This window comes from Camelina sativa, chromosome 4 (assembly GCF_030686135.1).
Source record: "Camelina sativa cultivar CO46 ecotype springtype chromosome 4, ASM3068613v1".
NCBI lineage: Eukaryota > Viridiplantae > Streptophyta > Magnoliopsida > Brassicales > Brassicaceae > Camelina > Camelina sativa.
In genome coordinates, this window is record NC_141883.1 from 1,950,727 (window position 1) to 2,228,309 (window position 277,583).

The 277,583-nt window shown below is 35.8% G+C and overlaps 38 protein-coding genes, 5 long non-coding RNA genes, 2 other non-coding genes and 7 pseudogenes across 88 annotated transcripts; 26 read left to right on the plus strand and 26 right to left on the minus strand.

The window, feature by feature from the left end:
- Window positions 1-1,356: 1,356 nt before the first annotated feature.
- LOC104779569 (putative F-box protein PP2-B2) lies at window positions 1,357-2,844 on the minus strand. Its single transcript, XM_087509046.1, has 3 exons — window positions 2,448-2,844; window positions 2,066-2,187; window positions 1,357-1,975 (listed from the first exon to the last, which is right to left on the minus strand). The coding sequence occupies exons 1-3, from the start codon at window positions 2,757-2,759 to the stop codon at window positions 1,552-1,554; spliced, it is 858 nt and encodes a 285-aa protein (XP_087365172.1). The 5' UTR covers window positions 2,760-2,844; the 3' UTR covers window positions 1,357-1,551.
- Window positions 2,845-17,520: 14,676 nt separating this feature from the next.
- LOC104783464 (F-box protein At2g02240-like) lies at window positions 17,521-18,815 on the minus strand. The gene is made up of 3 exons (XM_019244030.2): window positions 18,390-18,815; window positions 18,189-18,304; window positions 17,521-18,105 (listed from the first exon to the last, which is right to left on the minus strand). The coding sequence occupies exons 1-3, from the start codon at window positions 18,687-18,689 to the stop codon at window positions 17,730-17,732; spliced, it is 792 nt and encodes a 263-aa protein (XP_019099575.1). The 5' UTR covers window positions 18,690-18,815; the 3' UTR covers window positions 17,521-17,729.
- Window positions 18,816-19,639: 824 nt separating this feature from the next.
- On the plus strand, window positions 19,640-21,448 carry LOC147945215 (uncharacterized). Its single transcript, XR_015596118.1, has 2 exons — window positions 19,640-20,058; window positions 20,216-21,448. It is a non-coding gene; the product is annotated as an uncharacterized LOC147945215 (long non-coding RNA).
- A 1,554-nt stretch (window positions 21,449-23,002) lies between these two features.
- On the minus strand, window positions 23,003-24,412 carry LOC104779570 (putative F-box protein PP2-B2). 2 transcript variants are annotated; one of them, XM_010503935.3, is made up of 3 exons: window positions 24,013-24,412; window positions 23,669-23,790; window positions 23,003-23,578 (listed from the first exon to the last, which is right to left on the minus strand). In XM_010503935.3, exons 1-3 carry the CDS (start codon window positions 24,310-24,312, stop codon window positions 23,158-23,160), a joined length of 843 nt encoding a protein of 280 aa, XP_010502237.1. In that variant the 5' UTR covers window positions 24,313-24,412; the 3' UTR covers window positions 23,003-23,157. The 2 variants fall into 2 exon arrangements, with proteins under 2 accessions (XP_010502237.1, XP_087365847.1); XM_087509721.1 differs by having other exon boundaries at window positions 23,669-23,777; window positions 24,013-24,399.
- Window positions 24,413-25,041: 629 nt separating this feature from the next.
- LOC104783465 (putative F-box protein PP2-B6) lies at window positions 25,042-39,152 on the minus strand (annotated as a pseudogene). Its single transcript, XR_015596400.1, has 5 exons — window positions 38,944-39,152; window positions 28,158-28,173; window positions 26,461-26,587; window positions 25,846-25,964; window positions 25,042-25,532 (listed from the first exon to the last, which is right to left on the minus strand). The product of XR_015596400.1 is annotated as a putative F-box protein PP2-B6 (transcript).
- On the minus strand, window positions 28,044-28,150 carry LOC147945216 (small nucleolar RNA R71). The gene has a single exon (XR_015597789.1). It is a non-coding gene; the product is annotated as a small nucleolar RNA R71 (small nucleolar RNA).
- A 708-nt stretch (window positions 39,153-39,860) lies between the features above and the next one.
- Window positions 39,861-41,223, minus strand: LOC104779571 (F-box protein PP2-B10). Of its 2 annotated transcripts, XM_010503938.3 has the most exons (3): window positions 40,830-41,223; window positions 40,502-40,623; window positions 39,861-40,424 (listed from the first exon to the last, which is right to left on the minus strand). In XM_010503938.3, exons 1-3 carry the CDS (start codon window positions 41,109-41,111, stop codon window positions 39,980-39,982), a joined length of 849 nt encoding a protein of 282 aa, XP_010502240.1. In that variant the 5' UTR covers window positions 41,112-41,223; the 3' UTR covers window positions 39,861-39,979. The 2 variants fall into 2 exon arrangements, with proteins under 2 accessions (XP_010502240.1, XP_087365853.1); XM_087509727.1 differs by lacking the exon at window positions 40,502-40,623 and having other exon boundaries at window positions 40,830-41,147.
- Window positions 41,224-43,683: 2,460 nt separating this feature from the next.
- Window positions 43,684-47,129, plus strand: LOC104779573 (DNA repair protein XRCC4). Of its 3 annotated transcripts, none has more exons than XR_015596401.1 (7): window positions 43,684-44,257; window positions 44,483-44,856; window positions 45,020-45,859; window positions 45,995-46,123; window positions 46,220-46,342; window positions 46,496-46,771; window positions 46,845-46,937. XR_015596401.1 is itself a non-coding variant. In XM_010503940.3 (7 exons), the coding sequence occupies exons 4-6, from the start codon at window positions 46,100-46,102 to the stop codon at window positions 46,706-46,708; spliced, it is 360 nt and encodes a 119-aa protein (XP_010502242.1). In that variant the 5' UTR covers window positions 43,684-44,257; window positions 44,483-44,856; window positions 45,020-45,859; window positions 45,995-46,099; the 3' UTR covers window positions 46,709-46,734; window positions 46,845-46,937. The 3 variants fall into 3 exon arrangements, 2 of the variants coding, with proteins under 2 accessions (XP_010502242.1, XP_087365848.1); XM_010503940.3 differs by having other exon boundaries at window positions 46,496-46,734; XM_087509722.1 differs by having other exon boundaries at window positions 43,709-44,257; window positions 45,020-45,184; window positions 45,490-45,859; window positions 46,496-47,129.
- Window positions 46,995-48,538, plus strand: LOC104779572 (rRNA biogenesis protein RRP36-like). Its single transcript, XM_010503939.3, has 7 exons — window positions 46,995-47,132; window positions 47,238-47,312; window positions 47,402-47,522; window positions 47,642-47,688; window positions 47,779-47,843; window positions 47,965-48,064; window positions 48,201-48,538. The coding sequence occupies exons 3-7, from the start codon at window positions 47,408-47,410 to the stop codon at window positions 48,249-48,251; spliced, it is 378 nt and encodes a 125-aa protein (XP_010502241.1). The 5' UTR covers window positions 46,995-47,132; window positions 47,238-47,312; window positions 47,402-47,407; the 3' UTR covers window positions 48,252-48,538.
- Window positions 48,539-52,831: 4,293 nt separating this feature from the next.
- LOC147945217 (uncharacterized) lies at window positions 52,832-53,455 on the plus strand. The gene has a single exon (XM_087509152.1). The coding sequence runs from the start codon at window positions 52,832-52,834 to the stop codon at window positions 53,453-53,455; it is 624 nt and encodes a 207-aa protein (XP_087365278.1).
- A 7,496-nt stretch (window positions 53,456-60,951) lies between these two features.
- Window positions 60,952-62,539, minus strand: LOC104779574 (F-box protein PP2-B5). The gene is made up of 3 exons (XM_010503942.2): window positions 62,195-62,539; window positions 61,774-61,892; window positions 60,952-61,588 (listed from the first exon to the last, which is right to left on the minus strand). Exons 1-3 carry the CDS (start codon window positions 62,537-62,539, stop codon window positions 61,162-61,164), a joined length of 891 nt encoding a protein of 296 aa, XP_010502244.1. The 3' UTR covers window positions 60,952-61,161.
- Window positions 62,540-62,864: 325 nt separating this feature from the next.
- Window positions 62,865-64,432, minus strand: LOC104779575 (putative F-box protein PP2-B6). The gene is made up of 3 exons (XM_010503943.3): window positions 63,983-64,432; window positions 63,599-63,717; window positions 62,865-63,379 (listed from the first exon to the last, which is right to left on the minus strand). The coding sequence occupies exons 1-3, from the start codon at window positions 64,355-64,357 to the stop codon at window positions 62,983-62,985; spliced, it is 891 nt and encodes a 296-aa protein (XP_010502245.1). The 5' UTR covers window positions 64,358-64,432; the 3' UTR covers window positions 62,865-62,982.
- Window positions 64,433-66,919: 2,487 nt separating this feature from the next.
- Window positions 66,920-79,049, minus strand: LOC109132422 (putative F-box protein PP2-B8 pseudogene; annotated as a pseudogene).
- LOC147945218 (small nucleolar RNA R71) lies at window positions 71,726-71,832 on the minus strand. Its single transcript, XR_015597944.1, has one exon. It is a non-coding gene; the product is annotated as a small nucleolar RNA R71 (small nucleolar RNA).
- A 203-nt stretch (window positions 79,050-79,252) lies between the features above and the next one.
- LOC104779576 (uncharacterized) lies at window positions 79,253-80,541 on the plus strand. Its single transcript, XR_766500.3, has 4 exons — window positions 79,253-79,372; window positions 79,674-79,797; window positions 79,988-80,051; window positions 80,131-80,541. It is a non-coding gene; the product is annotated as an uncharacterized LOC104779576 (long non-coding RNA).
- A 2,679-nt stretch (window positions 80,542-83,220) lies between these two features.
- On the minus strand, window positions 83,221-84,650 carry LOC104779578 (putative F-box protein PP2-B8). The gene is made up of 3 exons (XM_010503944.2): window positions 84,245-84,650; window positions 83,991-84,109; window positions 83,221-83,906 (listed from the first exon to the last, which is right to left on the minus strand). Exons 1-3 carry the CDS (start codon window positions 84,605-84,607, stop codon window positions 83,462-83,464), a joined length of 927 nt encoding a protein of 308 aa, XP_010502246.2. The 5' UTR covers window positions 84,608-84,650; the 3' UTR covers window positions 83,221-83,461.
- A 1,612-nt stretch (window positions 84,651-86,262) lies between these two features.
- LOC104779579 (protein tesmin/TSO1-like CXC 2) lies at window positions 86,263-88,190 on the minus strand. Of its 5 annotated transcripts, none has more exons than XM_010503945.2 (6): window positions 87,720-88,190; window positions 87,513-87,633; window positions 87,369-87,435; window positions 87,137-87,287; window positions 86,513-87,057; window positions 86,263-86,410 (listed from the first exon to the last, which is right to left on the minus strand). In XM_010503945.2, the coding sequence occupies exons 4-5, from the start codon at window positions 87,268-87,270 to the stop codon at window positions 86,682-86,684; spliced, it is 510 nt and encodes a 169-aa protein (XP_010502247.1). In that variant the 5' UTR covers window positions 87,271-87,287; window positions 87,369-87,435; window positions 87,513-87,633; window positions 87,720-88,190; the 3' UTR covers window positions 86,263-86,410; window positions 86,513-86,681. The 5 variants fall into 5 exon arrangements, with proteins under 5 accessions (XP_010502247.1, XP_087365851.1, XP_087365849.1 ...); XM_087509725.1 differs by having other exon boundaries at window positions 87,513-87,655; window positions 87,720-88,065; XM_087509723.1 differs by having other exon boundaries at window positions 87,369-87,633; window positions 87,720-88,121.
- Window positions 88,191-96,066: 7,876 nt separating this feature from the next.
- On the minus strand, window positions 96,067-97,451 carry LOC104779581 (F-box protein SKIP3). The gene is given in 4 exon segments (XM_010503947.3): window positions 96,067-96,668; window positions 96,764-96,882; window positions 96,974-97,123; window positions 97,125-97,451. Coding segments are annotated over 4 exon segments (888 nt in total). The 5' UTR covers window positions 97,308-97,451; the 3' UTR covers window positions 96,067-96,232.
- Window positions 97,452-97,524: 73 nt separating this feature from the next.
- On the minus strand, window positions 97,525-99,077 carry LOC104779580 (F-box protein PP2-B10-like; annotated as a pseudogene). Its single transcript, XR_015596402.1, has 3 exons — window positions 98,627-99,077; window positions 98,314-98,432; window positions 97,525-98,216 (listed from the first exon to the last, which is right to left on the minus strand). The product of XR_015596402.1 is annotated as an F-box protein PP2-B10-like (transcript).
- A 59-nt stretch (window positions 99,078-99,136) lies between these two features.
- Window positions 99,137-99,433, plus strand: LOC147945219 (lectin-like protein At1g53060). Its single transcript, XM_087509154.1, has one exon. It carries the CDS (start codon window positions 99,137-99,139, stop codon window positions 99,431-99,433), a length of 297 nt encoding a protein of 98 aa, XP_087365280.1.
- A 534-nt stretch (window positions 99,434-99,967) lies between these two features.
- On the plus strand, window positions 99,968-103,086 carry LOC147945220 (uncharacterized). Its single transcript, XR_015596403.1, has 6 exons — window positions 99,968-100,066; window positions 100,160-100,235; window positions 100,327-100,429; window positions 100,527-100,568; window positions 100,929-102,633; window positions 102,736-103,086. It is a non-coding gene; the product is annotated as an uncharacterized LOC147945220 (long non-coding RNA).
- Window positions 103,087-105,593: 2,507 nt separating this feature from the next.
- LOC109132423 (lectin-like protein At1g53070 pseudogene) lies at window positions 105,594-113,394 on the plus strand (annotated as a pseudogene).
- Window positions 113,395-116,114: 2,720 nt separating this feature from the next.
- Window positions 116,115-118,298, plus strand: LOC104779582 (uncharacterized). Its single transcript, XM_010503948.3, has 5 exons — window positions 116,115-116,431; window positions 116,861-117,138; window positions 117,237-117,473; window positions 117,565-117,782; window positions 117,870-118,298. The coding sequence occupies exons 2-5, from the start codon at window positions 116,881-116,883 to the stop codon at window positions 118,129-118,131; spliced, it is 975 nt and encodes a 324-aa protein (XP_010502250.1). The 5' UTR covers window positions 116,115-116,431; window positions 116,861-116,880; the 3' UTR covers window positions 118,132-118,298.
- Window positions 118,299-120,531: 2,233 nt separating this feature from the next.
- Window positions 120,532-120,689, minus strand: LOC147945221 (U2 spliceosomal RNA; annotated as a pseudogene).
- Window positions 120,690-120,747: 58 nt separating this feature from the next.
- On the plus strand, window positions 120,748-128,350 carry LOC104779585 (glutathione S-transferase Z1). 4 transcript variants are annotated; one of them, XM_087509743.1, is made up of 10 exons: window positions 120,748-121,037; window positions 121,139-121,226; window positions 126,481-126,537; window positions 126,723-126,808; window positions 126,916-126,987; window positions 127,131-127,184; window positions 127,278-127,353; window positions 127,630-127,691; window positions 127,805-127,864; window positions 128,073-128,350. In XM_087509743.1, exons 1-10 carry the CDS (start codon window positions 121,035-121,037, stop codon window positions 128,175-128,177), a joined length of 663 nt encoding a protein of 220 aa, XP_087365869.1. In that variant the 5' UTR covers window positions 120,748-121,034; the 3' UTR covers window positions 128,178-128,350. The 4 variants fall into 4 exon arrangements, with proteins under 4 accessions (XP_087365869.1, XP_087365868.1, XP_087365870.1 ...); XM_087509742.1 differs by having other exon boundaries at window positions 120,929-121,037; window positions 126,702-126,808; XM_087509744.1 differs by lacking the exons at window positions 120,748-121,037; window positions 121,139-121,226 and adding an exon at window positions 126,243-126,380 and having other exon boundaries at window positions 126,702-126,808.
- LOC104704906 (uncharacterized) lies at window positions 124,556-126,064 on the minus strand. The gene is made up of 2 exons (XM_087511323.1): window positions 124,797-126,064; window positions 124,556-124,584 (listed from the first exon to the last, which is right to left on the minus strand). The coding sequence occupies exons 1-2, from the start codon at window positions 126,031-126,033 to the stop codon at window positions 124,556-124,558; spliced, it is 1,266 nt and encodes a 421-aa protein (XP_087367449.1). The 5' UTR covers window positions 126,034-126,064.
- On the minus strand, window positions 128,242-129,458 carry LOC104779584 (cinnamoyl-CoA reductase 1). Its single transcript, XM_010503951.2, has 2 exons — window positions 128,963-129,458; window positions 128,242-128,858 (listed from the first exon to the last, which is right to left on the minus strand). The coding sequence occupies exons 1-2, from the start codon at window positions 129,425-129,427 to the stop codon at window positions 128,367-128,369; spliced, it is 957 nt and encodes a 318-aa protein (XP_010502253.2). The 5' UTR covers window positions 129,428-129,458; the 3' UTR covers window positions 128,242-128,366.
- Window positions 129,372-132,587, plus strand: LOC104779583 (uncharacterized). 19 transcript variants are annotated; one of them, XR_015596404.1, is made up of 11 exons: window positions 129,562-129,823; window positions 130,100-130,174; window positions 130,268-130,392; window positions 130,513-130,676; window positions 130,761-130,830; window positions 130,923-130,977; window positions 131,091-131,174; window positions 131,256-131,294; window positions 131,372-131,418; window positions 131,510-131,739; window positions 132,161-132,587. XR_015596404.1 is itself a non-coding variant. In XM_010503950.3 (10 exons), the coding sequence occupies exons 1-10, from the start codon at window positions 129,668-129,670 to the stop codon at window positions 131,616-131,618; spliced, it is 921 nt and encodes a 306-aa protein (XP_010502252.1). In that variant the 5' UTR covers window positions 129,372-129,667; the 3' UTR covers window positions 131,619-131,941. The 19 variants fall into 19 exon arrangements, 15 of the variants coding, with proteins under 15 accessions (XP_010502252.1, XP_087365858.1, XP_087365857.1 ...); XR_015596405.1 differs by having other exon boundaries at window positions 129,586-129,823; window positions 130,103-130,174; XR_015596406.1 differs by having other exon boundaries at window positions 129,602-129,823; window positions 130,103-130,174; window positions 130,502-130,676.
- Window positions 132,588-134,724: 2,137 nt separating this feature from the next.
- LOC147945222 (uncharacterized) lies at window positions 134,725-135,852 on the plus strand. The gene has a single exon (XM_087509155.1). The coding sequence runs from the start codon at window positions 134,725-134,727 to the stop codon at window positions 135,850-135,852; it is 1,128 nt and encodes a 375-aa protein (XP_087365281.1).
- A 46-nt stretch (window positions 135,853-135,898) lies between these two features.
- On the plus strand, window positions 135,899-137,963 carry LOC147945223 (uncharacterized). The gene is made up of 3 exons (XM_087509157.1): window positions 135,899-135,957; window positions 136,139-136,226; window positions 137,019-137,963. The coding sequence occupies exons 1-3, from the start codon at window positions 135,899-135,901 to the stop codon at window positions 137,961-137,963; spliced, it is 1,092 nt and encodes a 363-aa protein (XP_087365283.1).
- Window positions 137,964-149,441: 11,478 nt separating this feature from the next.
- Window positions 149,442-151,796, plus strand: LOC104779586 (uncharacterized). 9 transcript variants are annotated; one of them, XM_019244451.2, is made up of 6 exons: window positions 149,446-149,806; window positions 149,891-150,135; window positions 150,470-150,548; window positions 150,657-150,781; window positions 150,902-151,082; window positions 151,255-151,424. In XM_019244451.2, the coding sequence occupies exons 2-6, from the start codon at window positions 150,008-150,010 to the stop codon at window positions 151,324-151,326; spliced, it is 585 nt and encodes a 194-aa protein (XP_019099996.2). In that variant the 5' UTR covers window positions 149,446-149,806; window positions 149,891-150,007; the 3' UTR covers window positions 151,327-151,424. The 9 variants fall into 9 exon arrangements, 6 of the variants coding, with proteins under 6 accessions (XP_019099994.1, XP_019099996.2, XP_087365876.1 ...); XR_015596409.1 differs by having other exon boundaries at window positions 149,465-149,806; window positions 150,467-150,548; window positions 150,891-151,082; window positions 151,255-151,796; XM_087509747.1 differs by having other exon boundaries at window positions 149,626-149,806; window positions 150,467-150,548; window positions 151,255-151,425.
- Window positions 151,797-156,581: 4,785 nt separating this feature from the next.
- On the plus strand, window positions 156,582-157,948 carry LOC147945224 (uncharacterized). The gene is made up of 5 exons (XR_015596232.1): window positions 156,582-156,771; window positions 156,857-156,949; window positions 157,168-157,334; window positions 157,409-157,514; window positions 157,659-157,948. It is a non-coding gene; the product is annotated as an uncharacterized LOC147945224 (long non-coding RNA).
- Window positions 157,949-163,004: 5,056 nt separating this feature from the next.
- On the minus strand, window positions 163,005-163,364 carry LOC147945225 (uncharacterized). Its single transcript, XM_087509158.1, has one exon. It carries the CDS (start codon window positions 163,362-163,364, stop codon window positions 163,005-163,007), a length of 360 nt encoding a protein of 119 aa, XP_087365284.1.
- An 18,956-nt stretch (window positions 163,365-182,320) lies between these two features.
- On the plus strand, window positions 182,321-185,493 carry LOC104779587 (NAC domain-containing protein 35). 2 transcript variants are annotated; one of them, XM_087509752.1, is made up of 4 exons: window positions 182,321-182,927; window positions 183,336-183,604; window positions 184,644-185,067; window positions 185,164-185,493. In XM_087509752.1, exons 1-4 carry the CDS (start codon window positions 182,636-182,638, stop codon window positions 185,319-185,321), a joined length of 1,143 nt encoding a protein of 380 aa, XP_087365878.1. In that variant the 5' UTR covers window positions 182,321-182,635; the 3' UTR covers window positions 185,322-185,493. The 2 variants fall into 2 exon arrangements, with proteins under 2 accessions (XP_087365878.1, XP_087365877.1); XM_087509751.1 differs by having other exon boundaries at window positions 182,363-182,927; window positions 184,644-185,493.
- A 1,110-nt stretch (window positions 185,494-186,603) lies between these two features.
- On the minus strand, window positions 186,604-187,751 carry LOC104783466 (uncharacterized). The gene has a single exon (XM_087509047.1). It carries the CDS (start codon window positions 187,699-187,701, stop codon window positions 186,604-186,606), a length of 1,098 nt encoding a protein of 365 aa, XP_087365173.1. The 5' UTR covers window positions 187,702-187,751.
- On the minus strand, window positions 187,749-188,717 carry LOC147945226 (uncharacterized). Its single transcript, XM_087509159.1, has 3 exons — window positions 188,681-188,717; window positions 188,462-188,614; window positions 187,749-188,353 (listed from the first exon to the last, which is right to left on the minus strand). The coding sequence occupies exons 1-3, from the start codon at window positions 188,715-188,717 to the stop codon at window positions 187,749-187,751; spliced, it is 795 nt and encodes a 264-aa protein (XP_087365285.1).
- Window positions 188,718-191,800: 3,083 nt separating this feature from the next.
- On the plus strand, window positions 191,801-194,439 carry LOC104779588 (PHD finger protein ALFIN-LIKE 6). Its single transcript, XM_010503959.2, has 5 exons — window positions 191,801-192,253; window positions 192,387-192,419; window positions 192,744-192,972; window positions 193,634-193,760; window positions 193,841-194,439. Exons 1-5 carry the CDS (start codon window positions 192,157-192,159, stop codon window positions 194,117-194,119), a joined length of 765 nt encoding a protein of 254 aa, XP_010502261.1. The 5' UTR covers window positions 191,801-192,156; the 3' UTR covers window positions 194,120-194,439.
- A 4,753-nt stretch (window positions 194,440-199,192) lies between these two features.
- Window positions 199,193-204,276, plus strand: LOC104779589 (protein STICHEL). Its single transcript, XM_010503960.3, has 7 exons — window positions 199,193-199,539; window positions 199,676-201,832; window positions 201,926-202,145; window positions 202,371-202,925; window positions 203,003-203,633; window positions 203,743-203,827; window positions 203,914-204,276. Exons 2-7 carry the CDS (start codon window positions 199,748-199,750, stop codon window positions 204,028-204,030), a joined length of 3,693 nt encoding a protein of 1,230 aa, XP_010502262.2. The 5' UTR covers window positions 199,193-199,539; window positions 199,676-199,747; the 3' UTR covers window positions 204,031-204,276.
- Window positions 204,277-205,155: 879 nt separating this feature from the next.
- Window positions 205,156-208,169, minus strand: LOC104779591 (2-C-methyl-D-erythritol 4-phosphate cytidylyltransferase, chloroplastic). Its single transcript, XM_010503963.3, has 12 exons — window positions 207,878-208,169; window positions 207,725-207,796; window positions 207,568-207,623; window positions 207,246-207,325; window positions 207,074-207,156; window positions 206,877-206,954; window positions 206,713-206,781; window positions 206,546-206,614; window positions 206,424-206,470; window positions 206,251-206,341; window positions 206,108-206,168; window positions 205,156-205,679 (listed from the first exon to the last, which is right to left on the minus strand). The coding sequence occupies exons 1-11, from the start codon at window positions 208,118-208,120 to the stop codon at window positions 206,109-206,111; spliced, it is 948 nt and encodes a 315-aa protein (XP_010502265.1). The 5' UTR covers window positions 208,121-208,169; the 3' UTR covers window positions 205,156-205,679; window position 206,108.
- LOC104779590 (uncharacterized) lies at window positions 205,334-205,672 on the minus strand. The gene has a single exon (XM_010503961.3). The coding sequence runs from the start codon at window positions 205,670-205,672 to the stop codon at window positions 205,334-205,336; it is 339 nt and encodes a 112-aa protein (XP_010502263.2).
- A 115-nt stretch (window positions 208,170-208,284) lies between the features above and the next one.
- Window positions 208,285-209,587, plus strand: LOC104779592 (NADH dehydrogenase [ubiquinone] 1 beta subcomplex subunit 3-A). Its single transcript, XM_019244454.2, has 2 exons — window positions 208,285-208,580; window positions 209,311-209,587. The coding sequence occupies exon 1, from the start codon at window positions 208,340-208,342 to the stop codon at window positions 208,556-208,558; it is 219 nt and encodes a 72-aa protein (XP_019099999.1). The 5' UTR covers window positions 208,285-208,339; the 3' UTR covers window positions 208,559-208,580; window positions 209,311-209,587.
- A 1,613-nt stretch (window positions 209,588-211,200) lies between these two features.
- LOC104783467 (zinc finger BED domain-containing protein RICESLEEPER 2-like) lies at window positions 211,201-212,378 on the minus strand (annotated as a pseudogene).
- Window positions 212,379-215,792: 3,414 nt separating this feature from the next.
- LOC104779593 (uncharacterized) lies at window positions 215,793-219,807 on the plus strand. Of its 2 annotated transcripts, XR_766503.2 has the most exons (8): window positions 215,793-215,935; window positions 216,045-216,184; window positions 216,312-216,373; window positions 216,477-216,551; window positions 216,761-216,806; window positions 217,193-218,222; window positions 218,313-218,361; window positions 219,619-219,807. It is a non-coding gene; the product is annotated as an uncharacterized LOC104779593 (long non-coding RNA). The 2 variants fall into 2 exon arrangements; XR_015596411.1 differs by lacking the exons at window positions 215,793-215,935; window positions 216,045-216,184; window positions 216,312-216,373; window positions 216,477-216,551; window positions 216,761-216,806 and adding an exon at window positions 218,440-218,539 and having other exon boundaries at window positions 217,144-218,222.
- A 1,961-nt stretch (window positions 219,808-221,768) lies between these two features.
- Window positions 221,769-223,399, plus strand: LOC147945227 (uncharacterized). The gene is made up of 2 exons (XM_087509160.1): window positions 221,769-222,497; window positions 222,737-223,399. The coding sequence occupies exons 1-2, from the start codon at window positions 221,769-221,771 to the stop codon at window positions 223,397-223,399; spliced, it is 1,392 nt and encodes a 463-aa protein (XP_087365286.1).
- Window positions 223,400-223,426: 27 nt separating this feature from the next.
- Window positions 223,427-225,232, plus strand: LOC147945228 (uncharacterized). The gene is made up of 3 exons (XM_087509161.1): window positions 223,427-223,813; window positions 223,886-224,186; window positions 224,409-225,232. The coding sequence occupies exons 1-3, from the start codon at window positions 223,427-223,429 to the stop codon at window positions 225,230-225,232; spliced, it is 1,512 nt and encodes a 503-aa protein (XP_087365287.1).
- A 4,152-nt stretch (window positions 225,233-229,384) lies between these two features.
- Window positions 229,385-230,017, minus strand: LOC147945229 (uncharacterized). The gene has a single exon (XM_087509162.1). It carries the CDS (start codon window positions 230,015-230,017, stop codon window positions 229,385-229,387), a length of 633 nt encoding a protein of 210 aa, XP_087365288.1.
- A 15,836-nt stretch (window positions 230,018-245,853) lies between these two features.
- Window positions 245,854-246,525, minus strand: LOC147945230 (uncharacterized). The gene is made up of 2 exons (XM_087509163.1): window positions 246,323-246,525; window positions 245,854-246,145 (listed from the first exon to the last, which is right to left on the minus strand). Exons 1-2 carry the CDS (start codon window positions 246,523-246,525, stop codon window positions 245,854-245,856), a joined length of 495 nt encoding a protein of 164 aa, XP_087365289.1.
- A 3,803-nt stretch (window positions 246,526-250,328) lies between these two features.
- On the plus strand, window positions 250,329-251,981 carry LOC147945231 (uncharacterized; annotated as a pseudogene).
- Window positions 251,982-258,054: 6,073 nt separating this feature from the next.
- LOC104779595 (zinc-finger homeodomain protein 3-like) lies at window positions 258,055-259,932 on the plus strand. The gene is made up of 2 exons (XM_010503964.3): window positions 258,055-258,320; window positions 258,772-259,932. Exon 2 carries the CDS (start codon window positions 258,785-258,787, stop codon window positions 259,724-259,726), a length of 942 nt encoding a protein of 313 aa, XP_010502266.1. The 5' UTR covers window positions 258,055-258,320; window positions 258,772-258,784; the 3' UTR covers window positions 259,727-259,932.
- Window positions 259,933-261,827: 1,895 nt separating this feature from the next.
- On the plus strand, window positions 261,828-269,625 carry LOC104779596 (cullin-associated NEDD8-dissociated protein 1). The gene is made up of 28 exons (XM_087509753.1): window positions 261,828-262,054; window positions 262,460-262,528; window positions 262,625-262,794; window positions 262,967-263,174; window positions 263,471-263,636; window positions 263,885-264,014; window positions 264,167-264,281; window positions 264,477-264,634; window positions 264,722-264,845; window positions 265,020-265,070; window positions 265,149-265,231; window positions 265,325-265,409; window positions 265,483-265,584; window positions 265,675-265,773; window positions 265,922-266,032; window positions 266,154-266,237; window positions 266,431-266,571; window positions 266,650-266,742; window positions 266,884-267,005; window positions 267,097-267,259; window positions 267,350-267,589; window positions 267,715-267,963; window positions 268,080-268,256; window positions 268,360-268,506; window positions 268,607-268,723; window positions 268,806-268,974; window positions 269,064-269,141; window positions 269,234-269,625. Exons 2-28 carry the CDS (start codon window positions 262,493-262,495, stop codon window positions 269,467-269,469), a joined length of 3,654 nt encoding a protein of 1,217 aa, XP_087365879.1. The 5' UTR covers window positions 261,828-262,054; window positions 262,460-262,492; the 3' UTR covers window positions 269,470-269,625.
- Window positions 269,626-270,689: 1,064 nt separating this feature from the next.
- On the minus strand, window positions 270,690-273,448 carry LOC104779597 (uncharacterized). 3 transcript variants are annotated; one of them, XM_010503967.3, is made up of 8 exons: window positions 273,188-273,448; window positions 272,676-272,744; window positions 271,944-272,069; window positions 271,744-271,826; window positions 271,561-271,636; window positions 271,312-271,488; window positions 271,101-271,229; window positions 270,690-271,019 (listed from the first exon to the last, which is right to left on the minus strand). In XM_010503967.3, exons 1-8 carry the CDS (start codon window positions 273,263-273,265, stop codon window positions 270,855-270,857), a joined length of 903 nt encoding a protein of 300 aa, XP_010502269.1. In that variant the 5' UTR covers window positions 273,266-273,448; the 3' UTR covers window positions 270,690-270,854. The 3 variants fall into 3 exon arrangements, with proteins under 3 accessions (XP_010502269.1, XP_087365880.1, XP_087365881.1); XM_087509754.1 differs by lacking the exons at window positions 272,676-272,744; window positions 273,188-273,448 and adding an exon at window positions 272,190-272,236; XM_087509755.1 differs by lacking the exons at window positions 272,676-272,744; window positions 273,188-273,448 and having other exon boundaries at window positions 271,561-271,648; window positions 271,944-272,000.
- Window positions 273,449-274,339: 891 nt separating this feature from the next.
- On the plus strand, window positions 274,340-275,765 carry LOC104779598 (uncharacterized). The gene is made up of 2 exons (XM_010503968.2): window positions 274,340-274,899; window positions 275,344-275,765. The coding sequence occupies exons 1-2, from the start codon at window positions 274,340-274,342 to the stop codon at window positions 275,759-275,761; spliced, it is 978 nt and encodes a 325-aa protein (XP_010502270.1). The 3' UTR covers window positions 275,762-275,765.
- The last annotated feature ends 1,818 nt before the right edge of the window (window positions 275,766-277,583 follow it).

The window sequence follows — 277,583 nt, forward strand, 5'->3', positions numbered from 1 at the left end:
AGAGAGAAGTATATATATGGTTAAATTAAATTATCCGGTTAGGTTAAAATCAAAGAATCAGTACGTAGCTATCGGTTTGGTTAAATTATCGGTGAAATTAAAATAATATAATATTAATAGTTGATGGCATAACAAAGTCAACCACCAATAATCTGTAGAGAAATCTACTTAAGCAAACCCTAAATCAAATAATTTTTGCCTAATCAACCTTTTCTTGTTAAATTTATTTTACACGTTAGTTATATCTTTTTACTTACTTTACAACTATATCAAAGATTTCACAAAGGTTTAAATAATTTTATTCATTACATGCAAATGTTTTATTGACATGTTTTCAATAAACATTTTTAAAATACAAAAATTATAATATAAGCAACAAATTATTAATCACAAACCATTATAAATAACATAATAACAAAATAAATTATTATACATTTTCATCAAAAAAAAAAGTTCAGTCCGCGGTTTTCCGCGGGAGAGTACCTAATAACCAATTATATTCAGTGACAAAAACAGAAATTGAAGCTGTTTGTGACAGCTTAAAAAACGTTGGGCATTAACATTATAACTTAGAAGATATCTAAGTTGAAATAAAAATTAGACATGGCTAATGATAAACCAATTTTCTGTTTTATTTTCTCACGTTTAGACATTACCATAATTTATATGGTCATGGTCAGAGATTTATTGTTCCTCGATTTGATTTAGTTAATATTTTTCACCATTCAACATTAGTATCAAATAAATTCAGAAAACGAATCTGCCGGAAAAATGTAAACTTTATTGACTGGATCATATGATTATTTTGCCATTCAAGTAAATATTAAAGAGAAAAAGAAGCATTCATTATATAGAAAATACGTATCTAATGAATGACATAATGTCCACCAAAACTATTTAATTTTTTTTTGAAAAACAGTAAATGAATAAATGATAGTTATAATATTGAACACATAACTTATGTTAATTCGTTTTCTCTATCAGAAATGGTTTGTAAAGTGTCGAAACGAGGCATATATTTTATATCCGTGACCGTAAGTGATGATCTTTGCTGGTTAAAGACTTATTGTCATACTCCGATCATAGCCTTTTAATATATCGTCTTCAAAGATTCTGAAAAAAAATTCAAAAAAAAGTTTGCCTTTATCTAATCACTCAAAGCAAGTAATTAAGTACCTTTTGTTTCGTGTTTATCTTACTTGTGAAGTCTTTGAACCAGAGAAAATTATATAATCAAACTTTTAGTCAGGAAAAGTCAACAATATATAAATTGATGAATCTTTGTTAAGATCTGTGTCATGTCTACAAAATTTATACTTTTTTTATTCGATTTCTGTTGTTCTCGGCTAAGTAAAGTGTACAAAAGCATTGTAGATGATATAAGAAAATAAAGTACAATTTCTTTTGTTGAGTTTGTACATGTGAGAAAGATAACAACAGAATACACAAACGAGCATTTAATACTTTGTGCTACAATACAGCAAAGCTTTTCACTAGCTTTAGAAGCATACAAACATAAACCGGAATCAATCATGGAAACCGGGTATTACTTTACCGGATTTTGGTAGGGCGGAACTCTATCCCCTGAATGATCAAACCGCGCTTCCAATAAGGAGTCTTAGTCTCAAGAACACTTGTTGCAATGTCATCAATACCTGATGCATTGAAGAATTCACCAAGCTCAGCTTCCATCCATCCATCATTTCTCATTTTTGGTTTCGTTACATCTCTCGTTTCTCTGTCTCTCCTTCGATCCGGAGGCGGCCCAACAAAGTATATGAATCTTTGAGAAGATTCTTGTCCCACTAATCCAACTGTAGCTTCTGCTGGCACATCCCCCAGATTAGGGCATCTATCCTTTGTCTTAAACACAATGTAAGCCGAGTAACGAGTTCCAGGAGATAGGTATTTAGTACTCATGCCCCCTCGGACTTCAAACCAACACACATTGAGAAGCTCTGGTACTTCTTCAAACCTGCATGCGTGTGCAACATTTTACCCATCATCATCATCATACTTGTGTGATTACAATAGATTTGAGTGATAAAAAAAAGGAGTAACCTACCTAGCTTCAGGAAGTGAGATCCATCGCCAATACTGAGGAGTATTAACCCATGTGATCCACATATCTTTCTTCGGAGATAACATGATACACTTTTTCCCATACCCTCTCTCTAACCAGGAGCTCTTTTATTTTTCCAAAATAAAATAAATAATTAAAAAATCAAAACAATTAGAAATATTCAATAGATACATGGATTATAACTTCTGAAATCAAGTTTTCAAATCAAATCCATTTCACCATAATTAAGGATTATTGTAAATGTAATCCTTAATTATGGTGAAATGGATTTGATTTGAAAAACTTGATTTCAGAATAACTCGTAATTATCAAATCCATTTCACCATAATTATCAAACATAACTCGTAATAATATATATATGTACCTTTTTGCCATCGTCGATTAGAATAGGATTGTCGCATAAAGCGAAATAGAGCTCCTTCTTTGATGAAAAAACTCGCGATGGAGGAACTAGAGATGGATAATCCGATGGGAGAAACTTGTCCCATACGCTATCGGATTGGACAGCTGATTCAAAGGTTTTAGAAACCGTAGCGGCGACGCAAGCGTCCCTTGGACTAGTAAAAGATATTATGTTGGAGATGCAATCCTCTGGCAAGTCATCGAACGGTGAAGGCCCGGAGACAATTGCTACTCCCCCTCCATTTCTTAAGTCAACGCTTTGTTTGTGGCCCATTTGTTGTTGCTTCTATCTGTATAATCTTTCTTCGTCTGTAAGCTCAGAATTTAAAGACATCGTCTAAAGTCCCCTCTCTGCCGCTAAAATATTCATTAAAAAAAAGACTCGTTTTAAGTCGTCAACTCATATTTACGAAAGATTACCCTTCTTTGCATCAGTGTGCACGTTTTAATTATTGTCTCCTTCCGCCACGCTCCATGTGTTTAACGTCGGTTTTGATTTTTAGTACTATATTCTAACTAAGAAAACAAAACCATATAATAAAATCATTGCAACATTGTTAAGGAATTGTCTTAAGTCGCCTCTATTGTTAAAGGAATATCTGACTCTTTCTAAGTTAACTCCGTTTTTATCAAGGAATAGATTAATAGAAAATGACTCAAACTAGCCTCCTTGTAAGTTCCCCTTTCACGTTGCATGTTTTTTTTTTCTAACTGTTGCATGGTTGGTTTATTTTTGTAAGAAAGCCAAATTTACTATTTGCTTTGGTTTGCAAATTTCTAAGTGAAATCATGATTCACCTAGAGATAGTTTATTACGCTAACAAAATTAATCTCTTTTACCTAAGAGAAAGTTGAGAAACAATAAAAAGTTTAGTTGAGAAACAATAAAAAGTTTTAACTTGCTTTATACGTATGTGATCCAAAAACAGAACCGGGTAATTTTCAAACCGTTCTTCCACACAGTAAACCGGTATTACGTTTTGGTAGGCCGGAATCCAATTCCTTGAATGATCAATCCACGCTTCCGATAAGGTGAAGTAATATCTACAACACTTAGCTCAATTTCATCACATCCCAGTGATGATCCTCCTTCATTGAAGAATTCTCCAATTTCTGCTTCTATCCATCCATCGTCTCTTTCCTTTGATCTCATTAGCTCTCCCTCTTTGCCCACTTTTTAATTTTATCCGTAGACTCATCGAAGCATATGAATCTTAATATTAGGAGGTTTTTGTCCCACCAATCCAATTCCAACGTGTATGGGCAAATCGCGGAAGCCATGACATCCAGTGTTTGCGATGTACACTACATAAGCTGAGTTATGAGTTCGTGGAGAGAGGATTCGAGTATTCATCCAACCATGGATCTCGAAAGTGATAACAGAACAACACCAAAACAAGAGTTTTTGGTTCCTACTCAAAACGACAGTACTTTGGGAAAGGAAGTAATGGGCCAAACCAAGTTATCGAAGCCCAACAAGACAAATCAAGTTGTCGAAGCCAAGTCCAAGTCCAGCAAGCTTGAATCACCTTCTCCAACGGTTCTCTCACAAGAAGACAAACGACGAGGCAAACAACCTGTCGAAGACCGTACAGAGACAATTAAGCTGTCAAACCGTTTTACCACTCTTGATCCGTCCTGCTCAAAAAGATCATGACATCTGACAGAACACTCTATACTAGTCCAGAACATATCTAGGGTTTATGGTGTCAAGTATAAATAAGGTTGTAAATCATCTCTTGTAACTGTCGTTTTGAATAGGAACCAAAAACTCTTGTTTTGGTGTTGTTGTGTTATCAGAAAGCACATACATCAAGAAAGCTCCGGTACTTTTTCAAACCTACATACTGTATATAACACATTAGGTGCAACATTTTTTCCTATCATCTTGATTACGACATATCACTACATAAATCATGTGTGTGTAATATATTTTCTTATTTTTATTCTCCTGGATTTAGAATTCAAATCCTAATATGAATTATAATATTGCGAGGATTACCTAGATTCAGGAATTGAGATCCATTGCCAATATTGAAGACTATTTCCCCATGTGATCGCGAGTTGCTTAATAACATGATACATTTCTTCCCACTCGCTTTCTCTAACCAGAACTCTTTGATTTTTTCAAAATAAAGAAGCTCGTTTAATCAAAATATTCGTCGACGGCTCAAATTTAAAACTCAAATATCTAGGTATACTATACCTATAGCCCATCTTCTATTAGAACATGGACTTCGCATAAAGCTAAATAGAGCTCCTTCTTTGACAAGAAAACTTGGGATCCACGAATTATTATAGATTTAGCAAAAAATTTAAGAACAAAGAACTGTTTAAGAATAACTACTCTCTTGTTAGCTTAAAGAAAATATCTCAAAACTTTAAGCTCTCACACAATCTCTCAATCTTAATCTCTCAAAAACTTATATGTTCTGCAACACAATTACATCCAGTTATAACACCAGAAAAACCTCTTAGTCCTAATCCTATTTGGAAATATTTGTTTAGATAACTCCTAAACAACTCCAAGTCTTTATCCCTCAAGAAACTTAATTCCAAATAGGTTTAGGATAACCTCAAGCTCTGTTCAAGCTTAATCCAACATACTCCAATGCTGTCAAGTCCTTAACTCCCATAAGCTCTCTCATTTCTTTAAACTTGGTTCTCCCTAATGATTTAGTGAGGATATCCGCCTTTTGATTAGTACCTGCAACATGCTCCACTTCTACCTGTCCGTTTTCAACGCATTCCCTTATGAAGTGATATGGCCGGTGAATATGTTTACTAAGCCCGTGGAAAACCGGATTCTTTGTCAATGCAATCGCTGATTCGTTGTCAATTCAAATAATGACCTTTTCAAACGAACTCCCAGTAATCTCTGCCAACAAATCTTGCAGCCAAATTGCTTGTTTTGCAGCTTCAGTCCCTGCCATAAACTCAGCTTCACACGATGACAAAGCCACAACATCTTGCTTTCTTGAACACCATGTGATCAGACTATTACCGAAGTAGAAAACATGTCCATAAGTGCTTCTTCCATCAACCGGATCACCACTATGACTAGAGTCACTGTAACTGATCAGCTTAGGCACCCTCGATCTTTCATAAGAGAAACCCAAACCAACTGTTCCCCTTAATTATCTTAAACACTGCTTTAACGCTGCACCATGTGATTCTCGCGAACTTTGCATACACCTGCTTAATATTCTAACACAATACAAAAGATCAGGCCTAGTATGAAGTAGATATCTCAGACAACCAACCCTTTTCCGATAAACTGTTGCATCGATCTCCCTTTCATTCTCTGCTTTCGAAAGTGTCAACTCTGTTTCCATAGGTGTGTGAACAAAGTTGCAGTTTATTAAACCAGCTTCCTCCAGAATCTTCAATGCATAACTTGATTGATTAAGCGTTATTCCTCTTTGATGTTGTTCTACCTTGATTCCGAGATAATATGACAGCATGGCGAGATCACTCATTTCAAACATAGACGACATCTCCTCCTTAAACCTCACAATGATCTCCAAACTTGTTATTGTGACAAACAAGTCATCAACGTACACTCCCACAACCAAGAGATTATGATCCGAGCTTTTTCTATAAACAGAGGGTTCCTTTGAGCATTTAACAAAACCAAATTCCATAAGTATTTGATTTAGTTTGTTGTTCCACGCTCTAGGAGTCTGCCTTAGTCCGTATAGTGCCTTGTTGAGTTTATACACCTTTCTCTCTTCACCTTTCTTGATAAACCCTTCTGGTTGACTGACATGTACAATCTACTTGAGTTCGCCATGGAGGAAAGCTGTCTTGACATCAAGATGATGTATCTCCCAGCCATAAGATGCATCAAGATTAACAAGAAGTCTGATTGTTTCGATCCTTGCAACTGGTGCAAACACTTCTTCGAAATCAACACCATATTTTTGGACATAACCCTTAGCTACTAGTCGAACCTTATACTTGTTGATGCTCCCATCCGAGTTTCTCTTGATTTTGAACACCCACTTCAGACCAATTGGTTTCGTTCCTATATGTAAGTCTACAAGATCCCAAGTTCTGCATTTTTCGATTGAATCAATCTCTTCCTCACAAGCTCGTCTCCACTCTATAGACTCCCTTGCTTCTTCATAAGACCTCGGTTCATTGTTCAAACAAAGTAATGCCAATTCCCCTTCTTCTACCGCAAGTTGAAAGCAAACATAGACTTCTAGGTACTTTGGTTTGGTACGGTGTCTCTTTTCTGCAACTTCAGGTATCATTGCAAGTGAATCTTCCATGTGTCTGGTCTCGCTGTCCGAGGTTTCACCAGTTTGCTCATCCTCTCCGGTTTCCTCGCTATCAGAGTTACTTTTAACAAAAGATTGCTCAGGTGACTCACGTTTTGTACTCTCTCCTTGATCATGACTACTTATCCCATCAATTGTGAACTCGAAGTTCTCATCTTTTCCATCGCTAAGGTTGTTCCTACTCCAGTTCCAGCCTTTGTTTTCGTCAAAAACAACATCACGGCTAACAATAATCTTCCTCGTTTCTGCATCAAGCAACCAATAAGCCTTGGAACCCGGTTCAGTTCCCAGATGGACAAGACTCGAGTTCTATCGTCTAATTTCTTCAAATGTGCTTTCTCTGTCTTGGCATATGTAATACATCCGAAGACTCTAACATATCCAACTGATGGTTTTCTTCCTCGGTAGCATTCATATGGAGTTTGATCCTTAAGTGATCTTGTCACAACTCTGTTTAGCAAGTAAGTGGAGTGTCTTACAGCTTCTCCCCACAAGTAATTTGGCATCTTCATGTGCTTTAGAATGGTTTTCGCCATTTCCATGAGTGTCCTGTTGCGTCGTTCCACCACTCCATTCTGCTGCGGAGTATAAGGAGCTGTCAAGTGTTGAGTGATTCCATAATCTTCGCAAAAATATTAAACTCAAGAGATACAAACTCTCCTCCTCTATTAGTTCTAAATGTTTGTATCTTTTCTTCTGTTTCCTTTTCAACCATAGCTTTGAATCTCTTAAACTTCTGTAATGCCTTGCTTTTCTCTTTTAGTAGAACAATCCACATGTATCGAGAATAATCATCAATAAGAAAAAAGATATATCTATTTCCAGCACTTGTAGATGGTGTTATGGGACCACAAAGATCTCCGTGTATTAGTTCCAGCTTCTTTGTTGCTCGAAAGGTAGTCACACTTGGAAACGTCTGCGTAGGTTGTTTTCCAAGCAAGCATGAACCACAAATCTCTTTTGCAAGAGATTTCTTGAGACCACCAATCACCTGTTCATTAGTGAACATACTCGACAAGGTGACATAGTTAATATATACCATTCTAGCATGCCAATTACTTAATTCACTTGCAACCGTGAGATTCAAACAAGCATTGTTCGTTAATCCCATGCTCACCTTATACAACTGATTCTTGGTTCTCTCTGTTTTTACTAGCAAGTTTCCTTCTTGATCACACATTGTAAGATGTTCTCCTTTCAATCGTACTTCACAACCAGCCTCTGTAGCCTGTCCTAGGCTTATGATATTGGTTCTTAGATCAGGGATAAAGTACACCTCCGACATTACTCTTGGCTTCCCATATGAATCAATAAATGCAATTGTCCCTTTTCCTTAGATATCAATGTTCGAGTCATCTCCGCATCATGAGGTGATCTGCTTCTTTTGTGTCCTTATGTTCATTCTCCTTATGTTCTGCTAGACCAAGTTTAAGAAACCTATATGGGAATTGTGAAGCAAAGTGACCTACTTTGTCACACCGGAAGCAGGCACGTCCAACTATTACGGCCACGTCCTCATCCTCTAAAATTTCTTCTACCACGTCCTCTTCCTCTATAGTCTCCGCTGTAATCTCGATTTTGTGGTTCTAAGTTAGTATACATCAGCTTGCTTTGGTCTTCTTCGACATCTTCTTCCTTTGAGATGTGTTCCTCGTAAGCTTTTAGCCTACCAACAATGTCCTCGAAACTTACAGTATTAAGATCTAATACTTGTTCAAGGGAAGCAACCATATGTATAAACTTCTTCCTTGGGAGACTTTTCAAAAACTTTTTAACAAGTTTTGATTCTTCTATGGTTCTCCGAGACAGGCAGTTTTGATTCTTGTATCCCAGACTTTCTTTGCTATACTCAAACCTCCAACCTGTAGAATCAGTGCCTCTGGTATAGATTGCAAGATCAAAGCTATGGCCAGATTGTTCTTATCACCATCGCTTACTCAGCTTCAATCACCTCCCAGACCTTTTTGACCTTAAGCACATAGCTCATCTTTATCGCTCAAACCGTGTAGTTAGTTGAGCTGAGCATAGGACATGAGATTGAAGACGATGCTCCTCCTTCTTTTGGTTTATCTCCTGTGACCGCAAGTTGTTTGTCCTTAGTATCCATACTTCCGTCTCCTGTCATCTTTTCTCTTTCTCACAGATTCTTGATCTTCTTTACTTGCTCTAATACCAAATATAGATTTAGCAAAAGATTTAAGAACAAAGACTGTTTAAGAATAACTCTCTTATTAGCTTAAAGAAAATATCTCAAAACTTTAAGCTCTCACACAATCTCTCAATCTTAATCTCTCAAAAACTTATATGTTCTGCAACACAATTGCATCCATATTTATAACACCAAAGAAACCTCTTAGTCCTAATCCTATTTTGAAATATGTGTTTAGATAACTCCTAAACAAATCCAAGTCCTTATCCCTCAAGAAACTTAATTCCAAATAGGTTTAGGATAACCTCAAGCTCTGTTCAAGCTTAATCCAACAATTATGTAGAATTTTGATATCAAACCAACTTGTTTTATTAACATTCACGATTTAGGTATTTATACACAGCCTCTATGAATAGGATAAGCTCAAAGATGCTAAACTAACGGACTACATGTCCTTATCATAATAGAAAGATAAATTATTAACATTATACGAGCTTATCCGCAACACTCCCCCTCACGTTGGAGTGTGAAGATCCTGAAAACAAAACTTGGACATAAGGTAATGGAACTGATCGCGACCAAGAGCCTTTGTAAAGATTTTCGCTAGCTGTTCAGTGGTACGAACATGTTGAGTAGTAATGATGCCATCACGAACTGCATCACGAACAACATGACAATCATTCTCTATATGTTTAGTATGCTCATGAAAGACCGGATTAGAGGCGATATGGATGGCTGCCTTGCTGTCACAGAACAAACGTGTAGGCGCAGCACGGTTGATACCAAAACCCTTTAGCAACTTATGCAGCCATTTAATCTCCTTAAGTGCAAAGGACATAGCCCGATATTCAGCCTCGGTAGAAGAATGTGAAACTGTATCCTGCTTCTTTGCTTTCCAAGAAATGGGCGAGCCACCAAGTAACACAACATAAGCACTTAAAGAACGATGAGTGTTTGGGCAGGAACTCCAATTCGAATCACAAGAGATATTGAGGGACAAATCCGTGCCCGCCTTAAGCATAATACCCTAACCAGGAGAACCCTTAAGAAACAGATTTAATTCTCTTGTGCCCTCATCTCAAAAATCATTTTCTCATATCTCCCTCCTATATTAACTTATTTATTTTCGATTTTTCTTTAAAGAAAAAATTGGTGAAAGACCATAAAACTTTGGGAAATTCTTATAATTATCAACCCAACCAAGTTTAATTTGGGTTATCCACCCGTTATCCACCAAAACCAGATCTACACTTTCTTCTTTCTTCTCGATTCAAAACTAGACATTTCTTCTTTCTTCTCCAAACAACTAAAAACAAATTGAACGATTTCTTCTTTCTTCTCTGGTCAAACATCTCATCTCCATTCTCAAAATCTTTATCAAATCTGATCTATTTCTTCATTTTCTGCTATTTTTCAAAGGTAAATCTATAAATCTCATCGAAAATTAGGGTTTATCAATTTAGGGTTTAAATTCAAAATTAAAGTCAAAATCTCTATAATATTTGTGTTTCTTTTGTTAATCCCACCTATAGCAATGCCTCCTAAAACGAAAAACGGTATAAATTCGAAGAAAATGAGATTCATGGATCCTCCAACAGAAGAAGCTCCTCCTTCGCCAGCCTCATCCGCTCCTCCTCCACCAGCCTCAACCGCTTCTCTTACTCCAACGACAATCACATCCCCTGAGCTAGTAGCAAAGGATGAATCAACTCCTCTTCATTCACCATCCAAAATCTCTCCTCCTCATCCAGTTGCAACTTCTCCTCCTCAACCAACATCAAACGAAGAACAATTGAATCCTCCATGGCTACCACAGGTAAATAAAATGAAATTTTGGTTGATGAATTTTGTATAGGAGCGGAATAGAGACCTTTGTGTTTTGGTACAAATAATTTTGCTTGTATAATTGTGGGTACAACTACGGGTACAACTATTCATTACAGTTGTATTTGTAGATTTGCAGGATAATGATGAGGATACTCAACCAATACATTCAGAGTTTTACTTAGACCAAAGCAATTATACAAAGTGTTGTAAGTTATCGTCAAAGTCCGAGGAGAACAAAACCATAGCTGAGTTAGATAAAATCCTTGGGGAAGATGAAAAGGATTGGTTTCATTCACACCCACAATTTCAGCATATTGGCACATGCATAGGGAGGAGAATCACAAGTATACGGGTATGTGGTTTCTTTTGCTTCGAACGGTTTCTATGGACAAAGATAGGATATGTTGGTTTGTGGTGAATGGAGTTCCCATCAGGTATTCGCTTAAAGAACATGGCCTCATGTGTGTTTTAAATTGTCGTATTTATCCACCAAATTATGAGAATTTGCGGAGTGTCAAGTTTGTAGAAGAAGACGCGCCAAATAAAATAGTGGTAAGAATCAAGGATGTGAAAGAAAAGCTACGCTCCATGAAAGCATGTGGAGACAGATTAAAGATGGAGATCCTCTTATTCTTAAGCACCATCAAAAAAGCATGGGTACATTGATCCTTTTTAACTTAGAATTGTGGATGATGTTGACGCATGTGAAACATTTCCATGGGGGAGGTACACATTTGACAACACGATTACAAACATCTTCCGTACGATGAAGCATTTTAAGGGTCATGTGAACTCATCATGGTGTTTTCCAGGATTTTTTAACTCCTTTGGAGGTAAAATTCATTTTTGAAGCATTTCTAATTCGTTTGAGTTATTGCTTTGATAATTTGTGTTTCTTATGATTAAATGTTTCTTATCTTGTGTAGATATTGGCGTGTGAGTGTATTCCTAATTTGAATAGTATGTTTCGAGTTGATGTAGTAGGCGCACTCACAAACTGTCCAAGGATGTGCAAGCAAAAATGGAGAGATAGTCACATGAAAGGCTATCCAATTGAAGATGTAAATAGCGCCCTTGGAAGTACAACAGTTAGATATAGTCATATGTTTTTTGTCTTGTGTAGATATTGGCATTTAAGGTTTGTTTTAATTTTGAAAATCTCAATATTCACATGTAATTCATAGCATTTTGGAACCTGAACTGTCGGAGGTTCCTCTTATGGCCAACATTACGGAAGATGATGAGATACAATCGAGTGATCCACTTGCTATGAGTTGGGAGCAGCATCATGTGTAGAAAAAAAAAAGATATGCTGGAAAGGACTACATGATTTAGATGTGGCTTCTTGAGGACGAGATATGACAGAAAAGCAGCAAGAAGATGAGATTATCCAACCACGGTCTTCCAAAGTTGTGAATAATCTTAAATCTCTTGAAAGTAAACTGATGAGGGCGATGAATGCTGGGTTTAAACTGCTCAATAAGAAGATTGATTAGCGGTATAATCTGTTAGACAGAAGGGTGAAAGATATTGAACTTTCTGTGAACGATGCATTGAATAGAGGTAAAGGGTTGAATCTTGAGGCTAGTGATGATTTGAACGGATCTGGTTCTGTGTTTGAGAAGGATGCATCAGCAGAAACTAGAGAAGAGGCTGGTGAAGAAGATGAAGAAGAAACAAGAGAAGAGGTTGATGAAGCATCATCATAAACTGGAGAAGAGACTGGTGAAGCTTCAGCAGGTGCAATATCAGAAAATGATGAGGTGGGTAGTGAAGAAGATGAAGCAGAAACATGAGAAGAGGCTGGTGAAGAAGATGAAGCAGAAACTAGAGAAGAGGATGGTGAAGAAGAAGAAGCAGAAACTAGAGAAGAGGCTGATGAGATGGTTGGTGAAGAAGAAGAAGCAGAAACTAGAGAAGAGGCTGGTGTAGAAGAAGAAGCAGAAACTAGAGAAGAGGCTGATGAGATGGTTGGTGAAGCATCAACAAAAACTAGAGAAGAGGCTGATGAGATGTTTGGTGAAGCTTCAGCAGATGCAATACTATACTAGGAAATGAGGAGGTGGCTGCTGATATAAGCAATGGCTGGATGTTGCTGAAGGTGAAGACTTGTGTTAAGAAGATGAAGAGAACAGACCAACCTTCAAAATACTTGAAGAGTCCGTATACAAAGGGAAAGAGGGGAAAGAAGGGAAAGACGTGAATCATAGTTGTGAGTGCAACTCGTAATAAATTACTTTTGGTACTTTTTTGTTATGGATTTGGTGGGATTGTATTTGGATGTTTTTGGTTTGGATTGTATTGGATGTTTTTGGTAATGAAATTTTTAGGTACAACTGAGACCGTTTTAAAATGAATTATTGAAATTTATTTATTAAAAGTGAATTTTAAACGGATTAAATAGAAATTGTGTAAAAAATGGATGAAAAAGAAATTTTTGTTATAAAAATGGATTAAATTGAAAATGTGGATGAACATGAATCTCATTTAACTCATTTACCACATGTTTTAAAAAATAATTAAATTTTGCCAAATTTTTTCATGTAATTGTACTTCAAACTTATAGTTGTAAAAGCATAAACATAGTTGTACAAGCATAAACATAGTTGTACTTTACTACTTTTACCTTATTACCAGTAGTACTTTACAATAAATTAAATTTTTATAGTTGTACTTTTCATATTAGTTAATTATATTACATTTTATACAATTTCATAAGATAATATGTCTAAAATAACTGATTTTCAGGTTTTGACATAATTACTTGGATGAAAATAGCAAAGTGACCATGAAAGCATTATGAATATTTGCTCTATGTATGACCATCAAAGTGACCATAAAATTTACATGGTCAAAGTGTCCACAATAGTTGTTCCCTTTGTATTAACTAACATAGAAATAGATGGATTTAATTGAATTTTAAAATTTAGTAATTATAAAGTTCAAAGTTATATTTAGTCGTACCTTATTTGTTAAGTTTTCAATTAAATGTAGGTGTACCCTAGTTGTAAATGTTACAGTCAGTTGTACTGTAACTGCAGAAACTAGTTTTGCAACAAAAAAACAGAACAATCGAGTCTTACAACAAAAAACTGTTACGAACATCAAAATGATATAGAAATTAATCACGGAATACATCATACAAGCTTCCAGTCGTAATTTTTCTCTTCTTTCTTCCATGTTCTCCTAGGGAAGGAATCCTCTCGTCCGTGGTCTTCCTCTTTTCTTTTTATTTTTATCAATCGGAGGAGGAAAAGCAACCTTCTCTCGTACCTGATCAGGTTGAACCCACTGAGACATATGTGGAACTAGATATATCGTTCGACAATACGCCAATGACCACTGATCCATCCAATAATATTTGGAGCATAAATCTTGTAGCTGAATCTCATTTTCTATATTCTTAGCTGCTTCCATCGCAGCAACTATTGCATGCTCACACAAATAATGATCAATATCAAATTGCTTGCAAGAGCAAGTTTTATTTTTCAGGTCCACCAAATAGCCAACGCCATCAACTCCGATCACATTGTACTCCAAAAAGTAGCTATTTAGTTCATTCACCGGTAACAACTTCGCATCTGCACATCTCGAGTGCAACACTTTCTCAACATAAGGCACCATCATTTGCGTAATTGGTGCATTTGCTGCTTCCTTTCTATGTTTGTTAAACCACTCTGCCAATTTATCAACAATAGAATCAATCATTGGTAAGAGTGATAACTGTCTCGCTTCTTTGAAAACACCATTAATCGATTCAACAAAATTGCTGGTGTTATGTTGTATCTTTCTCCTGAAAAATAACATCTTGCCCAAATACACAAAGTTGATCATAATCTGGCTTGCTGTGGACATCGTATGGAGAACAACCAGAATGAATAGAAGACGGAGTACGATTTATCAAAATTGCAGCCGTTAAAACTGCTTCACCCCAAAACTTAATTGGTAGGCTTGCCTGAAATAACAGAGCTCGAGCAACATTAAGGATATGGCGATGCTTGCGTTCGACACGTCCATTCTGTTATGGTTTCTCAACACAAGATGTTTGATGAATGATATCATTTTCATGGAAATAGGAAGCAAGACACATAAACTTTGTGCCATTGTCGCTAGGCACCGTCTTAACAGTTTTTCCAAACTGTTGTTCAATGTACTTTAAATTAGTGAGGACTCCTCAAACCTCTGATTTTTCGAGTAAAAGATAAGTCCACACTGCTCTCGAAAAATCATCAACAATTGTTAAAAAGTAAACAGCACCACAAGAGGATGGAACACGGTATGGTCCCTAAACATCACAATGAATCATTGAAAAACAATCTTGAGTTTTATTAAAACTATCGAGAAACACTTCTCTCTGTTTAGCTCGAAAACACACGTCACAAGACGAAGAACTAATAGTAGAGGAAACAGGGGTAAAATGAGGTAAAGCCGAAAGAACTAGAAAATCTCGGATGACCTAAACGCCTATGCCATAAAGCTTGATCAGGGATCCCTTTAGCCATATGAATCTTCGCAGTAGCTACATCCGTCAGGTAATACACACCATCACGCTCTCCACCACTTCCAATCAAAGTCTTCGAGAAACGGTCTTGTAGAAAACAAATTGTGTTAGTAAACGTAGCAAGACACTTTGTTGTTTCAAAATTTTAGAAACAGAGATCAAAGTGCAGTTTAATGACGGCACAAAGAGAACATTAGTCAACTTGACATTGTTCGAAAGTGGGAAAACGCCCACAATAACAGCAAACGATGTACTGCCACCAGCAAATCCCACCGGGCTATGTTGGATAGGCACGACATTGGATAAAAAGGATAGCGTCCCAGTCATATGGTGAGACGCCCCTGTATCCAAGATTACATCGCCAAGGTTAAGCTTACCGGACAATTTATCGAAACCCGCAGGACTTGAATTGCCAATGTTGGATTTGTCTTGGAGAAGCTGAGTTAAGGCGCGCAAGTGATCTTGTGTAAATTCTGGGAAAACAGGAGTTGGAGCTTGTTGCGTGAGCAGCAGCAACCTGACCGCGTCCACAACCACCACCGGTAGAACTAGAACCACGACCAGCTCTTCCTCGACCACCTGTACCACGACCACTGTTACCCTTCTCATTCTGTTCTGTCCACCAATCCGGAAAGTCAACAAGTTGCCAACATTCGTGCTTCTCATGACCGGTACACCCACAATGAGAACACGACAAACGACCCTTGCCTAAGAGAGAGTCTGGTCTGTTTCCACCAGAAACATTGGTATGGGCAAGAAAACCCACTGCCTCGTCCTTTTGTTCCCGAACACGAACAGAAGACAACCTCTGTTCTTCACGTATCACTCTGCTATAAATTTCACCAAGGGAAGGGAGAGGATCCATAGCGACAAGAGTAGTACAAAGACCACCATATCTGGATTCATCAAGTCCCAACACAAACTGATGAATCTTTTCTTCTTCCCTTTCTTTTGATGGCGCAGAGGTTGCTCCACAGGTGCACAAGCCACATGAACACACAGTGATCGGCTTGTAAAGTTGATATTCCTCCCACAACGAACACAACCTGCCATAATAATCGATGACAGACTGTCCTTCTTGACGACATGAGGCGAGTTGGGCTCTAATCTGATGGACACGCACCTTGTTTCCCACTGAGAAACGTTGCTTCAAGTCGGTCCACAGCTGATGAGAATTGGCGATGAAAGTGACAGTAGATCTCACCTTTGGCTCAATAGAGGTTTGTATCCACCTAACAATCATCGAGTTTACCGTCAACCAATTCTCAAAGTTGGGATCATCACGAGCTGGTTGTAGAATTGCTCCATTGATGAAACCAATTTTACGTTTGGCTTGAAGAGCATTAAGCATCTCTGTTGCCCACTCATTGTAGTTATCGCCGGTTAACAAAACAGATGAGATCATAGCCCCTGGGTTTTCGGAGATAGACAAAGTATAAGGAGACACCACCGGTGTTTCTGGTTGCTGTACCACAGTTCCAGATTTTAGTGCGGAAGCACTGCTTTCTTCTTCGTTGACCATTGTAACTTGTCACGCAAGACACAATCTATTAATCAAGAACAAGAGAAAGAAATGAAAAAAATAAAAATTTATGTGTTGTTTTAAGCAGATCTTAGCTCTGATACCATGTAGAATTTTGATATTAAACCAACTTATTCTATTATCATTCACGACTTGGATATTTATACACAACCTCCTTGAATAGGATAAGCTCAAAGATGCTAAACTAATGACTACATGTCCTTATCATAATAGAAAGATAAGTTATTAACATTATACGAGCTTATCCGCAAAGATGCATATTCCTTTGGAAGAAAGATTATATTAGAGACAGTCTTCCGGTTACTCATCAAAAGATGACAAACGAGAGACGACGATTTCTCCCACGCCTTTGCTTCTAGAATCAATAACGAGTTTTTGCCCCATTGACAAACTTGAAACATTTTTCCCCAATGGGTGCATCGATCTGATATTTTATCAATCGAGACTTAGTACATTATATGACTAGTCCGAAAGTCTCATCTGCCGTTATTTATATATAAAAAGCCTGGTCCTAAAGTGACAAAGTCGTCCTTAATTATATATTTACTAATGTCGTTATTGGCACTAATGAGCACGCACGTCTCTCCTCACAGCTCCATATATATCTCTTGGTTTAATTATGGTTAATTTTACAGATTTAGGAGTATATAAAACACTATTCAGGGCTTATGCCACATTGTCTTAAATCTGATCTCCGGCCGGTTGAAACTTACAAAGTCTACAAAAGAATTTTTTTTTTTGTCCATGATCAAAGCAAAGGACACTCTTTCTCTTTATTGAATTTGTTCAAAAGAGAATGATAAAACATCATAATCAAAAATGCAAACACTACATTAATCAATGAATCAAACAAACATTTTTTTTTACTTTCTTAAGATACATGATTGATACAAAAGCTTGTAACTGGAACCATCCAAGCCCTCTTCCATGGTACTACTTTACGGGCTTTTCGTAGGGCGGATATCAATTCCTTGAATGATCAAACCACGTTTCCAATAGGCATAATCAATCTCAATAATACTCAACACAATTTCCTCACAATCAAATTCAGTGAAGAATTCCCCAAGCTCTGTCTCCATCCACCCATCTTCCCTCTCCTCCAGTTTGGTTAGATTCTTTCTTTCCCACCTTTTGGTTACACGAGTTCCTTGTCCAATAAATCCAACTCCAATGTGCTTCAAACCGTGAAATCTATCTCTTGTCTTGTACACAATATAAGCCGAGTAACAAGTTTTGGGAGATAGGGTTTGAGTACTCATCACACCGCTTATCTTGAATGGAACTTCAACAAGAAGCTCTGGTACTTGATCAAACCTTCAAAACACATTGCGCAAAAAATTATCAGAGTGAGTCCATATCAATCAAATATAGCGAAAAACGTAAATTAAAGGAAGTACCTAGATTCAGGAATTGAGATCCATTGCCAAAAATAATGACTATCAAATGTGATCTCCAATTGCTTCGCTGATAACATGACACATGTCTTCCCACTCTCTTTATCTAAACATACACTCTTTAATTTTCGAAAATAAGTTTCGATAACAATATATATAGTTCAACAGCAACATTAATTTTAATACTCAAATAATGAGAGATACCTTGCCACCATCTTGGATATAAACAAGATTGTTGCATAGAACGAAGTATAGCTCCTTCTTTGATGAGAAGATTCTTGATTTAGGAATCAGAGATTGATGCCCCGGAAGAAGAAACTTCTCCCACACGCTATCGGAGTCAACCGCCGGTCCGAAGAGTTTTGAGAGGGAAACGGCGACGCAAGCGTCCCGTGGACTTGTTAAAGAGTATATGTGGGAGATGCATTCCTCCGGCAATGCCTCAAAAGGCGACGACTTGTACAAAATCTCTCCTCTGCCTTCAACGACGTGATCTTTCTCCATCGCTTGCGTGAGAATTATTTTTCTGACTTGTAAGAACTCGTCTTAACATAATAAAATATGACGATCCCAACTTATATTAAATTTTTCAGGGATTTGTTTCTGCTAGTGAGATGGTTCATTGGAAGAGTGGTTTAATATTGGTTTCTTATAGGTAAATAAGAAACAAAAATTTAATATAAGTTGTAAGAACGAGATGTTTCAAGAGGACGCATCTATATTAACATTTTTGAAGTACATTTTGTGTTATATTGCTTATTTAAAAAGTTTTTTACAACATTAACCCCTAAAAAAATTCCAAAAATAACATTGCAAAGAAACTCAATTACTAAAACTTCTTGAATCGACCAAAATTTATTATGTTTATTGCCATAAAATCTTGACAACATCTATACATTTTGATTTTTCCAAAAACAACTCTACCTATTAAAGTTTTATCCCATAAAATCTCTCAAATTTAAATGATACAACCAATTTTCCATAACAAAAGTTTACAATCTCTATAATTATTTTAACATTAATAAAGTTCCTAAAAACGAGAACCCAAATTTCGAATGATTAGAAAACCAATATTCCCAAATATTTAACTTTAGCAAGAAGAAATATATTTAATTCAGTATATATCTTCTTTATAAATTGAATATTGTTCTGCAATAATATCTTACTATATTAATTGAGAAGTACAAATATGAAACTAACCTTAAAATGTATAAAAATTACATTCAATTGCCATTAGAAAACTTTAATTAAGATTAACTAATTAATTAATTAAATATAATTAATTAAAAACGAAAATTATGGATACATAAAATAAAATAAATTATAGAAAATTAAAAAAAAATCTATTAGAATCAAAATTAATTCATACTTTTAAAAAGAAAATTAACAGCTAAAATTTTAAAAATCTAATAGAATAAAATCTATATAACTATTAATTTTATCAAAAAACTTTTCCAGCACAGATTGAAATTTTTATCAAAAATCAAATCGAATAAAATTGTAACTATATTCTAACTATAATTACAATATCCTCATCAAATCTTCGACCTATCAATATGTTAACTACACATGAAGATTTAATAGGAGAAGTAATAGGAAAAGGAAACATGATATACTACACCCACATTCATAATTAGTGGCGTATTATATTACTAGCATATATTATAACTATTTCCAAAATTGTAATATTTTCAAGATATTGTATACTTGATCATCAAGATTATCTCTACACATTCACACAAAAAAAATCCTACGATCTTTTTATAGTTTAAACACTATAAATACTTTCGGTTTACAGCAGCTAATATCACCACACCCATCTCACTTTTTCATAGCATACGCAAAAAAAAATAACTAGTCCAATTACGTAAAGGTGATTATCTGTTACTTCTTATGTTTTCTTTATTTCATATGTTATCATAGATTTCTTTGTTTTCATCCTGTCATCGGTTACAATTAGTCTATTGCTTATTATGTGATCCAACTATCATTATGATTATATTCACTGAATATTATTGTTCTTTGTTTAGGAGATGTCATTGGCCAAGTCGGTAACATTGGGGAGATTGAGATCCCGAAAGCAAACAACAAACCAACTAATAAACTTAATTTTAAATTGAAAGATGAAAAATGAGTTTTAAGTGAATAGTTATGTATAAATATAAGCATGTAATCATTTTCTTTATATGAGATTGTAACATCCGCGAACTCAAATCCCGATTTAGGGATTGCATCGACCTATGTGCATCGGTCGATGCAAGGTTAGTTTTCTGCGGACGAGTTTAAGTTAAACGTTGCGTTTTGGGTTAGGAAAACCCTTAACTCGAGTTTTTGTCTCATTAGTCGTGTTTAGCCGCTTTTGAGAGAAAATAAATGAGAGAAAAAGTTTTCTAAGTGTTCTTGAGTGTTCTTGGTGATTTATGGTGATTGGAGGCGTTTCCTGTAGATATTTGTAGCTGAGATCGTTGTAGGAGCTTCCTAAGAGCTTGTGTTCTTGCTTGTTTAAGGTTTAGAAACTTCTTGGCAAAGGTAAGTGCATGACCATGGCTTATCTAAGCTGGAGATCTCTCTGATTTGCTTGTTATGTGTTGTTAGGCTTGCTAGATTGTTATTTGGGACGTTATGAAGCTTTCTTGTGGCTTGGGATCAAGTTTTGTGGTTGTAGAAACGAAAATCCGGCGAGAAGCTTCGAGGGAAAACGATGCTCGGCATGTGCATCGGTCGATGCAAGTGCGAGGACAGCGCGCAAAACCTTAGGATTTTCGTGTTATGTTGAGCATGCGTCGGTCGATGCAATGGGAGTATAGGTCGACGCATATCATGCATCGGTCGACGCAACCCCAACTGGTGTCGGTCGATGCATGCTTGGTGTCAGTCGATGCAGGGTCCTGGTTTGTTATTGTTGATTGTTGATTGTTGGTTGATGGTTAGGATGTCTCTATTGCTTGTGTGTATAGTCCAATAGATGAGAGGATTGCCTTACTGAGTGTTTATAAAATACTCATGCATTGCAATTTGTCTTTGTGGTGCAGGTAAAGGCAAAGTGTGATCGTGGAATCAAGGCAATGAAGAGGAGGATGTTCTAGGGATTCGATTGGTTGTTGTCTGACATTGCTAGGTTGCTAGAGTTGGATCATTAGAAACATTGCTAGGTTGCTAGTTCTATGATTCTTGTTGGTTGATTTTTGGTTATTGTTTATGATATAATTATTGAATTATTCTTGGATATTAATTTGATATTGATATTGGTTATTTCCGCTGTTGATTGTGATTGTGATTAGGTAGCTAGTGGGTATGAGACCACTAGTTGTAATTTATTTATTATTTTTTATTATTTTTTATATATTATTTATTTATTTTAAAAAGAAAAAAACTGGTGGGATCGAGATTTATCAAATTTGTTTTGTTTTTTTTTGTCATAGTGACGAGAGACTTGGGTGTAACTTGTAGGGTTCACTTGGTTATTCAATAAAGTATTTTCAGAATACTTACAACCTACTTTATTAATTCAACTGATTGAATGTCAATTCACTTATTAATCTGCCTATAACTAACTAACCTGGTAATTCGTGTTTGGGGTTTAGGTCATACTTCCATCTCTTTCATATTGTTAGTTGCTATCAGTGTCAACCTGTATAATACAAAACCCCGTATCAACTTAGTTTTTTGTTAGGTGAATGTAAACTTTATGCGTTACTCTGCCATAAAGTTGCTAAGGTGAAATAGCTTTTCAAGAAGTCGTTTCTTATAATACAACTAACCTTATAATGGGTCGATATCTAATCTCTTTGCACAAAAAAAATAAAATCAATTAGATTCCTAAAATGTCTATACCAATTGGTTTATAATTTCCTAAACCAATTTATATATTTAGAAACTTAATACACTTAATAACATATGCCAAAAATATGTATACAATATTTTTTCTTTTAAAAACTCTAATATTCAATAATAACTATAATTTGATATGAACAATTAAAATCTTTAATAGTTACTAAGATGGTGATAAAAATGTAAAAATAATTATTTCACGGATTAAATCTAATAAATTGTAGTATTTATAATATAATTTATCCCGCTGTATAATGTATAATAACTTTATTGATATAATTTTTTCACGGATTAAATCTAAAAAATATTAAACTTACGGGTTAAATTTAAAAATACTAAAATTTTTAAAATATATTAATGTAAAAATAGTTTTTCACGGGTTAAATCTAAAAAACACTAAAAAAAAATTTTATAGCCATAAAAAAAATCAATATGGTCATAATGTAATATTACTATAAATAAAACTAAATAGTTGTTCCGTCATGTCAGTAGTATATAGCTGGTCAAATTTTAAAATTAACAATTAAAATACAATTATACAATTTTAAACACTAAATAAAAGAAATAAAACAAATATAATTTTTAAAAATTTAATTTTTTTGTTATAAAAATATTGTCTCGCGATATACAGTAGATTAAAATCTAGTATTTTATTATTATAGTAACATAATAAAATATGACGATTCCAACTTATATTATTTTTTTCATGGATTTGTTTCTGCTAGTGAGATGGTTCATAGGAAGAGTGGTTTAATATTGGTTTCTTATAGGTAAATAAGAAACAAAAATTTAATATTTAATATGAGTTGTAAGAACGAGATGTTTCAAGAGGGCGCATATTTTATTATTATAGTAGCATAATAAAATATGACGATCCCAACTTATATTAAATTTTTGTTTCTTATTTTACCTATAAGAAACCAATATTTAACTATTCAAAGTCAATAATCCAAGTATGTGTAGAAAAGAAAGCAAAACACAAGTTATTTACTGAAATTTGTTCACGTGAGAATGATGAGCGTTAGAAACAGTACAATCCAAAAACCTTAAAAGATCGAGTTACTGTTAAAACATGTACAACAAAAAAAATTCACTTAAAGCAAATAAACATAAACCGGAATCATCAAAACCAGATAGTACTTTACGGGCTTTTGGCAGGGCGGAATTCGAATCCTTGAATGATCAAACCACGTTTCCAATGTGGAGACTTATTCTCAAGAACAGTTGCCGAAATTTCATCACAACTTGCTTCGTTGAAGAATTCACCAAGCTCAGCTTCCATCCATCCATCCTCCCTCTTGTCTGGTTTCATTACATCTTTCCTTTCTCTTTCTTTCCTTCGATCCGAAGGCCCAACAAAGTATATGAATCTTTGAGAAGATTCTTGTCCCACCAATCCAACTTCAACTTCTACCGGCACATCCCCCAATCCAGGACATCCATTCTTTGTCTTGAAAACAATGTAAACCGAGTAACGTGTCCTAGGAGATAAGTAACGAGTACTTATCCTGCCACGGACCTCAAACCAACATACATTGAGGAGCTCTGGTACTTCTTCAAACCTGCGAGCGAGAGCAACATTTTTTGACATCTTCATGATCATCATCAGATTGAACGATTACAATCGAAATTAATGGGAAAAATGGAGTTACCTAGCTTCAGGAATCGAAATCCATTGCCAAAAATACTGAGGACTACTAACCCATGTGATCCACATCTCCTTTGGCGATAACATAATACACTTTTTCCCACTCGTTTTCTCTAACCAAATGCTCTTTGATTTTCAGAAAAAGGAAAAATAATAATAATAATAATAATTTCAGAAATAAGAACCAGAAATATTAAATGGATGCATGAACTAAAACGTCACAATCTTAATGATATGGAGCACCGACAATTTTATTTTTATTTAATTTTAAAATAATTTAGTTCACAGTTTAATTTTATTTTTGAGTAATTTGTAATAGTAAAAATTAATTTCTTAAATAAACTTAACCTTTTTGCCATCTTCGATTAGAAGAGGATCGTCGCAGAGAGTGAAGTAGAGTTCCTTCTTTGACAAGGAAGCTTGCGATTGAGGAACCAGAGATGAATATTCCGGGGGAAGAAACTTCTCCCATACACTATCGGAATGAACCGCCGATTCAAAAGTTTTCGAAACCGAAGCGGCGACACACGCGTCATGTGGACTAGTAAAAGTGATTATGTGTGAGATGCAATCCTCCGCCAACTCATTGAAAGATGTTGGCCCGTGAACGTTCTCTCCTCCCTCTTCGTCGCTAGATTCACTGCCCATCGGTGCGTTTGTCAAATCGTATATGCTTTTGGAGACTTTAGGCTCGTGAGTTTTTTTTTTCTTTTTTCTTTAGCGAGTATACTTAATAAGCTTGTGAATTACGAGTTTATGATAAGAAACAGAAACATGCTGTCCTGCAAAGCGTCCACGTGCCGTTGTGCGTCCATATTTACGTTGCATTGTTTTTAGACAATCGAGTAGTTCACGCTATATTATATATTTTTATATTTCTACATTTACAATGAATATGATACATTGATACATATAACATATATATAATAAACTTGGTTGCAATCCAAACCATATTGTAAGCTATCAAAACCATAATTAAAACATATAAAACCCACACCCTTTTTGAAAAAAAAAAAAAAGAAGAACATATAAGGTCCACAAAAAGCGTTGTATAAAGGATCCACTTTGACATTCATGCATATACTTTCCTTATTCGGACGTATCTAAGAAAGTTACGTGAGACATTTTAACTCATTCAGAAGCCTGTCACAGTGTTCCCTCATCACCCACAAGATTATGCAGATCCTCTCCTCACACAATAACTGATCCATAAAATAGATGTCTAACTTGTTGATTTTTAACATAAACGTCTTACTCTCCTAATTAATTATCTCCAATACAATTTCACTTTATTCAACTTCACAAACATTACAATCCACACTTTAAATCATGTAAATATAGTCTCTCATTTGTTTGGTCTCTTTCAAAGGTATTAACCCAAAAACATAACAGGCAATATCATCAAATCATTCTTCCACTTCAGGACACCGATATCAATTCAACGATTATTCTTTGGCCGGAATTCAATTCCTTGAATTATCACACCACACTTCCAATTGGGGGAAGTAATGTCTACAATACTCACTTCAATTTCATCAAAACCCGATAATCCTCCTTCATTGAAGAAATCTCCAATCTCTGCCTCCATCCACCCATCTTTCCTCCTTTCTGATTTCATTAGCTCCCTCCTTGGCCACTCTTTGATTATATTCGTAGACTCATCAAAACATATGAAATTTTTTGGTTTTTCTTGTCCTTTAAAACCAACTCCAACTTGTATGGGCAAATCCCGTAAGCCATGACGTCGATACCTTAGCTTGTACACAACGTAAGCTGAGTAATTTGTTCCCGGAGAAAGGATTTTAGTATTCATCCCACCACCCATCTCGAAAGCACATACATTAAGAAGCTCCGATATTTCTTGAAACCTGTATATAGGTTTGTTTCCAATCATATATGTATTAGATGGATAGTCCATTTTATGTTTTATCAATTCAGAAACATAACTACAAATTTATAAATAGTAATTTCATTGTTGTTACATTCAATCGAGATATTTACTTGTGAGATTGTAAGAGCTTAAAATGACAACAACCAAAACAAAAGGCACTATGTAATAACACCACTGTGCTTTCGCATTCCCAAACTATATTAGTATCATTAATGGAGTAAATGCAATGTTACTAACTGAAGTAATTAAAATGAATCATTACAATCAAATTTAAGGAAACAAGGAGTTACCTAGATTCACGAATTGAAATCCATTGCCAATACTCAGGACTTTTGCCCCAAGTGATCCACAGTTCCCTCGCAGCTAGCATCACACATTTCTTCCCACTCGCTTTTTCTAACCAAAAGCTCTTTAATTTTTGGAATTATACATGAATTAGAACTGAATTCCACATTACAAAAAAAGAAAATAAAAAATGAAATCTAAAATATTATATTTTTGATTTACTATGGACTTCCAACTCAAAAGTAATTGATAATAAATGGATTGGTCTAATTTTTATATATTCTTTGATAATTTCTCCAACTACCATGTAGGACTTTCTTTCATTAAATTAAATAATTTTTTCTATTTTATAGTAATTATGTATATTTTTTTTTTAGGTTTATTTCACAAGAGTAAACATTTTAATATGTCTACTATACTACTATTTACCCATGGATTCTTTAAAACAAATATGTGGATTTTAATTCAAATCACATGAATCAAATTCTTGTTGCCATTATTTTCTATTAAAAGTTGACAATTTCTCTATTCATAAGTAGCAATTCGAAGGCGAGAGACACTATATACATGATATTATCATCCTCAAATCATATAAAGTAGCTACGGATGTATAAATATACCTTTTTGCCATCTTCAATAAGAAAATGATCGCAAAGACCGAAATAGAGCTCTTTCTTCGATGAGAAAACTCGCGATGGAGGAGGAACCAAAGATTCATAATCCGCCGGAAGAAACTTCTCCCATACACTCTCGGATCAGAGTAGTGCTAGAGTTTTTAGGATGAGATACACTAGGTGGAGGATCTTAGAATGTAAAGTGTTTAAGCTTTGATTTGTATGATTCCCTTTTGGACTAGTGTTAGAATTATTAGTTTTTCTCTGATCGATTGGAACTAAGTCTTAGACATTTCCGCACTCAAAAGGTGTTCGATGAAATGTCTGACCAACTAGTGCCAGAGACTTATATTCCTAACCTAAGAGATTAGTTGCCTAGGATGTTTGTTGACGTGAATGAACTTGTTTGTCATGCCATGCTTGATCATGTTTCTCTAGCGAGAGCTAGGTTTTGAAGTGGTTGAGTCTGAGTAGCTTCTGTCAAGAGATTAGATTAGCTAAGTCGTGATGTTCATTGTCTATGGATAGTTTGCTTGTGGCGCGTTAAACACTCTGTAGACTAGGAGACTCCACCGACATCAATTACTCCCATCCTTAGGACTTCTTTCTTTCTGATATTTATTACCTTCCTGAGACTATTTCGATTCGTGTTGTTTAGTTCATGCGTAGACTCGTTTCTGTTTTCATTCATTTTCGCTTCTTGTCATACATTCTCGTTTCTAGTTCTAGAACATTTCCGTTTTGCATTCTGATCATTCTAGGGTTGTTAGATAAAAACACTCTCTTTGAATTGGCTTGACTTGTGATACCTTGATTGCATCTTGAGTGATAGTAAAGTTTCCCAACTGGATTGACACCTTAAGTATTACAACTGCATAAGGTTAATTGAACATGCTAGGACATACAAAAATCCTAGTATCAATTTGGCGTCGTTTCCATTTGGGATTCGTTTTGCTACATTTAAGATTTCAAGTTTTGCAAGATTAAGTTCTGTTACACTTATCACTCTGAGTACTGACTTGTTTTGGTTGTCTGTTTGTTTGTTTTGCATCTCAGGAACCTGTTGATTGCGACCTTGCATGCACACCAGATCAAGAGGGCATCATAATCTCCTTCCTGCTATCGACGACATCAATCGATTACAAAGACCACGACAAGTTCGTCAACTCACTGATGATCCCGCACCAATCACTATGGAACAACCGAATGGACCAAATCCGGGACCGCGAAACATTGGTGCTGGGGATGCACCGAACACTCATACTCAGCGTGTGGAATCGTCCCTCCCGCCGTGCAGAACAACAATTTCGAAATCAAGAGTGATCTCATCTCCATGATCCAAGGAAACAAGTTTCACGGGTTGCCTATGGAGGATCCACTCGACCACTTGGACGAGTTCCACCGTCTGTGCAGTCTCACCAAGATCAGCGGCGTGAGTGAGGATGGTTACAAGTTGCGCCTCTTCCCATTCTCCCTGGGAGACAAAGCTCATCAATGGGAGAAAAACCTTCCCAAGGGATCAATCACCACCTAGGATGGTTGCAAGAAAGCATTTTTGGCCAAGTTCTTCTCCTAACTCCAGAACAGCACGTCTCAGGAATGAGATTTCTAGCTTTACTCAGAAAAGCTCTGAATCATTCTGTGAAGCCTGGGAGCGTTTCAAGGGTTACCACAACCAGTGTCCACACCATGGTTTCAGCAACGAGTCACTGCTAAGCACTCTATACCGTGGTGTACTTCCAAAAATTCGCATGCTACTTGACACTGCTTCTAACGGTAATTTCCTTAGCAAAGACGTTGATGAAGGATGGGAACTGGTTGAGAATCTCGCCCAGTCTGATGGCAACTACAATGAAGACTATGACCGCACAGTTCGCGGCGAAGCTGGGTTTGAGGAGAAGTACAAGAGGGACCTTAAGAATGTCAATGACAAGCTTGACCGCCTCTTGCTAAGTCAGCAGCAGCATGTCCATTTCGTAGCTGAGGATGACCCTTTCCAAGTTCAAGATGGGGAGGGTGAGCAGTCTGAGGAGATCAACTATGTCCAGAATCAGGGTGGTTACAACAAGGGCTACAACCCCTATAAGACGAACCCCAATTTGTCTTACCGGAGCACCAATGTTGCAAATCCACAGGATCAGGTGTACCCTCCTCAGCAGCACTAACAAGGTCAGCAAAAATCTTTTGTGCCTTACAATCAGGGATTCATACCCAAACAACAAATCCAGCAAGGTTACCAAGCTCCCTCAGGACCACCTCCAGGATTCCACCCTCAACCAGTTCAACCTGATCAAGAAATGAAGCAAATGATGCAACAACTTCTTCAGGGTTAAGGTAGCGGATCTATGGATATTGCTAAGAAGTTTGCTGACCTTAGACATAGGATGAAATGTTCATACAATGATCTGAATGTCAAATTTGAAGCTCTGAATTCGAAGATAAGATATATGGAAGGCCAATCCGCTTCTAGTTCTGCACCAAAGCCTGGCCAATTCCCAGGGAAGGCTGTTCAAAACCCCAAGAAGTTTGCAAACGCAATTACGCTGAGAAGTGAGAAAACATTGCCTCCCAGGCAAGGAGTTCTAATCGTCACTGAGGACAGTGAGGGATTAGATGGAGAGGATTTTGTTCAAGATGAAGCTCAGATCAAGGAACCTATTGTTTTTGATGACAAACCTGCGAGGTTCATACCTCCACCATACAAGCCTCCTCTACCATTCACAGTGAGGTTCAAGAAGCAGCTTACTGAGAAGTACAAAGCATTGTTCGAAAAACAAGTCAAGGAGATTGAGTTGAAGATGCCATTGATGGATGCATTCGCACTTGTTTCTCACTACCAGAAATTCTTCAAGGACTTAGTGATGGAGAGATCAAAAGAAGTTCAAGGCATGGTGGTACTAAGTCTTGAGTGCAATGCAATCATCCAGAAGAAGATTGTACCCAAGAAGCTCAAAGATCCTGGATATTTCATTCTACCTTGCTCCCTTGGACCTATGTCTTATGACAGGTGCCTATGTGATCTTGGCGCTTCAGTTAATCTGATGCCACTCTCTATTGCTACGAGGTTGGATTTTACAAGGTTCAAGGGTTGCGACATCTCTCTCATCCTTGCAGACAGATCAGTGAGACTTCCAAATAGTATTTTAGAAGACTTACCCGTCAGGATAAGAGACGTGGAAGTGCCAACCGACTTTTTGGTCCTGGAGATGGATGAAGAACCAAAAGATCCGCTGATCTTAGGAAGACCGTTCCTAGCGAATGTTGGAGCCATCATTGATGTCAGAAATGGCAAGATTGATCTTAATCTGGGCGACGACTTCATCATGAAGTTTGACATCAAGGATACTTTGAAGAAGCCGACAATAGGAGGACAAATCATCTACATTGAAGAGATGGATAAGTTGGCTGATGAGTTGTTGGAGGAACTAGCTGAAGAGGACCATCTCAAAACTGCTCTAACCAAGGATGGAGAAGAAGGATTCCTGCATGAGGAGACCACTTGTTACAAAAATCTGCTAGTCTCCCACAGAGAAGCAGCTGGACCAGAGGAGTTCGAGCAGCTATCTGACGCAGAGGAGGCACGTGCAGTTGAGACAGAGACTTCAGGACATGAGATCTCCCACTCGACCGACGTCAAGACCCAACTCGAGACACCGACGTCCCGCTCGATCGAGTCGCACCCCTCCCACTCGACCGTGATCATTCCAGACTCCCATGTTGACGACTGGTCGGAACTGAAAGCTCCAAAGGTAGAACTCAAAACTCTCCCCTCCGGACTCAGGTACGTTTTTCTGGGAACCAATTCTACTTATCCTGTCATAGTGAATGCTAGGTTGAGTGATGATGAATTGAGGTTGCTAGTAACTGAGCTCAAGAAGTATAGAAAGACTATAGGGTATTCATTAGATGATATCAAGGGTATTTCGCGTAGCCTTTGCATGAGGAATTGAGGTTGACAAGGCAAAGATTGAGGTCATGGTTTAGCTTCAACCGCCTAAGACAGTGAAGGACATCAAAAGTTTTCTAGGACATGCTGGGTTTTACAGGAGATTCATCAAAGACTTCTCAAAAATTGCAAGAACATTGACAAGGTTGCTGTGCAAGGAGGTTGAGTTCGAATTTGATGCAGCATGTTTGAAAGCTTTTAGCAAGATCAAAGAGGCCTTGGTTTCGGCACCCATAGTTCAAGCTCCAAATTGGAATCATCCGTTTGAGATTATGTGTGACGCTTCAGACTTCGCAGTTAGAGCAATTCTGGGACAGCGTATTGACAAGAAGCTTCATGTCATCGACTACGCGATCCGCACCTTGGACGAGACTCAAGGAAGATATGCTACCACAGAGAAGGAACTCCTAGCAGTTGTGTTTGCATTCGAAAAATTCAGGAGTTACCTTGTGGGTTCGAAGGTCATAGTGCATACCGACCATGCTGCTCTGAGACACATCTATTCGAAGAAGGATACCAAGTCGAGACTGTTGAGATGGATTCTGCTACTTCAGGAGTTCGACATGGAGATTGTTGACAAGAAAGGCATAGAAAATGGAGTTGCAGACCACCTGTCAAGAATGAGGATTGAAGATGTTGTTCCCATAGATGATTCAATGCCTGAGGAACAACTACTGGTCGCCCAGGTTTGTGAGCAGATGCATGACACAGAGCTTGACAACCTCAGAATCAGATGCATGGCGATCACTTCTGAGACTGCACCATGGTATGCAGATGTCGTGAATTACAAAGTCTGTGGAGAAGTTCCTGATGACATGGATCCTTACAGGAAGAAGAAGCTTTTCAGAGAGGTCAACCACTACTTCTGGGATGAACCCTATCTGTACAAGAGGGGTTCTGACGGTCTGTTCAGAAGATGCATAGCAGAAGGGGAAGTGCAGGGAGTGCTTGAACACTGTCATGGCTCCACCTATGGAGGTCACTTCGCCACATTCAAGACAGCCCAAAAGGTTCTTCAAGCAGGTCTCTGGTGGCCAACCTTGTTCAAAGATGCTCACAGCTTCATCACCAAGTGTGACGCTTGTCAGAGGATGGGCAACATCACAAGGAGGAACGAGATGCCCCAGAATTCGATCTTGGAAGTGGAGATATTTGATGTTTGGGGTATAGACTTCATGGGACCTTTCAACCCTCCATCAAATGGTAATGTCTATATTTTGGTGGCAGTTGATTATGTATCTAAGTGGGTTGAAGCCATTGTCAGTCCTACCAATGATCACAAGGTTGTTCTGAAGCTGTTCAAAAGTATAATTTTTCCAAGGTATGGGATACCCAGAGCGGTGATCAGTGATGGTGGAACTCACTTCATCAACAAGGTGTTTGAGAGTATGCTGAGAAAGTATGGGGTCAAGCACAAGGTGTCTACTGCGTATCACCCTCAGACCAGCGGACATGTTGAATTCTCGAATAAGCAGATCAAGGGTATCCTAGCAAGGATTGTTGGAGTTTCAAAGAAAGATTGGTCTTTCAAGTTGGATGAGACTCTCTGGGCGTACAGAACAGCATTCAAGACGCCAATAGGCAGAACACCTTTTCAGCTGGTATATGGTAAAGCATGTCATCTCCCTGTAGAGGTTGAGTACAAGGCGCTTTGGGCTATCAAGTTGCTGAACTTAGATATTGATACAGCTCAAGCTAAGAGGACTCTTGATCTACATGAGTTGGACGAAATCAGACTTGATGCCTATGACAGCTCAAAGATCTATAAAGAAAGAACCAAGAATTTTCATGATAAGAAAATTGTTGTCAAGGAGCTCAAGGCTGGAGATCAGGTTTTGCTTTTCAACTCCAAACTTAAGTTATTTCCTGGAAAGCTTAAGTCTAGGTGGTCTGGACCTTTTGACGTCAAGGAAGTTCTGCCATACGGAGCCATAACTCTTCTGAACAAGGATGGCAGCGAGTTCACTGTAAATGGTCAGAGAGTCAAGAAATATTTAGCTGATAAAGTCCGTCCAGAGGGGTCTTCTGTGCTCCTCTATGAACTCTCAAAAGCCTAAAAAACTGAAAAGTCAAGCTAGGGACTTTAAACAAGCTCACTTGGGAGGAAGTCCCAAAGCTATCACTGTAAATATTTTTTAGGATCCTTGTGTTTTTAATTTTTATTTTTTGTTTTCTTGTTTTCAGAAATCTACAGAAAGGAGTATAAGCAACACAGATAGGAAATACATTGAAAAGAAAGGTAGAAAGAAAAGTGAAGTGAGGTTGCAAAAAAAAAAAAAAAAAAAAAAAAAAATTAAAATGCAACCACTCCTCTCCACTCGATTTTTCACCCACAAAATTACTTCCCTTTTCATTTCCCCCACCCACGTGAACTCTCTCACACATCACCTCAATCTCTCCCTTTCTTGTTCCCTCTTAGAAGACACATCACCTTTGTGTCCTCTCTTCCTACATCACCCCATTACCACTCTCTCTTTCTCCCCCTTACACAACACCTTCATACTCTCTTTATTTATTAATTACTCCCTTCATTCTCACTCCCATCAACCAAAACAAATCGATTACTCCCTCATCTTTCTTCCTCCAACTTGTTCGAGTTCACAAAGCTTACCAGAGGAGTCCTGCAATTCATTCATCAGCGATTCAACCGAAGTCCTTTGCTCAGTCCGAGACCTGTTGCCACTCGACCCGCCGGAATAACCCCCTCGAGTAGACTTGGTCCGACTCGATCGAGCCATTTTCCACCACCACTGTCGAAGCTGCTCACTTCTCTCTTGCTCGACTCAACCGAGCTGTGACTCGCCGGATCTCTTGTACTTTGGTCATTGTCGTGAAGTTCTTGTTTCGGCAAGTTGTTCACCGTCTCTCTCGATCCACCCTCACAGACCCCCATCAAGCCAAACCCGGCTCGATTGACCATCGCGGAGCTGCCAACCGAGACATCCTTCATAGATTCGTTGTGTTTAGCTGCTCTCAAGACCAACGACGCTGCAACTTGTGCGACTCAGTCTCAAGCTGTTTCTCCTAAAGTAACTTGACCAGAACACTCTCAAAGTTTCACTCGACTCGATCCGTGCTTTGCTCGACTCGAACGAGGAAAAACTTTCGAACTCGACCTGCACAACTCGATCGACCATCCTGGGTAAGCTCCCTAACACAAAAACTGCGACTCGATCGACGACGACTTAGAGCTGCTCCCGGAACCAACATTCTCTTCGACTCGATCTGAAGTCCTAGAGCACCCGCTGAAGCAGCCTCTTTATTTTACTTGATCGAGAAACGAGGTTCCGACTCGACCCACCTGACTCGACCAACGCTCGATTTGACAAACATTGTTACTTCAAACACCTTAGCTCTCTCATTGATTTTTGTGATTTGTATTATTGCCTCGTCATTAACCTACTAATCTTTGATTTTGAGTTTGAATTGTCTCAGTTTTACAATGTCTGACAATTTTTGGGATGAGATGTATGAGAAGTATGGTTGTGCGGTACCAGGACGTGTTGTTACTTCTAATCCACCTACGCAAGGCGCTGACTCAAGCAGAGCAGTAAAACGATCTAGTAAAGACAAAGCTCGTGGCAAGAAGCCTGTGCAACAGAGAGATGAGGGTAGCGATTATGAGATGGAGCAGGCTCGTGAGAGTGCATCATCAAGGAAATATGTCAAGAAGAAGTCTAAATCGAAGCTATCTGCCCAGGAGTACTATGATTTGTTTCAGCAACATGAATTTATGGGAACACGATATCCTCACAGTCAAACCATAAAGGACCTCGGTATAGCAGAAGATGTTGAATATCTTTTCGGCGAATGCAGCCTGAGCAGACTTATGAACACGCCAAAAAACGCTTACAGAGAGGAAACCATACAGCTTCTAAGCTCCTTGCAAGTTCACCATTTTGCAGATGCACCTGAGATGGAGTCGGATGGCAGTTTAGGCTATTTCACGTTTATGATACATGGTCGGACTTACAGCCTTACTGTGAGGCAGATTGAGGAAGTGTTTGGATTCACTAGTGGGACTGGCACTGCCGCAGAAATCGACAGGGAAGAGGCGTCGTCATTATGGGCTTCGATTAGCACTGAGCAGCACTTCAACGCCTCAAGGTCGGAAGGGACGCTAATAAGAAGCCCAGTGTTGAGATACTTCCACAGGGCTATTTCGAACGTCTTCTATGTGAAGGAAATCACTGGCCTTGTCACCAAGGCAGAGCTTGACATGTTGGATTTGGCACTCAAGGACCCGCTAAAGAAGACTACAGGGGGTGTTATGCTTAGAGGTGACGCATGAGACACATCGTTCGCTTTTTTCCTGTTGAACCATCTGCAGACTTACAAGACGTGGGTGGTGAGACTGAACAAAACTCATTCACCCGGAGTTATGTGTATGGGAGGGGTTGTGACATGGATATTAGAAGCAGAAGGCGTCCCTCTCCCTTCAAACTCGTTTCCTCCGCGCTGGATGGATATGTACCACCTGAAACAGATTCACACTTTAGACTGGGAAAACAAGCATGGAAAGTTTGTCTACAAATTCGTTCACCCAGAGGTGGAAGAAGCAAGGATCCTTCTTCCTTGTGCGAGTCTAACAACGATCCTGAATGGTGAGAACATTGAGTTTATCCCTGATAGAAGCGTTTTGTATGTTGAGGAAGAAGATCAGCGATGGAGATCTCTGCAGAAGAAGACAACCCGATGGAGGAGGATTCAGAAGACTATCGCCCTGAGAGGTATCACTTTGACGAGTACACAGTACCGAGACTAGGAAAGGGTGTTAGGTAGGCTCATGAACGTCTCAACAAGCTTCAGAAATGGGGCAAGGCGAGGGACAAGATACTCAGTAGTTTCAAGAAAACTTTTATGAACTTCATGAGTAAATTCAGTTGTTCAACATTCACTGTCGCCATCCCAATGCCTTCCCAAGATGGCATGCCAGTACAGGGACGCTCGTCTACACGTCTTGAGCCAACTCGCCGAGCACAACCATCTCCAGCACGCCGGTCTGCTTACACACCACGAACGCAGCAACCCTCTCCAGCTCGACCACGAAATTCCCCTCATGAGCCCCGGGAGAGAGCGAGAAAGTCGTTGAAGAAAGCCAAGAAGGGACCTTCATCAAGTCGTCCAGCTGAACATCAACAAGGCGGTCCTTCTGAGCACTTACCTGAACCAGTGGTTGAACAGCAGAACGAGTCTCAGATCGAATACCAGACCAGGCCAGCGACTGAGCAGCAGAATGAGCCTCAAGGTGACCACCCACATATGGAGGATGTTGTGCTATTATCGGATCATGGTGAGTCTCGCGTCGACGACATGCAGTGCGATGGACAACAGAACGTTCATCTGAACACGCAAGTGATTGATGAGCAAGTCGACCAACCAGCTGAGGCCACTTCTGCGGACCCTGAACAAGGCGAAGGACAAAGTCAATACCACGATCCTCCTTGGGCTAGCACCAACTCCTTCTTCTACTACTGAGGTACTCCTACGGTTCCTTTGTATATACCATTTCATTCACGCATTGTTTGTGTTGTGATTCTTAAATCCTTCTGCAAATTTTTCTTACACAGGAGAATGTATAATTTAAGTTTGGGGGAGGGTTTGAGATGATGTATCTGATGACGTTTTCTATGATTCTTATTTCAAATTTTTGCATCATATCATGTTTGAGTATGCATTCATCTATTTGCATTGAAAAACCATAAAAATTTGAAAAATTTTCGAAAATTTTCACAAAAAAAAAAGTGTTCATGTAATTTGCATTTGCATATTAGGATTGAGTCTAGTGTTATTCATATAAAGCTGTTGCATTAAGCATAGGGGTTGATGATGATTATAACCTTGTTAACATGCTGAATTCAATAAGATAGGATCAAGGCCCTTGTTATTAGTTCTTTGATGCATGTTGATTGAACTTGAAATGTAAGACTGAACCAGACTTTGAATTCTCGAAATTGCATTCTAGTCTTGATTGAAGCATGTTTTGAATTGACATCATTCCCTATCTATATGAACATAATCCTGACTTGCAATTATCTTGTTATGCATTGAAGTTGAACTCATGGATATTTGGATTATCTTTCTCCCATCTTTGGAACAGTTTCCCGCATCCTTAACCAACCGTTCTTTCAAACCAATTGTATTCTTAAGTGTGAGGCCTTTTCCGAGTTGAGCTTGTTAGAAAGTGTTAGATTTTAGCCGACAAGAGTAGGATCCTGTGTAGTTCTAGTTCGCATTTTCCAAACTAGTAGGACTAGGTGAGAACTCGAATTTGGGTTTTGGGATTGGATTTGTGCTGAAAAGAGAAAAAGTAAAAGAGAAAGAAGAAGGGTAAAGAGTCTCTAGGAGGAGAATGTGTTTTCAAGTTTTACAAGTCTAGTAACGGATGTGGGTTGTGCAATGTAAAAGTGTTATTGGTTCTGTGCATAGAAAGAAAAATTCAAACAAACAAAACGCTAAAGAAGTCTAGCGTTCTAAGAAGAAAAGAAAGAGAACCATAGTTATAAAAAAGTTTCCTATCCGCTAGATTGATATGAAATAACCTCCTCCTAAGGCTAAGTAAAAAGAATGAGAGAATGAGTTTAAAAAGAGAGACCGATGAAGGGTAGAGATAGGACCAACTTCTGGGTTAGAAAGTTAGAGCTAAGTTTCCTTGGGACCTTTGGGTAAACGGGACACTGCTCTTGTATGTATCATCAGTTGGTTTCAACCTTTAGCCTTCTCTTCAGCTCAACTCATTTTTGCGAGAGAACCCTGTTCTATATTGTTAAAACCACTTGCAGAGGAGACCATTTTTGTCTCTACCCTTTCACCCCAGCTAAATGAGTTTGATGACATTGCTTAGCTTGATTCATGGTTCTTTGTTAATGAATGTTAAAGGGAATGATAGAAATGATAGCATGTGTAGATTAAGGTTCGGAATCTTTTCATGTTGTGATGAGCTTGTCTAAAGTTTTTAAATAGAGTTCCTTCACCATGCATCATATAACTAAAAACAAGGACCTTGATTCTAAATACTCTATTCAGCATGTTTTAGGTTCTGAGACCCCATCTTCAAACCTCTCTTCCTTACTTTGTTCTTGATCGTTTGCTTGAGGGCAAGCAAAGAATAAGCTTGGGGGAGTTGATATGTGTATATTTTACACTCTTTCATCATGCATTTCCCATTCATTATGTTCTCTAAACTCATTGTTTTGCATTGTTTTTGGTCTCGTTTGCATAATATGCATATCTAGGTAGTCTTTGCATTGTTCTTGCATGCATCTTGCATATTGGAGTTGCTTCAGGTGTTTTAGGAGATGTCCAAACCATCAAAAGCAAACAAGGAGCAGGAAAGCAGTCCGACTCCGACTCGATCGATCGATCAAGCTTCCTGGACTCCGACTCGATCGACACTCCCACGATGCGACTCGATCGACGCTCTTAAACCGACATCCTGGTTTTGTTCTGAAGACGCGTCCGAGAAGGGTTCCCGAACCGACGTTCTATATTGTCGTTTTACGTTTTAGGGATTTCCATGTTTTACTATAAATACGTTTTGTTAAGTTTTTACTCAGACAACTTAGCTTTTATCTCGTTTTCTTTTCTAAGGTTTGACCAAGCCACCAAAAAACGTTCTGAGACTTGTAATCCGACATCTCAAAGTTTATTCAATTTTTGCACTTGATTTCTTCTACAAAGTTGTTCTTCTCATTTATATCTATATTACTATGCATGATTCAATGTTTTGTGGATTTGTATCTTTGGTGATGATTTCCGGATCTGAGTAGTGTTAGAGTTCTTGGGGATGGGATAGACTAGGTGGAGGATCTTAGGATGTAGGGTGTTTAAGCTTTGATTTGTATGATTCCCTTCTGGACTAGTGTTAGAATTATTAGTTTCTCTCTGATCAATTGGAACTAAGTCTTAGACATTTCCGCACCCAAAAAGTGTTCGATGAAATGTCTGACCAACTAGTGCCAGAGACTTACATTCCTAGCCTAAGAGATTAGTTGTCTAGGATGTTTGTTGACGTGAATGAACTTGTTTGTCATGCCATGCTTGATCATGTTTCTCTAGCGAGAGCTAGGTTTGGAAGTGGTTGAATCTGAGTAGCTTCTGTCAAGAGATTGGATTAGCTAAGTCGTGATGTTCATTGTCTAGGGATAGTTTGCTTGTGACGCGTTAAACACTCTGTAGACTAGGAGACTCCACCGACATCAATTACTCCTATCCTTAGGACTTCTTTCTTTCTGATTTTTATTACCTTCCTGAGACTATTTCGATTTGTGTTGTTTAGTTCATGCTTAGACTCGTTTATGTTTTCATTCATATCTCTTCTTGTCATACATTCTCGTTTCTAGTTCTAGAACTCATTTCCGTTTTGCATTCTGATCATTCTAGGATTGTTAGATAAAAACACTCTCTTTGAATTGGCTTGACTTGTGATACCTTGATTGTATCTTAATTGATAGTAAAGTTTCCCAACTGGATTGACACCTTAAATATTACAACTGCATAAAGTTAATTGAACCTGCTAGGACATACAAAACTCCTAGTATCACGGAATTCAAAGGTTTTTGAAACCGAAGATGCACGCGTCCCTTGGACTTGTAAAAGAGATTATGTTGGAGATGCAATCTTCTGGAAAGACATCGAAAAGTGATGATGACCCCAGAACGATCACTCCTCCACCGTGCTTTTGCCCTATCGACGAAGAACCGGGAACATCTCCACCTTTGCCTCTTGAGTCAACGCCGTGTTTTTGTCCCATTTTTGCTTCTATCTTTTATAATGTTTCTTCGTCTAGAAGCTAAAGAATATAAAGAATCGTCAAAAGTCATCTCCTGCTGCTAATATTCATAAAGAAAGACTCGTTTGAAGTCGTCGTCCACAGTTATTTATGGAACTGCCCTTCCTCACCTACCTCCACAGAACGTATATATAATGGAGATTGGAGAAGTTCTAGTATATCGAGTGCAACATATTTTTTCTTTGGTGTGATCGAGTGCAACATATTTTTGTAATCAGCTAGTACGTAAACAATACCATTATACCTTTTCTATTAAAATTAAAATTTGGTATTATATTGTCTTTAAAAATTGTGTGGCTTGTAACGCCACTTATTATTCCTTAGAACTCTGTTTTTCCTCATCGAATTTGTTCACGTGAGAGAGAATATTAGAACCAAAAACCCAAATTCAAAAAAAACATCGCACTCCCTTCTATGTTGCAAGATGTTTCTCCAAAGACCAATATACGACAAAGATTTTAACTTACATAAACGTTAGACTCGTACCAAAACGCCAAAATTACCAAGTGTTCTCTCCACTGAAGGAAAGTGGTTTACACATATACCAACATGGCAACATCCTCTTTTTTTTTTTTTGAATTGAATGTAAAATTTTACTCAACCAAAAAACCTTTTTACAATGAACAAAGTAACATCCTCACAGTAAGAACAAAGTAAGAGCTTAGCTTATTTAGCAAACTTGTTATTTATTGTAACAAACACAACTTAATACAAATATACCAATTTGTTCACTCCATCGCATAATCAACTCATGACACAATAATACAAATAGATGAACCATCGATCAATTACTGGATTCTTGCAGGACGGATTTCAATACCTTGGATGATCAAGCCATACTTCCCATCGAGACGCGTAGTCTCTAAAACACCCATCTCAATCTCATCACTATTAATTAAACCACCTTCATTGAAGAATTCTCCAAGCTCAATCTCCATCCACCCGTCATCTCTCTCCTCAGGTTTCACTAGGTGCCTCATCCCTCTCTCTCCCCTTGTAAACCCTACATCGACATCATCATCATAATCAAAGCATATATCTCTTCTAGAAGGTTCCTGTCCCACTATCCCAACAACAGCTTTTATGGCCTTATCCGTAAACCCATAAAATTCATCCCCTTTCTTGAACACAATGTAAGCAGAGTAACGAGTTTTTGGAGACAGGACACGAGTGTTCGCTCTCCCACGAAAATCGAACCAACATACAAAAACAAGCTCCGCTACTTTTTCAAACCTACATTAATACATACATAACATCATTTGATTGAGGCAAAATAAAACCATATGTAAAGTAATAATGAAAAAAAGTACCTAGATTCAGGAAATGGAATCCATTGCCAATAGCGAGGATCATCTCCCCATGCTATTGAGAAATCATTCAGCGGAGATAACATGATACACCTCTTCCCACTCGATTTCTCTAACCATATGCTCTTTTATTTCCGAAACAAAAATAAAAACCCACCAAATAACTAAGAATTATTCAATAGCAGCATTGCATTATTCTTAAAACGTAATTGCTAAGTTAGGGTTTTGTTTTGTAGCCATACTTCCCTAGCAGAACGAGTTTAAAAAAAACTTCGAAGTCATGATTACTCTCAAATCCTATAAACAAAGTGACTGATATAAACATAATTACCTTTTTGCCATCGTCGATGAGAAGAGGATCGTTACAGAGAGAGAAGTAGAGTTTCTTTTTCGATGAGAAAACTCGCGATGAAGAAACCAGAGATTCGTACTCCGCCGGAATAAACTTCTCCCATATGATATCTGACTTGGCCGCCGATTCGAAGGTTTTCGAGACCGTAGCAGCGACGCAGGCATCGCGTGGATTTGTGAAAGAGATTATGGTTGAAATGCAGTCCTCCGGCAAGGAATCGAACGGAGACGACGACTTGGAAACGATCTCTCCTCCGATCATCGCGGTGTCTTCGTTCGTAAGATTTAACAGAGACGTGCACAACACTCTGACTCTTGACTCTTCTTAAGCGAATAGTCGTTCTACGAATTTACGAAAGTACCCCCTTTCAGCTGATAATGCGCGCGTCTCATTCACGCATCTTTGTTTTGTCGGTGTCTAAGATGGGCCGCGAGAAGCCCAAAGTTCTAAGGTTTTTGGGATCAACTAGTGAAAAAGTGAGCTGGACATCTTTAATCTCAACAAGTTGAAAGATTCAGCAAATGTAGGATCAGTAGTTACTAATTAAAGAAACCAAATCTTTAATACAAAGTTGAAATTTATGGGACAAGCGTTCTTATGGGAAATAACACGAAGTAACATGGTTTGATAAATTGAAATTTATGGGACAATCGTTTTTGAGATTCACTGGATTTTAATCCGTGGTATACCGCGTGTATATAATTTTTATTATTATTTATATTTTATGTTGTATTTGTTTGTTAACTATTGGATGTTTTGTAAATAGATGAATAACTAAATTTTCCGGCTGTTTGTACGACTAAATGTTTATTTTAATTTTTTAATCCGTGATAGAATTCATGACCATTTGTTTGTTATATTTAGTTTGTTTTGTTTTGTGTTTGAGATTCTATTTTGATTTTTAATTATTATAACAAAAAATAAGGGATCTAGATACATAATAAGTCATTTATACGCTATGATTAAGTCACATTATTCCTAATAATTTAATTATTTTACACAATCTTTGTTAAATTAACTTGATTTTATATGTTAAATATTGTAATATTAATAGTTTTGAAAATAACAAAATGGAGATTTAACCCGTGTTAGTACAAATTTAATAATATTTTATTAATTCCAACATGTTCTCTTTATAACTCATCTACTATATAACCATATTAACCTGTTTTTGTTGTAGTGATTATATGGTAATTTAAACTTTTTAAATTTTACATATTTGTAATATTTTAAAATTTTATTAAGTTTATATATATTAATTATAATATTTAAATAAATGTGAACTGAAGTTCTTCTTACGTTAAGAATCAAAGCTCAAAGGTATTAGAAAACAAAATGGGAATCAAATTGTTGTTTTCTTTGTTTGCAAATGATTCAGAGACATAATATCTTCAAAACACAATAAAAAGTGTGGTTAAATATATCATAGTTTCTGTTTTCATATTGATTTTGCTGTAAAAATTTTTAGTTGGAATATGATTTAAAATATTTAGGAAATAAAATCTGAAGTAATGTTATTTTTGGAAAACTTTTAGGGATTAACTTTGTAAATAAGTTTTTAAATAAGTACAAATAAAAGGGTAAAACCCAAAATATACTTCAAAAATGTATATATAGATACATACTAGATTTTAACTTGAGATACACCGCATGCATATAATTTTATTATTATGTATATTTTATGTTATATTTCTTTGTTAAATATTGGATATTTTGTAAATATAAAAAAACTAAATTTTTCGGCTAGTTGTACGGCTAAATGTTTATATTAATTTTTTAACCCGTAATATATACTTCATGACCATTTGTTAGTTATACTTAGTTTGTTTTATTTTGTTTTTTAAAATTCTATTTTGATTTTCAATTATTATAACAAAAAAATTAGGGATCTAAATACATAATAAGTCATTTATACGCTATGATTAAGTCACATTTTTCCTAATGATTTAATTATTTTGTTTTTTTTGGTTGTTGACAAAAATAATAATTTATTTTACACTCTCTTAGTTAAATTAACTTGATTTTATATGTCAAATATTCTAATATTAATTATGTTGAAAATAATAAAATGAGGATTTAACCCGCGTTAGCAAAAATTTAATAATATTTTATTAATTCCAACATGTTATATTTATAACTCATCTACTATATAACCATATTATATACTATTTTAAACTATTTTAATTTTACATATTCGTAGTATTTTAAAATTTTATTAATTATTATATATATATTAATTATAATATTTAAATAAATATGAATCGAAGTTATTCTTATGTTAAGAATCAAAGCTCACAGAGTCACAGGTATAAAAAAACAAAATGAGAATAAAATTATTGTTTTCTTTGTTTGCAAATGATTCAAAAATAGAATATCTTTAAAACACAATAGAAATTGTGGTTAAATATATCATAGTTTCTGTTTCCATATTGATTTTGCTGTAATTTTTTTACTTGGAATGAAATGTAAAATATTTAGGAAACAAAATCTGAACTTATGCTATTTTTGAAAATTTTTTAGGGATTAATTTTGTAAATAATTTTTTTAATAAGTACAAATAAAAGGATATGACCCAAAATATACTTCAAAAATGTATATATTAATAAAGATATAATATGTATAAAAATCACTAATATTTGGAACTTGGAAGTAACATGGTTTGATAAATTGAAAATGAGAATGATAATGATGGTGTAAATATTTAGAACTTGCAGTTATAATTAATATAATAAAAGATGAAGGTGTTTCTCTGCTTTGTTGACACATCAGCTCTTGATTGAAGCAAGAACTAACACATCAATTAAAATTGATGGCCAATCAAATCAAGAGAATTAATACAGGTCAGCCAAGAAATTGTCAAGTTGGATCATAAAAAAATGGATTCGAGATCGGTGAACACGTCGTCGGGAGGAGATGTTTTTCCGTTGGAGATTTGGTGGAATTAGGGGTTTATTCGATTCGATTGATCTGATTACTACTCTATGGCTGCACGATGAAGGATGTTACTTTACATATCGCCTACCATGATAAACATTACGATTTCGAGCAGCAAGAGTTTATTAATTCGATCAAAGTCGCAGCTCGTCTCATCTCTTACAGAATTCTCTTCCATACTATCTTAATCCTCGCCTTCTTGTTGCCTTTTGTCTCCATCCTAACCGCTGGTGTCAACAAGTGCTTCTCCTTTGGAACCCCTCTTTTTTTTTTTTTTTTTGTCCTTTCGAAGCATCTTTGGTTTCATCAAATCGAAGCAGAAATAGATAACCAAAGAGACGATATAACCAACACACCAAAGCAAAAGCATAAAAGAGAGAGAGAGATAAGAGACAACGTTTTCCAAATAATCTCTTATCTAATTAAAGGGATTACCATCCTTCGCAACCTCCTTCACAAGTGCTTCTCATTTGGTAACCCCTCTTCTTCTTTTTTGTCATTTGGAAGAATCTTGTTAAGTTGTTTGGATCCAATTGGTTATGTCAAGAGAGTGTTTTGCATTTTGTAAATTTCTTGTTTGGTATCAGTTGAGCTTCAATTGTATCATAGTATGAAGATTCAAACTATCAAGTTTTATGAAATTTTGTTTGACTATCAAGTTGAGCTTCAATTGTATCATTGTTGTTTTTGTTTTACAGATATGAATGACAATGAAATGTTGCAGATCTTTCGCTATACATACGGAAACCGGTCATGTTATTGAATGAGTATGTTTAAGCCAACACTCACTCTCTCTTCAAATCACTGTATCCTTTTGCAGGAATAGCAACAGGTTATAGAAGCCAAAATAAGGATAAGGCAGAAAGAAATGCAGGATGACGAAGAGAAAATGCAGAAACGTCTGAAATCATGTTCCTCTAGCACAAGCGCAATACTGGCGAGATGGAATATGGTTCAGCTTCAGGTCGGTTTATTTGCCCTGCCAGAACATATCAGGAACAAATGGTGTCACAAAGGCAGTTTTGACAGACTTTGTTTTTAAATTAGAGAAAGAAGAGATGTTGGTATTAAGGTAGCAATCATTACTATACTCCGCTTCACTATTATATATGTAATTTATTTTTCGTTGCCTTTTTTGTGTAACTTTCTGCGTGCAATTGTACCTCAGTATCTGTTGAGTTTAGTGATAACCTTTCTCTCTGTAACATATCCATTGCCGGTATATGCCTTTTCAGATGCAATCAAGTGTTGACGTGGGGTAAAGTGACCCTTTTGGTGGAATAAATAATACGATCTTCAAGGTTACCCTCTCATGGTAGTGAGAACTCAATTTTTGCTTGATATTTTTATTTCAGGGAAAGGTGAAATACTAACATGCTCGCAAATCTAAACTCAGAATTGTTCTATGGGGTGTTAGGAGGTTTGAGTCAATTTGGAATTATAGTGAGAGCGAGAATTGATTTGGACAATAAACCAAAGAAAAACACAAAAATAATATTTTACCCATTAAATTTCTACAATACTAACCAAAATTGAACAAAAATAAAATGCAGGTGAAGATTACCAAGAAAATGAAAAAAATTAAGTCAAGAAAAATAACATCTCAGCTATTCCGAAAAACTATTTTCCCATTTAAAATCTCATTTCTTGACCATAATCAATACAATAAAATTTTCTTGTTTTTCACCAGCTACTAACACCTCAGATTTTGTAACGGAGCAGAAGTTTGACACATGAATAAAAATAGCTAACCAATCAAATTATAATATTAATACAGATCATCTTATTATTTTGCCAACAGGGACACATTGATTCATTTCTACGGATAGAGAAACGGAAAATTTAAGAATGTCCGCCGAGTTCTTTTCCTTTTCACTACGTCTCTAAAGTTTTTCGAATTTGATCTTTTTTGGTTTTTAATCGGAATTGAAGCGACGGAGGAGGTGGTTGCGGAGCGAGCGGCGCAATGGGATCAACCTGTATCGGAGTACTTAGAGCTCACGGAGCAGTACTTAGGGTTTCAACAGCCTGATTCTGTCTATGGTTTCTCTGATGCTCTTGAGGGATGTAAACGGGTCAGTTCATGAAAAATGTTACTTTTTTTTTTATTAGAACCAATTTATTATTGGATCTTTTTGGTTTGGTGAAGAAATGGTTTTTTAATCTTTGAGTAAGTCTGAGATTTTTGTGATGTGTGTTTTGGTTAAAAGCTCTCTTGGACGTTTGAGAAGGAAGGGACTAAACTTGAGTGGAGGTGGAAGTGTAAACCATCACATGATAACAAGAAGATCACTGTTGGGGTCTTGGATTTTCTTATGGAGGCTAATATAAGACTAAGTGTATGACTCTTAACACTATAGGTTCTGATACTTTTGAAGATTTTTTGTGATGTTTGAGAATGATGGTGATTAGTTCTTTATGATTATACTCCACAGGAAGAAGTTGTGAACAAGACGAGATCTTTTGAGAAGATGAAGAGTGAAGCTGAGAGATGTCTAGCTCAAGGTGAAAAGCTCTGCAAAGAAAAAACAGAGTTTGAAGATGCAAGCTATGCAAAGGCTTGTACATTATCTAATATCTATCACCTCCTTGTTTAGATTCGAATCGTTGGATTTTGTAATCTCTTAATTGCTTTATTTTTAGGGATGAGTAGTCTTTGTGAAAAAAATATTGTAATGTTTAGTATTTGATATTATACCTTGTCGATGCAGTTCCTTTCTGTGTTAAATGCAAAGAAAGCAAAACTGAGAGCGCTAAGGGACAAAGAAGATTCAGGGAAGGCAGTTGAGGAGGAAGAGTCGACAGACAAAACCGAAAGCTTTGACGACAGTGTAAGAAGTGACAATGAGCAGAGCGAGGAAGTAGCCTCAAAGAAGGCAACAAGCAGCAAAGCTCATGGCCGGAAGAGAGCTGCACGGAGCTAAGAGATTCCCCTGCATTGAGATTTTAGGTCAGAGTTTCCATTCCAAGTTTTGTCGAGCTCATAGGTAGGAAAAGAGAAACATCTTTTCGTTGAAAATTTGCTAGAATCTGTATTGATTGTGAAAGTAAATGCAATAGGCTTGGAGATGAAATACTACAGTCCCGTCTTGTGAAAGTAAATGCAATAGGCTTGTAAAACCATTTTCTTTACCAAAACCTTTACTTCCCCTATATGGTTCTTGTGCCGCCGTGGGCCGTGGCCGAAGAGATGCTCTTTTGGAGTTTAAAGCCTTTTGGATGATATCTCTTTTAAGTTAATAACAAGTTGATTTTTGAGGAAATACATAAGTTGCGAGCTGATGGGTCTAAGCCAGTTCCAAGGAAACCAAATCAAATGAAGAAAAGGGGTCGTGCTAACAAAAACAGGTACACTCAACTGATGGGTTGAGGTATTTTGTTCTAGCAATTTTCTGCGAGGTTCCGGTTCGTCACAAAGGCTTTTTGTTTGATATTTTGGGGTTCTTAATACAGGAATTGAAAAAGCAGCTAAAGAAAACAAAGAATCCAGAAGAGGCCAACAAATTGAAGAACGAGTTAACTTATGTTGTGAGTGATCCTTTCTTTGCCTCCTCCCCTGATATTAAAAAAAGCTCTCTGATCATACTTTGTTTCCTCACCTGTTATATATACCTCAGGAGAAAATGTTGAAATATGAACCATCAACAAAGAACAAGGGAGCAGCGATACTAACAGAACACAAAAAGAGAGAACGAGAAGCCGCAAAAGAAGGGAAAAAGCCTTACTATCTCAAAAAATGTATGCCCGGAGTCTTTTTACTCAAAAAGTCCCACATTTGTGGGTTGAGCATAACAGTTTTGAGTTTTTTTTTAATTTGCCAACAGTTTTACTGAATTGTTTTCTTTCTACTTACGCAGCGAAAATCCGAAAGCAAACACTCGTCGAAAAGTACAACAGTCTCAAGGTATGTAAATCAGTTTTTACTTCACAAAGTTTAAGTGTTTGTATAAAAACGAATCACTGAATCAGTTCTTTTGTTTTGGGCATAATCCAGGAATCTGGGAAGCTTTCATCGTATCTTGACAAACGGAGGAAGAAGAATGCAACTAAGTATCATAGGTACATTCCCTACCGTCGTTCAGAGGAATAGAGAGAGGCAGTTTTGCTTTCAGACCGATCGCTTACATCAATCCATGACAATTTTGTGGTCGTCTTTGTGATGATTTTATTCCTGTTTTAGGTGTGGTCCTTGCAAAGTGATTGCTCCCAAATACAAAGAGCTATCTGAGAAGTACCAGGATATGGTGTTTCTTAAGCTTGACTGCAACCAAGACAACAAGGTTTGTTCTTCCTTTTGCTATTAATGTGTCTTAATTCTTATGTTAACACATAAATATTGAGAGCAAAAACTTGTGCTTTTTTATTGTAAACGGTGACTGGTTAAGGGTCAAGACTAATGTGCTTCTTCTCTGGCAGGTCTGGTTCGATCATCCAACAATGGATGTAGAGCCTTCACGACAATACTAATGTTTGGTCTGAAATCAGTTTTGTATTGTACACAAAAATCAGCAACTGCAGGTAAGGCATTATCAACAAAAAATGATCAAACACGAAACTGCCGTTCGTGTCATGCATTAGTTTGATTCCATGAATATACAATTTTCTCGTTCGCGAATATAGAAAACGAGTACGACAGTTTGTATATTCATAAGCTATTATCAACAAAAAAAATGATCAAACACGAAACTGTTGGATCAACCAAGACTGGTTCTATGTCCTAACCATTAATTCTAACTAAGATAGTGCCTACTCAATTTATCTTGTCTCACGTGATACTTTACGTTAGAAAATCTCAATTGTGTGCTCGAGATCTAATCTTTTGTATAGAGTTATGTCTTTTTATTGACTTCTGCTTTTTGCTTATTTGTTTAGCAAAAGTAAACACAAGTTTATTTAAAATGCAATCTAACCTATGCAATCTAATTTTATTTATTTCAAAATAAACACCATATAAAATTAACCTGAAAAAACCACAAAAAAAAAAAAAACACGAAGCCAAATATGACAGGGGCTAAATATGAAGACTTGCTTCGAGAATTTTAGGATAAAATAAAAGAACTTGTAGCTACATAACGTGGTCTTAAAATTGAAAATTTGGAATAAGATAAATAAAACATAAAATATAATTTAAATTAAACATAGTGCATGTAGTCTATGAAACGGTAGTTCAATGTAGTACATAGTGTATGTAGTTCATCAAAAATGTCGTCTACAAAGAAATATTCAACAATCTTCAATACACACGCACATGTAATACCAAACAAAAAAACAAAACAATAATACTTAACCTTTCATTATCACAAATACTAACAAAAAAACAAAAAAGATATATATGCAGGTGAAGATAACGAAGAAATAGAAGAAGAGTAACTCCGACCATCTCACCACCTATTTTTCCATTAATAAAGCAGACAATCTCAAATTTTCAAAACAACTATTGTAAAAATCTACTACAAGGATTATTCATTTTGTTCCACAAAACAAAAGTAACTGTTTGCAAAAAAAAAAAACAAAAAAGCACTTTCAAACCAAGTACATAATATACGTTAATTTACATTAAAAAAACTCCATCAATAAAAAAAAAACAAATACAGCCAATCAAAACCACACAATAAATCATCCACATAACAATTCACAAATAAAATGCTAAAGATATAATGAATTTCTATTCCAACACAAACATACAAAAAACAGAATACAACACATGATAAAAAAAAAACAAACAAACCACACACAATAATTAAAATTACACAAAAATCATCCCCGCGGCGTAGCGCGGGTACTATCCTAGTGCTATATAAAAAACCCTTCTTTTAAACACCAGTATGTATTCTACAATACATACACAATCCGATTTAGCTGTTTTACCAAATAATAAATAGCATAATCAAGAGAAACCACCAAAGTTCATTTCATTTAAATCAACCAAACATCTAGCAATAATAATGGTCCACCAATGCATCCTAGTATAAGAAAAAAAAACAAAATTCATTTAAGTCTAAGATTTCACAAAAATAAATTTTTACAAAACCACCAAAAATTAATGACAAAAAATTAAAAACAAAAATATTACAAATTAACATTGTTAAAATAAATATTAACAATGATTTTTAATTTGTTGTTCAAAAAAAACAATGATTTTTAATTACAAACGCTATAACAAAAATTAATCACAAAATAATTGAAAACAATAAAATAACAAACAATCCTGCGGCGTAGCGCGAGTACTATCATAGTGTTTGATAATGGTTATATAGTAAAAATAAAATAAAGAGAAATTCTCATTAATAACACTAATAATTGTCTTGTTTCCAAATTTAACACAATATCTCTATAATTCCCAAAATTAAACTCTAAATTTAAATTACTAAACCCTATTCCCTACCTAAATATAAAATTAAGAACCCAAATCTATAAAAAAAATTCTAAACATTAATTTAAAATATTTAGTTGTGTCAAGTAGTGCTATTTTTGGAAATTTGTGGAATGTTTTCTACTTTTATCTATAAAACATAAAAGTTTATTTTTGAAGTCAGTGGTCTCATACTCTCATTGCTCAGTTGTTAAAATAGTATATTTCTCAAAAACAAATTGGTTAAAATAGTTAACTTGGGTTTTGAAGTCATTGATCTCATACTCTCATTGCCATTTGTATATCTTGATTTTAATAATAATTCCTAAAGGCATCTCCATCAATGGATGTAAACATTGTATGCTAAAAACATATTTTACTATTAATCTTGAAAAAAAGTTAGTTTAAGAAATTCTTAATAAACTTCAAAATTTCATGGGTCCATTGATGGTTATTAAATTTGGGGTTCTTAAAAAGAAATACTCAAATTCAATCTTGGTTTATCAAAGAAATCCTGTAACACCCGCGAACCGAAATCCCGGTTTAGGGATCGCATCGGTCGATGCAGGTTGTGCATCGGTCGATGCAGGGTTGAGTTTCTGCGTTTTGACTTAAGTTAAACGCTGCATTTTGGGCAAAAGGGAAAGGAAAACCCTTAAGTCGTTCCTTTTGTCTCATTAGACGACTTTGGCCGTTTTTGAGAGAAAAGGAGGGAGAAAAAGTGTTCTTGAGTGTCCTTGAGTGTTCTTGGTGATTCCTGGTGTTTGGAGGCGTTTCCTGTAGAGATCTGTAGCTGGGATCGTTGTAGAAGCTTCCTAGGAGCGTGTTCTTGATTGTTTAAGGTTCAGAAACTTCTTGGCAAAGGTAAGTGCATGACCATGGCTTATCTAAGCTGGAGATTACTCTGATCTGTTTATTTTTGTGTTGTTAGGCTTTCTTGTGGCTTGGGATCGATTCTTGTGGTTGCAGGAACGAAGATCCGGCGAGAAGCTTCGGGGAAAACAATGCTCGGCATGAGCATCGGTCGATGCACTATGTGTGTCGGTCGATGCTAGTGCGAGGACGGCGCGGATTGACCTAGGAGCATCGGTTTATGCCAGGTGGAGGCGTCGGTCGATGCGATTAGGGTTTCCGCGTGATGTCGAGCATGTGTCGATCGATGCAAGTGGAAGCATCAGTCGATGCAAGTAAACCTGTTGTCGATCGATGCATACCTTGTGTCGGTCGATGATGGTCCCTGATGGTGTCGGTCGATGCAATCCTTGTGTCGGTCGATGCAGAGCCTGGTTTGTTTGTTTATTGTTGTTTGATGGTTAGAGTATCTCTATTGCTTGTGTGTATAGCCCAGTAGATGGGAGGATTGCCTTACTGTGTGTTTATAAAATACTCATGCATTGCAATTTGTGTTTGTGGTGCAGGTAAAGGCAAAGTGTGATCGTGGAATCAAGGCAATGAAGAGGAGGATGATCTAGTGGTTCACTTGGTTGTCTGGCTTCTGTTAGATGGCTAGAGTTGAGTCCTCGAAATGTTGTTTAGGATTGCTGGTTCTCTGGTTTATGTTGTTTGGATCATTAGGTTATGATTTGGAATTAATGTTGGTTATTATTTATTGAATTATTTATTGGATATTGGTATCTGTTATTTCCGCTGTTGGTTGTGTTTGTGGTTAGGTGGCTAGTGGGTATGGGACCACTAGCTGTAGTTATTTATTATTATTATTTATTATTTATTAAAAAAAGCAGGTCAGGTCGTTTCAAATCCAAAAACAAAAAGTTTATAATAGTGTCAAAATTTATGTGATTCAATCTCAAAATCACCTAACAATGTGTAGAGATACATAGCAAATGACCAAAACCATTGCAATGAACCAAACCATGCATCAGATGTGAAGAAAGCTTCAAGATTTTTGCCGTCAATGGGTTGCTCCACTCATCGCGCTTTGGGATTATCATATGATATCTCCTCTTTGATATATAGTGATGACCCCAACCATACGTCACGCTTTGGGATTATCATATGATATAGTGATACATCCTCTTACATACATACATCAAAAGAGATCAGAATCAAAAAGAAAAAAACAAACTTTTGGGGAAAAAACCCCTTGATTTGTTTTACCAACGCATCTGCATGGAACCGTAGAGAGGGTTTGGAAACACAACAAAAGTGGAAATTTTTCAGTCAAATCCGCCTATTGGCTTGCAATGGAGACAAATGCCAAGTCTTTAATACATGAAGCATCGGCTCAACCGTCCACAAATCCCCTCAAGCAACAGGTTTGGAAACTTACTGCTGATCCAAAAATAAAAGTGTTTCTGTGAAAATTGCTAAGTGGAGCGTTACCGGTGGTTGATTTGTTATTTTATAGTGGAATGAAAGTAGACACTAGATGCAAATCTTGTGGTCTTGAGGGAGAATCTATAGAGCACGCCCTGTTTACTTGCTCGCTATCAAGACAAATTTAGGCTCTATCAGACTACCCTATGTCAGCAAATGGTTTTCAAGATGGATCAGTTTTCTCTATTCTCCACCACTTCCTCATAAACAAAGACAACTTAAACTGGCCTCGTGAACTAAGGAGAAGCTTCCCATGGATTATATGGAGAATTTGGAAGAACAAGAATCTATTTTTCTTTGAAGGGAAAAGGTTCTCATCGTTAGAAACAATCCAAAAGATCAGACAAGATTCTGAGGAATGGTTCCTTGCTCAAACAATTCAGGAAGAAGTGCAGGGGGAACTACAACCGGAACTCTTCATTCAAATTCAGCTTCAGAGGGTGCTGTCTTAGAAAGGAAGTGGATCCCTCTGATTCATGGTTGGTTAAAATGTAATGTGGGAGTCTCTTGGTCGAAGAGGAATTCGTTACTTGGGGGATCATGGGTACTAAGAGATGATCAAGGTAAGGTTCTGCTTCATAGCAGAAGAGCTTTCTCAGCTATTTTCTCAATGGAAGAGGCAAACCTTACTTGTCTGTTGTGGGCTATCGAAAGCATAAAGAGCCATAATATGAACAAAATCATTTTTGCAATCGAAGACCCTGTCTTAGTTGGAACAGTCCTTAGACCAAATGCTTGGCCCTCTTACAGATATCAAGCGATGGAATTGTGGAGAGTGTTGGGAAGATTTCAAGACTGGAGATTCATTTTGGAAGGATCACTAGCAAACAGAGGAGCTAGTCTCATTGCGAAAAGTGTCACTGCAGAGTGTCGGCTTCAATCTTATGTTGCAGATGGACACCCTAGCTGGTTGAATAGCTTATTCGCGGATGAGAGAGTTCTAATGCTAGTAGCTTTTTTGATAAGAGTCTTTTTGGTATAGGCCTGATTTCATATACGCTAATGGTAAGAGTAGATATATATAATCTTGTATATGGCTATCGAAAACGAGAATGGGATTCTCGCGAATGTAATTTTGGTCTTTCGACTTAGTAGTATAAATATCAACATATGACCAAAAAAAAAATAATAATAAATTTTTTTTTGATATTTATAATGGACCGATGACATTTACTTACTCTGCCATAAAAAAGAAATAGGTTTCATAGGTATATGCAATGAGTATATTTACGCTAGGACCATGCTAATTTTACATAAAAAAATAATGTATTTTAAAGTTAAAAAAACTTTCAAATTTTTTTGATATGTAATTAAAGTCCATTTTCTAAAAATTAAACTATAATTTTTTTTGGCTACTTTCATAAGCTGACCCAGTATATATCCCTTATCTTCTGGGATTATTTTCTCACGATGACACATGCATGTTCTGAAAGCCACTAGTAGTTCTTAAGAATCTTTGTAGCTAAATAAAAATTATAGCTGTACAAGTACAACCAAGACAAGCATCGCATATATGAAACTATATAAAAGGGACCTCACTAAAAAAGCTTAGACAACGAATTAACTAATATTTGTTTATTATTAATATTTCAAATCGATTCTTTGGGTTCATTTGGGGATTTTTGAGTTTTGAATACACTGACGTCACTTTAATTAAACAGTTTTTTCTTTTTCAAACGTTCATTAATGAGAATAATTTTGAACTTTTTATTAGTTGGTACATAAAATTTACTTCCTTCTTTGACTTCCCCCACCCCCAAATAAATGGAGAAATTAGATTTTGGCATCATATGTTTGTCTTGGGACTCTTTTTAAGGATTTTGTCCACACACACAAAAAAAAACTCTTTATGGACCAATTTAAGCCCAATCAGAGTATCAGACTAAAGATTTATAGATACTTCAGCTTTTAAGATTTCTTGTTCTGCTTCAGCTTGTAAGACGGTGTCTCCAGCAATTTCTCCGCCTTATCTACATCATCACCACAGGTATTCGTGCATTCGGCTAGCTCATCTCCAATTTCTCAGTCTTTGCAACCTCCTCCACCCTTCAGAATGAAGCTTTGGAAGGTCTTCATTCAAGGAGACTACGCTTGGACAGCTCTGATGATTATGATCTTACAAATGTAGATATCTGAGTTCAGTGTCATTGTTTCAAAAGGTGTTTGTGGAGAGAGGATTTCAAGTTATCATCTCTCTTCTCTGCTTGGAATGAGTGACTTTAAAATAAATAAATGATTGATTTTGGCTAATGTTCATGATATAAATAAGAAGATTTCAAAACTGTCAATAAATTAAAAATTTACAAAATCTAAAATAAAATTAATTTTCTTGATAAGGTTAATGATGATATTTTTACATCACTTTAATGATAATTCGTTTTAGTACAACTCTATCAATATGTTATAATCATTTTACACACACACATATATATATATAATATATATATACATATAAAAAATAAAGTATAATATATGAAAAAATAAGCAAAACATATGCAAAAGCTATTACTTTTTTCACCCCAAAATCTATACTAAATAAAAGTAGGAGCTATAAGGTTATAATGCTGTCCACATAGGATTTAAAACATCCAATAAAGATTAACCACTTCATTATTTAATTTTTTTATAATTCACAAAACTTTCGGTATTATTAACATCCAATAGGAATTAGCCACTTCAATATTTAACATTTTTATAATATTTTTTAAAAAAGGAAAAAGTTTAATCTATGGAAAAAAATAAATATAATAAAATATTTGTAAATTTAAGTTTTTCTCTACAAAATAAATAATTGGTATAAAACTAATCAAAATATAAAAAATTTAATTTATTAAAAATGTTAAATTGATAAACGAAAATAATTAAATTAGGATTATTTAAAATATTTAAAATAAAGGTAAACGAAAAAGTAAAATCTATGGAAAGAAAATAAATATATAATAAAATATTTGTAAATTTAAGTTTGAAAATGTTTAATCTATGGAAATAAAATAGATATAATAAAATATTTGTAAATTTAAGTTTTTGTTTCAAAATAAATAAATGATATAAAACTAATCAAAATATAAAAATTACAATTTTTAAAAAAATATTAAATTGATAAACGAAGATACTTAAAATATATATATATATATATATATATAAATGTTAAATTTCTAGAAATTGTTATGGCGATTTGCCCTATATCTTTTTGACCCAAGAAACCAAACCCTATATTGTGTCCGTTTTAACGTCGTCTGTTACTGTAAGTTGTAACAGTGTTTTGGTCCACTGTCACTTTTACTGAATTTATGTGTACAAAAACTTGTTTGAGGTTGTCCATCCATATCTACGGAACTATCCTTCTTTGCACGTGTTTTGTGTAACACTAACCATCAGTGACCATATAACATCAAGTCAGGTAGGATTATAGCCTTATACGGCTAAGATCTCGGAGTAGTTAAGTACAGAACCGGCTCAAGGGGGCGGGAGAGGGGCAAAAGCCAAGGGTCCACTCCAAAAGTCAGAAAAAACTCTTGAACAAATGGTCCACTCCCAAATTCAGAAAAAAAACTCTTGAACTTACATTATCTATCTTAGTTCTAATTCGTTTGTATATATTGTTAAAGGGATATGTAAATGTTATTGTTGTTAAAGTGACTTAAAATCTCTGAAGACGTCTACAAAAGATGTAAAGACTGTGTAAGACGCACAAGGCTTTTACTGGGCTTTTACTGGGTTTTTGTAGAGACCGACTCAAGGCAGGGTTAGGGTTTTGGGGGTGTAGACGGCGCAACCGGCTGTACGGTGTAATAGATTCTAGAAGATTCACAAGATCTTTTATTTCCTATTGTATCGGGTTTTTTGGGGCCTATATAAGGAGACTAGGGGTTTGTAAGGTTGTTCATCAGATTAATAATATAAACCCTAGACAAAGGGTATTCGCCTCAAGAACACTCTGTTTCTCTTTTCAAATTCTTTCTTATTCTGTTTCTGTTCATCCGAATTCACAACAACTGGTATCAGAGCGCCAGGTTCAATGACGAGTTCCGTGAAGTTTGAGGTTCCATGTTTCAATGGAATAGGAAACTTCTGTCTCTGGCAGACCCAGGTGAAGGACATGCTGAATCAGCAAGGGATGAAGAAAGCTTTGTTAGACACAAAGCCAGAAGCGATCTCACAGGATGACTGGGATGAGATGAGGGATAAGGCGGGTTCAATGATACGAACATGTCTTGGAGATGAAGTCGTGCATCAGGTTCTAGAGCTCAGATCTTCAAAAGAGATCTGGGATAAGCTAGAAAAGATGTACATGTCGAAGTCCCCATCTAGCAAGTTGTACCTGAAACAGAGGCTGTATTGGTTTAAGATGGCTGAAGGACCAAATCTGGTCCAGCATATTAACCAATTCAACCAGATCACTGGAGATCTAGGGCGTGTGGGTGTTATAGTTGAGGACGAGGATAAGGCCATGCTGCTGTTGTGTTCTTTGAATCATGTATATGAGACGTTGGTGACTGCACTATTGGCTGACAAAGAAACGATAAGTCTGCAGTCAGCGACAGACTCCCTGCTTGGACATCATAACCGACGCCAACAGCATGGTGGTGGTAGCAGTGACAACCCTCAAGGTGATGGACTATATGTGAGTATAATTCAAGGTAGCGGAGTACAGAAGAACAAGGGAAAGCAAAGAGATGGCAAGATGAAGAAGATAATCTGTTATAAGTGTCAGAAACCAGGACACTATAAGAGAGATTGTCCTCTAAACAAGGAGCAGAACAAGACGGGAGGTTCATCTAGTTCTGTGAACGTGGTTCAGGCAGAAGACGCAGTGAAGGTCGAGTTCGATTTGCTTGCAGTGACTAAAAACAATCACACAGATTCTTGGATACTGGATACAGGCTGTTCATTCCACATGACTTCAAACAAGCATTGGTTTGACACGTATCAGGCTGGAAATTTTGGTACTATTCGAATGGCTGACAATAGAAGCTGCAGCGTTGTTGGTATTGGACAAATCAAATTTCGGATGCATGATGGCACTTTCAGGATTTTGACTGAAGTGAGGCATCTTCCAACGGAGAAGAAGAATCTGATATCTCTTGGTACACTTCACAGGGACGGATTCAGGTTCAAAACTGATGATGATAACTGTGTGAATGTGCGCAAAGGAGATATGGTGTTGATGAAGGGTCAGCTCACAACATGGAGTGTGTATCGTTTACTTGGAAATGTGGCTGTAGGTGGAGCTGCAGCCGTGGTAACTGAAACAGATAACACAGCTCTATGGCATATGCGGTTGGGGCATATTGGAGAGCATGGTTTGTCTGAACTTCACAAGAGGGGTCTTCTGAATGGTTTGAAGAATTGTAAGATGGGGTTTTGTAGGTTTTGCGTGATGGGGAAGCAGTCCAAGGCATCTTTCAAGACAGGTCTACACACCACAAAGAGTCTTTTAGACTATGTGCATTCTGATGTGTGGGGCCTACACAAGAACATTCATTAGGAGGAAGGAGATACTATGTCATCTTTATAGATGATTTTTCTAAGAAGGTTTGGGTTTACTTCATGAAGCAGAAATCTGAAGTTTTTGAGAAATTTAAGATTTGGAAGGCTGAAGTGGAAAACCAAACAGGGAGGAAGATGAAGTATCTGAGGTCTGATAATAGTACAAAGTATACTAATGGAGAGTTTCAGAAGCTGTGTGAGGAGCAGGGTATTCAAAGGCAATTTACAGTGCGGAAAACACCACAACAGAACGGTATAAGTGAAAGGATGAATCGTTCTATTGCAGAGAAAGCAAGGTGTTTGCGGTTGAATGCAAGACTCCCGAAGATCTTCTGGGCTGAAGCAGTATACATGGCAGTCTACCTCATCAATAGATTGCCAAGGGTTTCTTTAGAAGGAAAGGTTGCTGAAGAGGTATGGACTGGGGTAGACATTGATCTATCAAACTTGAGAATCTTTGGATGTCCAGCTTATGTGTTTGTTCCCAACGATGAAAGATCAAAGCTGGCTTCGAAGTCCAAGAAGTGCATTTTTCTGGGTTTTGAGAAAGGCGTGAAAGGTTTCAATTTATGGGATCCTGAGGCTAAGAAAAGAGTGATCAGTCGAGATGTGGTGTTTGATGAGCAGTACATGCTGCTGCAGGCGAGTTCAGAACGAGTTCATGTAAGCATTGAGGCTGATACTGGTTCAAAGATAGCGGAGGATGAAGAGGAGTCTAGTGATGCTAGACCAGCAACGGAAGCAGATGAGCAAACCCCTGAGGTGGAGCAGTCTCCAAAGGTGGGGAAGAAGGGTAATCAGATACGTACAGAGGGGAGTTTGGCTGCAACCAAGGAAAAGCGTGTAGTGAAGGCACCTGTGAGATATGGGTATGAAGATATGGCTAGCTATACTCTGATGATTAGTACAGATGATCCATCTCGTGAAGCTATTAAAAGTCCTGAAAAGGAAGAATGGATTGCTGCTATGACAGAGGAGACAGTTAGTATGAACAAGAATCAGACATGGGAGCTTACAACACTTCCAAAGGGGAAGAAATCAATTGGTTGCAAGTGGGTCTTCAAGAGGAAAATAGGAGTCTCTGAGAAGGAAATTGTGACTTTCAAGGCGAGACTAGTAGCGAAAGGGTACTCACAGAGGGCAGGGGTTGATTATGACGAGATTTTCTCCCCTGTAGTTCGACACACGTCCATCCGTGTTGTGTTGGGACTGGTAGCTTGCTGGGATTTGCATCTTGAGCAAATGGATGTGAAGACAGCATTTCTCCATGGGAATTTGGAGGAAGAGATCTATATGGAGCAACCTGAAGGGTTTGTCAAGTCTGGAGAGGAGGCGCTTGTATGCAGACTGAAAAGATCTTTATACGGGCTGAAGCAGGCTCATAGACAGTGGTACAAACGTTTTGATACTTACATGTTGCAGATAGAGTACCAGAGATGTGAGTATGACTGTTGTGTTTATGTGAAGAATGTTGGTAACAATTCTCCCATATTTCTGTTGTTGTATGTTGATGATATGCTCATTGCTGGAAGCAATATGGATGATATTGTTGAGTTGAAAGGGCTATTGGGAGAAGAGTTTGAGATGAAGGATCTTGGTGCTGCAAAGAAGATTCTTGGGATGGAGACTCACATGGATAGGAGTTCTCAGAGATTGTGGTTATCTCAAAGAAGCTACATTGAGAAGATACTTGAAAGGTTTGACATGAAGAATGCAAAACTTGTGTCTACTCTTCTAGCGAATCACTTCAAGCTCTCAGCACGTCAGTGCCCTATTTCTGATGATGAGATCAGAAACATGGCACAAGTTCCTTATGCAAGTGCAGTTGATTTTCTGATGTATGCGATGGTTTTCACAAGACCAGATTTGGCTCAAACTGTTAGTCAAATCAGTAAGTACATGTCTAAACCTGAGAGGGAGCACTGGAATGCAGTGAAATGGATTCTCAGGTATTTGAAGGGTACTACAGATCGTGGTCTCATGTTTGGAGGACATGAGTGCAAGGCAGAAGTTGTGGGTTTCGTTGATTCAGATTATGCAGGTGATCTTGATAACAGAAGGTCTACAACCGGGTATGTATTTACTCTTGCTGGAGCACCTATAAGTTGGAAGTCTGTGTTGCAGTCTGTAGTTGCAATGTCAACCACTGAAGCCGAGTACATGGCAATAGGAGAGGCAACTAAGGAGGCATTATGGGTTAGAGGACTTGTAATGGAATTGGGTGTTGAGCAAGGTGGAGTTCAGCTACACCGTGATAGCTAGAGTGCTTTATATCTGGCAAAGAATCAATTGTATCATGGTAGGACAAAGCACATTGAGGTAAGATATCACAAGATCAGAGAGTTATCAGTTTCTGGTGTGATTTTACTGCAGAAGGTGTACACGTCTGAGAATGCGGCTGATATGTTGACCAAGCCTGTCACCATGGAGAAGTTCAAGCACTACTTGGATTTTCTCCAGGTCTTTCATTGCTAGATGAAGACAAAAGGTTCCCCCAAAAGATAATAAGGAGTTGAAGTTGAAGTCAATGAGATTTTGTCTTCAAGATAGAGTTTGTTGTTAAAGTGACTTGAAATCTCTGAAGATGTCTACAAAAGATGTAAAAGACTGTGTAAGACGTACAGAGCTTTTACTGAGCTTTTGTAGAGACCGACTCAAGGCAACTTAGGGTTAGGATTTTGGGGGTGTAGGCGGCGCAGCCGCCTGTACAGTGTAATAGATTCTAGAAGATTCACAAGATGTTTTATTTCCTATTGTATCGGGTTTTTTGGGGCCTATATAAGGCGACTAGGGGTTTGTAAGGTTGTTCATCAGATTAATAATATAAACCCTAGACAAAGGGTATTCGCCTCAAGAACACTCTGTTTCTCTTTTCAAAGTCTTTCTTATTTTGTTTCTGTTCATCCGAATTCACAACATTTACTTTTAAGATTATGTTTTCTTTTTTTTCTGGTTATGGAATTTTAGAAGGTGAAGGATACACATCAAGATTACTAAAACGAGCCTTTTAGATGATGCTTGATCCATAAGCAATTCTAGTTACTATACAAAAGAAGTTAATGCTTCACAATTTCTAGGACCCAAATCACAATCCTTGCAATCCACATACTTTGAATCATGTCACAGAATCTTTTTGTTTTCTTTTTCCCCCAAAAGTAGTACAACAAAAACATAACCTGAATGAAATCATAAACCGATTTACTGACTAGTATCCTTTGGCCGGAATTCAATGCCTTCAATAATCACACCTCTCTTCGTACTAAGGCGGCGAGTAACATCTAGAACACTCACCTCAATTAGATCATCGAAACCCATAAATCCTTCTTCATTGAAGAAATCCCCAATCTTTACCTCCATCCACCCATCTTTCCTCTTTTTTGAATACTCTATATTCCTTCCTGGCCACTTTTTTACCGTATCCAAATATATGGATGTCTTAGGCATTACATATCCATGAAATCCAACTCCAACTTGTATGGGACAATTTTGAAAGCCATAACAATGAGATGTTTTTGTGTATACAATGTAAGTTGAATAATGAGTTCCTGGGGATATGTTTCGAGTATTCAAGGCACCACGTATGTTGAAAGTATCTATATCAAGAAGTTCTGGTACTTTTTCAAACCTGCATAACACAACGCGTACGTGCAACATTTTTCCCAATACAGTTAGCTTCTTAATTAATCTTTTGCATAAGAGATATGAACTTTATAGTGATGTAATCAAATCTTATATTTATGTAATGTAAAGCCAGTATATTCTTCCATGTTGCAAAAGGAGTTAAAATAAGTCATTAAGAAAAGGAGTTACCTAGATTCAGGAATTGAAATCCATTTCCAATATCGAGGATTTGTTGCCCCTCGGATCAATAGTTTCCTTGCAGATAACATTACGCACTTCTTCCCACTCGCTTTATCTAACCTGAAGCTCTATATATTTTGGGGAGAGAACAAAAAAAACTAAAAAAAGTAAGAACTACTGAATCATGCATGAATTAGAACTTAATCCCACATTGCAAAAAGAAAAATAAAAAAAATATAAAAAAGAAGATGAGCCAATCCACTAGTTTTGGGAGAATATGAAGGAGGATTTAATCATAACATGAGTTTATTCAAATCCCTGTTGCTATATATAATTCTCTAACAAAGTCCATTCATAAATTGAATTAGAAGGTGACACATGATTAGTCTCAAAAGTGTAAAAACTGAGGGATGTATAAATAATATTATACCATTCTGCCATTGTGGTTTGGAAAAGGATCGCAAAGAGCGAAATAGAGCTCCTTCTTGGATGAGAAAACTCGCGATTTCGGAATCTGAGATACATAATCCGGCGAAGGTAAAAACTTCTCCCATACACTATCGGAATCGAACTGCAATCTGAAGCTTTTCGAAACCAAAGCAGCGAGGAACGCGTCCCGTGGAGTAGTTGTGAAAGAGCTTATGATAGATAAGCAATCGTCTGGCAAGTCATCGAAAGAGGGCGAAGAACCATTGATAAATTCGGTGATAATCTCCCAACAACCACAAAATTTTCCACCTTTGCCTCTTGCGTCAACGCCGTGTTTTTGGCCCATCGATAGCTTTCTTGATCTGCAAGCTGAGACTTTCAAGAAATAGTCTCTGCCGCTAAAATATTCAAAAAACAAAGACTCGTTTCAAGTCGTCCATATGTATATTATACGAAACTACCCTTCCTTGCATCAACGTACGTGCACGTTCTTTTTGTCTGTATGCTGTTGGTTTTGGTAGGTTTTTGGAAATATTCGTACAAACAAACAATATAATAAAATCAAGTCATGTAAAGATGATTAGGAATATATTACTATATTAGGATCTCACGTTGGTTAATTAATTATCTTAGTAAAGTTTGATTAAAAATATTTGACTGCGCTAATTTACTTTCTGATTCACAAAGTATATTTTTTTTTCTCAAAAAGATTACAATATAAACAGAACCTGAAAATAACCAAACCGTTCTTCCATTACAAATTACAATAAACCGAAAATACTTTACTGACTATCCCTTTGGTCGGAATTCAATTCCTTCAATGATCAGACCACCCTTCGGATTGGGGCGTATTGCAACGTCTACAATACTCACCTCAATTTCATCATAACCCATTGATCCTCCTTCATTGAAGAAATCCCCAATCTCTGCCTCCATCCACCCATCACCCCTCTTCTTTGGCAATTTTTTGAATTTATCGTCAAAGCATATGAATCGTTTAGGCATTTCTTGTCCTTTAAATCCAACACCAACTTGTATAGGCAAGTCTCGTAAGCCATGACGTACGTCCTTTAACTTGTACACGATGTAAGCTGTGTAATGAGTTCCTAAAGATAGAATCTGCGTACTCATACTACCACCCATCTCGAAAGAGCAAACATTGAGAAGCTCTGGTACCTTTTCAAAACTGCATACCACATCTGATCAACATTCCGCTAGATGTAATATCCCATTTACGATTTGGTTGTACTAATAAAAAAAGTTTTATAATATACAATATACATCGATTTAATTAATTCTATATTTATACGATAGAAGAACATCTATTTCTTATATACTAAATGACTAGTCACCATAACTATAGTAAATTGAGTCATTACAATCGAATTTAAGTAAAAAAGGATACCTAGATTCAGCAAGTTTAATCCATTGCCAATGGTCAAGATTATTACCCTCTGTGATCCACAGTTCCTTTGCAGCTAACATTACACACTTTTTACCACTCGCTGTCTCTAACCAAAAGCTCTTTGATTTAAAAAAAAAAACAAAAAAAGACAAACAAATCTCAAATTAAACGATCAGAAATATTTAAATAGATGCATGAATTTGATCTTAATAACTATACCAAATTACTCCAGGGTATTTGAATAGATGATAGTTTCCACATAAATTTCTAACAGATATCTCCATACACCAATTTCAGTTTGAAGGCGAGAGCTAGACAGATACATCGTTCTCACATGTTAAAAAAAAAAAAATGTAAAACTGATTGATGGGCATATATACATACCTTTTTGCCATCTTCAATTAGAACAGGATCGTAGCAAAGAGTGAAATAAAGTTCTTTCTTCGATGAGAAAGCTCTCCACGGAGGAACCAAAGATTCATACTCCGACAGAAGAAACTTCTCCCATATGCAATCTGACTTGACCACACATGCAAAAGATTTTGAAACTGAAGCGGAGATGCACACGTCCCGTGGACTTGTAAGAGAGATTATCTTAAAGATGCACTCCTCTGGCAAGTCATCGAATGGCGAAGGCCCCAGAACGATTTCTCCTCCGCCTCCACCGCTAGATTCGACGTGGTGTTTTTGCTTCATCGATGAAGAACTGGGAACTTTTCTGCCTTTGCCTCTAGAGTCAACGCCGTGTTTTTGGCCCATTGTAATTAGGTATATCGTCTTTCTTCGCCTCGAAGCTAAGAATTTAAAGAATCGTCTAAGTCGTCTCCTGATGCTAAATATATCTATAAAAAAGTCGTGCACACGTATTTAAACTGCCCTTGTTTGCCCATATTGAGTTAACTCCGTGATTCCTTCCTCACACAAGTCACGCTCCTTGTGTTTTAGTGTATTTAAAAATTTAAAAGTCGGTTTTGGTTTTTTAATTTGGAAATATTTTACGGCCATAGTTGTTTCAGTATCTTAACTATCAAATAAATTCAGCTAATTTGTAATGGGATCTCAACTCTTATTCTCTTAAGTTATTATATTACTTCCACAAAGTTTAAATCATGTAATATGTCTTGTTCTTTTTTTCTCTGAAGAGAGTACAACACAAATTTATAACCAAAGCTCCTTTATTAAACCATTCATTCTTCCACAGTAAACTTACACTATCAATTTACCGGCTATCCGTTGGGCCGAATTCAATTCCTTTAATAACGCTTTGGTTCCCTAATCAAAATGAGTCATTAGGATTTAGGAAATAGGAGTTGCCTAGATTATGGGAATTGAAATCTACCTCCAAACTCCACTACAGAATTTTGAGAGAGGAAAAAAAAAACTCAAAACAATAAGAAATACTGAAAAATGCATGAATTAGAATTGAATTCCACGATGCAAACAAACAAACAAACAAGATGAAATTTAAACTAATACTCCCTCCGAGTTTTTTTAATTGTCGTTCTAGAGCTTTGCACACAGATTAAGAAAATAGACTAGATTAAGACCCGTGCTAGAGCACGGGTTGAAATTTATTTTATTTATATTGTAATTTTTTTATAAAATATAATTTGTGTGATTATTTTTAAAATATTTTTTGGATAAAATATTATGCACTAAAATCATATGTTAAATATGATAACTTGAAAAAGACACTTATTTTGTATGTTTTTTATTGTTAATGATTCTAGATAATTACCCATGCTATAACATTGGTTAAATTTTATTTTATACAAAATTTTGTATATTTTCTATTTTAAAATAAAAATTTAATATGTTGTATTAGTTTATATACGTGAAGTTATTTCAACAATGTATATTCTATATGATGACTTTAATGTCATTATAAGACATAATTTTGTGAATTTAGTTTTTAAAAAGCAAGTTATTATATTATGAGTAATTTAATATATTGTTATACTTTTTGTTTTAATATACTTGTTTTTTTTTATTCTTTCATATTATATTGACATATTATTGACAATGCTATAACAAACCAATTTAGAGTGTTTATAGTTTCTAACTTTAATATCAAGTTTCAATATTTTAAAAATATTTCAAAATAAATTATTTAAAGTTTATTATATTATATAAAATTATAAAATTCAACAAAAAATATGAAATTGAATTTAAATATTCAATTTTTGACCCATTACTCAGTAAAAATAGTAATTCAATATATATTATTTTTAAAGAATAATATTAATAAAATTTAAATATTTTATAGATTGAAACATTTATTTTTTAAAAACAATTCAACGTATGGTATATCCGAAAATAAATCTATTTTTTAATTATAATAAATAATATAATAATTTATTTGTTTCACAAAATAGACTCATATATAAAAATGAGAGGTAAATTTTAATAATAATTAACAAATTAATATGTTAAGTTAGATATCAAAGGATTTTATTTGATTAATAATTTAATAAAAAAAATTAATATGGTAAGTTAGATGATATCAAATGATTCTTTAGAATATTCTCTTTAAGGTTTTTGGAAACAATAAATCCAGACTATACAAATAATATAAAACTTAATCTATAACATATTTGTAACTAAGTTATTAAAATTATATAGTATACAAAACAATGTTGTGTACTTCCGTTTTATTATATAGGGGATTAATGTTTTATTATATCCTTTCTTTAATACATTTTCTAATTTTTTTCTTGGTCAAAACATTAAAATAGTTGAGATAAAATTGGTATTTTTACCAAATATATGCATTGGAAACCTAAAACGACAAGTATTGGAAAACAAAATTTTTACTATAGAACAACAAATACAAAAAACCAGAGGAATATTTAACTAGTTGAATAATATATACTGAATTCTATACACTATGTTTGTTTTTATCGAGTTTTTCAAGTGGGAAACATGTCTATATTAACCAGTTAAATATTCATTTTTGCAGTCTTTTCTACTTGGATCCCCATATTCCCGGCATTGTAGGGTTTTAGATACCGGTTACATCTTGTCGTCAACTCAAATGATGTTTCATTAGAACCAAAAATTTCAAATTCACGGTTACATGATTACCGTCCAAAATTTGAGCCTACTACAATATGTTTTCCCAAGATATACAAAAGTTTTAAACTTACGTCGACTTTAGACTCATACCAAAACAAAACCGGAATCATCTAACCGTCCTCTCCATTGTAGGAAGCCGGTTTACATCTTCACTCTGTGGCATAGTCAATTAAATAACTTCTTCACTCTGTGGCATAGTCAATTAACACTACCAATAGATCGATGAGCGGCTGAATGTAAACGTCTAACTAGTGTTTTGGCATTCATTACCGGATTTTCACAGGACGGATTTCAATTCCTTGAACGATCAAACCACGTCTCCAATGGAGCCGCTTAGTCTTTAAAACACTCATCTCAATTTCATCACTACTCATTAATCCTCCTTCATTAAAGAATTCCCCAAGCTCTAACTCCATCCACCCATCTTTTCTGCTCTTTGGTTTCACTAAGTTCTTTCTTTCCATCTCCCTTCTCAGAAAAAATCCCTTTCATAGCCTCATCAAAGCATAGATATCTTCTAGAAGATTCTTGTAAATACTGTCCCACCACTCCAACTACAACTTCTATTGCCACATCCGCAAAACCATAACATATATCTGCTTTCATGAACACAATATAGACAGAGTAACGAGTTTTGGGAGATAGGACACGAGTATTTATTTTACCCCGAATCTCGAACCAACGTTCTTCGAGAAGCTCCCCTACTTTTTCAAACCTGTCATACACAAATAAACATTTTCAGCATTATAATCATCTAAACGAGCCATTATTAATACAAAAGATAATGAAAAAGGATACCTAGCTCGAGGATTTGGAATCTGTTTCCAACTATGAAGGATATTTCCCCACATGACTCAGAGGTTCATCGTTGATAACATGATACACCTTTTCCCATTCGCTCGCTCTACCCAAAAGCTCTATTAAGAATTATGAATATTCTTTATTAGCGTGAGTTATTTAACTTCAAAAGTTATACCAAATTACACCAATTGCAACATGTTAGTTAGATAGTTAAGATCCTATGAGATCTTGGATATATGTTAATAGGAATATCTCTAGAATATCTCTTAGTATAGATATGATCCTATCTTCACACTTTGTACTCTATATATACCTTTCTATGTTGAATGATAATCTTCACGGAGTTTCACTTATAACATGGTATCAGAAGCCTTTAGTCTACAACTAGTTTTGCTCTATCCATCTCCGCTTCCTCTGTTTTTCGTTCTTCTCTCTTTTTCTTCTTCTTTGCCTTACTTCCGTCTTCTCTCTGCTTTTTCTCTCCTTCTCCTCTGCATTTATTTTCGATTCATACTGTTTGCATAACGTCATGGCCGACGCAACTCCAAAGTCTAATATACCTTTTGACATCTCACAGATCAAGGCGTACATTCTGATTACCCTTGACATGACCAAAATGAATTATGATCGTGTGGAGAGAACTTTTTGAGACTCATTGTCTCAGTTTCGGAGTTCTCGGCCACCTCGACGGCATATCCACTGCAACTTCGGCGACACAACAACAGTGGAACGAACATGATGGCCTGGTCAAAAATGTGGATATACGGCACAATTTTGGAGTTCATCCTCGACACCGTTCTCAAAACCAAATCTACCGCCCGTGAACTTTGGCTTACTATCGAAGACCTCTTTCGTAACAACAAAGAGGCGCGCGCAATGGAGTACGACACCGAACTCCGCACTCTCACCATCAGTGACTCTACCGTCGCTGAATACTGCAAACGACTGAAGACGCTTGCCGATCTCTTAGCCAACGTTGACTCTCCGGTTACTGATCGCCAACTCGTCATGTATATGCTAAACGGACTTAATGACAAGTTCGACTCCATCATCAACGTCATCAAGCACAAGTCCCCGTACCCGACATTCACCATCGCCCGATCCATAATGCAACTTGAAGAGACACGTCTGTCCAAAAACGTGAAACCCACTCCAAGCCCGCCGTCTGACACATCCTCACCAAACATTTTATACACCACGACGGATCAACAGTCCTCACGCGGCAATTAGACCGGACATCAAGGTCACAGATACAGAGGTCGCGGTCGTGGCAGTCGTTAGAAAAGAGGACGTGGCCGCTACAATAACTCCTGGTCAAATCCACACCAACCATGGGGTTACATGGTCGTCGAGACTTTTGTTTCTGTTCCCGCACGTAGTACGACTTGGCATCACCGCCTTGGTCACCCTGGCAATGCCGTTCTTCACGTGTTCTCTCTTCCAATAAAATCTCTTACAATAAGACTGACTTGACAACTTTGTGTCAAGCGTGTCATCTTGGTAAACACGTTCGTTTCCCGTTTTATTCATCAAACAGTTCTGTTTCTCAACCATTTGATCTTATTCATTCTGATATTTGGACATCTCCCGTTTTGAGTGTTACCAGAATCAAATATTATCTCTTATTCATTTATCATTACACACATTTCATATGGGTTTATCCATTGCAGTGAAAGAGTGATATGTTCGGTAAGTACCTCCACTTCTCCGCTTTTGTTCGAACACAATTCCACCGCACCATAAAATCCATTTAATGCGACAATGGTGGTGAATACAATAATCGGGGGTTCTTGGCACATTTATCCTCTGTCGGTACAACTATTCTCTTCTCCTGTCCACACACGTCTCAACAAAACGGCCGGGCGGAACGGACGCTACGCACAATCAACAACCTCGTTTGTACCCTCCTCCACCAAGCATCCCTACCACTATCGTATTGAGTTGAGGCTCTCTTCAGAGCCGTCTACACAATCAATCTCCTTCCCTCCTCGGCGATCAACAATGAGGGGCCGTACACGAAGCTGTTCAACATTCCACCACGGTACGACTACCTTCGCACATTTGGGTGCTTGTGCTATCCGAATACCCTTGCCACTTTTGCACACAAGCTGGCGCCACGGTCCACTCCATGTATCTTCCTAGGGTACCCAATGAATCACAAAGGCTATCGTTGCATGAATATTGATGGTCACCGTAGTGATATATCATGGTTTTTAGGTGTTTTTAGCCATGATATAAGTCTTATTTATAGAGTCTTTTTGGTATTTTTAGAGTCTTTTGAGTCTTTATAGGATTTAGCATGGATGAGAGTATAATGGAGCTAAATAGGAGGATTTGGAGCACATTCAAGCATTGAGGCTAAGCTGTGAAGTTGGGAGACAAGTTCAGAGACTTGCATCGGTCGATGCAAGTGATGGTGTCGATCGATGCATCATCCAGCAGACAAATCGGAAGTTTTCCCACAAGTTTTGAAGATTTACAAAGCTGTCCTAAAGTTTTCCATATTTGCATCATTAGTCCCTGGACGTGTTTTAGGAATATATATAGGATTTTTATGGTCACTGTTTAGACCTAAGGTTTATTTTTTTCCTGCAACTTTTGAGAGCAAAACCCTGAGAGATTTTAGAGATTTTTTGGAGAGAAGATTCAGAACTCCTTTTCTTCTTCTTTTAATCTCTTAATGCTATCTATTTTATTCATGATTTGTGTTCTTACAATTATGTCTGAGTAGATCTGCTTGTTAGGTTTAGGGTTTCTCATTAGAGATTTCATGGATTTTTAGATTGATTAATTGTTTGGATTCATTATCTTTCTTGTTCTTCACCATATGTTGTTCTTAATGCTAGATCTTTGATTAGTCATCTGGATTTAAATCTTAGGATTATTGATTGTTATGAGAATATAATTGATTTTCCTGACAAAAACCTTTGGTGAGCAAAATTACTTCTTGCAAAGAGATTTGATTTAGTAATTTTGTGAACTTATCTAAACTTGATTTTATTGCTGGTTTTTAACTTGAATTTTGCAAAGAGATTTGGATTTTTGGGTTTTAAAACTTGAATAATATTTGCAGTGAGAACTGATTTATTTTACAATTGTGTTTAGAGTTCAAAAACGGTGCTTAATTATTGAATCCTGCTTACTTAATTAATTGATATGATTTTCCATGATTTCCTGAGAATTTCCCTAGGCCTAGCGTTTTTAATTCCTGAATTTACAACACTTTTGAATTCTGTTTTTGCATTGCTTTAAAATTAATATTTTGGTTTAGCATAATTAAAAGATTAATAAATCTATTGTGTGATCTAGAGTCTTTGTGGATACGATCTCTAAATACTACAGTGATCTCTTAATTTGAGAGAGTAGCTCAGAGTTAAATTTGAGCATATCAAATTTTGGTGTCGTTGTCAGGGACTCTTTTGATTTACCATTAGATTAAAGTCTTTGATTTTGTCTAAATTTTTCTTTTCTTATTTTACTCACACGCTTTTGTTTCTTTTCTCTTGTGTGTTTCAAGTACATGCCTAAGCCTAGCACCAGGAAAAATCATACTGGTCTGATTGTTAAGCTTACAAACCAAGAGTTAGGACAACTAGAGCGTGATAACACAGAAGCAGCCAAGAGGGCAATGTGTACAACGAGCAAGGCCAGAAACTTGATGCTAAAGGACAAGTTATTCAGGAAGAACTCGTCGTGGTTGAGGAGGATGCACGTGGCGTCAAGCGACACAATGATGGCATCGATCGATGCAACCAAGAAGGCATCGACCGACGCAACGTTGGCGTCGATCGACGCAATGCCAGAGCTGGTGCGAATGGTGCGGATTTGGATGGTAACGACCAGCAGAACCCTCAGGGTAGAAGGGATAACAATGGAGAGCTTGTTAAGACTCTTGTGGACTTCAACAGACCAGACTTATTCTATGAGAACCGCTCCGCAATTGTCCCTCCTCCATTCCCAAGGAATGATTTTGAGCTGAAGTCTGTCTACTTCGCTCTTGTTGGACAAAGACCATTCTAGAACTTGCCGCATGAGAAGCCTCTAGACAACATTGAGCATTTTGAGGATATAGTCACAAGCATCAAAGCTAATGGAGTTACAGAGGACTATCTCTGTTGCAAGATTTTCCCCTACTCTCTTGCTAGGGAAGCTTCTCATTGGCTAAGACAACTCAAACCGGGATCTCTGACAACCTGGCAAAACATCAAGGTGGCATTCTTGAACTACTTCTATGATGATGCGATGTCTGATGAGCTAAGGATTAAGCTCTCCACCTTTAGACAAGGACCAGCTGAATCTTACAAAGCTGCTTGGGTAAGGTTCAAAGCATACCAGAGAGATTGTCCGCATCATGGGTTCTCAGAGGTGCAGCTGATTAGTATTTTCTTCAGCGGGATTGATTTAAGGTATCAGATAGCTTTGGATGATGCTAGTGATGGGAACTTCAAGACAAGGTACCCAGATGAGGCTGAAAAGTTGATAGAGAGGCTAGCATCAAGCAACAGTACCAAGAATGCAGACCTAGAGCGGAAAAGGGCACATGAAGGCCATGACTCAAATCAGCTAGCTTCAGTTAATGCTAAGCTAGATTCAGTTCACAATCTTCTTGTGGGAAAGAAGTCTGTCCATTTTACTGAAAATGTTGAGATTTTTGAACCACAGCCAGAGACTACAGAAGAAGATGTCACCTATGTGTATGGAGCTGGGTATTAGGGTCAGAAGTTTGGAAATCAGCAGAGCAACAGACCTTACAGTGGGAACTCTTCAGGCTATACTCCTAAGCCGGATTACCAGAAGCAACAGCAGAACAACAACTTTACAAGGACCTATGGTACTTCCTCTTATCAGTCTCCACCTCCACAGACTTCTGAGAGTAGAATGGAGGCTATGTTTGAGCAGATTCTTCAAGTTCAAGAGCAGTTGACAGTGACATTCAATGGGAAGATTGACAATGTCTATACTGAGCTGAACGGGAAGATCGATGCATTAAACATTCATATCAAGGAGCTAGAGAATCAAGTTATTCAGATTGTTGGGTCTGTTAAACGGCAAGAAGGTTTTCTCCCTGGAAGAACTGAGTCGAACCCCAAACATGTTTGTAATGAAATTTCGGTGAAGGAAGAAGACAACTATCTGGTAGCTGATGTTGCATCGACCGATACAAAGCAGCATCGATCGATGCAACCACCATCCAGCGTCGATCAATGCACCACAAGCGACGATCGACACCCCCCACAACCAACTTCGGTTTCTCTTCCAGTTCAACCATCCGATTCACAACAAGCCTACAAGCCTAAGGTTCCTTTTCCTAAGCCTAGGAGGTCCAAGCAGGAGATTGAAGAAGCTAGATGCAAAGCTATGATGGATAAGGTGATGATAGAGATGCCTTTGATTGATGCTGTCAAGTTTTCTCCTGGTATTAAGAGATATGTGAAGCGAATGGTCACCAATGGTTTGAGTCCTGAGGAAGGAGCTTTGCTAACCAAGGATGTCAGCTCAATTCTGTTGAATCAGCCTCCAAAGAGGAAGAAGGAGAGGAAGCAAGAAGTGGTTGTATCTAAGGAAGTAAGTGCAGTGATTCAAAGTAGGATTGCAGAGAAGTTACCAGATCGTGGAAGCTTTGTACTTAATTGTTCTATCTCTGCAGCACGATTTGCTCACTCTCTTTGCGATCTCGGTTCTAGTATAAACTTGATGCCACATTCTGTTGTTGTGAGACTTGGAATGACAGATTTCAAGCCAACTAAGATCTCTTTTATCTTAGTTGATCGGTCCAGAAGGATTCCTGAAGGTGTCTTAGAGGATATTCCTATCAAGATTGGAGATTGCATAATTCCCACAGACTTTGTGGTGCTGAAATATGACCAAGAGCCTAATGATCCTCTCATCTTAGGACGCTCTCTCTTGGCTTTAGCTGGTGCCATCCTTGATGTTAAGAAGGGACACATAGCCTTGAATGTAGATGATTTGGTTATGAACTTTGATATGGACAAGCTGAGAAGGGTTCCCACTATTGATGGTCAGACATTTTCTGTGGAGGTTGTTTCTAATGACAATCCGATCATAGAGCTTCATGGAGACATTACTGCTAGGTATGTCAAAGAGATGAAGACTGTTGAGAAAGTGAGTAAGCAAGCCGTTAAGCTTGAAGATTGGAGTGGAGATCATCTAATCAGTACTAGAGACCAAGATGAGGTTCTGATCCATGACAAGTCGCTGGTAGATGACGTTTTTGTACTGGAAACACGGATAGCTGAGGAAAGTTGCAGAATCGTCGAAGAGACATGAGTTGCAGACACAGCATCGATCGATGTAGCTGTAGCATCGATCGACACACCTCCACGAGAACATCTAGACTTGTCCAAAACCGAAGATTCTCGAGTTGATTCTTTAGCTGCAAGTTCTAGACCGATTGTAAAGCTGAAATCTCACCATTCCACATTCCAGAAGCCACAGGTAAGGCCAAGGTATGCATATCCTTCACCCAAACCTTCTCCTATCATCAATAAGACTTTCAAAGGTACAAATTTTTTTTTGTAGTTAACCAAGCCACGAGATTATCGTAGAGCGCTTGTTTCTTCTGTTGATGATTTTGCAGGACATAAAAGAAAGCCACCCATACCTCATTCCCGTCCTGGTCCTGTTCCTCACATCCTTGGCAGATCTCATGCACCTAATGCCTACACACCACCTTGGATGAAGAGGACATTCTCCCGGAAGCATTCATTTCCTTGTTCCGATCCAGCGGATGCTTGAGATCCAACACAGTCAAGCTAATGACTGAAAACAAGCGCTTAGTGGGAGACAACCCACTCATAGGTTTTTTTTTTCCACTTTGAGTCATTTTTATTCTTGCTTTGAGTCATTTTTATTCTTGCTTTAAGTCAGTTTGAATTTGTATTGAATTATGAACTTTTATCTATCATGTTGCGTTTAATCTTGTGTTTGAGTGATTCTTAGCAGTGCTAACACCCAAGGAATGAGAAAAACACAAATTAATCGCAGCTAACTCAGGAGTCATGTTCGAATTCTCTACATCTGCAGAGTGCATCGACCGACACACCATCAGCATCGGTCGACACAGAACATCCGGTTTGGTAACACGATTTTGTTCACAATTTCAATACTTATTCGTTTTTGTTTATTTTTATTTCGTCAGTCTCTTACTTGATAACACTGTGGACAATGTTGTTTAAGTCTGGGGGAGGCAGTTACTAACTACGTTTTTGTTTTTGAAAAAAAAAATTGTTTTATTGAATCAAAATTTTTGTTGGGAACTATGATTTTTTTTTTAGTATACTGCATTGGTTGATTAATGCTGCAGATTGAATCCAGAATCCGACTAATGAAAAATCCAATGACTGACCAGTAAACCAATGACATCCGAATTTCCAACAGAGTCCATAAAAGCTTGAGGTATATTTCTGTGCTTTTCTTTTTACCTCATCAAGGAGATTGATGTTCATAGAGCTTGACTCCTTGTTCATACCTGACAAGTAAGATTTCAGAAAAGATAAAATGGTACTCCTCTCCCTTGTTTAAAGTTTGAAATATTTTTCCTGAGAGCTTTGTTTAAAAAAAAAAAAAAAAGTGAATAAAAGATGAAATGATTTTGATCAGTTTAGAGGAGTAGGTAAATCACCTGTGACCTCATTATTCTACTCTTGAGTCAAATGATCACACAAAGCTTGGAAGCGAGGGGTAAGTAAATTACTGATGACCCCATTATTCGCCTACAACTTTGAGAAAAAAAGAGAATAGTAAAAAAAACAACAAAGCAAAGCTCAAAGGAAGATTAAAAAGAATAAGTCTAGGGGAGAGAAAGAGTACTACATGTTGTACAAGATATTATCTTGCTTGTTATGGTATAGTACGGGAATGAGTCTAGAAGGTTCTTGACACTGATCAAATTGATGAGACCCACCGATGAAGGCTTAATGGAGGAAGTAGTGGAATTTGTTTGAATTTAGAATGCTATGAAAGTCAACGGAGAAGTACATGGTGGTTCGATTTGGATTTTATCTGCTAAGCATATGGATTATGGTTTGGATGATCATGGCATTACATTAAAAAGAAAATGAGTTCCTGCGTTTTCAAACCTCTTTCACAGGTCTAAGTTTATGTTTTGCTTGAGAGAAAGCAAAGGCTAAGTCTGGGGGAGTTGATATATCATGGTTTTTTGATGTTTTTAGCCATGATATAAGTCTTATTTATAGAGTCTTTTTGGTATTTTTAGAGTCTTTTGAGTCTTTATAGGATTTAGCATGGATGAGAGTATAATGGAGCTAAATAGGAGGATTTGGAGCACATTCAAGCATTGAGGCTAAGCTGTGAAGTTGGGAGACAAGTTCAGAGACTTGCATCGGTCGATGCAAGTGATGGTGTCGATCGATGCATCATCCAGCAGACAAATCGGAAGTTTTTCCACAAGTTTTGAAGATTTACAAAGCTATCCTAAAGTTTTCCATATTTGCATCATTAGTCCCTGGACGTGTTTTAGGAATATATATATATAGGATTTTTATGGTCATTGTTTAGACCTAAGCTTTATTTTTTTCCTGCAACTTTTTAGAGCAAAACCCTGAGAGATTTTAGAGAGTTTTTGGAGAGAAGAATCAAGACTCCTTCGAGAGAAGATTCAGAACTCCTTTTCTTCTTCTTTTAATTTCTTAATGCTATCTATTTTATTCATGATTTGTGTTCTTACAATTATGTCTGAGTAGATCTGCTTGTTAGGTTTAGGGTTTCTCATTAGGGATTTCATGGATTTTTAGATTGATTAATTGTTTGGATTCATTATCTTTCTTGTTCTTCACCATAGGTTGTTCTTAATGCTAGATCTTTGATTAGTCATCTAGATTTAAATCTTATGATTATTGATTGATATGAGAATATAATTGATTTTCCTGACAAAAACCTTTGGTGAGCAAAATTACTTCTTGCAAAGAGATTTGATTCAGTAATTTTGTGAACTTATCTAAACTTGATTTTATTGCTGGTTTTTAACTTGAATTTTGCAAAGAGATTTGAATATTCGGGTTTTAAAACTTAGATAATATTTGCAGTGAGAACTGATTTATTTTACAATTGTGTTTAGAGTTCAAAAATGGTGTTTAATTATTGAATCCTGCTTACTTAATTAATTGATCTGATTTTCCATGATTTCCTGAGAATTCCATAGGCCTAGCGTTTTTAATTCCTGAATTTACAACGATTTTGAATTCTGTTTTTGCATTGCTTTAAAATTAATATTTTGGTTTAGCATAGTTAAAAGATTAATAAATCTATTGTGTGATCTAGAGTCTTTGTGGATACGATCGCTAAATACTACAGTGATCTCTTAATTTGAGAGAGTAGCTCATGGTTAAATTTGAGCATATAACGTAGCAAAAATGGTATCGTTAAACCACGAATTCCATTATGTCTCCATACAGACGTAATTTCGCCTTTACCAACATCACATATTCAGGCCTCAAAGGATCCCGTTTGGGATGAATCTATGACACAAGAGTATAATGCTCAGATTAAACGGCATACGTGGGATCTTGTACCCTGGCCAGTTGCTACTAATATTGTGCGTTCTATTTGGCTTTTCAGGCATAAATTTGATGCTCAGGGCAAGCTCACCCGCTACAAGTCCCGGTTAGTTGCTAATGGGAAGTCACAACAACTCGGTATTGATTGTGACGAAACGTTTAGCCCAGTGGTCAAACCGGCGACCATACGCGCTGTTCTTCATGTTGCGGTGGCTCGCGATTGACCGCTTCATCAGTTGGACGTGAAAAACGCTTTCCTCCATGGTGATCTCAAGGAAACGGTCTACATGCACCAGCCTCCGGGGTTTTTGACAAGTCTAAAACCGACCATGTTTGTCTTCTCTGCCGCTCACTGTATGGACTCAAGTGGGTGCCTCGCACCTGGAACACTCGATTTGCTATGTACGCCCGTCGCATTGGCTTTAAGCAGAGCATATTGGATCCCTCTCTATTCATCTACTGCCATGGTCTTGATCAAGCATATCTTCTCCTCTACGTAGATGACATCATTGTTACCGCCTCTTCCGACCAGCTCCTTCGCCGCATCATTGCTTCTCTCAGTACGAAATTCAAAATGTCGGATCTCGGGTTCCTTCACTACTTCCTCGGCATCTCGGTCAAACGCAATGCCTCCGGTTTATTTTTAAGCCAACACAACTATGCCGTAGACATCCTTCATCGGACCGGCATGACCAACTGCAACATCAATTAGACACCGGTTGATACAAAGGCTAAGCTTGCCGCTTCGACTGGAGCTCCGGTCAAGGATCCATCCCTCTATCGAAGTCTGGCGGGCGCTCTTCAATACCTCACGTTCACTCGACCTGAAATCGTCTATGCGGTTCAGCAGGTTTGTTTGTTCATGCATGCTCCTCTGGAATCACATCTCACTGCCTTGAAGCGGATCCTTCGTTATGTTAAAGGCACTATTTCCCATGGCCTCCAACTTCACCGGTCCTCCGTCACTGACATGGTTGCCTACACCGACGCTGATTGGGCCGGCTGTCCTGACACGCAACGATCCACCTCTGGCTACAGTGTCTTTCTTGGTGATAGCATCGTTGCTTGGTCTGCCAAACCACAAGCCACGACGTCTCGATCTAATGCTGAAGCCGAGTATAGGGGTGTTGCGAACGTTGTTGCTGAGGCAACTTGGTTGCGGGGTCTTCTTGCTGAAATGCACATTCAAATCCCAAAGGCAACTCTTGTGTATTGTGACAATCCCAATAGACATCCACTTCGTTCGTGATAAGGTGGCCATCAGCGAGATTAAAGTTTTACATGCCCCATCCGCTCACCAGGTAGCGGACATCTTCACCAAAGGTTTACCCTCGCCACTGTTCTTGGATTTCCGGGACAGTCTGAACGTCCGCTCCTCCGGTACACCGACGATCAGACTGCAAAGGCGTGTTAGTTAGATAGTTAAGATCCTATGAGATCTTGGATATATGTTAATAGGAATATCACTAGAATATCTCTTAGTATAGATACGATCCTATCTCCACACTTTGTACTCTATATATACCTTTCTATTTCTATGTTGAATGATAATCTTCACGGAGTTTCACTTATAACACAACATACATTTTCATGTATAATTACAAAAATGCCATTTGAAGACAAGAGACAGATCATTATTCTCTAATACTATAAACAAAAGTGATGTATATATACCTTTTTGTCATCATCGATTAGAACAGATTCAACACATAATGCAAAATAGAGCTCCTTGAGTAATCATGTGGTCTAGGAACCAGAGATGCATACTCCGGCGGAATAAACTTCTCCCATACAATATTTGATTTAAAGGTTTTTGAAACCGAAGCGAAGATGCATGCGTCTTGAGGACTTGTTAAAGAGATAATGACTGAGATACATTCTTCCGGTAAGTCAACCAAAGATAACGGCTCAACAACACAGTGATTGTCGTTGGAAGCTGAAAGTCTGAGAGTCTTCTTAAATCGTTCTACATATTTATGAAAATGACCTTTAGTGGTGAACAATGAGCGCGTCTCATTCTGGTACCTTGTTTTGGACATTTTAAGGTCATTCCCAATTGAGAGTTTTAAGAGGGGTTTTAGTTGAAAAGAAGCAAAAAAAATAAATCAGAGAAATAAAAAAAAAAAAACATAAGAGAGCCTCTTATTTAGTAGACTCGTTTATGGAATAAGAGATCATACGTGTCAATTTTTGGTTGGCGAAAGAGAATAATAGAAGAAGGAATTTTTTTTTTTTTTTTTTTACGGGTCGAATATTTCTTTCTTTCTTTCATCTCTCTGTCTCTCTCGATGGAAGTCCAAAATTGACGAAGGATTGAGATGGATTTGATTTTGGAGTCGATTGAAGCAATTGGAATCGGAAGGTAAGATTATCAGTTTAATAGTATGAATTCGCGATTAGTTATACGGATTAGGGTTCTTTGATGGTTGTTTGATGGGTCTGATTGTGTTCTTGTTCGATATATCTTCTACTATGTCTTCTCTCATTGGGTAGATTGATAAGTATGTTTTTAATTTGGGCATGATTAATTAGAAGTTTGTTTCTACAAAAAGTATGAATGAGAAGTGTGTTTTTTTCATTTGGGCATGTTAATGAAATAAAGCTACGATTTATGGAAATGGGTTTTCGTGTTTACTCTCTCTCTCTCTCTCTCTTTTGTACAGATCGTTGATCGAGCAGACAACTCTTCGCTTATCTCTCTTGTTAAGAGTTTTGACTCTGTTCTTGAAGTCTATGAAGGTTTCTGCAATTTGAAACATATTACTGTCTGATGATTTTGAGCCACAGGTAAGATTCTTTTAGTATTACATCAATGTTTGTGTTCGCAAACATTGAAAGTTCTGAGCTTTCTCTGCTACTGCTAAACTGATATCTATGTACACGTCCATGCGAAGATGGTATTGAACCGCAACGTGCTTGAAACAATGTGAAAACCCATTGACATAGTCAGATTGTTTCTTTATATGTGACAATGCAGGTTCTTTATAATATATTTTCTGGTATGATCTACGGTTTGGAAAGCATATAGCATGACATTACAGGTAACTCTTGTTTCCATAACAATCACTCCCCATCTCGTCACTTGTAGGGCTCGTCCCTAAAACTTGTTTGTTGTTTCAGTCTCTCTTGGGTTTCGCTCAGTACCATGACTGACTTGAGATTTTAGAGGATAAAACTCTCAGTGACAACAGGAGAAGAAAGCTTTAGAGGTTCCATCTCTTGGTAATATTGTTTCTTTCTGAAGCTTTTCACATTAAATTTTCTGCCTGAGTTTTAACTGCAGAAGCACCCGTAACCTTAAGTAAATATGGAGGCGTGAGAGAAGTGGGATAAACCCAAAGTTCAAGAGAGCCTTACGGAATTGACGTTGTTCACCTCACATTCTCTCATAGTTTAAACAAAAAATTATGATTGTTATATATTTGGGAAGAATGTAACAACCAAAATAAGGATATTGACTCTGTTTGCTACTATATGAACTCAAATTTCATCTGTTAGCTAGTATATCAACCACAATAATTTCATCTGTTAGTTAGTATATCAACCACAATAATAAGGATATATCTCACTCTAAAAAAAACAAAACTTGTCAACAGTTTTCACATGCACTCATTTTATAAACATATACTTTACTATGCAATAATCTCATATTCTACTTTTAAATTTTTAATTTAAAAAAAATTCAAATTAAGAGACTCAAAATAAGAATTCACTGATAAGCTCAAATTAATTTTTGGAGCTATTCTCTCAAACAAGAGATCACTGTAGTACTTAGGGGTCGAATTCCTCAGAGACTCAAAATCAAACACAATGAATAATAGACTTTTGTTATTACGCTAAACAAGATGATTTAAATTAAAAAGGCAATGCAAAATATTAAATTAAACTGTTGTGAAATCCGTCTCTCCCAAAAGCTTTCAATAATTTCTCTCTCAAATACTGCTAGAAAATAACTTGCTAGAATAAAACTTAAGGGTTTACAAAACCCAAAAACACTATAAATATGTCCTAAAACACGTTCATGGACTTGTGTTGCAATTGTAAAAGATTTTGGGCAACTTTGTAAAATTTCCAAATTTCTGATTTTTCATCGGCTAAAGAGGGTGTTGATCGATGCTCTTGTTTTGATCCGAGTCCAAATTGATTCTTCGAGATTTATGCTCCAAAATGATCCAAATTGCTCCACTTTGCTCATTCTGTGCCAAAATCCTAGAAAACCTGTAAAGACTCAAAAACATCCTAGAAAACAAATCAAAAGATTCTAAAACACTCCTTATATCATGGTTAAAAACCACAAAAACCATTGAAGCAAAGTGTAATTATGCTTCCCACAGTTCTTATTCAACTAAAAGTACATCTTATATTAATTCAAAATTATAAGAGCCCCAAAAATATAACCCCATTGAGGTTGCCCTAAGTCTCTCAGGATTCGTTGGTTGTGGATTATGGCTAAGAAAAATTCTGATTACCAGTCCTAGTTAATATAAAGAGACAATTCACGTAAGCATTATAGATCAATCAACCGTGTTACGGTTGACAATAATAGTCCCTTTTTACAATATACTCTTGACTATCGACTCGTTAAGCTAACTTTTAGAAAGATAAATTTTTAAAAAGGGAAACCAAATTAGATTCTCTTTTTTTTTTTTTTAACTTACCCCAAAAAAAAAGAAAAACAATATAAAACACGGTTTTGGGTATTTTGGAACCATATCATTAGATCATGACATAACAAAACGATAGTAGTTAATTTTTAGAGAGTACTTATGAATCTAATTAAGTTGTTAATGAGAAGTCGTCTTTAAGAGAAGCAATCATCAGCATGCAAGTCATGATAGGAGGCCAAGAACCAGTGATAATTTGGTGAGAATCTCACAGCAACCAAGAACTTCTCTGCATTTGCCTCTTGAGTCAACAGCCGTGTTCTTCTTCTGCAAGCTGAGACGTTAAAAATTCGTCGTTGGTGCTAAATATTCGAAAATAAAAGACTCGATTTTTAAGTCGTCCTCACTAATTTACGAGACTAACCTGATATGCAACAATGTGGGCAATATAATATAACAAACAAACAAACCATATTATTAAAAAAAATCAAGTCAGATATATAAGCATATGAGGCCATCATGATATCAATTCCTATTGATACCGACATGCCAGTCTAGTAAACATGATTTAAATTAATAGTCTATAGTCTATACTATAATTTATGGTATTAAAATAAAGTGTTGAACCGTGAATAATCAGAATCAGATTTGTTTTCCAAGATACAACAAATTTTTAATTCGCATCAGATTTGTTTTTGCTAAATAAATCAAAATTTCTGAAGAAATCTTATTTTTTGGTAATAGATAGAATGATAGATAGATAATTAGGAGAGGAGATTATTATACTAACTTGTCGTCCTTGAGGATTAATCGGATCCTTCGTTTGGTTTTAAAAAATTAGTCCTTGAGGAGATTATGGATATTCGTTTGGTTTAAAAAAAAAATTCTTCTGTAATAACAAACCCAATTAATAGTGAGTCAATTCACGGTAAGGATGATTATCCATAATAATAATATTAATAACAATAACAAGAGTCTCACTCGTTAATGCTTTATGATCTCATTCGTGTTTTAAAAAACAAAAACAAAAAAGATCGACATATATGAATGCTTTTTGGCCATAGACTCGTAGTCATCTAGTAAGTCATGTAGACTATGTAGTCTTTGTTAAGTATTTGTTTATGTATCGTCATTAAGCTTAGATACTAGTAAGCTATATTATCGGAAGAAGATAACCAAAACAAGAATAGATACGTCTCTCACTGTCACTGATATATCTGAAACGGTTAGATACCGTGTTAATGGGATTTCGAAAGGTGTTTTAAAGCTTAAAATTAGGCTTTCCCTAGCTACTAGTTGTGTGAGACGATTAGTCTTACTTATTTTAAGAAAGTGTGTCGTTTAACCTTTCTTGGATTGTATCCATGCATCCTGTTTTTTTTAGCACGTACGAATGGAAACTTACTTTAAAAAGTTTTCCCCATTAATAGTTCTTTTCAAATAATTTGAAATCTGCCTTTTGAGTCAAACCCGTGTTTTTGCCTCTAAATATTCAAAAAGAAACTACTCGTTTTTTTAGTGGACCACGCATATTTACGAAACTACTTTTGGATCAATGTGCACATTTTGCAACCTCTCTGTTTAATGTTTGTTTGGTCTCTTGAAATCTTCTAACTAACAACCCATATATATAATGTGATCAACAAAGTTTTCAACTTACTTACAAGGCCATATATCCTCCACTATAACTATAAGAACAAAGTTGGAACTAATTAGCTTATAACACACATAACTGAATACACTTTTATCATAGTTACCTTTTTCACTCCATCGCATTATCAATTAACAATAATATACCAATAGATGAGAGGTTGATAGGGTAAAAAGCCACCATTCTTGGCATTTCACTACCAGACCTTCGCAGGACGGATTTCAACTCCTCGAATGATTAAGCCACGTTTCCAATGACGTAGCTTGTTCTCTAAAGCAACCACCTCAATTTCATCGTACTTCGATAATCCTCCTTCATTGAAGAATTCCCCAAGCTTTATCTCCATCCACCCATCATTTCTCCTCTCTGGTTTCACTAGGTTCTTTCCCCTGTCTCTCCTTCGAAACTGCTCATCCCTAGCCTCATCAAAACATACATACCTTCTACAAGATTCTTCTAAATCCTTACCCACCACTCCAACTACAACTTCCACGGCTACATTCTCAAAGCCATAACATATATTCACTTTCATGAACACAATATAAACCGAGTAACGGGTTCTTGGAGATAGGACACGAGTATTTATTCTTCCACGAATCTCAAACAAACATACTTCAAGTAGCTCTGCTACTGTTTCAAACCTGTATATATTAACGTAAAGATATCATCATCCGACCAAGTCACTGAAACCGAATTAATGTAAAGATAACTAATAAAAATGGTACCTAGCTTGGGGATCTGATACCCATCGCCAACTCTGAGGAGAATCACCCCACGTGATTGAGAGGTTCATCGCAGATAACATGATACATCTCTTTGCATTCTCTCTTTCTACCCATAAGATCTTTAAGTTTTGGAAGACAAAAAAATTCCCAAATGATCAAAAAAGTTCAAAGCAGAAATTTTCATAGTTAAATTTTAAATCACATCGTTGTTTTTATAATACAAAGTTTTAATATTATTAATAGATATTATATACCTTTTTGCCATCGTCGATTAGAACAGATTCGTGGCAAAGAGCAAAGTAGAGCTCTTTCTTGGATAAGAAATCTGGAGATTGAGGAATCAAAGATTTATACTCCGACGGAAGAAAATTCTCCCATATGATATCGGATTGGACCGCGGATGCAAAGGTCTTCGAAACCGAAGCAAAGACGTACGCATCTCGTGGACTTGTGAAAGATATTATGATAGAGATACATTCTTCCGGTAAGTCATCCAAAGACAACGGCTCAGTAACGCCACGACTTTTGTCGGAAGCTGAGAATCTAAGAGTCTTCTTAAGTTGTTGTACGAGTTTACGAAAATGTTGATGCACATGGACGCACCTTGTTTTGGTCATTATAGTCTCTCAGGATATGTTACGCTTTTTTTTTGTGGGTTGCGAAAATTCTACTAAACAAACACAAATTATAAATAGTCAAGTAAAGTAAGCGTTAACCGTGTTTCGGTGAAAAGAATTTGCTCTTATTTTTAATAATATAGTTTTGACTCTGTTTACGCTAATTAGAAAAATAAAATGTTGCAAAAAGAGAAGAAAACTCTTCTTTTAATTAAAACTAGAGATGAGAATCCGCGTGTTGCGGGGAGTTGTATGCTAATCAGTTTCTATTTTATTTTTATGTACGACTCAGAGGTATATCATTAATTAAAAATTTACATATATACTATTCTATAAAATTATTATAATTAACATTTTATTTTTCGAATCTAGTGTTTTTGCACTCTTAGCACATGTGCTTAGTTGGCACTGATTGTGAAACCCGACTTGAGATTATAAACTGGGGGTTAAAAAATATAGTTGAAATTAAATGTTCCCATGAAAATGGTATTTACGTTAATTTTCTATTTTTTTACTGTACAATTATATATGATAGTATTTTGTCTGATTTACCATTTGGTTTAAATGTGCCATGTGTTAGGCAATTATAAAACTTTTTTTTTCCATTTGATGAGCCTATTTGTTTTTTTAGTATTTGATTTTTTTGCTTATTATGTTTTTTTATTTTTTTGGGTTTTGTTCTGTAATTATTTACTTCTTTTTCCTTTTTTTTTCTCTGTGACACGGCATTGGCTTTGCTCTGTTTCTCTATTTCTTTCTTCTTTCTTCATCCATTCATCCTCTGTTTCCAGCTTCAGTTTTCTCTTTTGTTGTACCAACTTGGATTGCAATTTATGATGTAGTGTGGATGTAGACTAAGTGAGTTTCCTATTTCCTGGCTGGGATTTTTTTTTTTTTTTTTTTTATTAAGTTTGTTTTTAAAAATTTTAATTGTTATATTGTTTGATGGTAATAGTTTCTCCCCCAATTTGATTTATAGGATGAAGAAGGGAAGTAAAGATTTGGGTTGTTTGTCAAATATTTTTGTTTTTAATGCCAAAATATACATACATAACGTAATACACTTTACGTTATTTGTGTGGTTGGATTACAAATCTTACTATACCATTACAATTTTTTTTCCTTTATATCTTCTAAACACAGTCAATTTAATCCTAACAAAGTAACAAACTAACAATGTCGGTTAAAGACCATTATTTTTAATTAGTGAAATTGACTAAAAAGTCAATCACGTGAGAGAGAGAACTAAACTTTACCCTCTTCTTTATTTGGAAGCAACACCACATTCTTCTCGTCCGATACTCGCCGGCTCCGATTTGGTCCTTGTAAACACCGGCCGGCGCTGTAGAAACGTTAGTTCTACTTCATCTCTATCAATATTCTCTGACTCGTTAACACCATTGATCTTCTCCATTGGTACCTCTGATTCAGTTTTCTCTGATCTCTGTGTTTCAGCTTCTCGTTGTTTGTTTTTTTCCCAGAATCTAAAAGCCAGCAACGAAGATCTATACGGTCAATATCTGCTTCTCGTTATTTGTTTGTCGCAGCAATGGGCAATTTGTAAGTATTTGAAGAATTTGATTGTTGTTTTGAAAATTGATTAAACTTGATGGGGATTATCATGAGTGTTTGTTTTGTTGTGTGAAGATCAGTTATTGGAAAATTGATTGTTGAATAAGATTTAACGGTTTAATGAGAAAATTGTTAAAACTGAATTTTTTTTGTTTACAAAATAGTTAGCTTTCTTGGTCCCTTCTTTGATCTCTCTCCCTTTATTCTCTCCTAGATCTTCTTGTTAACCTCCTTTGGTTTGGAAAAACAGAAAACATGGTTAGTTGAATATTTGATTCTTTGTTTTAAATTAACATATGGTTGATTTGAATAACAAACGGTTTGATCTTTTACCCTCATATGTGGATTTTGGTAATCATGTTGCGAAAATGTGTCTCTTGGTTTCGTTTGCACAATGTCTTGGCGAGGGACTGCATAATGTTGCTTGCCATGCGGTTACTATCATCTTTCACCTTGAAAGAGATTCAAAGAATATTCAGGGGTACACCAACCAAAATGCTTTTCAGTGTTGGGGAGTGAGAGAAGGAAACGATGGAATTGACTGCAATATCAGTTTCCGCCGGCCACTTCTTCTCCTTGGAATTGAACTTGAGGTAGATGATTCCATATGAGGAGGAGAGACCCTCTTGCCGTTGGGAGAAACACTCTTGATGTTAGGTATAGGGGAGTGGATGAGAATCTCAGGCATTTCTTCCGCTCTATCCTCTGCGACTGTCTCGAATGAGTTCTCTATCCGGGATTGAGTCAAATCAATATCTGGTTTTCTTATATATTGACTGTTAAATATCCCTGAAAAAGATCCACCTCCAAGAAGAGACTGTGGAGGAAGCATTCTGTTCTTAGATGATGAGAAAGGTAGTAATTGAACCAATTCTTGTCTGCAAAAAAAATAACAAATACAACTATTCAGGTGATATAAACTCACATCAAAACTCCTTTTTAAATTTGAGACTTTACCTGTAATTTGGTGTTGGTGTCGTAGGTAGAGCAGAACTCGCCTCCTTTCTCATTAAAACCTCAGTGTTCTGTTGGCTTTCGGCTGTTCTGCTTCTCTCAGATGTTTCATTTTCCTCCTCTTGTTCAGCTTCCATGTCAACAATCGAAGACCCTGAGATATACACTAAGTAGAATCAGAACCCGGAAGAGAGCTTAAAGGTTATTAGTAAAACTCGGAAGCAGAGAAGCTAACCATCTTTGCGGCCAAATTTGTTCTTACATCCTTCACATCTACAGTTTATGGAACTGCCCACACCACCCTTTAAAGAAACATCAAACCAAAGGAAGTTAACAACATAGATCCATTGGAAGCACATATATGGCGGAAAATAAAAACCTCAAGTAGAAAACAGATGAATAAATTGCCGAAGAAAGCTAGACGGAGGTTGACGATCGGAGAAGGAGAAATCGGGAGAAATCGGAAAGGGGGAAAAGACAATTAGTTTTCAACTTCAGAACTGCAATCAGGAGGAATCACAACTAAAAACATCATTATGAAGCCAAAAGTCAAAGCCAAAGCGAGATAGAAAGGAAAACAACTTACCAAGCCATGGGACCTTGACGAAGAAAAATCCAGAGAAGCAGAATCGTTAATCCCTGCAGAGATGATCGGGAAGATGACGACAACGTTTTGTCTAGCTTTTTATTTAATGGGCTGATATCAATTGATTTAATGATATCAATTGATCGGGCTGATATCAATTGATGGGCGGAGGCGGTGGAGAAGAGAGGAGCGAGAATCTGTCGCCGGTGAAAGTTCGCTCCGTTGCTTATTACGGTGACGGGAGAGAGTTAACGGGTCGAAGATTGGGTTCCGTTCAATCATTTCGGTTGAGGATTATTGCAGTCCATCGAAGGAGCTCGTCGTGGAGAAGAAAGAGAAGAAATCTGATTGTTTACGAAGAAGACGACGAAGGGAAAAAGTTCAAAGAGGCTTTCATCAATTGGACTTAGAAAAGTTATATTTGGGTTTACAAAAAGCCCAACGAAATTGAAAATTTATGCTGACGTGGACACTTTAAAATGAGAGAGCACTTTGCTATTATATATACTAAGAATCAAACCCGCGCGTTGCCGCGCTCGAAGCGAAAATCTATAATGTATGATGATAAAATGAAATGACTTCTATTTCTTCATAAAATATTTGTTTTAATTTTAATCAATGAGTATTTTGAAGTATAGTATTTGTAAACAACAAATTTAATGCAATTAATTCTGTAAAACTATATTTAGTTTGTAACTTAAGATTGATTATTTTTGTAGTTTTAATAGATTAAAAAATTGAAATTAAATTATTACTTATATGTTGTAAATGTTACATCTTCTGTAGTTTAAGTTGTTTAATTAAATAATTACAATTGAGTCTATAAGTAAATAAACTAATAAGTAAATATAATTAATTTAGGAGCTATCACTATTGTATTCTATTTCCTCTAAACGTTTCTTCTTTGCTCTCATGTAACGCATCGCTTCTACAGCCAATTGATAATCCATGACACAGTTTTTCAATTCTTTTTCCTTAGCCGAAGGAAATTGGACTTTTTTCATCATTTTACGCCATTCCTCATGAACATTCTGCATATTTTTTAGTTATAGTATAATTTGATTGTGAAGTCAATAACAAGAATAAAAAGTTTCGAATGATATACTTACTTGACGTTCCTTTTGACGAATAATTTTGCCGATTGATTGTAAATGTTTACGTCTTCGATTGATTGTAAATGTTTACGTCTTCGCCATTTTTTTTTAGTTTTGTCCCACATGAACTGTCTAGGTTTTGGTGTGTATGCATATTGACTGACCTCGTCCATTTTCAGATTTAATGCTTTCATTTGCTTTGCTAGAATGATATTTTCGTCAATTTGGTTCAATGGTGGGTGTCCGAGATCTTCCATTCTACTTCAATAATTCACTATCTTCATCATAAACGTAGAAACAGAATTAGTAAATCAACAAAAACATTTAATTCCTCTATCATTCTACTCATTCTAATTTATTTTTGAAATTATGATAGTATTTGATGAGTGGGAAGGAAAAAAGAAAGAGAGATGTTTAAATGCAATGATTTTATTAAAGAGATTAAGAATTAACGTACCTGAGACAGAGACGCTTAACTTCGCTTTGTTAATAAAGGATTATATTATTTAAGTGTGCGATAGAAATGAAGAGATTTAAGTAAGTTGCTGAATAATGGTTAAGGGTTGTTGCTTATAAATGGAAAGGTTTTAAAGAAGTATTGGAAAGGTTTAAAGAAACATTGCAAAGGTTGGCTACGAAGAGGTGGAAGCAAAGGTTGGCTACGAAGAGGTGGGGGAAGTAAGGTTGGCTAACGTTGAGAAAATAAAAAGGTGTTTATTTGTATACTATACACGTTAATTTACCTTTGTCGCTTTATTAACCCTGGGAGTTCGGTTAATTCGGTCGGTTCGGTACGGCTAAATCGGTTTTCGGGTTCGGTACAGTTCCGCTCTCGGTTAATTTCTGTTTTGAGTTTAAAATCTGAAATAACGCAATTTTGATTGTTTTCCGGCGACCGATGGAAAATAATCGACCGTGAAGAAGAGAAGAATCAGCGGATAATCACCATTGTTGCAGTCATGAGCCATTATGTCCAATCACAGAAAATAAAAAAATAAATCGAGTAGAAGAAGAAATAGAAGAGAGGCTGTAGAAAGGAATACAGAAGAGAAGATAACAAACTGTAGAAATAGAAGAAATAAGGAGCAACGGCGGTTAAAGAAAAAAGTATGAGAGACCTTGGTTAGGGATATTAGGGTTTGTATTTAATTGGTTTAAATAAGCTTAGGCCCATTCGAAATTAATTAAACGTGGGCTTACATCCTAATTTGGAATCAAGTGATGGAACAAAAGAAACTTAGCCCACATAAATTAAAATTTCATAATTGTTTTAACCCACATCGGCAACTTTTACTATTTTTGTCTTCTTTGTTCAGCCTTACTTTATAACTTTATATTGGTTCGTAGAGTAACGTGCTAAGTATTGATATATTTGTTTCTTTGTTTGTTTTAATTTATAGTTTGTTATTTATGGATGAAACGATTAATTTTTATGTAGAACGTGAGTTAACGAATAATTAAATTCAGTCGTAGTCGTATGGATGTAAATTTCATTTAATTTAAGCTAACTTGTGAAATAACATTTAACTTTTAAAAAAATAATTTATTAACTTATACATATACTACACATAATCTTCATGAATTATCATTTTTCTTTTTCTTTGTGGTCTCATAGATTTTGTAGTTAAGTCTTCAAGATCATTAAGATTTTCTTCTTTGTTTCTCTTTTCTTCATTAGAAGCGAATACTTTGCTCTTTGGTATTATTTTTCTCTTCCTATTCCCAGTTATTATTACTGTAAGTTCATTGTCTTTGGACTCCTCCTCTTTTATTCTTTTTACAGCTTCCGTTATTCCAGTGGGTGTGATCTTCCTTTTTTTTGTTACTCTTTGTTTTTTGTGTGTATCCCCGATAAGATAATTATCATTAGCAGCACTGTCTAGGTCTACATTCTTTCTTTTGGTGATGTTTACTGTTTGTTCAGCATTTGTGGGAGCGTCAAATACGTTTTCATCCTGAGTTGTTAAACAGATTGTATCTCCTTGAATACTTGTCACAGTTAGACCCGCCGATGTAGATTTAAAGTTAAAAGATGTGACTTTTATATTGAACTTAAATTTATTCCCCACAAGTTTTTCTGTAAGGAAATTGATAATATCTTCGTCTGTTGGAGTATAGAACATCTTTTCCTGATTCATCGATTACATTTAAATATCAGTAAGAATATTAATATTGTATGACTATTGTTATAAATAATAATTTTTTGCTTTGTTGTTAAATTTATTATATGTATTTCTTACATAATATTTAACCAATTCAGTTGCAGATATGTTCAAAAGTTTGGTGACATCTTTATTAAATGTAGTCAATGATGCTACGTCTGAATCGTCCTCAACTAAAATTTCAAGCCGATACCTGTTCATGTATATAATAATAAAACTTCAAATAAGTTATTTGATTGCAGCTAAATTATGAAATTATTAATTAAAAAAATTCAAAGATATGGAATATACCTTAGAATACCAACGACATCTTCCTTTACACAATTATTGCAGATTAGTTTTCCTTCAATTTTTTGAAGTTTTTTTGAGCATAAATTACATGATACATAACTCCATCCATTCCTTGAACAGATTTCAATTATTTTGCCTTCACATGTAAATTCCTTCTCCTGGTAATAATATTTGTACAATTTATTATTTTATTTTTAACTAAATAAAGTTAAAACCGCCGTTCGTAAATATATATTAATTATTTAATTAATGTTTAAGTCAAACAATTTGTACCTCAACTAAATCGCCGGAAATATAATTAATTATTTCAGAAATTTTGACCATTGATTTTTCCAATGTTGTTGGAGAGTTGTCGTTTGATATAGTTGTTATGATACTTGGCAATAAACTGTTAGAAATATTTGTAAGTATAGGAGTAAACATTTTTCTTTTTTTTTAAAAAAAAACCATTATTTTCAATTACCGTAATTTGAAATCGTCTATAACACCTTCTTGGTCATTAATGTAAATCTTTGTTGCAGAAGTAGAGTTTAAGTAGAGATAACCTATAAATGATAATTATTTATTATTTATAAGGAATAATAAAGAGAGTGACCCATTATATATTAATGATAAGAAACAAAATGAACGTGGGGTATTAGTTACCTGCATATTTTTTTGGATTGACACTTGTAATTATCACGATTTCTCCTTTTGCATCTTTATCTACTAACAAGTCTTTATATGTATTGACTATGTTATCCCACAATGTAACTCGAACTTTACTTCCTCTGTTACATATTAATTTTATTACATTAATTAATAATGTACTGGAAACTAATGTGAAACGTGGCTTCTATTCCTAACGACAACTATTATTCAATTATAAAAAGTTAGGGGATGTATATAACCAACCCTTCCAGTTGAATATCTAAAGTTATCCTCTCATTTCCATTACTTGAATGTGCGTTCATTATTTTTTATCGGTTATAACTCCAATAATATCTGTACAAAAATGGACAAAATATATTATTTAATATTATAAACATTTTGAATAGGTCTATAAAATTCAAGTATGATAATGCTCAATATATTAAAAAGACCGAAATGACGTTCTTATTCAGTGATCATTTTTATTTTCTCACGACCATAGATATTTAGCAGATTTGTATGCCATCACGACATGTGTTATTACCCGACATGCCATACTGCTATTTTTAATATTTTCCATACTGTTAAATTTTTAAGAACTTTGTGATAGAAAATTTAATATGCACTGAAACACTGAAGTAAATTATTAAGAAATTCATACCTTCAAACCGACTATTTTTATCGGATATATCCATAAGTTCATCATAATTACGAAGACTGAATTTTTCCGAAGAAATAGAGAAAATATCATTTTCTATCTGGGATATATTTGAATGGTCGTTCAACCGTATAGTAAAAACATGGTCGGAAATTTTATAATAATCACCGGCTCGCCATACTTCAAAATCATTTAGAAAATATATGGTTCCTTCGGTAAAATTATGTATGTAACGATCGATATATCGTTTATAAATTGAACCCATAATAGTTGTATCCTATAAACAAAACTTAGTTTAGTCATACGTAACAATCATATATTAAATATTTTAAAAGTAACTTGTATGAATGTATTAAGTTACCTTCTCATCCAGAAGAAGAAAATTCAAACTAATAATTTCATTTCCATTTTTTGGATTTCTTACTTCCCATATTCGTATTACCCTTCCTAGAATGCGTTGCTGTCCACGTTTCATTTGCAGGTTTGATAAATATTTATACGGTGGATTACTGTTATGACCCATGTTCTTCTAAATTCTTGTAGCTATGTTGAAGTTGTTGTAATAAAGGAATAGTGAAGTTTGTTCTCTTAATTTTAGAATGTTAATATATATATATATATATATATATTAATATATATCATTTTCCCGCTTTCATAACGATCTCTACCTTTTCTAAATGTTTTGGCTAGAATATTATTTTCATCAAGCATGTTTATTAGAGCTAACAAAATTTCCTCATCTACTATTTCTTTGCCATCTGGAAATATAGATAACCTATTTTTCAACTCATTAGCGGTGTCAAATATATACATTTGTAAAAATTTAGGTTGTTGCCCATCCAATGGTAGAAGTGATCCAATACTATGATAATTTTCACCATGCACTTTAAAACAAAAAGGACCTGCTGAATTTAAAATTGAATAATCAATTTCAGCACCCATAGAGCATATAGAGAGCATAGAATTATATACTCTAATGTGTCTTCGGAAAGATGGATCAGACAAAAGCTTTTTTAACGGAAACGGAGGTTCTTGAATGGTAGGCAATTTGACACGCCCTTGTTTACAACATATTGTAAATAGAGGTCTTTTTGTTTGTCGATCCTTTGCAGTACTTTCCTTAGGCCATACTAATGCATCACAATCCCCACACCTTATTAATTGATTCTGTTTCGATTTTTTTTGATGATACAGGTTTTTTACCTACATTCAAATAACCAATTTGTTTATTAATTACCGCACAAAACCGTAAAACTAAAAACGCAATAAACAAACTACTCAGATTTGCTGAATCAAGAGAAAAAAAATTAAGAGAGAGAGACGAAGCGGAGAGCTCTTATGGAGAACTTTAGCTTAGTAGTGGTGAGAAGTTTATTTCTGTATATCAACCATATATTAGGAATTGATTTTCCACTTATGTCTATGAATCGGTACCAAACGACAGCAAAAATTAAGTCGATGTGGTGAAACAGGTGATAATAATATCTCACCTTTTGATGTTCTCTTCTTTGGGTTAAACACTAATTTTCTAAAATTTCTTGCATTTCTTTTTTTGGAGGATTCCAGATCACTCTACAAGTGACTGTTATACATTATGTTTTTTAAAAGTTGTATATACAGATTAGAAAGTCATCAAAGACTTAACAAATTACCTTTAGTAGATCTTTTCTTTCTAACTTGACTTGTCATTTGGTCGTGCTTACGCTTTATAGAATTTGATTTTGTGTTGTCACAAGTATTTCTGGCTTTTTCTTCGGCACTTTCTATTTCCATGCTCATTTGTAATATTCCTATATATTATCAAAATGTTTGATACCCAGAAAGTATAAGAAATTATAATTCAACTAAATTTTTTAAAAACTTTATTTAAAAAAAAATGGAATCTAACCTGGATTATTTATATCTAATGGACATCCTACAAAAAAAAATAAAAAAAAAATTAAACATTTATACCATGAAAAAATAAATAGGTTAAATAAGAATATATATAAAATTTTGTTTGTTATACCATGTTTGTTAAAAAAAATTTGGCTTATCTGTAGCTCTAACATCATTGCATATCATCATGCCTCTCGTATCTTGGTTTTGGTTTTTCCAGAAAGTCAAAAAAAAAAATCTGCACATTGAGAATCAAAAACATTAGCTATGCAAAAAATATGACACACGTACTTAATAACATTAGCCATGCAAAAACATGAAAACCGGAGAAGCTAAAAATTTTGAAGAGACTAAAAGTTAACAAAACTAAGATTAATGTATGAAGTTAATAGCCATAATCCTACAAGTCACCACTGTTGATCACGACTTTACGGTGGCGCTAATGGTATTTTCAACATACCATAATCACCGGTTACCGTTTAGCACCACCACAGATCAAAGAACATAAATGATGCAATAACCGTAAGCATCTATATCAATAGTGACCCAGATTCTAATCGTGCACAACCTAATTCATGCCCACATCAACAACGATTTCATAATAATATATTCTAATTAGAATAATAAACTAACCCAGAAACCTCTAATCATGTTTCTAAGAGAATCCTCATGCACACACAATATTATTCAAAGTGAATTAAACGATTTAGAAGAATGTTGCAGTTACTTATACGTACGGTTACGATGGTTTATACACACCAAAAAAATTCAGAATTGATTTACGAACCGTTAAGCATTAGATTTTCATGTGGTGCGTTAGATGGTGAACTAAACAAATCTAGATTGCTCTGAACAAAAAAGAAGAAAGCCAAGTAAACATATATTTTGTCCCACCGTATCTAACAGTATTAATAATCTAACCGGAAAAACAATTAACAAGTTCGGAAAATATGGCACACGTATTTAATAACATTAGCCATGCAAAAACATGAAAACAGGAGAGGCTAAAAATTTTGAAGAGACTAAAAGTTAACAAAACTAAGGTTAATGTATGAACTTAATAATGTCGACTAACAGTAATAATAATCTAAATGAGAAACACTACAGGTCATTCACAGCAAAAATATTAATTAAATTACCTTGAATTAGAGTTTGATGCTTGAAAGTTAAAAAACACTTCAATAAAAAAATTCTTCGGTACTCAGAAAACAATTTTTTGAAACTTGTTTATGTAGTCAAGAAAAATTTATATATAATAAACAAAGAGGTGTAAGACATAGAGGTGTGAACTGTAAAGGTGTAAAAACTAATAGATGTGAAACATGGAGGTACAACAAAGAGGTGTAATACATAGAGGCGTGAAATTAAAAGGTGTAAAAATTAATAGATGTGATTTTTGAAACCAGGAGGTACAACAAAGAGATGCAAAAACTAAGAGGTGTGATTTTTTAAAGATGGGGATGCGACAAAAAGACACGATTGATAATTTAAAACCGTTGGATTAAAACTGGAACTAATCTCATCTGTTGGATTAAAAGTTGACAAAAAAAAAGTGGGTTTGCTATATAAATATAGATGATTAATACTTAGTAACAATGATAATAGGAAAAACCTAAATTATGCAATGGTTTCTCTTTTCCCAAAAACGAAGATAATATATTGTATTATAGTATAAGGTTTAAGATTGACAACGATAATATGTTCCTTCTTTTCCAGACGCTTTTCACTTAAAAAAAAAAAAACCGCCAAGTTTTTAATTTTTTCTCTAAATAGAAATAGCAATATGTTAACCCTCACAAGTTACAACCCACAAACCAAAAACTCGGCGGGAATTTTCGAAGGACGAATTTCAATTCCTTGAATAATCAAACCACGTTTGCGGGCTTTCTTCCGTTCTACTATACTCGTCTCAACAATTTCATCACCATGCCTTCCTCCTTCATTGAAAAACTCCCCAACCTCTACCTCCATCCACCCATCTTCTCTCGCCACGGGTTTCACCATGTCCTTTCGCCCACCAGTAGACATATCAAAGCACACTAATCTTTTATATGCTACATCTCCCACCAGCCAAACTTCAGCCTTCATAGCCACATTCTTAAAGCCAAAACACTCAAAACCTTTCTTGAACACAATGTTGACCGAGTAACGTGTTCTTGAAGAAAGGACACAAGTATTCATTTTGCAACGAAACTCGAACTTATATGTTTGAGGAACCTCCGCTACCAATTCAAATCTGCACATCACAGACAGGGGCAACGTTTTACAGCGTTATGTTCAAAATGATCGGATCATTGCAAAAGATAATGAAAAAAATGGGTACTTAATCACCTAGCTTCAGGACTTGGAAACCAGTGGAGGTGCGGAGGAAAATCACCATGTATGCTTAAGAAGTTCTTCGCAGATAACATGATACACCTCTTCCCACTCGCTTTCTCTAACCATATGCTCTTCAGTTTTCGACAAAAAAAGTTATTAGAGAGTTAACCGAACTGATCAATAACTCTATATACCAATTTGAATTTAAATTAGGTTATTTACCGTATTGCCATCATCGATTAGGAGAGGATCGTGGCAGAGGGAGAAATAGAGTTCTTTCTTGGACGAGAAGACTCGCGACGGAAGAATCAGAGATTTATAATCTTCTGGGATAAACTTCTCCCATATGATATCTGATTTCACCGCCGATTTTAAAGATTTTAGAAACCACAGCACTGACGCAGGCGTCTTCAGGACTAGTGAAGGAGATTATGCTTGAAATGCATTCGTCAGGCAACCAGTTGAAAGGAGAAGAAGAAGAAGAACCAGAATCAATCTTACTTCTTCCGCTGCTTTCGCTTCGACTTTTCTCCAACAGTTTCCTTAAATGTATCATCGTTGTCGTCTGTCTCCGTCGAGTCGGGGATGAGAGTTCTTTTTCGATTCTCAGACTTCCTTTTTAAAGAGTCCTTTTTCGATTCTCAGAGTTCTTGCACCCGTCCACTTCACACTCCATCGTTTTTTCTTTCTGGTCATAGTTTCAGATGGGCCTTCTACAGTAGAAAAGCCCAATTAAAGAAAAAGAGAGAGAGGAGAAAGAAACAACCACAACAAACAAGAAAGCATATACAACACAAAAACATAAACGGAATCATTCAATCCAACCGCTCTTCCACAGCATGAGAACAAAGCTGGAGCATAACTTATACTAGTAAGCAAAGTAAGTTGTTTGTTCTTGTTCACCACATAAACTCTAATTATTGAACCAAATCATTACAACAAACTCAACTGAAATGTACCTCTTCACTCCACCATTTGACAATAATACCACTAGAAGTGTTCCGCCAAAATCACTTTGGAGGACTTTTTGCAGGTCGGATCTCAATTCCTTGAATGATCAAGCCAGACTTCCAATTGAGCAGCTCAGTCTCTAAAACAATCATTTCAATTTTATCACTATTCATTAATCCTCCTCCTTCATTGAAGAATTCCCCAAGCTCTATCTCCATCCACCTATCTTCTCTCTTCTCTGGTTTCACAACGTTCCTCTTTCCACCGTCTCTTCTTATAAACCAATCATCCATAGCTTCTACATCAAAGCATATGAACCTTCTGGAAGGTTCCTGTCCCACCACTCCAAGTGCAGATTCAAAAGGCACATCCGCAAAGCCATAACATTCATCCCCTTCCTTGAACACAATGTATGTAAGCCGAGTAAAGAGTTCTTGGAGACAGGACACTAGTATTCGTCCTGCCCCAAATCTCGAAAAACCATATATTGCGAAGCTTGGCTACTTTTTCAAACCTTTCATAACAGGGGGGAAACAATTTTCCATCATCACCATCCCAACGAGTCATTGCAACCAAACCAACGCAAAGATGAAAACAAAAAAAAAGAGTACCTAGATTCAGGAATTGAAATCCATTGCCAATATTGAAGAGTATCTCCACATATGATTGAGAGGTTCATAGCTGATAACATGATACACCTCTTCCCACTCCCTTTCTCTAACCATATGCTCTATTATATACCCAAACAATCAGAGTGATTCAGTATCAGCACCATATAGAAGAAACATTCTCAAATAAGCTTGTGATCACATTCCTATTGACATAATTCTCTACCAAAATAGCATTTCAAAGGCGAGAGACATTTTCAAATCCTCAAATCCTATAAAAAAAAGCGCAAAATTGATGAATTATATACTCAAATACCTTTATGCCATTGTCGATCAGAAGAGGATCGTTACAGAGAGAGAAATAGAGTTCCTTCTTTGATGAGAAAACTCGCGATGGAGGAATCAGAGAGGAATAATCCGGCGGAATAAACTTCTCCCATACAATATCTGACTTGGCCGCCGATGCAAAGGTTTTCGAAACCGAAGCAGCAACGCACGCATCGCGTGGACTTGTGAAGGAGATTATGCTGGAGATGCAATCCTCCGGAAAAGAATCAAACGGAGACGACGAGTCGGAAACTATCTCTCCTCCGCCTCCGCCTCCGCCGCTAGATTCGACGCTGCGTTTTATCCCCATCGATGGTATGAGCAAGTCAGGAGGTAGTGCTTCTCCTTCTTACGTCTACTCTTCCAATTTCGCCATTACTTCTCCCAAGAAAAATCCTAATCCCGGTCATGGCCTCGCCTTTATCGTCGTCGTCCCCCACAATAAAAACGACACAGTTTCCGGTTTAGGTTACATAAGTCTTGTGAACCGGTTTCAAAGATGCATCTTTTGGCGTCCCACATTTACGATAACCACGTTGGTATCAACATTAATTCGGTAACCCGACGGTTTCCAAGAAAGCCGGTTATTGGATTCAATCAAGACCGGAGGAAAAAACCGGTGGGTGTTCAAGACATTGAAGCTAATGGATGCAAGACTCGATATTTCGAAGCGAGGCTCGATCTTTCGAAGGTTTTTCACGAGAAAATGTACACGGGTTTTGCTGGTTCAATGGGAAGTAGCGCCGAGCGTCACGAGTTCTCGGACTGCAGTTTTGAGAACAATGCCAAAAAATAATACAAGTCCAAGTTATTACTGTCGTGAATCTCATGATCCATCGATCTAGCTTTGGTTATCCTGACGTGTATCTACTTTCAAATGTATTACAATAAAAAGGACTCGTTCCCTAAATACTGTAATTTATTTAGATACTATACGAATACGGGTTTTCAAAATTTGAAATTTGAACTAATGGGCCGTATTGGGCCTATCTTTAACTATGTTAGGCTTACCATAAACCGCCTAAAATGTTCGATTAGAGTATATAGCGAATCCACAACGGTCAAGTCTGTATTAACGCGTTTCGTTGTAAAGACAGAAAAGAGAAAAAAATTCACAGATTCTCAAATTTTCTCGCTCTTTCTTTTAGATACCATAAGAGTTTTTTAAATTTGAAATTTGAATTAATGGGCTGTATTGGGCCTATCTTTAACTCTGTTAGGCTTAACATAAACCGCCTAAGATGCAGGACCGTTAGATTAGAGTGTATATAGCAGATCAACAACGGTCAATTCTGTATTAATAAAATATAAACTCGTCTGTTGTGAAGACGGAAAAGAGAAAAAAATTCACAATTCTTCAGATTCTCAAATTTTCTCGCTCTTTCTTTTAGCATTCTCTCTATCAATCGTAGATTTGTTTAGAAGATTAGTAAGTTTCTTTCAATTTCCTGTAAATCGTGAATTTGGTTTTTGGATTTAGAAGTTGGTGTAATCGATCTTTATCTTTTACTGATCGATCTAGGGTTTGAACATAACTTCGAGGTTGCTTGATTTGGCGTGAATCTGCTACCATCGTATGCGTTTTGATGTTGATTTTGGTTAGATTCCTTACTAATCTTTCCCGATTTGTTTTTTTTTTCTTTTGATATCTAAGTTTCCTGATAGTTCGTATATACTTTTTTTGTTTAGGGTTTCGAAGAAGCATGTCTCCTCCATTGAAATTGTACTTGGAGTATGCTTGATTTGGCATGAATCTGCTACCATCATCTTCTGGGTTTTAATGATAATTTTGGTTTGATTCCTTCCTTATCTTTCGCGATTCTGTTTTTCGATTTCAAGTTTTCTAATTGTCCGCTGGAAATCGTGATTTTGCTTTTTTGATTGTTTAGGGTTTCGAAGAAGCTTGTCTTCGCTTGAAACATGTCGTCGAGGTATGTATATCGCTTTTCTTTCCTGATTTTAATTTTGGTTTTGGTTTTGTTTTTCAGTTTTTGAGTATGAAATCGAACAAGAGAACAAACTTTTACAATCGATCAGTTCTCGTCTAGGATTTTGTTTTGCAATTGATGACATCAGTCTTGGGATTATATATCCAAGTCATCTCTTTTTCAAAGGCTTTTTTAAAAACTGTTCTACGGAACTTGTTGGTTTTTGTTTTTGGATGGTTTTGTTTTGTTTTGTTTTCTTAAAAACCCAAAAAGATTCGTGGGCAGACACTAATCTAATGGTGCTCTGTTTGATTCTTTTTGGGGACATTGTCCCGAACGGAATCGGATATATTGGATGGGTAGTGCATGCATGTTGGGAGGGAATGACCAACAGTTTAAGAAGTCTATAAGACAGAGACTAGATAAAAGGGAAAAAGGAATAAAACGAGTTCATAATTTGACTCTCCCTGACTTAAGACATTGAAAGAAGTCACAGACTTTGGGTTGGATGGTAAAAACGACCAACGGCTTAAAAAGTCTATAAGACAGAGACTGTGGATAAAGGGGGAAGAAGAAAAGAAAGAGTTCATAATTTGACTACCCCTGACTTAAGACATAGAAAGAAGTCACAGACTTTGGGTTGGATGGTATAAACGACCAGCCTTTTGTTTGATGGAACAAAAAGAGTTCACAATTTGACTCTCCCCGACTTAAGACATTGAAAGAAGTCACAGACTTTGGGTTGGATGGTAAAAACGACCAACCCTTTGTTTGATGGGGGGGATGACCAACGGCTTAAGAAGTCTATAAGACAGAGACTATGTATAAAGGGGGGAAAAGAAAAGAAAGAGTTCATAATTTGACTACCCCTGACTTAAGACATAGAAAGAAGTCACAGACTTTAGGTTGGATGGTATAAACGACCAACCTTTTGTTTGATGGAATCATACCACCGGCTTAAAGAAGTCTATAAGACAGAGACTGTATAAAGGGGGGAAAAGAAAAGAAAGAGTTCACAATTTGACTACCCCTGACTTAAGACATAGAAAGAAGTCACAGACTTTGGGTTGGATGGTATAGACGACCAACCTTTTGTTTGATGGAATCAGACCACCGGCTTAAAATATGAGGCATAAAGACAACAATACTTGACAAAGAAATAAGACATAGAAAGAAACTAATAGACCAACGGCTTAAAGAAGAGCAGATACCACCGGCTTAAAGAAATAAGACAAAGATCTGTGACAAAGACAATGGAGTGATTAAGACTTGTTGGATGGTAAAAACGACCAGCACACTAAGAGAAAGAGATTAAGATAAAGGATGAACCTAATACTAATAGACCAACGGCTTAAAGAAGTTATAAGACTATGGAGTGAACCAACGGCTTAGAAAAGATTTGACAAAGATATGTGACAAAGACTTGTTGGATGGTAAAAACGACCAACACTTGAGTAAGACCTGTTGGATGGTAAAAACGACCAGCTCCTAAGAGAAAGAGGTGAAGATTAAGGCTGAACCTAAAACTAATAGACCCACGGGTAAAAGAAGTTATAAGAATATGGAGCGGTTACCAACGGCTTAAGAAAACAAGACAAAGATATGTGACAGAGACTATGGAGTGGTTTGTTGGATGGTAAAAACGACCAGCACCGTAAGAGAAAGAGGTTACGATAAAGGCTGAACCTAAAAGTAATAGACCAACGGCTTACAGAAGTTAAAAAGCGGTTACCAACGGCTTAAAGAAGTTAAAAGACTAAGGAGCAGTTACCAACGGTTTAAAGAAATAAGACAAAGATATGTGACAGAGACCATGGAGTAATTTGTTGGATGGTAAAAACGACCAGCACCGTAAGAGAAAGAGGTTACGAGAAAGGCTGAACCTGGAACTAATAGACCAACGGCTTAAAGAAGTTAAAAGACTGTGGAGCGGTTACCAACGGCTTAAAGAAATAAGACAAAAATATGTGACAGAGACATTGGAGTGGTTAAGACTTGTTGGATGGTAAAAACGACCCACGACTTAAAGAAGGCTTCAAAAAAAAAAAGCTGAGCCTAAAACAAAAAGGTTTCTCATTCTTTGATAGAAATGACGATCAATAGCTTAAAAAAATGAGGTAAGTATCAAGCATTTAATTAAATGAAGACTAACCAATTTTCATTTTTGCAGGTTATGTGCTTCTGAAGGCGTTGAGGAGATTTCAAGTGTAGCAGACTTCTTGAACAGCAGAACAGGTATATACTTCAAACTTGTTTGTAATTATGATACAATTTTGATTTGTTCAGCTATATATGCTTATCTCTGTTTTGGTGCTTGTAAGTATCATAGGTTCTCCCTTTTAGTCGCTTGAGTTATGCTTAAAAGTTAAAACCCTTGGTGATTATTCGACTGGTGTGAATGACTTTTGCATCGTTTGTGTATAATGGTAGTATCTTCTGTTGTCTGCGATAAAAAGGTAGATTTTATTTTGAAACATTACATTGTGTATTTGGTGCTTCTATGTAATATAATGGTTTCTCATTCTGTGAAATGTATGCTGTAGTAGTTGTCTTGAATCTCAAATGTATATGTTTTGCGCTATCCTCTAAACCCCTTGTTGGTTGATATCTTGGTAATCTGCATCATTATCTGATGATTACAGTTTTAAATTCTACATATTGTACATGTTTCTTGAGTCTTTACTGTATAAAATGATTGAAAATATCTCTCTTATGGTACTAGAGTCTAATTTTAGTCTTATTGAGTTGCTGGAGCTTGAAATCTATTGAATACTAGAATGTGAAATGGATCTTACTTGATTTTCCTACCATGTTTTTTCTTTTAATAACACTATTCTATGACTGATGTCAAAATCAGAATTTAGTACACTTTTATCATCGGCATAGTTGGCATGTGGAAGAACTGATATGATATTCTCTGCTCTTTAGGTTGACTAATTGTATTCTATATCTAATATTTTGTTTGTTTCGGTTTGCTATATTAGTTGTTAGACTTAAAGTTCTTCTAGTTGCTATATATATATGCTCAAACTCGAGTTTTTTTTGTTTGTCATTCGGCAAAGTAGAAGAACTTTGTTTCGGTGTGCAGTGAGTTAGTAACTTAGTATTATAGAACATTGTATAAGACTGTTAAAGTCATGTTCTATTACGTTTTTATGAAACGACGCTACTATCAACTACTGTATAAGACTGTTAAAGTCTTGTATTTCATTTTTAATTCTATTTGTAATCTTTTAAAAAAGGAATATTTCATATTGTTTGTTTGTTTGAAATAGACACTTTGAATTTCAATTTTTGGGTCTGTCAACTACCAGTGTCCTCTGTAATTTTTTTCCATTGTGTTGCATTTTGGTTTGTTATTAGATTGTCTTTGGATGATACTTCTTTGACTTTTGCCTTTTGATTCTCTGAATATTTACTGTGGTAAATTGACTTAACTGTTTTGGGAAATATGTATTCTTGTATGTTTATCCTAAATTATACCCCAAGTAAGAATCCATCATCAATGTCGTATGTTTAGTATGATGAATATTCCAAACATATGAAATGATATTTTATACTTATTATCTTTCCTTTGGTGCATGTATGTAGCATAAGATCTCTTGCTTTATGAATGTATTTTGTCTTTGCGTCATGCTGTGATTGGCTCAAACATACAAAATAACATTCTCGAATTGTGCATCAAAGACTGATGATTATTGTCCTAGCATTCTACCAAGTATACTCATTGCTTGATTTTCTTACCATACAAATTGTAAATATTTGTGTTTGGCACTAGTGTCTATCTTTAGTCACTTAATCTTATAACTTGATGGAGCTTAGAACTCCATTGAATCACTAGTGTATCCATTTAGAAAGTGCGACGAATCTTAGTTTGATTTCTCTGTTTAATAATACAATTCTGTAATTATCATGTCCACTATAGCATGTGACTGTAGTCTTTGTGTCTACAGTCTACTAAATGGATTTATGCTTTCTTAATCACTTCCCTGTTTCTTACTATTCTAGAATATTATAAGAGTTTGTTAGATTAATAAAATATGTCTAGTGAACATAGTTCTTGTACTAGCATCACAATCTTCATCTTCTTCTTCTTTTTTTTGGGTCTTCGTTACTGTGTAGCGAAATTTAAAAAAAAAAAGAACATAGTTCTTGCATTTTGGTTGGTTGCCCAATTTTCTTTTGATCATTCTTTTCTTTGGATGATACCATCTTGAATTCTGCTTCATGGTTTTTGCATAGTTAATCAAAGAATGGTAAAGTCTTTCTTAGGAATATTTATTCTTGTATGTTTATCCTAAATTATACTCGATTAAGGGTCAATATTTGGTTATGCATTGCATATAGAGGATAAGACATGACTTGAATCGTTTGTTTAAAGAATAATACTTTTCATGATCGAACCTATAACTTGAATACTATTAAACTAACTATTGTATACCAAATCAAATTAGTTTCTCAAATATAAACAGAAACCATTCGTAATATTTGGAGACTAGGAGTGGTCGTGGGCAAAACATGATGAGTTATATATATACCATAATTAAAGGGAAAAATCATAATATAGCATAATTTTATAAAAAATATTTTAAAAAGAGTCTATAAAATATTAATTTATAAAAAGTATAAAAGATATCAATCAAGCTAAGATTTCATTGCACTATAATTATAATTTAAAATCCAACTGTAATTATAGAGAATTAGAGCATCTCCAATGGCAATATAATTTATTTGAGTTTAATTTTCTTATTTATCTAAATTTTAAGAGATGAATAAAATTGAATCAATTATGTTAAGATAAGTGGCATATGTGGGTTCTTAAATATTAACAAAGAACCTCTCCTCACTCTCTTTCCTTTTTATTGATTAATTTTTATTATTTTAATATTAAGAAGCTCTCTACATTTAGAGATATTGAAAATAGAAATTAACTGTTAGCAATTAACAAATACAAAATTCACTACTAAAAAAATCAATAAAAATTAATTTTGGTATAACTGAATGAAATATGTTAAGATTTGATTATATATGAATAAGCGAATAGTGTTAGGGAAGGCGACAGACCAACCCGTACTAGTCTTTTAGTCTTTTTTTTTTTTTGGTCATCCATGCTTTCATTCAATTATAGTGTGGATACGAAAATTCATTTTTTTTTTTGTTTCTTTTCACTTCCCAAATTCTGAGAAAAATAAAAACAGAGCAAAAAAAAAATAAAGAACCAAATGCTCTGTTTTCACCACTTTGTTCATAGCTATCTTCTTCACCTCTTAGTCCACCACCACTGCTTACAATTTCAAATTCAATTATTTTGGTGGTAACGACACCAATCTATTATCATTCCACGGAGAATCTGCGTATGATCCAAATATCTCAAGAGCCATCGCATAGACACGAGACAACATCCCTTTCTCTCACGGCCAGCCATTCTCACCATTCCAATCTAACGTTACATCTCTTTATCCTTTCAAAACCTCTTTCGCATTCTCCATTACTCATAAATCAAACCCTGGTCTAGGCTGCGGCCTCGCGTTCATCGTCGTACCTGCTATTAAACAACAAGACGATTCCGGTTTAGGTTATCTCAGTCTCGTGAACTGAACCAGCAACGGTAATCCCAAGAACCATCTCTTTGCTGTCGAGTTTGATCTTTGATGTCTTTCAGGACAAGAACCTCGGTGACATGAACGATATGTTATAGCAAATTAATGAGACTGAATGCTGAGAACAAAAAGCTTGTCCTACTCTTATTTGTAGAGGGCCTTAAATAGCCAATTACACGAAACAACTGCCTCCTACGTTCTCGGAGGTATTTAACAACATGAAATAACAACTCCACTAGCCACTACTCCTACTTGACCGGTTCTTGTTATGACTAAGTCCAAAGACTAAACTAACAAATTCCTTCCCTAAACTGATGCTCAAAAGAGTATCAATTTACTTTGGCATTTCGACAAGCCCCATCAGCTCCTTCAGCTTCTTGAATGTATCCAGCTTCAATGCTTTTGTCATGATGTCAGCGATTTGATCCTTTGTTCCATAGTGCACCAGCTCCACTCTACCTTCCTTGGTTAAGTAATAACTCTATAATTTACATGTTTTTAGCATCCTTTTTTGTCCATATTTTGCATTGTTTATACCCTTACCTTAGCATTGTTAGGTCATTAACTGTAGGAATTCACTTTTAGGCCATTTGGGGTGTTGCATTCTTGCATTTGCATACTTTGGATGAAAACATGTGCTTTAGAGCCTAAAATGGGGAGAAACAAGGACAAATCTGAACATGTACCCGAAGGAGCCTTCGAGCTGGAAGAACAGTCCGAACCCCAACACGATCGAGGAGGATCCAAGAGCAGGAAGAACAATCCGAAGGTCTACCCGAGGTGTAACTCGACCTTATCCTCGTGTACCCCATCGAGTAGAGCCTCGGGCAGGACTGGGAAGCTAGGTCAAAGGGGTTTCCATATATAAACCCCTCCTCCTCTTCCTCGAAAACGAGCACGCCGCAGACCCTCAAACCAGAGAGCGAGAGCTTCTGTGAGAGAACTGAGCGACTCAAAACACTTTTCACTTTTTGTTAGGATTTAGTTTATACATTTTTGTCATTTTCTTTAGATTTCTACTTTGTACTCTTTATTCTCTACTCTATCTTTTAATACAATGCGATTTTCGTTCATAAATGCTTTTGTGTAGTGAAGTAAAGTTTCTAGGGATGGGATAGATGATTTTGTGTTCTTGATCGGTTAGGATGTCTTAGTTTGATTCTATATGTTTTATAGATTCTCGTCTAGGTTGGTGTTCTTAATGCTGTCAACAAACCGAGAGGGTGAGATTAGATCTAAGGTGTTTTACCACCGAGAGGTGTAGATGATACGCTTGAATCAACCAATGCTAGAGATTTACTCACTTAGCCTAAGAGATTAGATGAGTAAGGGATTTATTGACAATAATGAATCGGTTCTTATTGCCTGCTTGGTCATGTTTCTCCAATGAAAGTTGGGTAGGGGAGTGATCAAGTTTGATTGTTTCTATCACGAGAGTGTATTAACAAGGTTTTAGAGATTCATTGTCTAGTGAATATTTTCTTGAGGCATGTAAGACATCTTTATTGGTCAGGAACACTTAGGATTCGATTACCGCATCCTTAGAAGCTTTCGTATTTTAATTGTTTGCCTTTTTATTCATCACTCGATCCATTACCCGATCAGGTACACGATCACCTGCTTCGAGTAACACCTCAAGTTGTTCATACTTTCTTTGCTTACTCGATCAACCCACCCGATCATGTACTCGAATGCTTAGGTCGTGTGGTTCCTTGTTTATATTCCTTTCTTTTATCACTTTAGGATTGTTAGACAAAACCCCATTATTGCTTGGCTTGACTTGTATTGTTCTGATTGCATCCTATCTGCTAGCATAAACAACCATTTGGATTGATAACCCTTTGTACAACAACTGCATAGGGAATTGATACCCTGGGTGAAAATCCGCTTATCATTAAGTCTCTTAGATAATGGAATCGTACCTCAATGTGTTTGCTGCGTCCATGATGGACTGGATCTTTGAAAATTATATCGTTGAACTGTTGTCACACTTGATTGTGATGCAATCCTCATGATCCACTCCAATAGTGTTAAGAACCCGTGACATCCAAATCCCTTGTGTTGCACATGAAACTGCAGCAATATATTCGGCCTTGGTTGTGGATAGTGCAATGATGGGCTGTTTCTTTGAGCTCAATGACACTGCTTCTCCAGCCATCAAGAACACAAAATCGGATGTACTCTTTCGATCATCTAAGTCTCCCGCATAATCACTCTCTGTATAAGCTTGAAACTCCATGTTTCCACCACGCTTATACATGATACCAACTTCTAATGTACTCTTCACATACCTGAGTAATCTCTTCACCGCTTGGAAATGAGCCTCCGTTGGATTCTCCATAAAGCGACTGATAAGGCTCACTGCGAACTGCAGGTCTGGACGTGTAACAGTGAGATACATGAAGCTCCTTATCATCTGCTTGTAGAGTGTAGTATCTAACACTGCTCCGCCGCCTTTTTTTGAAAGCTTTGCTCCTGGAACAATTGGATTGTTCACTCCATTGCTTGCCTCCATCTTAAATCTTTCAAGCACTTCTCTAGCAAACTTCCTTTGACACATATAGATACCTTCCTCCTTTTGCAAAATCTTCACACCAAGAAAATATCTCATCTTCCCCAGGTCTGTCATGTCAAAGTTCTTCTTCATCGACTCCTTGAACTCGAGAATCAACCTTTCACAGTTTCCAGTAAATATTAGATCATCAACATACAAGCTCACAATGAGAATCTGACCTTGTTCCTTTGTTTTGACAAATAGAGTGTGCTCGAAATCACACTTCTCGAATCCTTCCTTGATGAAATAACTCTCAATCTTGCTGAACCACGCTCTTGGTGCCTGCTTCAACCCATACAGAGCCTTTCTTAATCTATAAGCCTTGTTTTCATCTCCAGGCTTAACGAATCCTTGTGGTTGATCCACAAAGACAACTTCCTGCAACTCCCCATGTAAGAAAGCGCTCTTCACGTCGAGTTGATATATGTTCCAGTTTCTGGAGGTTGTCGTGGCAATGATCATACGAATGGTGTCCCACCTTGATATTGGAGCGTAGACCTCAACCGTAATCAACCCCAAATCTTTGAGCATAACCCTTTGCAACCAATCTGGCTTTGAACTTGTGTACCTCACCATCTTCATTATACTTGGTCTTGAATATCCACTTAACACCAATGGTTTTAGTACCCTTAGGTGGTTCCACAAGCTCCCAGGTTTGATTTCTCTCAATGGATTCAATCTCTGCTAACATGGCTCATCTCCATTCGGCATGCCTCACAACGTCGTCATAAGTTACAGGATCTCCAAGCGGAGTGACTACTTGCAATCCAAGATCGTCAATCAGATAATCATCGACAAACAAAGCTGCAACTTCTTCATCGGTGAAAACTGCTTCTCTATACTCATAGTCATGCAAGTATCTAGGAGGAGCTCTGTCGCGTACTGGTCTTCCTTGATGAACCGGTACTGCAATTTCTCTGACTGCTTCTCCATCACCGCATGTATTCACCTCGACTTCTTCCACTTCTTCCTGAAAATACTCTTCCTCGCCTTGAGTATTTTCTCCATCATTCTCCTAAGTGAGAACCTGAGATGTTGCATCTTTTGATTCATTCCTTCCCCAATCCTAGTTCTCTTCCTCTTCGAAAATCATATGGCGGCTCACTGTGATATTCTTTGAAATGGGATTGAACATTCGGTATGCCTTGGATTCTTCACTAACACCGAGGAAAATACACTTGCAGATTTTTTTGTCTAGCTTTGTGTGTTTTGCCTCCGGAATGTGAACATGACCAATACACCCGAAAACTCGAAAATGTTTCACATTTGGTTTAACACCACTCCAAACTTCTTCTGGTGTTTGATCTTGCAAGGCATTCGTTGGGCTGAGATTGAGGACATATGTTATCCACTTCACTCAATTGCCCAGAAAACCTTTGGCATCTTTCTTTCTGACAATGTGCTTCGAACCAGGTTCATGATAGTTTGATTTCGTCTCTCTGCTACTTCGTTCTGTTGTGGTGTATAGGCTGCTGTCAGCTGACGCTTGATACCATGATCCCTGCAGAACTCTTCAAACTCCTTTGAACATAACTCTCCACCTCTATTTGTTCTTAAACAACACACAGACAAGCCAAACTCTTTCTCCACATAGGCTTTAAAATCTTTGAACTTCTGAAATGCTTCAGACTTTTCTACAATCAAGTAGCTCTACATTTTTCTGCTATGATCATCAATAAGAGTCAGAAGATACCTCTTGTGACCAATGGAGAATGGAGTGATTGGTCCACATATGTCAGTGTGTATCAGCTGCAGGTTCTTTGAAGCTCTCCATGTGCTTTTCTTTGGAAGAGATTCTCGTTTCTGCTTTCCCACCAAGCAGTTCTCGCATACCTTCTTGTACGAACCGATGTGAGGGAGTCCTATCACCATTCCCTTGGAGCTTAAGCTTTGGAGACTCTTGTAATTCAGGTGAGCAAATCTGCAGTGCCACAGATGAGTGTCACATGTTGCTTCCACTTGAAGCGCCAGGTCCGAGCTTATCGTTTGAGCAACGATTACAAACATCCGATTTGCACTCATTTGTGTCTCGACAATGAGTCCCTTAGAAGGATGATAGATTTTACACACTCCTTCTTGGATTAGGAACACCATGCTCCTTTCTTGAAGCTGACCTATGCTTAGAAGATTGTTGCTAAGCTCAGGAATGTAATACACATTTTGTATCTATACTAGTATTTTTGCAGCACTTTTTGCTGAAAAATATGTTTATGAAAATATTTATCATTGAATGATATTTAATGTTTATATTCGTATCCAAACAAGTTTAGTTAACTCTCTCTACTATTCTTATAACTAAACACAATTAAAATATTTTAAATATCTATATATATAATGTTCTATAATTAATATAGATATTTAGACGATTTATTCCGATTAAAAAAAAAATATTCTGCTATCATCTTTTTTTATTTTAAAATTTAAATATAGTGAATCATCATATAATACATAAAGTTTCCTGCATATATTATGATTTGAATTTTTAAAAACAAACATATATTACTTCATTAATATAAAAAGTGTGTGTTCAACATACATATATAGTGAAATTTTCGTATATAGTATTATAAAATTTTAAGAAGTTTATAATTTATAACTGATGTATCTAAACTTAAAACTATGAATATTTAAACATATTAAATTTTCAAAATAACACAAACGAATTATATTACATGACGGGTTATATGACACTACAAGATTGAATTGATAATACTAAAAAATAAACTATCATTAATATGATATTTTTTTTTTGTCAAAGTCATTAATATGATATTTAAATCTTCATTTTACTATTTTAGTAACACCAATATAAAATATGTCGAATCAAACTGATTTAATTAAGATTGTATTAAACAAAAATTGTTGTGTCATATACTACGGATTATATACAAAATCGCTATAATTAACAAAAGGGTATAATAGCAAAATTAGTATTAAAATAGTATATTAACCAAAACAAAATTTTAAAACTTACTCCGCGGTGTACCGCGGGTCATAATCTAGTTACTTGTATCAGCCCATTCATCTTGAGCTTTATGCTCCCTTTTCCTTGCCCATCATCCTCATGTTGTTCCCAAGTTTCACTGAGTGTCGAAAGCTTTCATCGATATCAACAAACCACTTCTTTGTTCCAGTCATGTGATTGCTGCAACCACTTTCCAGAAACCACAAATCTTCCAATTTCGACCCCATCAGCTCCACCTGTGCCATCAACAAAAGTTCTTCCTCCTCATTGAACTCAACATAGTTCGCTTGCTTCTCCAGACTAGGACATTCAAACTGAAAATGTCCTAGCTTATGACACTTGTAACACTCAATCAATGCCTTGTTGAACGATCCTCCTCTTCCACGTCCTCTGCCTCGGCCTCGGAATGAGCTTCCTCTTCCTCTTCCCCTTGCTCCATTCCAGTCGTAAGCTTCATAAGTCACTTTTAACACTTGTTCTTCTTTTACGATTCCTTTGGAATGTCTTGTTATCTTCTGTTCATGACATCGCAAAGACTGTTTATGTCTTTGGATTCCTCAATTGAACACACTAAATATGTGAACTTCTCCGAGAGTGTCCGTAGGATCTTCTCCACAATCTTGGCTTCCTGAATCTCTTCTCCAACATTTCCCATGTATGTTACAACTAGCAACACTCTTGAGAAGTACTCCGCAATGCTCTCTGTTTCTTTCATCTCCAGAACCTCAAACTCCCTTCTTAAACGTTGAAGTTGTGCTCGCCTCACATCCTCATCTGCTTGAAACTTGGTTTTCGGAGAATCCCACAGTTGCTTGGTCGTGTCCTTCTGAATTATCTGTTTCAGAACTGACTTGTCGATTGCTTGAAACAAATAGTTCTTCACTTTCAAGTTCGTCAGATTCTTATCGGCTAACTCTTGTCTTTGTGCCCCATTGAGGATCTCTCCACGAGCTAGCTCAACGTAGCCTTTCTTGATCATATCCCACCACTCCTTGGATCTCAAGAGATTCGCCATTAGCTCCAATGCTCGAAATCACCATCAAATTTTGAAATTGCAAGCATGCTCTGACTCTCTCCTGACATCGTGTTTCACTTACCCTTTTAAACTCTCTCTCTCACGAAATTTTCACCACTCAGATCTAGCTCCGATACCAATATGTTATAGCAAATTAATGAGACTGAATGATGAGAACAAAAAACTTGTTCTACTCTTATTCATAGAGGGCCTTAAATAGCCAATTCCACGAAACAACTGTTTCCTACTTTCTCGGAGGTCTTTAACAACATGAAACAACAACTCCACTAGCCACCACTCCTACTTGACCAGTTCTTATTATGACCAAGTCCAATGACTAAACTAACACGATAACCATGTCAGAATCAACATTAATTTGGTCGAGTCGGTGATTTCGGTCAAATCCGGTTATTGGACTATGACAAGAAATGGTTGGTTGTTTAAGGATTTGAAGCTGAGTAGTAGAGATATGTACAAACAAGGCTTGGATTGAGTACAAACAACCATTACAAAGTCATCGTCGTTACCATTGGTTTAGAGTATTTGAAGAAACCGAACCAGCCTTTGACCAAAGCAACATTGGAGCTTTCCAATATGGTTCACGAGATAATATATAGCGGTTTCGCCGGTTCGATTGGTCATGGTGTCTAGGCGTCCAGCGTCATGAGATTTGGGACTGGCTTTTCCAGAACTAAAATATCGGTTTGATTTGGTTCGACATCATTGGTTTTGTTTCTGGTTTATATTATTTGTCGTGACTTCAGCTTTGTGATCATTAAAGTGAAAATAAATGTTCATTTTATGGCTTTGGACCATTTATTTTGAAGATATGAACATTTACTTTCAACGAACATTTATTTTGAAGATATGAACATTCATTTAGTACTTTCAAGAAATTATCCAATATGGTTTATATTATCCCTGATTTGGTATATCTTAAATTTCTATGTTAGTCATTAGTACTTTCAACTAATAATATATAATTGTATGACTAACTAAGTGGACATTGGATAGTATCAAGAGAAAAACAATTATAAACATAAAAGGTTTTGAAGAACAAAACAAAACAAAAACAAAAAACACTATCTAAAATGTCAATAAAAATTTACTGGAATTGAATAGTTTAATGGTAATTCATCCATATGATCCTGTCGTTATTTTTACAAAGCTTGTCTTCGAATGCCATGTGGGGGACTAAAGATAGGTGGTAAACTAGACCACCTTTGCCTTATGTACAAAAATGAAATAACCTTCCAAACACAAACAAGCAAAGTCAAGAATACCTGTTTGTTTGGAGGATACATAATGGTACTAACTGGGATCTTCATCCAACCAAGAAGATGTGATCCATCATTCAGTAAATGTTCAATCCATACCGTTGAGTCCGTCACACCACCCAACAACAACTACTCCACCATCCTGCACCATCCTAGTGGTAGAGTACCACTCATCTCTCAATCCACCAATTTAGTTTGCCAAAACCTTTTTTCAGTGATTTATATGAGGGATGTATATTAACGGTTAGAGTTTGTTTTCCTCTGTTTCAGGGAGTTAGTATTGGAACCATCAAGACAAAGGCAAATATTTTGTCCAGTTTCCGTCAGACTCGGGTCGGACTTTAGCATATGGTTGAGCAGATCACAAAGTTTACTACTATGATCTAAGGAATCACAAGCTTCCTCTTTGCACAATGGTTGGTCACAACAAGACCGTGAGTTATGTCAGAATTTTAGATTCATCAACACTCGTGTCTTCTTCGATGGATAACACGCTGAAGCTATGGGACTTACCAATGTCAAATTCCGGTGTTAATGAAACACCTCTCCACTCTTCTTAAAATCTCAAAGTCGTATTCTGAATTTACCAAAATACCTCTTACTTGCGTAACGAGACACGCGTCTCTTTGTCCACGCTCCTTTTGTGTGTTTATGGTGTGATTATTATTTGTGTTTAGGATTTTGGTTAGGAAGATAATGTCCAAATTCCAAACTAATCACATTTTTCATATTTTAAACCAATAATAAGTGAAACTAATTTTGTGATTAAACACTAATGATTGAAAAACTGATATAATATTATCATTACTAAGATTGAAGTTCCTTTTAATTGTTGATAATGTATCAACAATATCACATGGAGAAATTAAATTTTATATAGAAACTGATTTTGCTTAAAATTTTAGAAAGTTAATAGCATTGATTGTTTTTCACTTGTAGTTTATTTTTGTAGAATATGTTACAAAATTACATTCCAATATTTATATATTGAGAATTTATTAGAAATGTATTTTTAAAGATACTCTTTTTCAAAAATACTCTTTCTTAAAAAAATTTCATTTTGCTCTCTTTTACACTGCAATATGTTAAATTAATTTATAGATTTTTTTTTTCTTAGATTTGGGTTTTCTATTTTACATTTAGTGTATAATTTTGAGAAGGTAAAGTACTTGGATTTTAGAGCTTAAAATTTAGTCATTTTATACATAGAAAATAGTATTTTTGAAAATGAACACCATAAAAAGGTATTTTTGAAAAGTAACATAGGAAAAAAAATATTTTTGAAAATGCCACATATTTATTTATTGTTTTTAGTTTTGGTATGTATTAATAGCATTAAATTGCTTTCATTTGTGGTTTTATTGAATTAATAGCACTAAATAATTTTCATGTGATTAATCACACAAATCCAATATTTTATATTTAAAATATGAAAATTGCCTAATTTTAAAGTTGTCTTTTCCTAAATTTGTTTGCCTTATTTATGTTTTCATTATGTAGTTAAAATATTAACATATAATTATTTTATTTTAATTGTGGATGTTGAATAGTTCAATCAAACTATATTAACATATGTGTGATTTAAGTGAGGTAAAACGCAATCTCTATAAAATAATTTTTTTTTTGAGTGAGGTAAAAAATTGAAAAAAATGCCCAAAAAGATATATTTTATCTTAATGTTTTTAATGTACAAAAAAGAAAAAAATACAAAAATGTGTCTAATTTAAAGTTGCATTTTCATGGATTTTACCTTATTTATTTTTTTCATTAGATAGGTAAAATATAATAATATATATATTAGTTGTAGTCTTGTAGATATCAAATGATTTAACCAAACTCAATTTTTAATAAGTGTGATTTTTTATAAAACTATTAATTTTTAAATGAGGAAAAAAATTAAGAAAAGAAAAATGAATGAAACATATCAAATTCTTAGATGTCACATGTCAGCTTCTCCAAAATTGTCTTATTTGTGCTTAGGATTTGTTGGTTAAGGATTTGGTTAGGAAGATAATATCAAATTCCAAACTAATAACAAACCAATTTTAAAAGGTCAAGTCTATGCATTATAGGATCAACGGGTGGGAATATTATTCTTTTTTAAATTTATATAATATATAGTCTGACTCGTTATTCCAGAGAGTGAGAAAAGTAAAGCTTAAGCTAACAAATACAAAGAAAACTAATAATAAAAAATGAAAAAAAAAAAAAAAAGTAAAAGCAAAACTCTTATCTCTCTATTTGAATTTCAATTTCTAAAAAAGAATTAAACAAAACACAAAACACGCTTCATTGTTTACAGAAGCAAACGACACGTAAAACCTGAGAGAAACGAAGAACGTGAATCCGCCGCAACAACCCCCACTTTTTCCGACGGCGTACTAGTTTCCTCCGCCGTCGTTTACCACCACGAAAAGCTTGATTTAGGTTTGCTGCGTGGTGTGTGATTGATTTTGTGAGAATCGTTAAACCCTAGCTCTACTTTTATAAATCCTTGTTTTGATTGAGAGATCTAAGTGATTTCGATTACTCTACTGCTGTATCTTTGATTGTTTGGTTTTAAGATAGATAGATTTTGATTTTGATTTGTTTTCCCCTTTTTTAGCCGTAATCGGAAATTTCTATCTTTGGAGAGTTTTGTAATTAGCTTTACTTCTTCGTTATCGTTTCCTTGTAAGTATCTTTGAAGTTGCTTAAGCTTAGCATCCTTTGCCTTCTCCAATTTCTATTGATGTCATCTTCTAGGGTTTGTTTCCTATTTGGTTGGTTTCATGTTACGCAACAGTGATTGTTCTTCTTTTGATGGCTTAGATTTGGAGATTTTTTTATTTTATTTTTGTGTCTCTGATATCGAATTTGGGTGTTCAATTTTTATTGGCTGCAGTTTTAAGGTTGTGAACACTGATGTCAAACCCATTGAAAGAGACAAGAGAGGATATTATTACAGATTCTGTTGTTGGTCATATGAGGGAAGAGAATGAGTATGTTCGGCTTGTTGTGGCTCATGAAGCTGCTGCTGCTGAAACCGTGTTGTCTCTATCTCAATCGGAGGTGCGGAGTCAGAAACTCATGTGGTGGGTAAAGGCTTTTGGGATATTTGCAGTTACTCTCTTGCTTACGTTTGTTTTTGGCAAATGGGGAGTTCCGTTTGTGTTCCAAAAGGTAATTTCTTTTGCTCAAATCTCAAGTTTCAGTGACGGTTATTTCCTTAAAATGATCCATGTCACAAACTCTGCTCTCTGGATTGTTTCAATTTGAAGGTTCTTATTCCAATTTTGCAATGGGAAGCAACTGCATTTGGCCGTCCTACGCTTGCGATTGTCCTTGTTGTTTCCTTGGCTTTGTTTCCTGTGTTCTTGATTCCTTCTGGTCCTTCCATGTGGTTAGCTGGGATGATTTTTGGTTATGGTCTCGGTTTTGTTATCATCATGGTTGGTACCACCATTGGCATGGTTCTTCCTTACCTAATCGGGCTTATCTTCCGTGATCGCCTCCATGTACGAAGAACCCTTTACTTCTCTTTTTTTCAAGTCTTGTGATGATTTCTTACAACTTGTAGATATGATATTTGTTATTACCAAAATGCAGCAATGGTTAAAAAGGTGGCCTCGTCAAGCTGCTGTACTTAGACTAGCTGCTGAAGGAAGCTGGTTCCATCAATTTAGAGTTGTGGCAATCTTTCGGGTTTCCCCATTTCCTTACACGATTTTCAACTACGCAATCGTCGTGACAAGCATGAGATTCTGGCCGTACTTCTTCGGATCCATAGCTGGAATGGTACCAGAAGCTTTCATCTACATTTACAGGTCAGTCTTTTTACTCACCCCGGACTTAAAACAGCTGAATAATCACAAACTCGAAAACCTAATCCTAAAACTGGATTCATTATGCAGTGGTCGTTTGATCAGAACATTCGCTGATGTGCAATACGGACATCAACGTTTGACAACAGTGGAGATAGTGTACAACATAATCTCCTTGATCATTGCGGTTGTGACCACTGTTGCTTTCACTGTGTACGCTAAAAGAGCTTTGAGAGAACTTCAAAACACAGAAGCTAATGAAGATGAAGTAGTTCCAGTAAGTAAACAGGCGAGATTTGAAATGAAGAATGTTGCTCAACAAGAAGAAGATGATAATCGGCGTTTGCCTTAACCGGATTAAGTTGACAAGAAGCTATGATAGGTTTTAAGAGTAAATAACAAAAGGGGTAAAAAAAAGATGTCTGATTGTAGTAGGAAAAGACTAGTCAAGATTGGGATTATATTAGTGTTTGACTGATTCCAATGATTGAAATAAATAAAACAAGCATCTAGGCTTAATAGTGCGTATGAAAATCTGGTTGCTCTATGCGATCTAGTAGTGTATTTTAAGACTTCTACGTTGACAAGGTTAGTGACCTTGTAAGTAATCATCAAATGACATGAAAAAAAAGGATTTGTTCATCTCGTAAGCAATCATCAAAAACAAATTTACAATCCACATTTGTTTTTAGAAGTACTTAAACACAAGATATTATAAAATAATTATAAAACAATAATCAATTGTATATCCTAAGGAACATGCAAACTAAGTAAACGGTATACGAGACAAACCAATATCAATAAATTTGGATATTTATTTCAATATTCACTATAAGAATTGTATTTAGTCAATTTTTAAAATTCAGTAATATTCTTATTATCTTAGAGATACATGAAATACTTCTATGCTTTTAATCTATATATTTTGAAAAAAACTATACATATATTTAACAAAACATAAAATTTTGTGAAGTAAAAAAAAATGCTAAATGTAATTGATGTAGAAGAAAACATTGTATATTTGCATCACTAAAAATGATAAATTTAAAATGTCAAAATCAAAATGGTAACTTCTAAACATCCATTGCTATGTGGTTTGCTAGGTTAGTCACTTTGACGTCTACCTTTCTTACAACTTATTTAAAACCAATTGTTTTGAAAATTTACTAAAGTAAACTATCAAATTTCCAAACAAATAAAATATATATCTTACAACAATTAAACTATTCTCCAAAATCATACATAAATTCAGTATCATTGGATGTTTGTTTTTATCTCTACCCATGTAAATGTAATGGATTTTACCAATATGTGAATTTTGGTTGCATTAAACAAAACACATGCAATTCGTTTCCAATATCATTTGGGTAATAATAACAGTTACGATACCATCGATGATAAAAATATCCAATTTTCTCATATGCATAATTTTCTGCCTTCAAATATTTATATGATATTTGTTGCGTAATTCACAATAATCCTTGAGCATAATCAAACTAGAAGATACGATTTTGTATTTTTTGTTAGACTTAAACTTATATGATTGTGTTATCTTTGTACAATTATTTTATCTACCATTAGTTTAACATATGATTTTTGAAGGGAGATGTCTTGGAAGTTAGAAGACTTAAATTTTTTTATCTACACAAAATAAGTTTAACAGCCTTGAAAGTAGTAGATGTTGACATTCGTTTAAGTGGATTGCAGCCTGATATTTTAACACTTCTGATAGCTTCTAATCTCAAATTTAAATCATCCAGGGGACTCATGCCAACATCGATTATGACATGACCAACCAATCGTAGAGAAAGATCCAGTTTTTCATCATTTCTCATTATGGGTTAAAATTTGCATCCCTTGATTTCCAGATACGTCAAAGAAGAGAAATAATATATAGTGTCAGTTGCCAACTCCTCCAACACAGTACATATAAGTTGTTCCAATGCTCTACTATAAGTTGTTCCAATTAAGTCCTTAGTATTAAACTGGACTTATGTTGTCTTTTATAAAGCTGTTGGATTATATATATAAGGACTAACAATATATGGAAATATAGAGTCGAGTTTATATACTTAACAGCTAACAATTAACACTAAAACCAAATAAAAAGCATGACAAACTCTTATCTATTATCTACACAAAATAAGTTTATCAAGCCTTAGTTGTATTTACAACTTATATGACTTTTTCTGTAAATAGGTTTCCAGTGTAATGAAATTCTCAATAAAAAAAAATCGAGATATATAAACTTATATGCTTATTTAGATGATCTATATTTGACACCGCAGGAGATGTTTGTTAATAAACATCCTAAAGAAGTAAATGACTAGAACATGGCGATCATTAATGACAAAGCAACGTTTGTTAAAAATACTATGGTAATGTGGTTTTGTCTAACCTAAGTAAATGACTAGAAAATCGTACTAGTAAAAATTAGTAAACCTTTTTGGTTAAATTATTAAACCATTTCTCATCGTTTTAAACTAACAACTGTACGGTTCGATGCCGTGGCGTCTCAAGTCTAAAATCAAATCGATGTGTACCGTTTAGCATTAGCCAAGCCAAGCCTTCCGGTTCAATTTGATGGTAAACCAAGAACAATTGGAATGCCAAACCGGATTAATATGTTCCCTGGTTTTGATCCTCGAGATTTCAAGAAGACCAGTCCAATGGGTACTGTACCTTACCAATTGTCAGCTGATCAGAAGATTTGCTGATTACAGATTAATAAAAAGATTGGACTAAGTTAATGGCGGGTTGAGCCAGGGCCGTGCAGTAATGCAACACATGGGCGACTCACAAAGGCCCAGATAGCAAGCTATCGTATGAGCCGATGGCCCACATATCAGATATTAAACTGATAAGAACAGATACTACACTCGATCTTAGCCAAAAGGCCGAGAAAGTTATGAGTTGTAAAGACCATCGACCTTCCTTTATATACACCCATTCCAAGGGTGAACAATTCATAGCTAAGCGATGTGGGATGTAAAAACACCAAAACCTTTTCTTTTAGCCTTCGGACAGTTTAATAAACAATTTAGATGTTACTAAACCGAGAACAATTGGATTACAAAACCAACAATTTTGAGTTGATCACTTTGAGACGCAAAAAGACAAATATGTATGATAATTTTGGTTATTTTTCCAGTGTTGTCGTCTCCGAATTCGCCACTTCTTCTTCTTCTTCTTCTTCTCTCTCAACTCTTTACAGGAGAATCTGCTTAGAACAACAATTCCTTCCTACGAGATTTCATGGTTGAATTACAAAATCTCTTTCTATCTAATTTTTAAAACCGTCTCCGCTCAATTCCCCTCCCCCCCCCCCCCCCTTAACTTTTTTTTTCCGATTTGATCAGGCGAATTCCGGCGCAGAGAAGTTGAAGCTCTACTCTTACTGGAGAAGCTCGTGTGCTCATCGCGTCCGTATCGCCCTCGCTTTAAAAGGTCTCCTCTCTATGATTTTGCTGTCGCTTTATTAGATTTATCAAAAGATTATGATTTTCTCATTAGATTAACAAAAGACTATACAAGAGTTTATATAAGCTAGATAATTAACGGTAACGTTACAAACTAACGTCTAACAGAATCATATGTAACACTCTGCATTTAGTCCCTGCAACAGCTCTGTAACGGCGTCAAGCAGCTTGTGTTTCTTCGTGTAATCTGATAGTCCCCCTTAAGCTGGCATGAAAATGTTTGAAATGCCAAGCTTACTCACAAGATTCCGAAACGGTCCTGGTTGCATTGCTTTGGTTAGGATATCTGCAATCTGACAATCAGAGCGAACATGAAGAAGCTTAAGAGTACCATCGGTAACTCTATCACGCACTGTGTGGCAATCCCTTTCAATGTGTTTCGTCCTTTCATGAAACACTGGATTGTTACCTATATGAATAGCAGCTTCATTATCACAGTACAATGCAGTGGGAGATGGAGTAGGAAGCTGAAGATCTTCCATAAGACTGCGAATCCAGAGGATCTCACAAACCGCTAAAGCCATAGCTCTGTATTCTGACTCTGCTGAAGACCGAGATACAACGTCTTGTTTCTTCGATTTCCATGAGATAAGAGAGTCCCCAAGAAAGACACAATAACCAGAGACAGACCTGCATGTGTCAGGACAACCACTGAAGTCTGCATCAGCAAAAGCTTTGAGTTCCATACTCGGGTTTGAAGAATAAAACAAGCCCTGTCCAACTGTTCCTTTGATGTAGTGGAGCAATTTAGTAACAGCTTGGTAATGAGTTGTACGAGGTTCAGTAGTGTATTGTGCCAACTTATTCACTGAAAAGCAAATGTCTGGTCTTGTAATAGTCAGATAGATGAGCTTCCCAATAATACTTCGATAAGTCTCCGGATTATCTATCGATTCACCATCTTCTTTCGACATCTTTTGATTTGGCTCCATTGGTATTGTAGACGGTTTACAAGCCAATAAACCTGCACCATCCAGCAAATCAAGTGCATATTTCCTTTGGCAAATAGAAATACCTGCACTAGACCGAGATATCTCCAAGCCAAGGAAATATTTTGCTGCTCCCAAGTCCCGCAACTTGAAATGAGATTTCAACTGTGTCTTGAGTTCATCAGCAGCAGTATCATTGTTGCTAGAGATAATAATATCATCTACATAAACAAGAACTATCAGTAGAATAGAACCTGTAACTTTTGTGAATAAAGTATGATCAGAGTGATTTTTCAGAAATCCTAAACTCTGCAGCGTCTCTGCAAATTTCAAATACCACTGCCTTGAAGCTTGTTTAAGTCCGTAAAGTGACTTGTTGAGTTTACAAACCGCATTGGGTGGTAAAGAGTCCCCCTTACTAGAGGCATATCCAGGTGGTAATCTCATGTAAATTTCTTCATCTAAATCTCCATTCAAGAAGGCATTAGAAATATCCAGCTGAGATAAAGACCAACCCAACTTTGCAGCAGCACCAAGAAGCATTTTTACAGAAGTCAACTTAGCCACAGGTGAATATGTATCAACATAATCAAGACCTTCTTTTTGAGTGTATCCTTTAGCCACCAATCGAGCTTTATGTCGTTCTAGAGTGCCATCAGAATGATATTTGACCTTATAAACCCATTTGCAGCCAATAACATGTTTACCAGCAGGAAGAGAGCATATCGACCAAGTGTTAGTAGCTTCCAATGCTGTAATCTCTTCTCCCATTGCATTTGTCCAAACAATATGCTTCATAGCTTCTGAATAGGTTGTGGGTTCAAATTCCCTTGAGATAGCGGTTAAGAAGAAATGATAAGGTCCAGATAATTTGTCATATGACAAATAGTGACACAAAGGGTAGAGTATATCTGTGCTAACATGATAACAATGATAATCCTGCAGATACGCAGGTTGTTTCGTTTTCCTTGGAAAATCAATAACCATTTCGGTTAATTCATCGTTATCTGAAGACATATCAGCATTAACAGTAACTGAATCTTCTACAGCAACTGCATTCTCCGGATTTGGCTTAGACATGTGAGTGATGGACGCAGAATCTTCTACCGCAGAAACATCCTCAACACTGTCTTGTAGCTCAGTAACCTTATGTGCCTTGGGAATGATAACAGAACCTTTATCCACTGCTAAACCATTACCAAAATCAGACACGGAAGGAAACAAATCCTGAATTTGCTGTTTCATGTCTCCAATTGCCAGAGGAAATAACTCTTCATGAAAAATGACATGTCTTGATACGAAGACATCATGAGTTTCAATATCCAGAAGTTTGTAACCCTTAATGCCAATAAGATATCCCAGAAAAATAGAAGCTCTTGCTCTTGGAGCAAACTTGTGTCTCTGTTGTGGCGAAGTAGAAGCATAAGCCAAACATCCAAATGTTCTCAAAGCATCATACTCTGGTGGTTTCTGCATTAAGATCTCAAAAGGAGACTTATTAGAAAACTGTTCTGTAGGTAATCTGTTTATCAGAAAAATTGCAGTCATGATGCATTCACTCCAGTATTCAAGAGGTATATGAGATTGAAACATTAGAGACCTTGCAACGTTGAGAAGATGTTGGTGTTTCCTCTCTACTACAGAGTTTTGTTGGGGAGTCTCTGGACAAGAGTGGTAAGATACTATCCCTTTTTCTCTGTAGAACTTTGTGAAATTGAACTCCGGAGCATTATCTGAGCGCACTGCCTTGATCTTTGTATCAAATTGTGTTTCAACCATTGAAACAAAACCAGGTAATACTGTGATAGCTTCTGATTTATTTCTGAGCAGATACACCCATGTTGCCCGAGAATGATCATCCACAATAGTCAAAAAATATCTATATCCATCATAAGAAGGCACACCCAAAGGTCCCCAAGTGTCAATATGAATCAAATCAAAAGCTTTATCAGTCTTATTATTCCGAGCTACAAAAGGCAAGTGTTTCTGTTTGGCCAGATGACACACTTTGCAATGAAAAAGTTCTGTATTATTCTCTTTTGGGAATGAAACAGATAAGGATTCTGAAATAGACTTGAGCTTTTGAGTAGAAGGATGACCCAATCTTTGATGCCAAGTATGGAAGTTCGACTTTACTGAGACGCAAAATGTAGGAATAGCTTGATCTGATGGTTGAAACTGCAAATCCAAGAAGTATAGCTTGTTGTGTAATCTACCTCTGCCAATCATCAACCCCTTTGTAAGATCCTGAATTTCACAGCCATAAGAGTCAAACCACAACCCACATTTTATTTCTGCAGTCAATGAACTCACACTTAGTAGATGAAACTTGAATTGAGGGATATATAAAACATCAGTAAGCAAAAGCTTATCGTTGAGTCTTATATTTCCTAAACCCTGTATTCTTACACCAACACCATTAGCAAGTTTTACTGTTGTATCTTGAATAGGTGTCATATGCTGAAACAGGTTCTTATCATGGGTGACATGATGTGTAGCACCAGTGTCAATAACCCAAGAATTCATTTTTTTTATATTGTCAGACAAAGAATAAAAATATGATTGATTCTCTGTAGACAATGTGCAGAATATGGAAGGAAAGAATGTACCAGTCATTTGGCAAGCCATAGGATTCAGACCCGAAGAACCAGGAGAAGTTATCTCAGTAATAGTTGCTGTCGAGGAGTTAGTATGAGCATGTCCTGCAGATTGTTGAGGCTGCAGCTTTGAGTTGAGATAAGATACCAAGTACTGTAACTGTTCAGGACTGAGTGCTTTTTCCCTGTCATATTCTGATCCAGATTCAGTAAGAGCAAGATTGGCTGCCGCTGGTGCATTAAACCTTTGATTAGAGTTCTGTCTCTGATTCTTTGGTTTCCAACCCGGAGGAAATCCATGAATTTTGTAGCAGACATCAATAGTGTGTCCGTTTAAACCACAATGTTCACAAGTGGTTTGAGGTTTCTGAAATCCCTTTGGTTGATATGCATTCACTTGTGCTTTGACTTGGAAAGCAGACGGGTTAGGCTTTGTACTGATACGTTGCCGTTGAGACTCATCAGACTCCAACATGTTGTACATATCAGAAAGACTAGGCTGTGGCTTCATATTCAATATTTGTCCTCTGATATTAGTGAAATCATCATTGAGTCCCATAAGAAACTGAGTGATGCGTGTGGTCTCATAATCATCTAATAGCTTCATAACTTGTGAGCACCGACATCCACCATTTTCCATCAGATTCTTAGTACAAGCCAAACGCTCCCAGAGAGTAACCTTCTTGGTGTAATATTCAGATAATGACATATTTCCCTGACGCAAAGAGCTTATCTCTTGCTCAAGGTTATAGATCTGAGGGAGATTACTCTTATGAAACCGTCTATGGAGATCTTCCCAAATTCCAGCAGCATCTTGAAAATAGAGAATGCTATCATAGATTTGTTTAGAGACTACATTCAGCATCCAAGCCTTCACCATACTATTGCAACGAATCCAGATTTTGTGCAAAGGATCAGATTCATGAGGTCGAGGAAGAGATCCATCAACGAAACTAATCTTATTCTTTGCTTCTAGACTAGTTCTCATAGTGATTATCCATGTATTATAGTTATCTCCAGTAAGAATCTCGGTTACGATCGACATACCGGGATGATCTCCAGATTGTAAGTAATATGGATTGTGATGGCTGTCGATCGAATCGGAATCTGGAGAAAGACGAGTCACGGAAGTGTTGACTGGAGCTGATTGCTCGATGCGAGAAGCAGAGCGATGAACAATCGGTGAATCTTCACCAGAATCCTGAGAAATTGCTCGATTCCTGAGTTGCTTGGTTCCTTTCTTCGCCATGACGATGATGATCGACAGCGATAAGGTTAACACTACAAGCTTAAGTGAAATGAGCAAAGAGAGATCAGGTTTTGAAAATTTTTTTTTTTCCGGAAAATAAGATTTTCTCGAGAAACTTTGTAACAAACTTTGAATGAGAAAAAATTTAATGCTCTGATACCATATTAGATTTATCAAAAGATTATGATTTTCTCATTAGATTAACAAAAGACTATACAAAAGTTTATATAAGCTAGATAATTAACGGTAACGTTACAAACTAACGTCTAACAGAATCCTATGTAACACTCTGCATTTAGTCCCTGCAACAGCTCTGTAACGGCGTCAAGCAGCTTGTGTTTCTTCGTGTAATCTGATACGCTTTCTAGTCAATTTTGTGAACGGAACAAGATAGTTGTTTATATTATTTGATTCTGAAATTTGGATTCTTGTTTGATTGCTTTTTAGGGCTTGATTATGAGTATATACCAATGAATTTGCTCAAAGGGGATCATTTCGATCCAGGTACGTAATTTTCCAGTTTTTTGTACTTGCTTTTGATTCGGATTTCGAGGTTATAGTGAACTTGATTGATGAACTAGATGAGAAATGTGTAGTAGAATGAGAGGTAATTGATTATGAGCCATTTAAAAAGCATCTACTGATGATTGGTTTCTTATGTTAAAAAGTTTATCGTTTTGATCTTCAAGATTTCAAGAAGATCAATCCAATGGGTACTGTACCAGCTCTTGTTGATGGAGATGTTGTCATTAACGATTCTTTTGCTATTATAATGGTCAGTAAATACATACTTCGAGGTCTTTTTCTTCTTGTGGTTTTGTGGATTAAAAGAAACATTTCATCAATCTTGAGTTTTGTGGGGGTTTTTTTTTTTATTGACAGTATCTGGATGAGAAGTATCCTGAGCCACCTCTATTACCTCGTGACCTCCATAAGCGGGCGGTCAATTACCAGGTATTTCAATCTCCAGTCTTCTCTTACTTCGGTCAAATCTTGGCTTATCTTTGAATCCTGCTTTGTTACATGTGTTATTATAAACAATACCAGCTTAGATTGTCCTGCTTCACACACTGATGCAGTTTACTTGCATATTTCAGGCAATGAGTATTGTCTTGTCTGGCATACAGCCTCATCAAAATCTGGCTGTTATTGTAAGGACATGAGATTGATGTCAATTTCTTAGCTTCTACTGTTGGAAGTTCTAGATAGAGTAAATTTCGTTACTTCGTTTTCCTGATTCACAGAGGCTTATCGAGGAAAAGATAAATGCTGAGGAGAAAACTGTTTGGGTTAATAATGCTATCACCAAAGGGTTCACAGGTATGTCATCTCTAATCTATCCTTATCCATTCTTTTATTGGCATAAGTTATAAGATACAGAAACGTAATCAAGAACCAAGGTCCAAGACAGTCTTGTAAGTAGTTGATATACTGTGGTAGAAGAGCGTTAAAGTCTTACTCACTTCTCAATTAAAATATGTTTTATGCTTGGTAATACGAAGTTGTACCATTCACCTCTTTGATGTTACTGTTATTATTTTCTGCCTTATAAAGGTTCATACTGATCTATGTAATTATGTCTCATTTCTCTTTCAGCTCTTGAGAAGCTGTTGGTGAGTTGTGCTGGGAAACATGCCACCGGTGATGAAATTTACCTGGTATACTGCTCTAAATCTCTCTGGACTGTGATTCTTTTGTCACTTTAGAATACCACCCTTATTATAAAGCAGTAAGTAGACAAGTGTTAAAGCCATGAAACATTGTTTTGCAGGCTGATCTCTTTCTAGCACCACAGATCCACGGAGCAATCAACAGATTCCAGATTAACATGGTACTTTTCCTTCTTTAAACTATGCTTCCGATACCTAAATTTGTTTCAGGTCTAGGTTGTAGTATATCCTCAAATGCCTTGAATCCTTGATCAGTTTTGCGGTAGCATGAATCATATGATACAAAGATAGTCCTATTGTAGTAACATGGTACTTTTGCGGTTTTAATTTCTACAATTTGGTAAAACGCATTCGTATGGATTTCCACAGGAACCGTACCCGACTCTTGCAAAGTGTTACGAGTCATACAATGATCTTCCTGCTTTTCAAAATGCTGTCCCAGAGAAACAGCCAGATGCTCCTTCCACCAACTGATTCTGCAAACCGTAAGCTGCTCTCAGCTCAATAGTCAATAATACCTCGCAGTCAACAACAACGATGATGATAATAATTACTTGTATTCATATTATCATATATGTATCATAGTACTTCTTAGTTCCTCTACTTGTATTATACAATAAAGGTCTTAAGAGTTTGACATATGCAAAGATAACTAGTACACTCTCAGAGGAAGCCTTTCTCTCTAAGACTCTGGACCGTCTCCTTAACCGCATCTTCCACAGCAGTAAAAACCAGCCCGAGCTCAATCAATCTCTTAGCCGCGTCATCACAAGACGTAAGCCCGGGTTGAGTTACTTTATCAAACTTGTGAATAGAAAACTCAGGGAAGAGCTTGGACACGAGAGCAGCAAACTCACTGAACTGATAAATCCCATTAGTGCATAGAAACCGACCAGAAGCTTCAGGTTTTTCGAACAGCATCACTTGGCCTTTAGCCACGTCTCTCACATGCACCACACCGAGCCAGTAATGCTCTTGCGTCTCGGTGGAGCCTTGTAAAAGCTGTAGCAAAACGGCACAGCTTGCGTTTAGGTTCGGTTGCAGAAGCGGTCCAAGACATGTTGATGGATGGATCGTGACAATGTTGGTTCCATGCTTCTCCGAAAATTCCCAAGCTGCTTTCTCAGCTAAAGTCTTCGAAACTGGATACCATTTCTAAAATCGAAATCATACACAAATTGTTACAAATATAATATATAATTTAACTAAACATTCTTATAAAAATCACAAACCAATTCAAAAATAAAAATTTAACGAACCTGCATCGACTTGCAAAAATCGAGATCGGTCCACGAGGACTCATCGACGGGAACTCTTTCCGGCCAATTAGGGTTAGGAACCAAGGCGGAGATAGATGACGTGATCACCACGCGTCTGACATTAAACCTCTTAGCAGCTTCCAACACATTGATCGTTCCCTTAACCGCGGGTTCGACCAGCTCCTTCTCAGGATTCACCGGTGGATCCAACGTACAAGGTGACGCCACGTGGAACACTCCACTACATCCATCGATAGCTCTGGAGATTGCGTCGGAGTCTAAGAGATCCGCTTCAAAGACCTCGATCTTAGAATCCGATCCGGGTAGTTTCAGGAGATGAGTCGGGTCGGATCCTGGGTATATCGAAGCGTGGATTTTGGTATAACCCTTCTCAATCAACGTTCGGATTATCCAAGATCCGATGAAACCATTAGCTCCGGTCACACACACTGTCTCTTTCGCCATTGATGATCGTAAAAGCTCACAAAATTTTATTTTTCTCTCTCTTTAACTATAAAAATTGGGTTTTTAACTGTTGTTGTAGTAAAAAAGGATCCTTGTTTTTTTAGTTACTCGAAATAAAAGTTTGATTTTTTTTTTTCTTTTCTTAAAGATAGAAGAAAGAAACATAACCTTGACATGATATTATCCACTAGTTGAGCTATATAGACTTTTTTCGTGACGAATGAAAACAGTAGTCAATAGATGAAAACCGCCGGAGCACCGCCGCAAAGAGGTGGTTCCTCCTCCGCCGCTTACTTATACCGGTCTTCATCATCGTGCTGCTCCGATAGCTGTAGAGTTTTGGTGGTAAAGATGGGAGGAAAAAGCAAGAAACCTCATGAATCGTCTTCTTTTAAGGTTCACACACGAATACACAGTTTATTGTAAAGGTTTGGTCTTTGAGAACTAACTGAGAATTCCGGATAATTTAAATGGAATTTGATTAATTTGGTTCCCTTTATGATGTATGTATATTGGTGTTATGGATATGATGAGCATTTTGCAATCACTGATTTAATCAATGATGTTGATAGATTTGTATGAATTCTGAAATTCTCAGATTGGAGTTTATGGATATGGTGAATGTTCATTGAGCATTTTGCAAACCATTGATTTGATTATGGTTTTTGATAGCAGGATTCAGAGCCGGAACCACCGAGAATCAAATCCAATGTTAAGCATAATTTGCAGCTTCTGAAGTTATGGAAGGCATGTAGTACTGTGAAATTTTTTGTCTATCCATTAGTGTTCAAGGGTTTGTCGAAATTCTAATCTTTGGAACTGTATGATATAAATGTGTAGGAGTTTCAGAGCAGAGGATCTGGCACGGCTAAGCCAGCGACTAGTTACAGGAAGAAGAAAGCAGAGAAAGACGAGTTACCGGATGATAGCGAACTCTACCGTGATCCTACAAATACGCTATATTAGTAATTACTCACTATGTATTAAGTTTCTCATTTTACCATATTCAAGTTGTTTGGAGAATGATTTTTGAGGTTTGAAATTTCTAAGGAATGTTTTGTTATTCCTTGAAAGCGGTTTTACAGCACGAACCAGGGTCTATTGGACGACGCAGTTCCTGTTTTGCTTGTTGATGGTTATAATGTGTGTGGATATTGGATGAAGCTAAAGAAACATTTCATGAATGGAAGGCTTGACGTTGCTCGGCAGAAGTTAGTTGATGAACTTGTGTCCTTTAGTATGGTTAAAGGTACAAACTTTCGAAGAATCTACATTTGATTACTTCTATGGCTCTTTTTGGCTAATGCGACAATTTGATTTGAATTTGTTGTAGAGGTTAAGGTAGTGGTTGTCTTTGATGCTCTCATGTCTGGTCTCCCTACTCACAAGGAAGACTTTGCAGGGTACAGTCATTTGGACCTTTTCTGTCTTAATAGTTGTTTTCATACCCTTATTTACTTTAACAACTAAGAAAAGGTTTATTCTTTTTGGCCAGTGTTGATGTGATTTTCTCAGGAGAAACTTGCGCTGACTCTTGGATTGAAAAGGAGGCAAGGAAAATATGATCTCTTTATACCATAGGGTTCAAAGTTCAGACAGAAGGTTTTTTTTTGAATCATTGCCGATGTTTCTTCATTTCTGATAAAATTACTGAAATTGATAGGTGGTTGCTTTGAGAGAAGATGGATGCCCCAAGGTTTGGGTTGTAACATCTGATGTTTGTCAACAACAAGCAGCTCATGGAGCGGTATTGCCCATCATATTGATGTAATAAAAAAATCATTATGCTCATATCTTGTTATTGATTTTGGTGACTAAATCTTGACAGGGAGCTTATATTTGGAGTAGCAAGGCACTGGTTTCTGAGGTATGATCACCAAAGCAATTGCCTTTCTATATTTATGATTTGAGTTTCATGTGATCTTATGAAACATCATATTGTAGATCAAATCAATGCACAAGGAGGTTGAGAGAATGATGCAAGAAACAAGGTTACATTGGATTTTTTTTTGCGTTTTTACATTCTGTGCTTGGAGCTAACCCAAAAAAACTGAGAAAACTCTGACTACTTTTGTATTACAGGTCAACATCTTTCCAAGGGAGATTGCTGAAACACAATCTTGATTCTGAAGTCGTCGATGCTCTTAAAGATCTAAGAGACAAATTATCAGAAAACGAAACAAAGAGATGACCAAGATCAATCCAGATTATAACTAGGCCCAAAAGATAACTTAAAACTACGTTCAAGCATTTGATGAAAAGAAGGTTGAAAATTTTCAGGAAGCAGCATGGTTCACTTGGATGCCTACAAGGTATTGAAGCCATAGATAGTGGCTGAGTTTGTTTCCCTAAATCTTGGATGTTCAAATGAAGAATCCGAAACCATTTCACAGCTTGAAAATGATATAAAGCAGTTCAATATGTCTCAGCTCATGTGGAAAATGCCTAATTTTTCAGCAGAGATGATTATATATTGAGCACTTCATTGGAATAAAGTTTTGTTGTGGTCCAAAATAGTGTGTTCACCACATTATATTTACTCCGATTTGAGATCTTGAAGAGTATAATACCTGCAGCTTATCATCTGAAGCTACTTCACAATGTTTAACTTTTCAACTCTCATCTTTCACGTTTCTCATTTACAATGTTTTATTGGTTCTGTTTGGGAAAAGGTTGGTTGCTTGTTGTTCAATGAAATCTTCTCATATTGCCTTCTGCTACTTTGGACAACAGAATCTATCTCTCTGTGATGAAGAAAAGGCTGAGAAAATTGGTTGGAAATTTGATCAATTCATGGAGATTCAAGTTTAAAGAGAAGTCGCAGATTAGAGAGTATTTAGCGGGCTTGAAAAAGAGTTGTGAGTTGGATACAACTGATAAGCTACAAAAGAGTATAGTTCAGGAGAAAGAGACATATGATTGAAGCTGACAAGAGTGTGCAAAGCGCATGAGTTTAGCTGGAGGTGGTTTAAAAGAAGTGACAAACTTGTAACATAAAGGAAGTTTTGGCTTGAGAGAGTATCTATAAATATAGTGACCAGTCGACATTAGACAGAGTGTGGAGTACAGAATCTAAAGAATGCAAAAATTCTAGACTCAAAAATTGTTCTTTGATCGTAAAAGTCATAAGTGGAAACTTGGTAATTATATTTATCTTCAATTTTTGCTTTAATTTCAATATATAGGTTTATAGTTAGATTTTACTTATTTAAAACTTTATTCTTCTAAGGTAAACAATTAATGATGGAGTCAACTTTTAATTTAAATTTTGGGTGGAAAAAGTAATAGTTTTTGCATATGTTTTGCTTATTTTTTGCATATATTATACTTTATTTTTTATTTATATATATATATATATATATACGTAAAATAATTATCCTACTATATTAATTGAGAAGTACAGATATGAAACTAACCTTAAAATATGTAAAAACTTGCGTTCAATTGCCATTAGAAAATTTAATTAAGATTAATTAATTAATTAAATAAATATAATTAATTAAAAAATAAAAACGTGGATAGATCAAATATAAAAAAATCTAGAAAAGTAAAAGAAAAATATTCAGATCAAACTAATTTGTACTTGAAAGAAATTAAAGAAAAAATAACCGCTAAGATTTTTTAAAAATACAGATAACTTGTACAGTTAGGCCGAAGATCCGGTAAGGAAACTGTAGATAGTCAGGGTGGTAAAATGGTGTAAGGGGCAGATCATGGACAGGAAGCAGCTCTGTCTCCTCGTTGTTGATCCTGAAAAGATACAAGACCACAGCAGCATTATAGATCAGAAAGACCACGACTCTGAACCGCTTCTCCATAAAAACCATCGACAGAAGGTTTGAAACGACGGCAAGAATCTCAGGAACAATGAAGAACGCGAGGAGTTCAGATCCTGCAACAATGTAGCATAGCTGCTTGCGTAGAATCCGGTTAACCGAAACACGTCTCCCATCGCCGCTCTCTGTTTTTTTTTTCTCCGTCTGATTTAATTTGATTTTTTTTCTCCGTCTGATATGATTTGGTTGATTTTAGTGATGTTAATTAAATGAGACATTTGAAGTTCTTTCTACTTTCAGAAATTTCTCAGCTACTCCGTTCATGGCTCAAAGTAGTAGTCTGATGAAACAGAGAGAGAGGACGTGCGCGTGTTATAAGAAAAACAAAGAAAAAAAGAGGCAAACCAAAGTCGTTAAATTTTGGGAAATTGCATTGTATATCTCGAAAAAATATTATAATTCAATAGCTATACTAACCATATAAAGGTAATATAGTGTATATTTTCTATAATAATTACAAGATTAACCCTCCTGTTATTACCTTCTACCACCACTTTCTATCACCACCGCCGTCTCTTACCGCCGGCGACCACCGCCGGAAACCACCTCCGGCCACTCCCACCACCTCCGACCATCCTCCACCACCGTCGGCCACCCTCCACCACCACCTCCTCCAAACTATCAACACCACCCCCTTGGTAATTTTTCCTACCCCTTATGTCATTCACCTAATTTTTTGAATTAGTATGCTATATTCTTAAATACATTATCAATTTGGGCTAGTGCACTAATTCACCCTTAAATTTTTCCGAAATATCAATTGAACAACAAAAAAACAACCATTCTTTCTTCCCCCAAATTAAAAATGAACCCTTGGATTGGAACTAAACCGAAAAGTAAACCCAACAAAATTGAAAGAAACCTACCAAACCGAAATGTTTAACCCGACACTGAAACTGACAAAGAAAAAAGACAAAATCCCAAATTCCCGAAAAAACAAAAAACCTAACTTTCGTAATTGGAAAAATCCAGAATTTTGTTTGTTGTATATGAAATTTAAATGTCTATGTGGTTCACTTGTTGTCACAGAGTGTCAGGATTATGCTCTAGTAGCTTTAGACGTTATATGTTGAGACAATCGTTGTATGTTGTTATTGGGGCATACTCTTTTGATACAGAACAAATGATTAAAAACCCCAAGGATGGGAAGTATTGGAAGATATGGAAGATATAGTTTCTATTATGTTGTATTGTGAATATTCTCCACCTAGAATTTAGGAAGTTATACATCTTGCTCCCCAAGCTTAGTATATTCTGTTTCTCTCTTGTATATATACGTGATTTAAAGGGTTTGAGATCAATAACACAAGCATTCTGAATATCTAGCAATTTCTAGTTTTACATGGTATCAGAGCCAAAAGCTTAAAAAGTTTTCTTTTCTTTGTTCTCTCTGTTTTTCTCTGTTTTTCCTTCGTTTCTCTTCTTTTTGGTTTTTCTGTTTCATTTGTTTCAATTATTACGATGGCTGAAGATAAAGCTCTTGTTAAGGCCTCTGACTCTAACAATGTCACGCCGTACACCTTGCCCTCGTCGGACAATCCTGGTTCAATGATCTCTTCGGTTGTGTTGACGGGAGAGAATTATGCAGAGTGGACAACCGAGATGTTCAACGCTCTTCGTGCCAAGAGGAAGATAGGGTTTGTCAATTGGTCAATCCACAAACCTGAAGAAGACAGTTCGGAGATGGAATCTTGGACAAGCGTGAACTCGATGGTTATCAGATGGTTGCACACTTCAATTTCTCCTCGTGTTAGGTCAACTATGTCGTTTATTGATGATGTTGCAGAATTGTGGGAAAGTTTGAAGACTCATTTCTCTGTTGGAAACAAGGTTCGAATTCACCAGCTCGTGTGTCAGCTGGGTTCGTGTAAACAAGAAGGGCAGTCCGTCATGGACTACTACGGACGTCTTGTGAACTTGTGGGACGAACTTCAACAGTATGGTCAACTACCGGTGTGTACTTGCGGAGCAGCTGCCAAAATCGCACAAGATCGAGAGGAGGAGAAAGTTCACCAGTTTGCTATGGGACTTGATGAGTCTCGTTTTGGGAACGTAATTTGCCAGATTGTTGATGCTGATCCTCTACCTGATTTGGCACAAGCTTATGCCAAAGCTGTCCGACAAGAGCAACGCCTTGCTGCAAAGAAGAAGGAACAACAATATGATGCAGTACGGTTTACTACTCGACGAGATTCACTGCAACAAGAGTTGATTTCTCCAATAGTTGGAAACAAGAGTGAAGTTTCTGGGTTTGCGACTCGATCTGGGTTTTTGCAGAACAACAACAACAAGAACAGAGACTGTAACTTACTCTGTTCTAATTGTGGAAGATCAGGTCAAGAGAAGGAGTTTTGTTGGGAGTTCGTCGGATATCCAGAGTGGTGGACCGATCGAAACAGAGAAGGACGTGGATCCAGTCATGGAGGAGCTAGTCGATCTAATTTTCCAGGCTGTGGGCGTGGTTATGCAACGGCTGCACATGCTACAATCCCCCATGCCTCGACGTATCCAAGTTGCACTCCGGAACAGTGGCAAGCCATAAGTAAGATGACTTTGGAGAAAACAAGTGCCAATTCAGATATTTTCTAGTAAGATACACGAGGAATTAATCCTTGACACTGGAGCCTCTCATCACATGACCGGAAATATTAACTTGTTGGTCGATGTTGTATCAACTCCTCTTTGCTCTGTTGGGTTTGCTGATGGAAGTAACACGATCTCGAAAAGCATGGGTGTGCTTCATGTTTCGGATCATATTACTCTCCATAACGTTTTATATGTTCCAAATCTCAATTGTTCACTTATCTCCGTTTCTAAGTTGCTCAAACAAACCGGTGGTATTTCCTTGTTTACTGATACACTTTGTGTTTTACAGGACCATTTTTCAAAGATTGATTGGAGCTGGGGCAGAACGTGATGGGCTTTACTATGTGATGGATGTGGCTGATGTGCAAGTTAACAAGGTTGTAGTGAAGTGTGACTCGACGTTGTGGCATCGTCGGCTAGGACATCCTGCATTTTCAGTTCTTTCTACTTTACCTATAAGTTATGGTGTTTCTAATTAAGCTAGTCATAGTTCTTGTGACGTTTGTTTTCGGGCTAAGCAGACAAGAGAAGTTTTTATGATAGTTCTAATAAAGAAAAGGATTGTTTTTCATTGATTCATGTTGATGTTTGGGGTCCGTACCGTCTTTCGGCTTCGTGTGGGGCTGTATATTTTTTGACAATTGTAGATGATTTTCTAGGGCAGTATGGACGCATCTGTTGTTAGAGAAATCAGAAGTTCGTCAAGTACTTGAAAATTTTTGCGCATATGCCGAAAGACAGTTTCACAAGCCAGTACGCACGGTGCAAAGTGATAACGGTACTGAATTTATGTGTCTTACAAAGTTTTTTTAGAGCAAAGGAATTGTTCACCAAACATCGTGTGTTGCCACTCCACAACAAAATGGGCGTGTTGAAAGGAAGCATCGTCATATTTTGAACGTTGCTCGCTCTCTTCTTTTTCAAGCTGGCTTGCCGGTTTCGTTTTGGGGAGAGGCTATTTTAACAGCCACATATCTCATTAACCGCACTCCTACTAAGGTCCTCCACAACCGTACTCCATATGAACTTCTTTATGGTGAAAAGCCTTCGCTTGATCACATCAAAGTGTTTGGTTCATCTTGTTATACTCACCGACGTGATCGAGATAAAGATAAGTTTGGAAAGAGAAGTCGTCGTTGTATTTTTGTGGGTTATCCTTTTGGAAAAAGGGTTGGAAGGTCTTTGATCTCAACACCGAAGAATTCTTGGTCTCCCGTGATGTGGTTTTTCAAGAAGATGAGTTTCCTTGGGCTACAAGGCATAGTGATTCAGGAACGACGAAAATGGTGTCTCCTAGTGATATTGTTGATGATGATTGGATGATTCCTGTATCCCTCGCGCGTGATGACAGGGAGAGTAATGGTTCTATTGGTAATGATCTTGTCACGCCTGCTTCCTCGACACTGGCCTCCGAGACGTCTACTTCACATGTTGATGATGCGTCTCCTAACCCAGCTTCTGTTGTGCCTATTTCGCATGAAACAAATGAGTCTGTTGTGGTTGAAAAGGATGTATCTCCTTCTGCTGCTCATGATGGTGTGTTGCCAGATAGTAGTAATGAGTTGGGTAAAGGAAAACGCCAAAAGCTTCCGTCAGTTCGCTTGCAAGGTTATGTAACTTACTCTACACGCTGCACTGAAGAACCCCATCATGATTCACCCAACTTCACCTCAGATTCTTCGTCTACGGTCCAAGGTACAGACACTCCTTATCCTTTGACGAATAATATATGTGATGATAATTTCTCACCCGCTCATAGAGCATTTTTGGCGGCGGTGGTTAGTGAGGTTGAGCCAACTTCTTTTAAACAAGCCATGCAAGATCCTCGTTGGACTAATGCTTGTGGCACTGAGATTATAGCTATGGAAGAAAATCGTACTTGGAGCGTCGTTGATTTACCTCCTGGTAAAGAAGCTATTTATAATAAATGGGTTTTCAAAATAAAGTATAATGCTGATGGCTCCTTAGAACGCTATAAAGAGAGGTTAGTTGCTTGTGGAAATCGCCAAGTCGAGGGTGAAGATTACAATGAGACGTTTGCTCCGGTTGTTAAAATGACTACCGTTCGAAGTTTACTACGTATTGTTGCTGCTAAAAATTGGGAAGCTTACTAGATGGATGTACACAATGCGTTTCTGCATGGTGATCTAGAAGAAGAAGTTTATATGAAGTTACCTGTCGGATTTCGTCATTCTTCTACCAATAAAGTTTGTCGGCTTCACAAGTCTTTGTATGGTCTAAAGCAAGCCCCGCGTTGTTGGTTTGCTAAGCTTACTCATGCCTTGACAAAGTTTGGTTTTGTTCAGTCGTACGAAGATTATTCACTTTTCATGTACTCGAAGGGTGACATTGAGCTTCGAGTCCTTATTTATGTCGATGATATGTTGATCTGTGGAAATCACTCACATATGATTAAGAGGTTCAATGAGTATTTGGGACGTTGTTTTCACATGAAAGATTTAGGTAAGGCAAAGTATTTTCTTGGTATTGAGATTGCTCGCAGTCCTGAAGGTATCTATATGTCTCAACGGAAGTATGTTCTTGATATTGTTTCCGAAGTTGGACTACTAGGGTGTGAACCCTCTCCTATACCGATGGAACAAAATCTCAAGTTGGGTTTGAGCAAAAGTGATTTTCTTCCCAATCCGGAAGTGTATAGGCGTTTGGTAGGTCGTCTGATTTATCTTCTTACAACACGTCCGGAATTGTCATATTCAGTTCAGCATCTGTCCCAGTTCATGAAAACGCTGAGAATTGATCATATGGAAGCTGCATTGCGTGTTGTAAGATACTTAAAGGGTACTCTGGGTCAAGGCATTCTCTTAAGCTCAAATTCTGACTTGACTCTAACCGCGTATTGTGACTCGGACTACAACTCGTGTCCACTTACACGTCGCTCGTTGAGTGGTTAGGTTATGTTTCTCGGTGGATCTCCTATCCCTTGGAAGACTAAGAAGCAAGATAAGGTGTCCCACTCATCTGCTGAAACTGAGTATCGCTCCATGAGAAATGCATTGACAGAGGTGTTATGGCTTCAGAAATTGTTTGTTGATTTGGGCTGTTCTCCAACAAAGCCAGTTCGTTTGTTTTGTGATAGTGATGCAATTCTAGAAATATCAACTCATCAAGAATTGGTTCAAGGAAAATAAAGATCAAATTATAAAGAAGTTTCTAGAAGACAATCAATTCATGGCTACATCAAGAAAGTGTCTAGATACAAAGAACCAATCTCCATCAATGATGATTGATAAAATCTCTCAAATTTATTCTTGATTTATTTATGTAATTAATTTGATTTATTTTGTATTTATGTTATTGATTTGTAAATTGAGCCTATATAAGCTCATGTTTCCCTTCATTGTAAATATAGAATATTTTTGGAAAAATAAAAGATAGAGTTTTCTCACTTTGAAGCTTAGGCTTTTGTTTTACTTGTCTTTTCTATTGTGTTTGATTCCTTTAGAAAACAAGTTGTATCTTTATCTTTGTGTGTGATTCACTAAGATATTGATTTGTGTTCTTATCACAAGTCATTCCGCAACTTTGTGTGGCGAACTTCGATCCATCATTCATCTCCATCTTATCCGAGTTAGTTAGAGAGGTCCTTTAGACCAGCTATCGACTCACCCCTATTTTGGCTCACGTCATTTTGGTATCAGAGCTAAAAGCTCCTATCTCTTATTGTTTCATTTCAGCTTTAATTTGAAAATAAATAAATAAATAAATCATTTTTGTTTTATTTAAATCGTTTAAAAAAATAGTACAAAAAAAAATTGGTTTTTATTTGCTGAATTTCAGTTTTATTTGAAAATATATATATATATATATATATATATATATATATATATATATATTTTATTTAATTCGTAGAAAAAAATACAAAATAACTTTGTTTTGATTTGTTGAATTTCAGTTTTATTTGAAAAAGAAAAAAAAATTGCTTTGTTTTAATTTCATTCTACTTTTCAATAAAAAATATATATATGAAAACTTTGGTTTTAGTTTTGAGGACAAAACCTTTTCAAGAAGGAGAGAGTGATGCAATTCTAGAAATATTAACTCATCAAGAATTGGTTCAAGGAAAATAAAGATCAAATTATAAAGAAGTTTCTAGAAGACAATCAATTCATGGCTACATCAAGAAAGTGTCTAGATACAAAGAACCAATCTCCATCAATGATGATTGATAAAATCTCTCAAATTTATTCTTGATTTATTTATGTAATTAATTTGATTTATTTTGTATTTATGTTATTGATTTGTAAATTGAGCCTATATAAGCTCATGTTTCCCTTCATTGTAAATATAGAATATTTTTGGAAAAATAAAAGAGAGAGTTTTCTCACTTTGAAGCTTAGGCTTTTGTTTTACTTGTCTTTTCTATTGTGTTTGATTCCTTTAGAAAACAAGTTGAATCTTTATCTTTGTGCGTGATTCACTAAGATATTGATTTGTGTTCTTATCACAAAGTCATTCCGCAACTTTGTGTGGCGAACTTCGATCCATCATTCAACTCCATCCTATCCGAGTTAGTTAGAGAGGTCCTTTAGACCAGCTATCGACTCACCCCTATTTTGGCTCACATCAGATAGTGAAGCTGCTATTCATATATCGTCTAATCCAATGTTTCATGAGCTCACTAAACATATTGAATCTGATTGTCATGTTGTTAGAGATGCAGTACAAGATAGGACTCTCACAATGGTTCATATTGGTATCCATGATCAGATTGCGGATATTTTCACCAAGGCGTTGGGACGTGTTCCGTTTGAAAAACTATCATCCAAGTTGGGCATTTGTGATCTCCATGCTCCAACTTGAGGGGGGGGGGGGGTATTGGAAGATATGGAAGATATAGTTGCTATTATGTTGTATTGTGAATATTCTCCACCTAGAATTTAGGAAGTTATACATCTTGCTCCCCAAGCTTAGTATATTCTGTTTCTCTCTTGTATATATATGTGATGTAAGGGTTTGAGATCAATAACACAAACATTCTGAATATCTAGCAATCTCTAGTTTTACAGGAAGCTATATACATGTGGTCTATGTTTCTGCGAGCATTGCAAGCTGTCAATGATCACAGATAGTACTGACTATGTTGTGACTTAAACTGTTACTCCTAATGAAGAGATGTCTCTGGGTTCTTTCTCGAAGAAACAACGCAGCCGGGTGGGGTGGAGACTGTGTGATGATTATAAAGGTATCAACAAGCTGACCATCGGTGACAAGGATGCTCTGAACGGATGAGGTATATATGTTTTGTTTTTATACTCTTTTATGTCTTTGTGAATTACTGTAATCTGATGAAACCTACTAAGCTGCAGTTTTGTTTCGTTTACTAAGTCCATAAAGATTGTAATCATGTGTATATATACATTATTTATGCAGATTTTGCTGTCCAAGGGAGAGGAGTGTCCAGGGAGGATTATGTTGAATCTGGGTTTGTTATTCTCAAGTGATGTGCTCAAGAGTTGATCAATGTTGATCAGTGCAATCTCAGATTGAGCTTCTTTCCCATTTGATTCATTTCTCTTAAACTCTGCAATCGATTCCACAATTCTAACTGAATATAGAATACAATTTGTCTCAAGATCTGTCAATGATCTAACAGTTTATTCTGGAGAAGCTTTCTTACCACCAATTCAGAACAAACGGACAATTAAGAACAGAGCTGTTGTGGGGATGTCTACAGAACAGAATTTACATGTCTTGGATCGTCATTGCTGGAAGAAACAGCCTGTTTATTGATTCATGTCCGAAATAAAATAGAAAAAATTTGAATAAATACTTTAAACTTAATAGGAAATTTGAAATCTATACTAAAATTTTATAATCTTTGAAATGTACCTTATGTATTGAACTATATTATTATTTTATCCTCAATTTAAAATTAATTAAAACTAAATACAATATAATTAAATTAATTCATTTGAAAAAAATATTTTTAAAAACATCGTGTAAACTAGATAGTTGGAATTTTGCTAAACAAATTTTAAAAATGATGAATTAATTTATTATATACAATATTAATCAATAACTAAAAGATTAAATTAAGATAAAATAAATAAATTATGCCTTTAATTAATAATTAATTAAACGTTAAAAAAATAAACCCAAAATACAGTTTCCAATAAAATAGGGATTTAAGTTAGCTGTTAAAAAACATTTATTTATAAATTAATTTAAAAACTAAATTCTATTGTTATTAAAATTTCTAGATCGTGGATCACGATCCAATAATCTGTTACTCAATTGTGATTAAAGATCTGATATTATTTAGGAATTTACTTTTAAAATTTTATTATATAAAAATTAAAATAAAATTTATTAGATTTATTCTTTTTCCATTTATGTTTAGTTAATTTTTTTTAATAATATTAGCTTTAAATAAATATATTCACTTATAATTCTTCAAAATTTTCATTTAATAATTTTTTTTGAAAATAATTATATATTTTAATTTATTTTGAAAATTACTAAGTTTAATAAAATAATAAAAAATTGTGAGCTTGTAGAAAATCAACAGTTCAAAAAATCCACTACAGTAAAACCTGTTGGGACAATGAAAATCTATTAATTTATAGAGATTTTAATTTCTCGATAAATTAATAATTATTAATTTGTCAAGAAGTTTTCCTAATTTGGTAAAATAAAATTAAAAAAATAAGATTTAATCGTTATAACTATTATTTTTATAAAATCAATTCCAATGAAAGTAACAATTATCATGTTTTGAATATAACACTCAAAGATTTTTATATAGTAAAAAAATTAAAAATAGACTCTAATAAAAAATAATGTGTATATATATACATATATTTAGATAATTTTATATAATTATTAATTTATATTATTGATGAGACCATATATTTACAAAGATTTTCAAAATAATTATTATCTTATTATATTATCGAATTGTGTCCAAAATTACACTGGTCTCATCTTGGGACCGGAAAAAATCTACTAATTTATAGAGATTATTAATTTATCGAGTATTAATTTATAGAGTTTCTACTGTATGTAACAAATCAATTAATAAAAAAATAAATCGACATTTTTAATATAAGTCAACAAAGATAAAACATAAATCAGCAGGAATAAAATATAAGTCAACAGTTCAAAAAGTCAATCATATTAATAAGTCAACTTAAAATGAAATAAGTCTACTAAGACTAAACAAATCGACGGAAAAAAATATAAGTCAACAAAAAAACAAATAAGTCAACATCATCAAAAGTCGACTATGTAAAAAAACAATCAAACAAAAAAAGTCGATAATTTTAAAATAAATCGATGGAAAAATAAATAAGTCGCAAAAATTAAACTTTAGTCAACCATTCAAAATATCGACCTTATTAATAAATCAATGTAGAATGTAATAAGTCAACAATAAATAAACAAATCAACAGAAAACAAATATAAATCGATGAACAAAAAAAATACGTCAATTGTTAAAAAAATTGACTATATTATAAATCCACTAGCCATAACATAAGTCAACAGTCTTAATATAAGTCGATGACGAAGATAATTAAGTCAACAGAATTCAAAAACAAAACGATTGTTCAAAAAGTCGACAATATAAATAAATCAACATTGGTTAAAATAAGTCTAAAACATTGATATATATATTATAAATTGTATAATCGAATTATTTATTTTTAAATAAATTTAAATCTAAATAATATCAACCAAAATATTTAAATTATTTTTTATTCAAAATTTTAAGATCAAAAATTGATTCATGTAATCATTATTTAAAATACAATAAATATGTTCTCATTATAATTTTTAGGGCAATTGTCATAAATACCACTAAAATAGGTTTTTGTTCCAAAAATACCGCAATTTTTTTTTTTTTCAAAAATACCACTAAAATATATTTTTTCCAAAAATACCACATAATTGAACTAAAGTTTTAATACTAAAAACTAATTCCTAAATTCTAAATACTAAACCCTACCCCTAAAAACTATACCCTAAAACTAAATGTATCAACCCAAACCTAAAAAAAAAAAATCCATTTTTTTTTAATTTACATTCTTAAAAATCAAATTTTTGTGTTTGTGGTAATTTTGGAAAAAAAAAATCTTTTGTGGTATTTTTGGAAAAAAAAACTAAAATGTTATATTTTTGGAAAAAAAAACCTTTTTAGTGGTATTTAAAGGAATTTCTCTAATTTTTATTTATTAAATAATGTATTCCAAATTTAACAACTTTTAAAAGTAATTTATTTTTAAAGTTGAATTATTTTTAAATAAAAATTAAGTTTTTATTGCTTTTATTTAATTGTTAAAATTGCTTAATAATAAGGATATTTATGTCCACTTTAATTTCAAAATGTGTAGTTTTCAAATAAATATAATATTAATTGTAATTTTCAAATTTTTTTTAAAATTTAGTATATTCTTAAAAATGTCCCAAAAAAATATTGTTACAAGGTAAGTCATTTATCAATGAATGGTGTGCTACGAGGTAAGTCTTCAACACCGTTATTGTGTTTGTCAATGTTGGGAGCTCTCATGCAAACTGCAACCACGATATCCTTGTCATCAATGACATAAACCGTATCAAGCAACGTAAGTTCCAATTTTTCTGTGGTTTAAGTTTTATTTAATATAGATGTTTATCCAATTTGGCTCTGGTTTGATGTTAATAGGAATCTGATTTACTTATGCTTAGTTTACTTTGTTTTTCTTCTTTTGTAACTTAGTCGATGTCTTTTACAAGTCTCAGATAGTTCTACACTATCTTTTAACAGTTTATCTTTCCAGCTTACAATTTTGTTTATGTTACCAATCAGACAATAACTAACTAACATGAAAAGAATTTACTAATTAAGAAAATCAGAGCGATAATAACACTACATCATCTCTTAATCATTTTTTGTCATTCGAGTTTTCTTTTTTCTCACGCTTGAGTCGCCTTGTGAACTGAGTGATGACCTTCCAAGGCTTCATCTTGAATGGCGGAATAGGAGGTGATCGCGGAGACAAAGACAGATAAAAGAACATGTGTGTATTAAGAGGTTTTTGGTCAAATGTAAAAATCAAAACCACATGATTGATTTTTTCTATAATTGCAATTGAACAAAATTAAAATTTGAACCGGATAAACTAGCTTGTAACTAAACCGAAAAGTTGATCCATCAAACCAAAAAGTTAACCTGAAATTGAAATTGAGGAAAAAAACCTAAATTTCGTAATTGGAAAAATGTTCATCGAGAAAAGTGTCAATTCCGCTTGTTTTGGTTCATCAAGTCATAAGTGGAAACTTGGTAATTTTATTTATCTTGAATTTTTGTTTTAATTTCCACACATAGATTATAGTTAGATTTTACTTATTTGAAACTTTATTCTTCTAAGGTAGACAATCAATGATGGAGGCAACTTTTAATTTAAATTTTGGGATGGAAACAGTTATATTTCTTGCATATGTTTTGCTTATTTTTTGCATATGTATACTTTATTATATATATGTAATATAATTATAACATTTGATAGATTTTTACTAAAAATAAATTATCATTAAAGTGATGCCAAAAAAAATCATCATCAAACTTGTCAAGAAAATTGAATTATTTTAGATTTTGTAAATTTTTAGTTTACCTACAGTTTTGAAATTCTCTTATTTATATTATGAATATTATCCGAAATCAATCATTTAAACTCTTCTCGTCAATCTGAAATTATCATTAAAGTGATGTCAAAAAAAAATCATCATCAAACTTGTCAAGAAAATTGAATTATTTTAGATTTTGTAAATTTTTAGTTTACCTACAGTTTTGAAATTCTCTTATTTATATTATGAATGTTATCCAAAATCAATCATTTAACTCTTCCCGTCACTCCGAAATTATCATTAAAGGGATGCCAAAAAAAAATCATCATCAAACTTGTCAAGAAAATTGAATTACTTTAGATTTTGTAAATTTTTAGTTTACCTACAGTTTTGAAATTCTCTTATTTATATTATGAACTACATAAGGGCCCGCACAATGTGCGGATTTAAAAATTGTTGAAAAAAATAAATCCTAAACCTTAAATAATTTTTTTAAAATATATAAAAAAAATTATTTCCTAAAGTAAATATATAAATAATTTAACTTAGAAAATATTTGTATCTACCTTCATACATTTATTTATATTTAAATATTTTAACAATTATTACAGTAATCTAAAGCTAAATTATATCCCACTAAAACTTTTGTCAAATACACATTATTACAAATGTTATTATTGTCAAATTTTAAAACCGTTTCACAACTTATTCACAAAATAGTTTACTTGCAACAAATTCATCAAAGCAACTTCTAATAAGTAAATATGTTCTTACACCCAAAATTATTTTATTGTTAAAGTATGCTCTTTATCACCACCTATAAAATGTCTTCTAAACAAATTAAACAAATTTTATGTTGCATTACTTTCATTTTAGCATAATTATAGTTTTTATAATTACTAAAATTGTTTTGTGACATAATTTCTTTAGCCATGAAGTTTTTTTTTACTCCAAAGTTATTTTGGATGAAAGACTGGTGAAAATTATCTACTCGATCACAATGACTTTATTACTAATCCAATAAAATTTGAGAAATTGAAATAAAGTTGCCATGACTCGTAACTCACATTTAAGACTTTAAAAATGTTTAAAGTCTTGACAGCCAATTTTTTGCCAATCAGACTTTTTTGGCTTTTAATTTTTTTTTTAAGTTTTAAAAGTCACTTTTTTTTTCTTCCTTGATTTCCCTTTTTTTTTAAGCATCAAAACCCAAACTTTAAATTTAAATAATTTTTAAAGCATTCTTTTTTTTCACCATTTTATATTTAAAAGCTATCCAAAAGTATATATAAATATTTTATATATTTTATTTTTATAAATTAATTATTCTCATTTTTTTTCTCTTTCTTTTAAGACCATTTCAATAATAAATTTTATTTTTTCATCATCACTAATAATACTATAAAAGAATTTTTATGAAATTCATTATTAATAAGAAAATAACATTCAAACAATGCATTGATTAGTGGTTAATGGATTTTTTACTGCTCATATAACTACTCAAAAGAAAAAAAAAATAATTAAAAGACACTATTGATATTTGCTAGAATAATCAATCACTATGGATATTTGTCAATAAAATCTTATTAAATTAATTTTTGACATAATATATATTTATTATTAATACTTATAATAATAATAAAAATAACAACTACTTTAAAAGTTGTTGGTAAACAATCAGATTTTAAAGTCAAAGTCCTTATAGCCATAAGTAATATCCGTTACCAATCAGGGCCATAGTAAAAATAAAAATTTGAAAATTATAATCAGGATGGTATATATAAGTCTTAGATAATTCAGATATACAAAATAGAAACTTTATATACAATCCAAAACATGACATATGTTATAATCATGTTAAGGATCAACGACCTATTTACTCTTCAGAAGTATCCAACTGTACCAAAAAAGCTTAGAGCTATGAACTCGTCTCAAATATTCTTGAATCATAAATTCTCATCTTATTTTTACCCGAATCAAAAGTTCTCATATATTTCTCAATATACCTTGTTTAAACGGTTTACGAACCTAATCTGATAGAAAACCACATAAATCCGGTTTGAAACCAATTTTAAAATGGTATACCATTCCAACTTTCCAAATTTGAAACCGCTTCTCAATTACTCGATCAAGCAGCTCTTGAACAAACATCAACCACCGACTTATCTTCCAAACTTATAATGCTACTAACTGTAGAATCACTTTTGGAACCTCCATCAGTGTATCCATCCTCGATTAAATTTGCGGGCATTATATATTTCGATTTCATTTCATTGCATATGATAGCTTCCATTGAAAACCCTGCACGAATCAAAGACCCACACAATAGATCGGCAAAATTATATCAGAAAAAAAATCAAAGATCAAAGCTTTCGATATAAACATGTAATGTTATGTAGATATAATGCTATTTTCTTAATTAGCTGTCCTATTATGTTTTTTTTTTTAATCTTTTGACATAACTTATGTTATTCTTTTTAAATTTGTTATTCACTATTTATTTATTAATAATAATATACATGCTTAGTGAATTACTTTTTTGTTTATCAATGTCAAAATCTTATTGAGAAAACACGTATAATATAAGTAACGTACAATGGAAAATAGATTAGTTTTGTAATTTTCCTTTTTAATTTAGAAATTTTTTAGATATAAACATGTAAATTTTATTTAGATATAAACATGTAAATTTATTTAGATTTAGTGTTATTTTCTTAATTAGCTGTTTTGAAAAATAATAATTTTTTGATATGTGTCAACATCTCATCAGTGTACTTGACACGTATCACGATCATGTTAATGGCTAATTTGAAAACCCAACTTTATATAATAAGATTTTTAATATAATAAAAAGATTAGTTCAGACTTCAATTCAAGCTTTTTTACTAAGACTGCCTTCACAAATTTTGTTGCAGTACTAAGTGTCCGAAATTGGCTAACCATAGAGACATAAAATTTATTTTTATTTTTTTATCCAAACAAAGACATTAAATTTAATGTGTTAGGTTATATAGTATAATTATACGACCAAATATGGATGATACATAGTATATTTATTTTACCATGTAGTGGTTGAGAATCTTTGTAACAGTGAAACTTTGATATGGATGACATATAGTATATTTATCTTAGTTGTTTTTTTTAAATATAATAAAATTACAATTATCTTATGCTTTGTTTTACCAAGCTTGAAAACTGTAATTTCTGATCGTTAAAATTAACAAATGTCACGATCTGATGAGTTACTAACTTTGATATTTAATTATTAAGACTGACATTTGTCACGATCTGATGAGTTTTTAACTTTTATCTCTAATCGTTAAAACTAATACGTGTCACGATTTGGTGAATTACTAATTTTGAGAACCAAGGTTTATATAATAATATATAATCCGAAATCAATCATTTAACCTCTTCTCGTCACTCCGGAAAAGGTACATAACCACAAAAACTACACAAAGAAGAAAAACGACGACTCTAAACAGTTTCTCCATGAAAACCATCCACATAAGGTTTGAAACGACGACTTGGAGCTCATGAACTATAAAAAACGCAAGGAGGACGGAGCTTGCAACAATGTAGGAGAGCTGAGTCGCGTACAATCCTGCTAACCGGCGGAAAGGGATCACGTCTCCCATCGTGGATGCTCTGTTTTTTGTATTTCTTTTCTTTTTGTTCTGTATGTTAGTTTTAGTTAAATGGGACACTTTCTTTCCACTTTCGGATATATCTCATCTACTCTGTTAGTTCGTAGCTCAAGGTAATAATCTCTTTTAAATTAGTTACGAAGTAATCTCAATAATAATAATTAAAATAGTAAAAAGAAAAAATCATTTTGTAAATTATAAACAGTTAATGTACTATAAATCTAATTAACTTTTGAAAATAGACTATTTTGCAACTATTCTCAAAAATCAAACCCACGTGATTGATTTTTTTTTTTTTTTTTTTTTTTTTTTTGACAATCCACGTGATTGATTTCTTTTGAACCAAAAACCCATTCTTTCTTCCCCCAAATTAAAATTTGTACCCATAAACAGAAATCAATTTCGTAATTGAGAAGAAAAAAACCGAAATGTCAAAAAAAGAAAAATGTTCATTGAGTTTGACAAAAAAAAAAAAAAAAAAAAAAAAAAAGAAAAATGTTCATTGAGAATCAAAAAGTTTCGATTGAGATTCGATTTGGAGTTTCACCGGACATTGTTGAGAATCGAGAGAAAGAGAAAGAGAGTATTGTGATTTGTGAGTAAGAAGAATCCAGCCATTTGATTGATACCACAGGACACGACAGTCTACAATGGCCAAGGAGTCTCTTCCCGTAGAAGCTAGCCTATGCATTGGTTGATTCAAATGATTTGGAAGCTCTGCCTTGTGTCAAGCTAAAAAGCTAGAGGTAGGAGTCACAGACAGTGTTACTGGACTACAAATTTGCTTTGTTGTGTTCACAACAGCTCTACTTGTTGTCACATTGTGTCAGGATTACCCTCTAGTAGCTTTATAGACGTTATGGATATGAGAATTGCTGTTGGGAAGTGTTGGTCTTGGGTAAATCTTCTCTATGATCTTGGAATCGGATCCTGGTTAGTTTCAAAAGATGAGTCGAGTCCGATCCTGGGTAAATCGAAGCGTGGATGTTGCTATAACCTTTCTCAATCAACGTTCGGATTATCCAAGATCCGATGAAACCCGGTCACGCACAGTCTCCTACGCCATTGATGATCTGTAATAGCTCACAAAGATTTGATTTTTTCTCTCTCTCTTTAGCTATAAAAATTGGATTTTTAACTTTTGTTGCAGTAAAATAGGATCTTTTTGTTTGTTTGTTAAAATAATAATTTGATTTTAATGGAATTTTATTAATTTGGTTCCCTCTATGATGTATTATTGGTGTTATAGATATGATGAGCATTTTGCAATCACTGATTTGATCTTGTATGGTCAATAATGTTGATAGATTTGAATTCTGAAATTCTCAGATTGGAGTTTATGGATATGGTGAATGTTCATTGAGCATTTTTGCAAACCATTGATTTGATTATGGTTTTTTTGATAGCAGGATTCAGAGCCAGAACCACCGAGAATCAAATCAAACGTTAAGCATAACTTGTTGCTTCTCAAGTTATGGAAAGCACCTAGTACTGTGATATTTTTGTTTCATTTACTACTATGTCTAAGTCTAACCATTAGTGTTCAAGGATTTTTCTAAATTCTAATCTTTAGAACTATATGATATATATGTGTAGGAGTTTCATAGTAGAGGATCTGGCACGGCTAAGCCAGCGACTAGTTACAGGAAGAAGAAAGCAGAGAAAGACGAGTTACCGGATGATAGCGAGCTCTACCGTGATCCTACAAATACGCTTTACTAGTAATTACACACTATTTATCAAATTTCTCATTTTACCATCTTCAAGCTATTTGGAGAATGGTTTTTGAGGTTTGAAATTTCTAAGGAATGTTTGTGTGTTCCCTGAAAGCGCTTTTACAGCACGAACCAGGGTCTATTGGACGATGCAGCTCCTGTTTTGCTTGTTGATGGTTATAATGTGTGTGGATATTGGATGAAGCTGAAGAAACATTTCATGAAAGGAAGGCTTGACGTTGCTCGGCAGAAGTTAGTTGATGAATCTGTGTCCTACATTATTTCATCTATGGCTCATTTAGAGAGAGTGAGAGCTCAAAGGCTTTACTATTGTTGTATTTGTGTCTAAATTCTTTTTGACTAATTTATAGATTCAGTTTCTTTGGCCCAAGCAACTTGGTTATGAGATGTTCTGAATTTTATTTTTAGCTTCATGCATAGAAATCTTCTCAACTATGTTTATTGTGTTGGATACATAGATACAGTCAAGAATTGCTTCGTCTTGCTTGTGTTGTGATTATGACACCGCTATCTGCAACAAATCCGGCTGATATTGAGAGGCTGGTGTCTGGTGATGCCTGAAGATGTTTGTGGAGACAAGGTATCATGCAGAAATGGAAACTAATTAGTCAGACCGAAAAGGTTTCTGATCGACCACCTCTCTGGCATATTTCTCCACATTTCGCTTTCGACTTTTTTTACTGAGAGAACAGTTATGAGGTGATGTTAGGAAAAGGGCTAGCAGTGAGACAGTATTGGTAATTTCAAATTCAGGTGAAGGGTTTATACTGGAATTACTCAGTCAGTAATAGTCAATAGTTAGCTGAAAGCATAAAGGAGCCACTGAAGTTTGTGATAAAATGTAGAGTGTGTTACAGCAATTTGAGAAAGTTTTTGTAGAAACCAAAAGGGTTGATTCACTTACCTCAAGGTGTTTGTTATAGCTTTACTTACTTTCAAGTTGTATTTGTACACAAGTTGCTTTTAAAATTGTCAATTGGAGAAGCAAATTTTGGGAAAAGAACTGTAACGGATTGTCTCTTGGCGACACAACTTTGTATGTGTGATGAGATAAATAGAAGGAGACTACATCAATCAGTATTGCAACCAATGACCATTTTTGTGACGAAACACACATGGAGTTATTCTCCGATATACTACAGAGAACAGACTTCATACAGAGGGATTCAATCATCTATTGATAAGAAGCTAACTACTTTAGAAATATCTCAAACATTTTTACGCCGTCTTCCCTTTCTCAGCCTTGAGCCGATTTTTGAATTTTGTGATAAACCGATCAGCTTTCGTATCCACATCTCTAAAATCGGAATCGTCAGAGCTGATGAGGCTCACGATCAGAGGACAGAGGACATCGTCTCCGGAGTCTGAGAAGCCTGATGAGACGGATCAAGAACAGGACATGAAGGTGGAGACGGAGGGAAAGCTGAAGCCTGATGATACGGATCAAGAACAGGACATGAAAGTGGAGACGGAGGGAAAGTATAACAATGTATCTCAAAAGCTGGAGCAAGGTACAGAGATGACGGCGGATCAGGATAGGGCAGATCACAATACAGATACTGCGGATAGGGCTGATCACAATGCAGATACGGCGGATAGGGCTGATCACAATACAGATACGGCGGATAGGGCATATCACAATATAGATACGGCGGATAGGGCATATCACAATATAGATACGGCGGATAGGGCTGATCACAATGCAGATACAGATGATAGGGAAGATCAGAATGCAGATATAGGAAATGAGAGTAGCTGCCGCACATGTGAAGTCAAGATAAGAAGAAGTGGATCACGTGTGATGGTGAGCCGGTGGAAATGGGAAAGCAATGTCAACTTAACGGAAAACGGATAACGTTAGTTAACACTGTTTGTTAGCTCACATTTCTCATTATGCAAAAATATCTGAATTGTTGTTTTCTATTTTCTGGGTTTGGTGACATGTTCCTCATCAGCTTGCTGGAGCTTCTCTCTTGAGACTCTTGTAGATGAGAAGTTGATGTTGTGTTTCTTGTGAACGTTATATCTAAGTTTTATCAATTGTGTGTTTTGAGTTCTCTGTTTTACGTTAACAATGGTATCAGAGCCAATCGTGTCCTCGTATTCAATGGCGGAGATCAAAGTTCCATCTTCAAATCGGAAGATGAAGATCCGTCGGAACATATCGTTAGAAGAGATTGAAGAGAGATGGTCGAAGGGATTATGTGTGTTCTGCGCAGAGCCGAAAACTCCCGATCACCACTTCAAACACAAGAAATTAGGGCTTCTCATGATTGATGGTGACGACAATCAGCTCCTTAATGAAGAATTTCGTGCATCTATTGAGTATTGTACGATGAATGAGGTACATGAAGCTCCAGAAGAGAAAGTGTTGGTGGAAGAAGAACCAACTCCGCCATTTCAGGTACCTATTGCTAATTCTGAGCTTTTGAGGAGTGTTGTACTTAGGGAAGTAAATTTAGGATTAGAAAATCTAGATGTGGTGAAGAACGAGAATCTGGAGCGAGAAGGGGTTCAAAAGAACAGTAATAGGATATTTGAGGTTGCAGGTGGCGTTGAGAGAGATGCGAAAGTGTTAAGAATGAAGAAGATTTGTTCTGCACACAAAGTGTTCGGTAAAATGCTTCAATATAGAGAAATGCTAGGAATAAAGAAGAAAACGAGAGGGTACAAGTCTTGGAGGTGTAAGTTCAAACAGAATTTAGCACCAAGGGATTTCTCATTTGGTTTTGAAGACACAAGGAAGAAGAATACATATGCCGCTTCTCCGTGTTTGTTCTTGGCCATCATGGTGGCAGAAAAGAGACTTATGGGACAGTTGGATACACAACAATTCCTTTTCAGATTGGATAGCGAGAGTATTCGTCATATGTCACTAATGGTGCATTATGTGGAGACATTCACTTCGACATTGTCTCTCAGTCACAGGAAAACTCACCAATTTGCAACATATACAGATTTGATGAGCGAACATCATAAGCAACACGTGGGTGATATTGATCTTCTAACGACAATAGCTGATTATGATATAAAGGTTAATAAAACTTTTGTCAGAGTAGGAAGTGCTTATAAGAAAGAGAGTGATTATCAATTGATTCAGCAAGAAGCCTTTGTTGGAGGGAAGAAATTATGGCAGCAACATGACTCTATTAGTGACATTTCCAATGTCTTAAAAGAATTGGTCAACGGTGAGCAATCAACAGTTCTCCATGTTAAACTTGTTGATGGGCAAGTGTGTGACAGAATGCTTCATAGAGGCCATCAGTTGCAGCACCAGAGGAAGAAGGGAAAGGGCTCAAAATCATGGATGTTTAAATACAGAAATCAGAAACATGGAATCAAGAGATTACACAATCATGATATAGACCTTGTTGTTTGGTGTGATGAGAAGAGTGGTTGGCTGAGAAATACACAAAACAGAAAACAATGTTTCAGTCTAGAAGTGAATATGTCAGAAGTGGTTGCCTTGACAGAGTTTGTGCATCTCTTGGTGAAATTACAATCTGATTCTGTTATTGATGTTGCCCGAACTGCTTTTGGTGTTGTTGTTGGTGAAATGAAATTTAATGTTCACAAGTTGCCTTGTCAGTTGCTCCTTTGTGTCATCCATATGAATTTGCAAAGGAAGGTACCTAAGTTTCATAAGACTTGGAAATTCAGGTTCAAAGATTTGAATTTTCAAAGGATTCTGGCACAGTTTGGAGTACAACAGCTGGGGTGCGGAGTGGTGCTGCTACAGTTGACGAACAAAGGGGGATTTGGGTTCCTACAATCAATTTCGGGGCTGGTGTTGTTGAATTTGGTCAGTCCTTGGGACTGTAAGGCGTATGAATTCTTAGGATTGATGCAAAATTCAAGCGATGATGGGGCTGAGAGTGTTCCATTTCTGAATGTGGCTGCAAAACAACCTCTCTTGAGGGCAGACCTGCAGAACAACTCTCCGACCATGCACAAAATTGCAGATCTTAAGAAAAAGAAGAAGAGAATATGTTATAAGACATGGATGTTCAAGTACAAATATGTACAAGAGGGTGTCAAGCGTCTGTTTTCTTCCTATTTGAGCATGACTTACTATTTGGCGGTGTGGCGTTATTGGAGATTGAAGTTCAGAATGTGCTTGTGTTGTCTCTTTGTTCTGCTGCAGCAGGAAGTGTCGTACAGCTTATCAAGAAGGGAATATCAAGTAGATGCATTTTTGTTTCACACAAAAGATTGCAGGGAACAACAAATATCAATTTTACAATGCCTGCAATAGTTTACACTTGAAGAACAATTTATTGTGGAGAATACACTCGTTAAGGTGGCCGGTACATGCTGACATGTTCCTCATCAGCTTGCTGGAGCTTCTCTCTTGAGACTCTTGTAGATGAGAAGTTGATGTTGCGTTTCTTGTGAACGTTATATCAAGTTTTATCAATTGTGTGTTTTGAATCTATTGTGTTTTGAGTTCTCTGTTTTACGTTAACAGAATGCAGATCAAACGAAGGAGCTGGAAGATCAAGCTCCTCGTCCTCCTCCTCATAGTAGTCTCCATTATGCCTAAAGAGATAGCATGAAACACATGCTAGGGCGATTAAAAATAGGAACAGCTCGAAACTCCTCTCCACAAAAAGTAGCCAAACAATCTCCTTGAGAAAAAAACAAAGTGGAGGAAGGAGGAAAAACGTAATGAGGATCGAACATAGCAGCGCATACAAGAGCTGAACTTAACTGTATCCGATCAAAGTTCCTTCCATATTCTGTTTCTTTGACTCTGATGAGAAAATTAATTGAGATGGAGAGGAGGATAAAGAACCGTTTAAGATTCAAAGAAAGATACATAAAAATGAATAATAAATAGTCGCATGTGAAATGCGGTAAGGAAAAATTAAATTCAGGCAGCTCCACTTTTGTCTTTTTGTCTGTTTTCGTCGTGCTTCAAATGTAACTCTGCAGCATGAGAGGGCCAAAGCGGTTACCGCCAAGTATGACCAAAGACAAACATATGTTGCCAAAATATTAAATTCTCAATTTATAAGGTAAAGAAACATATATTCCGACCAAACGCAACTCCGTCAATGAACGTTTGAAAAAGAAAACCCCGTTTAATTAAAGCGGCGTCAGTTGTTTATTCAAAACTCAAAAATCCCGAAATGAACTCAAACAATCTATTTGAAATAATCAATACAATAAAACTTTTTGGTTTCTAACTAGGTGCTAACAGCTCAGCTTTTGTATTGAAGCACACATCAAAAAAAATTTGTAACCAATTAAATTATAACAATTAATATAACTCATCTTTTTTTTTTGCCAAGAGAGACAAGCGAAATTCTATTCTTTTATGTTTCTTAATTTTGGGGACTAAGAAAGATTTCTAGGCTGTGAATTTGAGATGGGTATTGATAAGATATGTGTTTGAAACTTGAAATTGAAGGAGTAAGGAGATCGGAGGTAACATGTAAATTTTAGTCAACACCACCAGAATCTGTAAATTTTGACTAAAAAGTAATATGAATACTTTGATTTGTTACACATATGATCATGGTTAGGGAATCCGGTGATCCCGCACTTAATATAGTTGAACACAAACATGGTTTAACTCTTCCACTGAAAGATGCTAGGAAGATTTTATATGATCATTAGTTTTTGTTTTCTTTCTGCTTGGAAAAAATCCACAATAAAGAATTTAAGCTCACCTTGCAAAGTTGTCACGTCAAAGCTATTCTAGAGTTGTGCAAGGTATGAATTTCCATGGTCCTTGTTGATTGCCATGCCACATAAAACGTGGCATTTACTTGGCATTAATACTGGCTTTTCTAATAACTAGGAATAATTTCAACATCACTCTCTATGTTGAGGCCAATGCATTAGAATCTGTCTTTGAAAAAGTTTTGGCTGTTTTTTAAACTTTGCAGATAGCCAAGACAAGGAAGACGGTAGCTATGGCATATGGAAAGAGATGTGGAGATGCCAATATTCCAGTGTTACAAAGATTGGTACTTGTGTCTATTCTAGAAACCCTTGACAGAAGCCTGCTGCACATTTTAATAAGTTAAATTTTTATTATTCTCGTCTCTGTAGGTTCAGTCACGCCATAGATTAGCTCGCGTCCTTGGTTATGCACACTTCGCAGATTATGCTCTTGATCGTAGAATGTCAAAGACATCAATGAGGGTTTGTGAAGAACTCTTAAGTGATTAGTTTAGCATTCTTCATTGCTTGTTTGTACTGACACCCTTATTTGGAGGACGATTTGGGAATTTGTTGTTTATTGAAAGAGTTTGTTGTACCGTGATGAACGAGAGTGTTACAATGATTTGTCTTTTTTTTGTTTATGCCTTCTCAGGAACTAGGTTCTCAACACCATGTTCTGTTTTTAATTTCTTTGTTAGGTAAAAGAGATACGAAACAAGATTTGGACATTCAAGTTCCAAAGAAGCAGAAGAAAGACTTGATTGCTGTTGTTCATAAGGAGAAAACTGAAATAACAGTACCGAATTAGCTAGAACCTAGCAGTTCTAACTCATCAGATTCTTCTGAATATGAGGAAGAGCTAAAGGTATAACGCTAGACTCATTGTTTAATTTGTAATGAGCAGTGTGACAAATTTAGTTAACTTAAGTTTACATTTAGGACAATTTCCTCCATTAGAAGGCGAACAGACTGCAGCTCAATTTCCAGGAGACTGGGTCTCGATAGGACACAGCAGTCAATGGCTGTGGTACTCCGTTTACGCTAGGTAACGTTTGCTTTGACTAATGTAATACAAACAAAGTATTAATATCATTTTGTAACAAAGTTTGTTCTTCCTTTTGCTATTAATGTGTCTTTATTCTTATGTTAATACAAAAATAATGAGAGCAAAAACTCGTGATTTTTGCAGGCATTGGCAAAGGAGCTAGGAATTAGAGTGGTTCCGACCTTTAAGCATTTTTTCCCTTAAAACAATATTCACTATTTGAAAAAACAAAAAAAACAAAAAAAAAAAACAACAAACACTTCCAAACCAAGTACATAATATACTTTAATTGACATATAAAAAAAAATCAATAAAAAAAAACAAATACAGCAAATCAAAACCACACAATGAATTATCCACAAAACAATTCACAGATAAAATGCTAAAAATATAATGAATCTCAATCCAACACAAACATACAAAAAAATATAAAACAATACATAATTAAAAAATCACACACAATAATTAAAATTACAAAAAAAACACATAAAAACCCTCCTGCGCGGGTAATATCCTAGTAGTAATAATAATAAATAAATATTTGTTAAATCGTTGTCCAAGCTTTTTTACTAGGGTCCTTTCATAATTTTCATTGTAGCTACAAAGACTCTTAAGAACTACTAGTGGCTTTCAGAACATGCATGCGTCATCGTGAGAAGATAATTCCAGAACATAAGGGATATATATATGAACTAAATGAGATATAAGATTAACTAACGATACATCACCTTCTTTTTTCTTCTCTTCTTTTAGCTATAAGATATATGTATAACCATTACCCATAAGCTTAAGGGATTAGATCTAATGAAACAAAAATATATAACCAAATGAATCACTACATTTGCAGGAAACAAATGAAGTTTTAGTTAGTGACATGAGATTTAATTCTTGTAAAAAATGTGGGGTAATTCACATTCTATGGGCCATATCATGAAAGGCCGACAGAAAAAAGAGCTAGAGAACAATATATAAAGGTTAGGAATTATTTAGGGAAAATTAGAAATAAAGGATATTTTTTTAAGAGTTTATCCATCTATACTTTATTTTGATAAGTTTGGTGAAATAGGTTTTTTGAAAAATTTAAAACCAATTATACCCTTAATTAAAAAAAAATACTTAATTGAAGAAAATATTTTTTTTTCTCTACACCCAAACCTCTAGCTAAAACAGAGGTTTCACTTACAAGTCCAAATCGTAACTGGACAAAAAAAAATTAAAAAAAAAAGCCTCTCTCTTTCTCATAATGTTATTTAGTTTCTTTTGAATGTTTTCAACTGGTTTTAAGAATAATCCAAGAATACCATGGAATATGATGAAAATTGTCTTATTCTAGAGACTACAATGAACAAACCAAGTTATCAATAAATTATGGGAAACAGATTTGAAACTTGTTGTATGTTAATTATTAAAGGATGATGACTCATGGCAATTGTGTCCACAGCTTTATGTGTTGTGATTGACATTGGTTTGAACTTTTCGGTTAAATATTTGAGGTGTTTGATTCTGTTGAAGAAGAGAAAATTCAGAAGGGTGAAAAATTGGTCATAAACATCAACGTTTCAAGCTCAAATCAAAGAAGCAAAAAACATGTTTGATGAAAATTTGTTCTTAAATATTTATACAAGTTAGTTTAAAATATATATATATATATATATATATTTATACAAGTGTTGATGATTATTAGAAAACACAGTTTCGTTGTTGTCCATTTATTTTTCTATTATACAAGTGTTGGTTAGAATAACATTTGTTCTAAACTAATAATACACATTCTAAAATATAGTAGAACATAATCTAAACAATAAATACATAATCTTAACCATATATTTGATCATTTACACATATATTTACGTTCCTTATTTTTTTAATTTTTTTTCTATATCTATGGAATTCTAAGTTTTTCAGAATATATATTCTGAATAATTTAGAATATATAAATACTACTTTTTCAGAATACAGCGTAAATCACAGAATACATATTCTGAATTATGTAGAACAGAGTAAAATGTAGAATATATATTCTAAATTTAGTATAACATACAAAATTCAGTATTCTGAATTTTTTTGAAAAAATTATAATTCTAAAATTCTTATAACATGTACAAACTGTAGAATACGTAATCTAATTTTTCAGAACATAAACAAATGGTAGAAAATGTATTCTAAACATTTCAGATCGAAAATCATTAATATAAAACACTAATTTTTCACAATAAAATCAATTTTTTTTTATAAAATTTATTCACACTTGTTTACTAATATAATTTTCTGGTTTATTTTTCTTTAAACTACTTAAAATTTCATTGTATCTATTATTAGGGGTAATTTTGTCATGACTGACAATTTACAAAAAAAATGTATAAATGGACAAACTCTTTAAAAAATATCCTTTATTTCTAATTTTCCCTTATTTATCGAAATCAAAATACCAATGAGACCAATAATTTCAAAACCCGAGTTAACTATTACACCATCATTATCATTCTCTTTTCATTTTTAATTTATCAAACCATGCATGTTACTTCCAAATATGAGTGATATATATATATATATATATACATATATAAATCATATCTTTATATTTATAGGCACACTCAGTAAATACCATATAATCATAAATCCAAATGTATCCAATTATTTATTTATAAAAATTCCAAACTAAGTTACGAACAGAAGTGTTAGTTTTCATTGCGTTATCAAATATATATTTGTAGATATTGCATTTCCATGGCTATTACTTTGGAAATGGAAAACGGATCTTGGAAATATTTTCTACACATAATAGATATCTTGGAAATTTTAAAAGAAAAGGAAATTATAAATATTAGATTTTTCTAATTTATAAGCAAAGGAAAATTCCACGTATAGTGGTGCGATACAAAACCTTGTTATATAAAATGGTGATCGAAAGATATATTTGGAAAGAAAAAATGAATTGAAATAAGCGGGTTTAAGGAAATGGTAGTACAAAAATGGCTAATACGAAGCAGCGTTTTGGAAAATTTCACCAATGAGCAAATTGTTTTGGAAAATTATAAACCATATTTATAATTCTTTACAATTCGTAGCTCATATCAAATATCTTTTTTTTTGGTGCAATCAATGTTAAATATCTAAAGCTTGATAACTGTACACTTTTTCTCACAATCACAATACGCTATATATAACTATAATAACAAACGACTAAAATCTTACAACCCAAACAAAAAAGTAGAAAAGAGAAACATTAAACGAAATTTTGATCAATTATGTGGTGGATCATTCAGGCGATTTTACGGTTTCTGTTTTGGACCTTACCGTGCTCTTTGTTCGGCGGCTCATCGACCAAAATCTCCAAACGTAAAAAGTGGCCAGGAGCATATCCCAGTCTTCTAAGCGGTGGTGTAAACATTTTCTCCTTGGTGATCGTTGCCGTGATATTCGTGGTGATTGTACATCTCTTCCTCAGTGGACCACGGCGCAATGCAAGATAGTGATGACCGCATGGTGGCTACTGCTAGTCTTCCTGTTTTTTTTGTTTTAGATCGTTGATGACATCATGGTGGTATTGGTGACCGCATGCATGGTGTGTTTTTGTTTTAGTTATCATATTTATTTATATTATTAAAGGAGTAATACTCGTAGACATTTTAGATTTATTTTCATAAGAATTTACATCAAATTATTATTGGTGTTAAGACAAAATTTAAAATTTCTCATTAAAAGTTTAATTGATAATAAAATTATCACTAAAATTCGATTTTTGTTTTTTTTTTTTGCTTAATATTGTAAAGATTTTTTTTTAATTTAAATTGCATATTTTCTGGTAAGGAAAGAAGACAACAATTATTTAGGTTTTTTTTGAATATATTGCATTTGTAAAATACCTTCGATTATGGCTGCTAGCATTTAACAGAGACACATCATCACCGAAGCTATACCGTACCACTTAACACTTTGGTAAAATGATTTAATTTTTTCTTGTAAATTGTGATTCATCTATCGGCTCATCCATGCACCGTTCAAAATGAAGCCATGGAAACAAACCACTTTAACAATAAACAATTAATATTGAAATTTCATTTATAAAAAAAAAACTTGAATTTCTGACATGCAAAGTAAATCACTTATCTATGTATAACCACCATGAATTGAAAGAAAAAAAATGATGATGAATGATATCGCACCAGAATCGAAACTGATCTCCTAACCATTTGAAATTAAAGAATCAGCTCACGTTGATCCGAACATGTGTTCTTCAACTTACACGATGGTTTTGCTGCAAGCCTACTAAAGCCCACTAAGTTAGTGGCACTAACCTAAGTTTCTTCACAATCCAAAATCCCAAACGTATCCGCTTGTATGGGAATATGTTTGGTTACAAATCTCATATAAGTTCTGTAACACACACAAAACTCTAAAACGATAAAAAAAATTCTATTAACTAAGTTATGAGAGAATAAATGAATTTTGCATTTATATCACAAGACTAATTGAGAAAACAGATTCGTTAGCGCCAAATGTTTTGTTTCATATAAACAAAATGAATTTATTTGATGAAATCTCAAATGATAGGCTACGTCAACCACACGAGTCTTAAGGCCCAAGAGTGTGAAAAAGCCTACTCCATTCTACCACTCGGGTTTTGGATATTGTCGAATAAAAGAGAGAATCTACTCTATACGAACCACACGAGTCCTTGTTGTTTTCTCACATTTTTATTATTATTATTATTTTTCTTAAAAGGCATTCTATTTAAAACATAAGGGGAAATACAAAATGTTTACAGCCCAAAGGCCCAATAAGTAAAACAGTAATCGAAACTATAGTTACTAAGGAACCAGAACCTGAACTAGTAATGAAACCATAAGTTACAATCGAACCAGAAAAACGGTTAGAACATTTAAACTACCTCAAACCACCTCAATTATTGTCATTAGAGATAAGAAGAAGAGCCGTCAAACAGATCACACCAGAGAGTCATTCAAGCACATCTAAATTAGGTCTCAAAGTTGTGTCGTTCCTGAGAACCAGAGTTGAAGCAAGGAAGATGTGACCGCCGGGTTTGAATCTCGGAAGCTTAAAGCTCTATGCCTGACGAGAGTGTCGATTTGGTGAAGAAGTAGTTCAGCAGATTTGAAACTGCCGCGATGAAGCCAATGGTTTCTCTCTGTCCATAGAGAATAGATTGTTGCTTGCCAAGCTATCAGAAGGAGCCTCTTGGCAATACGAGATTCTCGGAAAGCAGTTAGACTTTGCAGGAGAAGCGACCAATCACGCAGGGAGGAGAAAGAGCATCGCTGAGAGATATCTGACCAGATCGACCAGCTGAAAGGACATTGGAAGAAGAGGTGGTCCCGATCTTCTTCCACAGTTGCACAGAGAAGGCACATCAGATCAACCTGCAAGCCCCAACTGATTAGCCTGTCCCGAGTAGGACATCGGTTCAGCACAAAAAGCCAAGTAAGAAATTTATGTTTCGGTTCCTCCGGAGAACCACACAACACTATGTCAAGTGACGATGGGGAGAGAGTTCCTGAGAGCAGAGTAGATCTTTCTTGTGGCATGACTATCCTTTAGTTGGTCGTCTATCCACCAATTGTAAGTGTTTGATTCTTCTGTTAGTTCCATTGTCGATAAGTCAACATGGAAGTTAACTTGCAAATCTAACCGCGCAGGGGGCAGTCTCCATTGTCCTTGCCTCCATAGATCAGCTAGACACACACCAAGAGCAATACCAATGTGATATAAGCCCTCACTTTGGAGATAAGTTGACATTTGTCCGAGGTTGCTCCAATGATCAGTCCAAAAACGACAGGTTTTCCCATTTCCCACTTTCATTTTAATCCACGCATAAGCTAGCTCCCTCATATTTAGTAGTTTATTTGTTAACCAAGAATTCCTTGCACACTAGGCTTTTGGGTCCAGAAGTTACTAAGGTTGCCCGATAATACCACTCTTTTAAACCAAGTAACCCACACAGAGCCTGCCCTGAGAAAGAGGAGCCAAATAAGCTTGACCATACAAGATTTGTTCCAGATATGAAGATCGCGGATCCCTAACCCTCCTTCTTGCTTGTCCGTAATGACAATTGTCCAAGCAACCCTCGCTGTATGGTTTCCGTCGACGTTTCCTTTCCATAGGAATGCTCCACATAGTGAATTCAGGGTTGTGATACATTTCTTTGGCAGAGCAAAAGCTGAGCACCAGAAGTTAGAGATCCCTGCAATCACAGAGTTGAGCATTTGAAGCTTTCCTGCAAAAGAGAGTGTCCGAGTAGACCAAGCATTCAGGCGGCTTTTAACTTTCTGAATCAAAGGAGCACAGTCCAGCATTGTGAGTTTTTTTGTACAGAGGGGAAGTCCTAAATATCGTATTGGCAGTTTCCCATGATTGATTCCACTTACGGCCTTTATGTGATCAATTTCAGATTGAGGGATTCCCGAAGTGAAAAAGCTTGTTTTGGGAAGGCTAATTGCCAGGCCCAAAACCGCCTCAAAATCTTTCAGGATCTGTAGTACATTTGGCACTGAAGAGACTGAGCCATCTAAAAATATCAGTAGGTCATCCACAAAGCACAAGTGAGTTAACTTCATTCATTGACATTTGTAATGATACTGAAATTTCCCTTCTTCTATAGCTCTATCCAGAGAGACCGAGAGGCAATTCATTGCAAGAACAAAGAGATAGGGCGAGAGAGGATCCCCCTGTCTTAGTCCTCTCCTACCTTTAAAATAGCCATGCACCGACCCATTAAAACCAACTGTAGAAGCTGGAGTGCAGATACAAGCTTCCAACCACCTTAGATACAGTTCAGGTACCTCTATTCCCCTGAGACAACTAAATATAAACTCCCATCTGAGAGTATCAAAAGCTTTTGCTATATCCACTTTAATAGTTATTCTCTTTGAACCGTTTGCTTTTTGATACCCATTAACTAATAGTGTTTTCCACTAATAGCCTTCCTTGGATGAATGCAGTTTGGTTTCGTTGGACTAGGTCCGGAAGCATAGGCTTTAACCTTGAGACCAACAGTTTGGAGACAAGCTTATAGAGGGTGTTTAAGTAGGAAAAAGGCCTAAAGTCAGTTATCTTCGATGCTCCGGGAATCTTTGGGACCAAAGTAAGGATTGTAGCATTGACTGCAGCAGGGAGGAAAGCAGTGTGAAAGAAACACAAGGTGATAGAGATGACCTCTGATCCCATAACTCCCCAGGCAGCTTTATAAAAAGCTGAGGTAAACCCGTCAGGCCCAGGGGACTTATTAGCATTGAGTTTAAACATGATCTTCTGTATCTCTTCACCAGTGGGAAGTCTGACCATTGATTGTTTTAGCTCAGGTGGACATCTATAGCTGAGAAGATTTTGAGTCCAGACCAGCGGAGAAGGGAGAGATTGCATGTAGACCGGACTGAGGATTGACTGAAAATGACTGACAGCAAGCCTACTCATCTCCAAAGGGTCATCTATAATTGCCCCAGAAAGGGAAGAGAAGGATCAAATAGCATTAAAAGCATTTCTTATCTGCATAATCCTATGAAAATAGGCAGTATTTAAGTCTCCTTTTTTGAGTCAGTTTATGCGAGATCTCTGCCTGAAATAGGCTTCCTCTATTTTCCTCAAAAATTCCCATTTGGTATTAATCTCTCTTTCTTGCTGGAACAGGTCTGCAGTTGGGGTCGCCAGAGCTTGCACCTGCACATTTTGAAGCAGCAAGTTAGTCTCTCTTACACTGTTCTGAATTTCCGAGTAATTCTCATGGGAAAGTGTTTTAAGCTCTCTTTTTAATGTTTTCTGTTTAGCGCTCAAGGATGACAAACTTGACTCCGAAGGATGTAAGTTTCCAGCCATAATCCATGCAGTGCTAATGGTTTGGAGAAAGTTAGGGTGTTTGGTTAAGAAGTTGAAGAATTTAAAAGGCTTTGTTCCGGCGGTTGGGAGGGGGGCAAATAGATTCAACATGCAAGGAGAATGGTCGGATATTTCAGGGGCCAGAAAGGAGACAATACTGTCAGGATAAGTGGTAAGCCAACTACTGTTGACCAGTACTCTGTCTAGTTTCTTTGCAATGGGGTTCAACGGGTTCTTGTTTGACCAGGTGAAACGAGAGCCTTGATATCGAAGATCAAAAAGCTCCAGTTGAATTAGGCAGTCTCTTAGTTCGAGCATACGAGAGGTGAAATGATTGACCATATTGTTTGAATGTTCAGCTGGATGGATGATTTGGTTGAAGTCTCCACATAGCACCCAAGGGCACTCATCAAGGGATAATCGCTGATGGAGGTTCAATAGCTCACACCATAGGTCAGTGCGCTCCTCACTGATATTTGGTGCATAGATAGCTGTGAAATAAAATCTATGACCTCCTTGGACAGTGATTTCACAGGTGAGTAGATGCTTTAATTGGTGAAGAACCGAGACAGTCGCCGGTAATTTCCAAATGATGACTATTCTTCCATTCTCATCAGATTGGTGGTTCAAAACAAACTGCCAGCCAGGACAAGCTAGGTTCATAATGCGGTTCAGGTTTGGTTCCTTTATATGAGTTTCAATAATAGTCCCAAAAGTGGGCTTGTTAGTAGCAAGCCATGAAGCAAAAGGCCGATGTTTATCCTGGTCATTTAGACCTCGAATATTCCAACAAAAAGGTTGTATATACATAGGAAAGAAAATAAGTTGGGATCAAGCAGAGGTATCTCCCAAATGTGGGAGGATTACTCTCCGAGAAAGGGGGAATAGGTGAATCTAGAACCAAATCAGAATTAGGCAATGACTCAAATGAAGGTTCAGGTTGAGGGCAAGACAAGGAGCTTTTAGTGGGGGAAGGAAGGGAGGAGGGCAAAAGGGGCAAATGGGAAGAGAGAGCGTTAAAAGAGTTGGGAGTAAGTATTTTAGAAGAAGGTGGTGGTGTCGGGGCAGAGCAATCCATGTCTGTTACAGATTGAGGGGATGAAGGATGAGTGTTTGGGGCTTGAGGTAGAGAGGAGGTGGTAGTGGTGGTTTGAGGGAGGGGTGTGGGGGAGGGAACAAGTGGATCAGGGAGAGAAGGGGAGGTAATACCCTGAACTTGATCTTTGACCAGAACAGAACCAAGATTCAAATGAGAACCGTTTGGGAGGTGTGTAGTTTTTGAACTTGAACTGGGACCAGAACTTAACCCATTCTCAGACGGCAGCACTAGTGAGTTTTGAACATGGTCTTTTCCTATGTTTCCGGTTTTATCTGTAGTTGAGACTTTTCTTGAAACCCCAGCAGGTACCGTTTTTTTTTCAGTCCAAGAAGGTGTGACAGAAGGACAGAAGCGGATAACATGGCCAATTTCCTTGCAATGTGAGCATGTTGGAGGGACCCAAGGATTTTCACTTTAATAGTGATGACTTCCCCACTATCACGAACAATCTCAACTGAGGTAGGTAACGGTTTATTTAGATTCCTTTCAACTTTAACATGTGCTACCGATAAGCTTACTAGATTTTTTGTAAAATCATCCATCTCCTTTGGTTCACCGACAAGCCCTGCCACTAAACTAATGCCTTTGTGATGCATTAGGTCAAATGGCATACCTTTGAGATGAGCCCATATAGGGATAGCATCCAGATCAGTACTCATACCGCCCAACGAGTCCCACTGAGCTACGAGGAACATACATTCTCCAGTGTACCACATTTTCTTCTCAAGCACCTTCTGTCGCATAAAGTCATTCGGCAGCCTCACAAGCATAGAGTTATTTGCATGGTTGAGGTGGATTTCTAGCCTTTGGCCGCGTCCCCAGAGGTGATTTAACACACTTTGTATGTGTTTGAAAGTAGGAAGCCTTCCTTTAAATCTCCCAATGATAAAATCCTTATGAATATCAGCTCCTTCTTGAAAAAACAGAATCAGGGATAGTAACCCTCAGTGTACCTTCCGGGGAGTAGTCAATTGGAGCCAATCTTGTTAGAGTTCTGTCAGCAACTTTACGAAGTTATTGGGCTAGAGTTGGGGGTGGGAAGGGGGCTGGTGAGTCCTTAGATGATAGGTTTGGCTTACGGGAGACAGGGCAAGTAGGTCCCGCTGGAGGTGCAAGGGGAGAAGAAACCTGCGACGCAGGCAGAAGACCACTTTGCTGAGCAGGGATAGCAACCTGGGGACCAATCTGCTGAGTGGGAATAGCAACTTGGGGACCACTCTGCTGAGTGGGGATAGCAGCTTTAGTAATTGGGCTGCAAGATGTCAGGGGGATAACCGCAGGAAGGACAACAATGGGGCGACACAAGGTAACAATCGTTTCTGAGTGACTAGTAAGCGGATGCATAGCAGCTTGCGGTGAAGAGATGCATAGTCGAGTGACCTTAGGAGGAGGGTTACAAAGCAGCCCATCAGTTTGAGCTACAGTATTTCCTTTAGGTATTGTAGATCGAAAAGCAGATCTAGGGTTTGGAGACAAGGTTTTGTAGTAAGTGTCAAGAATTGCTTGTGCCTGGACATTCACAACCACATGAGTAGATTTGTGCTGGACAGGAAGAGCTAGAATCACTCTCTCAGGCTCAATTAGAGCAGTTTGAGGAGAGTGTTGAGAAGGGGAAAAAGGAGAATGAGGTGAAAAGGGAGAGAAATCAGTGAAGGAAAGGGTAGTGGATTGATCAGGAGAGTCAGGGAGAAAGGGAGGAGAACGATTAGCACTACCTTCAACCAAGGTTAAAAGAGGGTTTTAGCTGGAAACTTGATCCGCAGGGAACAGAGATTCGCCATCACCTTTCTTTCTTAAAGGCTTTTAAACCGCTTTTTTCTTTTGCTGTTAAACACATTTTTATTATTTGTGTTTACCTTGTATCTAGGAACTAGATAAATACAAATATTTTACTGTGTTTTTCTATATATATGTCGATGTAAACTAAAGGGAGATAATAAAAAAAAATAGTTAAAATGTGTTCTTTTATAAATTCTGCTTGGCACCTTATCATCAAAAGAGTTAAAAAAAAAAAAAAAAAAAAAACCTCCTCATGCTACTGTTCTTACATTACACACTCTTATTATTATTTTTATTTTATGTAAACTTCCTAACAATACAATTTAAATGAGTTCATGAAAGAACATTATACGTATGCGAAGTACAAATATGTAAAAAATTATATTTATTTTGTTAATGCAAACTCTCGCAGAATATAGATAGTATATATATGGCTAGTTTTTTTTTTTTTTTTTTTTTTCTTGTTTTAGCATGATAATATTATATTAATTTTCATCCCAAATTAGGCTGGGTCTGGGGCCTTTTACACCCCAGAAAACAGTTGCAAAAAATGGTAAAATCGGAGAACTTTGCCAGTAAATCAGAAAATTGGATAAACCGCGAAACTCTATTACCCATCATAAATTTTTAATTTCGGAAAAAAAAATCTAGTATTTGATCGTTCTCAAAATACAATTCACTCTATAAAAGATAAGTTAGGACTTAGGATTAAACGTTGGTTCATCCTTCGTAATATATTAAAGAAGAAATACAAACAAAAATCAAAACACTATTTCTTGATTATTATCCAGTTTTCGTTTTGCTTCTAAATATTTCCAAGACTCGTTGACCTTCAGAAGAAGATAAAAAGAGATCCGTGAGAGATTTCAATTAATACACAAAAATACATGAATCCAACAATATATGTAACTAAGCTACATATATACAGAGATATAGAGACAAAAGTTAAACTTGTCGTTTAGAACACGTTGACTTTTCCATAAGAAACTTCCATAAAAACACGTGTGTAGACAAAGTTACACACACGTAGATACATATCATGACAGAGCAGAAGATGGATGTACGAGAGAAGAAGTGACGATAAACAGAGAATAATAGATCCAAAAAGAACATGGAAACATTACAGAAATAAAATTTATGGAAAAAAAAACGTACAAAAACAAGAAAAAAGTGTAAATATTTTGGTGATAATTTAATAAATATAAGTCAACGGAAGAAACGGACGAAGAGATTTCACGAGATATCCGCCTTGTTATTTAATCTTTTTTTGTCCTACAAAGAGACATTTCTTTTATTTCAGTACACTTCATGGTCCGACTTCTCCGACCATTATATGTCCTAATAGTACTTGTTATTTATTCAGTATTTCTAACAAACTTATTGGATGCTCCATTCTTATCTTTGAGAATGTTTACCATCAATGGGAACAAACATTTTGAATCGAGAGATAAGTTCTTAACACTAAACTTAGGATTGAACTAGATAACTTCGTATATATTTACTCTCATAATTATATTTTGTATTCTGAATATATTTATAAAGATACATATACGTAATTTTGTCAATTCTTATGAAAACAACTAAGATAATATCTTAAGGTCCCCTACCGCGTGATTCTTGGAAAAGAACAATCTAGAGCTGAAATGCGTTTAGGAGTAAAAAAAACACTCAACAAGAAGTTGGTTTGTTGTGTTATTTAAGAATGGATTTTTGAAGTCAGAGAGTCAACGGACTGTCAGAGTCGAGTCCTGGGTCCGTCTCTAGTCAGAGAGTCAAGCATTCTTTTTCATTGACCCCATCGTCTTTAAATCCGACGGTGGTGGTGGACCTCTTGTCTTGTTGTCTATCGTCTGGTTAGATCCTCCCACGTCACTTATCCATTTTCATGACGCCACCTCTCACATTCTTGTTTTTGAACTCTCAGTCTCGTGTTGTCGACATTTTGATATCACAAAACCAATGGACTATAATCTTCTAATAACTTCATGCAGTTTTTTTTTGTTGGCTCTCTAGGTTCTTCAAATTTTGCTTGGTGAGTGTTTATAAATGTTCAAGAAAGCGCTAGGCGTTAACTAGGCGGTGATTTAATGTCTAGCGCCGAAAACGCCTAATCGGAATCTAGTTGGTTTAGGCGTTTACACTATAAATTAATTTATATCTGATATTATATGCATAATTATACAAAATATGTATAAGAATAATAGAAATATTAAATCAAAAACAAAATAATAGACAAAAACATTATTTCAATTCATTTTAAACAATATATTAAACATTTATAATTATGTTTATAGAAATAAACCTTATAAATTTTAAATTTGTGCAATTAAAATTTTAAAAATACATTAAAATGATGATACTATAATTTTAAGCGGTCAAAACAGTCGTCTAGGCGCTAGGTGCTATAGCGCCTAGCGCCTAGACGGGGCAGAGGCAGACGCCTAGAACATTTTTTCGAACACTTTATATATAACATGTCACCGTGTACGTTTTCCTTTTCAACGAGCGAGTATAATCTAAATATAAACAGCAACAGCAAGTGGCAGTTAAATAAATTTAGAGAAAGTTTTGATTTTTTTGTCCAACGTAACGTTGTTTTCGAATTTTATCCTTTGTTCGTAAAATGAATCAATCGCATTTGAATCCAAAAAAAAAAAAAAGGAATTTTCAAATAACGACTTTTTTTGTTTCCAACTTGTAATGCAAATACAAAGATTGCTAAATATGTTTGTAGCTAGAGAAGAATAATCACTATTTTTTCTTAAATATATATATTTGGTTTACACGCAATTAAAAGTGATACAACTATATAAATTCATCAATCTACTCTTACGTTGTAAATAGAAAAGTGATCCAACATTTCATTAATTCACTAGTCATAATTATCGAATTTATAAAGATACGAACACTTATCATATCGCAATCTCTAACGTTCAATAATTTCTCATTATAGACTTAAGCTCTCGAATCTCTCCACGAGGTTATGCTGCCTGGTCCGTCAAAACAAATTCTTGAGCACATAAAGATTCTATATATACCAAAATATCGTAAACTATCAAAAGCATTTTATATATTGAATGTCTGGATCGTAGAAGAGATGCGACATATATATGTCATTTTCGTGCATTAAGTTTTGTCCCCACAATTAAAATTTCTTTTTAAAAAGTTAGAATTTGTAATTTTGTGTAAATGAAGACAAATCATTCTGCGATCAACTTGTGGCTGCATTATTGGGTGGGCGGTCCATACAACACACACATAAGATAATCGTAAAATGGTACGTCGGTCTTATTCTTCCATGCAATTTGGTCGGTTTTCTTCTATGGCCATCCCCATATTTTGGTTTATTTATTTAATTCTGGCCATACCATTTTTATTAATTTCACTCTCTATCAAAACACATTAATCTACAATTTAAGTGGGTTTCTAGTATTTTACTACATTGGTCTTTGTCTCTTTGACCCCAAAAAAAAAACTATTGGTAATATACTACTGTTCGTTTGACAAATGTTTAATCAGCATATTTGTTTGTTTTGAGGCCCAAAATCGTTTTGTCAATCGTCAAAACTTTTACAATTAATAACACAAATTTAATAAACCTAATACGCCAAAATTTTAACACAAATTTTGTCGTCATCACATTTTTTGAGCTTCAACGATATTTTTATCAGCGTGAGATATGAATAATTTATAATAATTATATAATCGCTGTATTTGTATGTCCGGTCATACCTTAATTTTACTTTTGCTCCTATCATTTTCGAACAACTTGCAAGTATCTTCTCAATCAAGCACGATGCCTTTGTATTCATAGGCCGGCTCATCATGATATAAGATCTTGGCGTCACCTATTGATCACATTTATAGAGCACTTTTTTCCTTAAAATATTTAAATATACGTAGAATATTTGTCAAGTTGCATGTATTTTTATTTTATTTTTGGGTGGCTGTAAATTTATTAGTTTGTAAATTCTTTCCCTTGCGAAGATGGGGAGCATTTAAGGAAGCATTTCGTCATTTTAAATGACTCATTTATGAAACTTTCAAAATCAGCTAGACGAATCGGTAATTCTTGTATGTGACGTAACTATTCATAACTCATATGGAGGGATATTTAGTTTTGGATATGGAAACCAAAGTGTAGGATATGCAAAAAATATGAAAGTGAAATGGGACGTGTAAGATATTAATTAATACATAAAAATACAAACAAATGAGTAAATGCAAAAAGAGCCAAGAGAAAGGGTTGACAACCGCCAAGAAGGCCAAGTCCACGAAATGTCTGTGGCTCCCAAGACATGATTATGTGTATAATAATTACATGATATTTTATAGTTCAGAAAATTAGAATTGACATTTTTCTACCCGAACGAAGAGTCATATCGTGTATTTTACTTGAATTTTTATATCTTTTCTAAAACAATCGAGTTTGAGGTAAAAAAAAATAATAATTTTATAAATTCAGAACTCAAATGGAAATAGAGCTAGCATGTTTAATTTTAGAATCCAAATATAAATCTACTTTAGATATTAAGACATATTTGACGACATTTATTTTAAATACTAACAAAAAAAAATCCACTTTAGATATAATTAACAGGATAATTCGATTTCAGATTATGGCTAACAATATTTTTTATGAGTATGATTAACCCCTTTGAGAAACATTCTGGCAACAAGAGTCTTAGCAAACTTAAATCATTAGTATCTCGTGACACTGTTTTAAGTATCGTAGTCTTCTAATCAAATATATATATTGATTACTAGTTGATGCTTTTAAAAAAATTTAGAGGCTTATAAAGTGATTTCACTGAACATCAAAAGACCTTATCTAAAGTCTAAACACCTGTGACGAAACAGTTATCGAACTATGAGGAAAAACCAGTTACTGTTCTAGATATTTTCCGACTACGTGTGAGAGTGAGACCAAGACCAAAATAAACTAATCACGAGAAAAAAATATAGACTTCTTAAAATAGTCATGGTTCAACCAACAAAAGCTAATTATGAATTATTATTATTATACTAAAATTGAAAATGTATGTTTTAATTACAACATTCTAGTAAGAGAGACTTTGAAAGTAAAGGATACTTCGAGTATACAGACTTTGATATGTATATCGCTAATAAATAAATGCGATGAATGGTCAATACTAAAAGTTTGACAGATAATATATTTTTTTTTTTTTTTTTTTGACAACAATAGATTAGCTCAAACGAGCCAATGCGTAGGGAACTTGTTTACATACAGAACACTTTGCGGAGAAGTGCGCGCATAGCGTGCAAGAAGATCCGCTTTTGAATTTGCATCTCTGGAAATATAAGATAAGGAAAAGGAAGAGAACTCCTCCCTGTCCGTCCTTATGTCATGTAGGTAAGTCGAGAAAGCCGGCCAGTCGTGCGGTGAAGACACCATCTTCACCAAGTCAGCGCAGTCCGAGTAGAAAGCCACATCACAGTAATCGTGTCCGATCATGCAGCGCATTGCCCAAATGAAAGCTTCCACTTCAGCGTGTAAGGGGGAAAGACTTTGCCGGAAATTAGTAGCACCCCTTCCTGGCCTTGGGTCATGGGGCTGGATACAGAACCACCCTGCTCCTGCGAACCGATCATTGGATTTCCAAGAACCATCCACAAAACATCGGTAACCTGTAAAGAACAAAGGTAGAGAGCCGTTGGGCCGCTGTGGGCGGGATTCGGCTACCGTAGGTTGGTCAGAGTTAACCCCATCTTCACCTCCCTCCTGAGCCTTATGCCAGGATACAGTCTCACCTTCAGCTATCCGGACCGTTTCCTCTGGGCGTTCTGTAATATTTTCGAAAACCTTTGCATTACGCGCCTTCCATAAATACCACAAAATCCACGGGAAAGCGGACACATGAGAGCCCGGGCTATTGGGGTCCAATAAATGATCCATATTTGCAAAAACTGACTCCACCGGAAAACACTGTGAACCGACCGGTACCTGGGATAATGCCCACACCTGACGTGCCGGGGGGCAAAGGAACAAGACATGATTTACTGTCTCCTCCTCTGCACCACAACGTGAGCAGGACAAATCACATGAAATGCCACGTTTCCGCAAATTTCGTGAAACCGGGATACACCCTGACAAAACCTGCCACATAAAATGGTGCAGTTTTGGTGGGCAACGCACCTTCCAAACACTAGCCAGAAGAGAAGTAATCTCTGGTCCGACCCCAACCGCCTTAAAAGGCCCTGTTTTCGTCAAACGGGCCACATGATAGCCAGACTTAACAGTATACCTCCCATTTTTCGTAAAATGCCAACCAAGAGTATCATCCTTGGGGCAGCTTCCTAAGGGCAGTGCACCTATCAATGCAACATCGCCAGGATCAAAGTGGTCCGAGAGCACATCCATCCGCCATGAACGTGTCCGAGAATCAATCAAGTGTGAGATTTTAAGAGAAGGGTCCTTAAAAGGGCCCTTACTAAGAGCTGGTCTCGGGGATTGAGCTGGTATCCAGGGGTCAGTCCATATTGAAATGGACTCGCCCGAACCAACACGTTTAATAAGCCCTTTTTGTACCAGAGAGCGAGCTGAAATTATACTCCTCCACCCGTAGGAAGGAGAGTAGGAACGAATCGGTTCCATGGGATCCGAGTTCCGATAGTACCGACCCTTAAGAATCCTGGCAAACAAAGAATCCGGATATTCAATAAGCCTCCATAATTGTTTTGCCAGCAAAGCCGAATTAAAATCATCGACATTCCGAAACCCTAAGCCGCCCTGTTGCTTACTACAACAAAGCTTCTCCCAGGCAAGCCAGTGCATACCACCCGTCCTTCCATCCGAACTCCACCAAAAATTTGCCACCGCACTGGACAATTTGGATGTGATCGTCTTCGGTAGCCGAAAGCAAGACATCACAAACGTCGGTACCGCAGTAGCAATCGATTTGATCATAACCTCCTTCCCTCCTTTAGAGAGCAGTCTCGCCGACCAACCCGTCGTTCGACCCTGCAATCGTTCCCGGACAAACGAAAACACTTTTGTTTTCGACCCCCCTAAACTCTCGGGCAGCCCCAAGTACGATCCCATACCACCCTGAGCTGTGATCCCTAGAACCCCTTGAATCTCCAGTTTTGTCTGTTCCGCAACCGTGTGACCAAACTGGATGGAGGATTTCGCAAAATTAATTTGCTGACCCGAGGCGGCCTCATAATTCCGTAAAATCCTCAAGATGGCCTCACATTGGTCCTTGGCGACCTTACAGAAAAAAAGACTGTCATCCGCAAATAAGAGATGGGTGATTGGGGGGCATTTGTTGGCCACCTTAATCCCTGTAATTAATTTTTCTGCTTCCGCCTTCCGAATGTTGGCAATTAAAACCTCTGTGCATAAAATAAATAAATAAGGAGATAAAGGATCTCCTTGTCGTAATCCCCTTTCCGGAATAATCAGACCATTCGGTTGACCATTCAGAAGAACTTTGTACTCCACCGAACTAACACAAAACATAATCCATCTAATCCATTTCTCATCAAACCCCATCTTGTGAAGTAATTTGTCAATAAACTCCCATTCCACCCTGTCATATGCCTTGCTCATATCTGTCTTAATAGCCATAAATTTCCCTTTACAAGACGGATTAGTCCGTAAGCCGTGAAACATCTCCTGAGCAATCAGGATGTTATCCGAAATGAGCCTTCCCGGGACGAAAGCTGATTGTGTTTCTGAAGTAATCAGGATGTTTGACAGATAATATAGTAATATTAATTTAAGAATGTAGTTGGTGGATTATTTAAAAAAAATTAAAGGTCCAGATATTTTATATTATAAGCTATTATCTTTTTGTGCAACCATTATAAAATTTAACTATAAAATTTGATGACCAATGAAATAGTGTTGGTGGTTAACCAAATCAAAATTATGTTTTTGCTAGTAAGTGATAAAAAATTTAGAACACACAAGAATGTGAAAGATACGTACGATCCGAATCATAATTCGGAGAGCATATATTTTATACATAGAAAATCAGTCCATGCATGTCATTGGAATCTAGATACATCCCAAAAAACAAAAAAAAAACTGAAATATTTTTAAATAATTGCGAAAAGAAGGGTTCATAATTACAAGAGTGTGACTATTATACAAATAAAATAATAAAGTTGGTGTAATAATGAAATACTAAAGTTCAATTATTTCTAGTAAAAGTAAACTAAATCACCTAACTACAAAAACTGATGACCAATGAGATTATATTGATGTGTAACCAAATCCAATTATAAATTCTATTCTGGGACAAAAAAAGAATTCGATTATTGGTTAAAAGTGTTATTTTAGTTAGGAAAAGACTTTTGATAGTGATGGCATAAGACTTTTAGGGTTTTTATTACTTAACCAATTCTAGCATCATCTTTCTTAAACCTCTTTTCAAATCCTTAAATTCTTGTTCTCGAACCCGCTTTAATCTTTTTCGTTTCATATTATAACTGATTTAAGCTACTTAAGGTGTGATTGCATAGTATGATTTTTTACAGCTAATTAGCAGGTCTATAACATTTGTTTTTCAAAAGTTTCCAAGTGCAAAACTGTGTCCCCATCAAAAACTCACAACTTCTAGATAACTAAACTGCAATCGTTTATAGAGACAACATATATATGCTTCTTATAAAGAAAACAATGCAATCGGCGACAAGTACTTCATAAAAGAAATTAATAATGTTTATACATGAAATGATTGGTTTTTTCACTCCAGGCTGTAGCATAAATATTTATTCAATATCATTTATTGTTTACAATCAATCTAACTCGTAATTGTTTAAAACGATATGAAGACAAATGTATAGTATGAGAGATGAAAATATATAGCTCATCTTGTTTAAGTTAACTTTTGTTATTTTATATTATTTTCAACGGAATTAAAGTATACTATGTTAGTATATAGAAAATACCGTGACAAAAAAAATGGTAAGAATAAATTATACGGAGACAAAAAAAAATTCATATTGGATTTTTCCACAACAAGCATTGATCAGTTGCAAATGTATGTATATATAATATGATAGATACATGTGTATTATTATCAAACCAGGAAATACTAATACATGTTAATTTAAATTAAATATTAAAAATACACTTGTGAAAACCAAATTTTACTAAAATATACAGTAGATTTTATGGGTTTAAGAAATGTAAACATAATCTTCTGGCAGGTACTAACATAATTTTCGCCCCCTAACCAAAAGCCAAAGAAGAGTCGTTTGCATTAATTATGCATTAATCTTTTTTTAAACTCGCTCTCGGATTTGTGATTTCCTTATTTCGATCCCTTTTATATAATTAGTGGTATCAATATTCGAAAGGGTCCATCAGTCCATGTCTATGACTCAATATAAATTAAATTGGTACTATATTTTCTTTTTAAATAAGAAAACCTTAAAAATTAAACTATTACGCGACATCCATATAGAAAAAGGTCTACAAACTCTGAACTGCGCTCAATCCAATGAAAATTTGTTGCGAATGAGATGCATGCATTCATAGATTTTTTTTCTGAACTGAAACATTTGAAAAAAAAAACAAAAAATAAAAACAATTTAGAAAATAAAAATATAATATAGAGAAATTTGGTATTTTAGAACGTTTCCAAATTTAATATAATTAGTCTTCCTTGTGAGAGAGAATATGTGATAGATAAAATTGTGAGAGGAAGAAAAAGTGTGATTTATGAAAGAGAGAGTGAAAAAAAAGAAGAGAAAATATTTTTTTTTCTTTTGTCATCACACTTCATCATATCTATTTATTTAAATATTTAGTAATATGATTTTTTTAATAAAAATTTTAGATACGAAAAATATATATTTTTCTTTAAAATTTGATATTTATTTTGTTTTAGTTATTTCAAATATATTTCATACTAAAAATAATATATGCAAAATTATGTATAACGATTGTGGTGTACGGTAAAATTCTGTAAATTGATTTTTGTATACATTACGGTTTTGTACAACGATTTTGCTATATTTTATGGTGTACGGTATAATTCATAAATGTTGTACATAAATCATAAAGTACACCATAGCATACAATAATATTGGTTGTACAGAACTATAACGTACACCAAAATTGTTGTACACATGCACGCTTTTAACAACAAAAGAGGTTCTCTCAGGCACGACTATCGAGAAATCTAAAAGCCTCCTCTCTCTTGACGCCGGTGGAGCTCTAGCTCGCCAGCGTCGGGATTTCTGTTCAAATCTTCGACTCATTTCCAACGGCCTGTGTTTTATCTGTTTCCCCCGCTTGTGCTTTCTCTGTTTCCCTTGTCTGCTTACCATGTTCTTTGCTCCTTCACTTCCCCTATCGTGTTCCGTCGAGTGCAAAACTGACAGAGTACATAGATGGATCTCTGTGAACCATCTTCTTCATGCCCTGCTCACGCCAGACCGGAAGTCGACAGGAGGAAAATCCCTCGAATCCAAATTACCACTAGATCCGCTAGAATCTGAAGTACGGGTTACCCTTCCCCCTCGATCTCCGGTGTGCTTTTGCCTTGTGAACCTCGGCGCTCACCGTATTCACCGGATCTACAAGTCGGCAACGCTTGTACCAGCGATGATGAGGACGGCGGCAGTGGTTGACCTAATCTAATTGGTGGTTCCCTTTATTGGACCTGGCCTTTTAAGACTTCACTCTCGGCCCATATCCAACTCTTCTAAACCAGGTACCCATTCTTACTGGCCCAGGTACTTTAGGAAGGAATTTAATCGTTGTAACCTCAGCTCGATTGAGCTTTTATTCTCGGTTTGTTCTGCTCGACTGCCCCATGCCGGTTTTGCCTTCTATAACGAAAGCTATTGCCAAATTTCAATAAGCATATGGTACAAGTCCTTTGCTCTCTCCTGCTTGCCAAACCAATTTAATATGGCGTTCCGATCTTCTGTGTTAGATGGATGTAGTTTCCATCTGAAGTTCGACTTGAACCCATTGAACGGTTCTTGGCATTGTATCTTTGAAATCCTGATACCATTGCGTCGGGTTCAGCTGAAGATGTTGAAAAGCAACGACATTATGATCACACCTCCACGGAGTGTTGGTTACCGATGCTTTATCAACCAGCCACCTCTGTATCCCTGGAAAATCAAGTCTAATTTTGTGAAAATCAGTCAAGGTGGGCACCAAAGCTTATTGTGCTGTGATGTGTTTGTGCTGGTCGGGTTTTGGATTACTTTATCTAGATCCGTGAATGACATTGGGACTTTACTCAATTTCTCTAGTTTCGATCATAGTTGTTTGGTCAAGTCGAGGTTTCCTCGGTAGCAGCATGATGTGTTCTACAGAATGGTTTGAGATTTATCCTTGCCGGGCCAGTTACTTAGCAGTGTGTGGATGCCTTTATTACTGAGCTCTAATATGAAGTCTAAGCCAACAAGCTGCGTGAATTTGAAGCTTCCACCCTTTGTACCCAATTATCACATATCAACAAACGATAGGAAGCTCGGTCTGTTCTCATAACTCAGGGCCAAACCGGCTGCAAGCTTTGTGTTAAGCTCCTTAACCTTCATGGCCATGAGCCTCATTTGAGGGAGGACTCACCTGCTTTGCTACGGTTAGGCACCCTTCTATTGCGATCCTCGGTTGAAGCTCCTTCTAATGCCATGAGGTTTGATCTTAAAGGTCAAAAGGACGTTGTCCTAATCACTTTACCTCTCATGTTGGCGATACACCCACTTAGTGTTACCCTTGTGGAACACTCTTTTCAAAGCTCGATTGCGTTAGTCGCTAGAACTACTTATGATCACTCGTTGATCAAGGATTTCGCGAAGCCCGCCTTCATGGTCGAATCTACCTTGGCCCCAATAGATCCTTCAAATACTATAAAACTTTCAAGAGTTGAGCATTCCCTTGAAGAACTCATGGAGCTTTTATCCTTTTTCTCCTATGATTATCTTGTTGTATGTTGTAAGAACCTCCCTCTTCATGAGGCTTTGATTTGAATGAAACTTTCACTTGTTTGACAAAAAAAAAAAAAAAAAAAAAAAAATTGTTGTACACAACTGTAGTGTACACCAAATTTGTCGTACAGAATCCTACCTATTCCATAATCGTTATACAGAATTATTACATATATATGAAATATATTTAAAATAATTAAACCAAAATGTATATTAAATAATAAAAAAATAGATATTTTCTATCTGAATCAAAAAATTAGAAAAAAAAATACTATATTTGAATACGGCTAGGATGAGAAACCGATTTCCCTCTCTCACTCATAATTTTTTTATCTCATTAGTGGGTATGTCATTAAAACGTAGAGTAAGGTAAGGTTTCCAGAAACCCCACTCTCGTTTCATAGAAGCCCCACTACAATCTCACTTTCATTCATTCCCTCATCTACGTTGATATCTTTTAATTTATTTTTTCTATTTCAAACCTACTTATAAAGATTCTCTACTCAATCTATTTTTCTATCTACAACTTATAGATATTACAGTCTGACTAGAGTTTTTAGCTTAGTTAATTATATATGCTAATACTTATACCGCTACGATCACCAATTCGCAATGACATAACATATATTTAAACTATGATGTTTATAACAACTAGATTAGAGTATATATAACGCATGGGAAATTCTAGATTTTTTTTTAAAAGTTTATAATAAACATTTATAACATAACTTGTGAAAGGTTCAAAGGTATATGCTAAGGTACAAAACGATGATGATAGCTACGTTATTTACAGAGCAGCCGAATTTATAACTACAAAATTTATTAATTTAAACCTATTTTGACACAATAAACCATAGGCACAAATAGCTATTACAGTAAATATTATATTATGTTAATTGGGTACGGTTAACCACACCTTTCCTATAGTTTGGGTAAATAAGTGTATGTATCATGTGTACAACAAACAGATGCTATTTATGAATACAACTTTAATTTTAAGAACATATGTAACTCTAAAGGTCAGCTTCTTAGTAAGTTATATAATAATCATATGGAGCGTTGGCATAGAAGAAAAAAAACATGGTCAGTTTGTTTTACATTCATAATTGTTGAAACAATATCAAGTAATGAAGATATGGTGGGCCAAAATATATCATTTTAAAAATATATAGCGAAACAATAAGAGAACGTTCGTGAAGCATACGAAAAACACGTAAATATATTTATGACGAGTGACATAGTAAGCATACGTGATATTATTATTTAATTAGTTATATAGGTCACCAATCAGAATTTTTTCTCAATTAATGAATAAATAACTAGAATAATTCAAAATAGTAACATTATTTTAATGAATATCCGATATTTCAGTTAGTCTTTATAACAATGATATCCTTTTTCTGTATTGATAAAATATGGAACTTTCAGAGTTTTGGTCTATAATTTCTGTTGATATTTAGAATGTTGATTAATTTTTTCAAGAAGAAATGAAGTAGTAATTAACCATGATATCTATTTTTTAAATGTCAATTAGTTATCTTTCAAATATTTGTTCAGTTATAAAAAACAAATGTCATTAAATATTAAATCAATTATGAATTTTCCATTTTCGTGATTGCAGTTATAGATTTTGCCATTTTGTCTAAAATCTTATGGTTTTACCATTCTTTAGGTTACAAAAATATGATTAAACATATTTGTGATATGTTATGTTTGGGTTTAATTAGTTTATTATAGCTATTTGTTCGTAGAGTTTAATATTTGTTATAAAATATGTATTTTATCCAAAAAAACATAAATATAGACATTTTCAAGTGTTACAAATAGCAAATTTATAAGATTTTAGCAAAAATGACATGTTCTCAAGATTTAGCAGAGAAAATGACATTTTCATAAGAATTTATGTAATATTCCTAACCTAACTTAGAAAAAAAAATATATATATATATATTTTTAATATCAGTGTGTAACATTTGAAATTGAAAAAAGTGTTTTTAGTCAATTGGTTACAACATTACATCTGCAACTGATCCTATCAGAATTCGACTCCACTAAATTCATTACCACGCGTAGTAAAAATTGGATATAAATGGTAGTATTAATTTAATAATAAGAAAAAAAAAAAAAAAAAAAAAAAAAAAAAACTAGAAATGGAGAGTGAGAGAAAGGTCCAGGCACGGCTAAGAAAACAAAACCGTGGACACCCTGTCCTCAATTTGACAAGTCTTTGTCTTCTCCTTAACTCTCTTCTTCTCTCTCTTTGTCTTATTCTAGTTTGGTCTCAACTCCCAAACACGACGACGTTTCATCTCTATACAGTCTTCCTTTCTTCTTCTCCTCCTCCTCTTATCTCTACCCAACACCACTCAATTTCATCTCTTACTTTTCCTTCTCTTGTCAGTATAAAAACCAAACAAACCCTTAATCTCTTTTCATCATATCATCTTAATCCACATGCATATACATATACATATATAGTCTCTTTTTATATATGGCAATTGTATCCTCCACAACAAGCATCATCCCCATGAGTAACCAAGTCAACAATAACGAAAAAGGTATAGAAGAAGATGATCATAGAGGCGGCCACGAGAGTAATGTCCAAAATGATGATGAAGCTGATGATCACGATCATGACATGGTCATGCCCGGATTCAGATTCCATCCCACCGAAGAAGAACTCATAGAGTTTTACCTTCGCCGAAAAGTTGAAGGCAAACGCTTCAATGTAGAACTCATTACTTTCCTCGATCTTTATCGCTATGATCCTTGGGAACTTCCTGGTAATTATATATTCACAAACACAAACACACACACACACACACACATATATATATATATATATATACAAAAATTATCTCAAACTATTTTTGGAATCCTAAATTTTATACATATGTTAAGATCTATAGATGCAATCAACTTCCTTCTCTCTTATCACTCTCTCTCTCTATTCTTTTCTTAAGACCTATATATGTAACTTTCTTATGGATTATTACTATGTTATCTTGGATATTTCTCAATATCTTTAAACACTTCTCCCTCTTTATTTCCTTTCTTAATTAACCTAAATAAACCTTCTTTCATCTCTATCATAAGATGTAGATATATGCATGTGTGTGTTATCATAGACTTATATATCTATGTTTGATGGAGATATATATATATATATATATGTGTGTGTGTGTATGCAGCTATGGCGGCGATAGGAGAGAAAGAGTGGTACTTCTATGTGCCAAGAGATCGGAAGTATAGAAATGGAGATAGACCAAACCGAGTAACGACTTCAGGATATTGGAAAGCCACAGGAGCTGATCGGATGATCAGATCAGAGACTTCTCGGCCAATCGGATTAAAGAAAACCCTAGTTTTCTACTCGGGGAAAGCCCCTAAAGGCACTCGTACTAGTTGGATCATGAACGAGTATCGTCTTCCTCACCATGAAACCGAGAAGTACCAAAAGGTATTAATTCAATTTAAGTCTATATATATCCCATACACACGTACATAAATATAATTATAACCCTAGCTAGGTGTGGTGAGGCCTTCAAAATTGAAATCAATCCCTAAACTGTTTGAATTTCTTTCATTTTGAATTTGATTGTAGTTATTTTCTCTTTCTTTTATTAAGAAAAATCTTTTATTTTGGAATTTGATTCGATAAGATCAAAATACTTGTGAATGGTCTAAATGTCAGGCGGCGTTTACGCTTAAATCTAGAAATGTTCATGCCATATGCGTGAACTCTTTAAATTACTAGCCATGGCCCATTGTTATAGTAGAATACATTAATGGATAGCTGCATACACACAGGTACCACATTCGACATTCATATATATATATATACCTTAATTTCTGAAGTCTTAGTTAGTTTTTCTTACAGTTTTATCACTTTATCACATTAATGTTCCTGCTCTTTCTCACATTCATGTCTTCGATTTAAGTTGCTCAATATTTTAAAATATAATAATTTGGCATATATGAATATTGTATAAACATTTCTATTTACGAAAATTTCAAATTTATATACATATAAATGTATGGAGAAGACCGGACAAGTATTATGGCAAATGACAATGGACAGATTGGTAAATTTTTTGGCCTCTTTCGAATTGTATGTTGTCACCAATTAAAACCATAAAAATAACAAAATGTATATGTAAGATGTATGCATGATTCCTCATTAGATAGCTAAAACACCAGGCTTGACATAAGTCTACCAATCTAAATGCGTATATATGTATTGCACATCAACTTATACTGGTAAAATTATAATACATAGTTAAAGATATAGAAATGTTTATAAACTAGTTCTTAAAATGTCAATAAGTTTATGCGCTTTTTTTCTTTTCTGGCTGATGCTAAGTTCGTGATTCTTCAATTTCAAAATCATCTCGATATACTGTCGAGAAATTTTACTTTTCCATCCCATAGTCTTTTATTTTTTTATATAATTTATTGTTAGTCAATATTGACAATGCGTTCATGTATGAATTATATAGGCTGAAATATCATTATGCCGAGTGTACAAAAGGCCAGGAGTAGAAGATCATCCATCCTTACCACGTTCTCTATCCACAAGACATCACAATAACCATAACTCATCATCTCGTCAAGCCTTAAGACAACAACAACACCATTCATCGTCCTCTAATCATTCCGAGAACAACCTTAACAACAACACCAACAACATCAACAATCTCGAGAAGCTCTCCACCGAATATTCAGGCGACGGCAGCACCACAACCACCACAAACAGTAACTCTGACGTTACCATAGCTTTAGCCAATCAAAACATATATCGTCCAATGTCTTACGGCGCAAGCAACAACACATCGATAATCTCTACGAGTAATCAAGAAGACGATGAAGCCGCCATTGTTGACGATCTTCAAAGACTAGTTAACTACCAGATACCAGACGGAGGTAACATCAATCACCAATACTTTCAAATCGCTCAACAGTTTCACCATAATCAACAACAAAATGCTAACGCCAACGCGTTACAATTGGTTGCGGCAGCCACAACCGCTGCGGCGCTAACGCCTCAAACGCAGGCGACGCTAGCTATGAGCATGATCCCAACAGGGACGATTCCAAACAGTGCTTTGTGGGATATGTGGAATCCAATAATACCAGATGGAAACAGAGATCATTATACTAATAATCCTTTTAAGTAATTTAACTAGACCTTGATTTTAAATAATGCCGCTTTGCTATATTTATATACGTACCCAGTTATATAATTCTAAACATATTCGATATAGCTATAGACTATGATTGATCATTGCGAAGCTATGTAATGGAACTGATTCCCAACATATATAGTTAATTAAGTAAGTTTTTTTCTTATTATGTTAAAGTTTATTTTCTTCATGCTATTTAATTATGAATATTAAGTATGACAAAGGTATCGAATCCGCATTAAAAAGTATTCAACCGAACCGAAAGAAAGAAGAAATAAACTTCTTTGAACACATTTTCATGTAATAACAATGATAATTACCATATCAAAAGATTCAAATTTACCAACCTAGTGGAATTTGATTTTGTTCGTTCCAATTTAAAATTTCATAAATAAAAATTTTGAAATCTTTCTGTCGTCTATTTATTACTAACTAAAATTCATGTGGCATTGTCGTGTACATTAGATCCAAAGTGTTTAATTACCTGATAGTGCGACTTTATAGTTAAACAACAATCGGCTAACTCTTAATAATTCAACAAAACTGATTATAAGATAGAAATATTAAAAGACGTTAGCCAGTTTTTGTCTTCGTGAGTATAATAAGAATAGTTAGGGTTTGACGGATAAATAAATAAACATAGGACGTACAAATTTGGTGAGAGCAGGTTGTTCCCGTGATATGGTAAGCTATAGGACCAGCATGAATAGTCGTCAGTTATATATACAGTATCAATTTTTGTTAATCTTTTAAATGTATATTGTTTTATTTGAACTATGGGCATGTGCGATTAATATAAATAAACCACCTCTGGTATCTCACTTTCTTCCCACTAAGAAACAATCAGATATTAAAAAGTTTGACAAAAAAAAAAAAAAAACTTCATGAATTTTTGTTAAACATTTTTACGTAAATCATTAATAAATTGATGCGTGTCCGAATAGTTTATATGTATAACGGATATTTTATTCCTGTTGAAAAATGTATGAATCTTATAACTCATAATAGTCTCTTTACATCTGACAGCAATATATATATACTGGATTTGAAGCTGGATCAAATAGCACTAATCAAATTTTGTTTTACCTTTAATCTGTTTGTCTAACCGTATTTGCGTGTATATCTATATTGACGAGTTCGTAGAGTACATATATACCACTACCACATCATTGATCATTATGTGAGAGTAGTGGCGGATCCAGAAACAATTTTCACCGAGTGCATAAATTTATTTAATAATTAAAAAATATTGTTTAAAAAAAATTTAAAGTATAGTTTACAAGCATACTCTACGCTCACTCATAGACTGAAATCTCTTTATCACTCTTTCATTAGTGATAGAATCAAACAACTCTTTTTCAATATAACATACAAGACAATCACTTAGAAATTGGTCTCCAATACGGTTGTGAGTTGCTGTTTTCGCTAGTTTCATTGCAGAAAAACACCTTTCGACACTTGCAGCAGCAACATGTAAAGTTAATACTAATTTTAAAAGCCGATAAACTAAAGGATGTGCAAGATGCTTTTGTGTTTCCACCATTAAACGGGAAAGATCTCCAAGATTTTTCAAATTATCAAACCTTTTATCTTCTCTTACATTTTCAATGTAGATTCCAAGTTGATGCTCAAGAGATAAACACTCCTCAACGCTAAAATCTTCTGGATATAATTTGGCCAATCTCACTAATTTTCCCTTGTCAAACTCACGAAATGAACCAATTGGACTCAATGAAGCCATACAAATTAGCAGATCAGTGTTTACCTCATTGAAACGATCATTAAACTCTTGAAGCTGCAAATCCAAAATGGTATAAAAACAATTAACCTTATATTGATGGAGATTGGTTATGTGAGTCTTTTTTCTTGGCCTCTTCGAATCAACAAAGTCTTCCTCCATATTGAGTATTTCAGCATCATGTTTCTCACAAAAAGAAAAAACTTTATCCATAAATGAATCCCAACCATCATTCCTAAGGTTTTGTAACTCTCGCTTAGTTGATTCCACTAGTGACATGGCATTCAAAATGTCTTGATCTTTTCTTTGCAAAGCCATTGATAAATTTTCGGTTAGACCCAATATAAGTAACATTAGCTGCGTATAGAAGATACAATCAAATGTGTGAAAGTGCTTGAGAAGACCATATGCTTGGCGTCTTTTTGAGTCATCAACTCCTTCATTTTGGATATACTCAAGTACTTCAACAATAGAAGGAAACAAATCAACCACGCGTAATAATGTTCGATAATGAGAACCCCAACGAGTATTACCAGGTCTTTGAAGAGAAAGCTCTTGATTCAGTCCAGTTCCAGTGCTAATATCACCACTACAAATTCCTTCCTGAACCTTTTTACGATGGCTTTCTCGAATCATATCTTTTCGTTTGCAAGAAGCTCCAACTACATTCAACAACGTAGATATCATATCAAAAAAAAATCACCAATATCAAATTGCTTCTTTGCAACTGCCACTACCACCAACTGAAGTTGATGGGCAAAACAATGGATATAATAAGCTGACCAATTTCCTCTGACAATCAATGATCTCAACCCATTAAACTCGCCTTTCATATTACTTGCTCCATCATAACCTTGTCCCCTAACTTTTTTCAAGCTCAACCCATATTTTGCAAACAAAGCATCAATGGCAGACTTCAAAGATAAAGAAGACGTTTCTTTTACATGAATGACTCCAATAAATCTTTCTTTGACGGTTCCACTCTTATCAACAAATCGAAAAACAACAGCCATTTGTTCTTTGTCAGACACATCAGCCGACTCATCAACCAATAAACCAAATATACCATGATCAATTTCCTCTATGATGGATAACACTACTTCCTTAGCAAAAGAATTTACAATATCTTTCTGAATCATCGGAGAAATCATCTGGTTATTTTTCGGAGTATTCTCCAAAATAACCTTACTTATAGCATCATTATGTTCTCTTGTGTACTTCACGAGTTCTAAAAAATTTCCTCTATTAGCAGACTCTTTCGACTCATCATGACCCCTGAAAGATAACCCTTATCGCAACAAGTATCTAGAAGCATCAATCGTAGCATTCAACCGAATGCGATACTCATTTTTCACTGTAGCACTCTGTTTATTTAAAGCATGCACGATAGACTGACTTTGATTCCTCAAATCATCGCACTTTTTAACAGCAATATTATGACTACTATTTGACGTTTTACCAACGTGATCACCCAAATTCTGAGGTTTATGCCAACTAGAAAAGCCTTTTGTCACAAACGCATCATTTCCACCTTGCTTAGGTATATTGACTTTGAACAAATAACAACACAAACAAAATGTTTTATCTGCTGATATACTATACTCTAACCAATTACCATGCTTTTCAAACCAAGCTGGATTAAAACGCCTCATTGCGGTTCCAATTTTTGTTTGTGGAAAAATATGACCTCAAGGTTGACATGGACCTCTAGTTAAGTATTTACGTCTTACCTCGTCTCTCTGGTTTGGATGATAATCTAATATTCTTTTTTTTAGCAGGATTCCTCAAGTATGCTTTGTGGCAGGGCAGTCGTCCAAATTAATGTCAAAGTCTGAAACTGATTTTCTTTTAAGAAATCGCTCAATGCTCATGATCTGAAAAAATATGTATTAATTATAAAAACATCTATAAAGTAATAAACATAATAACATAAACTAAAGTACCAAATGTATATATACACCAATTGGGAAACGAGCAATAGAAAATTAGAAACCCTAAACTACTGCAATTATTAGCTTAAAAGATTAATCAACTAAACTAAGAATCAACTAAAAGAATTAAAAATTACAAGAACTTTTCATAACCTTACCCGTTTGTTGTCAATAAATTTGTCAAACCTATGAGTTTTTTTTGTTTTCTCTAATCTCCTGTTTCACCGTTAAGAAGAGAATTCAATACAGTTTATGTTTATGTAGTTTAGAAAGTATGGAGAAAAAATATTTGTGTGAGAGATTTAGTTAGATTTATAAGAAAATTGCCTATTATTATCCTCCACCAAACCAAAAAGGAAAAAAAATTAAGTGGATTTAAAATTTGTTATGTCTATTGGGTTTTAAAACTTATAAAGTTAACATTTAGGGCTTGATTGGAACCACATATACTATAACATTAGCATTATGCATCATAAGCATTAAGCTGCATAAGTTGTATGCTCTGATTAATATAACACATTTACTTGATTGGTATAGCAGTCGAGTATTAAATATTATATTTATATTAAATATATGATATTAATTAAAAATATATTATTTAAATGTGTTTCATTAAAAAAAATAATTATCACTCATTGCTATATGATTTTTAAAAAATATATTTTAGATTTAATCAATTTTATAAATTGTTATATATATATATATATATAAATGTGTAATTTAATAATTTTTAATTATATATATATTTATAATGTTACACATTAATTACAAATAATTAATATATATTATAATTTTTTATAAAAGTTTATATCTATATTAACATTTTTAATTTCAATAACTTTTTAAAATATATATAATATTAAATTAAAATAAAACAAAAATATATATTATAAACGTTATATCCACATTAATATTTTAATATATTAAATAAATTATTATATTATTTTTAATAATAACATTAAGTAGTTTCTCATATATATTATCTTATAACAAATAAATTTATCTTTTATAAAATCATAATTTTCTATTTTTACAAAATAAATTAATTACTTAAAATTAGTTTAATATATATTTAAATTTTATTTCTAAATGCTTGGGAAATGCTTCAAATGAGAGCATATAGGAAGCATCTGTAGCTTCTAAATGCTCCCTTATATGCTCTCCTAATAAATGTTGATTGGATACTAAAATAAAAAAAAGCTTCTTCGTATACTCTTCCAATCAAGGCCTTATCGAGGTTCAGGGATAATTTTTTTTTTCTGTCGTACAAGGTGCAGGAATAATTACGTAGGGTGCAAATTTGAATTTCAATGTGGTACATGCTATAAAAATCATATAATATACATATAATTTTTAAAATCTATATGGTGCACCTGCACCACCCATGTATACGCTGGATCCACCCCAGTGAGACAAGTTAGATTATAGTTGCGGTAATTAAACGTGTTCTCTAGCAACGTACTAAACGCAAAAAAAAATATATTCAAACCCAAAAGAATCGGATAAATTACACTTGGTCCATTTCTTACATCTAAAGAAACACACACATCGGTTTACAAAAAAAAAAAGAGAAACACACACATCATTTTTTTATTAGAAAATGTAATTCTAGTGTTTTTGTTTTCCTTATCTTGCTATTGTAACCTTAGGAATGATCTGTTTCTTGTATAATCGTGAAAATTGAGAAAATAAAAATAAAAGAATACGATGATGATAAATTTCAAAACTTGAAAATTTCAAATCTCATTCCACTAGGTTGCTGCCACCAAAAATCCATAACTCTTTAATGGGCTAGACATGCTATCTCTATAACAAATCAAAACTGGACCTGGATTGAAATATCTTGTCTGTTTCGGTTTAGATTGCTTGCCTGTTCAGCCTTGAACTTTTTTCTTTTGTTTAAATTTTAATAGAAAGGAAAATTAAAAACAAATTGGAAAAGAACCAAATTATCGATTAACTTCGATTCCTCTGCCTACTTTTTAAAAGTGTATTCAATTCTTTTTTTAAAAATCTTAAACCTAATATAAATATATTTATATATAAGTTTTATAAATCTTTAAGATATATATGCAATTAATGTTTCTCGTGATAAAAAATTTAAGATATATATGCAAATAATGTTTCTTGTGATCGAGTCTTTAAGATATATACGTAAACAATGTTTCTCGTGATCACTTTTCTTTTTCTTGATAATTCTTGTGATCGAGTCTTTAAAATATATACGCAAACAATGTTTCTCGTGATCACTTTTCTTTTTCTTGATAATTCTTGTGATCAGCTTTTATTGTAAAGTTAATGATAAAAATAAAATAATTCTTTAAAATATATTTGTTTACGTGACACTAGATCATATTTTTCAGTCGTAATCATTAGCGATCAAATGTATGATCCAGACAAAAGAATAATATAATATCAAAAAAATATAAGTTAAGAAAAAATTAAATTAAATTATATAAAACAAACCAAATAAAAATAATCAAAATTAACTAAAATTAATTAATTAAAATACAATAAATAAACTTATAAAAATTACACCAAGTCTATTTAGTTAATGCTAATCTAATTAAATTAGATAATTCTAAATAAATTAATTGTACTCAAATTGAATTAGATTCTATTTTTTTTTGACAACTAATTAGATTCGAAATTTATTAATTAGAAATAAATTAAAGTAAGTAAAAGAAAGAATTAAATATTACATTAATTATTTTCTATAATTTATTATCTTTAGGTTTCATAATGTATATGTAATTTAGGATATGTAGACCAGAATTAATAAAATGAATTTTATATTAACACGTAAATAATAAAATACACAAAGTTGTCTTTATTTATTTTAAGTTCACAGCCCCCAAAATTGTCATAGATCGGTCCCTTTTGTTTTTTGTTTTCTCGTTTTAGGGTTTCTTCTTCTTTTTCTCAATTTCACCCAAAATTAAATCTTTCTTCAGAGAGAGATTTACAAAAATTTAATTCCCCCAAATCCGAAACCCAAAGTGTATATCTTTCCTTTTGGGTTTGTTTTCTTCTTCTTCTTCTTCTCGATTCTTTCAAACCATTCGTCCTCAGATTCTGATTTTGACCGGAGAAATTCATATTCTCCGGCGACTCTGAAGCTATAATAAATCCAATTCTCCGGCGACATCGTCTGTGAAACATGGAGGGAATCACTCATGCTATACCTCGTACTGTTGAAGAGGTCTTTAGCGACTTCAGAGGTCGACGAGCTGGTCTTATCAAAGCCCTCACTAACGGTGAGAGTTTTCTCTCTCTCCTTCTCTCTCACTTTGTCCGATTCTGGTTTTATGAATAAAAATCCTGTTTTTATGGGGTTTTTGTTATTTTCGTGAGATTTGACGATTCTGGGTTTTGTGTTGTTGTATGCAGATATGGTGAAGTTTTACCAAACGTGTGATCCTGGTGAGTTATTTCTTCACCAGTGTTATATATATTATTAGTCTTGCTTAGCTTCAAATTGTGTTTAAATCTCTCTATTGGGTTAGCTTCGAATTTATTATTATATCCTTTTATTGTTCTATAGGGTTGTGTCCATTGGTATCTTGAGTTAAGATGTCAGTTTAAAAGTAAAAGCTTTTGTCTTTTGGTTTTCTAGAGTACAGATATGATTTTGCTATATCTCAACCTATTTGGAGACTTTGTTTTGTGATCTTCTACATATTATTAGCATCTAAAGATTGAGTTGTGTGGTTTCTCTTAAAGTTTTTTTCATCCTTGTTCATGCAGAGAAGGAGAACTTGTGCCTCTATGGGCTTCCAAATGAGACATGGGAGGTTAATCTCCCTGTCGAGGAAGTTCCTCCTGAGCTTCCTGAACCAGCTTTAGGCATCAATTTCGCTAGAGATGGCATGCAAGAAAAGGACTGGGTATCTTTGGTTGCCGTTCACAGCGATTCATGGCTTCTTTCTGTTGCATTTTACTTTGGTGCACGTTTTGGATTTGGTAAGAACGAGAGGTAAGATTCTCTCTTCAACAGCTTCAGTCTCTTGAGGGTTGCAACTTTAATATATATGTGGTAAGGTGATGATGCCAATTTAGAATCTGCATGTTTAGTCTCTTGGTGCCTGTTAATAACAATCTCTCTGTCTCGCTTTTTTTTTGTTTTTTTAACTCAATTGATCTTGTTTTATGGGTTGGATTCTGTTAAAATCTTATTGCAAGTCGTTTTCCGTTTCTGCATTTTGCTTCATGAGACAGATTTGAAGGGACAAGTGTTATGATTCACCCCAAACCGGATCAATGTTATTGAGATATATATTGGTCCATAGATGTGATTTGTGCCTCTAATTCTGATCAGTTTTTCTTGTGTTAGTCTAGTGCAGGATCACTGTTATTTGGCCTAGGCAGTTTGCACTGAATTGTAGCTTTGCAACACTCATTGAATCAGTTAGCTAATAAATTAAGTTAAAAGGAAGTTTAAGCAGAACGAGTTGGGGATTCTGAATTTTATATTGAAAGGAAGTTTGAGCTGAATGAGTTGGGGATTATGGATTTTTCTTGGGTTTTGATCATGAATCAAAGTCTCTGTATGTGTGGTTCTATTGGAATTAAGTTTGTTAGAGCAGTTTGGTTATTACTTGCCTTTCAGCTTATGCGATGAACCGATTCTTTTTCAGGAAGAGGCTGTTCCAGATGATAAACGAGCTGCCAACCATCTTCGAAGTTGTGACCGGCAATGCAAAGCAGTCCAAGGAACTATCTGGTAACAACAACAATAGCAAAAGCAAATCTAGTGGCGTCAAGGTATCTCTTCTGTTTCTCCATTTTAAACAAATATATCTCTGTGTCTCCCTGCTAAATTTTATCTCTTTGTAATTCCTCAGAAGCAGTCTCGCCAAACCGAATCTGTCACAAAGGTTGCAAAGATGCCATCGCCACCACCAAAGGATGAAGATGAAAGTGAAGACGAGGAAGAAGACGATGAACAAGGTGCTGTTTGTGGCGCTTGTGGAGACAGCTACGGTACAGATGAGTTCTGGATTTGCTGCGATGCATGTGAGAAATGGTTCCATGGGAAATGTGTGAAGATAACACCTGCAAAAGCAGAAAACATCAAGCATTACAAATGCCCAAGTTGCAGTAACAAGAGATCCAGACCTTGAAGTTCAATAATCAATTTGAAAAAGGTAAAACGAGTTAGGAGAAAATTGTGGAAGAAGGAGATGAAGGCTCCCAGTTTATAAGAAATTGCCAGTAAAAGGGACTTAGAAGATGTAAGAAGGTTAAAAAATAAGATACTTCTTTTTTACTCTATTGCTTAGTCTTTTATTGTGGGTTTAAGACTATTTATAATTTGTGTATGTCTTTTCATTTCTTTTCTTTTCTTTTGGATTTTTTGTTGTTGTTAATGTTAATTCTACTAGTACTAATTTGTTTGGTCTGTTTAAGATATTATTTTAGTTTGATCAGTAATTTGCAAAAATTGTGAAACTGTTATGTGGTTTTTTATAGTTTTAAACATCGTTTATCTCATACTCTTGTGTACCAATATATTGTTGTGTGTTGACTGTTGAGAACTTGAAAGTATTTACACGAGAGAATGAAGTTGACAGATTCTGACAGCCCAAAACTAAATTACTTGACTAGGTCAATTTGAGCCTAAGGTTAGACAATGATTTGTGTTTCGGTATTCGGTAAGCGTATGCCATTGTCATTATCATCACAAGAAGTAAAGACCATAAAGAGACAGGGTCACAGGGGCCTCCCAGTATCTAACAAAACCGTTGCAAGTGCTTTTATTAGGCCTTTTTTTTTTTTGTTTTATGCTAATGTTTGCATGCAAACTATAAAAGCATTATTTAAAGAACCCAACCTTTGCCTAAAAAAATAAAAAAGAACCCAACCTATAAGTAAGCCATAAGCTTTCTTTAATGCCAATTCTAAATAAACTCAAATAAGTAAACAAACTTGTCATCTTCAGATATACCACATATTTCGTGTTGTTGATATATGTTTGGTAATATCACTAGATCGATCAATGTCAATCTATTCATTCTCAGTTAAAGCTTTGAGCCAAAATCAAGATGACAATAATAAAGGTCATGACCAAAATTAATCTGTTGAACCACAATTTTTTGGTAGTGGATATATTTTTCGTTTCTGTTGCTAAGTACCGTACGACTAGATTTTAATATCAAAAAAGCTCACCTTCAAACCTAAAATATAAGTTACAACTTACAATTAGTTGAATTTTGTTCCAAATTTGGTATGAAGACGAATCAAAAAAGAAGAAAAAAAAAAACCAAAAAAAAAACCCAAAACATAAAGCATTGTAGTGAATATATTATGTTTGATATTCAAAAGCTAACTGTACTATGATTATATAAGGTTTTATTATTAGAATTTATCGGATTTCAGACGCTCTTAAAATTGTGGTTATATATTCTTGTCGTCATCGTCGTCCAATCTAGGATTTGTCTATTCAGATAGTGAAATTGCATGTTATTTTCTTCTTTCTAAACCTGTACGTGGGATGTATCTAATATTCTTGTGGATTACCAAAAATATAATAACTAGTCTTCTTATAAGAATTAAGAGATCGAGTCTCCCAAGTCCAAATCCATATTTTTGGTAATGATGCTATAAAAAAATATGATATGTGAAGTAAAACTACGTACGGCGCATTATCCTTGTAGATAGAGTTGACAAAAAGAAGAAATTGTTATAATTAGATTGCAATAATTGGGATTTAAGACATGGTTTGTAAGTGGTGAGTTATCAATGTGTACGTCCACATGATTTTCCATCTAATCCTTTTATAAACTTTATAATGTTTGACCAAATCATTGAAAATTAGCTCAAACTTTACCTTAGGTTAGTTACGTAACGTTATTAATAATTTGCTCTGGTGGTCACAGTTATATATCAGTTACAGACAGTATATTTAATATTGATATTTTGGATTTAATAGAAATTACGTTATCAGAAAATGTTACCCCTTTTTTTGCATCAAAACTGTTCCTTAAATTAATAAAGCATTTTCTTTGATCAAAAAAATAATAATAATAATTAATAAAGCATTTCATTTTTCTCTATGCACGTAGAGATCGACATGAAGTAACAAGGGTGCTTGCTTTATGAATAACAACAACTGTCGTCAGAAAACAATAAAACGGAATCAAAACAATAATAGTAGTAAAATACTAATAGTATCAACAAATAGTCATGTGTGGATTACATTTTCTTCGGCGTATACAACGGACCAAACATTGAAACAGCTAGCACATTAGATTTTTACAGTAACGACATTTGTCAGTGCAAAAGACTCAGGGCTTTCATTGCTCGTATATATCAATTGCCGAATTTATTTGGTTCCATATCGTAGTTATGTACAATTGTATGTACAATTAGCTAGAAAATCCCATACTTATACCGGAATGTGGTTTTATGATCAGAAGACAGAAAGTAACATTTGTAGTTATCTTTCCTTTAATTCTGATTTCCGAACAATATGAAATGAGCATACAAGTTGTTGAAGCTATGACAAACTAATGTTGCAAGATTTTTTGTTTATTTAGTTTTCATTATGTTTTTCGATTGCAAGTTGTTTTGATTACAAATAATTACAAGGAGGACTAGGTTAGGTTTTATGAGAAACCCTCTAATCTTTAAGTAAGTTTTTGAGTGCTTCTTAACAACGGTGGAGTTTTATTGATATATATATATATATATATATATATATATAGTAGACCATATATGATGTATTATTTGGTTTAATTACCAGAAATAAAAGACCATATATGATGTATTATTTGGTTTAATTACCAGAAATAAAAGTCTTTAATAAAAAATATTCAAGAAAACATAAAAGTCTTTTTATTGCTCTAGCTGATATCCTCTCTGGCACAACCATCGAGAAAGCTCTTCCTGGCGGCGCTGAGACCGATCGGCGTTGCTGGGCTCTGGTTCTGTAAAATTTGTTTTTTTCTCTGTTCATAAAGTTCTGGTACAGTCCGTTTTCTTTTTACCGGAGTCTCCTTGAGATTTCAGATCTCAACTCTGACGATGCGTGAGCTTCATCCCCTTACCCTCCTTCCTCCACCTCCGACTACCTCTCTCGGTGAACTTGCTTCTCTGACCCTGCAACCGCCCCCACAAATCCTTGACCGCTCCGGTAACCTTGAATTCTATCCCTCGATCTGGCGCATCCCGCAATCAATCGCAACAACTCTCCGCTCCTCGGATCTACATCCACTCTCCAAGTGTTTTACTTGGATGCAGATGGACGGGAGCTTTGTTTTGATGTCGGAGCCATGGAAGATCTTGGCAATGATTTCACAACTCCGGCGCTCTCTGTTTCCCCGTTTGTTACTTCTCTGGCCTAGGTTTGTTCTCCATTCATAACTCAGTTGCCTGGTAGATAGGTTACTTTGGTTAAACTATGGCACACCCCTGAACTGGTACCTAATCCAACCCCATTTCGATAACATTATATCACGATCAAATCTGTTAGTATCGGTGTTTTCTGCTTGGTCAAGTCGAGTTAACCTCGGTAGCAGAACACTTGATCTTTCTAGGATGATTGAGAATCATTTGTGTCGAGACCAGTGTGTATCCGGGTTTGGTCTGAACTCTACTCTTTCCCACCCTAAGAAATCTTTGGTTAGTTTATTGGTTTTTTTAGTCCGAAGACTGATTTTGAACCTTAAACCACCATTGTTGCTAGAATGGCATAGGAGTCTTTTGAAAACCATGTTAATCGGATACCCTAGATATGATCCCACTTATGGAGTTTGCTTGGTGAAGTTTGGCATTATGATCCCACCTCTATGGAGTGGGGGTTACCGATGTTTCACCAACTCTCTACCTATACCTCACCAAATCTCAAAGATCTTTAAACCGCAAACCAACTAATTGTTGAAGTCCTGCATATAATCTTGAAGACTAGTGGCATTATGACCCTCAGTCCAAGGAGGAGTGGTTACCACAACCTCATCAAGTCCTGCTCTATCAACCGTAGACCAACAACTACCTCTGTAGTAACCGGTTATCAGAGCCACAGCTCCCCTGCTCGACCCTTTGGCAATACAGCTTTACCATTCTCATCTCCGCCAAGTCTTCAAAGATTCAAGACAATGGATTTCTACTCCTTTGACTTGTTTATGGAGTCTGCATCGGTTTGCCTTGACCTCACAAGTTCCATGCTGCTTTCTAGCATGTGGTTCATAGCTCTCAAGCTCTTCACATCGAATGCTCCTATCTATCCTTGTACTTTTATTGCTATATGCTTTGGTTTTTCTTACTCTATGTTGTATTTTAGTCAATACTTGCCTTGTATGTTACTTTCTATTTAACGGAATGATAATATCTCTTTGATAATAATAAAAATATATATATATATATATATATATATATATTCTATTGAAACTGAAACAGAAAACTAAAGTGCTGATATCCAAATATATCATATTTTTCATGCTAATGTTCCTTAAAATACAACTAAAATTTGATAATAATATAAGAGCAATAGAAAAATAGTATGACATCAGTACATAAGATGATACCCTATAAAAGCAAAACGCACGTCACGAAAAAAAAAGAAGTAATTATTCAACAAACACTATCTATGACTATATATAGTCATAAAAGCTACTAACATTCAACAACCTAATTTATTCTCATCGTTGTTGTATTATTTTTTTTGGATAATTATTTTTATTCTCCTAGTCCTAGTTATGATAATCATAAATGGTTCATTCACATACCACACCAATATTTTTTAAAAAGAAAACAACATAAAATTCAAATTATAAATGTTAACAGTTATTACACAATGAATCTATATATTCTTTATTTAATTATTGTATTATGAAAATTTATTCAACATAACCCGTAGAATAAGGATATAACGCTTATTGAGTTTGAATAGAAATTTGAAAAGCATTAAAGAAATTAGTCTAGTTGAAAATTTACCTTAATGTATAAATTATTCCTTACATTAAGGTAACCTTTCTTTGTTCTTACCCTTTTTTCAACTTACCATTTATAAATGAAATTATAATCATTTTCATTAATAACATCAAACTGTTCCCTATTCATCATTTTTTTAGTTGTTTCCTTCGTTTAAACTAAATTTATCTTGTTTTTTTTCCTTACTAAATTTATCAAAATTATTACTGACACATTTCTTTTAGTAAAAAACAGCTTTAATAACAACAAACAACAAAAAAATACATACATTGACGCACACGAAAACAGAGTCACACTAGACAAGGCTTTGACGAGACCCGAGCCATAGCTGATTGAATCCACACTTTCTCCGGGAGTGTTTTTCACAGTTTTCACTTTTCACTTTTCTTACCCACAAAAATAATAAAAATCAATTCCATTTTTAAATTGAAAATATTATTCTCTCTCTCTCTCTTTCTCTCTCTCTCTCGCTTTCCTTCATGCTCTCTCCATCGCAGTCACAGGTCAGTTCCGAGATTTCATCATTCTTTTTGTTCCACCGCCGGCCATGTATTTATAATCATCCCTAAACCGTAGAGCTCCGGCGAACTCTCTCTCTGGAAGAAATAAACAAGTAGCTTCTATTTCTCTTTGCTTCTTCCTCTTAGTGTTTTCTTCGATTTTTCTTAGTTTTGAATCCTGGATCTACTGTTTTACGATTCGTTTCCATGGCGTTGTTCTGATTCTTTTATCTTCTTATTTGCTTGAAGCATTTCCACATTTTGTTTTTGAAATAATGGCACTGGAAACGCGAAGCTGAGAGAAGGAGGAGGGAAAAAAAAATGTCAGGTTCGAGAGTATCGGATCTGAGTAAATTGCATCTGATGAAGAAGGAGCTGACTCAAATCAGAAAAGCTGGCCGTGTTTTACGCGATCCAGGCACTACTTCCTCCTGGAAATCTCCTCTCGATTCCTCGAGATCCGTCGCCGTTTTGGACCTTCCGGCGGCGAGTAGCAGAAACGCTGGGAGTTCGAGTCAGTTCCCGATTCGAGGAGAGAGTAGCAGTACTAATCGTGGTAAAGAGAAGAAGGTGTTCTTGTATAACTGGAAAACTCAGAAATCTTCTAGTGAGAAAAGTGGATTAGCTAATAAGAATCATGTTAAGGAAGAAGAAGAAGAGGCTTCTTCGTGGACACAAGCTAGTGTCAATGATGATGATGTGAGTGATGCTAGGAACGGTGGTGATTCCAAGAGTGATTCATATCTTGGAGTGGGTTTTAGGTGTAGAGATACGAGTCTAGCCTCACAAGGTTTGTCTAAGGTGAGGAAGAGTAATGTTGGTTGTAGCAAGAAGAAGAAGAAGAGTAAGAAAAAAACTAGCTCGTCTCGTTTGGATTTTTTGTCGAAGTATCATCAACCTAGAGATGATATTGTTTCTACTAGAAAATGTAATCCTGGATCTGGTTTAGCTGTAAGGAGAGGAGATTCTGCTGAGTTATCTGATGATACAGAGGAGGATTTGAGCAAGGTGACTGGTGCGTCTCCTTTGCTTTTGAAGCTTCAGCATAAGAACTGGTCACGTTCTTCTTCTAAATTGTTGACATCTAATAGAATAGAGGATTCTTCTTGTACTTATAATAGCACACCGGCTTTATCTACTAGCTCGTACAATATGTATGCTGTTCGTAATCCTAGCACTGTTGGATCTTGGGATGGTACCACGACTTCGCTGAATGATGGTGACGATGAGTTGGATGATAACCTGGATTTACCAGGGAGGCAAGGTTGCGGCATTCCGTGTTACTGGACGAAGAAGGCGATGAAACATAGAGGTGGATGCAGAAGTTGCTGCTCTCCATCATTTTCGGATACTTTGAGAAGAACCGGAAGTAGCATTTTGTGTGGGAGTCAATCTGTGTATCGTAGGCATAATAGAAATTCTTCTGGAGGGTATAGTAAACAAAAAATTTCTTCCAGAAGTGCACAAGGTGTTTTACCTTTACTCACGTACGGCGGTGATGGTAGAGGAGGGTCTTCTTTAGGAACCGGGCTTAGTGATGACGAGCTTTCTACCAATTACGGAGAGCTTGATTTAGAGGCTCAGAGTAGATTAGACGGGAGGAGGTGGTCTACTAGTTATAGAAGTCAAGATGGTTTGGAGGCTGTTGCGTTAGATGAAGAAGGAGAAGAAGGAAGTACACCGGAAACAATCCGAAGCTTCAGCCAAAAGTACAGACCAATGTTTTTTGAGGAATTGATTGGACAGAGTATAGTGGTTCAATCATTAATGAACGCTGTGAAAAGGAGTAGGATCGCTCCTGTTTATCTTTTCCAGGGTCCTAGAGGAACTGGTAAAACATCAACCGCAAGAATTTTTTCAGCCGCCCTGAATTGTGTGGCCACTGAAGAATTGAAGCCTTGTGGATACTGTAAAGAGTGCAATGATTTCATGTCTGGGAAAAGTAAGGATTTTTGGGAACTTGATGGAGCTAATAAGAAGGGAGCTGATAAGGTAAGGTACCTTATAAAAAACCTACCGACGATACTTCCACGGAATTCCTTAACGTACAAGGTTTTTGTGATAGACGAGTGTCATTTGCTACCATCGAAGACGTGGCTGTCTTTTGTTAAGTTTCTTGAGAACCTTCTGCAGAAAGTTGTCTTCATATTTATAACGACTGACCTTGACAATGTTCCTCGGACCATTCAGTCAAGGTGCCAGAAGTTCCTCTTTGATAAACTCAAAGATTCTGACATAGTAGTGAGACTAAAGAAAATTGCTTCAGACGAAAATCTTGATGTAGACTTGCATGCGTTGGACCTGATTGCTATGAACGCGGATGGCTCACTTCGGGATGCTGAAACAATGTTGGAGCAGCTGAGTTTGCTGGGAAAACGCATTACCACTGCTCTCGTAAACGAGCTCGTAAGTCTTTCTAATTCTTCTATGTAACCGTGCATTGGAAAAAAAAGTAAATTTAATTAATGTGAAAAAATGTGGCAACATGTTTTTGTGCAGGTGGGTGTTGTTTCAGATGAAAAATTGTTGGAACTCTTGGAATTAGCATTGTCTTCTGACACCGCAGAGACCGTAAAGCGAGCTAGAGAGTTGTTGGATCTTGGAGCTGACCCAATAGTCTTGATGTCTCAACTCGCCAGTCTTATCATGGATATAATTGCTGGTACATACAAGGTCGTAGATGAAAAATACAGCAACGCCTTCCTTGATGGACGAAACTGTAAGTTCCATCCAGCAACGTATTTGAAATCCGTAGTGGTCATCTGTGCTAAAATATTAGCTTTTTGATGCGTTATGATCTGTTAGCTTGTTTAGATCATTTGCCCATTCCATTTTTTCTCACACCCTTAATCCAATTAATCTTGTGAGAGCAATACTACTCTTTATTATGAGTCTTTAACCACTTTTTCTGATTTTGGCAAAATCCTTTGCTTTGTTTTTGTAGTGACTGAAGCGGATATGGAGGGACTAAAGCATGCTTTGAAACTTCTTTCTGAGGCGGAGAAGCAGCTTAGAGTTTCTAATGACCGTTCAACATGGTTCACAGCAACTTTGCTACAGCTTGGGTCAATGCCTTCTCCTGGCACCACACATACAGGAAGTAGTAGAAGGCAAAGCTCTAGAGCAACCGACGATGCGTCAAGCATTTCTAGGGAAGTGATGGCTTACAAACAGAGAATCGGAGGGCTTCACTTTAGTAAGTCAGCATCCCCAGCTTCGGTTATAAGAAGGAACGGGAATCCTTCCCATGAAGCGAAAGCATTCTCCAGGGTTATCGATAACAACTGCTATAAATCCTCGTCATCTAGCGAGATTATAGAGAGCGAAGCTTCCATCGCCTCACATGACAATAGCATCGCAAGCACCATGATGCTTAATCAAAGAAGTTCAGAGAAACTTAACGATATATGGAGAAAATGTATAGAAAGATGTCATTCCAAGACATTGAGGCAGCTGCTCTATACTCATGGGAAACTTATATCGATCAGTGAAGTTGAAGGTAAAAATCCAAAGAGTTTATATATCTTTTCACTTTTAAAATTTTTGCATCCTTAAAAAGATGGATATGCTTTGCAGGTATTCTAGTTGCTTATATCGCGTTTGGGGAAACCGATATCAAATTGAGAGCTGAAAGGTTTCTAAGCAGTATTACAAACTCGATCGAAATGGTACTAAGGCGAAGCGTAGAGGTCAGGATAATCCTCTTGCCTGAAACCGAGTTACTCGTGGTCCCTCACCAAACCCGGAAACAAGAAATGACAAACAAAAGTGGGCATCTAAATAGCAGCATCGCTGGTTTAAATGCTGAATCAGATGCTGAAGTTGGTAGCAGCGAGGAAAGCAGATCAAAACTCCCAATGCAAAGGATAGAATCGATCATCCGAGAACAAAGATTAGAAACCGCATGGTTACAAACTGCTGATAAAGACACACCTGGATCAATAATACGGGTAAAACCCGAAAGGAATCAGATTCTACCTCAAGAAGAAGACACTTATCGCCAACAACCTAATGTAGGTTCTGCTATTTCTTCTTCTGGACTAACCCCACACCATTGGGTAGATGATTTAAACAATGAAGTTAAGCTTTTGAGAATCGGCGACAATGGTGAGCTTCAGGAGAATCTAACCGGTAAAAGAGGAGAGAACTGTCCTCTTTCCCCAAGCTTACTTCATAATACTAACTTCGGAAACAACAAAGACAATCTGTAAGTTTCCTCACTCTGATCCTTTTCGATTTAAACTGTCAAAAGAAAACCAAATAAGATCTTGTATTGTCATAATAATATCATGAACATTTTGGCTTTGGTTGTGTAGAGGAGGATACGAATCAGGATCAGGAAGAGTTGGTTGTAATATATTATTTTGTTGGAACACAAACAAGACTCAGAGACGAAGCAAGGTTTGTGTTAACAACTCGAATCGATTCCTTCTTTCCGATGTTTAATTTTTTTTTCTCATTTATTTTTGTTTTGCGGATTTGATTAGTCGAAACAGGTTAAGGGAACTCCTGTTCGTTCCCGGAGAAATCAGAAGAGTCGATTCTCTCTGTTTAATGGATGTGCTAAGCCAAGGAAAGCAGAAGGTAACAACATTAGAAGATGAAACTAAGTTTCTCAAATCGTGATAACAAAATTGTTCCCTCAAGCTCTAATTTAGCATATGTTCTTCCACTTCCACATAGTTTTTCTATTCGATAATGATATTATGTCAAAGGACAGTTTTAATTTATTTACTGTAAAGTTCCTATCCTATGGGGTTTCAACAACTCCATTTTTGTTATCTATCTTATAAAACTTCAAAAATGTTACTATGAAATAAAGAATCGACCAATAGGTTAAGCTTGAGCAATAGTTTTCAAGTTTTTGTTTTCATTTCTCAAAACAAGAACTATTGTTAAGGACCTTTAACGAAACACAACAGTGCAATAAATTCTAAAGGGACTTTATGCTAGGCCAACCATTTTTATGCTAGGCTAACCATTTTCATTCACAACTCAAAATACGAAGATGAACATGAAGCTCTCTACGGACTACGATACCATTGGTTACCCTACTTCCTCATGCATCTGGCTACTTTCCACAAGGGACGACATTTTGTCCAAGCTAGGACTGAGCCTTTTTCTCTTACACCATATCCTAAATTCGAAAGTCGAAACCAACTTTGAACAGATCCATCGACCACTGCTTTTCCCAGCTGAACCAATTCTTTAATTTCACCAAAGCAGGATCCGAAGATTGATGGGAAGCAGTTCCCAATTCGACCTTAATTGTTCTCCGGGTTTCCAATATCCCTAACGCTGGACTCATTCATATAATGTATAATAAGAGATCTATCTATTATATAAAGAGACGATTGTGTCTCATAAGGGTAAGCCCCATTCTTTTTTACACAGATTTTACAATACTATTTTATTTGATACTTAGGCTGGTGAAAAAAAAAGCTCATTTATCGTTTCCCTATCTATGAATCCCCTATAAACAATACATATTTGTTTACAATCTCACGTATTATTGAATTGTTGACTAGAAAACTCAGCACCCAAAGAAGCTTTTACCTTGTGGTTTTCCATTTTATTAGGGTTCCTCATTCTCATCTATTATTACTTCTTTGTCACACGTGAATGTATTTGTATAGCCATCGTTTATAATTTCATGTAAACTTTGCCTCAGGTTTGTTTTTTTATTCATGCATTAGTTTAATGTCTCCTTTCTATGACACGTTCGTACGTAGTAGAAATATTGTACTTTCTTTACCATTCAGAAAGAGTTACGACAACTATTTTTGTAGAATATACGATTTCTACGTTTTCTTTAATGGACCTATACATGATCTCATCATTGAAAAACAAAGTATACAAAGAAAAAAGTAAGAAACATTATACAAGATAGCAAGCGTGTTGCTCAGATCAGATCCGAGTGGGATCAGCGAAGCGATAAGAGAAAGACCTAGAAAGATTCTCAGGTTCATCGTGGTCGTGCCACCCTGGCCCTTGATCAAAATTCAAATAGTAATCGTAAGGGTCATAAGCCACGACCTTAGCGGAAGAAGAACGAGGAGAAGGCAACAGCTTAAGCTTCATCAACAAAACCTTCCACTTAGACGACTTAGACAAGACTCTTTCTCTTCGTTGTTGTTGCTTCTGTTCTCTACAACTCTTACTGTATCTTCCGCTTACAATTGTCTCTCTGTAAGATGAAGCGGTTGATGCCACGTTCCATCTCTTCTTGCTTGGAGATTCAAACATCATTAAGCTGCTGAATATATTTTCTGATTAGTGCAATTTTTTGTTTTCTTTTATGAGAAAGAGAGAGTCACATTAGAAGATCTTGGCCAGCCACTTTGCTTAACCTCTCTCATTCTCCTTAAACTTTTTACCTAGGTTAATTACATCCATATATATACTACTACTTTTAACCTATCTGCTAGATTTTGTTTTTCTCATTAACAACATACAAAATAGCCCATATAACATTCGGGCTTTACATATTATATAACACATGCCCATCAACCGAAACTGATACAACAACTGAAGAGCCAAACCGTAAAATAGAAGAATCTTGTCTTTCTTTACCATATTAAGCTATGTGATCATTCATGAACATTGAGTGAACTCTACAAGGTTTATGAATATTTTCCTGTCATAAAATTAATAAACATAAAAAGAATCCTCTAATGATACCTCATGATGAGTCCTCGCTCAAGATTCTCTCAGCGAGCAGTAAATCATCAGGTGTTGTAACCTGCAATGGAGGAGACAATTTTAGCAATAAATAAGATCCATAGTTGTAAAAAAAGAAAACGTAAGTTATAGTGTTTGTTTACCTTGATGTTTGTATAAGATCCTTGAGTGACATAAACTGGATGCTTGAGGTATTCAACAATCGAAACATCATCTGTTACCTCTAGCCCTTCTCTGTTTTAGATATAGAACACAAATATTAAGCAGTCATTTTTGTATTTTAATCCAGACCTCAATCAGTTTAAGGTACACACACCTTTTCACAAGCTCGAAACCTCTCTTCAATAGCTCAGGTTTGATCACCTAGCGAAAAAAGATACATTGAAGTTGGTTTGAAACCAAAAACCAATCAGCAAAGAATGAAAAATAATGTAAAACCTGTGGTGTCTGCATTTCCCAAAGGGTTTTTCTGTCGAGAGTTTTCACCACAAGCGATTCAGAGTTGACCTGCATATCACAATGGAACAAGTCTAATATCGAAATTGAGAATATGACCGAAAGAAACTAACACTAGATTTTGGCCAAATAAATTGAAGACTTCGTACCTCTTTGATTGTAGCTTTAGCAGGAACACCAAGTACGGCTGCTCCAACCGCACAACCATCTTTAAGTACCTTCAATGAAACAAAACAGTTCAATAAAATTCTAAAGGGACTTCAAGAAATTTGTTTCATTCTCCTTAATCTTTCGCTACTTTTCATAAGCATACCTTCTCGACATCTTCAGTATTCACTAACGGTCTGGCAGAGTCGTGGATGCACACAAGCTCAGAGTTCACATCAATTTCCTGCGAGAAAATATTAAATTCGAAGCTTATATGAAGTAGAACAAACAGTTGTCGTATAATAATTTCTTTTAAGGAAAAGATTCATTGGATATGTTCATCAAAGGAATGAAGGTATGAACCTGAAGTCCACTGTAAACAGAATCTTGTCTTTCTTTCCCAGGAAGAGCAAATCTAAGATTAACATCAACAGATTCTTCATATTCTTAAGATCAAAAAAAAAAAAAAGGCTCAGTGTTATCTCTGGAATATCTCAATCAAAAAGACAACTAATGAGAGAAAGAGAGACCAAACCTTCAAAAATGTCTCGGAAAAATGGATCACAAACAACTACAATTTCCTTCACTTCAGGCATGCGTGAAAAAGTGAAAAAGCTTCAACAATCAAACATAAAATTTAACAAAGACAAAAGCAAGTTAGATCTCTTAACAAGAAAACTATACGTTCTTATGCTTTTAAATGGTACAATACTAATAAACAAGTAGACTTGACCAAATCGAAAACAACAAATTACAATTCTTCCATCAATCAGATGAGAGTGTTATTAGTTCTCAGACAGAGATTCAAACACATGAAAGACTTTACCAGTAACTGACTTGCAAGTACGAAATGTTACCTATACAAAGCAATTGGCTGACCCAAAAGTGGTATATACTGCTTTGGCATACTCATCTATTCACATTAACCAACAAATGCTAGCAAAAATGAGATTCCATATAAACAACTTGAGCATAAAGTTTGAAACTTTGAGACTAAGAATTAAAAAAACTTGCTTTCATTCGCTTGCCTTGACCTCCAGCTAAGAGAATCACCGAGACACTCTTCTCCTTCACAACAGTATTGCTCTAAAGAGACAATAAAAAAAACTTAAACTAGAGAGCAAAAAGCTTCAAAAATTTTGAGTTAATTACAAATTCTGAACTTACATTATCAAATCCAGTAGACGAAGAACACCTGATTGAAATTGATTGAGCATCTCTTCTGCTAACCCTTCTCGAAAGATCCAGTTTTTGAACTGAAGCAACATTCGGAAACAATAGAGTATGAGAGAGATTGCCTTGGGAGCGATAGCTAAAGCCCAGAGAAACTGAGCTCGGTTTGACTGCAAACTTCGGACATAGAAATGCCGGAGATGTAATGAAGCCAAGATTCGCTTGAAGCATCGCCATGTTTTTTTAACTTATCTCGCCGGAGAGGAGAGATGATGAAAACTCTCAGTTCATCGGCGAAACCAGTATATATATAGGGCCAACGAAAACATTAAGCCCATTAATATTGTGGGCTTTTAATAAGGCCCATTAGTCAAAACAACAAAAACAACACATCAAAGCGAAAACAGAGAATGAAAAAAACGTAGAAACCGACGACGAAGACCGGAGGAAAAAAAAATGGCGAAACCGTTGGGAACAACCGGAGAATTTTTCAGGCGAAGGGATGAGTGGAGGAAGCATCCGATGCTATCGAATCAAATGAGACACGCACTTCCAGGTCTCGGAATCGGTGTTGGTGCCTTCTGCGTTTACCTCGTCGGTGAGCAGATCTATAGCAAACTCATGGCACCATCTACTCAATCATCGCACCAGAAACAACCTGCTCCGTCTCACTGAGAGAGATAGAGAGAGCCATTAGGTAATTTCTCAAATCTTCTCGAATGCTTTTTATAGGTTTTGATCCTAATCGATTTTGACTTCTCTGTGAAAGATTGGGGGAAAACAAACTTTAGAAAATGTTACGTTTTCAGGATGATAGATTAAGATTTGTTGTATATCATTTAGGATTTAGAATCCTTGAATCAAGTTCTTGTAGTGAATCAGAGTTAAACACAGCTTTAATGTTCCAGTTATTGGCAATGGCTGATGTGTGTGTATTGATTGGTCTGAGATGAATCCATTCCTTTGCAGTTTGTATAAGCAAAAGCTGAATAAACAATACAACATAGTAATTAGAGTGAGAACAAATGGTTCTGGCTTTTTGAATCTTGATTCATCGGTCACATGCTTATGGTTATGGCAATCAGTGATTCTCTTTCAGGGGAACTCTTTAAAGTTTACAGCTTTGATGTCAGTTGTTAGCATTGCTAGTTAGTTTTGATCAATAGATAGGTAGGTAGATTTTATTTTTTCTTCATTTTGTTATCAACATGCCTTTTGTTTTCGATTGAGTTAAAGGCTTTCAGATCATGTGTTAATAATGGCTGTATAACAGTAGCTTTCTGTTGTCTCTTTGCTTTTATACTAATGATCTGAAAGATTGGTGTTTTTGTATCTTCTCTTCTATGAGACCTTCTTTGGTTTTGGCTCTGAATCTTTTGTTTGTAAAAAAGGTTGTAAACTAATAAAAATTACTCATCTTGATGCAGATTGTTTCGAACTGTGGCAGATAAAAGAGCTGTGAGGGATTCACATTTTACCGTTTTTCTTGGATTGTCTCAATAAAGCTGTGTGAATGAAAGACAAAGACTCTGATCTCTCTCTCTGTTGAATGTTGTATAATCTTCTTGTATGACAGTTTTCATTGTGTTCTCGTTGTGTTTTGTGTTGTCTTTGCTTAATAAGAGTTCTTCGGAGATGACAGTTTAAGATATTGCCTCTATTGTAATAGAAACAGGCATTTTTAAACTAGGTCATTTTTGTGCGTTTTCATGTTTTACACTCAAGAAAATAGTTTGTTTATAGATTGACAGCAATATTCCATAAAAGTACACCAAGTATTTATGAAATTTTCTCTAGATTGAAATGTATCTAGTCGAAAATGTGGTTCTAAGCGTCTCTCCTTCGCCTCTAGATCTCATTAATGAAGACTTTTAAAACGCGTCTAGTGATCCTTTTTAATTGGCGACGGTTAAAGAGCCTTCACTTCACTACTGAGATCTTGATGTCAAAAATACAATCAAATATGAAATATATATATATATATGTTTGAAGAGAGGTAAAGAGAAAGAAGACTCTTGAAAGTTTGAAACATTTATGTTTGGAGAGATGTAAAGGGAACCAACGTGCCAATGTCATATAGGTTTGACTACCTTCAGACAAATGTAAAAACTCAAGCTGTAACCAAAAACCAAATTAAAACATACTGTATGTCTGTATCCAGTGGTGAACCCAGAAAATTTTTTTACCCAGGTCATAAATAAAAAAAATGACTGATAGTATAGTGTGGAAGATTCGGATCTTGGTTTGGGGAGATCAACAGTGCGAAAAATGACCAACCATGCAACTGAAACTTCACAACTTTACATGCAAAAAACGTTATCTCAAAGTTTTACCCGGTCAATTGACCTTCCCAAGCTCTATGTGGGTCCGCTACTGTCTGTATCTATATCATATATGTAGCATGAAAGTCATAACATATACAGTAGAATCATCATCAAATCTTGGAATTTGTCTCTAAGTTTTCTCTCGCCAATGAAATCATTTTTTTCCGCAACAACAAATATAACTTTATTGCTATATATTTACAACATAAAATTCTAGTCAAAGATTTATCATACGGTCTTTTTAATCACAACATATAATACTAACCCGAAAAAAAATGTTATCTTGATTTATGTTATTTTTGTCACAACATTTTAAATAAAGAAACTAAGGTAAACATTATCAAACATAAATCAAAAATAGAAAGGTGATCGTGAAGCTCTCCTCTGTAACTAGCCGTGGGCATAGGGAGCGGGTTTCGGGTCGGATAATTTGGGTATCGGATAAAATGGATATAGATTCTAATATCTATATGGATTATTAAACATTGACGTTCGGATGTCGGATTGGGTTCGGATCGGACAATTCGGATATCGGGTAAAATGGATATGGATTCTAATATCCATACAGATAATTTATTAAATGTCGGATCGGACTTCGGGTCGGATATTCATAAATCGGATACATATTTAAGATATTTCATACCCGATTGTTCTTTGGAAATGTGAACAATCTGAGACTTAGAAAATAAAACAAGCTAATAACATCCTCAAATGTTTAAAACCATGTCAATAACAACCAAAAAATGTGAAAACCATGCCAATAACATCCAAAAAAAGTAAAAAACCAAGACAAGAACATCCTAAGAGTTTAAAACCAAAGTAAATCATCATCCAAAAGAACAAAGATGAGTAAAAAGATAAAAGAGAATTGAAAGTAGTTCAAGTAATGCATTGTCGAGGACCTCAAGGATGGGTTTAGCCTACATCAAGTCTTCTAGTTTAAGTCTTGACATTTAAACTCTGAAAAGAAAGAGAAATAGTAAGTGATAAGTGTTATCCATTAAAACTACTAAGAATGAATAAAGTCGGTTTGGCCATACCTTTTTCAGGTTTATCAAGCAGTTCAATGTCGACAAGCAATTGTGTATTCATAACAACTCCTTTCTCACCTAAGTGATTCTCATTCTTCATCCACTGCTGTGTGCATATCAAAACTTCCACCCTGTAATGAGTTAAACAACTTCTGTGTGGCTCTATGACCCTCCCACTAGTACTAAATGCACTTTCAGATGCAACTGATGACACCTGCATTGCAAGAACATCCCTAGCTATTTCTGACAAAACAGGATACCTACCACTATTGAGCCTCCACCAAGACAGTACATCCCACTCTGATCCAACAATAGTTCTAGGATTTTCAACCTTTTCCTTTAAATATACATCCAACTCATCCCTACCATCATCAACCCCAATCTCATCAACCAACTCCTTATACACGAAGTCCATCCTCTCATACCCCATACTATCAGACATTAAATCAGTGGACTCACCTTGGCTAAGAGAAGTCGATGTCTGAGTAGAAGACTGTGATGATTGACCACTTGGTACTTTCTGGAGCCGATTGCTATACTCTTTAAACAAGGATGTCAAAAAGGTTGTGATTGATTCACTCATCTCCTTAGAATCGGTTGTATCTTTCCCATAAAGCTTGTCAAAGCACATCTTAGCAAATTGCATTTTCTTGCGTGGATCAAACACACTTGCAACAATCAGAAAAACATTGATGTTTCTGAATCCATCCCAGTACTTATCAAACTTCAGCAACATAGCATCAGCTTTTGATTTCAAGTCACTATCAATATTATTGCTTAGTGACATCAAATTCCTCTCTATAGTCACTATCTCTCCATAACACTAATAAGAAGCAACTGAAGTTGAAGCAGACACAACCAAAGTAGAATTGTAGAAAATGATTAGAAATCTAACTAACCTTTCTACGACATTCCAATCAGCTCTTGTAGGCGGCCCAATCTTTTTTTTTCCCATTCTCAACCTCATTAAAGTAGTCATTGTACATCTTGTCTTCTGCCTCCATTCTATCAAATGCCACTCTAAAATCAATAGCTCTTGACAACATTAAGTAGGTAGAATTCCACCTTGTTTTGATGTCCAACGGTAAACTCCCTCTAGTCATCTTCCCTGAAACAACTTTTTGTTCAAACGAATCACATCTACTAGTAGAAGACCTCACATACTGAACTGTGTTGCGTATGGCTGTCATATTCTCACTCAATTCATGCAACCCGTCCCTAACAATCAAATTGAGTATGTGCGCACAACACCTCATATGCATACACTCTCTCTCCATTTAAAACAAATGCTTCACTGTTCCTTAAGCTGAATGCCTCCTGAAATTTTTTCAAAGCAGAAGTATTTGCAGTTGCATTGTCAACTGTCACAGTTAAAATCTTCTCTATGCCCCACTCAGCCAAACAGTCAAGAAGAAACCGTGATATTGTTGCTCCTTTGTGATCTGTAATATACTTGAACCCAATAATTAGCTTCCTCAATCGCCAAGAAACATCAATGAAGTGTGCAGTTATTACCATGTAACTATCACCTGTTGCTTTAGCAACCCATATGTCAGTTGTCAAGGAGACTCGTGGCTTACTAGCAACAATCCAAGTTTTCAGAGATGCTTTCATCTCCACATACATTCTAACAATGTCCTTTGTAGCTATTCTTCTAGAATGTGGTTTGTAGAGATTGACTTTGTTGCAGAAATGTTTCCAACCGATGCTTTCAATGAAAGCAAGTGGCAGCTCTGACAGCACAATCATCTCATTCGAAGCTTCCCTGAACACTTCTTCAATAACTTTTCCACTCTGAAGCTATCCCTGATTGTTAATCACAGTCTATGATTGTTTCTGCCTCCATGCTTGAAAATGCTTGCAGCTCTCCATATGAGCCTTCAGGTGAGAAGTCCCTGACTTTGAATCACAACCGTAAGACTTGTGGCAGTAATTGCACTTACATCAGTTAACATTGTCATCAAATCTTGTGAAATGTCCCCAAACAGTAGATCTTGTACTCGGCTTTGTCTTTGGTTGGTCCGGTTGTATTGAGCCTCCACCATCTGCTGGACCATCTTTCCTTTTGTTTCCACTCTCAGGTATCAAATTTGGGTCATCTTTCTCCTTGGCAATGTTGTCTGGAAATGGTGAGGAATCCATCTAAAAAGAAAAAGAATGCAAGTTAATAAACCAACTTATACGAAGCATATGAATTTTGTTTCTAACTAGAGAAGAGAACAATAATACTCACTACTAAGAATCGGGATTGAGTAGAAGACTTATACGGATCATACTTATCATTCACACTACTCAAAATTTTGTTTCTATCTTAACTTGAAAACCAACTTATACGAAGCATATGAACTTTGTTTCTAACTAGAGAAGAAAACAATAATACTCACTACTAAGAATCGGGATTGAGTATAAGACTTATACGGATCATACTTATCATTCACACTACTCAAAATTTTGTTTCTATCTAAACTTGAAAAACAAACTTATATGGATCATAACTTTGTTTCCAACTGGAGAAGAGAACTATAATACTCACTTCTAACAAGAGCAGAGAACTATAATACTCAGACTCGGGATCAAGCAAACCATTAGCTAATCTAATTTAGGAGTTAAGGAATCAAGCAAATTAAAACATAAAATCAAGCAACTAAAATACAGATTTCACTACAACTTGAATTCCTCTCAAAGAAAAAGAAGAATAATAGAATAACTAAGAAAGAATATGAATCATAGACTTACCGATATCGATTTCTTGATGCCTTTGATGGAGAAGACTGGGACGAGAACTGTATTAGGGATTCCATGGAAAGTGTTTTGCCTTTATATGTAGAGAATCACGAGAGATAAGGGAAGAAGATCATGGATACAACCATACCGGTGTATGGATCGCGAGAGATAAGGGAAGTGGAGATCGATGTATCTCGGAGGATCGAGAGAGAAAAGGAAATGGGGATCGGATGAGTTCGGGTGTTCTTCGGGTTTCGGTTATTATCCGATCCGGTCCGATGTCCGACGGATTGATAAATCAATAACCGTTCGGTTATTGTCTTCGGTTCGGTGCATATCCATATCCGAGTTTTTCGGATCAGATACAATTCGGGTAATCGGGTACAGGTATAACGCCCAGGCCTACCTATAACAATGGTGGTTACTCTTCTTCTTCTTGGCATTCTTGCTCATGCTGGGATTAAGCCTCTTTTATTAAGGAGGGCTTTAAATAAGTATAATACATGTTAACATAAATAATGTTTCGTATTATTGTTGTTTTTCTATATAACAAATTTATAATTATTTCATATAATCTATACTATAAAAGTTGGCTAACTCTCTCCATATGAGTGACACATCAGCAGTGGAGAGAGTGCCACATGTCTATCATCATTAAAATCAAACAAACATAAACTAAAAAGAATATGTAACATCTTATGTCTATATATATATATATATATATATATCCCAAAAACAGTTTTAATATTCACATAAGAGATTTAGAGAGGCTTAGAACATGTCCCAAGAAAGTAGATGCATAAAAGATAAAAGAGCATCAGAAGTGAATCAAAGAGCCATTTCTTCCTCTTGGCATAAACCATGTATCGTTTTAGGCGTTACAATTTTGTCAATAGTTTGACGAGTTGCAGTAATAATCGATATATTTCTTAATATTATAGAAACATTCATGAAAATTTGTCCTAAAAGATAAAAAATTTATATATGATGAAGATTGGGGTTTTCTTCACTATCAAATGGAAGATAATTGAATTAAACTGTAGAATGTTAGTTAGAAAAATATAGAGACAAAGAGGAAGGGGGTTTTCATATTCTAATATTTAGAAGTTGTCAAAAAAAAAATTAAGTGAAATTATTATAAAAGAAAATTTAGGAGTTATATTCAAGAAATAGAAGAGCTAACTTAAAAGAAAAATATATATCTTAATTATATCTATTAAAGAGTTAGCCAAGCTGCAATTCTTGATAAAAAAAATATTAGTGTTTCATCGTATATAATTGAGAAGCTTAATTATGAAGTTATCTAACTACTTACACTTCTTTTGAATGAATGTTAAATTTATTCAACCAAAAACCTCTTTGCTACAAAATATGCATACTTAGATCAAGCTTTCATTTGAAATATATTTTTAGAAGTTTTAAACAAGAATTATAGAATGTTTAAATCTCTCAAAACAAAGTTGTTCATGCATTGTATCTAATAATTCAATTACAAAATGAGAAAACCTATTTGAAGTATTAAAAATTAATAATATCAAAAATATATTTTTTATGAAATGATAATATTAATTTAAAACTAATGGACCTTATTGGGCCTTCTTTATATAATTATAACCCATTTAAACTATCGAGATAACTACAAATCGGTTTAAGATAAAAATGCTTTTGGTTTTGTGTTTGTTGTTTATATTGCCAACTATTAAAAAGAAATACTATATCATTATTAATCGTGAAAAATGCAGAATCGTTAGATTAAAATATACGATGAATCAACGGTCGATCCATATACAAAAATAACCGTTAAAGAAACGCGTTATGTCGGCGATATACATACATACATACATATCGATATCGCTTTAATTTTTCTTTTTCTCCCAATATTTTTTTTTTCTCGCTTCGGGGTTTTCGCATGAAGAAGAATGCGTCGATTCGACGACTAATGAGGAGATTCACGTTGAGTAATCTTATGATTAGTATGTATTTCAATCTGTATCGCTAATTTGTTTTCAGGATTTGTATAAATTTTTGTGTAATCGTTCTTATCTTATATTGATTTAGGGTTTTGATTTTGATTTGATTCAGGCACGAAACCATTACAATCGACTGGGCTTCTTCTTCTTTTTCCCCAAATTTTTCTCTCTTTTTTTTTTTTTTTCTTTCTCGAAGAAGAAGAAGAAGTCTTCGACGATTCGTGGGGAGATTGGTTTCAAATTAGCCTTAAGGTTAGTAGTATGTATTCAATTCTGAATCGCGTAATCGTTTCTAGGATTGTTAAGTTTTTTTTTTTGTAATCGCTCTTATAGATGTTGTGTTGATCTTTCTAGGGTTTTTGTTTTTGGTTTGATTCAGGCATGAAACTATTACAATCGGCTGGGTTTCGTCTCCTTCGTGATGATTGGTTTCAAATTAAGGTTAGTAGTATGTATTTCAATTTCTCTGTATTTTGAATTTGTTTCTAGGATTGATAAGTTTATTTTGTAATCGCTCTTATGTATGTTGTATTGATTTATCTAGGGTTTTGTTTTTGGTTTGATTTGAGAACGAAACTACAACAATCGGCTGGGCTTGGTCTCCTTCGTGATTGATTTGGTTAGGGTTCTTCCTCCTCTGATCCTCTTGGTGTTCTTTGTTTTTTTTTTAGGGTTTCTAGATTTACTTTACTGATCTGATCTAGGGTTGTTTGGTTTGATTCGGGCAAGAAGCTATTTCAATCCGTTTTGTTTCTTCTTCCTCTTCGTGATTTTGTTTAGGGTTTCGAAATCTTACTAATCCTTTGTTGTATTTAACTTTTGTTTTAGGGGTTTCGAATCTAAACCCATGGAAGCTTGTCTCCGCTTCGTCGAGGTATTACTCTGTCTCTCTCGTTTTGTTTTTGTGTTTTTTTGTTTTTTGTTTTTCAGTTTTGTTTTGAGGATTGAAATCGAACCAGTACAACTGATTGAGTTCATGATCTGATCAGATTTACTTTTCCTGTATTTAAGCAATTGGCTTTTGTATTATTGTGGTTTTGGAATCAAGATTTTAATTTTGGTTTTTGTTTTCTTGATCCATTTACAAAGAAAGATCCTCTCTTTAACAAAGAATTCAAAGCCTTTATTTGGTTCTGGCTTCTTGTTTTGCGGATTCTTATGCATCGGGGATTTTAGTTTTTGATGTTTTTGTTTTGGTTTTGTTTTTTCAAAACCCAAAAAAGATCATGGGCAGACACTAATCTAATAGTGTTCTGTCAGATTCTATTTTGGGGACATTGTCCCGAGCAAAATCCTGAACTGTTGGCTTGGTAGTGCATGCATGTTGGGAATTGGAAAAGAGGTTGCGTTTTGTTGGATTATCCAACGGCTAAATAAGTCTTAAGACAAAAGACATAGAACCAAAGAGTTCTCAAAGTTTTGGTACCCTCGGTTGGTAAAAACCATAAGACATGAATGACATAAAGAACCAAAGAGTTCTTAAAGTTTGGTACCCTCGGCTGGTAAAAACCATAAGACGTGAATAAGGAACCAAAGAGTTCTCAAATTTTGGTACCCTCGGCTGGTAAAAACCATAAGACGTGAATAAGGAACCAAAGAGTTCTCAAATTTTGGTACCCTCGGCTGGTAAAAACCATAAGACGTGAATAAGGAACCAAAGAGTTCTCAAATTTTGGTACCCTCGGCTGGTAAAAACCATAAGACGTGAATAAGGAACAAAGAGTTCTCAAAGTTTGGTACCCTCGGCTGGTAAAAACCATAAGACATGAATAAAGAACCAAAGAGTTCTCAAAGTTTGGTAGCCTCGGCTGGTAAAAACCATCAGACATGAATGACATAAAAGAACCAAAGAGTTATCAAAGTTTTGGTACCCTCGGCTGGTAAAAACCATAAGACATGAATGACGGCTTACTGATTCTTAAGACAGACATAAAAGGACGAAAGAGTTCTCAAAGTTTGGTACCCACGGCTGGTAAAAACCATAAGACATGAAGAAAGAACCAAAGAGTTCTCAAAGTTTGGTACCCTCGGCTGGTAAAAACCATAAGACATGAATGACTGACCTTGTGGCTTAATGATTCCTAAGACAAAGACATAAAAGAACCAAAGAGTTCTGATTGGTACCATCCGCTTGGAAAAACCATAAGACAAAGGAGTCAAAAGACATTGGAAGGGTAGTGCATGCATGTAAGGAAATGAGTTGCGATATTTTGGATGGAGCGGACTAAAGAAATCTTAAGACAAGATTGTGACTTGTTTGATGGTAAAAATGACCAGAACTTGGACCAACGTACGGCTTAAAGAAGTTTAGCCCAACGTGGTAAGTATATACATTCACATAAAATGAAGACTAACAAATTCTTTTTTCTTTTCCTTTCAGGTATGTGCTTCTCAAGTTACGGTGTTCAGATTGTCAAGACTTTTGATAGGTATATGCTTTCAAACCTTTTTATTTTTGTTCAAGTACTTTCCAATCTTGTTTGTAATTAGTATATGAAAATCACAAGTGAGAGACACATACAACATCCTGAACTCCAAAGTGGTAGCTTCTGGTGCTTTTATCAACTGATGACGCAGTTGGGAACAGATTCCAATTCGAGAGACTAGGTATTATTTTCAGTTTGAAAATCATAAAAATTGCTTGCGTTTCTAGATGAGCACATTGTGTATTTTAATTTTACTATTCTCTATGTTTCAGTGCTTGTGTATCATAAGCTCTCTTATTCTATATAGTGGATGTAGAGTCTCTCGTAGATTAACTTATATAGATTGTGTTTGTGTTCCTTGAACCTTGAAAGTATTTTTTTGCCTTGTGCTCTAAAACTTTGGTGATTGTTTTAAACATGTGAATGACATCCTAGGATTTTGCATCATCCACTGAGTAAAGGTTGATTTTACTTTGGCTTTTGAAACATAATATTGTGTGTTGAAAATACTTAATATCTCTGTTTTACTTTGGCTTTTGAAACATAATATCGTGTGTTGAAAATACTTAATATCTCTGTTTTGGTGTTTATATGTATAAAAAACTTTTTTCATATAATGAAATAGATGCATCTTGGGATCTACTGTAGTTACTTATTTTTAAATGTCTGTGATAGTACTGCACATTATGGTAATAATACTATTGAATCTCGAATGTCTTTGTTTTGCGTTATTCTCTACACCCTTGGTGATTGTTCTAAGCATGTGAAACCAAATTATGGAATTCTGCATTTACTATATCTATACACTAACTGAATTATGGTAATAATATAAATCTCTAGTGTCTTTGCTTTGCGTTATGCTCTAAACCCTTGGTGATTGTTCTAAGCATGTGAAACCACATTTTGGAATTCTGCATTATACTCTACTGAACTCTGTGTTAGATTCTATGATTTATACCCCTTGGCTTGAGTGTTTACTATATCTATACACTAACTGAAAATGTCATAAATTCTCTTGTTTTACGAAATAGATGAACATAGTTGAGACTCGTGCAGATTATGATGGTATTTTAGTTAAATCATGAATGGATTTGTTTCGTGTTATGTTCTCAATCCTTGGTGATGGGTACAAACATGTTAACTGACATTCTCAAAATTTGCATCATACACTTGTATGATTATTATGTTAGTTTTTACAACTTGTTGTACTCTCTGCCTTAATCTTTTTACAACACTAATGCCTATCTTTTGGTCTCTTAGTCTTTGCAGTTGGAACTCTAGTCTTTGCAGTTGGAACTCTATCGAATGATTGGTGTATTTAGTTAGAATGCAATGTGTATTTCTTTATTCTGTTCTAGCCTTTTGTTTTAATCACAATTTTCTTTATGATTGATGTCAAAATTCAGTTGTAGCCTTTCCGTATATATCTATTCCATTTTTACCTTTCAATTTTTGTTGTTGTTGTTTGTTTGTTTGTGTTAAACGCACAACTTGAATTTCAATGTTAGTTTTGTTGAAAAACATAGTTTCTGTATGGTCATGAACATACATAAAATATAGTTTTTAGCTTTGTTGTGTTGTATTATAAAATATGTATGGTCATAAACAGTTAAACACTGTTCTTGCATTTTTGGTTGGTAAAAGAATGATATATCATTTTGCGTTTCGAAATAGTTAGTGTGGTAAATTATACCAAGACAAAGTGCGATCCTCTTCTTTCACCCTCCACCCTCATGGGCAAACCTAAGGCTAAAAAGAAGCCCTCTCGCAGCATTCCCATTGGATCCGCAACCTTTGCTACCTCCCCTCCAAGACAATCTTTGCCTGAATCGCCAAAATTGGCCGGGGATGTGTCCGTCAGTTCCCCCGCAATTATGCTGCCCACAGTTGTGTTGCCTGAGCAAGTGTTAAACTCAGCCAACAACCGAAGCTTGATTTCGACCCCAACCTTACCAAACCCGAAAATCTCTGTACCAGCAATGGAAAACCCTAGATCTCCAAATTCCTCGGGCTGAAGCCGCAAAGGTTGTCACCCCACAAAGCGCACCTGATAGAGAGATAGGGGAGATTACCCCTCGTCCTGCTGCAGTGACCACAAAGACCATGGCCTCACTTCCGTCTAAGGAGCCCATTAACCCAACCACACATGACGACCAGCCATGGAAAGCGTTGGTAAAGGAAACCTCTTCTCCTCTTCAGAAGAAAGGCTCTCCGTTTATCCTTGATTCAGGTGAGGCTTGTGTCACTATACCAAACTCTGTCATAGAGAAGAACAAGAAAGCTTGGGATAGCTTTATTCTAGGGCAATTCTATTAGGAGCCCCCCGCCAGAGGTGCTGTTCACGCCATTGTCAATGGGATTTGGAGCAAGCAACGTAGGGATATCTGTCTCAAAAATTGAAGGGCATTCGTTTTTATTTAAAGTCCCTTGCCCGAATGATAGAAGACAAATACTTAGCCAGTGTCTCTGGCAAGTGGACGGTCAGACGATGTTCGTTGCGAAGTGGTCTCCGGACGTTGTTCCTAAGAAGCCGGAGCTGTTAATGGTACCAGTATGGCTGGATTTCCATGGAGTCCCGCTTGAATTCTTCAATAGGGAAGGACTGGAACACATTGCTGGCCTTGTTGGACATCCGGTGTGCCTTCATCCCCACACAGAGAAACTTCTTAACATTGAAGTTGCAAAGGTGTATACTGTTATTGATCCGCGCAAACCTCTCCCGGATGCCGTAAATGCTCGTTTCGAATCAGGGCAAATCAAGGGAATCCGAGTTACCAGTCCTTGGCTCCCCTCTTTGTGTAGTCATTGTAAGAAGGTTGGCCACACAGTCTCAAGATGCACGTTAGCCCCCCCCCCCCCCCCCCAAGTGCATCTCCTGTGGCTCGATGAAACACGCTACGACATCTTGTCCTCGTGCAAAGAAAGAAAAGGTAGCAGGTAAAGCCCCCATTCAGAGCCAACTCCCAATCATTGAAGTAAAGGAACCTGCGCTAGCATCTCTATCTGGTAAAGTGATTGCTCCTCCCCCTGTGAACCATCAACCCGATTATCTGGCCTCCAGAAAGAATGTAGCAACCGGCTCTGCTCTGCCGTCTACCAAGCCAACAAACTCTGCTTCGACAAGCGTACCTTCAAAGCAGGCTACTGTAAAAACTTATGGTCAGATAACTAATGAAGCTAAGTTGTGTATTGATCTCACTTCGGATCTTTTTGCTCATTTACCATCCAAAGGTGGGTCGATTGATGCTCAGGAGTCAGGCTCTGAGCAAGAGAGTCTCTCTGGGGATGATGATAATCCTGAAGCTGAATCTAACAGATTCCTCCAAGTTATCTCCAAGCGTTTGCTGAAGAAGAAGGATACTAGAGCTCGGGGTAGAGGCCCCTTATCCCTCTAAACCAATATCCCATATATGGATATTTTTTGTCGTAATGTTAGAGGATTTAATGATCCCATAAAGCGTAGAAGCTTCCGGAAATGGCTAAAAGTACATAAACCTCTTTTTGGTGGAATTCTTAAAACTCGGGTGAGCCCTGCGAAGGCTCAAAATTTTGTCTCCAGTGTAGTCCCGGGCTGGTGTTATTCGGATAACTATGTTTTCTCTGAGCTTGGTAAGATTTGGGTCGTATGGCACCCCTCGGTCCAAGTCACTGTTTTGTCGAAATCTCTACAAATGATCGTCTGTCTAGTTAAGCTGTCGTTTGTTTCCACGGAACTTGTGGTCTCCATCGTCTATGCTTCCTCCACTTCCTGTGCGGAAAGAAAGATTCTTTGGGCGGAACTCCAATCTCTTTCCTCTTCTCCTGTAGTGTTGAACAAGCCTTGGACAGTCCTAGGGGACTTTAACCAAATTCTATCTCCTCAGGAACACTCCAATCCCAACTTGGTAACTCTTACAGGGGGAATGAGGGACCTCAGGGATTGTCTGATCAAGTCATGCCTCTTCGATCTTCCTTTTTGTGGTAACACATTCACGTGGACTAACAAGCATGAGGTTGGCTTGATTGCAGAGAAATTAGACCGTATCCTCGCCAATGAGGACTGGATTCCCACTTTTCCAAACTCTATCGGTGTCTTTAGTGAGCCAGGATTTTCGGACCATAGCCCATGCTGTCTTTTCTTGGACGCTGGCACGCAAAAGGTAAAAACTCCATTCAAGTTCCTCTCGCTCCTCAATCAAAACCCGGAGTTTGCCCCTTTGATAAGCCTGTGGTGGAATGCTCTCTCTTTCGATTGCTCGAAGATGCTGAAGTTGTCCAAGAAGCTGAAGGAGCTTAAATATATCATCTGAACCTTCGCTACAGAAAACTACTCAGCTTAAAGGATGGAGACTGCAACTCAAAATTTTTCCACAGGGTGGTTCTTATGCGTATATCACAGAATCAGATTCTTTTCCTCCTTGATGATGCTAATCAGGTGGTGGATACGAAGCAGGGTATTCAACAAATTGCAGTGGACTACTATACAGAGTTTCTTGGAACTTCATCCAACGCAACACCTCCCAGTGTTAGCGAACTGGCTGCTCTCTTACCGCAACAATGCTCATCCTCTGCAATCCAGATACTCTCAAAGCCTTTCTCTCATGAGGAAATAAAGCTTGCAGTGTTCTCCCTGCCCCGTAACAAGGCTCCTGGACCCGATGGGTATAGTGTCGAATTTTTCACTGCTCACTGGAACACAGTAAGGCCTGATCTTGTAGATGTTGTACTTCAATTCTACGCCTCAGGACAAATACTCAAGCAATGGAACTCCACCCTGATCTCTCTCATCCCAAAAACTCCCAATGTTTCTCGAATGAGTGAGTTCCGCCCGATTGCCTGTTGTAATACCATCTACAAAGTGGTTACTAAGCTCCTCGCAAACCGTCTTAAGGCTGTTTTACCGGATCTCATCACCAACTCGCAATCGACGTTCATTCCAGGCCGCCTCTTGGTGGAGAATGTCCTGCTTGCAACGGAGCTTGTTCAAGGTTATAACCAGAAAATCTCTCCTCGTGGCTTACTAAAGGTTAACCTCCGGAAAGCCTTTGATTCAGTGCATTGAGATTTCATCATCAACACTTTGCACACCATGAACTTCCCCCCTCACTTTTTCAATCTAATCAGCCAGTGTATCACAACTCCGATGTTCTCAGTCTCAGTCAATGGTGAATCATGTGGGTATTTCAAGGGAGCGAAAGGTCCCAGGCAAGGCGACTCGATCTCTCCCTATCTCTTCACCATCGCTATGGAAGTGTTCTCTCAACTACTAATCAAAAGTTATGAGAATACTTCCATAGGTCTACATCCAACAACCTCCAATCCGCAGGTCACACACCTTGCTTTTGCAGATGACATAATGGTCTTCTTTGACGGCAAGAAGGATTCCCTGCATAACATCACTGCAGTTTTACAGGAATTCTCAGACATGTCAGGACTCTCCATGAACAAGGACAAGACTGAGCTTTATGTTGTCGGGGTGAACCACTGCGAAACCTTAGAGATTTCTTCTCTTGGTTTCAAGTTTGGTTCATTTCCTTTCCGGTACTAGGGACTTCCCCTTATGCACCGCAAGCTTCGTATTGCTGACTACAGACCGCTTATTGACAAAGTTGCCTCCCGATTCACAACCTATTCTGCTCGTGCTCTGTCATATGCGGGACGTATGGCTCTCATATCATCAGTCATCTATGGGACAGTTAACTTCTGGGCATCGACTTTCATCCTGCCTAAAGCCTGCATAAAACAGATTGAGAGTCTTTGTTTTCGCTTCTTGTGGACGGGGGACATAAACAAGAAGCCAGCCGCAAAAGTTGCCTGGAATTCACTTTGTCTTCCTAAGGCGGAAGGGGGTCTTGGTTTTAGGTGTATTTCTACCTGGAATAAAACACTCTGTCTTAAGCTCATTTGGAGGCTGTTTACTGGGGACTCCCTGTGGGCCTAGTGGCTAAAGAATAATAAAATTAAAGAGGGTACATTCTGGCTTCAGGATGAGAAGAAGGCAAACTCGTGGAAGTGGAAAACTCTTTTGCGCCTGCGTACTCTTGCTATCCGTTTTCTTCATTGTGTTGTAGGAAATGGTCAGCAGACAAGCTTCTGGTATGACTGCTGGTCTCCTTTTGGACAGCTCATCTACTTTATCGGCCCTACTAGACCAGCTCAAACAGGTATCCCACTCAACGCTGCTGTTGCAGATGCCTGTACTCCTTCAGGTTGGTTGCTGAGGCCGTCTCGTTCACCACAAGCGGAGCAATTACATATTTATCTCACCACAATCCCCCCACCAGCCATTTGCCCTGTTTCCGACTCTTTTCTCTGGAATATCGATGGCGAAGAGAAAGACTTTTTCAGCGCAAAGCAAACCTGGGAGGCGCTAAGGCAAAGATCTGACCCACTCCCTTGGGTAAAGCAGGTTTGGTTTAAAGGGGCAACCCCCAGGCATGCTTTTCTGTTCTGGCTCACGCATCTAGATCGCCTCCCTACTCGATCTCGTCTGGCAAGCTGGGGAATGCAAATAGCTACTACTTGCTGCATTTGTGGACAAGGGCTTGAAACTCGTGAACACCTATTCATACGCTGTGAACTCAGTGAGGAAATTTGGTTACAAGTAACAAGAAGATTGGGCTACCGGCCCTTTGTGTTTCACACTTGGGAGGCCTTATCAGCTTGGTTGGATTCTTCTGATGCCACCTCTACCAGGACCCTTAGGAGACTTGTTGCACAACTAGTTATTTACACAGTTTGGATGGAGAGAAACAATCGGCTACATAACAATATCACCACTTCACCGCATGTCTTATTCAGAGCGCTGGACAGAGGAGTTAGAGATGCAATTTTTGCAAGGAGTCACAGGAAGCTTTTCAAGCATTTGTTGAGAGACTGGCTAAAGTTTGTATAGAACAGAAGCCCCTTTTCCACCAATGGTGGTCTTATAGCGATAGCCCTTGATTTTTTTTTTTTTTTTGACAAGGCTTATCGGATGTGTAACATTTATTGTAGCTACTACAATACATTTTCTCTAATGAAAATTCACAAATTTTCAAAAAAAAAAAAATTATACCAAATTAAAGATATACTATCAATTTTATGATTGGTTATGAGGATGTAGATAGGACTTCAAATTTTAATCATTTGTTTAATGCTTGGTATTTTATATAATTAAACGTATAACTTGAGGTTGAACACTACTGATACCACCAGATGTAAGTTAGATATTCAAAGAAACTTGTATTCATACTAGAAGTGGGTATTTTATTTTGGAGGTTATCGTATTCCATTAGAAGATGGAACCGAAAACATAATGAGTATTTTACAAAAAAAAGTTAAAGAGAAAATAGTCTACTTTTTCCACACAAACTTATAAAATTGTATAAATTTATATCTATCTATAGATAAAACATAAAATCAGGATGATACTATAAACTCCAAAATCTATATGTTGAACTCTCTAATTGAAAACTCAAACATAAGTTGCCCCAAAACACTTAAAACATGATAGTTTTTTTTCGAATTATATATTACATATTACTATTACACATTTTTAGTTTTGTAGTTTACAAGCTTAAAGACTGGACTTTCAAATGAATTTGAATAACAAATTATCAAATGCTCATAAATAAAATAAAAAACTATATTTTCACTTTCTATATAAACAATAAATTTAAAAACTACAAATTATCGAAAAGAAAATTTGAAAGACATTCTCCTCCTTTTTAAAAAAAAATCTCTAGTTCTCTACCTAAAGTTTAACTCCTGGTTTCAAATTAATAGTATAGAGGCTTTTTGGTGAGTAAAAAAAATATAAAATATATGTAACGAATTTAAGTTAATGCAGGCATACATAAACTTTTGGAGATACTTGTTAGATAAGAACTGTAAACTACGATGTGTAAAAGAAAAATTGGCATTCACACATATTTGGGCTTTCATGTGTTTGTGAGTATCAAACTAATTAAATAATTACATATTATTTTAATGCAAAATTTTACTAAAATATATTAATTTCTGAAAATCAATATAAGTAAAATATTTATTAAAAATTATAAAAAAATGAATTAATAAAGTAAAGAACATATATATAACTTATCTATATGTTCCTTTTTGTTATTATTATTACCACAATAATTTAAACAAAGGGTTTTTAATTAGTTATTATAATCTCAGTATTTTTTTTTGTCGACTTATACATATCTTAGTATATAAACTAACTAATCTTAATATGTAGTGTGATTATTGATTAAAAAATGAAAATATTGATAATCGAAAAGGAATATGTGTTCTAATTGTATATTCTTATATTTGCTATTAAAAGTATTGAGACATAACTCTTATCATTATAAATAAACTTATTACCCAAAAAAAATATGATATATTTAAAATCAATAACTATTAGATTGTGCAAAATTGTTAGTTACTTGACAAACTATAAATATAAATTTGATCTTTAAAACACAAAAAAACACATATTGCAATAAATTTTAACATTTTATATATAATTTTTCTACCATGTTAACATATTTCACGGGTGAAATGTATTTATAGGCGAATATGTTTAGATTTTGGAGTTTCATTATTTTTTCATAATGGTTTTTTGTAATATTCCGTCATTTATAGAAAATATACAAATTAATCAACTCAAAAGATCTAAATAGCCTAATTAAAAATATTAAATTAATAAATTAGATTGTTTTCAGAAAAATTATTTTAGAATCCGATTATTACTAACATAAATATTAAATTACTCTTAAATCAATAAATATATGTTATGGTTCTATAAGAAACATGCAAAATTTTTATGATTATACGATAAAACATAAAAATATATGAATTTGATTTTTAAACCACACAAAAGACATGTTGTAATAAATACTAACATCTTATCAATACTTTTTTTACGTTCAAAAATTTCACGTATGAGACATAACTTTTACAGGAAAGAAACGCAGATTTGAATAAAACAAAAAAAAACTTTAGCTACATATTATTTTTTACACAAACATATATTGGTTATTGGATAATAATTATCTTATAATAATTTTATTTAAATCTATATATCTCGTACATAATGTGGATTATTACCTCGTTATCTATTATCGTTGGTCTAACAAGGTTATGTGGCTACTACAACAGTTGTTCTTCGATAAGGCCATCTTTCAAGAGAACTTTCAACACCTTGTGGGTATCTTTACAATCTTATATGCTCTTTTTCTTAACATTTACCAGAAACAGATAAGTCTTAAACAATGCATTTAACACAAAATTAAATAAGAAATAACTTAATCCAATTAAGATGGTAATTATAGAGAATGGTTGTAACGCTCCAACCACTATCTCTTTTAGTGGGCTTATGTCTAATTCTGATCCATGGAACTACCTTTTTTGTGGGTCTCACGTTTTTTAACAGGCAGTTTGTTTAGAAATTATTTGATGATGGCATTTTAATTTGTTTCTTATATTTGATGTTGAATATATAATGTCGGGAAACTCATTGCATCGAGAATTTGAGATCGAAAATCTCGGCCATGGATTAAAAATCAATGTGTTGAGAGTGGTTCCTATTGTTTAGAAAATTTTATTAGGGGTGGGGAATGAAAATCTTGTTTTCAAAAATTGAAAACTTAATAATACCTTCAAATTTGTAGGTTTTTTCCCAAATGTAATTGAAAAATGTATAATGTATATAGATATTATTATATATTAGATATAGAATTTTAAGTCATATAGATATATTACATTGCCTTTTTTATCACAACATTTAATTCTAGTCAACAAAATTAAATATATTATCTTTTTTGGTCACGTGATATGACTCTAGTCAACGAAAATAATTATATTGCCTTTTTTAGTTTTGTCACAACAATATAAATAGGGAAGCTAGAGTAAACATTTTGATTCATTCATAAATCAAAATATGAAGATGATTGTAAAGCTCTCTGCAATAGCAATGGTGGTTACTCTACTTCTTTTTGTGTCCGACATTGCGCAGGCTAGGACCGACCCTAGTTCTTCTACACCAAATCTAAAATTCCAAACCCATACAAAACCAATCCACCGACTACTAGCTGCCCTAACAGAGCCAATTTCTCATCTACATAACATAGTTGCGAAGCTATCCGTGAACCAAATTCTCTGGCCTCCAGGTCAAACTCCTTGTTTTCCATGGTACAAGCATTGCCCCCCAGCCGTATCTACAACCCGATCCTCATCTCCATAAATTCATATGTTTTTTTCTTGTTTTAAAATGCTTAAAATAATGTAAATGTTTCAGTAAAATTAAAATAAATGAAATACATGACAACATTTTACTCATTTATTTCATAAGTTATCATTTTCATATACTCCTATTAGTTTGTTCACAAAATGCGTTATTTAATATTATCAACTAGATCAATACCCATGCTATTGTACGAGTTTAATTTTATTTTAGGTTTGAACTATATTTTATATAAAAATTGTGTATATTTTTTATATGTGAAAATAACCTAATATATCATAAATGAGTTAAAAAATTACTTTTCTTATTTGGTTATTTGAATAATTACTACGATTGATTGTGATTCTTATTAGACATTTATACCTTTATTGAAAATAATTTTTAGCATTAATTTGTACTGATATGGACTACACTTAATGTCGTGTACTTCCGAATCGAAATAATATAGGGATACGAAAAACAACTTACTTTAACCCAAACGAAATTCACTATACGCTGTTGTATACCATCTCCGATGTAACAAAAATAAACTATTGCATAAACTAATTCACGTAACTAAAGCCTACGTTTTTTTTTTTTGAAAATTTGTGAATTTCCATTGAAGAAAATATATTGTACATGATACAATAACTTGGGTACAAAAAGAAAGATCTTGCTAAAAAAAAAATTAAAAAACAAGAGCTATCTTAGAAAGTGCTAAAACTATTGCATTAGAGAAATCTTAGCCAATCTTGCATAAGATGGTTGAATGGTTTCCGATGATTTTTTGCTATGATTGCATCCCTTATCTGCCTGTCCACTATCTTGAACAGAATATGGGCCGGTGTCGTGATGTGGTTATGTAGACGATTGTTCCTTTCTATCCAGATGGCGTAGAGGGACTGCCTGAGCAACCAAACGCCGAAGGAAGAGCTTTGAGGAAGAATCAGGTATGTCGAGCCATGATGAAAATGCCTCCCATGTGTGAAAGACAAAAGAATTGTACCCTAGTCTCGTTGTTGTTTGCAACCAGATGTCTTCGCTGTACTCGCAATGGAGGAAGAGATGATCACGAGTCTCAGGGAAAGTACCACAAATGCAGCAGGTAGTTTCAATCTGCATTCCCCAGCTTGCCAACCTGGTTCTCGTGGGGAGCCGATTGAGATGCGTTAGCCACATCATGAAGGCGTGTCTTGGGATAGCACCTTTGTACCACACATGCTTTGTCCAAACAAGTGCTTCTTGTCTCTCCCTTAGTGTTTCCCAGGTGTGTTTAGTACTGAAAGTACCAGAAGTGTTACCTTGCGTGCACCAATGGAAACAATCCTGGTCCAAACTTTGAGCCGGACACTGAACAGTTGTTAGATAAAACTGAAGCATTTCAGCTTGAGGAGATCGAGCTGGACGTAGGAGCCAGCCATTCAGAGAGGAAGCAAGTGCCACAATCCCATTTAGAGGAATACCAGTTTGAACTGGCCCTGTTGGCCCCATGAACTGAATAAGTTGTCCGAATGGAGTCCAGTTGTCGAACCAAAAGCTTGCATGTTGTCAATTGCCCACGACGCATCTCAGGAAAGAATTGGCTAAGGGTCGAAGATGAAGCAGAGTTTTCCACGTCCAGGAGGTATGCTTCTTCTCGTCAATTTTCCAAAGAATCTCATCTCTTATTTTGTTGTTCTTAATCCATTGAACCCATAGAGAATCCGCTGCTGAAAGAAGCTTCGAAATGAGCTTTAGGCATAGCGTTCTGTTCCAGGTGGCCATTCGTCTAAAACCCAGTCCCCCTTCTTCCTTTGGTAAACAGAGAGTTGACCAAGCTACTTTTGCATTTGCTTATTTCGTTATATCACCTGTCCACAAAAAGTTAGCACAGAGACTCTCAATGTTTTGCAAACACCCTTTGGGGAGGATGAATGCAGAAGCCCAAAAGTTTATGGTGCCGTATATAACAGAGGAAATGAGTTCCTTTCTTCCTGCATATGACAGAGCACGAGCAGAACAGTTGGAGAAGTTTGCTGAGATTCTGTCTATTAGGGGCCTGTACTCTGCCATACGGAGCTTACGATGCATCAGTGGCAGTCCAAGGTACCGAATGGGCAGTGAACCAAACTTGAAACCAATAGAGGCCATCCGTTCGGTTTCAGGCTGGTTCACTCATGCGATGAACAAATCAGTCTTGTCCATGTTCGTATGCAATCCCGAGATCTTAGAGAAGTCATGGAGGACCTTAGTGATGTTTTCCAGGGAGTTGTAGCTTCCATAAAAAAACACCATTATGTCGTCTGCAAAAGCCAAATGAGTTACCTGCGGGTTCTCTGCTGAAGGATGGTGTCCAATACAGGCATTGTTGTATTGACTGTTTAACATTTGAGAGAACACCTCCATGGCTAGGGTGAACAAATAAGGGGATATTGAGTCCCCTTGACGAAGTCCCATTGCACCTTTAAAGTAGCCACAAGATTCCCCATTGACATAAACTGAGAAAGACGGTGTCGTAACACACTCTCTAATCAGATTACCAAAAATGCTCTGGAAACTCCATGGCCTTAAGAACATTGATGATGAAATCCAAGTGGATAGAGTCAAAAGCTTTCCTGAGGTCGACCTTTAACATGCCACGATGTGATATCCGCTTGATTGTACCCCTGGATAAGCTCTATCGCTAGGAGAACATTTTCCACTAAGAGACGCCCCGGTATGAAGGTTGACTGAGTATTTGAGATAAGGTCCAGTAAGACAGACTTGAGTCTATTTGCCAAGAGCTTTGAAATGACCTTGTAAATTGTGTTGCAGCACGCAATGGGACCGAAGTCAGTCATTTTTGCCGCGTTTGATGTCTTGGGAATAAGAGTCATAAGCGTAGAGTTCCACTGCTTGAGAATCTTGCTAGAATTGAAAAACTCAAAAACTGCACCAACTAGATCCGAACCCACAATATCCCATTGAGCTGTGAAGAACTCAACAGGGTAACCGTTTGGTCCAGACGCCTTGTTTTTCGGGAGAGAGAACACCGCTGTTTTAAATTCCTCAGGGGTGACAGGAGTTGATAGAGCATGTATTGCGGAGACAGAGCACCTTTTAGGAACAATAGACGCTATACACTATCGAGGGAGGGTTGGCTGAAGATTCAGTTCCAAGAAAATGTTGAAAGTAGTCCACCGCTAGCTTTTGAATTCCTTGCTTTGAGTCTACCATCTGGTCATTTTGATCAAACAGGTAAAGTATCTGGTTTTGAAGTTGAGGAGAACGGATGATTCTATGAAAGAACTTCGAGTTCTTGTCTCCTTCCTCAAGCCAACAGATGCGCGCCTTTTGTCTTAGATAAGATTCCTCAGCTTGAGATAAGATGCACCATTGTCTATGAGCAGTTTTCTCACTCTCAATCGTCTGAGGGGAAGGAGATCTTAGCAGAGCCTGTTGAGAGATCTGAAGGTCTTCATATGCTTCTCTCACACGCTTTTCAATATCTGAGTAATTATCTTTAGCTAATGCTCTGATGATTACCTTTAATTCTTTTAGCTTTTTGGAGAGCTTCAACATCTTGGAACAGTCAAAAGAGAGGGCATTCCACCACAACTTTACCAGCGGAGAGAAGTCAAGATTACGATTGAGAAGGGTCAAGAACTTGAAGGGGGCTCTCTGCTTCGGTTTTTCTGTATCCAAGAAGACGCAGCAGGGGCTATGATCCAAGAACCCAGGTTCACCGAAAACTCCTATGGAGGATGGGAAGCAGTGGAACCAATCATCATTAACAAGGATTCTGTCTAGTTTCTTTGCCACGTGTCCTGTATCTTGTTTGTTTGACCAAGTGAATGTATTACCATAGAAAGGCAGATCTGATAGCTTGGCAATGGACAAGCATTGACTGAGGGCACGCATTCCTCTAGAAGACGAGGCAGTGGGTGTCACAGAGTGTTCATGTGGGTAAAGTGTCTTGTTAAAGTCCCCGATGACTAACCACGGTTTGTTCAAGACGAGATGCAAGTGAGATAGATCTTGAAGCTCCTGCCATAAGGCTTTACGCTCCTCACTACACACTGAGGAAGCATAGACTACCGAGACAACGAGTTCCTCAAACACAAAAGGTAACTTCACCAGACAGACCATAATTTGGAGAGAAGAAGACAAAATTGTTACCTGCATCGAAGGGTGCCAAAGGACCCAGATCTTTCCAAGATCTGAGAAAGGATAGTTAGCCGCACCACATAAGACAAGATACGCTGTGCTTTGTCAGGACTAACATGGGTTTCTAGAATCCCACCAAAAAGAGGCTTATGATGCTTTAGCCAATTCCTAAAATTTCTTTGCTTTACAGGGTCGTTTAAACCTCTTACATTACGACAAAAAATATCCATAAAAGGGATATAGATTTAGAGGGATAAAGGGCCTCTAACCCTTGCTCGAGAATCCTTCTTCTTCAGGAGACGCTTGGAGATAACTTTGAGGAAATGATCAGAGTCAGCTTCTGGGTTATCATCTTCGTCTGAGGCACTATCATGCTCAGAGTGTTTCCCTTGAATATCCTCCAGCCCCGGAGGCACATGAGAGAAAAGACTCGTTGTCAGGTCTACACAAAGGTTTGCACCCTCCTGATTGAGACTGAGAGTTGAAGGCAGTGTGTGGTAGGCAGACTGAGGGGGTACCATACTGATACTCGCTTCTCCCTGTACTTGTGGCACAACTTGAGACTTCCCAGCGGAGTTTTGTTTATCGATAGGAGGCACATGGATCAGATGAGTAGCTGAGGGTTTATGAGGGATCACTGAGGCACTTTTCTCTACAATTGGCAGTTGACTAAGAATAGGGGCCTTACCATTGCTTTTATCCTTCTTTACTCGGGGGCAGAGCAAACCAGTATGTTTTACTGAGCCACAAACATTACATAGAGGAGGAGCAGAGGTGCATCTAGATATGGTGTGGCCTATCTTTTTGCAATGACTGCACACAGAAGGCAACCATGGACTGGAAACGTGGATTCTCTTAATTTGGCCGGATTCAAATCTAGCGTTGACAGCCTCAGGGAGTGGTTTACGCGGGTCAATGACCGTGTACACCTTCGCCACCTCAATGTTGATTAGCTTCTTCGTGTGAGGGTGAAAACATACCGGGTGTCCTACCAAACCAGCAATATGCTCAAGACCTTCACGATTGAAGAATTCCATGAGGACATCATGAAAGTCAAGCCAGACGGGAACAAGTGACAGCTCCAGCTTCTTTGGAGTAATGTCAGGAGACCATTTTGCGACGAACATCGTTTAGCCATCGACTTGCCACAGACACTGGCTAAGAATTCGTCTTCGAGCATTCAGGCAGGGGGCTTTAAAGAGAAAAGAGTGACCCTCCATTTTGGAGACTGTAATATCTCTACGTTGCTTACTCCATATACCATTCACAATAGCGTGCACCACACCTCTGGTGGGAGGTTCTTCGTAGAATTGGCCTAGGATAAAGCTATCCCAAGCTTTCTTGTTTTTCTCAATGACTGTGTTGGGGATATTCACGCAGGTTTCACCTGATTCGAGAGTGAAAGGGGTACCTCTTTTCTGCAGGGGATTAGAGGAGTCTTTAATTAGAGCTTTCCATGGGGAAGCTTCTTCAAGTTGCGGGGGATTCACCGGATTAACTACAATTGGAGGTGAAATCGCATGAACGGTAATACTATTAGGGCACAATTGCTCCCCAGTTGTAGCTTGAACATCAATTGAAGGTACAACAACCGGGTTAGTGGCGGGTGTAGCCTCTGGCCTAGAAATTGGGGGTCTAGGGTTTCTGGGGGCCACAACGACTGTCCCTGCAGGAGGAACTGTGGCAGTGGCGGACGTTTCATTGTTGGCTGACATCTTAGGGGATGCAGGCAATACTTTTGTTGGAGAGCAGATCGAGGCTTCCCCAGCAGAGATTGGAGACTCTGTCGGAGTATGAGTCGAGAGGGAGGAGACAGAGGTTGCGGACCCAGTGGGAGTACTGCGGGGAGGCTTTTTTTAGATCTTTGTTTGCCCATAAAGGGCGGTGGAGACCGACGCCGAGATCGGCGAAAGTGGATCGAAAAGGAAAAGGATCGCGTGTTTGAGAGAGAAAGTCAACCCTATTTTCAACTAAAGCCTACGTTATGAGAAAGAGATTCACATTAGAAGGTTTTGGCCAGCCACTTTGCTTAACCTTTCATACTCCATTTCTCCTTAACTTTACCTAGGTTAATTACATCCATATATATACTACTACTACTTTTATTTTAACCTACTTACCTACCTTAATTGTTTTTTCACATCAGCAACACACAAAATAGCCCATCGACCGAAACTGATTCACCAACGGAAGAGCCGAACTCCATCCTACACCCTGATCATACACATCAACAATGATTAAGCTATGTGATAATTCATGAACATTTAGTGAACTTTAAAAGGTTTATGAATATTTTCTTGTCACAAAATTGATAACCCAAAAAAAAAAATACCATCTAATATTGATACCTCATGATGAGTCCTCGCTCAAGATTCTCTCAGCGGGCAGTAAAATCACCCGGTATTGTAACCTGCAATGGAGGAGATCCAGTGTTAGGAATAAATAAGATTCATAACTTTTTTTTCCATTCCATCATTGTAAAAAAAAAAACGTAAGTTAGTGTTTCTTTACTTGATGTGTTTTTTAGGTATCATACTATCATAAATCTATATTACTTCATCCAAATGCATTAAGTTATATATGACTGCGATTAACATCAGAGTGGCTTTATAAAATGATCTCTCGGAAACGACTTAAAATAGGTAAGCTGGAAACAAATCATCCCATCATATTTTGGCCGAAGTAGTAGATATTCACTAATCACTATGTTGTGTGAAAATTATTCAAAAAGTGTATATATATATATACATATGTATATGTATATATATATATATATTATTAAGTGTTGATTATATAATTTTACTACTGTCAAAATTCACATGCAAACTGAGTGATGGATGGATCGTTGCCGTATAATGAAAGATATGAAAATATTTTATTCTGGCTCTTAATTTGTTTTTAGCTGACCGATAAATATATATAAAAGTACGGATTGTATTTTCTTACACGTTACGTCCAACCATCGCACTACCATAGTATTATTTTTTTCTTTCCTCTGCCATACTTTTGTTCTTGATAATATTATTTCCATGTAAATAGTGTATACATACAAAAAAAATTAAGAGGAAAAAAAACAGAAATCTAGTGTCAATAAAGTGATTGCACGTAAAAAAAACAAGTCCATTTAAAATATTCGAGCGGTCGCGCATTTGCTCGCTGGTAAACATTCGTGCGCATTTGCTACCGAGTCCGGTCCACCGTGTTGGATTCGGCTCTACAGTTGGACGTCGAGAGGAGTCAAAGGAGTTCTGTTAAGGTTGTGTCATCTCAGGATGGTGTCTCAGCCACGGTTTCAATGGGTTTGGGTTCGGGTGAACAAAAGTTATGGCTAAAGGCGGCGCAGAAACATACTTTCACGAAACAGGATTTTGTAGTTACAGAGTTTGAGGGGAAGCAGCGTGTGGTAGTTCCGAAGGATGTGTTTGTTGACGCAAAGCCATTGTGGAAAGATTTCGTCATCGGCAAATTTCTCAATGAAAAAGCTCCCATGTGGGGAAGATTCATATGATTGTCAATAAGATCTGGAGACTGGGTGATAAATCTTCACTTATTGATGTAATAGTGGTTAATGCAACCACTGTCAAATTTCGTGTGCGTAGTGAGAGTATCAGGCATCGAATATTAAATCATGGGATGTGGAACATAGGTGGTATTCCCATGATCCTCTCTAAACGGACGCCGTTTGCAGAGGAAGCACAACCAGCACTGAAATCAGTTCCATTGTGGGTTGTCCTGAAGAATGTACCGTACACCATGTTTACTAATAAGGGATTGCAGTTTCTGGCTAGTGCAGTGGGTACACCCCTACGCTTACATCCAAAAACAGAGGCATGCTCAAGTTTTGAGGAAGCACAAATTCTGGTGGAGGCTGATCTCACAAAGACTTTACCAGTAGAGTATCACTTGGCTGGCGAAGAGGAGGGGGAGTTAGATATTGTGGTTACATATTATTATCCTTGGCTACCTCCTCAATGTCGTCAGTGTCGTAAATGGGGACATCTGCAGGCTGCTTGTCTGACAACAGCAGTATTGACTGAGCTACCAGTTTCTACCAAGGGTGTGGTGAAGGAAAAGGAGATTACGGGGTCTGGTCACCTGGGAACTCCTACTGGGAAATTACACGACGGTCTGTAGAGGCAAGTTTGGATAGAGTAGAGGCTCATGTGACCGACTCTATGGATACAGGGGGAGAACATGAGTGGATCACACCACAAAAAATGGGTCATATATCTGTCTCTAGTCCAAATAAAATGTTGCCGTCGTTGCAGTCTAGGGAGGGATCTCTGTTATCTAATTCTTACTCGGTTCTGAGTGAGAGGAATGAGGAAGACGAGGCAGAGGATGAGGACGAGGAGGTGCAGGATGTCTCTAAGGAGATAGAGGCAAATCCCCCTATATTTGCTGCCACTGGTAGTTCTCTTGCAGCTACTCTTGACTCTACTTTACCTGCACAGGCGGACTCTATTGCGCCTGCGGTGGGAAGAAACGGACGTGGAGGAAAAGCTACTGTCACCATGCGGGAATCTGTCCCACGTGCTTCAAAAAATGCTCATAAATTTGTTACCAACCTTTCTACTCAACCTCTACGAGATCAGAGTAGGACAGGTACCCAATAATAACTTATGTCGAGTTTCTTTTGGAATGTTCGTAGTTTCAACAAAGTGTCTAAACATTCCGTAGTTCGAGATTGGGTAAAGAAAGGTAATTTTCAGTTTGGTTGTATCTTGGAAACAAGGGTAAAGGAAACTAAAGCTGCAGATATTCTTGCTTCAGTTTTTCCTGATTGGTCTTCTTTAACTAACTATCCTTTCAATCGTAGAGGAAGGATATGGGTGGTATGGAATTCAAATGTTCGTCTCACGTCGTGTTACACAAGTAGTCAACTGATCACCTGCTCGGTTCTGCTGGAAAGAGCAGAAAATGAGTTTTTTTGTTTCTTTTGTGTATGAAGCTAATGGTGTTGAAGAAAGAAAAGCACCGTGGGAGGATTTGAAATTTCACCTAGACTCTCCATTGTTCTGTAGCAAACCATGGATGGTCTTTGGTGATTTTAATGAAATTTTGAAGGGCATTCTCGGATAACCAACCTACAATGTCTCAGGGAATGCGTGATTTTCAGACGGTTGTACAGCATTGTTCATTCAGTGACTTGCAATCTCACAGTCCGCTGTACATTTGGTGTAATAAGCGTGAGTTTGGTCTTATTTGTAAGAAACTTGACAGAGTTCTTGTCAATGATGTTTGTCTGGCTGAGTATCAACAGTCATATGGTGTCTTTGAGGCGGGAGGCTGCTCTGATCATTTACGGTGCCGCATTAAGATTGGGGGAGAAAAATCACGACTGCGACGACCATTTAAGTTCTGCAACGCTTTGGTAGAGGATGAAAATTTTGTGCCCATGGTTAAAGAGTTCTGGGATGGTACTGAGAGTTTGTTTCACTCGACTTCAGCAATGTACCGGTTCTCCAAAAAATTAAAAGCCTTGAAACCGCACATAAAGAAGTTAAGTCGTGATCGTTTGGGAAATTTACAAAAAAGAGCTAAAGACGCGTTTGCACATCTCTGTACTTGTCAGACTGAAACATTGCAGAATCCAACTGATCAAACAATGCGGAGGGAAGCGGTTGCTTATAGTTGTTGGCTGTTTGTAGCAAGGTTGGAGGAAAAGTTTTTAAAACAAAAACCTAAATTACACTGGCTAAAGGTTGGAGATGGGAACAATAAGGTTTTTCACCGTGCAACTAAGGCCCGAGAAGCACGTAATGCGATAAAGGAGGTTCAGTGTTTGGATGGTAGTATAGCAGATACACAAGACACAATTAAGCAGGAGGCAGAGAGATTTTTTCGTGAATTTCTGGGACATAAGATGCTTAACTATCAAGCAATTGATGAGACTGAGCTCTCGACTCTATTACCGTATTGGTTCTCGGAAGTGGATCAGACAATGTTGGTGCAGGATGTCACGGAGACTGAGATACGAGATGTCTTATTCTCTATGCCAAGGGATAAGAGTCCTGGTCTTGATGGATACACCGTGGAGTTCCTTCAGGCGACATGGTCTGTCATTAAGAGTGATTTTGTTGCCTCGGTCCAATCTTTCTTTAAATTTGGCTTTTTACCGAAGGGTGTAAACACAACCATTCTAGCTCTAATTCCCAAGAAGAGAGAGGTGAAAGAGATGAGGGACTATAGGCCTATTTCTTGCTGCAATGTGACATATAAGGTGATCTCCAAGCTTATTGCTAACAGGCTTAAACAGCTTCTGCCTGATTTTATTTCTCCAAATTAGTCTGCTTTTGTCAAGGATAGGCTTTTAATGGAGAATGTCCTCCTGGCTTCTGAGATATTTGCTAATTACCATAAGGATATTGTGTCAACTAGAAGTGCTATAAAGATTGATATCTCTAAGGCATTTGACTTTGTTCAATGGCCTTTTTTGCTTAGTGTTCTTCGCACTCTGCACTTCCTGATGCAATTTATCAAGTGGATTGAGCTTTGCATTACCACTGCTTCCTTCTCAGTTCAAGTGAATGGTGAGTTGTCTGGACTTTTTCGCAGTGAAAGAGGGTTGAGACAAGGTTGTTCTTTATCTCCATATCTCTTTGTGATTTGCATGCAAGTCTTGTCTGCATTGCTTGATAAAGCAGCCAAGGAGAGACGTGTCGGTTACCACCCGCAATGTAAGAATATCAGTCTCACACACTTGTGTTTTGCTGATGACTTATTGGTGTTTACTGATGGAACCAAAACGTCTATTGAGGGTATTCTTCAGACTTTCCATCACTTTGTAGGCGTCTCAGGACTGAATATAAGTCTAGAGAAATCTACACTGTACATGGCCGGAGTCACAACCACTGAACAGACTGAGATTCTTCGCTCATTCCCATTCGCTCCAGGAACTCTACCAGTTCGCTATCTCGGTTTGCCCCTCTTAACCAAGCGTATGACAACCTCCGACTATACACCGCTCCTAGAGCGTATTAGAGATAAATTCAGAAGCTGGACATGGCGATATTTGTTTTTTGGGGGGCGTCTACAGCTCATTAGTTATGTCATTCAAAGCCTCACAAACATCTGGATGTCTGCCTTCCGCTTGCCAACAGCTTGTACAAAAGAGATAGACAGTATGTGCTCTGCTTTTTTTGTGGTCGGGTCCCTCTCTTAATACCAAAAAAGCAAAGGTCTCATGGACTGATGTCTGTTTACCAATGGAAGAAGGTGGATTCGGTTTGCGTTCCTTGAAAGAAACAAATAAGGTGAGTTGTTTGAAACTCATCTGGAGAATGTTGTCGTCGAACTCCTTATGGGTGGAATGGCTACGAGCTTACTTACTCAACAAGGGTTCTTTTTGGTCTATCGAAGATAACACTACTTCTGATTCCTGGATGTGGAGAAAGTTACTCAAATACCGAGCCTTAGCCGTGGATTTTGTTCGGTATGAGGTTAAGAATGGAGAGTGTATCTCCTTTTGGCATGATAATTGGTCGCCACTGGGCTGTTTATTCAATATTGCAGGCCCTGGGGTACAATTGATATGGGGATTGGCCTCCACGCCACTGTTGCGGAAGCACTCACTCATCGTCAACGCCACCACCGAGTAGACCACATGAATCAGATAGAAGCAGTTCTCATGACATTACGAAACAAAGGACTATTGGAAACAGAGGACGTTGTCCTTTGGCGGGGAAAAGGTGATCAGTTTAAGACTAAATTTAGCACAAAAGACACTTGGAAGCATACACGGATATCCCGATAGAGACATCCATGGGCACCTGGTATCTGGTTTTCCCAGGGCACTCCTAAGTTCACCTTTATAGTGTGGTTAGCAACACTAAACCACTTGACAATGGGTGATCGCATGTTGTCCTGGAATTCTCGGATTGACACCTCCTGTTTGTTTTGCTCTTCACAAGAAAGCCGAAACCATCTTTTTTTTACTGTTCTTACTCCTCAATGTTTGGACAGGTCTAGTCTCTAAGGTACTTATGACCAAGTTCTCTACGGACTGGGACAGTAACCTGCATCTCCTAGTAGACACATCTTTGGGGTCTGCTACTCTGTTTCTATTGCGCTATGCTTTCCAGGCCTCGATTTACTCACTCTGGCAAGAGCGAAATAGACATCGCCATGGAGAGACACCAATATCTTCTGTTCAGCTCATCAAAAATCTAGACAGACAGGTCCGGAACAGGCTGCTCTCGCTTCAAGCTGGAGGAAAGTTCACAAGTTACATGGAGCAGTGGTTGGGATCACGCTAAAGGCACCAGTTTATAAAATCAAACTCTAGCTTTTTATCAACAAAAAGAATTAACTACATGTTGCACTTGATATAAACATTACTTTTTTTTAGAATAAATTTTACATTTTATTAAAAAAAAAAAAAAAAAAAACAACAACAACAACAAAAAAAAAGAAGCACTTTGCTAACAAAATTTGGAAATAAAACACAATTTTACGAGTAGAAGAAGGGACTGAAATTTTTTTTTTTATTATCGGTAAAGCTTCCGTTTAGAAAACGTAGTTACTTCCATCTTTTCATCATTTGTTTCAAATGTTGTATTTAAATGGTTTATATGTATCCTGTAAAACTTTGGTTATATAATGCTATCGATTTGCCATGTTAATAAAAAAACACAATTGTATTAGGAACAATAACGAAGCATGCATGTAATAACAAAAATTGTAGTACTTTATTTTTTATAAAACAAAATAAACTTTAAAGAACTACAGACGTTTAGATTAAGCATGCGCCCTTTGGCTTTTATCGCTCATAGGATCACTCGAAGGCAAAATGTTTTCTTTACTTGCATTGTAACCTCCAAATGCACAATGTTGCAACAAAGAATATTGTTTGTTTTTTATATAAATTTGGTGTTGTAAACTAGAAAATTCAAAGGTTGAAATCTTTTATTCTTATTCATAATGTCTCAACGAGGTTACATATATATAGGGTACAAAGACTTAGGTAAAAACCAACTAGGAAAAGGAACAAGGCCAATGGGCCTATGTCCGATGGGCCGCACACGGACGGGCCGTACATGGGCCTCATGTCATGGACAGTAAACGAGCCGGTCTATGGAGTCCACTAAGTGTTTTACAACACTCCCCCTTGGACGATATGACCGTGCCGATGCTAAGGGATCGATGCAATACGCTTGGGGGTACTGCCTCATTAAAACTTTACCAGGAAAACCCAATGGGACAAAACCATGGTGAAGGAAAAAGAGTACAGCACGCATTGCTCCCCCTGTTCCAAGCATCACTCTAAGTCCTTAAGCCTCCGCATTCCAATCTGGTGTGTGAGCTTCCTGAATGTTGTTGTCGGCAATGATTTGGTGAAGAGATCGGTTGAGTTGTCGCATGACTGTACTTGTACTACTCGAACTTCTCCGGCCTTTTGTAGTTCATGTGTGAAGAAGAACTTGGGCAGTATGTGCTTCGTCCGATCTCCCTTGATGTACCCTTCCTTGAGCTGTGCGATACAAGCCATATTGTCCTCATAGATTACGGTTGCTTCCTTATTGTCGTCCATGCCACTATCGGTCCGGATGTGTTGTGTCATGGACCGTAACCACACACACTCACGGCTGGCTTCGTGTATTGCTAGGATCTCCGCGTGGTTTGAGGATGTGGCCACGATGGTCTGCTTCATGGAACGCCATGAGACTGTTGTACCACCATGCGTGAATACGTACCCGGTTTGAGACCTAGAGTTGTGTGGATCCGATAAGTAACCTGCATCAGCAAAACCAACTAAACCATCTCTGTTATAGTTAGTATAAAATAAACCGAAATCTACCGTTCCTTGTAGGTAACGCAGGACGTGTTTAATACCGTTCTAGTGCCTTATAGTCGGACAAGAACTAAATCTTGCTAGGAGATTCACGGCAAAACATATGTCCGGTCTAGTGTGGCTAGCCAAGAACATTAACGCTCCAATTGCACTGAGTTATGGCATTTCAGGTCCGAGAACTTCCTCATCGGCCTTCTTTGGACCAAATGGATCTTTATCCAAGTCTAAGCTTCTAACAACCATTGGGCTGGTCAATGGGTGAGCTTTGTCCATATTAAACCTTTTGAGTACCTTTTCTGTATATGCCTTTTGATGCACAAGGATTCCATTATTTATGTACTCAAGTTGTAGCCCCAAACAGAATTTTGTCTTACCTAGGTCTTTCATTTCAAATTATTTCTTGAGATATTCTACTGTTTGGGCAATTTCACCAGAAGTTCCAAGGATGTTTAAATCATCCACATAAACTGCTATTATAACAAACTCTTTGTTTGCAAACTTCTTTATAAATAGACATGGACTGATTGGGTCATTATTATAGCCTACTTTAGCTAAATATTCACTTAATCGGTTATACCACATCCGACCACTTTGTTTCAGTCCATAAAGGGATTTGTCCAGCCTTATGCAGTACTGTTCTCGAGAACCACTCTTATCTTTGAGCTCAAAACCTTCTGGTAATCTCATATAGATTTCATTATCCAGTGGACCATATAAGTATGCGGTTACAACATCCATTAACCGCAAATCCAGTTTTTCTCTTATAGCCAAACTTATCAAGTACCGAAATGTTGTTGCATCCATCACAGGGGAGTATGTCTCCTCATAATCTATGCCTGGTCTTTGAGAGAATCCTTGTGCTACAAGCCGTGCTTTGTATCTCACGATTTCATTCTTCTCATTTCTCTTTCTTACAAAGACCCACTTATGTCCAACTGGTTTAATTTCAGGTGTTATCCTTAAGATCGGACCAACCACACTTCTCTTCTTTAAAGAGTTTAACTCCACGTCAATGGCTTCTTTCCACTTTAGCCAATCTTTACTTTGAGTGCACTCTAATATAGACGTGGGTTCATGATCCTCATTCATTTCAAGTGCTACCTTGTATGCAAATATATCATCGATGTCGACATCTTTACGGTTCCATTTAATTCCAGACATTATATAGTTTATTGAGATCTCATCATTATCTATACCTTCAGGTCCTTGAGGTTCAGCATCCCGAACCTCACTTGGTACCTTAGGACTTGCCGCGGCCATGTCTGTATTTTCTATAATTCCCTTAACCTCGGTCTGTTTTGCACCTTTAGACTTCCGAGGGTTCTTATCTTTGGAACCTAATGGTCTACCTCGTTTTAAACGTGGGTTAGACATTGTAGCAACTTGATTATTGTGTTCCTTCTGAACATCAATACGTACTGGTGCATTGTAAGATGGTATGTACGATTTTGTTACTCTCTTTGGGTCAGCAAAGGAATCTGGCAATTGTATAGCTAGCTTTTACAAATGTATAATTTTCTGGACCTCTGCATCACAGGCTAGAGTCCGAGGATCTTGCCAATTCAAGGATGTTTGATTTCATGTTATTTCTTTAACCAGCTTGCTAGTCTCTCCACCCAACATAGGGAATTCGGATTCTGTAAATTGACAGTCCGCGTATCTGGCCTTAAGTAAATCTCCTGTGGTTGGCTCAAGATACTTTATAATGGTGGGAGACTCATATCCAACATATATTCCCATCCTCCTTTGAGGTCCCATCTTAGTTCTCTGTGGTGGAGCAATCGGTACATAAACGGCACAACCGAATGTTTTGAGATGGGATATGTTTGGCTCATAACCCGTTAATAGTTGGGATGGTGAATATTTGTGTTCACTAGATGGCCTGATGCGTATTAGTTCTGCTGCATGTAAAACTGCGTGTCCCCAAGCCGACACAGGGAGCTTCGATCTCATTAACAATGGTCGAGCTATCAATTATATTCGTTTAATGAATGATTCAGCTAATCCATTTTGTGCGTGGACATGTGCCACGGGATGTTCCACACTTACTCCCATGGACATACAGTAATCATTAAACGCTTGGGATATAAACTCATCAGCATTGTCTAGACGTATAGTCTTAAGTGGAAAATCTGGAAAATGTGCTCTTAATCTTATAATCTGAGCTAACATCCTAGCAAATGCTAGATTCCTTGTGGATAACAAGCAAACGTGTGACCATCTGGTTGATGCATCGATCATAACCATAAAATATCTAAACGTCCCACACGGTGGGTGTATTGGTCCACATATATCACCTTGTATCCTTTCCAGAAAATTTAAAGTCTCTTTATGAACTTTGGCTGGTGAGGGCCGTATTATAAGTTTCCCTTGTGCACATGCTACACATGTGAGATTTTTTAGGGATAACTTTCCTTTCTTTAAGGTTGTGCCCATTTGAACTATCAATTAGTTTACGCATCATGTTCTTTCCCGGATGGCCAAGCCGGTCATGCCATAGAGTGAACTGTTCATTGAACATTTTGTGCTTTGCCAAGTTAGCTTCTATCATGTTAATCTTAGCATGGTATAAACCAGTGGCTAGTGCAGGTATAGTCTCAAGGACCTTCTTATGGTCATTCACATTTTTTGTAATGTATAAAAATACTTTGCTTCCTTCACCCTTTGTTTCAATATGATAACCATTCAAACGAATGTCTTTAAAGCTCAATAAGCTTCTCTTAGAGCTGGGTGAGTACAATGCATCACATAGTTCTATATGTGTGCCATTAGGCAATAATATGTGTGCCTGGCCGTAGCCTTCAATTAAATTTGTTATACCCGCAATTGTACTAACATTGGCATTTTTCAATATGAGGTTTATAAAATATCTTTTGTCTATTAAAATTGTGTGGCTGGATCCACTGTCCACCACTAGCACACTCATATCCTCAGCCATTTCTATAATGACAATAATTTTTATTTTAAACTTTAATAAAATAAGCAAAGAAATATCATTGAAATTAAACCAAAATAATTAAAGCATGAAAGCATAGAAATTAAACCAAATCCATAACTAAAATTAGTTATCTTCCTTTAAACAATCGGAAGTCTCAAAATCTAGTAAATCATCATTCTCATGGTCGAAGTCTTCTTCACCATCGAGATGTACATAGTTGGCCTCTGGAGTCTTCTTCAAAATCTCTTGATATGCATCAATGAGATGTCTAGGCGTTCTGCAGTTCTTAGCCCAGTGGTTGGACATACCACATCGGTGACAAACCGATTTAGCCTTGATTTGCGGTTTAAAGGACCCACGGCCCCTACCACTGCGGCCACGGCCACCATGGCCGTAACCATCAAAACGGCTTGCCTGGCCCCAACGACCACCACGTCCTCTGCCACCACGGCCATGGCATAAGTGTCTTTCTCAGTGAACGTAGTTGGTCTCCTTGGCCTCTTTAGGCTGTTTAGGCTCATTCTGCTTTGCCACATCAATCTTGTGAGCTTCCGGTAATGGGGTTATACCGGGAGGTCTCATAGCACTATTCATCAACAACAGCTCATTATTCTGCTCAGCTAGTAGCAAGCATGAGATTAAGTCCCCATAGGTTTTGAAACCTTTTTCACGGTACTGTTGCTGAAGTACTATATTGTGAGTGCTAAAAGTAGACAAAGTCTTCTCTAGCAACTCCTTTTCCGTGACTTCAGTACCACACAACCTAAGGAGTGAGACAATCCTAAAAAGCTCAGAGTTATACTCATCCACGGATTTGTAATCTTGGATCCTTAGGTTCTTCCAATCGAATTGAGCCTTTGGTAGGAGCACCGTTTGTTGGTGTCCGTATCTGCGTTTAAGCTCTGTCCAAAGGTCAAGTGGATTCTCTATTGTGAGGTACTGGTCTTTGAGACTCTCAGCAAGGTGATGGCGCATGTGTTGAATGGCCTTGTACTTTTTCTTTTCGGTCGGATCGTAATCCTCCTCAATGCATTCAAACAAGTCCATTGACTTCAAATTTATCTTGGTGTCCAATGCCCACTTCAAATAGTTGTTTCCAGAGACATCCAAAACGGCATAATCTAGGTTATTCAACCTTGCCATCTGCATAAACAGAAATAGACAACCGATTAGCATGCGGTATTTAAGACCGAACCATGCATTCAAACAATAGGCCATGTGGTATTTAAGGCCGAACCATGCCATCAATTTAATCTTAGGTCATGCGGTATTTAAGACCGAACCATGCCTTGTTTCTCTTAAATTTCGTGGTTTAACTCCATGCAAACAAGACAACAAAATCAAATAGATTAAGGAATGCAATAATTTCCTTTTACTAGAATTTTTTTTTCTTAGATAATTTTAGAAATTTTCCTTTTCTTTACTTAGATAACAACAAAATATTCCTTAAACTTTAGGATAATGATTATAACTAATTTAGGAGTTATCTAATTTATTTTTTACGCAAACATAGAATAATTTCGATTTCAGTGTTTTTGGTTTTAGGGTTTGAATTTCTCAAACATCTAAATCGATTTTAATTTAGGATTTTAGGGTTCTTATGCAACCTAAATTTACAGGAAAATTCTATGCCAAATTCGATCAATAATTTCAAGGATGCATGCAATTTCATATTTTAAATCTCCTAGAACAATCAGATTAATATTCTAATTTAACAATTATAGTTCTAGGTTCTTATGGATCAAAACAATCACGCAGCAATTTAAACAATCAAACAATCAGATTCTTAAGCTTGATATAATTTGGTGCAATTCACAAAACAATCTAACAACCCTAAACAATCCGATTTTAAGTTTTAGGGATTAGGGAATTCAGACTTTGTTAGATTGTGTACTTGTAAGTTTTAGGGTTCAATAGATTTAATGTCCAAATTCGATCTTATGGATTCTAAGGAAGTTTGATCTTATTTACCTTCCACCGTTTGGGTCTGACTGGTTATGAACCGGGAGCTAAAAGACCTCGGTTTTTACTTCTCTCACGAACCGTGAACCTCGATCTGAACTTCAGCAAAACTTTGATCATGAACCTTGCTTGCCGAACAGGAGCTTCCACGAACAAAGGAAGAAGAAAGCGGCGGTTTTAGGGTTTGGTGAAAAAGAGAAGTATGAACGGCGGCGGTTAGGGTTTATAGGGTTTTTAGGGTTTTACTCAGCGGGATATAGAAACTATCGTGCTGATAACGTGTTGTAAACTAGAAGATTCAAAGGTTGAAATCTCTTATTCTTATTCATAATGTCTCAACGAGGTTACATATATATAGGGTACAAAGACTTAGGTAAAAACCGACTAGGAAAAGGAACAAGGCCAATGGGCCTATGTCCGATGGGCCGCACACGGACGGACCGTACATGGGCCTCATGTCATGAACAGTAAATGGGCCGGTCTATGGAGTCCACCAAGTGTTTTACAACATTTGGAGCATTTTCAAAAACTACCAATTTTTCATGCTTTTTTTTTCAAAAATACCTTTTTATATTGACTATTTTCAAATTTACCCATCTTTTATATAAAAATGACCAAATTATCCTTTTTGAGTGACAACAAGAATGTACAGTTACCAAAATTAAAAAAAAACTCCCGCCAAAAAAATAAATTTTTTTATGCCAAATTGTTTTTCCTGCCAAAATTACGAAATCGGATTTTCAAGCCAAAAATTCTGAAATTTATACCTTATAAAAACATTGTAAACACTTTACAAGAAAGAACTTTTACACCTTGTCACTACAAAAAAAAATAGTTGATTGCATCATTTAAATAGTATCACAAATGTAAATGATATTAATTTAAATGACTTATTGATAAATGATGCATAATATGTGGTTTAGTATCAATTGTAATTATTGATGTGGTAATGGAATAATTTGACATCAGTTCAATAAAAGTGACACAAATTTATTTTAACTTGCATCACTTCAAAAATATTTAACAAAAATATAAATTTACATCACTTAATATAATGATGCAAATTAAATCTCAATTAATAAATGATACAAAATTGATCTCATAATAAAATATTATTAAAACTATAAATCAATATACCACAAATCATTTCCATAAATTAATAATTATAAATATATATTTTTTGTTTGGATTCCAGATGTGGTTTTAATATTTAAAATACCGAAACCTGTTTCTTTTATTTTTAAGATTCCTCACTTTTTATTTGTTTGGATTTTAGATGTATTAATTATAAAAAAAATCTGAAATTCATTTCCATACTACTCAGGATCTTTGTAACTTCCCAAAAAAAATAAGCTTTGTGATTATTTAAAGGTGAAAGTGGTTCTCCATTAGCAAAAACAAACAAAAAAATTGGGAGTGATCAAAACAACAACTTTTGCATAAGTTCTTTTTTGATTATCAACAAGACAACTACTGGTGAAACAAATTATGCATCTACAACACATCTTCAGCATATTATCATCACATCTTAGAAGATTTGAAGGTAAGTGTAATTTTCTTCTCCATATTTTTTTTTATCAATTTTTTATTATCTCATGTAGAATTCTAACTTTTCTCTCTGTTATTTTTGGTTATATACTCAGAAAATCTCAAGATGAAACAACAATGTCATCAAGAATCTGGAAAAGAAAGGCATGAAAGACAAGTAATATGTGTTTCATATAACACTTAAGCATGGAGAAATACATATAACACTTAAGCAAGAAAAAACAATAGCTAGGTTATGAATTTATGATCTAAGTTCATCTTACTTTTTTTTTTCTTTTGTAAATCGTTGATGAATCTATAATAATTGGGTTTTGTTTTTTGTTTTTACTAATTTTTGTAAGTAACGAATTTAATAAAAAGATATTAGTAAAGATTTGAAAATATTTTAATAGATATCGAAAACAATTTTCTGCATATTAAAAATAATTTCGAAAATATTTAATGTAAAAAATCTGTTATTAATTTTTGTATTATTAAAACAAAAAATATTTTATTAATATCGGTTATTCATAAATGATACCAAAATTAAAAATCATTTACAAAAAACTGACACAAATATTTAAAATCATTTGTTATAACTGATTTAATAGAGCATCAGTTTGAAATAAACTGATACAAATTATTTGCATCAACAAATAGTAAATCATTTTTAAAAGTGATACAAGTTATTTTTACATCATTTAAATCTGATGCAAAAATATAAAATAAATGATTTAACACAATAGTTTTTTTGTAGTGTGTAAACACTTTTACAAGAATTTTATAAGATTGTTATAAGGTTTTATAACATTTGCAAGGTTTTTATAAATTTTATACCTATAAATTTTTTATAAATGTCTTATAATTTAAATCGTTTAAAATCTTATAAAATCTTTATAATTTCTTTTGGGGGGGGGGGGGAATTTTTTTTGTTGGAAATTTTTGTCAGGAATTTGTTGGGGGGGGGGGGGGAATTTTTTGGGGGGGGGGGGGGAATTTTTTTTGTCGGGAAAATTTTGCTTTTCATTTTGTTGACGAAAATATTTTAAGTATACGTAAAATAGTCATTAAAAATTAAAGGAGGGCGAAAATGAAAATGGCCAATAAAAGGGGTATTTTTGAAAACGGATATCTCAAAAATGATATTTCTGACAAATTCTCTTTAAATTTTAAAATATGTATAAATAATTGTTTCTTCATAAATTTATATATATATTTTTATGTCTAAAAATTATATGGTTTAATTATCTCAATTAATCATATACAACTAATATAATTATATTGATATATTTTGGATATATATATCTATTACATTGCCTTTTTTTGGCACAACATTTAATTCTATTCAATTGCTTTTTGTAATATTTGTCACAACAATATAAATAAGGAAGCTAGGATAAACAAATTGAATCACAAATCAAAATATGAAGATGAGTATGAAACTCTATGCAATAGAAATGGTGGTTACTCTACTTCTTCTTGCATATGATCTTGCTCAGGCTAGGACCGACCTTTTTCTTTTTATACCAAATCTAAATTTCCAAACTCAAACAAAATCAATCCACCGATTACTAGCTTTCCTAACCGAGCCAATTTCTCATCTACGTAACCTGGCCGCAAAGATATCTGTTAACCAAATTCTTTGGCCTCCAGGTCAAACTCCTTGTTTTCCATGGTACAAGCACTGCCCCCTCCCCCCCCCCCCCCCCCCCCCCCCATAAACTCCAAGCTAATCCCCATCGCCATACTTCATATGTTTTTATCTGTTTAAAAATGTTTAAAATATGAATATTTCAATAAAATAATGACAATGTTTTATGTTATTGTGTATTTACTCATCTATTTCATAATAATTATCATTTTTATATTTAAGCATGCTCACTAAATGTGTTGCTTTATATTATCAATGCAAAAATAACATACTAAATTTTAGTTAACACTTCACGGGCAGGAAGCTGGATATGGAGGAAATTATGCAAGTGAAGGCCCCTTGCTAGACCGTTCATCGTGTGTGAAGTGGGTTCTGGTGAGACGGCAAGCTTCTGGTTCGACAATTGGACTGGTTTAGGTCCACTGTTAAATGTTGTTGGCCCCAATGCTCCTCAAATAGTGGGACTTCCCTTGCAGGCGGTGGTGAAGGATGCTATACGGGGACAGGATTGGAGGATTTCATCTAGTCGAAGCAGACATCCTACAATAGTTTTAATGCGAGAAGCCTTGCCAGAGGTAGGGGATATGTTGGTGAATCCACAGGATGATACGTATCTTTGGAAACCAGATCATAACTCACCATCGGATCTCTTCTCTACTCAAAAGACTTGGTTGGCTCTCAACCCGACAGGTCCCTCTGTCCCTTGGTTCAATTATGTGTGGTTTAAGCATAGGATTTCGAAACACGCTTTCATTTGTTGGGTAGTGGCTTGGAATCGCCTCCACACAAGAGATAGGCTTCGAGGATGGGGTCTAAATGTTCCTGCAGTTTGTCCACTCTGTAATAACCATCCTGAATCCAGAGACCATTTGTTTTTTCAATGTGAATTCAGTGGTGCAATCTGGAGATTCTTCACGGACAAGATGGGGTTGCAACCTCCGGTTCTATTCATGCCTTGTCTAGTGTGGATTCACTATGCGTCGGCGAATACTAACCTAAAGACCATTATAAGACTGGCTTTACAAGCGTCCATCTACCATGTTTGGAAGGAGAGGAACCAGCGTATCCACTCCACCAATATCAAGACCGCCTCCGCCATCATTAAGGAGATCAATCTGTTGCTTAGAGCTCTTCTTCTCCCTCTGTCCATGCCTCAAGCTTCTCAAACTCAAACTCAAGGAGAAACTTTACTCATCACCTGGTTTAGACTCTTTTTATAAGGCTTTGGCCTGTGCATTCTGCTTCCCCCTTTTTTTGGCGTTGTTGTTGTTCGGTGTTCTGTCTGTTATTGGTGACAGGTTTCGGGGATTGTCTATGACTCTCAAACAAGTAAGTATCACCCTGTTTTTTTTGTATTACGGTAAGTAGGTGTAGGCGCTGGTATTAGTAATTGAATTATGGGCCTGTGGCCGACATGGGCTTTCGAGCCTTGTAATATTTATTTTGAATAGAATTTAATATTAAAAAAAATCTAGTTAACAAAATAATATAGTTATATTGCCTTTTGTTATTTTTGTCACATTAATATAAATAAAGAACCTCGGGTAAAAAAATTCAATCATACATCAAAATATGACGATGATTGTGAAGGTCTTTTCGATAGCAATGATGGTTACTCTTCTTGTCCATAATAGGACTGGCCTTTTTCTACTTACACCAAATTCAAAATTCCAAACCCACCGACTAGCTTTCCTAACCGTTTCTCAACTATGTAATATGGACACAAATTCTCTGGCCTCCCAATCAAACACCTTATTTTGCATGGTACAAGTATTTCCTGCCAACCCTGTTGATCGAGTGATCGTCAAATAGGAGAACAAATAACAAAAAGGACTGTCAAAGATCGGTAAAATTACAACAATGTTACTTGAAGGCGTTCGGTTAGTTACAAAAGCGTATGCTCGCTAATACAACTTAAGCACTTAGAATTAGAATAAGATAATCTTCTGATTCTCAGTCTAGTTAACTCTTGTCCATGATGTGACATATCAAACTCTCATCTTGAGATCGATGTGGTACCACTTGCCACTCTTATTGCTCTAGCGGCGATTAGGCCTGGGCATTTTGACCGAATCTGAAACCCGAACCCGACCCGAAATAGGCAGTTCGATTTGGATTTGGTTAGTATTAAATACCCGATGAGATTTCGTTTTTTTGAGATTTGGATACCCGATCGGGTTCGGGTATTATCCGATACCCGATCAGATTCGGGTATTACCAGATACCCGATCAGATTCGGGTATTACCAGATACCCGAAGTAGATCCGAATGAGCCCGAAATAAATACAAAAATGCATCTAAGTGGGTTCGAACACAATACCTTAGGCATTTATTGGTACATCATAAATCATTTTGCCATCTTAATTATTCTATCATAATATAAAACAGTTACATATTTATATATATATATATGTATTCTAAAATTGACTTGTTTTTTCCTTTATCGATCAACAAAATCCATAATCGTTTTAATTTTTTTCATTACCAGATAAATTTTAAGAAACATGACAAGCAAATCTACAAAAGAAAAAAGTGATAGTTTGTGGGTTTGAGGCGTGAGTGAGGTTGGAATATAAATATGAATCATATCATATAATTTGTTATAGATGTTGTTAGATTTGGTAGAGAATTTGAAAGATTTGATTTTTAAAGTGGTGGTCATGAAAGAACAAATCTATGGTTTTTGGCTGAAGAAGAGAGATTAATTAAGAAGGAGACAAGAAGAGGGAGATAGAAAGTAAAAAAAAAAAAAAATTCACGATAGATTTTTTTTTTATGAATTCGGGTTACCCGAAAATACCCGAACCCAAAGATATCCGATCCGAATCCGATCCGATATTATAATATATCCGATCGGGTTTTATATCTTTACATCCGAAAATCCGAAAACCTGAACATTTGAACCCGAATCCGATCGGATATCTGAATGCCTAGGGCTAGATGCGATTGTTCGTACTCAGGCCGTCTGTTTAAATGGGTCGAGCGTCTCAATGGACCATCTGTGTATGTTGCCCATTTCACGTCATTTTATTTGATGGATCAACCTTTCTAAAAGCTCTGTTGACTGTTTGCAGGAAGTTTATTAAGGAAGGATAAAACCCATATCTAACCAGCCCTATCTCCATCTCCATAAATTTATACGTTTTTTTTGTTTTAAAAATAAATTAAACTATATTAATATTACAAATTTCAATAAATAAATATAATATGTGACAATGTTTGTACCTTGCAAAACGTGTGGTATATTAAATTATTATTCTTTCATAATACAAAAAGTACTATTATTATTATATAATGAGAAAATCATATAAATGATCTAGCATTTTCACCTTTTATTCTGTTTTTTTTTTTCAAAATTATACTTAGAAAAAAGTAAGTTTAGTAAATTACGAAAGGCACCACCATCTTGAAAATTGTGATACAATTTCTGGACCATCAAACCTAACGTCATTTATTCTTGTGGTCCCTTTTATTTTATTTGTTTCCTATACCTCAAATAAAGAAAACAAAAAAACAAGAGTACTCCTAGACTCAAAATAGACTCTAACTTTCTTTTGGTAGGTTTTTCGTTAAAAATAATTAGAGAATCACTTAATTTGATTTAATTAATCTATAATTTCGATTTTGACAAATGACCAGTATGCCCATACTCGATCAATCAAAATTTTATAGGTCGGTTGGCGGATCCTAAATTATCCGACAACAGAAGGAAAAAAATCCGCGGATCTGTTTGTACTCAAGATTAATCATTTTCGGATCCAATCTATTATTTGATTCAAGAATTGTTATTTTCGATGCCAAACATAGTTATTCGTTAGAGACAACACTCGGATTTGAAGTCATTTAAGGTATTTAAAATAAAACCATATATTTCAATTACCAAAAAATCGGATAAGTGCATAATTAACGAGATTGATCATAACAAATAATCTTTTAAAAGTAAAATTTTGTGATTCAGTTAAAATCCGAGGAAACGAATATTCAACTTACCAAATCTTACGGTTTGCTTGATTTGCGATATTAACATTATTCTCTAACATTTTACGAATCCATCTCCAAAGGAATATTCATTTAACAGTTGTAACGAATCAAGGAACTAATTATATTTTGCATATATTACAAATATCAAATTTTAACTTCTTAGTGATAAACCTAAATCTAAATAATTTGGCTATAATTATATTCAGAACTTCCTATTGAAATATTATACTAAAAGAAGACATCTTAAATTCTTCACACAAAATGATGGCTCTCCCCCTTTCATACACTCCCTTGAAAGATCTTAAACCATACAAAAATGCTTGGTGTATTGAAGTTAAAATTCTCCACAGTTGGAGAATGAATACAGCTAAAGTTGGTGAATCAATCGAACTGATTATAGCTGACGAAACTGTATGTATTTTTAATAGATTTAATATTCTTAATAGATTTAATAGCCTTAATATCAATTCATTCTAATAGTGTTTATTTTTTTATATAATTAGTTCTATCAATGATGTACCAATGAAGATGTCAATTCTATCAATGATGTTATATTATCAAGCCTAAACGGTTAGTTCATCTTTAATCGTCCTTTATAATCATTTTTAGTAATCCTTCAAACATAATTCATCCTATTCATTTATTTTGGTTTTGTTTTTTTTTGTCTTCTCAGCTGAAGAAAGAATTTATCTAAGTTCTAATGCTGAAGAAAGAATTTATCTAAGTTCTGATTCAATTGACCCTCAAGATAAACGTGCACTGAAAAATAAGGTTTAATACCATTAAGGTTTCGGGTATACCTTATCATCGGCTACGTTTGAAAATAGGTTGTCCAATTATGTTGATGAGAAATATTGACCCGCATGGTGGTTTAATGAATAGTACAAGACTGCAGATCACCCAAATGGCGGACCATGTTTTACAAGCTCGGATTTTAACTGGTACGCGAGTTGGTAAGATAGTTCTCATACCTAGGATGTTGATATCACCATCAGATGCTAGGTTGCCTTTCAAATGCGTCGAAGACAGTTCCCCGTGTCAGTTGCTTTTGCAATGACTATCAATAAGAGTCAAGGACAATCTCTAGAAAATGTTGGTATATACTTGCCTAGACCCGTTTTCTCACATGGTCAGTTATATGTAGCAATGTCAAGGGTTAAATCAAAGTCTGGATTGAAGATGTTGATAATAGATAGTGAGGGAAAATGGAATGGTAATTACTTTCTAAATTTTTGGTATATTAGAATTTCTTTTCACTAATATATATACTACTAACTCTATATTTATTCTATTTTGGTCTATAGGTTAAATAGAATAAATGGTTAAAGGGGTTAATGAAGGAGTAGGATACCTCCATCACGTTATAAGTCATGTCTAATGTTACTATTCTTTTTTTTTTCTTTTCTTATTGTTTAATTTGGATATTAAACATCCAGAAACACAAATTATTATTTTTGCTTTTAATTTATCTTAGAACACAAACCAAAATACCTATAGTCCAATATTACTGTGTGCTTAATCTCTTACGAACCTACAATCCTATATTGTGGAAGATATATTCTCTTACATAGCTACTATTCAATATTGTTGTGTGTTTGATTTCGTAAGAAGCTATATTATGCAAAGTATGTACTCAATCAAGAGACTGAATTACTGTATAACCACAAATATATAAATAAACACTATATATTTTGGAAAATAAGTTTAAATACCTAACTCAGACAAAAAAAAGAAAAATTAAAAAAAACAAATTATTAAAAATAAAAATAACCCTCTGCTATAGCACGGGTTATCCCCTAGTATCTAATTAATTTTCATTATTTTGATGATATCGTAAGGTACAAAGAAAAAACAATAGATTTTTTTTAAAAGCTGCCACAATGGAAGGAATTTTACGAGAGTCCAGAAGAATATAGACAACATATATAATGAAGAAGGAAACAAATAAAAATTAAAGAAGATAAAAGTAAAGTGAACTACACTTATTTCTTAAGTGTTTTGTTTTCTGTTTAACTAAGAGGCTTGAATGGTTACTGCTTACTAGCAATTCGATAGTGCCAAATTTTACAACTCTTTAGACCATTTGTCTTCTTAAGTTAATTTATAAACGAGATTTTGAATTCAACAAAACTTGAAGTTAATTTAATTATGACATTTTTCTTCTGTTGTTTTATCTATTTTTTTTTAGTTACAATTATATGTTCCCGTAAAGGAGTATATCATATTATATGATTCATATATAAGTGCGACATATTTCGTAGGACCCATAATTACTATTAACTTCAAGGAAACCATATAAACTCACATGCAAGACATGACAACCTCTTGAAGTTAATATCATACGTGACATAATTAATGGTGAAGGATAATTATCGATATGATTTTGGGTCGAGGAACAACATGTCTAAATTTCTAACTACCTTAATTAGCAAGTTCAGTTATGTTTTAAAACATCCTTCGTTTTAAATTAGTATCATTTTTAATACTTTTAACACATATTAAAAGTAAAAAGTTAAATTTTGTATTTTGTTATACCTTACAAAATAGTTTAATTATAGGAATTCTATTTCGTTTTAAATATTTTACTAGTAATTATTGATAAATGAGATCTTTGTTTGTCAAAAGTTACATCAAAATCATATAATAACATTTATACTTTTGAAGTATATATATGATGTAGAACGACAATTGTTATAAAGCGGAAGGAGTATGCTTTTCTTTTCAAGTTAAATTAGCTGCAAAGTATGCATTTGTCATGTGACTTTATTGGTGATTAAGTGGGAATTATATGCCAAAAAATATGAAACCCAAAATTTAAAGTGTCTATTTATTAAAATCTTATTTGTTTGTTCTAAAGGCTCAAAGTTAAATGATTTTGCAATCAGCCTTCTATCATACTATTAACTAAAGAAAAAACAACCGATCAAAACGATTGTTATTATTATTATTTATTCGCTAATCGTTGTAACTAGCTATTTGATACCAAACTTGTATTTGTTTGTTTAGTGTTTTGGAACGAAGATGAGATATTGTTAATTATTATGACTTTCTGTTTGTTATCTGCTTCAATACTCTTCCCACTAATTAATTTTCTGACACGGTTTCTATACACTGTTGTAAATTTGATGTCTGATAGTGCAAGCCAAGCAATCTCCCATAATCCATAATACTTGTCTCTTTTTTTAGTTTTTTCTTTTTCTTTTGGGTGAATATGAAACTCTTATATTCAGTATTACTATTAACTCAGATACACTGATGATTATTGTGATATTTCAATATATTGTACATTTTTTTCTTTTTTCTTAATGTTCTAAATTGAATGATTTAGCATACTGTATTTCTATCATTGTTGTCGATATACTATTGTCCAAAATTAAATTTGGTAGATAAATTATTAATAGAATTATCCTATGCCATAATAAATGAAAACTAGGTCAAAGTGATGTAATTAACTAATGATGTTTTTTCTCTTTGTCCGTAGAAAAGTGAGGAAATAATTAGCTATGGCTATGGGTTTCATAGGTCTCTCTCATGCTTTATACTTTTATAGGTTTAAGGAGTGCCTTCACATCCAAATTCTACCTGCAGTTCTCTTCTCTCTCTCTCTCTCTCTCTCTCTCTCTCTCTCTCTCTCACATTATCTTCTTTCTTCAAAGTCTCTTAACTTTTTAAACCCAAACTAAATATACACTCCATACCATATCCTCTCTCTATTTATCAGATCCTCGTGGTTTAGATGCTTCTTTCAGATTATTCTCAAGAAATTTTTTGATTTTTAGAAGCATTTTAAGAGAAACTGCTTTTTCTGGTTGTGAGGGTATGTGCTCTTAATTTCTTCAGTCATTTCATTAGATTTAAAGAGAACAGTTTTGTTCTGAAGATATATACAATAAATATTAAGTCTTCTTCTTTATCATACAACCTTTATTTCTTCTACTTGAAATACGACCTTTATTTCTCAAGTGGGTTGTCAGCTTTTGTATTTTTTTTTCTTTTGTATTTTTCCGTTTTGTTCTCTATCTTTATGGACCTTCTAAAATTAGGGTTTTTTGCTTTTTGTTTGGAGGAAATTATTAAAGAAATGTGTTTAATGAGTAGTGAAGAAAGCTCTTCCTTTTTTGTTGCTTAATCATATGATATTTACTCAACGAGTTATCTTTACTCTTGTATTTTCTTCCTAACTAGTGTCGTCTTTGTCCCCAAACCAAGAAACACTTTTCCAGATCCAATAAACGGGTTTCAATTAACCGTGACTTCTTTTGTAGCAGAGAGCTCAAGAGAATGGAGATTGCAAGTCAAGAAGATCCCACTCCAATAAATACTAGCTACGGTAATAGTGGAGGTGGGCTTGGGAATCTGATCCATCATCATCATGCCAATTCTGCTCCAACATCCCTCAACATTACTACTCCAAACCCACTACAAGTCTCCTCAAATGGTAACGGTCTTGGCAAAAATCATGAATACTCTCATCATCATCATGTGGGCTACAATATCATGGTCGGCAACAACAACATCAAGAAAGAGAAACCTGTGGTGATCAAGTACAAGGAATGCCTGAAGAATCATGCAGCTTCCAAGGGAGGCAATGCCATTGATGGTTGTGGAGAGTTTATGCCAAGTGGTAAAGATGGTTCCATTGAAGCTCTCACTTGCTCAGCTTGTAACTGCCATAGAAACTTCCATAGAAGAGAAGTCGAAGGTGAAGAGAAAACCTTCTTTTCCCCTTACCTCAACCACCACCAACCACCTCCTCCGCAGAGAAAACTCATGTTTCACCACAAGTTGATCAAATCACCATTACCGGAACAAATGATAATGCCAGTTGGAGTCGCAACCGCTGGATCCAACTCAGAGTCAGAAGATCTCATGGAAGAAGGTGGCGGAAGAAGCTTGACATTCCGACATCCACCACCACCACCGTATAGTTACGGACATAATCAGAAAAAAAGGTTTAGGACAAAGTTCACACAAGAGCAAAAGGAGAAGATGATGAGTTTTGCGGAGAGAGTTGGTTGGAAGATGCAGAGACAAGAGGAATCTGCTGTTCAACAGCTTTGTCAAGAGATTGGAATCAGGAGAAGAGTTCTTAAAGTTTGGATGCACAACAACAAACACCATTTATCCAAGAAGAGCAACAACATTAATGACAATGTAGATCAGCTCGCTAATAAGGACGTTAATAACGCCACTACTGAAAATCTTGCTTCTGCTAGTCCTTAGCTAGTTAAGTTAAATTGTTGTTATAACTTCACTCATGTGATTACTTAATTAAGTACTTGCTCATCGTATGGTTAATGTTTTACCCTTTCTTTTGTTAATCACTGCGCTTAGGTAGCTACAAACATGTGTTTTTATTAGGGTACTATATAATCGTGGAGTGTATAAGATAAGGTTTCGATGTTTTCTAGTAATATGTTTGAGAAAATTATTGGCAGCCTGACCAATGCATTGGGATTTTCAATTTTTATTTATTAATTCGAATCATTAGACTTTGTAGTTTTTTTTTTTTTTTTTTTTTTTGTTAAAATTAGACTTTGTAGTTCGTGATATCATTTTAAGTCATATAGATCATTTATGCTTGCAACTTCTATATTTTGTGTGTATGTGTAGCGGAATTTTAGATCTTTATCGTGCAACTTTTCTCATATAAAGCTCTTTTTTTCTCTGACAAATGAGTCTCATAATACGTACTTCAATTCTTTTCAATAAAGTTCGTTAATAGTGCTCGAGTTGTCTATTTTCAGTTTTAAGAATAATTAATGAGTTATTAGAGGAAGTATATCAGAACAAAGTCCATAATATATAAGTGTAGTTCCAAGTTGTTGTTAAGGCGGTCTTGCTTTGATATTATATTTTTCCTATATCATAAATTATTTTGTGTACTTTGAAAAATGGCTAGGCTGTAGATGATCTGATTTCATCTCATGATCGAAAATATATTGCACGGAAAACAAAGAAAGCAATTAATTATGATTTCTATTAATGGAGAGTTGAACATTGTACTGGCGAGTGTAAGTCAAGTCCTATTATGTATGACGTAGTAGGTTGAGTAAATGTTTGGTTGGTGTCACAAGTAAACTCATTTATTATTAACCATTTATAGTATATTATTTCTTCTGTTTCAAAATATAAGATGATTTAGAGAAATTTTATGTTTCATAATATAAAATGTTTACAAGTTTCTATGTAACTTTTAGATTATTTTAGTATTTTATATTATGCAGTATTGTTTCTGATTGGTTTAACATGTTAAAAGTAATTATTTCTTAATCTGCGTGCTTTAGTTAAAACATCCTATATTTTAAAACGGAGGGAATATTATTTTATTTCTATTATACAAATCACAAATGTATATTTGAAAACTTATTGTATGAGCATATATTCTTGTAATGTGATATACGCAATGCCATGCATCATCAAAAGGAGTTCAGATTTTAAGATGTTCTGTTCCTTGTGATATCACATGTTTCATTTATTGTAATATTAAAAGCTAGCAATTTCAATTTGTTGTTTTATTGTAGTCTAGTATTAATGCTCGATGTTGTCGTTCAACTTCAATAGTTACGTGGAGAAAAAAAACTATTTCGTGGTAGATAACACAATTTGTGGCTTCTTGTCCCGAGACACGACTTTGCATATGCTGTTTTAACTTGTGTAGAGGTAAAAATAACACGATATTTCTAACAAAAACCTTGTAACAATCGAACTTTGAAACTCAAAATTCAAAAACGACATACTTAATTAATCGTCATTCTGTTTTCTTTTGGATAAAGACGTCATTATTTTGATAAAAAAAAAATGGATTTCATCAGTTATATTTTATACTAGAATTGACATAACAAATAGAAATTCAAATTTTAAGAAAGTCTACTTTCGACATACAGTCTCACAAAACTATAGCGTATTTTACGGTTTCGTAGCCGGTAGCGATAGCGACAATCAGTGATGTTTTGTTGATACTCATTAGCAATAACTATCAACAACCAAATCCTGTTTATTTCATAATTGTCGTAGACATCTGCAACGACCAACATTTTTTGATTTTGATGTGTATATTTTTTTTTAGTGATATAACTTTTTTACCCTCGTCAAAAAGTATCGCCATAACTTGTCGTTGAACCATTGACACATTGTTGGTTGCATCGCATCTCACTGGTTGCCGACAACTGACAAAAACAAACAAAAAAACTCTACTTGATCAAACTAGGAAACCCATCATGCTCTTCCGAGGAACATTGGGCCAAGGTTGAAAAAAACAAAGTAACTGGGCCAAGCCCATTTAGTATTAACCGACTAACTAAAGTCCCACAACGGCCCATTTATATATTTTTTTTTGTTTTATCAGCTTCCATCTCAATAGGGGGAGAGAGAGAAGCAAGGGAGAGAAATCAAGCTTCACGAGTACGGAAAATTACAGTATCATCTCCTCCATCTTTTTTACTTTCTTGAGGGCTTTCCTCTTCGCAACTTCAATCACCACTTGATCGGAACTCTCGCCTTTCTCTTTCGTCTCCGACGTTCTCTCCCCGTCGATTTCCATCTTCTCAGGTTTAGTTAGGGTTACCTTTTTTTTTTTTTTTTTTCCTTTTTGTTTTCTGTGCGGCATCGAAAAGTCCGATGATTTTGTTTTAGCGTTTAACTCTTTTGGTGTTCGTAGTCGTACTCGTAAGTATTAGGGTTTTGGTGGCGACGATACTTTTGATTTTATCGAACTTCTTCTTTGTGATCTTTGATTAATCAGAAGTTTTTCTTAGGGATTTTAATTAGGTTTTGTTACCGGGAGAGGATTAAGTCCTTCTTCTTTGTACTTCTGACTTTGTTTCATACGTTTTGACCTTTGTGGATGGTTTGATAGAGTGACATTGCTCTGAATAAGGCGTTTTAGTCTAAGGAATGTTTGATTCTCTTTCTATTGTGTAAAGAAGTTGATTTGAGATCCTTGTTTGATTGCAGTTTGAAGGGGTGAATTGGTAAGGTCAAGCCAAGATGGCGAACTTACAAGTGTCTGGAATAATCGAAAAGGTCTTTTTCTCATCATCTGTTTCATATTAAGCTTAACTTTGTTTCTGGGTATGTTCAGTATTCTGATTTCTGAAATTTTTTGTTTTTAATGTTCAGATGACTGGTAAAGATAAAGATTACAGATATATGGCAACCTCTGATTTGCTTAATGAGTTGAATAAGGATTCCTTTAAACTTGACCCGGACTTGGAGATGAGATTGTCTAGTATCATTCTGCAACAGCTCGATGATGTGGCTGGTGATGTTTCTGGATTGGCTGTTAAATGGTTAGCTTTCTTCTCTTTGAGACTTATGACCCACAGCTGATGTTATATCACTGGCATTCAATTGCTGTGTCTGTATTGCGATGTAATGCAGCTTTGTTTTTCTTGGCAGTGAGCCTTTTAAAAGCTAACTGATCTGTCGTTGACCTTTGATGTATGTGATTTTTTATTCCAGTCTTGCTCCATTGGTGAAGAAGGTTGGAGAAGAACGAATTGTTGAAATGACCGGCAAATTATGTGATAAACTACTGCATGGGAAGGACCAGCATCGTGATACCGCAAGCATAGCTCTCAGGACTGTTGTCGCCCAAGTTGCTCCTTCGCTTGCTCCTTCTATTCTTGTTACTCTTACCCCACAAATGATTGGAGGGATAAGTGGCCAGGTTAGTGATTGGGAGCCTGCTCCTCTTTTTGGATTGCTTATGCCACAGTGCCTAGGTTCTGACACAATTTCAGGATGCCTGTAGAATTACATTTCAAAAGACAAAATCAGGCAGATAGATTGATATCTATTGAAAATTGAGTTGATTTTATGAAATGTTTTGTTGGAGTTTAAACAGTTTAATAACTCCTGAATAAATTTTCGTAGACTAGAGCACAGTATACGTATATAATAATTTGCATACCCTATGAAATCTGAGATACTATCAAGTAACTAATTTTCTTCTTGCTTCTGAAGGGAATGAGCGCAGGGATTAAGTGTGAATGTCTTGAGATCATGTGTGATGTTGTTCAAAAATATGGAAGTTTAATGGCGGATGATCATGAGAAGCTATTGAACACATTGTTATTGCAATTGGGCTGTAACCAAGCCACAGTCAGGAAGAAGACTGTTACATGCATTTGTAAGTTCACAAAATTGAGTCAATAAGATTGCTGGCTAGTTCTGTCAGGTTTTAATCTGACGGGGCTCGAGTAGTAGCTTTCTTCATATATTTTAGAAATAGGGATTGCAGTTGTTGGTGTCAATTCTTGTGATAGCAATGCAGGTTCAAATGATACATTCAGTGCTGTTTTATTTGCCAGTCTTATATAGAATTCTGAATTCGATGGTATGTATCCTCTTTTAAGTTTATTTTTTCTGTGGTGTCAGCATCTCTTGCTTCCAGTATGTCTGATGATTTGCTCGCAAAAGCAACAGTTCAAGTTGTGAAAAACCTAAGTAATAAGAATGCAAAATCGGAGATTACACGCACCAATATTCAAATGATTGGAGCTTTATGGTACTTCTTGTCTATCCTTTTATATTGCTTTTAAATTTCTTAAAATTTCTTACTGTAGTGTTGTAGTTTGCTTCTGTTAGTGGTGCTTGTCCTACGCATCTACGACTAAGCTTCCTGTGGTTGTGATGGTATTTAATGTGTTTTTGTTTCAGCCGTTCCGTTGGATATCGATTTGGGACTCATCTAGGTAACACTGTGCCAGTATTAATCAAATACTGCACCAGCGCTTCAGAAAATGACGAGGAGCTGCGCGAGTATAGCTTACAGGTCTCATGCATTATTCTCTTTTGATATTAGGCGTGCAGTTTTAGTTTTCTCATCTAGTTACTAAACAGACAATTACTTAGGCGCTTGTAGTTTCTTTTCGTTTTCTGTGTTATTAAGTTGGTATTTTAATCTTAGCTTCAACAAAAGTGATATGAAAACTGTAGATAACATGTCCATTCTGAAATTTGACTGCAGGCACTTGAAAGTTTCTTGCTACGTTGTCCAAGGGACATCTCACCATATTGTGATGAAATTTTAAATCTCACTTTGGAATATATTAGTTATGACCCAAATTTTACTGACAACATGGAGGAAGATACTGATAGTGAGACTCTTGAAGATGAAGAAGATGAGTAAGTTCTAGTTTAATCATTAGAATAGTTACTTAGCTTCTTATGGTACACCATTATCTCAGTGACATTAGTCTTTTTTTCTCACAGCGAGAGTGCAAATGAGTACACAGATGATGAGGATGCTAGCTGGAAAGTTAGGAGAGCTGCGGCGAAATGCTTAGCTGGATTAATCATGTCTCGTTCTGAGATGCTCTCTAAAGTATATCAAGAGGTATATCTTTTTTCTGTAATGATTGAGACGATTTTATCTTTGATGACAGGACTGTACAAGAATCACTTTCTTGAAGAGATTTTCTTTCTTTTTACTCTTTGAGTAAACAAGAAACAAGAATCTACAGTAGTCTTTATTGTTCAGGAGTTCAGTAATTAGTCTCTTCTTGTGCAGGCCTGCCCGAAACTAATTGATAGGTTTAAGGAAAGGGAGGAAAATGTGAAGGTATGTAAAATATATAATGCTTTATGTTGCATTGCTACATTGTCGCTGATCTGATATCCTGAGGTACTATTGTTACAGATGGATGTATTCAACACATTCAATGATCTGTTACGGCAGACCGGAAATGTTACGAAAGGTCAAACTGACACCGATGAATCAAGGCAAATGTTCTGAAATCCTTTCACTCGAACAGTATGGACGTTCTGTCACTACCGAAACCCTGCAAACTAAATATGTACCTTTTGTTGATGCAGTCCAAAATGGCTATTGAAGCAAGAAGTCTCAAAGATTGTGAAATCCATTAATAGGCAACTGCGGGAAAAGTCTGTTAAGACAAAGGTATGAAAGTGTTAAACATTCGTTTTGGCATGGTTCCTCTTTTATAGATTCATAAATTCTTACCTATCTGTAGGTTGGTGCATTCTCCGTTTTGAGAGAACTTGTGGTTGTTCTGCCTGACTGTCTTGCTGATCATATTGGTTCACTTGTTCCTGGAATTGAGAGGGCGCTAAATGTTAGTGGCTACCTAATGTACACTTTTTATGGACTGTCAGTGTTACTCTTTTTCAAGTGCTCATTTTTCCTCTAATTTTTCCCTCTCCAGGATAAATCTTCAACTTCCAACTTGAAAATTGAAGCTCTTGTCTTCACAAAATTAGTCTTGGGATCACATGCGCCTCCTGTTTTTCATCCTTATATCAAGGTTGGGGAACAAAGTGTTCAGTCTATTGAAATTTGACCAAATTTTCAACGACTAGTGATGAGTCCATAGACTTCAAAACCCATTGTTCAAAAGTAAATGAAACTGATGACGGTTTCTTTGACTGACTCTTACTTTTATGTCATTGTAGGCACTTTCAAGTCCTGTTTTAGCTGCTGTTGGTGAACGCTATTACAAGGTGACTGCTGAGGCATTAAGGGTTTGTGGGGAACTTGTCAGAGTAGTTCGCCCAAGTACTACGGTGAGTATATACATTGAGATGTCATGTACACACTTACTGATTCAGTCTTTCTCTTGACTTCCGAAGTTTGAACCATATCACTGATTTTGCCCCCACTAATATTTTTTCTTCTCTGGTTTAGGCATTGGACTTTGACTTTAAACCATTTGTTCATCCAATCTACAATGCGATAATGTCGCGCTTGACAAATCAAGATCAAGATCAGGTCTGTGGCATGAATCTCCCTTTATAGTCTTGTTTATAAAAACCCATGCTTTTTGGGGCAATGGACCTAATATTCATATTTGAACTCTTTCAGTTCAACATTATGATTAATTACAGAATTGGAACTCTTTCAGTTCAACATTATTCGTAATTTTCTATCATATCCATTTCTTAATCTCTCTTCACTTCAACAGGAGGTCAAGGAGTGTGCTATCACCTGCATGGGACTTGTGATTTCAACATTTGGCGATCAACTGAGAGCAGAATTACAGTTTTGCCTTCCTGTGCTTGTTGATCGAATGGGAAATGAAATCACTCGCCTCACTGCAGTAAAGGTTGTTCTTGTGCTTCTGTTGAAGCTTTTTTCATTAATTTGTTTTAGCTCATGTATGTGATTGTGTTGGTGCATGCAGGCATTTGCTGCCATAGCCACTTCTCCGCTGCACATTGATCTATCATGTGTCTTGGACAATTTAATTACTGAACTGACGGGATTCTTACGTAAGGTATAATGACTTCTTACCAACATATCTTAATAGGCATCAAATATGCAGTTTTCTTCTGTTTACTTTCTCATAGTTAGTGAAAAATTCCCTGAAGACAATATCTGGTATTTAGGCAATTTGTATTAATGTTTTGTGAAACAGGCTAATCGGGTTCTAAGGCAAGCAACACTGGTTACTATGAATACATTGGTAACAGCCTATGGTGATAAAATTGGTTCAGATGCTTATGAAGTTATTCTTGTGGAGCTTTCATCTCTGATAAGGTTTGTTTGCTTCTCTGATGAAATTCCCGTGATGTTACTTTCTAGGTTGGTGTTTTCATTAAAAAGGTTGACTTTCGTCTGTCTTTTTCAGTGTTTCGGACCTGCACATGACAGCACTTGCACTCGAACTCTGCTGCACTCTGATGACTGGAAAGAGTTGCAGTGAAAATATCAGTTTGGCTGTTCGCAACAAAGTTCTTCCGCAGGCACTAACTTTAGTTAAAAGCCCATTGCTCCAGGGTCAAGCACTTTTGGTAAGTTTTCCTTTGCTGATGGAATTTTTAAATACTTTACCTGATGTTAAAGACATAAGAAGACAATGTTTTCTTTGATGCTTGTCACAGGATCTACAAAAATTCTTTGAAGCTCTGGTGTATCATGCAAATACGAGTTTCTACACCTTGCTGGACTCATTGCTATCTTGTGCTAAGCCCTCACCTCAGTCTGGAGGTGTCCCAAAGCAAGCATTATATTCAATTGCACAGTGTGTGGCGGTTCTTTGTCTCGCAGCGGGTGATCAGAATTGTTCGTCTACAGTTAAAATGCTTATGGAAATCCTAAAAGATGACAGTGGCACAAATTCAGTAAGCACTTCCAATTTTTTATATGTTTCAGAGCCAGTATGGATTAGATTCAGGCTTTTCTCCCTTTGAAGATTCAAGCTATATGAAGGCTTTTTTTTTTTTGTGCTGATGGTTTTCTCGTGCAGGCAAAACAACATCTTGCCCTGTTATCTCTTGGTGAGATTGGGAGAAGGAAAGATCTAAGTGCACATGCTGGCATTGAAACAATTGTCATCGAGTCTTTCCAATCTCCTTTCGAAGAAATAAAGTCTGCAGCATCTTATGCTCTTGGAAACATTGCTGTTGGCAATCTATCCAATTATTTACCTTTTATCTTGGACCAGATTGATAATCAACAGAAAAAACAATATATTCTCCTTCATTCGCTCAAGGAGGTATGTTTTCCTGAACAAGTATCCATATTATATTCTCAGAGTATATAAACGGCTTGATATTGATTGTCAAAAATAAAATAAACGGCTTGATATAATATCTTGTTCCTTGGTTTCAGGTTATCGTGAGGCAGTCTGTTGATAAAGCGGATTTCCAGAATTCCAGTGTTGAGAAAATTCTCGCGTTGTTGTTCAACCACTGTGAAAGTGAGGAAGAGGGTGTACGGAATGTTGTTGCTGAATGCTTGGGAAAAATGGCTTTGATAGAACCTAAGAAGCTGGTTCCTGCACTTCAGGTAGAGAATAGCTTTAGAACAATTGCTCTATCTGTATTTTTTACTCATTTGCGCGGTCATACTTAGTGATGAGTAATACTGTATTGTATTCTGAATTTTATAGGTGAGGACGACGAGTCCAGCGGCTTTTACTCGGGCGACTGTTGTTACTGCTGTGAAGTACTCTGTAGTGGAACGGCCTGCGAAATTAGATGAAATCATCTTCCCTCAGATTTCTTCTTTCCTTATGCTGATTAAAGATGGCGACCGGGTAAGTAAACTAATTTAACCTCTTATGATAACAGCTTAAAACATCAATAAGCATTGCTGTGTGATCATAACTTCTTTTTTCGGTTCCATGGTTTATGCAGCATGTTAGGCGTGCAGCTGTCTCAGCTCTGAGTACTTTTGCTCATTATAAGCCAAACCTTATTAAAGGACTTCTCCCTGAATTGTTGCCTCTTCTTTATGATCAAACCGTTATTAAGGTAAAAAACTTTAGCAAACTCTAGTGATTAATCTAGAAGGTTTTAATATTCATTCATCGCCTGAGACATTTCTGTTTTGCAGAAAGAATTAATTAGGACGGTTGATCTGGGCCCATTCAAGCATGTTGTTGATGACGGGCTTGAGCTGAGGAAAGCGGCTTTTGAGTGTGTATTTACTCTGCTCGATAGCTGTCTTGATCAAGTGAATCCTTCTTCTTTCATTGTTCCTTTCCTCAAATCCGGATTAGAAGGCAAGTGTTTCTGTCTTGCTCTTATGTTTAATTAAGGTTTTGGCGATTTTCTTGATTATCTTATATAACATGTATCCGTGTTTATGCAGATCATTATGATCTGAAGATGCTTTGTCATCTTATACTCTCCTTACTAGCAGATAAATGCCCCTCAGCTGTACTTGCTGGTATGTTTATTATAGCTTCCAAAATCATTACTTCAGACCCGAAAAATAAAGAGAGATTTTTTTTTCTGATATGTCCTTATGATATATTTCAGTACTGGATTCTCTGGTGGAACCACTGCAAAAAACAATAAACTTCAAGCCAAAGCAAGATGCAGTGAAGCAAGAGCATGATCGTAATGAAGATATGATCAGAAGTGCTCTTCGTGCAATATCATCACTGGATCGTATAAGTGGGGTGGATTATAGCCATAAGTTCAAGAGCTTAATGGGTGACATGAAGAGGTCTGTTCCATTGTGGGAGAAGTATCAGACAATCCGGAACGAGTAGGTTTTTTGTCTTGTTTTGTGTATGTGTTGTTTCATTGAAAAAAGCAATCGATGATGATTTTCGGGTACAGCGAAAGAAAGAGTTGATAACATAAATTTTCTGACTCGGCGGAAAATGGTTTTTATTGTTCGACGGAAAAGGAATTTTTATGATCTACTTTGTTTCTTCTGTGTTTTTTTTTGTTTCTAAGTTGTTTTTTTGGCTTTTGGTGACAATTTCAGCGGTTTTTACTGTTAAGTGGAATATATAATTTCATTCAATTAGCAAAACTGAGTAACAACTGACGATAGTAACGACGTGAAGGCACTTTTAATTGATCAAAATAATGAAACAGCAAGCAGTCCAATTCTACTACTAAAATATCTTGGCATTGTCCAATTCCCAATGGGATAGCATCCGTTCAAATTTGACATGACAAAAGTTAATAATTAATTGCTCTAGTTTATTAATATTTGCTTAATATACCGTTAAAGTCTAAGAGTGTAAAAATGGGTAGAACCTCGGCTTATCCTGTTTGTCTACTATTTTAACGGGTATACATTAAGTTTTTATATCCATATAAATAAATGGATAGTGATGGGTTCGTCGAATAAACCAGTAGATTTAACAAGGTAAACCCATTAAGATTATAGGTTACCCATGGGTTAATCGAAAAAAATAAAAATAATATATATCTAATATAATAATTTTTTATTTTGGTTTAATGAATTTTTGGCTTTAAGATTTTAAGATGCTTTTTCTATTTTAATATTTGATATTATTTTCTTAAGCTTAAAAATTTTGGTTGGTTTTATAATTCTATTTTATATAATATGTTATGGATTTAATATTAATTATTTTATTTTATTTTATTTATATATGGATAGCCCATATAACTCATTTAACCATTGGATTTTATATTATTGGATTTAGGTATATAAATTCAACCCATTATAATAAATGGATCGGATTGAATCCATCTGCAAAAATTTTGAACGGACATGGGTATGGGTCGGATCGGATTACCCATTTTGACACCCTATTAAAGGCCCGTGACAAAATTCTTATAGCCGTTTGTCCATTATAAACTTCTATCAAACTTATATATATAAGTTAATCTCAAAGTTAAACCAATTATATTTCTAGCAGTTTGCAACTCGAAGGAGGAGAAACAAGAAGAATGTTCGGTGACTGCTGTATTGGTCGGCTCTATTCATAGTCAACTTCAGAGTCAGGGATAATGACAAGATAAAACTAATCTTTAATTCATCATCTTACAAAAGAGCAGAAATCCACGCAAGTACGCGGGTTTAGGTCTTTTTTTGTTTTTGTGTTTAGAGGTTTTTGCTGAAAGGACTATTTAAGTAGCTGAAGAAAATCCTTGAAAAAACATAAAGAAAAATCACTCATTCATCAGTGCCCTCACCATTACCAGACTTGAGATGAAGATGCTTCTCTCGCTTTTGGAAGTCTGTCAAACCTTTCCCACTCCCAGTCACACCCACTTTTCCAAATGGATCTTCTGGTGATTTGAATATACTCTCTTTCTTCCTCCCTGTGAAGAACCCTACCTGCTCAACGAAAAGCCGTTTCAGAATCATACCAAAGAGTAATAAAAGCCATAGAAATTCAGTTTCCGTGTTTAAACAAACCTTTTTAGTTTTGGCTTTAGTTGTCTGAAACTGTTGCCAAGCATTTTGTTTCTTGTTCTGTACAACCTCGAGTTGCTCTTGCCTCGCCTTTGACTTGAATGCATGTATCTTCTTACGCTTTGCTATTTTCTGTAAGAAACAAGTGAGACCTCTTTACTAAGACCTCATGGGACCAAAAAGCTAAGGGGTGAGAAAAAGAATCTTGACTTACTACATCCTCTGGATCATTAGGATCAATTTTAAGCTTTGCTGGTACAGTTTTAGTTTGAAAGTCAGAACTCGCAGCCTGCTCAATCTTTCTTTTGAGAGCATTTTTGGTAGCTTCAGCTACTCTCTCAGCTTCCAAGAGAGCATTGTGCTCGATTGGCCTCACATTATCTGGATCAACCTAAATTATAAGAAGGCAACCTCGATTTAGTTATCTTAAAAAAAGCAAATAAAACTGGAATAGAAGCATTACCTCTTCCTTGTTTCCCCACTCATCATAAGCAACAAAATAGCCATTTACAGTATGTGCCTCGATGGTCGCATCATACCTGAACATTTAACTAATCAAACAAAGAAAAAAAAAGGGGGAAAAATACGTAAAGAATACAGTAGATACATCATGAATTACAAGAGACCCAAGAGTTTTCCTACATACCACTCGCCATCGTCACTAAAGACAGCTTGCACTTTTGTTCCAACAGGGAGCTTACCCTCATGGATTGGGTCATTCCTTGAATCCTGAACAAACAAAGGAATACAATCACATGTTAATAACCAAAATAATATGAAGTAGCTCTACATGGATCTAACTTCAAATGGTTATGAAAAGAGATAAGATGACAGACATAGACCTACCATCTTTTCCCAAGCAGCCTCTAAATCTGGTGATCCAGCAGTTTCCCCGGCACTAACCCCAGCATTGGACAGAGAGATCTCATTTTGCTTCGCAGTTGCAAGAAGTTCCTCTGTCAACGCAATCACCTATGTGGTAGAAAACAAGTTTCAGCGATTGAGGATTTCTAACAGTATCACACAATATATATATATATATATATATATATGTTTAAGATTTTCAGAAGTAAAACTTCAGGGATCGAACACGAGAAATCAGGAGACAGAAGCAGGCTGGCCATCATGACCCATACTAGCACACCTGCACAATAACCAAGATAGAAATGATGAATTCTTTGCTAACTCTCCTACTTTCATGTATACTCCAACAACTGCTTTTGGCTGACCCAAAACTCCAATGCCGGAGTTACATGGCACTCTAAAACATACTCACCTTTTCAAACCAAACAAAACTCCACTGTATCCGATAGCTGTTAAAATGATGTTGCTATTTTGAACAACATGATGATTCCTTCAAAAGAGGGAGGGAACAGAAACATAAAGGGGACAATACACAAAACATATAAGCTCAAGTAACCTAATCTTATTTGGTGGTATATCTATGCCGAAGACATACAAATCGATTCTTATCACTCAAGCTAAATGAGACAAGTAAAAAATGAAATCGACAATACAGCAGAAAATATTTGATCACACAAAACCATGATTTAAGTGACTAAAAGTAGGATTGATCACCTCTTTAAGCTCCTTTTCCATGTCAGCATATTCCGAGTTTCTAGGGTCCTCTGACAAAAGCTGCCTAACCTGAGAACCAAAGTACCAAAATTCAATCAGATAACCCAAAGGAGAAGCAAGTACATGATCACATCCTATTAAAACTAAACCAAAAGGTCATTCAATTTCACAAACTATCTACCCTATAAGTAAGACAAACATGAAATCATCAAAAAGGCAGGTTCGAAAAAATCAAACTTTGAACCAGAATTCGAAACCCAATGTACAGTGAATAATCCGTTTCAATCACATAATTAATTTCCAAAGTAAGAAGATACAATGAGACTTAACAACACTTGCTCGATCAACGAATCCCTAAAAAAAAAAACCATCCTTACGAACCCTAACTCAAGGAGCAATCACACAAAACCCTAACCTTGGATCAAAATCAAGCAATCCATACTCAATTACTCTTCACCAATCTCTCAATTACACATACAAAATCATAAAACAGAGGAGAAGACAATTCAAACCTGTTCGAGCTGTTCTTTGTACGTAGAGAGATTCGACGCTAACTCTTCGATGCTCACTTCTTCTACTCCTCCTTCCATTTTTTAATCCGAACTCACAAAACTCGTTCTCGTTTTCCTCTTCAGATAACTTTTTCCCGATAGCTCTCTACACTGATCTCTCTCTTCTCCGATGACTCTTTTGTCGCGAAGATATTTTAAGAGAAAGAACAAAAAAAAAAAAAAAAAGGAGAAGACGCTTTTAATTCTAAAACAAAACTGCACGCCGTTTTTGTACCATATGGTTCCAAAACGCGGCGCGTTTGCTTAATTTTTAATTTAGCCCTATACTTAATAACTCTTATAGATTTATCCTAAAATAAATGAAATTTTTAATATACCCTCTCATACACCATCAAACCTGAATACAAAAAGTGGGGACTAAAATCTCACATCCTCTTTCTATCAAAACAATTTCTCAAAACCATTCAATGGTAAAAAAACAATATTACCCTTAATAAATGTTGTTTTCGGCTATTTTAGGTTAAATATAATTAAACCAGTAAATGTTCAACGAAAAACACAGTAGCTCAGTGGTTGCAAGCTCCATGCGCATGCGCGCGCGTCCAGGGTTTGAATCCTACTATGCGGGGTAGTGAGAATAAGTAGGGGTTTTTCAAATTGGAATTGGAGCAAAAGGGGATAGAGAAATTGAGTTCTACAAAAGGGTTCTCACTTTCCTCTCGGCAAAATACCAATAAAGTTTAACAAGAGTTAGTTTAGATCTACAACTTGATATTGTTGTTGATTTGTTCGTACAACAGAGTTTGCAAGTGTCTCATTCATAAAAAACTGGCTTTTATTTGAATTCTAAAATGTTCTTTTATGGTATGAGGTTCAGATTTATGTTGTTTGGTTGAATGATTCAAAGGGAACTGTTGTATTCATGCTATCACTAATCTCTTGTTTTCATACGATGGCAACGTGACTAGCTAGTTTATCAGTACATGTTTACATAAACCTCATATGTGACATTTACAAGCAACCTACTGGAAAAGGCCAACAACACTAAACATTAGAGCCGCCTCTAAATTAATCTTGTTATTTCCATCATTTCAACAAACAAAGATGAGGTGAGATGAGGTGAATTAAGCATCAAAGCCGAATTCAAAAACAATGGCGATTTCTACATTACTCTCAATCTCTCCTTTCAGTCTATCTTCTTCCTCATCAACAAAAACCCATTTCCTAACTACTACTAGGGTTTATTCATCATCATCATCTTCGACTTCTCCCAAATTGAATCAAAACAATCGTTTCCTAGGGAGTCAAAGTTCCAGTCTTTACTACCCATTACGCCGCAATTTCACCAGATTCTCTTCTTCTCTAGATGAGTTTCTCGGAAAAGCCAAAGAAGACAAAGAAGGAAACGAAATCATCCAGCTTCCGTCATTTGGTGTGAACCCTGTTAAATTCGCGATTTACGTTGCGTTGTGGGCTTCCTTCTCTTTGCTTTGGTTTGCTAGGTCTGGAGATGCCAAAGCCGCTACTGATTCAATCAAATCATCGAGCTTTGGTCTCAGAATCGCCGCCACTCTTCGCCAATTTGGTTGGCCAGACGAAGCTGTTGTGTTTGCTTTAGCTACACTTCCGATTATTGAGCTCCGTGGTGCTATTCCCGTTGGTTATTGGATGCAGCTGAACCCTACGGTTCTCACTTTCTTCTCTGTTCTTGGGTTAGTTTCTCTTAAATCTTCACACCCTGCATTAGTTTAGGCACATCTTGATATTGTTGTTGATTTGTTCTCAGAACAGAATCTGCAAGTGTCTCATTGGTGATTATGGTGACAAAAATGTGAAATTTGAGTCTGGCTTTTCTCTGAAATGTGTTCGAGGATACACATTTTCTATTGTTTAGTTGATTCTATAATTAGTTTGACGAAACAAAGTTCAACAAGTGTTCTCATTTCTTTTGAATTTGTGATGGATAGGTGATAACTTGTGTGTGGATATGGCAATGTGTCTTGTTTGAGGAACACCTTTCTGTTGTTTAGTTGAATGAATCTATTAGCTTGAATGAGATTTGAGTTATATGTATGTTAGAGCAAACGTTCAATCCATTTTCTTTTTATTCCATTATGTAGCAACAAGAAGTGTCACTGATTTTGTGTTTTTTGCAGCAATATGGTTCCAGTTCCGTTCATAGTACTTTACCTCAAAAAGTTTGCGTCTTTCTTGGCGGGTAAGAGCCAAACAGCTTCTAAATTACTCGACATTTTATTCAAAAGAGCTAAAGAGAAAGCTGGACCAGTTGAAGAGTTCCAATGGTTAGGGCTAATGCTCTTTGTAGCTGTTCCTTTCCCTGGAACCGGTGCTTGGACAGGAGCTATCATAGCATCGATCCTCGACATGCCGTTTTGGTCTGCTGTTTCGTCTAATTTCTTCGGCGTAGTGTTGGCTGGACTGTTGGTGAACTTGCTGGTGAATCTTGGTTTGAAACAAGCCATTGTAGCTGGTATTGCTCTCTTCTTAGTATCTACATTTATGTGGAGTGTTCTCAGGAACATTAGGAAGTCTATAAAACCATCTCTGCCTTGAATTGGTTATTAGATGTTTAGTTGTAGAAGAGTTCTTAACATTATTGGTTCTTTTTTTTTTTGCTTCAACTGTTAATAATAATGTTTAAGGGATTTTGTGTTGGTCTTCTTTTTCCCAAATCACCTTTCTCATCAATTCAAATTATGTAATTTATCATATTTTGTTGTAAAACAAGAGGATTCAAAGTGTAGAATCTCTTATTCTTAATGATAGAATCGAATAGAGGTTACAATATATATAGCAATGACAAAGGCTAAACCTAAACCAACTAGGAAATAGTAAATAGGCCATGGGCCATCGACCATGGGCCTTACACATCAAGACATATAACGGGCCGGTTATGGAAGTCCACTCCAAGTGTTTTACAACACTCCTCTTTGGATGACATAATCGTGCCGATGCTAAGGGATCAGTGCAATACGGTTGGGGGTGCTGCCTCATTAAAACTTTACCAGGAAAACCCAATGGGACAAAACCATGGTGAAGGAAAAATAGTACAACACGCATTGCTCCCCCTGTTCTAAGCATCCCTAAGGTCCTTAAGCTTCCGCATTCCAATCTGGTGCATGAGCTTCTTGAATGTAGTTGTCGGTAATGCCTTAGTGAGGAGATCGACTGAGTTGTCGCATGATTGAACTTGCACCACTTGAACTTCTCCGGCCTTTTGTAGTTCATGTGTGAAGAAGAACTTGGGTAGGATGTGCTTCGTCCGATCTCCCTTGATATATCCTTCCTTGAGTTGTGCGATGCTGGCCGTATTGTCTTCAAATAGTACCGTTGCTTCCTTATCGTCGGCCATGCCACAATTTGTCCTGATATGTTGAGTCATCGATCTCAACCAAACACACTCACGGTTTGCATTATGTGGATCCGATAAATAACCTGCATCAACAAAACCAACTAAACCTTCGTGTTTATAGTTAGTATAATATAAACCCAAACATGTAGTTCCTTGTAGGTATCGCAACACATGTTTAATACCGTTCCAATGCCTTTGGGTCGGACAAGAACTAAATCTTGCTAAGAGGTTCACGGCAAAACAAATATCTGGTCTAGTGTGGCTAGCCAAAACATTAACGCTCCTATAGCACTGAGGTATGGCACTTCAGGACCGAGAACTTCTTCATCGGCCTTCTTTGGACCAAATGGATCTTTATCCAAATCAAGACTCCTTACAACCATTGGGCTGGTCAATGGGTGAGCTTGGTCCATATTAAACCTCTTCAGTATCTTTTCTGTATATGCCATTTGATGCACAAGGATTCCATTATCAATGTACTCAAGCTGCAATCCCAAACAGAACTTAGTCTTACCTAGGTCTTTCATTTCAAATTCTTTCTTTAAATACTCTACTGTTTGGGCAATTTCATTAGAGGTTCCAAGGATGTTTAAATCATCCACATACACTGCTATTATTACAAACCCTTTGTTTGCAAACTTCTTTATAAATATATATGGACTAATTGGGTCATTTTTATAGCTTTCTTTAGCTAAATACTCAATTAATCGATTATACCACATTCGACCACTTTGCTTCAGTCCATAAAGGGATTTGTTCAGCCTAATGCAGTACTGTTCTCGAGAACCACTCTTATCTTTGAGCTCAATACCCTCTGTAATCTCATATAAATTTCATTTTCCAGTGGACAATATAAGTATGCGGTTACAACATCCATTAACCGCAAATCCAGTTTCTCTCTTATAGCCAGACTTATTGGATATCTAAAAAGTCGTTGCATCCATCACAAGGGAGTATGTCTCCTCATAATCTATTCCTGGTCTTTGGGAGAATCCTTGTGCTACAAGTCGTGCCTTATATCTC

Excerpts from the sequence above, each read along its gene's own strand:
- LOC147945227 (XM_087509160.1), top strand. The coding sequence starts at position 221,769 with ATGGATATTTTTTGTCGTAATGTTAGAGGATTTAATGATCCCATAAAG. Across the intron at positions 222,498-222,736 it reads TGGACGCTGGCACGCAAAAG|AATCAGATTCTTTTCCTCCT; the intron begins GTAAAAACTCCA and ends CGTATATCACAG.
- LOC104779597 (XM_010503967.3), bottom strand. The coding sequence starts at position 273,265 with ATGGAAGGAGGAGTAGAAGAAGTGAGCATCGAAGAGTTAGCGTCGAAT. Across the intron at positions 271,230-271,311 it reads CTAATGATCCAGAGGATGTA|AAAATAGCAAAGCGTAAGAA; the intron begins GTAAGTCAAGAT and ends TGTTTCTTACAG. Across the intron at positions 271,020-271,100 it reads CTAAAGCCAAAACTAAAAAG|GTAGGGTTCTTCACAGGGAG; the intron begins GTTTGTTTAAAC and ends TTCGTTGAGCAG.
- LOC104779592 (XM_019244454.2), top strand. The coding sequence starts at position 208,340 with ATGGCGAAACCGTTGGGAACAACCGGAGAATTTTTCAGGCGAAGGGAT.
- LOC104704906 (XM_087511323.1), bottom strand. The coding sequence starts at position 126,033 with ATGGCGAAGAAAGGAACCAAGCAACTCAGGAATCGAGCAATTTCTCAG. Across the intron at positions 124,585-124,796 it reads TATGGCTTGCCAAATGACTG|GGTTTAGGAAATATAAGACT; the intron begins GTACATTCTTTC and ends GTAAGAATACAG.
- LOC104779578 (XM_010503944.2), bottom strand. The coding sequence starts at position 84,607 with ATGACCAAAACAAGGTGCGTCCATGTGCATCAACATTTTCGTAAACTC. Across the intron at positions 84,110-84,244 it reads TAATCGACGATGGCAAAAAG|ATCTTATGGGTAGAAAGAGA; the intron begins GTATATAATATC and ends CAAAACTTAAAG. Across the intron at positions 83,907-83,990 it reads GTATCAGATCCCCAAGCTAG|GTTTGAAACAGTAGCAGAGC; the intron begins GTACCATTTTTA and ends TAATATATACAG.
- LOC104779586 (XM_087509746.1), top strand. The coding sequence starts at position 150,008 with ATGAGTCGAGTCCGATCCTGGGTAAATCGAAGCGTGGATGTTGCTATA. Across the intron at positions 150,782-150,901 it reads CCTACAAATACGCTTTACTA|CACGAACCAGGGTCTATTGG; the intron begins GTAATTACACAC and ends GCGCTTTTACAG. Across the intron at positions 151,083-151,254 it reads CTATGGCTCATTTAGAGAGA|ATACAGTCAAGAATTGCTTC; the intron begins GTGAGAGCTCAA and ends TTGGATACATAG.
- LOC147945219 (XM_087509154.1), top strand. The coding sequence starts at position 99,137 with ATGCATCTTTTGGCGTCCCACATTTACGATAACCACGTTGGTATCAAC.
- LOC104783464 (XM_019244030.2), bottom strand. The coding sequence starts at position 18,689 with ATGGAGAAAGATCACGTCGTTGAAGGCAGAGGAGAGATTTTGTACAAG. Across the intron at positions 18,305-18,389 it reads ATATCCAAGATGGTGGCAAG|AGTGTATGTTTAGATAAAGA; the intron begins GTATCTCTCATT and ends CGAAAATTAAAG. Across the intron at positions 18,106-18,188 it reads ATCTCAATTCCTGAATCTAG|GTTTGATCAAGTACCAGAGC; the intron begins GTACTTCCTTTA and ends TGTGTTTTGAAG.
- LOC104779598 (XM_010503968.2), top strand. The coding sequence starts at position 274,340 with ATGGCGATTTCTACATTACTCTCAATCTCTCCTTTCAGTCTATCTTCT. Across the intron at positions 274,900-275,343 it reads ACTTTCTTCTCTGTTCTTGG|CAATATGGTTCCAGTTCCGT; the intron begins GTTAGTTTCTCT and ends TGTTTTTTGCAG.
- LOC147945229 (XM_087509162.1), bottom strand. The coding sequence starts at position 230,017 with ATGGGGCCAACAGGGCCAGTTCAAACTGGTATTCCTCTAAATGGGATT.
- LOC104779583 (XM_010503949.3), top strand. The coding sequence starts at position 129,668 with ATGAAAACCGCCGGAGCACCGCCGCAAAGAGGTGGTTCCTCCTCCGCC. Across the intron at positions 130,831-130,922 it reads CACAAGGAAGACTTTGCAGG|TGTTGATGTGATTTTCTCAG; the intron begins GTACAGTCATTT and ends CTTTTTGGCCAG. Across the intron at positions 131,295-131,371 it reads GCAAGGCACTGGTTTCTGAG|ATCAAATCAATGCACAAGGA; the intron begins GTATGATCACCA and ends ATCATATTGTAG.
- LOC147945222 (XM_087509155.1), top strand. The coding sequence starts at position 134,725 with ATGGCTGAAGATAAAGCTCTTGTTAAGGCCTCTGACTCTAACAATGTC.
- LOC104779587 (XM_087509751.1), top strand. The coding sequence starts at position 182,636 with ATGGCAATTGTATCCTCCACAACAAGCATCATCCCCATGAGTAACCAA. Across the intron at positions 182,928-183,335 it reads TGATCCTTGGGAACTTCCTG|CTATGGCGGCGATAGGAGAG; the intron begins GTAATTATATAT and ends GTGTGTATGCAG. Across the intron at positions 183,605-184,643 it reads AAACCGAGAAGTACCAAAAG|GCTGAAATATCATTATGCCG; the intron begins GTATTAATTCAA and ends TGAATTATATAG.
- LOC104779572 (XM_010503939.3), top strand. The coding sequence starts at position 47,408 with ATGTTGAAATATGAACCATCAACAAAGAACAAGGGAGCAGCGATACTA. Across the intron at positions 47,689-47,778 it reads AAAAGTACAACAGTCTCAAG|GAATCTGGGAAGCTTTCATC; the intron begins GTATGTAAATCA and ends GGCATAATCCAG. Across the intron at positions 47,844-47,964 it reads AATGCAACTAAGTATCATAG|GTGTGGTCCTTGCAAAGTGA; the intron begins GTACATTCCCTA and ends TTCCTGTTTTAG.
- LOC104779596 (XM_087509753.1), top strand. The coding sequence starts at position 262,493 with ATGGCGAACTTACAAGTGTCTGGAATAATCGAAAAG. Across the intron at positions 267,006-267,096 it reads GAGCTTTCATCTCTGATAAG|TGTTTCGGACCTGCACATGA; the intron begins GTTTGTTTGCTT and ends TGTCTTTTTCAG. Across the intron at positions 268,507-268,606 it reads TGATTAAAGATGGCGACCGG|CATGTTAGGCGTGCAGCTGT; the intron begins GTAAGTAAACTA and ends TGGTTTATGCAG.
- LOC104779585 (XM_087509742.1), top strand. Across the intron at positions 121,227-126,480 it reads TATCGCCCTCGCTTTAAAAG|GGCTTGATTATGAGTATATA; the intron begins GTCTCCTCTCTA and ends ATTGCTTTTTAG. Across the intron at positions 126,809-126,915 it reads ATTCTTTTGCTATTATAATG|TATCTGGATGAGAAGTATCC; the intron begins GTCAGTAAATAC and ends TTTTATTGACAG.
- LOC104779595 (XM_010503964.3), top strand. The coding sequence starts at position 258,785 with ATGGAGATTGCAAGTCAAGAAGATCCCACTCCAATAAATACTAGCTAC.
- LOC104779571 (XM_010503938.3), bottom strand. The coding sequence starts at position 41,111 with ATGATCGGAGGAGAGATCGTTTCCAAGTCGTCGTCTCCGTTCGATTCC. Across the intron at positions 40,624-40,829 it reads TCATCGACGATGGCAAAAAG|AGCATATGGTTAGAGAAATC; the intron begins GTAATTATGTTT and ends CGGAAATAAAAG. Across the intron at positions 40,425-40,501 it reads ATTCCATTTCCTGAATCTAG|GTTTGAAAAAGTAGCGGAGC; the intron begins GTACTTTTTTTC and ends GTATTAATGTAG.
- LOC104779588 (XM_010503959.2), top strand. The coding sequence starts at position 192,157 with ATGGAGGGAATCACTCATGCTATACCTCGTACTGTTGAAGAGGTCTTT. Across the intron at positions 192,973-193,633 it reads GGATTTGGTAAGAACGAGAG|GAAGAGGCTGTTCCAGATGA; the intron begins GTAAGATTCTCT and ends ATTCTTTTTCAG. Across the intron at positions 193,761-193,840 it reads GCAAATCTAGTGGCGTCAAG|AAGCAGTCTCGCCAAACCGA; the intron begins GTATCTCTTCTG and ends GTAATTCCTCAG.
- LOC104779589 (XM_010503960.3), top strand. The coding sequence starts at position 199,748 with ATGTCAGGTTCGAGAGTATCGGATCTGAGTAAATTGCATCTGATGAAG. Across the intron at positions 202,926-203,002 it reads ATCGATCAGTGAAGTTGAAG|GTATTCTAGTTGCTTATATC; the intron begins GTAAAAATCCAA and ends TATGCTTTGCAG. Across the intron at positions 203,828-203,913 it reads AGACTCAGAGACGAAGCAAG|TCGAAACAGGTTAAGGGAAC; the intron begins GTTTGTGTTAAC and ends GGATTTGATTAG.
- LOC104779570 (XM_010503935.3), bottom strand. The coding sequence starts at position 24,312 with ATGGGCAGTGAATCTAGCGACGAAGAGGGAGGAGAGAACGTTCACGGG. Across the intron at positions 23,791-24,012 it reads TAATCGAAGATGGCAAAAAG|AGCATTTGGTTAGAGAAAAC; the intron begins GTTAAGTTTATT and ends TGAAAATCAAAG. Across the intron at positions 23,579-23,668 it reads ATTTCGATTCCTGAAGCTAG|GTTTGAAGAAGTACCAGAGC; the intron begins GTAACTCCATTT and ends TCTCGCTCGCAG.
- LOC147945226 (XM_087509159.1), bottom strand. The coding sequence starts at position 188,717 with ATGAGGCGTTTTAATCCAGCTTGGTTTGAAAAGCATG. Across the intron at positions 188,615-188,680 it reads AGCTTGGTTTGAAAAGCATG|TCAATATACCTAAGCAAGGT; the intron begins GTAATTGGTTAG and ends ATTTGTTCAAAG. Across the intron at positions 188,354-188,461 it reads CGATGATTTGAGGAATCAAA|GGTTATCTTTCAGGGGTCAT; the intron begins GTCAGTCTATCG and ends TGTTGCGATAAG.
- LOC104779591 (XM_010503963.3), bottom strand. The coding sequence starts at position 208,120 with ATGGCGATGCTTCAAGCGAATCTTGGCTTCATTACATCTCCGGCATTT. Across the intron at positions 207,797-207,877 it reads CGTCTACTGGATTTGATAAT|AGCAATACTGTTGTGAAGGA; the intron begins GTAAGTTCAGAA and ends TTGTCTCTTTAG. Across the intron at positions 207,157-207,245 it reads TTTCCGAGACATTTTTGAAG|AATATGAAGAATCTGTTGAT; the intron begins GTTTGGTCTCTC and ends TTTGATCTTAAG.
- LOC147945223 (XM_087509157.1), top strand. The coding sequence starts at position 135,899 with ATGACCGGAAATATTAACTTGTTGGTCGATGTTGTATCAACTCCTCTT. Across the intron at positions 135,958-136,138 it reads ACTCCTCTTTGCTCTGTTGG|GACCATTTTTCAAAGATTGA; the intron begins GTTTGCTGATGG and ends TGTGTTTTACAG. Across the intron at positions 136,227-137,018 it reads CTGATGTGCAAGTTAACAAG|GGTTGGAAGGTCTTTGATCT; the intron begins GTTGTAGTGAAG and ends TTTTGGAAAAAG.
- LOC104779590 (XM_010503961.3), bottom strand. The coding sequence starts at position 205,672 with ATGTTTGAATCTCCAAGCAAGAAGAGATGGAACGTGGCATCAACCGCT.
- LOC104779575 (XM_010503943.3), bottom strand. The coding sequence starts at position 64,357 with ATGGGCCAAAAACACGGCGTTGACTCTAGAGGCAAAGGCAGAAAAGTT. Across the intron at positions 63,718-63,982 it reads TAATTGAAGATGGCAAAAAG|AGCTTTTGGTTAGAGACAGC; the intron begins GTATGTATATAT and ends TTTAAATCAAAG. Across the intron at positions 63,380-63,598 it reads ATTAAACTTGCTGAATCTAG|TTTTGAAAAGGTACCAGAGC; the intron begins GTATCCTTTTTT and ends TGTGGTATGCAG.
- LOC104779582 (XM_010503948.3), top strand. The coding sequence starts at position 116,881 with ATGTCAAACCCATTGAAAGAGACAAGAGAGGATATTATTACAGATTCT. Across the intron at positions 117,139-117,236 it reads TTCCGTTTGTGTTCCAAAAG|GTTCTTATTCCAATTTTGCA; the intron begins GTAATTTCTTTT and ends TTCAATTTGAAG. Across the intron at positions 117,474-117,564 it reads TCTTCCGTGATCGCCTCCAT|CAATGGTTAAAAAGGTGGCC; the intron begins GTACGAAGAACC and ends ACCAAAATGCAG.
- LOC104783466 (XM_087509047.1), bottom strand. The coding sequence starts at position 187,701 with ATGATTCGAGAAAGCCATCGTAAAAAGGTTCAGGAAGGAATTTGTAGT.
- LOC147945228 (XM_087509161.1), top strand. The coding sequence starts at position 223,427 with ATGAACTTCCCCCCTCACTTTTTCAATCTAATCAGCCAGTGTATCACA. Across the intron at positions 223,814-223,885 it reads CTGAGCTTTATGTTGTCGGG|GGACTTCCCCTTATGCACCG; the intron begins GTGAACCACTGC and ends TTCCGGTACTAG. Across the intron at positions 224,187-224,408 it reads TCTTCCTAAGGCGGAAGGGG|GAAATGGTCAGCAGACAAGC; the intron begins GTCTTGGTTTTA and ends ATTGTGTTGTAG.
- LOC104779569 (XM_087509046.1), bottom strand. The coding sequence starts at position 2,759 with ATGGGCCACAAACAAAGCGTTGACTTAAGAAATGGAGGGGGAGTAGCA. Across the intron at positions 2,188-2,447 it reads TAATCGACGATGGCAAAAAG|AGCTCCTGGTTAGAGAGAGG; the intron begins GTACATATATAT and ends GAAAAATAAAAG. Across the intron at positions 1,976-2,065 it reads ATCTCACTTCCTGAAGCTAG|GTTTGAAGAAGTACCAGAGC; the intron begins GTAGGTTACTCC and ends ACACGCATGCAG.
- LOC104779573 (XM_010503940.3), top strand. The coding sequence starts at position 46,100 with ATGGAGGCTAATATAAGACTAAGT. Across the intron at positions 46,124-46,219 it reads AGGCTAATATAAGACTAAGT|GAAGAAGTTGTGAACAAGAC; the intron begins GTATGACTCTTA and ends TATACTCCACAG. Across the intron at positions 46,343-46,495 it reads AAGATGCAAGCTATGCAAAG|TTCCTTTCTGTGTTAAATGC; the intron begins GCTTGTACATTA and ends TTGTCGATGCAG.
- LOC104779584 (XM_010503951.2), bottom strand. The coding sequence starts at position 129,427 with ATGGCGAAAGAGACAGTGTGTGTGACCGGAGCTAATGGTTTCATCGGA. Across the intron at positions 128,859-128,962 it reads ATTTTTGCAAGTCGATGCAG|AAATGGTATCCAGTTTCGAA; the intron begins GTTCGTTAAATT and ends TTTCGATTTTAG.
- LOC147945225 (XM_087509158.1), bottom strand. The coding sequence starts at position 163,364 with ATGAGGGAGCTAGCTTATGCGTGGATTAAAATGAAAGTGGGAAATGGG.
- LOC147945217 (XM_087509152.1), top strand. The coding sequence starts at position 52,832 with ATGGTTCCTTGCTCAAACAATTCAGGAAGAAGTGCAGGGGGAACTACA.
- LOC147945230 (XM_087509163.1), bottom strand. The coding sequence starts at position 246,525 with ATGGCAAGGTTGAATAACCTAGATTATGCCGTTTTGGATGTCTCTGGA. Across the intron at positions 246,146-246,322 it reads GCTGAGAGTCTCAAAGACCA|GTTGTGTGGTACTGAAGTCA; the intron begins GTACCTCACAAT and ends CTCACTCCTTAG.
- LOC104779579 (XM_087509723.1), bottom strand. The coding sequence starts at position 87,492 with ATGTGCTTCCAATGGATCTATGTTGTTAACTTCCTTTGGTTTGATGTT. Across the intron at positions 87,288-87,368 it reads CAAATTTGGCCGCAAAGATG|GGTCTTCGATTGTTGACATG; the intron begins GTTAGCTTCTCT and ends TGTATATCTCAG. Across the intron at positions 87,058-87,136 it reads ACACCAACACCAAATTACAG|ACAAGAATTGGTTCAATTAC; the intron begins GTAAAGTCTCAA and ends TTTTTTTTGCAG.
- LOC104779574 (XM_010503942.2), bottom strand. The coding sequence starts at position 62,539 with ATGGGCCAAAAACACGGCGTTGACGCAAGAGGCAAAGGTGGAAAATTT. Across the intron at positions 61,893-62,194 it reads CAAACCACAATGGCAGAATG|AGCTTCAGGTTAGATAAAGC; the intron begins GTATAATATTAT and ends CAAAATATATAG. Across the intron at positions 61,589-61,773 it reads ATTTCAATTCCTGAATCTAG|GTTTGAAAAAGTACCAGAAC; the intron begins GTAACTCCTTTT and ends TGTGTTATGCAG.